This window comes from Nyctibius grandis, chromosome 4 (assembly GCF_013368605.1).
Source record: "Nyctibius grandis isolate bNycGra1 chromosome 4, bNycGra1.pri, whole genome shotgun sequence".
Classification (NCBI taxonomy): domain Eukaryota; kingdom Metazoa; phylum Chordata; class Aves; order Nyctibiiformes; family Nyctibiidae; genus Nyctibius; species Nyctibius grandis.
Window position 1 is genome coordinate 55,178,744 of NC_090661.1, and position 288,358 is coordinate 55,467,101.

The 288,358-nt window shown below is 40.4% G+C and overlaps 6 protein-coding genes across 14 annotated transcripts; 1 reads left to right on the forward strand and 5 right to left on the reverse strand.

The window, feature by feature from the left end:
- Window positions 1-45,676: 45,676 nt before the first annotated feature.
- Window positions 45,677-79,807, reverse strand: TC2N (tandem C2 domains, nuclear). The gene is made up of 12 exons (XM_068398756.1): window positions 79,686-79,807; window positions 64,408-64,534; window positions 63,511-63,744; window positions 60,102-60,266; window positions 56,910-56,998; window positions 56,222-56,297; window positions 55,095-55,195; window positions 54,093-54,209; window positions 53,024-53,215; window positions 50,986-51,100; window positions 50,311-50,510; window positions 45,677-47,986 (listed from the first exon to the last, which is right to left on the reverse strand). Exons 2-12 carry the CDS (start codon window positions 64,472-64,474, stop codon window positions 47,876-47,878), a joined length of 1,467 nt encoding a protein of 488 aa, XP_068254857.1. The 5' UTR covers window positions 64,475-64,534; window positions 79,686-79,807; the 3' UTR covers window positions 45,677-47,875.
- Window positions 79,808-91,848: 12,041 nt separating this feature from the next.
- Window positions 91,849-147,608, reverse strand: FBLN5 (fibulin 5). Of its 4 annotated transcripts, XM_068398834.1 has the most exons (12): window positions 147,558-147,568; window positions 147,194-147,386; window positions 144,991-145,045; window positions 142,491-142,542; window positions 141,067-141,309; window positions 111,409-111,531; window positions 107,926-108,042; window positions 106,848-106,967; window positions 103,904-104,026; window positions 103,217-103,343; window positions 100,154-100,349; window positions 91,849-98,135 (listed from the first exon to the last, which is right to left on the reverse strand). In XM_068398834.1, the coding sequence occupies exons 2-12, from the start codon at window positions 147,208-147,210 to the stop codon at window positions 97,974-97,976; spliced, it is 1,335 nt and encodes a 444-aa protein (XP_068254935.1). In that variant the 5' UTR covers window positions 147,211-147,386; window positions 147,558-147,568; the 3' UTR covers window positions 91,849-97,973. The 4 variants fall into 4 exon arrangements, with proteins under 4 accessions (XP_068254935.1, XP_068254934.1, XP_068254937.1 ...); XM_068398833.1 differs by having other exon boundaries at window positions 147,194-147,608; XM_068398836.1 differs by lacking the exons at window positions 147,194-147,386; window positions 147,558-147,568 and having other exon boundaries at window positions 141,067-141,156; window positions 141,263-141,309; window positions 144,991-145,029.
- A 15,101-nt stretch (window positions 147,609-162,709) lies between these two features.
- TRIP11 (thyroid hormone receptor interactor 11) lies at window positions 162,710-199,326 on the reverse strand. The gene is made up of 20 exons (XM_068398502.1): window positions 199,083-199,326; window positions 195,762-195,838; window positions 194,518-194,628; window positions 193,248-193,523; window positions 192,325-192,393; window positions 191,440-191,605; window positions 189,408-189,773; window positions 188,705-188,745; window positions 187,660-187,866; window positions 183,559-186,588; window positions 179,799-179,939; window positions 179,389-179,582; window positions 177,735-177,898; window positions 177,299-177,402; window positions 176,859-176,958; window positions 170,792-170,873; window positions 169,870-169,984; window positions 169,190-169,312; window positions 167,755-167,902; window positions 162,710-165,345 (listed from the first exon to the last, which is right to left on the reverse strand). The coding sequence occupies exons 1-20, from the start codon at window positions 199,231-199,233 to the stop codon at window positions 165,137-165,139; spliced, it is 5,874 nt and encodes a 1,957-aa protein (XP_068254603.1). The 5' UTR covers window positions 199,234-199,326; the 3' UTR covers window positions 162,710-165,136.
- A 2,494-nt stretch (window positions 199,327-201,820) lies between these two features.
- ATXN3 (ataxin 3) lies at window positions 201,821-219,436 on the reverse strand. Of its 2 annotated transcripts, XM_068398968.1 has the most exons (11): window positions 219,387-219,436; window positions 215,544-215,708; window positions 214,965-215,009; window positions 213,520-213,605; window positions 213,039-213,105; window positions 210,571-210,658; window positions 210,186-210,318; window positions 208,899-209,074; window positions 208,353-208,479; window positions 207,509-207,597; window positions 201,821-206,786 (listed from the first exon to the last, which is right to left on the reverse strand). In XM_068398968.1, exons 1-11 carry the CDS (start codon window positions 219,408-219,410, stop codon window positions 206,695-206,697), a joined length of 1,092 nt encoding a protein of 363 aa, XP_068255069.1. In that variant the 5' UTR covers window positions 219,411-219,436; the 3' UTR covers window positions 201,821-206,694. The 2 variants fall into 2 exon arrangements, with proteins under 2 accessions (XP_068255069.1, XP_068255070.1); XM_068398969.1 differs by lacking the exons at window positions 214,965-215,009; window positions 215,544-215,708; window positions 219,387-219,436 and adding an exon at window positions 214,650-214,729.
- Window positions 219,437-220,002: 566 nt separating this feature from the next.
- NDUFB1 (NADH:ubiquinone oxidoreductase subunit B1) lies at window positions 220,003-223,645 on the reverse strand. 4 transcript variants are annotated; one of them, XM_068398363.1, is made up of 3 exons: window positions 223,561-223,645; window positions 222,446-222,590; window positions 220,003-220,353 (listed from the first exon to the last, which is right to left on the reverse strand). In XM_068398363.1, the coding sequence occupies exons 2-3, from the start codon at window positions 222,583-222,585 to the stop codon at window positions 220,317-220,319; spliced, it is 177 nt and encodes a 58-aa protein (XP_068254464.1). In that variant the 5' UTR covers window positions 222,586-222,590; window positions 223,561-223,645; the 3' UTR covers window positions 220,003-220,316. The 4 variants fall into 4 exon arrangements, with proteins under 4 accessions (XP_068254464.1, XP_068254466.1, XP_068254467.1 ...); XM_068398365.1 differs by having other exon boundaries at window positions 222,446-222,587; window positions 223,561-223,644; XM_068398366.1 differs by lacking the exon at window positions 223,561-223,645 and adding an exon at window positions 223,091-223,412 and having other exon boundaries at window positions 222,446-222,587.
- Window positions 223,646-223,726: 81 nt separating this feature from the next.
- On the forward strand, window positions 223,727-240,088 carry CPSF2 (cleavage and polyadenylation specific factor 2). Of its 2 annotated transcripts, none has more exons than XM_068398360.1 (15): window positions 223,727-223,837; window positions 224,506-224,691; window positions 226,175-226,334; window positions 226,423-226,528; window positions 228,054-228,183; window positions 228,511-228,626; window positions 229,180-229,367; window positions 229,788-230,078; window positions 231,201-231,301; window positions 231,638-231,838; window positions 232,524-232,676; window positions 236,240-236,465; window positions 238,352-238,651; window positions 239,615-239,749; window positions 239,853-240,088. In XM_068398360.1, the coding sequence occupies exons 2-15, from the start codon at window positions 224,543-224,545 to the stop codon at window positions 239,943-239,945; spliced, it is 2,349 nt and encodes a 782-aa protein (XP_068254461.1). In that variant the 5' UTR covers window positions 223,727-223,837; window positions 224,506-224,542; the 3' UTR covers window positions 239,946-240,088. The 2 variants fall into 2 exon arrangements, with proteins under 2 accessions (XP_068254461.1, XP_068254462.1); XM_068398361.1 differs by having other exon boundaries at window positions 223,727-223,833.
- The last annotated feature ends 48,270 nt before the right edge of the window (window positions 240,089-288,358 follow it).

The window sequence follows — 288,358 nt, forward strand, 5'->3', positions numbered from 1 at the left end:
TTAGGTTCAATGGGAAACTTCTCCAGAACATTTACAATCACAGAGGATAAATAATATGAAGAATGTCCCAGTGGGAAGTCACTACCAGAGCTGCTCCAACTGGCCTATAATGACAAGAAGTATAATCTTATTGCGTTGGATAATTCCCTGTGTAAAAAGCACGTGTCTTCATGCTATTTTTACAAATGCTGAAGAAAAACTCTCCAAAGTAAAAGCCAACTGGCAAATACCAGATGTGGATGCCAGGTGACCTGCACAGATGAAACGATATTTGAAAGCAGGTCCTCATAATGCCACCAACTGGTGGGATAGGCTTAGGTGATTTGACTGTATAGCCCTTTGCTTGCCTGCTGAAAAAGACAAAGAGCAATTTCTTACCTTCCTTCTAGTAAGAGTTCATGTAGCCTTGTCCACATGTATTCCGCAGCTATTGGCACAGTTATTGGCAGAAGGTGCTGAGCTGTTCAGTGAGTGAAACACAGCTTTATGGAATTCAAACTGAAAAACCACACTAAAACTACTTAGTCTTATAGTCTGTCTATATGCATATACATAGATATGATACATACATGCACATACACACAGAGTACAGTTTCCATAGTCTCTTTCTCTTATGGGAGTACTCATAAGAAGCAGCAGAAGTTACTTTTTCTTTGCTAAAATGCACAGTAATCTGCCTTGTGGTTTCTGAAAGAGCTGTCTTGGAGCATGCATTCATATCAGGTGGCACATACTTGAGCTGAAATTGCCTGGTCCTTAAAGAGGTCGATAAAGGCAGTGAAGAATCTAAGAAATTTCTATATGATAACATCTGAAATGTGCAGAACAACCATTTCTTCAGAAATTTGTGGTTTGGGTAAGACAACAGATGTGGGAATTTGTTACTTTAAAATGACAGAATTTCTTAAAAAACCCTAAACCTGTAGAATGTTAAAAAGAAGGTTAGGTTGTGGTGCACACATAAACTTTATGGAAGACAGAATATGGTGGAGAAGCAGTGTTGAGAGACCACAAAGTTTTAACTCTGTGTATTTACACATGAATCAATGATTACACTAAATGCAGTATGGGAATGAATGCCCTATCTCCCCTCCACGCTTCTTCCCACCCCCACCTACCTATAAAAATTTGGAATACATCTAACAACTGATACAGCTAGAGAGAAAGATAAAATAAATCAAGGACACACTTGAAGAATCACTTCACACAAGCACATGTTTGTGAATCCAATGAACTCTTGTGGAAGAGAAATACATATTTAGTAAACAAGGATGAGAAAAGGAGATATACAAGATAGGTGGAAACTGTAAGTGTCCCTGTATTAGAAATTGTACTATTACACAGCTTCTGAGAATAGTTCAAATGATTTCCTAGAAGGGGTAGCTAAGGATACGAATCTCTTGGGATTGACTGACATCTCTTACAATACCTGTCAAACTGATTTTGTCAGTGGGTATGACAGATTATTAGAAGTGGTGGTAACCGAAGAGATTTTTTAGTAGCAACAGGTACTGTTGCTATACATATTTTTTCTGTGTTTGGAAGATGAAGAGTTTTTAAGATGAGGGAAAGGTGCTGTAGCTAAACCAAAGGAGTTGTAGCTGAATCTGTGGGAAGACTTGAGAAGCAGATTGTGTTTCAAGCTGAATCTAAAAATTCACTCAATCAATCAAAATAATTGTGCTGATGAAAAGATACTGTCACCTAAGTTTTTGGGTCCTGTGTATGAGAAGGAGGAAATAGCACAGAAATAAAAGAGAAAAATACATCATTCTTATTTTACAATTTTTAATGAGTCACTGGCAGAGATCTCAAATTGAGAGATTCTTAGGAGAAATTCTCTATCAGGCAGAAGTACCACATAAACCAGAAAAGCATTTGCATCTTGTCAACCTCTCCTTAATCTTTTTAGACTGAATTTCACAGAGTGAACGGATTCTTCTAAGTTCTTGTAAATTGCCCCAATTTAGAAATAGGAAAACTGGTACACAAAGAAACAAATCTGAGAACAGCACTGAGATCTCCTGGGTTGAAATGTCTTGCCTGAACTGCTCACTAACATCATGCAACCTTCTTTGTTCAAATATGTTAAAATAAGAAGTAAGAACAATCAATTTAATCTAATTTATAAACATAATATAGACAATGCAAAGCCAGAGAAAATGTCCCTGGCTCTATAACATACCTGAACCATAAAAATACCTGTTCCTGTATTGTGCTCATAATCAATCAGAAATGCTACTACTCTTTTGGAAGATGTCTTTGTGTCATTGAGTCCTCCAGGAAGGCAACTTGCCCAACTAGAGAAGGGATCAGAATTACAAAAACGGGTTGACACCTGAGAGGAAGAAAGTATATTGTTAGTAAACTGCATGTTGACGTTACGAATGGGCTCATTTGAGTTTGTTCTGTTTCTGTATGCTAAAGTTAAAATCAGATCCTCAGCATAAACTAGCTCAGTGCCACATACTTAAATAAAAGGCATAGAAGTATCAAGGTAGAATGTCTTCTTACAAAACTCTTCAGCAATACTTAGATTTATTGAAGTCCTGAACTTTACTTGCATAGAAGTTAGCATCCATTTGAAACTAAGGCAAACTTTTATCAGTCATCTGGTATCAGCAGATGGAAAAATTGGAAGGTGAAAGTTAAGCAGCCTTTCCTATAGGCATAACAAATTCATTCTGGTAAAGAATTTCTAATTAAGGTCCCTGGATCTCCATCTAAGTCCATGGAAGAAACTACCTGCAACTGTCTGGTGCCTCACTGATCCTAAAAGGGCCAGGGGTTACCAGTACCAATCAGTAAGATTATTAGGATATAGCATGAACTAGAATTTATTGGTTAAATAATCTGGAAAACACTTTTTAAGCAGCAGTTTTAAAATTTCTAATCCTGAGATACAATATGTCAGTATTTATGGACAAGTAATATTAAAGCTTAATATACTCAGGCAGAGAAATGGTAACAAAATAGGAATCTTAAAATTATTAAGCTAGAAGGCCAACTTGTACTATGCAGCATATTGTTGAAATCAATGTAAACCCTCCATTTTCTTACCTGGCTCCATGTCATATCTTTGTTGAATGTGACACTAACAACATCCTCTAGAATAAATGAAACTTTCATTGATCTACCATCTCTTTAAAAAAATGCAGATTATGTGCATAAACTAACTTTTTCCAAGACCTGAGTGACTTCGTTTCCCATGAATGTTTTACATGAACTAGCCGAGAAAGGATCCTCATCTCAGTAACGGGAAGTTTCTCAACTTGTCCCTGAGCAGGGTGAAGAGTTAAGTGCTTTTTGCTCTCTGTGCACAAGGTGGTGCTCTTACCAACAGTCGGCCTCATAGGTGAGCGCAGGAGCGCAAGATACCGTATCGCTTCAGGGAGCGCAGTTAGAAAGCACAGGATCCTTTCCACCCAGCCTTTCCATTATCTGTACTGACATGCCAAAATCATAGGTTTCTGTTCCTTTCGCCAGATACAAGGAGATGTGGAAGAATATTAGAAGCAGGATAAGGATAAAATTTAAGAGATTAAACATCTCTAAAATTAAAGAGATACTTGGCAGTTAAGAACCAAGATGTTCACGTGAACTAGGGAGTCTGGTCCCCAAATTCTAGGCAAGTTTAGTGGGATATGAATTCCTTCACAATTTTGAGATTGAGAAGCTGAAAAAACCCTTCTGAATGGAGTCTATTGTAATTTTTTTTTTCTCTTCCTCTTAAATTTTAAATCTGATATTTTACCTTCATAGATTTCTGGTTTAGCTTAACCATATACTTGCACTGAAATAGGCATATGACGAGAAATAAAAAGAAAGAAATTAGTAAAGTCATTGTATCTCTTTTGACATAAAAATAAACCTATAAATAACACAAGTTTACTTTCAATAACAGGCAAAATGAACGACTCATTGTCTTTGGATATAGCTAGATCACTTAAAACTTGACTGATCTCAACCTAAGAAAAATGGAATCTGGTCAGTACTCTGAAAGACCTCCAAGGAAATCGCACATGGATTATTCTTTTAGTCAGGAAAGTGAAATGTCTGAACATAAACAAACAGTAGCAGCAGCAGCAGCAGCAATACCACCCACTGGAGATCTAATTGTTCTGATGATACATAAAATCAAAGCTTTGATCATTCTAACTGTTTAAAAACATCCCTTTGCATTCTTACAAGAATGTCCGCTGGTAACATCCCAGCCAAATTCAAGTAGCTGCAACTAAATTCCAGAGTTACAATCCAAAGTTGCATTTTTCTAATATCTTGGCTTACCCTAAAATGTCTCTACGTTAAGATGTTAAGCAGTTGAGCTGTCTTGTCCCAAGGAGTTCAAATATTTCAAACAAATATTCAGTCATGTAAAGAGATTTGCAAATATGAAGATTGAAAACAGATTATATTTCCAGGTTTCTTATAATTTCAAAGCCATGGAGCCTCACTTTAGAGAGCTAGGGAAAGAAAGGAATTAAGAGGATAAAAATAGCACACAATAAAGATGGCACTAATTATAATGACAGTAAAAGAGATTTGCTGGTGTCTCTAGAGTTTTTCTTGTTCTTTTTTCTATTATTTTTTTGTTTCTTGTACCGTCAGGTCACAAAGTAATATTGGCATAGGCATTGGCTACATTAATGGAGTGTTATCCTTTAATGAGGCATAATATCTTGGATCTGGTCTTTCTCCTCCAGTGCATGAATATATAGCTATTGAGAATATTTAATTGATTTTAATTTTGTTAGTAAACATCTGATAGCTGTCCATCATACAATCATGATTTGTGTTGCTAAAGTTGCACATATCCAGTTTAGAGAACTGCAGTCAGTCAGATACTTCATGTGGAGTCTTTTAATTCCAGAAGGATGCCACCACCATGGAAGTTGCATTAAAAACAGGCTTAGTAGCATTGTTCATTATGAAGATAGTTTAATACAGATTCTTCTAATAAGGATCATAGAATAGCTCATAAATTTGCCTAACCAGCTATTTGGAGTGAAATTTTCCTTGCAAGCTTTCGATCTCAGGCTCACATTTCCAAAATTTGGAAAATAATGCCTAAAAGTTCATCTGTCTCTAAGGAGAGGGTCAGGAAAAAATATATTATTTTGTTCTAGTTCTGTAAAATAAATAAATAAATGAATTCAGTGACTTATGGAAAAGCTCTTGCAGCCCCATGTGTTCCATAAAGACATGAAATTTGGCAGGAAGACTATCTTTGCATGAAGGATGGGCTTTTTTTAGTCCTATAAGAATCCAACAAACTTCAGCCTTTCTGAAACTACAACCTTTCTTATACTCAGAAGAGACTTCAATTTCAACAGTTAAAAATCACCAAAGAATCTGTAATCACTGACAATGTTGGCTCAAAAATACAATGCACTTTGCTGCATGGATAATGTTTTTCTAGACTGTCCTGTGTTCTGCACTGCCTTCACCAGCCCAGGCAGCATGCAAGGCGGCACTACAGTTCATTGTGAAAAAGGCACTAAAGCACAGTGAAGAGCAGTACCAGAACTCTGTGTTAATTTTGTTGTTGCAGCTCTGTTACTGTGCCTGTAATAGTTTAGGAACATAAGCAGGCTATTTTTATGGAAGGTGTGTACTTTATTAGCCCAAATAATTTAGCTGAAGAAAACAGGCTTTGGGAACCACAAGCCCTTCTTGAGGTGACTTTATTACCTCTGGTTCCAAATTCTGCCTCAATTAACATCACTAGTACTTATTAATATCCGCTATGAGGATTTGCAACATATTATTTCCCAAGTTACAAATGTAATTGCCTGTTCTGTATATAGAATGATCACTTCTATACATAGAATGATCTGTCAAGGAAACGACTAGGTGAGATGGCTAATTTGAAAGAAAATGCCTGCAATTTCAAAGGAAACTTATGTCTACAATTAACAGGAAAGAAATGCAAGGAAGAATATTACTTAAATGTCAGATACAGGAATTCTGTTAGCTTGATATAATCTCCCTACCAGATTTGCCTGGCTAAATCATTGTAAAATCAAAATTTACCTCCATGTAGCTGGGTACCCAGGTGTTTTGTCATATTGAACCACTTTGTTTCCTCATATGCAAATCCGGTGTAGCTAACACCCACACAGACACCTAAAAAAAAAAATTGACATTGACATGAAAGAGATTTATTTTAACAATCTCTCTTCCAATGTTAGACCTGTTTAGGAAATATATTTTCTTGCACAGAACAGATATACCACTTCCCTATTCAGGTAAAAACACTATTAGCATGAAAAGAATAAATCAGAATGATGTCTGGAATTCCTGAGAGTTCTAATGCTTCAATACAGTAACTTTCATAGAACTGTTGCATGTCTGAGACCCAAGTAAAGGCTGGTTGAGACCACTGGAATAAAAATGAAGCTAATTTCAAACTTCTGTGCTTTAGTTGTTGCTATTATTGTGCTTAACCTCTACAAACAAATTTGCAGGTTTATTTATTTTACCTAGATTTGTCAACATCAGTCATTTTGACATAAAACTGTCGTCAATTGGCTTCAGATTTATTTTGCAACTGGAATAACAACTGATGTCAAGCCTGAGTCCTTTGCTAGGAACATGGTAGATTTCTCAATATTATCTAGTGCAAACTGTCTGTGCTTAACACTGTGTAAGAAAAAAGAAAAGACGGTCCGCGTTTCAAATACGATTCACAGTAGCATCCTGAGCAATATTCAGCTTAAGGAGCTGTGAGCATCTTGCTCTGGGGTTTGTTTTGAAAGATTTTTACTCAGCACACATACTTTTTCAGAAATGGTGGGAATGGAACTTTAAAGCAAAAAAGTTTAAAAAGAACTTAACCATAGGAACAGGAGAAGGACATGTACAGACACACAAACATATATATATATATATAAAACAAAATTTGAAGGTGTAAGCGGAAAGACTTTTAGTGGGCTGTTTCTCGAGTTTAATGATCAAATGCTTGCCCCTCACATGCTAATTCTGCCTTTCATTTCTTGAGATTTTTTTTTCTGTGTGAATTTGTTGGGTTTTGTAATGAAAAGCTGAAATGTTCTCAGTTCTTGTTGAAAAATTCAACAAGAAATCCCATCAACTGCTTTTGCCTCAATTTCTACCCTGATGTTTTATAGTGCAATGTTTCAGTGCAATTAATAAGTAAGCAACTGCAAAACCATTCTGAAAAACTGAGGTAAATTTCAACAGAACATACTTATGGTAGTTCGGATAAATCACCTGGGTCTATTAAATACAATGTTAAATAGCTTGTTAAAAATATCCTTAAATTACTTGGTAATTTTACCTACATGTTATCCTTCCACTTGTCACTCTATTTAGGTCCTATTTTGAACTTTCTGGATCTGGGAAAATATCTTTTTACATGTCTACAGTTATGGTGTAGAATAGGATTACATTTACTTTTATTTTTCCTGTTGTTTTTACATTGCCCATTAGATGGGAGCAGTCACTTTTATTGGCATTGCAGACACTAGAGTCTGTATATAATCTCAGCAGATCATAGAATGGTATATAAAACTGGGTTGCTAAATATTGAAGTTGTTTATGCTAATAAGACACATAAAAGACAGATATGCCTCTAAATAACACAGTGTTACAAGACACAATTAGTTTAATGAGATGGAAGACTTATGTTGTGGATCTTCTGCATGACGTCTAGTAAAGGATATGTGCAGGTTGTTATTTCCCCCTCACTGGCACATGAATAGTCTCTCTTTTTTAACCAGTCATTTATTTTCTAAAACTTGTAAGAAAAATGATGTCTCTTAGGCTTCCTGGTCTATAAGGCATAGCTGAACTCACCAATGCCTGTAAAAGCTCGTGGGTGAAGAGAGACAGAGCCAACGTGACTAATGCTTTCTCTAGAAGCAAACCTGAAAGACTCTATAGGCTTTGTTACAGTAAAGGTAGGACTGAAAGATCACTCTGGGTTCTTCCAGAATTATGACTTATGATTCATTCAACCATTCTACTTTTCAAGTTACTATCTAGCAAATCCTTCATCTCCAGTAACAGCTCATCACATTCACTTTCCTAGGATGTTTTAAAGCCTTCATAGTACAATCAATTGCATAATCCTTTTGTATAGTGTGACTTTTTTCCTGGACCTGGATAATGGTCAACACAAGTTCTGAGGCAGCGGATCACATGCTAGAGGTTGGAACAAAATCCCTCAACAAACTGAATAACTGGAGCCAGGTATATCACTTCTCATTGTCTCAGGTGCCTATCTAGAAAACAGTAAAAATAGCATATACGTGTTTCTGCAAAGTGCTATGAAAAATGTTAAGTATTACTTTAATAATTTCAGTATTATTGTAATGGATATTTTGTATTACCACAGTGTCTAGGAATCCTAATAAAGTACTGAGATGTCCCCCTTTGCTTTGTGCTGTACAAACACAGAATAAATACATAAAATGATCCCTGCTTTAAAATCTAAGCAAGAGACACAATGGATACCTGAAGACAGGAAACAATGAGATACTGTTCAGCATGAGAGGCAATGGTTTCTGCATAGCAGCACTCTAAATACACTCTTAATGGTACAGCTGTTGGTGCAGAGGATTGCTTTGAGGAGGGATCTGAGAAATGATAATAACACAGCTCTGTAACTGTCTGCATATTCTTCCAAGAGTGAGGAGTAACGTTAGAGAAAGAAAAAAAGTTTAGTGGTAAATTCAGCAAATATATGGACACGGGCATCATAGGTATATTGTAAATACTGAATGAGACAAGGTGGAGTAAGGACAGGCTATAGTTTTAACACTAAAGGAAAAAAAAGCTTGTGTCTGGAGTAACAATGAAGGGGAGGAGCAGAGAGATTCAAGGAAATGCTTTTTTTTTTTTTTGTCAGCACTGAGTGTATGCAAAAGTGTAAGATTTCTCTTAACTTTGCCTGATACAGAAGATAATTTAATAATCAGGAGGGAGGGTAAGTCATGAGACTTTCAACTTTGGGGAGGAATAGGAAAAGCTGAATCTTGGAATAATAGTGGAAAGAATTTAGACAAAGCCTGCAGGACAAAGTAAAACATGACCAGGACAGACTGGCGAGCATTGTCTACATGAGCAAGGAAGTTGCAAGGACATCTGGGGAGAAGTAGGTTAGGAGTGTAGGAGATTTGTTTTAAATAATTTTAGACTTGAGACAAATATCACAGACACAATTTAACACTTTATCCAGACAGACTGTCTGGATAAGGATGTCTGTCCAAAGACAGACATCTAAAGTTAGATGAGAAGAACTTTGTACTCAAAAAATGCTTATTTCTCTCCCTTGACTATAAAGAGTTTAAGCAATGAGCCAGGAGTAATACCCACATTGTACATAAACAAATCCAGAGATGAATCCCACCTAAGAGAACAAGAACAACAACTGAGATCAGGTCCGTTGTCTGTGTAAGAAGCCATAGCCCTTTGGAAAAATCAAACAACTCTTTGTCCCAACACATAATGAGATACTGATGTCAAGAAAGTATTTATAACTTACTTTAAAACAAAGAGGAAGGTCTTCACTGAAAGCCTTTGTTCTGGAAGCATACGTTCAAAAGGCCTTTCCTGTGCAGTTTGTTATGTCACAGGACTATCCACTTTTTCCTCCTCATTTGTTGCCTACATTAAATACCCCTAGATTGCTGAATGTCCTTTCCTATCCCAGATAATTTCATCTGTGGTTTTTTTTTTATATTTCTTTTTTTTTTCCCCTTAGGTTCTGCATTTTTTTGAACGAAGGAATAACACTCAATAGGAAGAGTGAGAATATATCAATGAGCTATAAAACATACAAAAATACAGAGAACATAATTCTACTTAATTATCTGTCTATGTCTGAATTTTAATTAAAGTATTATACCAGACTGTTTCATTGGCTAAACTGATTTTGCAAAAAGGACACAGCAAACTGCAGAAGGTAACTTGATATACTATAGCTTATTCAGAACCTATCAGGTTTTTCCCATATTCATTGCTTTTCCGTTGTTAGATTCATTATGCATTTGTGAAAGCCCAGAGATCTACACTTACAATGAACTGTAGCACTACAGATGAGAGCAATGACTACCACATCATTAGCACAAGGAGATTTTGACAATGTGGTATTTATTACATAAGGTATTACAGCATCAAGATCTTTAGGGGATATTTTTTCACCAACTTCCCGCTGAAGAATAGGTTCTGTGGAAGAGAAATGTCCAGCTGCTTAACAAATAAAGGACGAATAAGCTGTATGCATATGAACCAGTCTTAAGATATTATGGATTTGGGGACTAAGACGACAAATACAATAGATAGGAAGTAAAGTATAGCGAGCATGTGAGAAAATAAATTGATTAAATAACTTTATCTCTAGTATGAAAGGAAGAATACATTTATTAACAAACACATATCAAGAAAAGAAACATCACTGAAATATAAGACCATGCTTTTAGCACGGAAAACTCAAATTCATTAAATACATTTGTGTTGCAGTATTAGTACACATACTGTCGCAAAAAGCATCTGTGTAAAATTTAAGGGCTTTTTTGTTTCTTAAATTACATATTACATGCATCTGCATTAAAAAGAACACTATGAAGATTGCAAATTTAACCTTAAGACCTGCCAGATCTGAAACCTACCGTCTGCTGTGGCTGGGATTGGTTTTCAATGGAAAGAGGTTTGGGATAGTACACTGAATTTAGTCTCTCGTTTCAACGTATAAGAGGACTAGACCTTATCTTATTCTCACCTCTGAGAGTATGCAGTAATGTTCCTTCCTACTTTGCCCTGGTGAGGCCGCATCTGGAATATTGTGTCCAGTTCTGGGCCCCTCAGTTCAAGAAGGACAGGGAGAGAGAGTCCTAGTCTCTGCGCTAGAGAGAGTCCAGCGCAGAGCCACAAAGATGATTAAGGGGGTGGAACATCTCCCTTATGAGGAGAGGCTGAGGGAGCTGGGTCTCTTTAGCTTGGAGAAGAGGAGACTGAGGGGTGACCTCATTAATGTTTATAAATATGTAAAGGGCAAGTGTCATGAGGATGGAGCCAGGCTCTTCTCGGTGACATCCCTTGACAGGACAAGGGGCAATGGGTGCAAGCTGGAACACAGGAGGTTCCACATAAATGTGAGAAAAAACTTCTTTACAGTGAGGGTAACTGAACACTGGAACAGGCTGCCCAGAGAGGTTGTGGAGTCTCCTTCTCTGGAGACATTCAAAACCCGCCTGGACGCGTTCCTGTGTGATATGATCTAGGTGATCCTGCTCCGGCAGGGGGATTGGACTAGATGATCTTTCGAGGTCCCTTCCAATCCCTAACATTCTGTGATTCAGTGGTAAATGTATTTAATCCATGAGGCATTTTGAGTTTTTCAAGTCATTCCTCTATTGGAGCAATGTCTGCTTGAACATGAAGCGAATATTAATGAAATGTTTCAATCTTGTAAAATACCATAAAAGAATAATACTCACAGAAGGGACATTTTCCCGTGTGCCATCAGATCTCCTTTTTAGCAGCAACTAAGTGCTGAGCAAGGACATCAGTATGTAGCTAGAAAAACATGCATAGCTAAAAAATTCATATAAAAAGTTAGCTGAATATGAGGAATACAAGAAGTTGGTATACCTGGGTATTTCACAAGTAAAAGATACTGTTTTCTTATCCTAAACATTCACTGGAAATATCTTGGCTGCATCAAGTGAAAGCTAGGTAAAGAGTACAAAGTAAATAAACTGACAAACTGCAATGTTGGGAAAGCCAATTGTTTTGATATACAAATACTGACTTTTATCCAAAATTACTCCTGTCACAACACTGAGCACTAGACCAGGCAGAAGACTACTATCAAGAACTTCAAATCAATTGTACACTTGCACAACTGCATAACAGCAAAGATTTTAGAAATTCCTCCTAACCCCAACGGCAGCATACCACCATTAGCACTGCATTGCAGAAACTGAGAAAACCACTTCTCTGGAGTAAGTTGTCAACAGCATAAACTGTGAAGGCATTTAATGCAACATCACAGTGATCAGTACCAGGCAGATTTCTTTAAAAATCTGCAATATTGGCAGGAAATGGTAGTGTTAAAATGTCCAGACACTAAATTAGGAGAGTTTGCAGGAATAAGTGAGCACTGAGAAATCACCTAAAGGACTTATATTTCTATTAAAAAAAAAAAAAATATATATATATCTCAAGTATTCAATCTAGGAAAGTTAAAGCCAATCTGCAAGAAGAAATATAATATGAAACCCAGATATTTTATGAGACACGAATATGAGCAGCAGGGATGCTGAAAGAAACGAGTGTCACTGGACAAAACACAGGAGTTTAAAATCAAATATGCCAGCATGATTCTGGACATGAACTCTCAAGTAAGGAGAACTGTTATTAAAAAATAGTTTATAAAGACTAAACTCCAGTCATTTCTGCTATATTAAGCAATGAATGTGTTTGTTCATCATTCAGTAACTGCATTCCTTCCAGCAAAGTCTTTGGAAAATACAGACAACTCAAGGAAAAACACTGAAAAATTTATTTTTAAGAACAGTTAGCAAAACCAACCATTTTTAGAATGTGTATGATACCATTGTAAGTGGATAAAAAAATCTGCAAATATTTGCATGACAATAAAATCAAAAGAGTATTGAACACAGACAGGAAAGTGAATTAATTATGGGAGGGCATTATAGCTACAGAAAAAAAAGTCAATTGTATCCAAAGAAAAAACATATTGATACGAAGTATGATTTTAAAATTCTTACTAGCATTATATGCAATGTTTACTCTGGGGATAACGATGTCCCAAGTAATTGCATTGTCTCCAGTTAGCTTTAGAAACAAAAGTCAGTATTTAAAAGAGCCTTTAAAGCTTTCTTGCAAAGGCTATATTTAAAAACACCCTTTTCCCTGAGTACATGTCTAATTGCCCATGACTCACTGCACCATTATAGGACATAAGTCTGAGGGTAAAAGCTGCTGGATACAAAAGTCTTCAGAGCACATTCATTGAGTTTATCTCTGGGTGAAGTCAGTGGGGATACACCAGAACTCCGCTGGTTCACAGAACCCTTGGAGTCATTTATGCTTTTGTATCTGTGCCATTAACCCCTGACTGCATATCAAACCTTTCTTCGTCTTCCTTTGGATATGTGCTCTTGAGCACCTGGATTCAGTTTTTGGTTTCCCCTCTTTTCATTGAGCAACTTGTGCTGATGATAGAACTGACACTATGGTACCTTCACCAGTCCTTAAACATACACAGAAATTTTGGTCTAAACACCAAAGACTAATTAGATCTGTGGTTTTTTACATATATATACACACACACATATATATACACACACATGGTGGGGTGTGTATATATATAAGTAAGTAAGTTGCTAGTATAACTGTATCTGTTGGGAAACATAATTAGACCAGTTGATGTGGATGCAATTGTGCCAGTCAAGATGATTCATATCAGTAGAACTCCTCTCTGTATGAGAACAGCTATACTTATTGGTATCACATGCCTTTGGAGAATAAACTTCATCACCTGAGAGTGCTTGCATTGCTGTGATGATATCAGCGTAAGTAAGCAGTAAAGTGTCCAGGCCGCAGTTATAGCATCAGAAATCTCTTCAAGAGGTATCTGAACTAGGACTAAATTTCACTGATTTTCATGTATTTTTGTGACAAAGTGGAAGGAATTCCATGCTATTTAGACATTATAGTCTGGATAGAATTTCCCAGTTTTGAGAGCTGCTCAAAGTTTACAGAAATTATAGGGAGCTACTTGGACAACCCAAACTTGAATTGTTTGTTTGTTCTGTATTTAATTCCCCCAAGCAGCTACAATGGTATATGCAGAAGATCATGAAAACTTTAATGCAACAAGTTTCTTACTCGAGCACTGAACTTCAAAATACTGTATCAGGAACGAAGGAATGAGAGTGGATGAAGCCTTATTTAAACATGTTTCTCTTGTACTGGTCTCTAATTTTGAGAGAATTGCAAAGCTAACCCAGCTGCCTAGTAGACAATAAAAAGAATAAATGACAGGTAGGGTACCTACATAGTCCCAGTCATGACTATGGGTTTCACAAGTACTGTGACAACAGAGAATTAGTAAAACAATTGTGTTAGTATTGTCATTGAAACTAATTTATAACTCATGGTAATCAAACATGTACTGGGAAAAACTAAGTGTCACCTGTTTCATTTTGAAGTGGAAGATGCGAGACTGGGTGTTGTTCATGACCTCAATGGTGGGAGCAAGCCCTGCAGAGATATACATCAGTAGAAGTTTCTTTTTCATTTCCAAATTCTTCTCCTCATTTATGCTATGTAAATAACAGCTGATTTTCTTTGAAAAAAAAGGAAAAATACATGTTTTAACTTGAGAAATCTTTTGCTATCCCTCCATTGCAATTAAACTGATCAAACACTTAACAGACTTCATAGATGAATAATTGATTGAATTGGTTGAATTTCTTTGCACACACTATTTATCCTTGAAAGCAGATATGCTGCAACAAGTCTGGGATCATAGAGGCCATAGTATTCATGTAAACAACTTCATATACATCATAACTTGCCTACGTTAACTTTAGACTGAAAGTAATGTCTTTTATGCATTAAGACAAATTTATGAGTGGAGAATGTTTAAGATCAAATTTGAAGTCATAGGCTGCAATTAGTTGAAGGTGACAAATATGCATTTGCAAGGTGGAGATTTAAGTTTCAAAACCAAAATCTGGATGCAAGACTGACAGCTGCTGAGCTTGCTACTGGTACAGAAGAGAAACTGGAATGCAGTCTGTGTCATGACAGGTTGAGTGCATGTTCAAAATATGCCAAAGACTTCTGACTATAGAATCATAAAATGGTTGGAGTTGGAAGGGACCTCTGCAGGTCATCTGGTCCAACACCCCTGTTCAAACACCTAGAGTTTGTTGCCCAGGACCATGTCCGGATACCAAGTGCAAGGCCAAGTGCATGTTTCCAGGTATATTTTTCAAAGGAAACCTGTGTATGAAGTACATTACTGAACACAAATTTTGAGGTCACTTACTAACAGTTACATTTAATTGATTCTGTTCAGTTCAATGAATTGCATATTTCAATTCAAAGATTGTGTAAATCATAAAACACGAGCTGTTTTTTTGAGGTAACTTCTCTCAACAGACTAAGCAAATCTTTAATAATACTATTACCCAAATAAAGAATGGGCATATAAAAGAAAATACAAATTATCATCATTTGCATGCAAGGTTAATCCATTATTCCATATCTAAGAAAACCTACTTTTTAAATGACACGTGGTCATCACCAAAATCAAAACAGTAGTCTGCCTCTCAAATGTGCATTAAAGTACATTAAGGTTATTAGGACAGCAAAAAAATATAATAAAATTTAAAGTTGCTACTAGTAATCCCCCCCAATTTAATACAATTTTCATTTTAATGGGTACTTCATTACAGTCTTTCTAATACAAATACAAGGTAGTAAACCACAATCTGTATTTTTATCTACATTAAGTGAACAAATCACAAATATTACATACAAACCCGTAACTTGGAACTTACTAGATTATGTGAATCTCGGAACAATTTGATTGCTTTAGACCTTGCTTTCTCATCATGCATTTTGTTACTAAAGCATAAGAATCTTGTATTATCCCCTTCTGAGAGAAGCAACAAATACATTTTAGTTACTTAATACCTTTGCAAAAATAGCTGTAAGCCAAATACCAATTTCACAAAAGAACTTGTATAACATTAACCTAGGTGAAACTGCACCTCATAAAGAAAAGTCACACCTGCGAATCATGAAATTTTCCTGTGATTATCAAAGAAGCTCCTAAAGATGTAATTTCTTTAATACAAATGGAGACTTCCTGCTGAATCTCTACTTCATGCTGAAATGCATTTTATGGTTCCTCTTATAATTCATCATCCATCCAAACTACTGAGTGATAACCTGTTAAATTAGATGTAGTTATCTTTCTAGCAGACACTCAGATTAGGTTCTACTCTTTATCTCCCTATAAAGTCTACCTGCTTTGAGTGAATGGGCATGCATATATGCCCTAATGGTGCAAATTCTGAACAAGTCCCAAACAATAGTGAACGAGCCAAAGTTCTAACCTCAGAACTTCAAAAGCATTAAAAACAAACACCCCAAATAAAAAAAAACAACCCACAACCAACCGAACAAACAAAAAAGCCAAAACACACCAAAAAGGCTCAGCATGTAATTTTGGAAATACTTTTCAACTAGAGTTGTACAACCCACACTAGTAAGCCGTATTGTAATCTGTCTAGTTTCTGTTAATCTTTCTTCTCACAAGAACACAGATGTTTCCAGATGTTCTAATGAAATTGGGTTAACACGGTTGGTAGAACAGGACAAGTTCTCTGGAGACATCAAAACCCACCTGGACGCGTTCCCTGTGTGATATGATCTAGGGAATCCTGCTCCGGCAGGGGGATTGGACTAGATGATCTTTCGAGGTCCCTTCCAATCCCTAACATTCTGTGATTCTGTGATTCTGTGAAAGCCTGGAGAGCCTCACCAAGAGCACAGAACATACAGAAAACTGTTATCCAACCTGCATGATTTCTTTTTTTGAAAGGACCAGGCAGGAACATCCATGCTATTTCAGACTACAGTGAGAAAGGGGTTAAAAAGTTAGCCTGAATGTCACAAATCCACGTTCTGCTGTGACCAGCTCCTTGCCAGGACAAAGCGTATTTTAGGCAAGCTGGAAGCATCACAAAAGCACATTACCAGAATTCACCTGGGAGTTCAGGATTAGTAAGGAATTCGAGAAAAACTCACAAGAAAACCCGGATGTGGAAGGGGACATCCAAAACCATACCTATTACAGTATCACAGAATGGTTAAGGTTGGAAGGGACCTCTGGAGGTCATCTTGTCCAACGCCCCTGGCCAAGCACAGTCATGGAGAGCAGGGTACCCACGATCAATCACATCCAGACATCTTTTGAATATCTCCAAGGAGGGAGACTCCATAAGCTCCCTGGGCAACCTGTGCACGTGCTTGGTTACTCTCACAGTAAAAGGGTTCCTGATGTTCAGAGGGAACTTCCTGTATTTCAGTTTGTGTCCATCGCCTCTGGTCCTGTCACTGGGCACCACTGAAAAGAGCCTGGCTTCCATCCTCTTTGCACCCTCTCTTCAGGTATTTGTACATGTTGATGAGATCCCCTCAAACCTTCTCTTCTCCAGGTTGCATGGTCACAGGTCTCTCTGCCTTTCCTCCCTGGGGAGATGCTCCAGTCCCCTTTAATCATCTTAGTGGCCCTTCCTTGGACTCTCTCCAGTACATCCATGTCGCTTGTACTGGGGAGCCCAGATCTGGACACAATACTCCAGGTGTGGCCTCACCAGCACTTAACAGAGGGGAAAGGTCACCTTCCTCCACCTGCTGACAGTGCTATTGCCTAATGCAGCCCAGGATACCACTAGCCTTCTTTCCAGCAAGGGCACATTGCTGGCTCCTGTTCAACTTGGTGTTCACCAGGACCCCCCAGGTCCTTTTCTGCAAAGCTGCTTGCCAGACGATGAGCCCCCAGCAGGTACTGACTGGTGCCTGGGGTTGTTTCTCCCCAGGTGCAGGACTTTGCAGTTCTCCTTGTTGAACTGCATGAGGTTCCTGTCAGCCCATTTCTCAAGCCTGTTGTGGTCCATGGATGGCAGCACAGCCCTGTTGTACACTGGGCGTGACTCAGCCCATTGCTAAAGAGCCTATCACCATCACATCATTACAGGACTGGAAATTACTTTTATATCAGAATGGCAGGCACTTGTATTTGAGTTAGATGATTAAGCACCTCTAGTGCCCACCATGTGATAAGGAAGGGGCGTGAGTCTCAGGAAACAAGAAGGAATTAGGGACCCAGCATGAGAAAGACAAATTAAACCAGAGTGAGCAAAAAGAATGAATTGTCCTTGTTTATATAAAAATCATAAGTTTACCTACCATTCTATTATGAAGTAAGTTGTAGGTCACCTTGAACATAGGGTGTTCCAAAATGTTTTGTAAGACAACTTTCCTCTTCCAGCATTTAACTATTATGTCCTCACAAATGATTTTGTAACTATCATTGTGCTGCTTAATCAACAAATTAACAGAACTGACAACTCAATAACAAGGTCAACTTGCCTCCTATAATATGTGGGGCTCCAGAAGACAGTGGAAACGTCCTAAAATTGTTGCAGCTGTGATACAGAAATCAGCAATTCCATCTGTTAAAACAAAGAAATTTTTCCAGAGTTAAAAGTTTAACGATCTGTGAGAAGAGACTTGTTTCTTTCTATCAATCAGCCCTACAAGAAATTAGGATATTTCACAACATCTTTCTATTGGAATTGAAGACTTCTGGATTCCGCTTGGGATTTTTGCTTTCGACACCTTGTTGACTGTGGGCAAGTCAGTTAGCTCTCAGACCACCCATGTCGCCTATTCAACACTGCCTTGCGTTGCATTACTCACAGTGAGACAGGGAGAGAGTAGGAAGCGGTAACTCACAGCAGGTGGGAATTAGGGATTTGGTCCATATTTTCCTGACTTTGCGTGGCTTTGGACAAGTTATTCAGTCTCCATGCATTTACATACATACTCCACATCCATCTCAGGAAGCATCAGGAGAGCTTTGTGTTTTATAAAGCACTTGAGGTCTAGGTAAGAAGGTATAGTACAAATGTAAAGTCTGATGCCCCATCCTTTAGCGAGTCCTCCTTTATGCATCTGTGCTTCCTCTCTGTTTACATTTCTCACCTCTCACTTCAGCTTTATCCCTGTTTATTCCCTGCATTTAAAGTACTACCCCTTCTTTCTCGCACAGCTGCAATGCAGCCAGCAGGATAGACCACTTCTTTCTCCCTGCTGTACCTTGTTGGACCTCTCTACTGCCTCATCCGCACTCTGCTGGGCTGGCAACGAGCCCACCACAGCTCCTTGTCTGGGGCACAACCAGCCTGCCTGAGGTGACCATTGGCATCTCCAACAGTCCCCTGTGGCCAGCCCTGCCCCTTCGGGGAAAGCAGAGCCACAGACCACTCTGAGAGCGAACCGAGGGGCCATCAGTTCTGTCTCCTTTTACCCCTTGGACAGCAGTCCTTGCCTCAATGGCTTCAGTCACTACAGAGCTGAAGCTCACCTGCATTTTACTTCTGACCCTGTGAAGACCAGCAGTTTGTGTTATCCCTTTAGCGGTTTAAAAAGGTTGACAACTAGAGCTGCCCGCCGTCCATCTCTTCTCCAGGAGGATTAACATCTCTCACTTCACCCTGCAAACAATTAGATGTGTGCTCACAGCCAGCTGAATGGAGGGGTTAGCAACGTCTGAAGCAGCCCTCACACATCTGCTTGCAATCATCTGATCATACTGTTAATTGGTATGAGCTACATTATTTCCTCTGACTGGCGTATGACAGATTTCTTATACTCCAGACCAGACGTGGCGAAGAGCAAAATCTAAAGAGAATAGCTAATGCCCCTGTTTTTTTAAAGATTCCATTTCTTTTATAAGTATCCATATTTATCCTTCTATAGACAGTGAGTAAGATCGCAGCACTCAATCAGCTCTGAATGCTTAGTGTTCTCTCCCCTCTCTTACAGAAGACAGAGAGAACCAAGCGTGGATGCAAGTTCCTGTGCCATAAACAGCAGTGCAGTAATATGCTGCTGACACGACAGTAGGCAGTTCTACTAGCTGGCCAAACACAAAACCATAGAAAAGCCTTATTCACAGGTCATAGTATCAGCATATCTAAATTTCTCCTCCCAAGCTGCAAAGGAGACAGCTTCAAATACAGGGTAAGTAAAACCAGGAAACGATTGGTCATCCACGGCAAACGTCCATGGAGCAAACTGCAAGATGAGGAAGCTCAACAGGTGAAAGCAGAAACTGACTGTAGGAATAAAAACAGTAGCAATACTACTGTCCTACATAGCCCATATATGCCCTGTGCATATTAATGTGTACGTATACATACATACAAATATAGATATTTATAAAACATCAGAACAGCCCCTTAAATCAACAGGATTGTGAAAACGACAACAGCAGTAAGTCTTTTACAATCTAACATGTTACAATACACACATCTAGAACAACTTAACATCTATATACTACAAAGCTCAGCTCACAGAATTAATAGTAATTGCAAATAACACTTGCAAAGACATTAGAGTATTTTACAAATGCCAGCAAGCTGAGTTCCAATGTGCCTGAGATGCAGACAGGCACATTCACACAGCAGATGGTGAAAATAAGATATGGTGGTGAAAACTATTGTCCCTAACTCACCTAAAAATGTCTCTGACATAGCCAGGAAAAGACTTTTGATCTCAGAATTGCAATTTCTGACATCCAACACTGATCCAAAGCACACTGTAATCTGTACAAAGATTTTTATGTATTACAGAAGCTGTTGGGTCAGTCTCTTAAAAATAAGACCATGTTGTCATTATGATACCACTATGTTATCAGTGTAGGAGAGCAATGTTTGCCAAACATTGTGTTGCAAAAGCAATGATAAGCCAGTGAAACACGACAATTAAAATAAGCAGTGGAAAGTTGTAGTTACTAAGGAAAATTACCATTTAAAACAACAGAAAAGAACATTTGAAGGGAAAGGATATTTGAAGAGAAAAAAAATCAGAAATAAAGGAGCTTTTATATTAAAGAGAATTTTAATTCAAAAGAAAGAAATCACTAGGTATAATAATATTCTGCAAAGTTCAGTTCTCACCAGAAAGTCAATCACGAAAAAAAACCAGCAATCACTGGGAAGGATAAAGAAGGTCATAGCACAGTCCATACTGTCAAACTCATTTGTCTTAGTCTCAAGGAAGCTGTGAGAGCTTTCCAAATACTTCCTGTAAATAGCACACTCCCTTCCCATCACAGAATATCTAAAGGTCAGTGGCGTCCTCGAGTCTAATCTCCATAAGTTTCCATAAACTAGTTTTGGCTGACTTTTTTATTTTCTAAATTTCTTGCTGCTTCTGGGTGCTCTCTTTACATTCCTGAGGCCTGAAGAGGTGCAGCCCAATAACAATATATGCTTCTCCCCCAATCTTAATCTAAAGGATCTGCTGCTGAAAGAAAAAAGGCTTTATACTGGTTGGTATCTGTGATATAGCAATGAGTTTTTATGTTGCTGTCGGTTTTAAGAAGTGCAGATTAGTTCACTATGAAATGGATAATGGCCAGTAAGCATATTTCATATAATCAGACACAAACACGTAATTGGTAGTTCTCACCGTTCTGCGCTTGTGTAGGACTGGTGGTCTAACAGTGAAAGGTTGATCTCTCGTCATCAATCCCATCAGCCCCCTATCCTATTTGCTAAACGTGGATGACATCTGTAATGTTTAAGACATCTGTGTTTTAAGAAGGCTTTGGCTTTCTCTCAACATACTTTTTCATCATACTTGACCCTGCAGTAAATCTGTAGCAGCAAATCTCATTGTGCAAACATAGAAGCAGGATCACTGTAGACTCGGCCAAATGAGAAAACAAAGGTTAAGGAGATAGATACATTTCTATTCAAATACACTTAGCTCCAGAATTAGCAGAGGAAAGTGCTTGGCCGAGTGCATCCATTTAAAAAGAAATTTTTTCCAAAGTTCATTCTAGTGCTAATACGTGTGTCTCAACTAACGCTGGAATGTCAGTCGTTAGATGGAGGAGAGAAAACTTTCAGGGTGTTCCAGGCGAACTACATTGGCAGAGTTATGTTAAAACTGAAGATTTTTTTTGCAGTGAAGTCTCTGAAATTTATGAACCCTCAAACTGTTCGTTAGGAACAGCAGGAAATGGCAGACTACTATTATCCTTTTCTTAGACTGTAAGTTCTCTGGGAGAGGTATTGTCTTTTTTGGTGTGTCTTTGGCTGAAACTTGGCAGAACAGAGGGCTGCTCCCTGCGTGGCCCTCATCTGTGACCACTGGGTCAGTCAAGGGAGAATTTGCCATTGGCTTCAATGGACAATGAATCAGACCCCTCAGTAATATAGAGGAAGATTAATAATGCCCAGGGAGTAATACCTGAAGAGAGGGTCTCATAGGTTCTACATGTTTATTGCAAGGATAAAAATGATTGAAAGTGTTTCTCTTGTCAATCTGGATCCTAGAAGGACGGAGAGGTCAATCAGCCAATCCAGAAGCCAGCTGTTTTGCACATGTGTATGTGAATTGTTGGAAGCGCAGGGCTGTCATTTTTCCTTTTCAAGTAACACGGAAACTCAATTTTTTCGGCAAATGAAATGGCATAACCGAGACATACTTTTAAACTGAACTTTTCTTGGACAGTATAAATGAACAGTAATACCATCCTGACTGTACATTTTGTAACCTTAAATGGAGAGAGCTCCTTTTCGAGGAAGGTCAGGAAGTTCATTCTGCCAAGTATTATCAGCAATGGGGTGGAAGGCAAGACAGTCTTTTCACAGCCTTCTTGGACAATGGGGTAAACCTGATCTAGCCTAATGTAGTCTCTCTGTGTATCTCTTTTAGGAAAATAAACTGGGCTGGTAAAGAGAAACACTTGCCAATCTCTGTCTGTTCTGAGGTGAGTCAGAGTTGTGAAATCTGTGTGTTACCAGCTCAACAGACAAATGGATCAGATGGCTCTTTACTTCAATACGCTCCTTACCAAAGACTCTGTGGACACCACAAACCCAATTCTGTGAATTATGAATCAAAAGAGGCTCCCTGCTAGCAGCTTATTCATACCCTCTGCAATGAAGAAAGCAGCAGGTTCCCTCACCTGACTGAAGGTAGCAACATGTGCTGAAATTGCCCAACTAATTCGAGAAGACCTATTTCCCTTCAAATCAACTACAAGAGGATATAGGGCTACTTCCTTACCTACTGGAACTTCTTTCATTGGTCTACAACTCCCCAATAGTGGTTGTCTCTGGTTTCAACTTTGGCAGCACCTAAAGCGGTGCCTGTACGCTTCAGCATAGTTCCCCATTTAAGATGCTGGAGCTAACGAGGAATTTGGTATGTCTGTGCAGCCCAGCACAGTTTAGCACCAATGTGGGACATCAGATCAGATCCCAGGAGACACATAAGCCCTGTGAGTGTGGAGGCGGATTAAACAGTCCTGCTGTACTGTGTGTTTTGGTGGTGGTACCTTGTCCTGTTACCTCAGAACAGCATGAGCACGGGGATGTTGGCACGGCAGTACCAGCTGCACAGAGCCCTGCAGATTCCAGTATGGCTCTTACCCCATTTTCAAATGATCAGTTTACGAGATGATAACGGTGTTAGAATAAATCGAACTCATTACTGTTTATTTCCCCCTCCTAAAAAGAAAGGAACAGCTGAGGAGCTTGGGAATGCTGATGTGCGACCATGGACCCAGGCACAGGGGTGGAGCCGGGGCTGAGGAAAGGGGCGGTTAGTTGCACTTCGAACTGGCCAAAACGGGAGGGAAAAATGTAAATCTCCCCTCAAATCTCCCGATGTATCAGAGGTCCGCCATGCGTTTTCCGGGCTATTCTGCACAGTAGCCACTGTGTGGCAGAAGAGATCAAGACTATGATTTTCTGAGGCGGGCGGGAGGTGAAGAGCGCAGCCCGCGGCCCCCGCCGTGGGAGAGGCGCCATGTTGTCCGCCTGCAGTGCGCGGGCGGCGTGCGGGGACCCGCGGGTCGGGGGAGAGGCACCGCTGGTGAAATAAGAACCGCTGCCGGGCAAGTGTGCCGTTAGCTGACAGTTAATGACTGTTAAAGGTGCGAAAGAATCGGGGTGAAGGCAGTTCGTTCAGAGCCAACAGTTGGCACGAATTCTGCCGCCGAGAACAGCGCGGCCCGGCCCCGCCTGCCCCTCACAGCCCGGGTCGGAGGAGGGGCTGTGGCGGGGAAGCCGCCGAGGTGCGGCGTTGGAAGCGCGGCCGCGGGCCTTGGGGAAGCTGGTTCGGAGCAGAAGGAGCCGCCTGGGCGTGGATGTGCAGGGGAGCCAGGCGAAAGACTGAAAACTGAGTTTAAAAATAATCCCCTCAACAGAAGACAATAAATAGAACTCCAGGGAGTTCCTGTTGGCGCGACGAGAAAAATTAAATGGCTTTTCCTCTCTTACAATCCAGCATTCCTTAAAAGAAACAGAAAACTTGTTGATCCATATTCACAGCAGAGTAAGGACCCCTATTTTTAGCAAATACTAGATTTTCTGGAAAAGGTGCTTTCAGAACATCATAATTGTTAACTAAGTCAGTCAGATGCCACTTAATAAAAAAGTTTTCTCAAGACCTGAAAATAATACAGAAAGGTCAATGAGTGTTGTTGATGCAAACTTGGGACAAAATTATAGTTTTAAAATAACATTTTCATTTTAAATTTGGTTTTCCAGGCGATGTATAACAAGAAATCAAAATAAACCCTTTTGTTTTGGGTTGACTAAAATGTTTTCAGTTCTACCCAAACCAAAATTATTTTCCATTTGTTTAGTTTGGCCACCGAACTGAAAAGCCAGTGTGTCATTGTCCATACATAACATCAAAAAAGGCATCTTAAGGACAAGCAGGGTTTTAATTAGCTTCGCTTCAGCTAATCGATTTAAGATCGATGCTGAATGGAATTACTGACAGAATATATATGTCCTGATCAGGAGTTTAAAGAAAAAATGTGCCCTTTTTCTCATGTTAATTTTGAATTAGATGCTAAAAGCTTTAGAGGTGAGTCAGGGCCGCTTGGAAATAATCATCACGTACATAGAGAGAAAAGGTGGCGCCAGCTCAGTGTGCTTGTAGACAACAGAAATAAACAGTTGGGTCATACAAAATAAAAGACAAATACGATTGTTTATGTTGTACTGTGGGTAGTAAGCTACAGTCTCAGCACATTTGCTTAAGTATTGACAAACTAAAAGAGAAAAACAAACCAAAACAATCCAAACCTACATCTCTTAACTAAAGCCATTGTGTCAAAACACACTTCAGGCGATACTAGACTCTGTTTAGAGAACGGTGTTGAACGTAACTGTGGGATCAACTGATGTTGAAATCCAAGACTACAAAAAAAGCAAAAGCATAAAAACACCCATATGGATTTGCAAAAGTTTCAGGAAACATGATCCAAATTTTAAGCAAACGTTTTTGATTGATAGAAACTCATGAAAATTAAAAAGTTAAGGAACGCAAATATAAATATTCTCTTCTTATTTGCTCATTGTGGGAATGCTTAGAAATTCTGTAATGGATCTGTGCCTTATACCTTGTTTGGAGAAGTCTTCTATCTTACAAACCTCTGCTACATTGCAGTGGGCAAAATGTTTGTCTTCTATTTCTCATGGTACAGTCTTACAGAACTATGACATTAGTCCTGAAAGGGAAAATGCATATAGCTTGGCTTTTATAAAGCATATAGAATGTATTTCCAGCACACAGATGTGGGCATTACTCTCAGTGGGGCTGCTTAACTTGCTAAAAAATTTGATTAAGCTGGCCTGATAGGATGACTACCTGCATAAGACTGTAAGTCCCTCACTTCTGCAAGCAACAACTTTGCACTGGTTACAAGTTAAACAGGTTTGCAACTAAACAGGAAAGAACTGTGAGAAAGCTTAAATGTTGGTCAACTGAAGATACTATTGCTGCAAGAAATGACTATGACAAGACTGATCCTAGTTCCTTGGACATCTGATCCTCCGGCTAAGTTCAAGAGAGAAGTTTGGTGTGTACATGGAATGAGGAACCAGAATCCAGCTGTCAGTGGCCAAAGGAGTCATAAATGGCCAAACGGAACAAACAAAAGATCCTAGAGTAAGAAAAAGACCCCTCAAAGTTATTCAGATTTACTCAGTTCACAAAGACCTATTCATTCACGTGATCTTTTTACATGGTCCTATTAAATTGCTGCACTGCAAAGTGCACTGCAAAGTAAAAACCAGAGAGGTATTTATTAAAGTAATTTTTCTGTACCAAACTTTTGCTCATTTATTCAGCTATATTCCAGTTTTGATGCTGTAGAATTTGACACAGAATATATGAACTACTGTAAAATCTACTAGGAAAAAAATGAAAAATAAATACCATTCTTATGATTGCGAACACAATCATGGAAATATGAACCAAGTGTGTCAGCTTCCTAAGTCCATAGCCAGCCAAAACCAGTAACACTAGGAGGGTGAACTTGACCTCTGCATCTCAGTGGGTTGTTTACATTTTCCCTGTAGGTTTCAAAGTCAGTATTCATTGCTGATCTCCACTGTTGGTCGTTCTAAGAGATTGTGTCTTTCAGGAGTTTGTATCCCAGGACAACCTGCTTCCTTTCATGAGCTGTTTCCTTTGATTAGCTACTCAAGTTGCTCTTCAAAAGGCAGAATTGACAAAGCTTGATTTTATTTATGTTGTTGATGATTAGGGTGTTTCCTGGATCATATCTTTCAGTAGCACCAGTTGAAATGCTGTCTTAAGTTAGCACTTTGAGCAGGGGCTCCAGGATCAGATCTACACACTGAGCAGTTTTTTCCTGTGGACTCATATAAACATATTACCCAGTGTGTCAGTCCATTGGCATGTTAGGCCTTCCCACTGTTTTCTCATAGAAATATCTTCCAACTTAAATATAAGTTGTATATGATGCTGCCTTGTCAGGAGCAACATCTGTCCATTTCCCATGGCAGATCTGAGACACTGAACTCATGGCTGTTTAGAGCTATATTTAACTGGGTTGGTTGCAAAATCTATGCTTTGTTGTGAATTATAGAGCAGTCATCAGCAGCTGTGGGTGAAATTCTCAATCTTGGCCATGGATGACACACTAACCAAGCAGGAAGCAACATAAGGGCTCATACAGTTAAGAAATGAGCTATTTTCTCCTGAGAAATAGCTGCAGCTCTATCTAGGCTGCATGGAAGTAAAGTCAAAGTGTGTTATTAAAGCACCTTTTGTATCGGTCAGTCAAAAAAGGAACATGCCAATATCACTTGGGAAAGTGAGGCTGTTCCAGGTACCTTGCCTTCCCTGGCCATTCTAGCACTTCATCAGCCTAAAGCATGACACCACATTGGGATATAGTATTCACTTGTCGGGAGTTGAGGGAGAAACTGTTCATTCCATCACATCTGGATATCCAAATGTCTCCTCTATTAGTTCTTAAAGCTTGGATTTGGGGACATAAAAGAAAAAACCTTTCGGGGCCCTTATGGAACCATGACCTAAACCAGCAACAACGGCAATTACACAGGGAATTGTTTGTTTCCCAAGAGGCTGGAACAGCCCCAAATGCAGCATTTCTTTGGCATATACCTTCAGGATCAGTATTTGCATTGTGACTTCATCTGCCTGAAGGTGTTGCAAATGTATGTATTTTACTAACGCGATAAGGTTGATGAAAAGTTTGGTCAGGGTTCAGCTCTTTCCTTTGCCAGATGATCCAGGACTTGCTATGCTGAGGCACAGGTCATTGCATCCAACACCAAGGGTAAGCTGATGATTTCTGCTAGACTTAGCATTCTGTACCACTCAGGAAAGGGGTGCCTAGATTTTCTAGTTCCATTTTCTCCTGCCTTACATCTGTTCCCTGTACAGAATCTGTCTTTGTCAGCTGCCCTGTCCGTGAGAGCAGAACCTGGAAATTTCGGGCTCCAGGCACTACTAGTGGCCCCTTTGCATGCTTTTCTGACAGTTGCAAGTTTGCGTTTCGAACAGGATGATTAACTTAGTCATAAACCTCCTGCGTCATCATGTTGATATGACCTTAATCCTTTCCCATGTTTACAGGTCATGGAAGTACTTTTTACCAGGCAGACTCCAAGCCCTACAATGTGATTAGTCTTCGTACCACTCTATATATCTCAGTGGTATCTTCATACCACTCTGTACTCTTCTGGGAGCATTTCTTTGCAGACTGGACTCTGCAAGAACAAAGCACTGGGCATTGACCTGCACTTGCTGTGGTATTTTAAGGGTGTGTGTAGTTTGCCTCTATTTGGGGTTCTGTAGATGCATCCACAATTGCTACATACAGAGAAACAGTCTCACTGCAGTGATCTGTTTAACTGCCTGGGGCAAAAGATACTGATGGTTCAAGTGGGAACTGTCTTACTCACCTGTTAATCATGTGTGTGTTCCGGTGATGTCCAGCTTTGCTAATTCACAAAGGAAGAAAAAAAATTCACAAGGAACCTCAAAACCTCAAGGACCTCTGTCACTTCTGCACCTCAGCTGGCCTCCAAGCAAAATGTTTCATATGGGCAGGCCCAAGTCTTCACCTGGGCCAGCAGGTTTTCAGAAACCTTCCAGCACCCAGCATGGGACCTGGTGATCCCACCACACTTGCATTGTGAAATGTAAATTACACTATTCAGAACTCCTAATGTACCACATTACTACAGCAGCAAACCCACGGGTGTTGAGGTAGAATTAAGATCCCATTTACCTCTTAAGTACAAAGGATCTTGAGGTTAGCATCTCTGTTAAGTATCCAAACACCATGATGTACTTGTAAATAAATGAAAGCTGAAATTCTTGGAGGGATGGCAAGAACAATCATTTGCCTGACAAACAATCATTTGCCTGACAAATTTGGTGGCCTTCTACGACAGCGTTACAGCGCTGATGGATAGGGGAAGAGCAACTGATGTCATCTACCTGGACTTATGCAAAGATTTTGATACTGTCCCGCACGACATGCTTGTCTCTAAATTGGAGAGACATGGACTTGATGGATGGACCACTCAGTGGATAAAGAATTGTCTGGATGGTCGCACTCAAAGAGTTATGGTCAACGGCTCAATGTCCAAGTGGACACCAGTGACGAGTGGCGTTCCTGAGGGTCGGTATTGGGACCAGTCCTGTTTAACATCTTTGTTGCCATATGGGACAGTGGGATGAGTGCGCCCTCAGCAAGTTTGCCGACAACACCAAGCTGTGCGGTGTGGTCGACACGCTGGAGGGAAGGGATGCCATCCAGAGGGACCTTGACAGGCTTGAGAGCTGAGCCTGTGCGAACCGCATGAAGTTCAACAAGGCCAAGTGCAAGGTTTTGCATGTGGGTTAGGGCAATCCAAGCACAAATACAGGCTGGGTGGAGAATGGATTGAGAGCAGCCCTGAGGAGAAGGGACTTGGGGTGATGGTTGACGAGAAGCTCATATGAGCCGGAAGTGTGCGCTTGCAGCCCAGGCGGCCAACCGTATCCTGGGCTGCATCAAAAGTAGCGTGGCCAGCAGGTCGAGGGAGTGATTCTGCCCCTTTTACTTCCGCTCTCGTGAGACCCCACCTGCAGTACTGCATCCAGCTCTGGGGTCCCCAACATAAAAAGGACGTGGAGCTGTTGGAGCGAGTCCAGAGGAGGGCCACGAAGATGATGAGAGGGCTGGAGCACCTCTCCTATGAAGGCTGTTCAGCCTGGAGAAGAGAAGGCTCTGGGGATACCTCATAGCAGCCTTCCAGTACCTGAAGGGGGCCTACAGGAAAGCGGGAGAGGGACTTTTTACAAGGACAAGTAGTGACAGGATGAAGGGGAATGGTTTTAAACTGAAAGAGGGTAGATTTAGATTAGATATTAGGAAGAAATTCTTTACTGTGAGGGTGGTGAGACACTGGAACAGGTTGCCCAGAGAAGCTGTGGATGCCCCCTCGCTGGAAGTGTTTGAGGCCAGGTTGGATGAGGCTTTGAGCAACCTGGTCTAGTGGAAGGTGTCCCTGCCTGTGGCAGGGGGGGGTTGGAACTAGATGATCTTTAAGGTCCCTTCCAACCCAAACCATTCTATGATTTTATGATTTCTTTTCCTATATATATAGTACTTGGTGTCAAAATATGTAAAGAAAGTTAGTATTTGAGAAAGCCATTAAGCATTCACTAGGCATGGGAAATCTTCCTCAGACAGATGTACTGTTACGAATTACAGCATTTATCAGCCTAGTGATGACTGAGTTTACAGTGAGTCTGCTCTTTCAAAGTGAAACCACATGTTGAATAGGAAAGAGTGGAAGCCCAATGTAAATGGAGATAAGGCAGTTTATTAAGCTATGCTTGATGGGTATTTTGTGGGTGAACTTTCTTTTACAATATTGTTAAGAGTTATATAAACTCTAATTGGTATACGCAAACAAATTTACAGGCACTGGGTATAACATGATTTAAGTTAACTGTCAGATGACAGTTCTGGAAGATAGTGGGATCAGTACTCCCAGGTGCCAAACCCCCACCACATCAAAACTTTGTATAATTCCCACGTTCAGATATATGAATAATGGTGGTTTCTAAGGAGCAAGGCGGAAGACAAGCTGATAGTAATTTTTTTCCACTGCTCTTGGAAATTTTATGTTGCAGAAAGGGTATTGAATCTTGGAACATGAGAGGAAGTCACATTTCCAGCTAATCCCTAAGAGTTCCAAAACCTTGAGTCTAGAAAATGTCATCCTGCTGGGTCCTGGGAGCTGTAACTGAGGGTGCAGGTTTCGCTTGTGATGATGTCTGTCCGTCTCCTGTCTTGTTGATTGCCTACACTGCTTCCTTGGAGTTGCAGTCTCCTTAGAGAGAGCAAGTCCTAATAGAAGACAATGAGGCATCTGAACTACAACTCCCATGGGAAGACATGGGAGTATTTCCAAAGTAAGGCTTTTCAGCTTGTGGCTGAAAGACTAGTTCTGAGTGTTTAAGTAGTTAATTTAAAAGAAAACAAGGTTTTCCCCAGAAAGCAGGTTTTTTGTTTAAAAATGTGCATTTAATAAAGATCTAATTTTCTGCCAAAACTGTTTCAACCAATGCTGGGAATTATATTCCCTGACAAAACTACTTGAAAATGGATTTCATAATATAGAGAGTAAAATCCAGACAATTTTTTCCAGATGACTTTAGAGCGATGCTGTTATTATTCCTAAACTAAACATGATAAAGCTAGGAAACTCAAAATTAAGGTTAATGAAAATCTAGCACATTAAAGATATGGAAAATACATTGTTTGAGCATGAAAATTACTTTTACTCCAGAGCATCTTAAAGCAGCCAGAGCGCACTGAATAATCAAATAGTTTTCAGAAATACTTGGTATTGCCAGAGTAGCACAAATATGTAGCCAAGCTCAGCTCTACTGCTCATGTGTCAGCTGCCTACTACCTTTTGGGCTTCTCTGTTCTTCCCTGGGCCTTACTCTGTACACAACTATCTTGTGGTCCTTCTACCAGTTTCTTCTACAGTTCCTTCTACAGGTACCTCTGTATAGATACAGATAGACATAAACCAAATGGTAAACTCACACAGACAGAGAAGCACACATCAGCTTTCTACTACCCCATACTCACTTGGGCATGGCTTATTTTTAAGTCTTCTGCTTCTTTCTTATTCTCTCCTTGTGGAATGTACCTGGTGCAATGAATAGTTTATCAAGAAAATACGTAAAATTAATGATGGTTCCGTAATTTCATAATATAAAATATATTTTCCTTAGGAACAGCATAGCATTAGAAGTTACTTTTCACAAGTAACTCCATTGGTTTCAAAGGGCCATTATCCCCATAGAAAAGGTGCTCTCTTAAAATGGCTCCTACTCAGCATTTCAAGGGAGTATAAGGACCACCTTCCTCAGTCTCACTGACAGAGCAGGACAAACACCTCCTTACAGCAGTTACTCAGCTGAAGTTCATTTCGACCACAACTCTGTTGCTGCATCTGACCACAACACCACCTCCAGAGTAAGGAGGTGGAAGCTGTTTTTGAAGAGGCCAGTTCTACTACAGGAGTTTTGATTTATTGTGAAATGCAAAAAACAAACGTTCAGTTACAGTGTGGTTTTGGTTTGTCTTTTGACCTCTCCAGCCCTGCCTCCAGTGATTGAATTTGGTGAGATGTAGTTAGTCCTTTCTACCCACTCCGCCATAGTATATTTTCAGTTCCATCAGTTCCATCATTAAAATTCTTTCTTTTTGTTTTGTTTGAATAGGATATAATATTTTAAAACCAAAGACTTGGAGGTTTGGGTGCAATTCTCTTTCTTCCCCTCAGCTATACACAAAGAAGCACATAGAGAAAATCTGTGCAATAATGTCTGGACGGAAAGGCAGAGCTTTTCATGTTGAGACCTTACCTTAAGACCTAAGCCTTTTACAAAAAATTAGCAGTGGAGCTGAATAACAATATTTTGTTTTGTCTATTCCACAACAAAATAGCTTCTGAAGAGAACATGACAATAAGTACTCAACTAAGTCACTTAATTCTGTTCCATTTTTCATGCAGTGCTTCACATGGAAACCTTGCAACTGCTCATGGCCATTGACCTTTTTGTTTAAATAAATAGTCATTCCAAAGCAGAAGGGCTAAGTAATTACAAAATAAGATTTTCTTATTTTGCATATTCTTTATGCATTTTCTTCTTCTGCTTATTCATTTTTATCTGTAAAAAATCTCCAATTGTTATTTCTGTTGTAATGTTTTTATTGTCTAACACAACCTATGCATTTTAAAAGCTTTCTGTGCCCAGAGGAAACTCACAAAATCAGCTGAGCAGAGGTGAATGGCAGGTGTTGTAAGAGCACTTAGCAACGCTGCACAACAAGTGGAGATGGGAAATTGATAACCACATTAAACAGCTTACGAAATTAATCAGAAGTTTACTAAGGCAAAGCGTGGTTATCATAGTTGGCCTTTGTCCAGAGCATACAGTTTATACTAATTAGGTATTCGGTGTCAGCTAAAAATCCTTTGTTCGTCAAACAAGAACAAAACTTTTATTTAAGTTGGAAACTAGAGCCAGAAAGGCCACATGGGATTTTATGGCAGAATTCTTGCTGAAATTAATTTTTAAAAGTTTCATTTCTATTCTGCTCTGCATCTGTGGGAGTATTTGGGGTTATGCATGAGGCAGGTGCTCAAATGATGTCACAGTTAATGTTTAGCATCATTTTCTCATAGGTCAAACCCTTTCACACCCTTTTTAAACAAAAAGTTGGCATGAGACCACACGATATTGCAAAAGGAGCCAAGATTATATGCCATTCACACAATGTCACGTTGCCAACAGGAAGCTCTGTAAAAGAAAAAAAAATGGTTTCAGTGTGTAAATTAAGTGTAATAAAATACCATAATCAGAAAATCAACATAAGACATGGTAGGCCCGGTCCTGTTATACCTGGACTCATTCGGGAATCAGCAAAGAGCTGCTTGTGCGTCAAACTCTTAACAAATGTAAGTGAACACAGAAGGACTTTGAAATTCAAAATGTGCTTAATCAATTTCATCTGGAAATACAGACCAAACTCTAAATGTGAATACGTTGGGACTGAAATATAAACAAATTAATATTAAAAGTCTCCAGTGGTGCTGCTTGAGTTTCCAACTATCCGTTACAGTAACGTTTGAGAAGATCAAGCAAAAGCTACCTTCTTAAACTTTACCTCCTGCATGTGTCCCATTAATATAGAATGTTGGTTTTTAAATGATTACCTTTTACACGTTAATAAGTCAAAACACATTCAAGTTCAAAGCAGCCACTAGTTCACCAAATTAAGGCAAATTCAGCTTTAAACCTAGAACAGAATATATTTTCTTGCTGCCAGTGTTTTGTTTCATGTTATTAACATAGCTCTTCACTCTGACTAAATCCTTGCCGTCCCTGTAGACAGAAATATCAGATTCCAGCTGTTAAGTCAAAAAGAAACTGATGGCACCATGGGATGAGACTTAAAAAGAAAAGAAGCAAAAGCATTTTCACTGATTTCAGTATGGTCCTGCTTGTTTCCAGGAGAGAGAACTGGAACAAATTCCACCCCAGTTGTATACCACCGTGATTTTACTGCAGGCACCTTTATTATTTCATTAAATGTCACTGTTAACAACTAAACTGATGGAGGTGGGCTTGGACAGTGAAAATCACTACGGGAGCTTCCCAAATGAGATCAAAAACCAGCACTTGCTAAACCTTTTCAATAATACTTTATAAACCCATATTTCTGGCTGGTGGCCTGACCAGGAACCCTGTGCGTACTTGACACACCCCTTGCAATGAAGGGTGCCCAGGAACGCATGATGAGGCTCCTGACTGAGGAAGTCAATGAACCTTTGTTTTAGCCTTTTGCTCCTACCTGATGTAATGGAAAGCTTTTACAGAACAATGTTTATGGGACAGAACAGACAATAAGGCATTAATGGATTAAACAAAAGATAGAGGTGCTGTGATTGCTGAAAGTTGTGCTTTATGGTAATACTAACGTTATATTTACCACGTGGACCATTACTGTATCAGAAATATCTACCCAATGGGTGAATTATATAAGGTTATTTCCTTCACATCAGTGAGCTAAGTGCTTCACATTCCCTTTGCAAAATTAACTTTTTGTCAGTTTTAATTCTGAGAACTGCCAAACTTTCCTGAAAGGATTAAAAAGCCAAATGAAAAGAGATATTATTTTAATTTCACTAAAAACTTTTAATATGTCATTTTTGGACTGCTGGCAAGAACTGGTTTTTAAAGACTTCTGCAGGCCAGCAAACTAAAGAAGTAAAGAAAACCACCTTTTCATTAATCTTCAGCAATAATCAAACTTTTAAGATATGCAGGTTACATCTGAGCACATTCTTCTTGCCTCAGTATTTTATAGAGGCATTAACATGTTGCTGGGCGTTTTGAAGCAGGTATTTTCTAGCTAAAACTTCCTTGTCATCTGTGATGACGTGAGTATTCAATTCATCCCTAGCAGACACAGAGAACAGTCATTCTCTGTCCTCCTTTTCAACAAACTTTTGCATATTAGTGTATTAGGATTTTATCTCCATGCTTTCTCTTTTCCAGCCTAAACAACCCAGTACTTTTACTCCTGACTCACAGGTCAGATTTTCTTGTTCTTAATCTCGTCATTTCCTCTAAATTCTCTCCGTTTTGTCTGTATCTGTCTTTAAAGATGATGACTACAGCTCGACACCATTCTCCACTCACTGGGGCTTTCCCAGCACCAAGTGAAGCAATGCATAGCTCTGTGTCATCAGTGCAAAACCCTTAACTATGCTCTCAGGATGGTATTTCCCATTTTTGCAACAGTACTGTATTGACAGTTCAAATATCTTTATTCTCAAGCACAAAATACGAGTTTCACCTCTGAAAACGTGCACTGTGCCCATTTGTGCTTTCAGTATGAACCTCCAGAAATTACTGCACTATAGTTTTGCCTTTACTACTTCCTTTCTGTAAATTCCAACAGCAGGCTGATTTACTACAGATGTCAGGAAATATTTCAATGGTTTTAAAGTAAATGTAATTTGGGATGCCTGCAATCAGATTGGATAAACAACAATTAAGCAATTAACCTCAGCACCCTGGAATATTGCCCCTGACATGATTGCACACTCAGAATTGAATGGGATACAGAGAATCAATGCCATTGTATCACATCGCAGGGGCTGGGATGGTGGTACCAAGATGTGCCTTTCTTTCTGGTGGTTGGCTGAGTCTATAGTGTCCCCATACCTGACATTACAAACGTGATACTGAGCTATGCCCCCTTTGCAGTTCACATTATTTTGCACCTTCTTTCTGCATTTACAACCACTATAACAAAAAGATCTGCTGCTGAAAAACTGGACAGCCTTTTCTATGGAACTACTCAGGATAGGCTTGTGGGGACTATGAGTCTGGAACTGAATGACTGCCAGCTTGATATTTGTAGAGAGAGATGCCAGCTTCACTGAGGGAGATGATATGAATTCTGAGTCCTTGGGCAAAATGTGCTGTTCAGCTGTGTGGGATTTGAAGAAAGTGTCACCTTCTTTTTTGTCTGGCTTATTTCTACTCACAGTAACAAGCTCACTCAACAACATGACCACCTCTTATGATGCTGCTGCCAAGACCATTTGTCTCCCAGTCTGTGTGTGTGTCTATATATATATATGTGTGTATGTAAATGCATGTATGATGCCAAGTAAGTGACAGGTCCCAGAACTCCAGAATATCAGGGTTTTTCCTCTTTGCCATCTCTGGCTCTAACCGACGTCCAGTCAGTTGGATGTCACTTTCCAACATAAACACAGTCCCGTTAGTTTCTCAGCTTTCACTCTTATGACTCTGTTTAAGAGCAGTCAGTAGCCAGTGTGTTTTTGTGAGGACCACATGCTTTACCTGTCACAACATGGCCCCCCTAATACTTTCCCCATGAAGAATTTCTTTTTGGTAGCAATGCCGCTGTCTTCATCTGCACACAGGATACTGGCATGAGGAAACTCCTGTGTGGCTGTACAATCTACTGCAGTTTTTGCTTCTTCATCAAAATGCTGAGCATTGTCTTAGCTTGTGCTATTTGCTGCAGCATGTGGAATCACCACAGTTTTTTTCCTTATGACCTCTTTGTTAGTGTTGCATACCTTTATTCTTTAACCTTCCTCTGTTTTGGATTACCCATTACATATATTCTGTCGTAGTCTTAGTAATTCTGCAGGACCTTCTGTGAGCTGGATGACTGCCACTTCTTTTCAAATTCCAATGGTTTTATCACAAATTAATTGTAGAGTTTGTAGTGTCACAGCTTCTTATCTTAGTTTCCAGTTATGATCTGGTCTGTTCTTGGGGCCTCAATGAACTCCTCCAAATTGAAAGATTGTAATATACTTCACCGTTTCTTTCAAAAAATGTGAATTTAGTAATTTTCACTTTCACATGTAGTGCAGTCCTTATATTTCTGTAAGACAGTTTCGTAGACAGCCTAAGTTATCCTCCATTAAATAGAAAATAGATCTCCGTTAAGAAGTAGTAAAAGCCTCAAGCACCACACTGTCAGGTGTGCTCTCAGGAGGCTGTGGCACCCAAATGCCAGCCTTCCCGGATTTCCAGACTCCTGCTTCCCTGGGCATGCTTTGAAATCATAGAAACATAGAATCGTTCTGGTTGGAAAGGACCTTTAAGAGCATCATGTTGTCTTGCACAGACTGCTGAACAACCCCAAACACTTAACTACTTCCAGGGATAATCAGCTAGGTTTGTATTTGAACTTCTTAGAACTACAATTCAGTAATCAGTTCTGCATCTTTCAAGACCTACCCTTCCTGTAAATGCTTTGCCACCTTTGCTTCTGACAACCTATATAATTTTTATTTGTTGTACTGCAGATAAACAGGCAAAAAAATATTAAAATGAAACCAAAATTCAGATTTTACATCAAATTCAGTCAACAAAAAGAAGTTATTAAACATCCCCTACAGAAAGCCAGTTATTGAATGAATACTGCATGAAGGAAATTCAGTCTCACTCAAAGTAAATATGGCCAATTTATTTGCATTGCCCAAAGTCAGAAATGCAGGAGCTTAAATGAAGAAAAAGCAAACATCTGAAAAAAAATCATTCCTGTTTTAACTCTTTGAGGTATTTAATAACATAGGTAAGGACATATAATACTATATTTTAATTAATAAGCAATACATATTTTATAATACAATGTTTTAATTAACAGGCAGTACATTTTATGTATTTATTGATTTAGGTCTCCTCTGTAAGGTAAGAAAGAATTATCTCTGTTGCATCACGTGAAGAAACAGACTTGGTGTCAGTGTCAAAGATGAATTAGTCAATTTTTTTCTGAGTTCAGTATCATCTTAACCTTTTCGATTAGGGTAAAAGTGGCTTCCCACTTGCAGCTCACAGACAACTAGTTCAGGGAAATATTAAAGTAGTTTATTGGAGTGTTGACAAGGATCACAGTAAATATTCTTTCCCTCTACCTCCCTCTTCCCTGCCACATCAAGCAATCCTATTTAGTAAGACAGATATAAATGGATAAGGTTATTAGTTGATCATGAAGCCGTATTTAATCAGGAAATACTAAAACTGAGAAAGCATATCGTGGATCTCCAGGGGTATGAAGGGCCACGCAGAGGAACTCTGCATCAGACCAGACTATAGGTGAGGGTTACCAGTGACAAGTGGCGTTCCTCAGGGGTTGGTATTGGGACCTGTCCTGTTTAACATCTTTGTCGGCAACATGGACAGTGGGATTGAGTGCGCCCTCAGCGAGTTTGCCGACAACACCAAGCTGTGTGGTGTAGTCGACACGCTGGAGGGAAGGGATGCCATCCAGAGGGACCTTGACAGGTCTGAGAGCTGGGCCTGTGCAAACTGCATGAAGTTCAACAAGGCCAAGTGCAAGGTCCTGCATGTGGGTCGGGGCAATCCCAAGCACAAAAACAGGCTGGGTGGAGAATGGATTGAGAGCAGCCCTGAGAAGGACTTGGGGGTGATGGTTGATGAGAAGCTCAATATGAGCTGGCAATCTGCGCTTGCAGCCCCGGCAGCCAACCGCATCCTGGGCTGCATCAAAAGTAGCGTGGCCAGCAGGTCGAGGGAGGTGATTCTGCCCCTTTACTCTGCTCTCGTGAGACCCCACCTGGAGTACTGCGTCCAGTTCTGGGGCCCCCAACATAAGAAGGACATGGAGCTGTTGGAGCGAGTCCAGAGGAGGGCCACGAAGATGATGAGAGGGCTGGAGCACCTCTCTGTGAAGACGGGCTGAGAGAGTTGGGGCTGTTTAGCCTGGAGAAGAGAAGGCTCCAGGGAAACCTCATAGCAGCCTTCCAGTACCTGAAGGGGGCCTACATGAAAGCGGGAGAGGGGCTTTTTACAAGGACAAGCAGTGTCAGGACGAGGGGGAATGGTTTTAAACTGAAAGAGGGTAGATTTGGATTAGATATTAGGAAGAAATTCTTTACTGTGAGGGTGGTGAGACACTGGAACAGGTTGCCCAGAGAAGTTGTGGCTGCCCCCTCCCCGGCAGTGTTTGAGACCAGGCTGGATGAGGCTTTGAGCAACCTGGTCTAGAGGAAAGGTGTCCCTGTCTGTGGCAGGGGGGTTGGAACTAGATGATCTTTAAGGTCCCTTCCAATCCAAACCATTCTATGATTCTATGATTCTTCTTTCCCATTTTCACATGAGCTGCTGAAAGTGTATTTCCAGCCCTGAACACTTTTCTGAGACCCTGATGCAGCCTACTGAACCTTTCCAAAGGATGAACAGCAGCAGTCACAATCTTCTTACTTTTTAGCAGAAGATCATAGTTTCTGTGGCTTTCATGTCCAAACCCCCAGCTAAGATGAGCTGGCTCAGATCTACCAATGCACAGTCCAGTTTACGTTGCACCAGCTGAGGATCTGCACCTGAATATTGGATTCATGGCTTGTTCTGCCAAAATTCCTGCTGAAAGGTTGATGCAGTTGGCATTGCTGATACACTCCTTGCTTTTGTTGACCAGGCTAGTGCTTTCATCTGTTCATAGAGGGACATTTGCAAAGAGATTTGACATACAGAGGGACATTTGCAAACAAATTTGACATACGTTTCTAAAGCACAGGAGAAAGTTGTCATTCCGATGACCTTCCAGGGGCTGATTAAAGGAAGTAAACAGCTGGATGTGTTTGACTATGCTTTGTCTCTTAGGCAACTAAGAGGTGCAGGCAGGGTAAGGGAATGAAGTGCTGATGAAATAAAGTAGCTGAGAACAAGTGGATGCCATAAATACTACTCAGTTTGACTAGAATATCAGCACCTGCTGTATTTTTCAAAAAGGATATTTGTAGGATTTTTACTCCCACAGCAAGGAACAGTGTTGCTAGACAGAGAATACTGAATCCACACTGATGTTACATTTCCTCTCTATGAATTTTGGCATTACATGCAGAGTTAATACCAGAAATCCCATTGTGGTATACTTTTGAATCCATCACACTTACGGCGTTAATTTATACACAAAATGCAATTTGTCCACACTAAGGAATGGTAATCAGCAGGGCTGCCTTTCGTCTACAAAATGCATAATGTAGAGAGACAGCAACGTCTAACAAATCACAGCAAAGCACTAGAGCCTCAGAGATCCTCTTCTACTCCCCAGATCTACTTCACCTTAGCACAAGAGCTTGGTTAAAGTGCCCCAACATCACCAAAACTATGCTTCCTTGCCTTTGAAATTAGGGGAGTGTACTAATTGTGATTTTTGCAGCCCTTTCTCTCTGTATTTATCAAATTTTCCCTACTTTTCTTTCATGGGCATTCTGACCCACTTTTTTCCCCCACACAGGCTTGTCAGCTGGAGCCAGTCATGTTAATCACCAATGCAGATTTGATTGTCACAGTTTCATCCAGAATTCCTTGGTTTTATCTGCCCTGGTCTTAAAAAAAAAACCAAACCAAAACCAAACTTCTGATTTGAGTAATCATCCAATCAGCCAGTTCTTTGGGGATGTTTCTGCAGTAAATCTAGATCCACAGACTCACAATTCTCAATAAGGTATGTGCTCCAAGAGCAAGTCAGACTACCTGAAACTCAGCTAATTCCACGGGTGAATTTTTTTGATGCTCTGCACAAGTCACAGGGTAGATCTGAAAACAATGGTTAGAACTCTCAGATCTTGCTCCCAAGGTTCAGGACAATTCGTAGCTGCCAGAGTCAGTGCTCTGTCAGTGGAACATGGAGCTTTCCAACCTCAGCGCTGAATTAAATATAGCAAGGCTACTGGTTTAAAAAAGGCATTATTATTGCCTGTGAGCTTTAATGGATTCCTAATTAGATGTACATGCTGGAGATCAGAAGGGACTTGATGTCTGCTGCTACTGGTTATTATATAAAATTAAGCTTTAAAGCATTTCTTCATACTAACCTTAATTAAACCTCTGCTTCTGCTTTTATCGTCAATGGTAATTTCAAGATACATCAAAACTCTCTCACACAGCTCTGTAAAACTGCATTACTGTGAAATCCCAGCAAGTGGCCAGGTCCATAGCATACTGCTCCAAAATACCCATCCGTGCTTTAACAAATCTGTCTTCAGAGAAACTGGTTGAGCTGCCTTGAGAACTAGCATTGCTGGAATCCAGATCGGCAATGATCTGAAAAGTTTCTCTGGCCTGTGGCGGAACAGAGGAAAACGCAGAGGAGCCCCAGGGTCCTGAAGCAGCATCACTTGTTTTCTCTCATTCTCTCCAAGGCCCACAATAATGTTTGAGCCTGTTAGTCACTGCAGCCACTTTTGACTGATGGTAGAGAAGTCACAGATAATTCTGTTTCCAAAGGTTTCAAAAAAAGCTAACAACATTCATGTGGACAAGGGAGAGCCAGCTCCCAGTTTCCCAGCTGAAGGAATAGCTATTGTGAGCTCACCTCTTGTTAGAAAACAGAGAATCCATCTGGGAAAGAAACTCAGTAACTACCTGATGTGCAGCAAAAAGATTCAAGAAGGTCTACCCTGATTTGCACACCAAAGTCAACCAGCCACAAGGGACAAACTCATAGGAAATCAGGCATAATAAGGTCTAGAGCTCAAAGGTCAGTGAACACAGCAGAATGAAGCATTATTTAAATACAAAGAGGATGAATTCAGTCTCATGCCAGGGAAGTATTGAAAGAACTTAAGCAAATATCTAAATGCGTAACCATCTATCTTAAGTCACATAAAATAAAAGCTTTGTCAATAGTTACAGGCTCATTACATTGTTTCACTAAAGCAGTGTTTTTCAAAACAAAAGCACTGCTTTTATTTAACCTCCTTCACTACCTCCCCTTAACAATCCCCCACCCAACCTGTCCTTACTGCGCGAAAAGGGGCAGATAAGCACATACAGTTCCACCTCAGTGTTTGAAGGACTAACGAGTACCAATGCAGAGGAGACCCAGCCCTGTTTTGGGTGTACATGCCATTTTCTTCTGCTGCTATGTATCACAAACTAAGAATTCGCTCCTCTCCTATGACAAGTGACAAAGCTTGGCTATATTTAAAACTAACAAGTACATTCCTACGACTGTTATTTTTTCAAAGACTCACAAGATCTTTCAGTCAGTGCTCTGCTTCACAGAAATCCGTGAACCATACCATTCCTCCTATGGAAAATTTCCCTATTTAGCTGCTCCGCAGCTCCAGAGAGTTTTGCAAGATAAAGATAAAAAGTACAGTTTGATGACCCCTCCCTTCGGGCATCTGGTATGGGATTCCAGTCCCCAGGCTAATAAGCGTTTCCCAGATCATATAGACAGGAGGTACAAGCCTCCCTCCACCTGGAGGTGGAGCTTTTCATGACTCTTCCTCGAGCCCTCCTCTTTGTCTCACAGCACAGATAATGGCAGTCAAACCACCACACTGTCCTCGAAGGGCAGAAGCACAAACAGCTTGCTCCTTCTCATCGCCCAAAATGATTTCCTAAGGTAATTTTTGGAGGAGGAGAAAGGCAAATGAAGATACCTGGGTACACATAAGAAGTTACAACCGATTTGTCCCCTTGTTGCATTCAATGGTGGTAGACAACACAGAAATTCATGGAGCTCCGAATGAACCATACCATCAAAGCTGTGAGCAAAGGTAGCTCAGAAATACAGAGCATCAGACATGATCCAAGCCCTAGGATGGAAAGCCGCCTGCTTGTAACTAGTGCTTTAAACAGCAAAAGTAGGACATGTATAATGCTGGTCCCAGTACTAGATAAAGAAGGGAAACATTCTTAGAAAAGCAGAAAGTTAATTGCAAAAAGCAGACATCATTTAGAGACCTGTTTATGCTGAGGGAGCAAGGAGAGCAGTCTACTGGCAAATAAAAGGAAGGAAAAAGTTACACAGTCAGAAATATGGGGAAAAAAATCAGCATAGAGGATTGTTTTCAAGCTGCTGAAATCTATGGGGAGAACTGCATTATGTTTAAGAGATACAGATCCATTTCCAATGATACTCAGTTTCTACAGGAACATCACTGTGAACAGATTTTTATCTATTTTTAAAACATAAGAAAATAGGCTGTGTGTAGCCTTTTGTTAGAAAAATCATACCATCACAATGCTGAAATAACTAAAACAGCTTTGAAGACTGGTTGCTTCTGCTGAATGCAATGGGAGTTCTGCCACAGATTGTGAGAGACGACGGACTGTCCCTCAGTGCAAGCTAGAGAAAGGAATGTAAATGTGCTGGAGCAGTGTTTGTGGAACATGGTGCTGATTTTAGTGATGGCTTTTTCCATGCACCAAGCATGAGATCATGTACGGGACTGTATTTACATGGTGATGTAATTTTACAGCAGAAGCTGGAAAAACAAGGAGGGTATATCATGTCCAGCATGATTTATGCCAAGCTTTCCACAACTCTGCAGCCTCCCTCCCATGTCATACATATGTTGGCAGGATGAAAGTAAGAAGTGGGACAACCCTGCCCCCAGTTTCTAGACAACCTTATGCTTTGGCTGCAAAATCAACCCATAACTCAAAAAGCAACCTCCATCGGGCAGACAGTTTTCAAGTCAAACAGCATATGTGCTTAATCAAATGCTTACAAAATTACCTTTTGTTTTATACAAATGCCCTGCCAACAAGAAAACAAAACAGGGACGTCTAACGAATTTAGCAACATGGCATTATTTATGTTGTGATCTAAAAAGTTTGGATACTTAAATACAATTATTTTCCAAGTAATGTTTTATGATAATGTAGTTTACAGACTGTTACACCCACCCATCTTTTGACGTAGAATCTTACATTTTTTTTCCTTAAAAGGAATGCCATGCTATTGAGATGTAAAGACTCAAAAAATAAATTTGTTGGCCTCGTTTACATACAGAATGCTATTATTCATAAATAAATAAACTTAAACCAGAATTGTTTGGTTAACCAGTGAAATGACACACACACATTCTGGAAAATCTGCTTGCGTTTAGTCTATGGTTGGTTTCTAACTAAGCAGGCAGAGATTTCTGTATGAATAACATTTAATGTAAGATTGTAACTGTTGTGCCAGTTCACCTACATCCATTTGGGAGTTGACTGAAATAAAACTGGTGCAGCTTCTGAAACTTTGCTGCTTTCATCAAAACAGTTATAAGTTCAGAAGCTGAGCGAGTCACTAACTACAAGCAAAAGCAAATCCAACTATAAACCATGTGTGCATTGTATCTACAAATTAAGGGAAATGACAAAACAGCTTTCATAACAGTATTTTCAATGATAGTAAACTTGGATATAGCAATCAGAATAGTGGTTGAGCATGCATTAAAGGGACAACATACAGCTGTCACCATTAGAACAGGGCTTTGAGACACCTTTTCTCCTTCTTGCACGTATCCGTGAGTATCTACAGCTCCTTGCTAAGTCACATCGTGGATTGGTCTTCAAATGATGCATCACTTTCCTTTTCTGGAAAACTGCCTTAGTCTCAAATAAGCCAGCAGCTGATTTTGGAGGAGCCAAAGTCTCATGCATTTATAGTGAGGCAGTCACTAAGCAGTAAAGGAAAATATTCTGCACTTAAAAGGCAAGACATCCCAGGTGATTTCTAGCTGGCCTTTTAAGACAGTCAAATTGAAATAACATGTGCTGGAAACACCCCATTTTAAAGCCAGTTGTACCCTGAGACTGGTGCTAGGAACATGCATGTATCCCTGTGTCTCATATTTTGTTCTTCAGAACTGTTGTCTAACATTACAAACATATTGATAAGCACTAGACCCAAAGAATCATCAATGAAAAATGCTTTATGCGACAGCTAGTAAGTTTGTCTAACTGGTTGATTCTACACCACAAATTGTCTTCCATCTTTCACAATTTTGTTCAAGAGTCAGTCAGTGCGTATGCACCCCACTGTCTTCTCAACATGCACGTGGAAGAAATAATCTACAAAGACTTTTCCTTCCAGCCATTCTCCATCCCCATACATCCTCCAGAACACCTCCTATACAGATAGCCTCACATAATTAACTCACTGGCAGCCCCCATCCTCCAAAACAGTTTCCTTTTCCAACCCACTGTAAGCAATCCTCTGGACAACCCCTTCACCTGGCAGACATCCTCAGAAGCACCAAACCAGGCATTATTAGGAGGACTGGATTGTGATTTCAGGTGATGATGGGTTGTTTGAAGCACAGCTTTGGTCTACCTGCAAGATAAATGCTCATGCATTGAATGGGCACTTTTTGGTTCTTGAGCTGGGCAGGTCCCGCTCCATCCCTTGATGATCTTCCTCAGTAGTGAACGCAAAGAGAATTCCTGGTTCCCTCCCAGGATCTTGGGAGCCAGTAATTAGGACACAGCAGTTGAAAAAAAAAAAAAAGCCAAAACAGTGCAACATAAGTTTCTTTTCCTCATAATTTCATTGCAGTCAAGTATTGCCTGTTTCCCTCTCTACCCCACTACATACAACAAGGCTGGAGTCCACCCAGAGACAGACATCCCAATGCTCCACTGCCATGCTCTCAGTAATGGAGTGTGCATTGAGTCAGCTGAGACTAGTAACAAGCAGAGCCAAATTTTCATGGTGGGACAAATAAATGACTTTTTGCTCTCTAAACCTGAAATACAATCAGTTTCCTCAAGCACACTGTAGTGCTCTGGACAAACAGAAACAAATCTGGGCAACAAGGAACTTAAGCGCTTCAATTTTATAGAAAAAAGGCACAGTGTCTTTAGTCAACAATTAAGAATTCATTAAATGCACACATGAATGCAGAAAACCCCAAAGGCTGGGAATGAACATGGGATGAAGCAGTACCTCAGAGTATGTTCTTCAGTGCGCTCTAGTACCTGTGCGCATCTTGTGAAGAGAGGCTTTATATATCTCATTAATGCGTTAGCAGCCAACTTCCCTACATGCAACACTACATGAAATATAGTTCCTTAGTTGGCATTTTCTCAAGGTAGGACTTGAACGTCAGTTTGAGATGCTGGTAAACATTGGTATTAACAATTGGAAAAAAAAAAGATGGAATATTTTCAGGTCATAACTTTTATTATAAACGCATAGATTAAATATTCACATAGGAAAAAGGAGACATTACCAGTTAGGCCTTTAAAAGGCTAGGTATCCTAAACCAGCACAAAAAGTCCATTTTACACAGTATCCACTGAGTTGGCAATCTCTGTAGAACCAATTCCATGGTAATCAAAGCCTCCAAAACCCTGGGATATTCCCTGTTCTCTCTTTCAAATAGAGCAGCATTCTGCATAAGGAAACAGTTAGTTTCCACTTTTGTTTACTGCAGTTCAGCCACAATAAATAAAAAAGATCCACATATTCAAGTAAAGATACTCCAAGAATATCAGCTTGGTCCAGTTCCTTTTTTCGTTTTACCCAACAGGTCCAGCTCATCCCAAGTGTCGTAGCTGGCTGGAAGTTAACGCTGTAAGTCAAGATCCACTGGGCCTACTGGAAGCTTTGCAAGGAGTGTCAGTAGGAGCAAGAACTGATGTTCGTTCTCTGAGTAACATGCAAAAATTTTTTCAGTTCATTTATAAAAATTTCTCAAAAAGTGGAGCATGTAAGAGCCTGGGAAAATCCTTTTGTTTGCCCATTCTCAAAATACTAAATTTCAACACCAGAAATCTGGATGGTTGAAGTTTTAAAAGCTTCAATTAACAGCTGATAAAACAAAATATCCAAGAGATTCCATTTTTTCTTGACCCTTACTCTAAGTCAAAAAAGTTAAAATAAAGATGCTCCGAGCTCTACGCTTAAATACGGCACGCTTTCCTGTTACAGTGTTTTCTCTTCTCCCCACCGTTCCTTTGCCTTCCAGCAGCGAGTGCTCTCACTGCCACTCTAGTTCAGGTCAGATGTTTGAATGGGATCCAAGTTATAAAAAAGATAGAATTATTCAGCATCTGTACAAACATAAGTATTTGTACAGTCCAGACAGCCCACAGTAAATCTGTAAGCAGTGGATTTAACAGAATATATACATATTTTTAAATCCAGTAGTTGAAGTAGTGCAAAGAGGTCTGTGCTTTTAGATGTATCAATTATATACATTGCATTTTCCTGCCTTAAAAATAACTACGAATAAACCCCTGAAAATATGGGGACTAATAGAAAAGATAAGCTTAGGATTTTGTAGGAAAAATATAATTTGCAGTAAAAATATGGTAATTTCTTCTTACTAGAAACAAGTAACAAAAATATACTCCCACACATAATTTTTCATCATCCTAGACATGTAACAAATACTTCTGCAGTAGTAGCCCATCTTTTAAACAAAGTCTGAGTCCCTTACTGTGCTGCATTTTATTTAATATCAAAAAGTACTTATGTCAGTAAATATTTGCTTCCTCCTTCATACATGTTAGTCTGGCTTTTAACAATGTAAGCAAATGCTAGAACATTGTTGATTAGATAGGAAGTGGTTTATGTAGAAGAATTCTATAAAAGAAAGTAATTTATCTAAAAATATTGGCCCTGATCCTAGGCCGGGCTGTTGGCTCTTTGTATTTTTCCATTGATTCCAACCAGAATTCACCCAAATGGAGCGAGTCTGGAGGGCCCCACTTGCAAAGATCACAGTTAGTCAGAGAAACTCTTATTTTTCAATCTCTGTTTAGAGAGAAGGATGGGGGAAAATGCAAGCTACAGGCACGTCAGGTACTGAACAACCCTTCATCAAAGATGGAGATTAGAAAAGTCTTTCGGGACTGCCTTATTGTGTAGTTCCCTTTATGCCTCCTCCTACAGCCACAACTTTGCCACTTGCTGAGGCACACGTTACTTTGATCAAATGGTGTCAACACAGGTGCAACCCCAGAGGCTCAGAGGTACCTAGGATCAAGCCACTGACAGGACTGATTCCTAAGGACTTTGGGGTCTGCCAAAGACAAGATTGCAGATAAGGATGATGTCAGTGACTAGTGAAGATGGTGATTCGAGCTGCTTCTCTCCAAGATGGGATTTCTGTGCTTTTATGAAAGGGGCAAAAATGTATTTTTCAAGGTGGATTTTTTAAAATCAAATTAGCACTTTCCCCAGTTCCTAAGTCTTCCTCTTAATGCTATTTAGCCAGTATTTCTCTTGTGAACCTCTTAATTTTCACAGTTACCATGGAGGTGTGATGCAGTAGAGACCTTCTGAAGAACTTGCGTAGACAATTTTTCTTCTTATTTATACCAGTAGAAATATCTTTGTAAAAAAATCAGTCCTGAGTTTCATCTCCAGTCTTCAAGATGGACCAATGCTGTACCATTTAACAACAACTTTTTCAGGGTTGGCAATAGTATCTTTCCACTGCTCTACTGCTTCACTGTTACTGCTATCAGAACTTATCCAGATCTGCAGTAAGAAACAGAAAGAAAAAGAAAATTGAGTTTACCTGATATAACACAGAGGCCCAGCCTTTATTAGTTCCAGATAAATACCATGGAATTGTAGAACAAGATACAACGTGTAGACTGTGACCAAAGCATCAGAGCAACAAATACAATTCTGTTGGGACTAACACATTTTGGCTTTCAGCTGGGAACACAGGGAGTCTGGGTTTAAATTTGCCCTCTAAATAGTTTAAAAAACTCACTACATACTAATGCTTCTCTACTTAATAAGATGTTTTAAGTCAAGCATTCCTTGCTCCATTCAAATGCACGTGCTGGGGTCAAGGGCTCATCAGGGCCAGTGATGGCTCTGTGCATTCAAACTTCAGTTGGCTGCAAGCCATCTGGCATCCCGAGCTAGCTGTCCAGCATTTTCACGAGCATTTAAAATTGCACGCCAAACCTGCATTCCACAGAGGTTACTAACAGGCCCATACCACACATAGTCACGCAGTAACAGTCCATTTCTTCTCAGTATTCAATTAATGGATAGTGGCCATTAAACAAGGAAATGAGGTACAAGTAGGAAGTTTTCCTCCTGAACATTATCACCAGCCTCCATTGCCAAAAGAATTCTGCTTATATAAGTAGGTATCATTATTTACGGGATTCCATTTCCTCAGGTCTTCCAAGAATGAGTCCTTTTAAGACTTCTCAGAAACCTTCAGCATGAAGTACATTTAGCCTACACTGCTGAGGCATGAGTCCTCAAGAAGTGAGAATAATGTCTTCCAGAATACCACAGACAGCTGATGTTTCACCCACAGAGATTCAATATACATCTTGCTCATGATTAAAGACATGCCTGTAAAAGCAGCCTAATATAAGTATTGTCTGTTTAGAACAGCATCCAATTAAACATCATTCTATGAAGAACAAAGTTAATAGATCCAGCTATATTCATCTTTTTCCAGCTACCCAGCCAACTGCTCAAAGTACATTTTCCCCTGAGCCATATTTTATGTCTTCATGTGTTATGTGGCAATGTCTGCCTGCATGAGCTGAAACAACCTTTTCCAAATAACCTCTGAGGAGCAGAAGTAACTCATTTCCTCCCCCTAAAAATAAGATCCATGATTAAATGAAACTCGTCAGATTGAGATGACCTCACATATTGCTAAGTGAGTACAAAATCATACCCAGTTATTTTTGCCCCAAGGTAACACAACTGAACAGAACAATTTTTTTTCTTTTCCTATTCCAAATCCAATTCCATGAACAGGAATCACAGAAAGATGGAATTCGTGTGACATGAGGCTCCATAAAATGGAGGAAAGTCACGTCACTCTTGCTGGTACATCATTTCTGTAGCACATTGGCATCTTCTATAACTGCACGTCTTCAGCAGGCACAAGAAACGCCACCAGAATGGGACAGTACCATTTTCCATACCTAAGGATAGGGCAGTCCTTCTTCTGACAAAGGGCATCACCGTTGGGGTCTCAAAATCAATTCCACGTTACTTGTTTATGCATATATTAAAATTCTGCTACTAACTGTAGCTGGGTCAGGGAAAGCACTGAGCATTAAGAACAGCTACGGCTCACTATACCATGAAGAAAAGGAGAGAAAGAAGGGACAGGATGATGGTAAATTAGAACAATCAGGGGAAGAAGACAGATAATAAAAAGAGACCAGGCTACCAAGTTTTGTGGTGGTAAATCACACAAATGCTTTCAAAGAGATACTACAGAAGTTCCAGCTCTAAAAAAATTTTAAAAAGAGAGAAAAAGAGCCCTCAACTAAAAAATAATTTTGTTTGTTCACCTATGTTATCACTTGATCAAACATATTTAGAATACTGTGCTGATTTCAGCATTGCTTTACCCAGGAAGGCGGTCTGATATTGTAGCTGTTGATATTTCCTTTTACACACACCTGTAAGTGTATTGGTATGGTAAGCCAACACACCCCCTTTCCGTACAGTACATTATAGGTTGCGGAGCTCCTGTGAGTGCTATGTTTGCTTTCATCAGAAAGCCTAGAGGCAAGGAGGAGATCACATGTCTGTCTGTAGGAAGGAATCTTTCACAGAGTAATACTCCACATAAAAATGACTTAAGGACTTCTTTTTAAAATCTAAATCAAATGTCAACTCCCATTTTGATGTTAGTGCATGTTTAAGAGCCCAGTACTGTTTTTTCTTGGGTTACACCCAGAAGAGTTTGTTAGAATTTACTGTTTTGCTATATGTCACCTTATTTAAAGTATTTTAAAACTCATACCAAGAAACCTGTGGAACTGGATATTAAGTAAAGGATATCACGCCAGTTAGCAGAAACCAACCTGTCCCAGGAAGTGTTTTCTTCTCACTGAGCTTCTGCTGTAGAGTTTGATGAGAAAGCTAATTCCTTGTTCAGTTTGACTAAGTGGAAAAATCATCATTTCTCCCCACTTCACTTGGCCATTAGTGGACTTAAGAAGACGAGTCTTCTTCTTATAGATCAGCCCTTCTGTACTAAACATTCCAACTTTCACAAAGAAATCTAGCACAAGAGGGAGGGAAAAAGGCATAGCACACAAAGGGTTACTCACAAACACACCCAATAAGGAACTGACAAGATCCACATGCATGGTTCAAATTGCAACAATTTCCCAAAAGTCTGGCCAAAAGAAGTGCACAATAGCTTTCCTGAGGAGTCACACAGACGGAGTATGTTCAATAAGATTGAACTGATTAACACAGTATCCAAACAGCAAGTGCAAGTTAATGGTCTTGTATGTCAGGGTTAATATTGGGATAAAAGTCTTCCAAAATACATAAATGCATAGCCTTAAACCAAACAAAAAGTAATCAAGGAAGACACCTGTGGAAACAAGCCTTGGCAATGGAAATCTACTGCACAATATGTTAGTTTGAGGTTTGTAAGGAATTTTATGAATTGCCAACCCATTTGAGCAGCAATTTACCTGTTACAAATGCTTTTAGACAGGAGGTGCAAGACAGCTGATGTAACTTACTTGAAGATAGAGGTGTAGATGAAACTGGAAGGTTTTGTGCTTTAAGAATCTGTAACTGAATCCTCCTGTTTATTGCTTGAAAACAAGTTCCTATTTGAAGTTCTGCACGGCACACCTACAAGCAGAAGAACGTTGCCATAACATCTGGATTAAGTTGCTTACAAACTCAGGAAAAACAGGAATTCTGTCATATGTTGGGCTCCCACATTTCTATCTGGGATTTCCTGGACAGAAATATAAGCATGTGTTGTATACACAACCTGCAGATGCACAGTAAGCGCATCTTGCACTTGTTATAGCTGCAGTACATGTGCTCCACTGATGGACTGCTTATGTGCAGTGCACATATGGCCCTCATGGGCTGCAGCCAGAGATACTGGACAAATAAACGAGTCCTCAGTTTTCACCTGGGAAAGATTCCTCGATGGTAAGAGCAGACACATACAGGGAAAACTGGACATGCACTTGTAGCTCTACTAAACCTGGGTGTGGAAATGAGAGACCAGGTATGCTCCACTAACACAAAAACCTTCAGAGTTCTCCTCCCACACTTTTGAATTTTGCAATATAGAGATACAAGCAATGCCTTCCATAGATACAAGGCCCTGTCACTTAATGTCATGAATGTTTAGGCTGACCTCATGCTATGGAGTTTCCTATATTATGGAAGTACTTGTGTTTTACATGCCTACACGCATACACCCCCCCACACACACTCTGAATGTACTGAGATCTCCAGTCTGATTTTTTTTTTAGAATTTTTGCTAGTGGCAAAGTTGCGTTGACACATCCTCATTACTCTCCTCTCAGACGCTAACATACTCACAACACTGTAAGAACAGCAAGAGAAGGCCAGTGGAGACACAGCTTTCCTGACAGCCTCCATTTAAAAGGACTCTGCTAATCCCGGTTACCTTCAAGTTTTAATGCACTTAAGTGAAGCAAAATGCACCAAGCGAGAAAGCAACAGGTAAGATAAAGAGAAGTCAGGCTCCACTTCATCAGAGAGTCCCTAATTCTCTTTGCAGCTCAGCCACAAAATTTCTGTGTAATCCTGAGAGGAAGCCACTAACTCAGCTCTAATCTTTGGCCCTCCATTGGCAAGTAGGGTAGTTTGCTGCCTCACAGGTAGTACAGGGAAGAATTCCAGCAGTGTTTGGAGGGCTCTTGGATATAATGGTGAGGAGAGTCAACACAGAGAGAAACTATGAGATGATTCAGGAATTTACACTGGGATGAAGCAGTTTCTAAAACAGCTTCCTCTTTCACTTAATCTTATAGCTTTTGAAGCAATATGGTTATGCTTGTTAGAACTAAAAAATGTCAAGTGTAACATGTTAGAAATCAAGAGCATCACTCATATTACTCAGACACACTTAGATAAAATTTGCTTTTGAATTGCTATTTCAAGTTTAATTTGTTGAAAATACAAACGTCTAGACACAACCTGTAAAAGAAACAAACATAGTGAGGGTAGGGGGAAAGGAAATCCCACTGTGAAAACCACTTGCTTCTTATTATGCTAATGGAAATGAACTGTCTGAATTATTACTTCACAGCATGCAATCTGAACATTAAATATATAGCTATTTCTGCAGTTTCAAGCCACTGAAGATCTTAGCGCTTTTCTTCCATAACAAAAGCAGATTCCATTTGCTCTGAGCTCTTGCTGTGAGTTCTAAGGATCTTCTGATGTTTTTTTGGTCAGAAAAGGCAATTACCCGATGTCCTTTGCTGAACGTTTCCCCAGAATGTCCCTCCCTCAAGCTGTGGGCCATGGTGGGGAAGAGCTTGCTCTAGCTCTTTTCCCAGAAACAGCTGCAGTTTATGACCAGAACAGCTACGTGCAGAGTTCAAAAGTCTGCATTTTTTCCCCATCAAAATGCCTCTTCCCAAGAAAGTGGAAAAAAAAAGAAAAAAGAAAAAGAAAACCCCTGTTTGTTGTTAACATTGAACTAGTACTGCATTATTTTACTTTCATTTCCAGCAACTCTTTCTAGGTGATATAACCACATACTTTTGCAGTATTGGCACTTACAGGTGCTTTGGAAGGAGGAGATATATCCAGGCAACAACTTGACTCCTCTGAGCTGAGCTCCCGCAGTGCCAAGGAACACTCTCCAATTGTTTTTTTCCTGGGAGTCTGTGTCTGGATTTTAAATACCAATCTGACAGCCTGCAGGCTTTGCAGTTTAATAGCAAATACAAAAGTTTCCATAAACGCAATGTCCTAGAAAGAAAAACAGAGGGGTAATATCACCATTGTAAGAGAGTTGCACCAAGCCTGAAATGTAGAAACCAAGGCTTCCTGGTCCCATATCCACTGCTCCCGGCTACCATTTTAGGTTGTCATGGAAAAGCGTGCTTTTACAGTGGTAAGCCCCCACACACTCCCCACCTCATTGTCACACCCTGGCAGGGACAAAGCTCTGGATTATTTTTTGCTACCTTAACGAGTTGAGGCCATCTCTTCTGGAGCTTTACAACAGCACACACACATTGCCATAGCAAATTCTCCTGTGGCCTTTTGTTTCAGTCTCTCCTGCTAATTTTATTTTATTTCACCTTTGACTCACATTATGGGAGGTTTATGTTGCTTTACCTTCTACCTCCTTAATACTTCTCTACTGCCACTATCAGGAGTCTTGTCCCATGCAACCAATTCTTACTACTTTCCGTAAAGAGAAAGCATGAACTTTGTCTCCTGCCCTAGTAAGAGGCAGTAACATCATCTACCTTCTCTGGGGTGAATGGGCACCTAGAGGTATGCCCAGGCTTCCTCCAGTCTCCCACCATTGAGCTGCCAAGGTCAGCAGCTCATGGTTGAGTCCCCTATGAACGTATCTGTCCTGCAGACTTGGGAGAAAAGGAAGGCAACAGTACAACGTGAGAGAATATGGGGGAGGAAGTGGAACAAGGCTTTTAACATGATTTTGAGAAGTTGGAAAAAAAAAAAAATTAAAAAACCAGTAACCTGAACCTATGCAACTACCACTGCAAATATAGCATAGGAGTGGATGTTTCGTCCCTTTTAAAAATGCATTTACATTTCACTTTTATTTTTTGGGGGAAAAAGATTTCTTGGTGTTTTTCCTGCCTCTACTTACATTGCACCCTTCCTTGGCAGAAGATTTGAACTGCACTGGTTTGGGCAGTGTGAGAATTCCCTTGACGTAGATACGAGGATTTTCCCCACAGCTAGAAGGCCAGCTCAGGTCTTTGCACTGCAACATTGAAAACACAGTCCATTTAGACAATGTAAGACTCTGGCCTTCAGACAACTTAGAAACAGAGTCTTCTACACTGTTCTAGAATTATGAATAATTCCTGTAATATTGAATATAAATCAGAGCCAGTGTAATGATTGTGTCACTTCAGATCATTTAATAATTCATTTTCACAACCAGAGGGTAGAAAGTTATTCAGTAGATTTTAATGATTTCACTATGTGGCAATTTGACAACAGATAAATCATGAAATCTCTTATGCAGTATTTATCACTTGACGTAGTTATGAGGTTTCTGACTACTCAAGTGTCCACTGTGTAAAAATTATTCACAGTTCCTGGAAGTGTATAAAACAGCCAGTATAACAGTATCACATTAGCTAACAAAAAAGCCACAAGAAGCTATACGTCCTCAAAGTGCTCTTATGGTTCTGCCCTGAAAGAACTGTTAGATTTATAAGTCAGTTAAATGCTGCCTCCAAAGTTGCTCCAATTTGCTGCCTCCAGATTTCCACAGGAAAACTTCCACAGCAGGACCAGCCTATGACCAGCTCAGCTTTCTTATCTGTGCTGAACAGTTCCTCACTCCACAATCAGAACATACGTATAGTAACATAAAGAATTATATACTACTTTTTACTATTGACTGCAGCAGAACAGAGTTTGCAACAGAAAAAAATCAAAGGAGAGGAAGATACTGTGAAGGAAGTCCAGTATTACATTTGACTGAACTTTGTTTATATTAATACTGAGAAGTAATTTTCTTTTTCTCCTAAAAGTATTCCTTAAAGTAACAGAGAGCCAAATTTAATGAGAATTAACACTAAGTATAGTAAAATAGCCATTTGAGTAAATAATAATCAAGTTATTTATATTTGCTTACATGTAAAACTGTGATCCAAATCTGTTCTACAGAAGAAACATAACACAACTTCACATTTAGTCTTCCAAAGTCTCGTTCATCACCTGATAATGTAATAGTATCTATGGAGGAAAGACAATTAGTGTTTTTAGAAGTAATGCAGTATCTTAAAAGTTAATTCCAAGAAGAAGGGAACTCATTAGTAGGTGGACTGCCTATCTTTGAAAACTTCTCTCAAAATAAGTTGAAATATCTTAATATCTACATTTTAAGGACAAAATGTCCATGAAATCTTGTAGTCTGACCTTCTGCATAGCTAAAAGCCTTCATGTTTACCTCAGTTATCTCTATTGTTGTGTTGTACTCGAACAACTTTTAGAAAGAAAAAAAGCATGTGCCTAAGACACCCGGAACACATTATAATCTATCAGTTGCCTTAGATTAATCACTTTCACTGTTAAGTTTATAAATTGGTCTGCTTTTTCTCTTTCTCTGTTTTCAATTCCAGCATAGTAAACATTTTACTATTATGCTTTTCTCCAAGTCAGAAGAGCCATTTAATATCCAGTGCTTCTCTGTCATGACTGAAACTAGGTCATTGCCCCCCAGTGTTCTTTTTGAGGAGACTGGGTGACTCCCAACAGGGTGACTTTTGTGGGAACTTGATTAATTTTTGAGGGTTTACTTTGCAGTATCTCCACTTAATCAGCATTCTTTCATAAATAAGGATACCAGGTTTGCATACAATATTCTTGCCTAATTCTCGGTGTACTATGGGTATTGGATTCCAGGCGCTTCCCACAGAAAAATACTGATACATGAAAAAGGACTAGAGCTGTGACCAAGGTGCTACATTCTATCCTAACAGAACACTGTAATTTCTTAGTTCACTGGAATAGTAAATCCAGGGCTGAATTTTTCAAAAGCATGAGAACTCCTCAAAGGCTCATTTGCTCAATTTCCTGACAACAGGAAGGTGCAAATCCAAAACTCTTAATTTCAAATTGCAAAGTAATCTCCAAACTAACTTGTTAATCAGATTAATCTCAAAAAAAAACAAACCCAAAACACATCAACAGTAGAGACAGCTTAATGTTTCAAGTGCAAGGGGAAATATTTCATTCCAAGGTGAACAAACAAAACATTACCCAGACTCCTGTTACTGCCTTGCGAATCCTTCCTGGAAGAGGTACTGCTAGGTACACTGGAGAATGAATCATATCTCTGGGGGCAAAAAAAAAAATGGTCACTTCATTCAGAGCAACAGATGCAAAAAGCCAGAGAGATTCTACCATTAGACAAGACATAACGAAAAAAGAAACCGACGTGATTTCAAATAATTGTCTCATTCCCTACTAATCTCTTGATTCAGCAGCATGGAATTACTACTTTGATGCAAAGAGCTAATGCAGGACACATACGGCCAGCAAAGATTTTTTTGCTCACTGATATACATGCAACTTCATCTCTATGTAAAATATAATTATTTGAAAAAAATGCAGTGTTTTTTGCATCAATGGAAACTTTTAGTGCTCCACTTTTCAACTAATGGGAGAAATCACAAGATGACAAACCACAGCCTCTTGTCTGTCTGGTCCTGCCTAACAAACTACTCAGGTTTCTCAACAGCCCTGTTGGGCCAGAACAGCAGCAGTCAGAGAAGACATCAGGAAAGAGCCTCTTGAAGTTTGTCAAGATGCTGAACTTTTCCCTCTAGTCCTTCCAGTGCATACTACAATGCCCTTCAGTGTTTACTTTGAAAACACAGTGCAACAGGAAGAGATACACCAAGTAAGCTGAGTTTTCAGTATAACCTAAGTTACAAGGGGAACTCACCTTCATGAATCGATGAGGCGGGCTTCTGAGATCAAACATTGAACGACTTACATCAAATCCAGGCAAAGCACTAGGTCTTAAATCACTAACTAAAAAGACAAAGAGAATAATACAAATAATGTAAGCATCATTGCTAGGAAAAAAAATTAAGCTTTTTTTAAATTCAAGTAGACCTATGGTAAAATTGAAACCTAACTAAATAACATCTAAGGAAGGACATCAGCACCCTTCCCCACCTCCCTTTCCTGAAACACTCTCCTGAAACGACAAAATGGAGAGAAGAAGCCATTAAAATATCTAAATCAATTCCATCTTTGAAATAGCTACTTGGTCACATTGATAGCACTGGTAGAATGGAGAGCTTGCCTCAAAGTTATTTCCTCAAAATATTTTTTTTTTTAGTAGATGCTTTAGCAAAACAGAAAAGCCTTGTCTTTAAATCTAGTCAGCCAGGACTGGGGCTTAGGCTGGTCTCTTTTTTAAAATTTTTCCACAGTAAAGATCCCAGTGGCAAAAAACATTCTGCCTGCTAAACTTGGCCTCATCTCCCTGGCTTTACTGATCACAGTGTCGAAGCACCATACTCTGCACCCTTCCTAGATCTCAGACAAAGCAAGTCTTAACTCTTAAGATGACACATACTTGTTATAGCAAAAAAGCAAGATCCTTATTTTATAGAAAGGTAGTTTCCTCAGAAATTGGAGGTGGTTAAGTAGATCCTATCGGTTTTCGTTCGCCCTTGAAGCAGTACAGAGCTAAAGCACATTGTCTATGCATATTATGCAGCAACAGTAGAAAATGAGAGCTGAACTACTGCCACTGTTTCAGGAATCTTTGCCGACTCCAGTGATGTTCAAGAGGTTTTTAAAGCCTCCCAACTTCAAAACTGACCCATGTTGAAATGAATGAAAGCAGTATAGTTTAACTTCTAGGACTACCTGATGCAATGAATTGCTTTTTGTTGCAACGCTGCGTTACGGTATTTCAGAAGACTTCCATTACAATTCACTGATCATAGCTTAACAGAGTTACATCACTTGCTACTGAAAATTTATTTCCCTTTTATTGCTATCAAAAGAAATAACCAGTTATGCTTATTGTGAGATGTGACAATAAAGAATAATTCTTTTCCCAAGGAAGAAAAAGAGAACAAACGGTGAAGAAACTTTTGACAACCCATGGGAGGGAAAGGAAAGTAACAACATAATTGAGATAAAATTTAATGAAGGTCTGTATGTCTGGCATGAGTTCCAAATTCTCTCTTGTGCATGAACACAAAAGGGTTGAGTTGTTCACTGAGTCTGGTGTAGAAATAGCTTTATAATATCATACAAGGCCTAGAAACCTTGTTTGACATAAAGGGAGCAAATAGGAGAGACCAGCCTATTACTTGATTTGAAATTGATTGTGGTTATGGAATTTAATTCCATATTCAGTATTCATGACTTTCACAAACTACCAGGAAACATCCACTAGAGCCTACAGGTTACAAATCACCGAAATGCTTTAAAGACAGTATGATCTGCTATTTCTAGTAAAGCTGGTTAAAGTTTTAAAAGAACATCGGGGCGCTGCGGGGGGAAGAGATGGTGCCTTTTTCAAAAACTTAAATTTTTAATGGAAAAAAATGTCAATTTTTACACTGAGAAAGCTGTCTATAAAATATAAAAAAGCAGAAAAATTTTAACCACAAGCATATGTTGTAAACATATGTTGTTTGCCAGTAATAACTAGAATTTTGGAAAAATACTAATAAATTTATTTTTCAGTTTGTTTGTTGGTGGTTTTTTTTTTCAAGACGAAGAGGAGGGACTTCACATGAAAATTCAAGAATTTCACTTCACACTTTCCCAATAAACACATTCTGTAGTTCTAAGCCCACACATGTGAAAAGTATCATAGCACTTGCTGCAACAAAATGGGCCTAGAGTTTTGCTTAAATAGTCTATAGATGCACATGAAGAGAATAATCTAACTTTTGAAACAGCTGTCAAAAAAATCCAGAGGAAGAAGGCATTTTAGAACTGTACTCCAGACACACTTAAGTGACCTTTCTTGTGTTTAAGCTTACTAAGACAAAGCTAGTGAAGTGTTTACTCAGCTTGAAGAAAAATGGAAAAAGAGATGATGAACTGAAGGGAAGATGTGCAAGACAGTTTTATAAAATCCATTTGGCTCCCACCACAGGTGCTTACAAAGTCTAGTAAAACCATATGCATTAAAGGCTGCTAAAATTCTACGTGTGTTTTGTTGTCTTAAAAAAAAATATATAGTCTTTTCATGTAGTTTCTATGGTGATTCAGAATTATTTTTAAAACAGGACACAGACTGAGACATTTCCCCAGCTGTAAAATAAGCATGCTATAGCATTCTAAATAAAACATCTTTAAAAATGCGTGCTGTTGCCAGCTTCTGATTCGATAGAGAGGTGTGTACATTTCTTTGGGTATGTAAGTTTTCGGAATGCATTTGCCTTAGCAATCACTTACAGCAAGGAACACTTAGTCATCTACTTTACTCTAAACAGCATTCATTATAGGATACATACACCAATGAAAAGCACAGAGGAAAATTTTTACCTAGGTAGCCAAACACTTTCTATCTAAACTTTCACTATCTCACAGCCCTCCCTCGTTCTTAAACACACTTACGCAATGAGAAGCGAGGACATGTCTACACCTTCAAAAGCAAACTACAAAAAAGCTGGCATATAGCATCACTTCCCGTTTTGCACCTGTTCCTATCACCTGCTCCTCAATGTTTTTTTGGTGCTTGTTCCTCTCTCCATATTTATATACTCCTCAGGCATTCCTCCACTCAACATACTGCCCAACTTCTTTTTTCCATCTCCCTCAAACACTCCTATTACTGGTAGCTGGAATCTCCAGTACTGCATCCTGGTTTGGATCAGAGGCAGCCACACTAGCTTGCTTCTCCAATTTGTCTACCTTCGTGTGATGCACACAAGCCTTGTTAAGCCCCCAAAAGAGAGAAAGTAACAGCACAGCTGGAAATCAAGCAGAGCTGGCTGCACAGATCGATTCACCAACCAAGAAGTGTCTGTAGCATACAGACCAGTTTGAGAACTGCTATAATCAAACACGTCTTCTGTAGACTAATGGCTTTTTTCTCTTACCTATAAACCTTGGGAAAGGGAGGAAGAGAGAAAAGTAAGGGTGCAGTCCTCCTCACCTGATCCATATAATTTCCTGTTATCTGACTTTCCTTGGAAGCGCCTAATCAGATCTGGCGAAACCCGATGCTCCAAATAGAATGGGTTGTACACGTCATAGCGGGGCCATTGGTACACGCCGTGCAGTTCTGCTTTCCAGTCACCAAATGAGGCTCTGGCAGATTCTGCGGAGCACAAGTAAACATCAAATGCAAGAGTTCCAGACATAACACAGGCTGCCTGGCTTCATAAGGCAGGCAGAGTGCCTTCAGGGCAAAGGACAAAATATTTCAATATTATGTGCTTCAGGAAAAGGAAAAAAAAAAAAAGAAAACAAAACACACATACACATAATGTCAGGTTTCCACAGTGTGATAGCAAACATTGGAATTAAATTGGCCATAAAAAGTTATGCATACCCTGTCTTGGAGTTCCACAAAAAATGCCTAACTAGCTAAAATACAGAAGGCTCCAAAGACAGACAGCAAGACAGAAATTAACACAAAAAGTAGGACCATGTGTACAGAAAACCTCTGACTTATTTGGCTCCCTACCCCCAGGACATTCCCACTCAGCCAATGGACCCCCAGACCTTCAGGAGGGTCTTGTATGGAAAGATAATGTGACTTGTGACTGCAGTCTCCTTGTCATCCAATTTTCATAGGAAGCGTGTCAGTGGCAAAATCACTGGTCCAAAATTACTTGAATTGTTGGCTGAGGCACAAGTAGACAGATCTGAGAATGCTCAAACCCCAGCCCTTTACTTAGCCCATTACAGCGCAGCTGCCCTATTTTTCTTTCCTTTATTCATAATCATTTCAGAAAAAAACATGCATGTCTTGGTTAGCAGAACAGTAAAGAACACTGCTGTACTGCTTCATTTTTTCTGTCTGGAGAAAAAATAAGCCATGTGTAATAGTACAGCAGAGAATGGGGATGGGGCGATCTGGACGCTGCCAAGCTCTGACATTTGCTTCCTTCACTTCACCTCCCTGGACTTCAACCTATCTGTTAAAAAGTTCTTTACCCCATTATAAAGTGCCTTCAATTCTGCAAGTGTGTTGCACCATAAGAAGCAAACTATTATTGCTGTTAAATCCTTCCCTCCGGGTGTTAGTAGAGTAAGTAAAAAAGAATAACTAAAACAGTGAGATGGAACATGAGAGATGATAAAGCAAGAATTCAAGTATAATGAGCTTGAGCATGACGTAAATTAGGATGAATGCTAGAAGTGAGGCCATAAAGAATTGATACACAGCAGATGATGGAAAAGCCAGTGTTCCAGACCAGGAGCACACTTCTTCCTGCTTGCTTACTTCTGTGAGAGCATGAGACATGCTGCAGTGAGTATTGAAGAGAAAGGCTGCCAGGACTTAACTGCTTTCAGAAGGGATGCCAAGAGCTAACACTGAGCATGTCTTGTTTCACTAAAGGAAAATGGTCAGACACACACAGAAAATGGAGTGGAACTTGGACATCTACAGGTATTTAACAACGGTCTAAGAAGCAAATATTCAAAATACATTTTTTGAATATGCTGGTGCTTTGGCTAATGTGAAGAAGGAATGACAGCATACTTCACTCTATTTAGTAAATCTCCCTAAAAAGTAAACATTGCATTTTTAAACACAACTTCAATGAGGCTTAAAAAGCTGTACTTTAAAAAACTAAGTATTTATATTTGGAAAGAGAAATGGAAGTTGCCTACTTAACATAAGAGGCACTTTTCAAATATTTGTTCAAGAATTTAAAATATTTGCTCAAGAGAGACAATTACGTAGAGTCAGGTCATCCTGCCAGAAGATCTACTGGCTTTATAGCCTAAGGGCCACTCTGTTCACCATGATCTTCAGAAATGATGATGAAGCAGAATTCCCAATGAACATAAGTCACTTGTTTATAAGTCACTGACTGATAAGATTGTGTAGAACAGCATGAACGAAGAAAACATTTATCTAAAGGTTGTTAGACACATCTTCCCTCTTCCTGGAGAACATTCGTACCTCAGAGCCCTTGATGGACTTCTCTGTACAGTATCTTGAGGATGAGGTAGGACAAAGCAAGGCAGGGCCTGAACCCAGACCCACTGAGAAAGAGGATTACCAGGAGCATGTCCTGCATTTCCGTACCTTGTTCAATTATAGACCTACAAGAACCAGCTACTGAAGTAGCAGGGAAGCAGGGATGCTGAAGGAGATCAGGCTCAGAGATGAGGAGGGCCTCACATGTTCTACCTCCAACTATTAGGTTACCTGTCCATGTCTGGTGAGGCGGACATCACAAATAAAGCCCACTAAAAAGACTGGGCACAGAATGGCCAATCCATACTGAACAGCTCTGCTAGGCTGATTAGCTTGGCTCTAGTGCCAGTGTTATCAGCAGGAGTGGGTGAGGGTGAGAAGGAAGTTTGGTAATAGGCATGTAGGAGCAGAAAAGAAGCAACAGCAAGGACTTGGGGAGAAGAGAGAAGGGTGGGAGTAAAACCACACAAACACAAAAAGGTTAGGTAGTACTACATTAGTTATTACGCAACATGTGGTTGACTTTTTTCAGTTATTGAGGTTTCCACCCTAAGAAAAGAAATACAGTCACATGGGACTAAAAGCATGTTATCAGCTTATCACGTCCTCGAGGCAAAGCAACTCTAGAGAAAACAACCGTTCAGGTATGCACCTGTGCCAAAATGTTCCCTGACCTAATTCTAGGCATCTCCTGGCAGGACCAAGAGCCTAGCGATAGCATATGCCCTGTAACTCATGTTACTGGGCCAGGCTCCTATTCTTCTAAAACGCCACTGTGCCTAAATTGCATGTGTATCATTTTGGCAGTCTGAGCATGGGACTAACTGCCAGAGGTTGAAGCACAAGATTGTTGTGAAGCAAAGAATCATAACATCCTGGTGAGCCTTATACCACTGAGATCTGTGACCCCTAGTCTCCCAAAGAGCAGCAAAAAAGAGCGGGAAATAGCAGGGGAAAAAATTCCACCATGTAGTAGCACATGCTATTGGCGAAATTTGAAAAGGAAGATGTGCTAGCATGTTAAAACATATCAGAACATTAAACATGAAAGCCAGACCACCCTCCTTCTTTACTTGAGTGATGTGGACGCTGGGGATGTGTTAGGTCTTTCCTTGCCTCCAATAAATTCTTTACTAAAGCTTCTCTTTCCTTTAAGTGTTTTCCATTATTCTGAGTACGAGCACTGGTGTGCAATCCTCCCTTTCAGTTTTATTCATGCAACATCACAGAGATTCCTAGTGGGATGACATCCTTCCCAAAACCTCTCTGGATATCCAGAGAGAAAAGAGACAAGACCAGGCTTCTAGAAAAGTTCTGCAAACATATGTTTTCAGTAGGAATATTTGACAACTTTCAAGGAGTAGCAGAAGCGAAACAACTGTTTCAGCAATGCTGTTTTATGTTTTACCTTGAATCCCTCCAGCGTGTGAGATACTAGGAAGGTTCTTCGGCTGTACATAAGCCAATTTGAATGGAGGGACCACAAATGGTACTTCCTGACCATCCAGGGGCAGTTTAGAAAGCAGATAATCCTCTGAACAGCCAACTTGACGCTTCACTGACACAGAAGACAATGGAGGCTTCTCTACAATAGTTGGCTTGCTTGCGGCTACTGCTTCAGATTCCTGCACCATGGAAACTGCTAAAAATAAAGAGCAAAAAACCCAGACAGTCCACATGTGCATTAAGTTTTGAACAATACTATGAACAGATCTCTTTTATTTAACAGGATCTGTGCTTGATATATACTTAACAGCTGCTAGTATTCAGTTTTACCAGTATTCACGGCTAGCACCTGGAAAAGATATTCATCCTCATGACAACTGTACTGATCCAAACTCTTTGTTGCCCAAGCCTCTATATTTATAACTACCTTGCTCTTAAGTGAATTTTTAAAAGGGGTACACTTGTATCATGGAAGAGTCTTCAAACAACTAACACACCAAAGAAAATCCTAACAGCAAATCTACAGAGAGTTAAGAAAAAAAAAATGTTCACTCTTAAGAGTTTGAAAGATACAAGACCTTTACACAACCTTGGGTAAAAAAATTGGCTTTTTTGGACAGCATTCCAGACTGCAAGGAGCAGACTTCAGACAAGTGTTATTTTTCAGTTCCAGTTTCAATTCATAACACTAACAAGCATGCGTTCAATCTCCAAGAGGACGTATGGAAAGAATTTTGGATGTTGTAAAAGAATTCAAGTTTATCAGGGGTGACACAGTCATTTTATTAATTGAAAATCTCATCATTAATGAAGCCAGAACAGCAAAACCCTTAGTCGACATCATTATGTCAGAACTCACGATCATTTTTTTCTTTTTCCATGCAGAAACACCATTTACAGCAGTTTTTTATACATTCTGTTGCCATTGTTTTCAATATTGCAATTTAGAGGAGACCACAATCAAATATCCAGTGTAGCTACCAAACCTGAAAAACACAATAAAATAAACCATATTAGATGGGAATAATTGAAATCAAAATGCAATATAATCAGTTATTTAATAATCAAAATGCAATATTATCAGTTATTTAATACATGATTGCTTATTGGACACAGTCTAGGGTCAATGAGAAAGCTACTTCTGTCATAAAAGGATCAGAGCCATCAGATTTTCTCTCACTAAGACAAATTGGTTTTTATGTAAAAGCACAGGGAAAGAAAAAATAATTTTAATGTACAGCATCCAAGTACTTTCAGTGACCCACTCAGGTCCCTGTCTTTCAGGAACACTAAAATTCTCCTTGTATTTGTGTTGCCACTGGGCTTTGGGATTTACTCAGCTTTACAGCTGTTTTGATGTGGTCTTGTCAAGTCATTTGCAAGATGTGTTTTTTATTCTGTTACCCTTGTTCATGTTTCTCCTATCCTCTTTCACTCATGTACTATTTTCACATACATCCATACATGTTTACATTTTTCACTCAACATACTCCATACTTACTATTTGAAAACACTCTTTACGACTGATGCCAAAATTGCCTTCTTTGACGAACTACTGCTTTCCAATAATTGTATACACATGAAACTGAAGACCTGTTTTATTATATAATTGTCTGCTATGCATACAGAAAGTGCTGACCTCCAGCAAAATAAGAGGCATGTAATCTACTAAAGAATGAGAACAAGTCTGTAACAGCTGGTTAACATTAAAAGAACTTTATGACAATACTAACTGGCCTCATTTAAATGTCTTTATTCATATCCTTATGTTCTCTTTTCAGAGGGACACAGACAGCTGCATTGCCTCCTGTCCAAAACGTTAGCTGTCTAAGTCTAGTCCTTTTACATGTACCTAAAGTACACAAGGTTCTTTGCAGAACATACCCAAGACATGAGTCCAGCTCCACAGAGGTCAGAAGACGACACCAAACAGAACATGAACATAAGCTAAAGGGATGGGAAAGACAACAAGAGAAAAGGGGAAAGCATATAGAGAAGATGACAATTACACAAAAATGGACATGTTTGCTCAGTTATCTCAATTGCAAAAAATTGCTGAAAGCTTCCATGCTCCAGCACGGAAGCCATTCCCACCTGCAGCTTAAACAAGTGCCGTCATTTTCTTTGTATGTGTATTCAAAGATAGGGAACCACACAAACACGGTACCAGAAATAACATTAATATCCAAAATCATTTCTTTTAAAAGCCTCCAAACTCTGATGGATGCCAAGTGGAGATATTAAGCTAGCGACACTTCATCTAACTTAGAAAACGTGCTTTCTTGTCATAACATTACTTACTTCCATGGGTAGGGTACAACTGAAAGTTATCAATATGCATATCAATTTGCAAATACTGACCCAACACAGCATACACTTACTGACCTGCTCTTTTGCACTCTACAGTACCTCAGCATTGCTACTTATGTTTTAACTTGTGGGTTTTGCAAAGTCACTGAGAGCGGATGGTTTCATGAGGAAGCCTTGAATTAACTTATCTTTAAAATACAAGTGTGAAATATAATGAAGGTTTATTATTACAACTATGTAACTGTTGCAGATTTATTCTTAATCATGAACTATCACAGAGTACTGATTAGAAGGAAATTCTTAAAATATATTTTTTATGTAAACCATTATTCTACTGCAACAAGGACCTAAGGGAGCACATTCGGTTTACTACAATTTCTCTGAATAATTTTTGCTGATTTTACCACTAAGTGGCATTAATAATTTCCTCTAATTTTATAGTTCTCTTTGTGCTCAATAAACCAAAATGAACAAAATGCAAATGACCCCTCAGAAGCAGCCTGACTACTGGCACACGATATTCTGGAAAACAGAATGCTACCGAAGAGATTACAGTGTAGTCTCTAACCAGACAGGGCAGGGGTGCAATATCTTACTTTAAAAGGGACACCATTACTCTGCACAGAATCCATCACTCAGTACTTGCCCTGATCTCAAAATTGCCCATGAGTGTAAGTACAGTCTGAGATCTGCATCAAAAATCTTCAGAGGCGACACCACCAACCCCAGAACCTGCTCTGCATCTTTACAGAAGCACAAAAAGAGGCACAGGAATTTCTCATTAAATCCTCCATGTTTCTAAGGATCATATTTTCACTGCTGCTCCTCCCTTCGAGGCATACTCATGATAGCTAAGCCTGCTAGAATTCAAAGTTTACTTTAAGGCTCCCTTGCAGGGATTTTCTTTCGCAGCTGTTATCAGTACACAGCTGGAGTTAATACGCTTTACTCTTGTTCACCCTGTTTAAGCTGGGCTGAAACAGCTGCTTTGTTTGCTCTAAGCTTTGCAACAATGGTATCTAAGCCTCAGTGGCAGTTTGCGCAGGCAAAACAGTCTTTTATCTCAAAATGTCCAGATTGAATTTATTCGCTACTGCTGGTGAAGAAACCAAAATGTTAGTAACCGCCTCGCTTTCCAGCTACATAGAGTGGAAAAATTAGTCTTTCTGCATCACAGAAAGTTCAGTTCATGGTAGTAATTTCTTTCCCCAGAATTTTTCAGCTGGAACCATTAATGTGAGCAAATAAACAAATGTAAATCATCTGTCACAAGCAGTTGCCTTTCCATCACGGGGCTGAGTGCCTCACCTAGAAAGAAAGGGCTACACATGGGTATTGAGGATATAACAGTAATAATGCAATTCAACATCTTTTGTACTTCCATCATTAAAAAAAGACCATGTTTTTCACAGTAAGACCAAGTAACCTGTGATAGTCATTGACCATTATCTTTTTTCCCCCATTTATCAATATGCAAACATTCATACATAAATATAAAGCAATTCATCACTGCCTATTGTAGAGAAGAGAGTATACTATTTACAGATTACTGTTTTGCAGACAAGGTAATATCAATAGCCAATGCCAAAGTATATAGATACATAGCTTAGAGTTTCCAATTCAATTTGAACTTAAACACAGTATTTTGAAAAGAAAGTTCTAAGAGTAAGAGACTAGAACACTGTTTACACTTTTTTTTAAGCTTAAAAATGTAATGGTTGCAGTGACAAAATTAGTGCTTGTGTTCCTAGACTTACACCACAGCCACATTACAAAAAAATGACAGCATTTGCTGAGGGACAGATCATCTAGATAGAGCGCTCCCTCATTCTGCTTAAAGCACTTTGCTTTATTCATGAAATCACAACATGGATGGTCTCAATTACTTTTTAAAGTTTTAATTCACTTAATTAAGCTACAGAGATAAATATATTTGGTTTTTTGTTTTAGTTCAGAAGAGCAATCCTGGCAGTAAATTAGATGGCTGGGCTCCCAGTTCATTTATTTTCTCATATTTATGCTTCCCAAGTTGCCTATGGTTAGTTATACAACTTTCACTGCATGCAAAAGTTTTGTCTTAACCATGTGAGACAGAGGTAAATTCAGCAGGTTCTGTTGTATATTTTATTAACTGAAAATGAACAAAAATCTTGTAGACAATTAAACAAGTATTTCATGATCTTGACAGAGGCTGCCATTTCTATCAAAGGTTAAACTTCTCCCACATGCCAGAACCTTTTGCTGGTGTCAGCTACACAAAAAACCTGAGTCTATCATTTAACAGTTGTTAAAAGATTGTACTAACATGCATTTATCTGGGAATTAATTTACCAAATAAACCTGAACTGTAAAGACATTTGTTAGGTGCACCACTAAATTCTAAAGAGGTACTGACTTCCCAGCAATGCTACCCATCTTAACAAAAAGTTAGGATTCCTTGACCGTATCTCTAAGTTTTGGGGTCAGTTTTTGTTAGGCAATGTGCACACGACAAAGACATCCTGCATTTTGGAGATATTAGACTGAGAAAAGGACAAGAGGAAAAGAATTATCCCTGATTTTCAAATCAAAAAAGTGAGATAAAGAAATCAAATCACTTGCAGCAGAAGAGGGAACTGAACCTAGATCTTGTCACTGTCTCAAATTCTCTCTCTCTCAGTGTTTTCCCCCAATTTCAGTAAGCTTTTTCATTTCTCTCTTCCCAGTATCAAGCCAAAATATAATACTCAAATGTAACTTAGCAATAGTCCTTCTACACTAAGGCAGAAGGAGAGCCAAGGTTATTAGAACATCCTGGAAAAAACAAAAGTTTAAAAACCAACCACACACATACACAGAGCCTAGAGAATTACAGTCACTTCTATTTAATGGGTTTAGATGGAGAACATAAATTATCTTAATGATTTCCAGATTTCTCTGATAGAAATTTTGAATGAGCTAAAATCAGATAAACAGAGTATCAAAGACTTCAGTTCCAGATGCCTCCAGAATGATTACAAGACAGAAATGTTTGGACAAGAAAGTAAATATTTTCAACAACTCATTAAATATAAAGAACATGATAGAAAACGGATGATCGCAACATTAAATATTAAAAGCTGACAGCAGTCTGCAAAGAAATGTCAGGTCTCTGCTGCCTTATGATGAAAGGGTGTCTTTTGCAACAAGTTTGTAGGCTGCTGATGTATTTTACTGCATTTAGTCATAGCACTGCTCCATAGGAGTTGATCAGATAACGCATTTAAAACTACACCACACACACAAAGGTGAAATAGCTGATCTCAAACTGGGAAAGCTGGCTAAACCAGAAGTTTCAAACGTTATGAGATTTATGGCCAGCCATAAATGTATAAAACGCATTCTCAGATCTGCGTTCCAGAAACACCATGACGTAATTTCTAGTAGCAGTTAAGTCCTTGCAAAGTGGGAGGTGTAAAAGAATATATCTGGAAACAGGGATGATGGGTTGTTATTAAGCATTTGGGACAGACCTCGAATGACATAAGTGTCTACAGCTCCAGTGCCCCAGTGGACCCGTGACACTTTGCAACATCTGAGGATCTGCCCTGTGGAGAAAGCGAGCTCAAGCTTACCGGTTCACACCTCAGCCCAACACCACGTTTATGCTACCTCTGTGCCTTTCTGCCTTTCAGATCGAGGAGATGCAGTCAATCCCAGTCATAAAAATCTTTCAAAGAGCATACCAATACCACCGCAGGTCTCCAGATGATTAACAAAAACACAGCACAGCAAAAGCTGCTTCTGCTGCAGGTCAGATGGATGCTCTTTTGAGGGTGCAGATGCTGCAAAAGGTTTAACTTCCACGGCCAGCTGTTCTGTAGTTTTGTTTCTGGGGGAGAGCGTCTGGGAGCTGTGCACCGGTCTGAGCACAGCCCTTCGTCTGAAGAGGGGTGGCCTGTGACCACTGCATCTTGAAACCAGTGAACACTAGTAAAACACCTTAAATGGTTTTGAGAAATTTGCCTCCAGGTACTTTGCTACTGTAGCAGCAAGAACAGCACATGCACCCACCTACACACAAAGTGCCGTGTAAGGGCATACACCTGCCAAAGACATAAAGTCCACAGTTTTTAAAAAAAAAAACCCACAGTTTTTTGGGGACTGTAGGCAGGTCTGATTTGTACCACCCACACAGGAGACAGAGGCACTTCAAGTGGGTCTGAGCCTGTGAAAGGACAGGGCATACGCTTTTGTTCCTATTCATTATACCTAGGCAGTAGTAGGTTGTCTGGAGGAAGAGAAAAAAAATAAGGAAACAAAAAATATGCCAACACACACCTACCAGGTGCATGGTAAAAGGCTCCTATGCCTGTTTCAGGAGAATCCCACAACGGTGGTATCTGCAGCAACTAGTGGGTCTGTGTGTGTACACACACCTTCCTTCTCTGCTTGTAACCGTAACTCAGCAAAAAGCATGAAAGCTCTGGGAATTTGCACACAGAGATTATTCCAGCTCTTCTCCCTTCCAAGGAAATGAAGAAAATGTGAGGCTTTCCTTTCTTTTGTGCCTGGAAAGAGAAAGGGATTTCACCCTGAAAGTAGTGGATCACAAAGGAGATGCTGAAATAACACAACAGAGAAAGAGAATTTATGAGAAGGCTTTTGAAGGACACAACCAGAAAGGCATTCTTGTGAGAGACACCTTACAAACAGTTCGACAGAAACATACTGAAGAGATGCAAAGGTCTCCCAGTGCAGAAAATAAATGAAGAGAAAGTCTAATTACATATTTAGAACTGAAAATAAAAAGACTATTCATCATTAACCTATTTTAGATGATGGGGATTTTATGATGGGCCGTTGCACAGCTTTCCTGGGGCAAAGAGCCTAGTGGCATTGTTTAAGTAGTTACACAATTAAATCTGTTAACAGAAACAGACGGTAAAAAGTTGCTGGAAAAAGTGTCACGCTCCATGATGCAAACAAACCACTAACTGCCTAGGCACAGGAAGCACCTGCCCATGCTGGTAAATGAGGGCACAACAGTCCATCGGGGAAGCTTTACAGGTTCCTCTCACTGATCCCAGAAACAGGAAACTGAACTGAACGGACCACTGGTCCGAACCAGCACGGTCCTGTCCTGCAAACTCCTCTCATTCACTTACAGTTTGCTAAAGCAGAATCTTACTTTTGAGGACCAGAAGGCTCATTATGCACCCTTATCCCACCCTCCTCAGTTACTGACACCACTGGATTTCAGCCAGTGACTCCTGCACTACACTGAGCAACTTAAGCAGGAAGATACTTGGGTTTTATTTCAGAAAATATTCCAATAGCCAATCGCTTTCACTGTTAATATTTTAACTCTATTTCCAGTTTAATTTTTTTCCCAGTTTTTATGTCTTCGCTATATTAAGAGTGTTAATTATCAGTAGTATCTCGTTTCTTCATTCAGATCTTAAAAGATCTAACCTTCTCTTATATTTCTCTTCAGTAAGCTAAGTAGATCAAAGCAACCCATGTAGGCAAGTTTAACCCTGTAGGTTTTACACCATTCAAGTTTATTTTGTATAGTTCTCAAAACATGATCCCGCTTCTCTGACCAGTTTTATTGAGGCTGGCACCACAACTGAACTATGCACCTCAGACTCAACAACGTCACAGGATAATCTAAGGTGAGAATGTATTTCATTAATTAATACTTGCAAGGGCAAGACTGCTCTCATTCCCACAGCATTGTATTGAGATCCCAAACTGTTCTTGGTCCACTGTTGCCTCTGCATCCTCCTGACTATATTCTGAGCAAGTGGAGAAGAGGAGGAGGATGGGAGCCTGCAGAGAGCATCTCCACAGTCCATCTGGTGACTGTGTAGTGTTCAGGCAAGATATTGTTTGCCGGGCTCTCACAGAGATAACAGTTGCACATGAAGTTTAAAACCCTCGTGATCAGCAGGAGTGCTCCATACTTCACTGATGTCAGTTGGGATGTGACAGTTGTACAAAGATATTACTTATTCAGCTTTAGCAGGCTTCTCCTGAGGCAAAGAAAACCACCTCAGAAGTCAATCCTTAACTGAGCTGTTGTCATAGCAGTGAAAGCACAGCTCACTGTGATCCCACAAGCGGCTTTATATGTTGTCCTGCAGAAGAGGTCTAGCTCTAACTGAAGCAGGGCAGAAGCTTTGCCTGGAACAGCACGTCTTCCTACATGCAGTTGTGAGAGACCATGCCGTGTCCCACTGCAACTTTCCCTTCTCCCTCCAGCTTCTCTTCCCAGACAAAGATGATTTAATATATGTCTCCATTCGTGCAGGCCCTGAGCTGAACCCTATAGAAGGAGCACTTGTGCAATCTAGCTGTAGTCTCCTTCAGCTCAGCAGCTGCTTCTTCCCAGGCCTCCAGACTGGAGGAAGCCAAATGGCCTTCAGCACATCTGTACACGCAGCCCAGGCACAGACCACCGAACAGAGTACATCAGAAAGAAGAACTAATTGCTCTTGCCTACTTCCCTGAAGAAAAATAAAGCTGAGCAGGTGTGTGTGCTTGAGCTATTGTTCTGCAGGAACAACTGCCTCTGCTTTCCAGGCACCCCTTGGAGAAGGAGAACAGGCCGTGGCATGAGTACATGATCCAAAGTCGTCCTTCTGACACGGCCCCCAGGGACACCCTGACTCTGGCTTAGGCTTGCACCTGCATCCCTTAAATGCAGACTTAATCCAAGCCTGCCCCAGTATGCAGAAGATTAATAACATCATTTACAAGGGCCAAAAGAACAATTTTCATAAATCTGAGCCAATTTTTCTCATGTGAGATTTATATTTGAATTAAGACGGGAATGTTATAAATCTATCCCATGATAAAGCTTATAACTTGGGATTTTAATATGCTGAATCCCTTATGCTCTAGGCTGTAAAAGTTGATGGAGAGAGTGTTTCTTCCTAATGCTGCATTAGGCAAGTAACCAATTCATCCAATTACTGAATTGCCAACACTATTCCTGTGAACTGCAGATAAATTCACTGACTTGGACAAGGATGTACAATATGGTATGTATTGGGGCAGTGAACACAAAAGAATAAATCCATTATGTTGGCCTGCAGATCATTTTGGACTCAGATGGAAAACAGAAAAGCAAGAGTTGAAGTCAGGACACCAGAAAAGAAAACTTAAGAGACTAAAATCTCTGTAAAAAGAACTTGGCTTTTGATGAGAACATGGAAAGAATTCAACATAAGAGAAGTCCTTCGCTCTAAGCAGATTCAGAAAAAATCATGACAATCACCGATGGTTACTTTATAATCTAACTTTAAGACTTTCTTTATGTGTTCTGTGTCGGGTTTTAATCCATTTTTTTCTCCTTCTGCAGTAATGCCAGGCAGCCACAAAAATAGAACTGTCAGCAGTCCCTGATACCAAAGAGAACTGGAAACATCTGGATGCATTTTTCAACAGGCCAGCCAAGAAGAAGGTATTTTAGGCAAGAGCATCTGCCTGTGCAGTGGACTTCCCTAACACGGCGAAACCTGTCTAGCTTTGAAAAGATAGGCCTTGGGAACGAACTCAATGCAACACTGAAAGAGAGCACTGAATGGCATCCAGGACTCCTCAGCCTCTGCCATGACCACAGAGCCACGCAGAAAACACAGGGATACACATATAATATCCAGACAGCTAATGAAAAACAGCTCCTCATGTACATATGAAAAAAGAAGAAAACCCAAACAGTATGGACAAATAAAGTTTCATTACCACTAAAACTATTTTAAGGGAACCCTGTTGACCTACAAGAGTCAAGATGGAGTATTTCTTTATTTATACAAGCACACAAAGCATCTACTGCTTTGTTTTACGTGAAACAGGTTTTTATTACTTATTTTGCATTAATTATTTAATTGTTATTTTACATATAGTTATTATCCTATTTCATGATGAAAAAAAAAACTTTGTATTACGGAGTTTCCACAGGATGAGGACTCCCTGTTCAGCAGTTCTGCTCCTCATTGTCACACTTTATAACCAGTTACAACATTGTGGTGGGAGGAAGGAAAGATGTAAGTTGTATAAATGAAGGCTAGAATACTATGGCTGAGATTAAGAAAGGAAACAGTTGACTCCAGTACATCTCATATATGAAAACAGATTAAATGAATGACTTGAGAATGGGAAATGGGAACTGATCTTAATTCATTTTTTGCTTTAAATTGATCCACCCCTTTTAACAGCCCCAGCAGTGCCTCTCAAAGAGCTGTACTGGCTGGAGCAGCTGGCAGCTCCCCAATTAGATGAGTGGTAACCAGGCACTGCATAAAAGAGGTATTTGTAAATAATTTTGTGTAGACATTGGGAGAAAACAGCAGAAATCAGAACTGTTTCAATTTTATGGGAGCATCTAACATCCCAATTATTATTGGCCAAATAGTGCTACAACTACGGGGCACAGCGGGGGGGCTCCGCTCCCTTCTGAGAAGACAGAGGTCCTGAGAGCAGAAGTTGGCAGCATGAGCTTATAATTACCTTTTTCCCATCTCAGTACAGATTTGCTTAAAACAAAGTGAACAATGGCTATACCATGAATGTATGGGGGTTTTTTGTCCTGTTGAGTTTAAATCAACACTCTTCATAGGAGATTTTTGACCCATGATTTCACACATTGGTGAGACTAAATCTGGAAGTACACGTACCACTGAACTGAATGAAAGCCAGGATAATTCAGGGAGATGTTCTGGGTGTGATCAAGCTTTCATGAAGGAAATTTTAGCTACTCCAGTCACCACTCAGCAGACTGACAACCTAAATGGGAGACTGACAGAGATTCTCCATCTAGAGGCCAACAATCCCATTATGCAAAAGTAAATTGCAAAAAAAAAAAACCAAACCCAACCCAGAACTAAGAGGTTTTGAATTTTCCTCTATTGTGAAATGAAACTGGTCTTGAGAATGTTTTGTTGTCACCTAGAAACTCAGTGATAAGCAACATTTTATGAATCTCTCGAACAGGAAGCACAACTTGTTTTTGTACCAGTTCACTTCTAACCACAGAAGCCCTGCTAGCTCAAGCTACTTTTAAACCTTCTGACTAACCCTCCTCTCTGCAGTAAGGCAGACACTTTCCTCATTGGAAGAGGTACACACACAGTGGGCTGGATGCCTGAATTTTGCAAAGAGAACCCTTCCTTAGCCCCTCTTTATCTGCTCCCTCCAGCCCCTGCCAAGCCCTGGTCAAGGGCTGGGCCATCTTCTGGCCGCAGGAACCACCTGAGGCTGTGCACGGTGGCCCAGCTCCAGTGAGCACGGTAGAAGGGCCCACATCCAGTCCCCTTGGCCTGGAAGCACACGGGCTCTGGGGGAGCAAGGGCTCCCACTGCTCTGGTGATGAGGCTGTCCCATAAAAGCCAAGCAGCCTTCTAGCTCTCCGTGCTTCAGACGAAGCAGAGGCGCTGCACGTGTGCATTAATGTATCCCAAGCACGCTCTGCTAATGGGGTCACAGAGGCTCCGGGGTCCGGCATGCTGCCCTCTGCCTTGCCCGGCACCCAGGGGAGCTGGGCAGGGAGCCAGGCAGCCGCCTGCCCAGGCTGGACCACACTGTACAAGTCCACAGCCAGGTTCCAGGCTCCAAAACATAGGTGGTAAATTAATTTAAGCGCCTAATAGGTTTTGAGGCCACTGGGTCATGGTCCTTCTAGATTGCTTTCTTGGACTTCAAAGCTGGTTTAATTGCCAAAGCAGCATCTCCAGAACTTGGGTCTTCAGGCCAGACCCAAAGCTCATTGCAATGACCACAAGAACCCCCCTCAAACACCAAGGGCCTTTGTTTGGGGACTGATTATCTGTTCTCTCCAGTTTAAGTGTGTCTATTAGATCACTGAAAAACAAAGCTTCAAAACAAAATCACCAGGGTACAATTTACAAGAAAGATAAGCATCAGATTTGTGACATAATTTTTTTTTTTGGCACTGAATTAATGTAAACTTCAGCTGCGATGACAGGCAAACAAACACTCGGACTAAGCTTAAGAGAAGTGTCCGCACTAATTCTGCATGGTTTGATGTATTAACGCGAGTATGAGATATGATGTAACACAGATGAGTTCAAACCAAGCCCAGGATTTGAACCTCTTCCCACATGAGGCTCCTCAGTTTAGGTCAGAAGATTCACCTGGCTGCAGAAGGCTATCAACATATTTTTTCTCTGCATAAGCAATTTTTCTGAGGGAGCCTTCATAGTAGCATTGACAACACGGCTTAACCCAAAGTCATCCTGTCCTACTTAAAGTCAAAGCCCGCTTTGCCTTTCACTTTAAAGAGACAAGATCTTAGGTTCTCTGCTGACAGAGATTGGGTGTTGGCCTATTTAGATTAGAGAGAGAATATTTACCAGATTTAAAGTATCTTGGGAGGTAGCAATTCAGAGTAAACAAAGTCTCTTTTCTATAAAATTAAACAAGAGTCCAAAGAGGGGAGCAACAGGTCAGGATATGCATCATGAAAAATTCACTAAATGAAGTAAATCACATTTTTATGAAGCAAACAAATTCAATAAATGTGTCCACCAAAGTCCAAGGGTACTTCTGGTAAAAGCCAAACCAGGCAAGATTCACAGGAAGACAGTAGGCCTAAGCCAGCCCAAGCCTAGTAGAGCCTGCCTTCTAAGACAGGTCCTCTGGCTCTGCCCACCACACGTGGGGGCTGCCTCCGCCTGTCCTGCACTTGCCTAAAGGGCTGGCTGCTACCAGAAGGGCAGCTCCGCTCTCCCTTGCCAACAACCATTCCTGTTGGATCTAGTAAACATGCAGCTGCACGATGAGTTGGCGCAGCTCACTGATCAGTTGCAAAACTAAACCACTAAAATAAACAAACATGGGGTTTTTTTTAAAAAAAGTCGTTTTCCAGCTCCCCCTGTGCGTGACTGCACAAGGTGGGGTCAGAATGCGCAGTGGGGAAAACGGGCGACCAGAGCAGGACCGCCCTTTTCGCAGCCAACCTGCAACTCTGGGGAGTGCATTTAGAGTTAATGTACATCTGAAACTAAAACACCTATGAGTATGATGAACAGAGGCTGAGCAAAAAGCAAATGAGCTGATAGGAAACACAAGTGACAGAAGAAATGAGTAAAATGACGGAGCCTAACGATTAGGACAAAGAAAAAGAGACCAGAGTCTGAGCTTTTTCTCCAACATTGTAAGTTAATAGCCTACACACACACGACTGACTGAACAATCCTGCCCACATTCACTCTTTCCATAGCATAAAAAGAAAGAGGATTTAATCACCTGGAGCCATCACCTAAATTAAGTGCAGCGAAAGGGCAGTGGAACAGATGGGACTTCTGTGGAGTCCAGCATACCCTTTGGGTGCAGCGTTTTTAGTAGGTGTGATTTTTATAAGTATTTGCAAGAATCAAGGGACACTTAAATATTTTTCTTGAAATTCAATATTGCTTAACCACATATATTCTGCAAATATATTTTTAATATTTAACATGGAGCTGGCAAAAGGACTAGAAATCAAAGTTCCCCACTCCTGGATTCATGCCCTGGCGACTGAGTTGTAGGCTCACAGCTCACCTAACGAATATTTCCGTATTGAAAGCAAGGCAAAACAGTTTCACAAGTAAGGAGTCAGAGACCACCAGCCCAGCACAACACACAGGTTTATGGCTCTAGCACTCTCTTGAGAAATGAAAGATGCAAATTCAGAACCTGGTTCTTCACATCTGGGTAACAGCTCTAGACAAAGCCTAGAAAGAATAGTAGGAAAAAAAAAATATACAATAAAAAGCATGGCAATATACTCCCCTGCATGTTTTTTAAGTGGTTCTGATCGTCTAGGTGTAATCTGAAGACACTCGGGCTCTCTAAGAGCAACTTGTCAAAGAACACCTCGCTTCTGGATCCCTGGACAGCTTGGGCACCTAACGAATCAACACTGTCAAAACTAAAGGCACATCAAGCAGCAGACCTCAATGCATTCAGTGAGTATTACTGTGAAAAAACCTGAGCCTGCACAGATCAGAGACTGAGGGTTAGGACTGGAAGGATCCAGCTCTGAGGAGCGGGCGCCCAGAAGATCCTTTAGATGCCCAAGCACTTCACAGCTGTGGCCCAGCGAATGTCCCTTGAGATCTAGTTCTCTTCCTGCACAATTACAACAGCACTGACTGGAAGTGTACGTTGTAGGAATGGCCACACTATTGACCTTTTTATTCTTATCTAGAGAAATGCATCACATGAGACATCGGGCACATTTCCACATCGAAGGAAAGTTACAAGACCAGCTTAATTTAAGATGATATTTATTTCAGACTGCTGTTTAATAACAAGAGTGATCTGAACCACCCAGGAATCCAGCTGTATGGTAAGCATTAAAAAAATACACTGTGGCTTTTGAATGAGACAGTTTGAAACCGCTTATGATCACAACTGCTGATTTAACAGTGCTCTTGGATACAGCAGGTTACAACTTAAGTAAATATAATGTATTTTCTGATGCTAATTTCATCCAGTACAGACGGGAAAATCTGTCTAGCTATATTCATAACTTCCTTCTGAGTTTTGGCTAAGCTGTATCTTTAATTACCTGAAGTGTTCCTAGAGGAGGTGATCTAATGAGTTATTTCTTGCCTATGATAATGCTTAGGTGTTAATTCACACAGAATATTTTGATTTTACAAGGACATTTTCTTATAGCAATACCAGTTTGAGACTGGTTTAAGTACAATTTAACCTCAGACCTAAATTATATGACTATTTAATTCTGTAGTAGTTCAATATAGTTACTATTTTTCTACCTGCCTCCACTTCTCAAGGTCTGTCACTTGGTAGAAAATATAGTCCCAAGCCAAATCTTGGAAGCGCACTGTCAAATTAACACTCATACAGCCATAAACAAACCAACCCCAGGCAGTGAAAGATCTTCACTCCAAAACCTCCGCTGACAGTGTAGCATGGTGGCAAGGCACTACAGATGGTGCAGCATCACCTATAACACAAACTGCCCAATAACGCTGCCTTTTGCAATTCATGTTCTGCAAGTTGAATTCACCTGTCAAGTTTTAGCCTACTTAGAAAAACAACGTAGATCAATATGCTAACATCCTTAAAGAGTTCTAACTTTAAAAACATGCTGTCCCATTCAATATACCTATCAGTATGCATCAGGTGAAATACATCAGGGTTTGTAAAAAAAAATCATTAGTTTTTCTTTCTCAGAAGCCTTATATGCACAGTGAGAAAACAATAATTTACAAATTGCAAAACTATCACGGTGTAGTCACGTTTAAATACTCAAGTATTAATGCACAAGGCAGTTCTGTTATATTCAATCACATCGGTGATACATATACAGAAGAGTCACTTTAGCAAGACAGCCCAGCCAAAGCCAGCCTTCCCTGCTCGTTCTGTTCCCATTTCCCCTCATGCACGGCCCGTGTTGCGGTACTGAGGTGTGCCACGAGCTACAGAGGCAATCAGATGGTTCTGCTGGGAATATAAAGCCCAAGTCCACATTTCCGATGAGCGCCTCGGCAAGGGAAGCAAACCGCCCCCTCCACCATCCACCGCGGGGGCCCGAGCAGGGGCCGCCCGCAGGGGACACCTACGCCCCTCGCTGCGGGACGCCCGGCTCCGGGCTCTGCCGGCGGCTGCCACCGCGGGGCCTCGGGCTGCCCGCGGCTGCCGGGGCAGCTCCCGCGCCCCGCCTCGGCCCGGCCCGGCTCTCGGCCTCCGCGGTGGCCCCTGCTCGCACCTGCCGCCCCCTCTCGCTGCCTGCGCCGCGCTCCGCCGCCCCCTCCTCCCCAGAGAGCCGGCGGACTCCCGGGCGGAGGCTCCGGCCCTCGCTCCCCGCTCCCGCCCGCCCCAGCCTGGTACCTGCGGGGAGGGCGCCCAGCCGCCCCTTCGCCCGTTCGCGGCTGTCGCGGGCCGCCGCCTGCCCGCAGATCCTGCGGGACTGCCCTGCCCGGGGCCGCGCCCTGCCCCGCGGCTCCTGCCCGGCCGCTCGCCGCCTCTCCCGCCCAGGCCTCTCCTCCCGCCCGGCGGCTGCCGGCCCCCGCCTGCCCTTCCCAGCCAGGCTCTGCCGGGCTCGCCGCCCGCCGGGCCCGTCAGGTGCGCTGCCGCAGCGCTTACTCACCGATCCCTATCGCGGAGGGGCAGTTTCCCGCGCTGACTTGTGACTCGCTCCACCTCGCCAAAGCTACTCACGGGGGCAGATTTATCTCCAAATAGCTGCCAGTAACTTTTCCTTGTCGCTCACTGGACCGTTACACTGGCAAAGTCAGTACCAAAGCTGCCTCTCGCTTCGCTAGAAGCAAAACCAGGCCTATATTTTAGAGAGGAAAAGTGACTAATTTTTTATACTGTTCTTAGTAAATGGCATGTCCAGCTGGAACATGGATCCCTGTCAAGTTAGGCTTTACATAGACACGTGAGAGAAAGCCCCTGCCACAGAATGCATAGTCTGTAGGGTAATTTACGGATCACACAGGGTGGATTGGTTCAGAAATTTCGTCAGGAAATTCTGGTTCAGAAATTTCCTTGCAGGAAGCAAAAGTTTTGCAAGACTCAAGGTGGTCTCCTCTCCTCAATTCCTGTTTCTGATAAATAACTAGAAATACCCCAGGAGGCAAATATGAGCGAGAAGTGGGGCTGCATTAGTAGGAAAAAGGGAATCTTTCCTCAAAGAAATGCTGTTTACACTCTAAGAGCTTTAAAATTTCCAGTCAGTGAATTTTCGCACAGTCGCCCTAATAGGTCTTGAATTGCAGCCTTTGGCGGATTCCTTGTCCACCAAGACTGTAGTTTTTCTATGACAATATTTTATATTTTACCTTTAATAGCACCACAGACCTGCTAACTAAGAATTTCATGCCTGTCATCATGCAGTGTAACACAGCTACTTTGAGCTCCAGAGCCACTCTAAGGGGAGATCTTTTGCCAAAAGCACAGACTTGTAATATTTGAGCTAACAAAGCATCTCTGTTCATCTCTGCAAAGAGCTGGTCACGCAGTACTGGGGTATCACATAGCGGAGTGGCTCTGATTCCTGTTAATGGCGCTCATGAGATTATGTGTGGTCACTATTTTAAAGAAATACCAGTAACCTGGTATGCTTCCAAAATTATCTGTGTCCTCCTGAGGTATGCATTAAGCACACATTTCAAGGCATCGCACTGAATTAATTTACGTGATCGAACAGCTTTATTTTCACTGTTCATAGAAGTGCGTTGTTTAATTACTGATAAGGTCCCTGTATGCAGCTTGCTGCTATCAGGTTACGTCAGCACTTTCATGCTTGTCACGGACAATGCTCAAGGGTTTTTCAGCCTCTTTAATGACTTCTAGTCCTGCCTGAGTGGCCCTCCAGCTGCTGGAGTCGGCAGTGGAGCAGCCAGCCTTTGGGACTGCAGGTTGCCTCTCTGATGAAGGAAAGGACATTAAAAATGGTATTTTTGACAAGGCAGATAAAGGAAAAAAACAGTTTGCAAGACTACCTTCCTTCTTTCTCCAGGCAAGGCGGTCCTCTGTAATTTGAGGGGGCCTCTTCTTGTATCCCTGGGGCTCTTTTGATGGTTTGGGACACACCTTCCATTCTGCTTTCAGCTGCTTGAAAATTGGGAAGCTTGTTTCAATAAGCACAAAATTCAGCTGTGCATGGTAAGGGACATGGCTGACCCAATTTTGTATGGAGGGGGAGAACATTACTGTGCTGTGACTTTTTTAGCTGGAATGGGAAACAGCCCCCGCCCAACCCCCCCGAAGATTTTTGTCCCAAACAATTTTAGTCTGAAGATCAGTAGTGAAACCAGTTTACCTCTCCTCTTTGCTCTGTAGACCTCTCTGTCAGCTGCAAACACGATCTTCCTTCCTTGCCAGCACTCCTGGCAGCATAGAGAGTGCCCATGCTTCTGCCTTAGCACTTGCTAATCTTTCTGTCACTAAACTTCGCTTGAGAACCCTGGTGATGTTTCCATGCCTCACTGACGCCTGCTCTCAGCCCCTCTCTCTTCCGTATCCATCCCAGACTGTCACTGCAACCATGCATCCTTACTAGTTCCTGGTGCTCTGCAGCTGCTCTTGAGTCCTTATGCTGCCTCCACCCGGGGCATCCCTGGTGCTAAGACCAAGCTAATAAACTGGGCTGGTTTTGGCTGGCTGTGCCAAACCACGGTGCTCTCAGCTCCAGCAGTGTGGGGCTGAGACACTTGAGCATCTCCGTGCAGAGCCAACAGAGGAGAATTTATTAGTCTGGGCTATGCTTCACCTCTCCTATCCCCCAGTGGGGCCTGTCTCATCTGTTTTGAACCTCTGCACAGCAGTTTTTCACTTGTTGCTGAGGCTGTTTGTGCTATTGGATTACAACTTCCTAGTGTTTTTCTCAGTGAAAGAGAAGTAGCCAGAAGAGAAGACTGTAGAAAGGAGCTACAAGCAGGAGTGCGTATTGTCATCTTTGGGCCTCAAACCTTTAGGAAATAGGCCTGAAACAATAAAACCCCTGTGTATAAATACTGACACAAGTGTTCTTGAATAATTGTTTATATCTCCAAAAGCTTTCAAACAGACTAACACCCTTTTTCTTCACTTTGTGCAAATACTCCAGTGAACAAGGTTTCAGGCAGGAATGCTGATGGAGGCTGCAGCTTTGCATAAATCAAGCCTGAATTCTCCCTCATGATCCTTTGCATCAGAAACCTGATCCCACCACTTGTGCACACTTACTGAATCACGCCAACTCCCGTGTTAAAAGTCAAGCAGTTCAGAGGTTGAATCATGTTTGCACAAAGCACACTGAAATCTTTCAAGCAAAAAAGTGGAAAGCATCATTGCTCAGTAGTTCTTGCCTAGTTTGCAAAAGATTAAATGCAATTAAGCAGCTGATGATTGCAAATAGCTTCCTCAGTCCTGCTGGGAATCCTTCAGAGCAATCAAGCATCTAACACTAATGCTCATGAAATATTTTAGTTTCAGAAACTAACACGAAGTGATGTGCTTATGATCAGAATTAAAATCCAGTGTATACTGCAATAGCCAAGTGATGAGCTCCGCTGTCAGGACCTAAAAGCAGGGCGTTATCAGGACAAGTCCAGCACACAGCATACAACATCTCACAGTCAAACTCCATCTGTAGCCACTAAATCAAGTTTTCTGACACAGAGGCTTTTTGAGAGAGGAAAAAGGATTTTGCAACCTAGATTTCAGTGAAATATCAGAGTTCTTTTCAGCTGAAGTCTCTAAGCAGTTAATACACCTTTGTTATAAACAACTTCTGCAGCCAGAGGCTTTTACTACCATTAAAGTTTTTGCAGCAGTAATCTTTATCCCCTGAGGTTTTGCTGGGAGAAACATGAAACTGTTTCCTCATCCTCCCTGTCGTGCTCTCAGCTGGAGCCTGGCTTTTTCCATTCCTATCATAACCTTTGGGTTTAACAGACACCTTCCCTCCTCCACCACAGAGGCTGGGTGGGGTCCACACACTTCATTATAGAAAGCTGCTGTAATTCAGTCTGTGAATGTTATTTTTTTTGTTTTCTCCTTTTTTCAAATGCATGTTTAACGTCATGCTTTCCTGACATAACCCATTGTAATTCTGTCCACCATCTGAGACTGCGGCCAGTTGCCTCCTCCCACAGTGCTGCAGAAGAACAGCTTTATTGCAAAATGTCCAGCATCTTTTGAAGATATTACTAGGATGCCTAGAGAAGCAATTGCATGGAGATACTTTGTTGTCTAAATTAGACCCTCTCTTTGTCTCATTTAGATTTGATGTACTGTGAATTTGAAAAGAGATTTGCTGGCTTGTTATGTCTTGCCTTATGCTATAAGGCAGATTTTCTTTGTACACACACACATCATTAATATGTTCTGATAATAAAACCAAGGAGGGCTCATCCTTTGTGCACCAGAACACTTTGGTCCTGTCTCTCCACAGCCAGTCCCACATCCGTGCAGGCTCCAGCAATTGCTTCTGAGCTACATAGCAGTCTTCAACATTGTAAATGTCTGCCAGCCCCAAACTAGCCCAAGGCAAGGTGAGGTTCCAGGGTGGATAACCACTGAGGCACAGGGGTGCTGTGCTGGGCCTGGGCTGGAGTCTTTTTCAGGCCATCGGTTTCAGCCTGGAGTGACAAACAGGGGTGATTATGGGTACACATTTATGCAGGAGGAAAAGGTTCAGTCTCCTCCTCAGTTGCTGTTGCTACTGTCTAGGAATCCAAGATGATGGATCCAGTAAACTCAGGAGGCATTATAAACCTTCATGTACAGTTGACAAAAGGATGAAACAGAGCCAAGGCATACTCCTCCCAGTGTTGTCCAATTGCATCCTTTTCTTGCCTGGCTTCATTAAGAGCAAGCTCCTCTTAATCCCGGCACAGGTTTGGGAGGACATTGTCACATCTGCTGAAAAAAGATAATAGGATTAAATGTTATCAACATATTCACATCTTCAGATATTTTCTAGAGCTCTTATACCTGCAAGATTGTGGGTAGCTGGTGCTACCCCAGCTTTAAAATGAGCATGCTACATGCAAAAATCACTTGGCATATCAAATCTGTCATTTGGATCCAAACAATTCCTGTAGTTTCTTGTTTGACTCGGTGCTTTAAGCCAGTATACTTAGTGTTTTTCTGGATCCATACAGTCTGCTGTTTGAAAACTGCATTTTCAAGGTAAAGGATAAAAGAGAAAGGAAGAGCCTTATCTGCTGATGATTTCAGGAAAGATTTGAAATCTGAGATATCTTTGAGTTCTACCTTTCAGTGCAGTAGTTGGACTCAGTTCAATGACAGGGTTTCAAATTGTTCCCAAACCTTCATTGTTAGGGAAAAAAAAACAAACAGGAAAGACCTGTTTCAGGAAAGCTGTTGTATCACTGAAAAAGGCCCCATGGAGCACCTGACTCTGAAATACACTTATTTATTATAAATAATTTCCATGGTGTCACATTAACAAACATAAAAGGTCATGAACTCCTGTATTTGAAGCAAATGTGTTTGACATCTGGGATCTGGCAGAAGTTCCTCCTGTGGGATAGATTGTTTGCACAGAGCTTTACCTGAAGAATATATTAAGAATGAATGACGAAATAGTAGTGTAACCTAGTAAGAAATTATTGTATTTTACAAGCCAGAGACATAATAGATCTCACAGAACTATTTTAGTTCATCTGATTCAAAAGCACGGCAAGGAATGATAGCTGTGACCAGCTAACAGTGAAAATCTGTGGGGTTTAAACACTGCAGGTAGAAATGCATTGGAAAGAGAGGTCCAAATGCAGGCAATCACTTAAGTGCATGTCTGTATTTTCATTACACCTCCGCTCTGTGAAGGGAGCGAGGAGGGAATTGGCAGGGAGCCTCGGTAGCTGGGGAAGCGGGGCCTGAGAGGGCCAGGCCACCCCTGCGCACACGCAGCCAGGGAGCAGGGCAGCTGGGCAGCTCCAGCCCCAGGCACCAGGCACCTCTGTGGGGCCAGGGCCGGGACGGAGATGGGCAGGACACCAGGACTGTGGGGAGCTGGACACCATCACGGTTTCTGTCTCTCCTCTCTTGCCCAGGCCGGTGAAAACCTCATAGGAGCAGCTGTTTCCCAATACCTGGCGGATGCTCCACGGGCCATTTGTGAAGCCCAGCTACCCCAGAAGGTCCTCTTCCACCAGGCTGGTACGGTGCCACATCCTGGGGTGCCTCTGGGGTGTCTCCCCAAACACTGTTCCGGTCCCACTTGCCTGTGACACTGCCCAGAAATGCCTCTTTCAGCGTGGAAGAGGTGATGAGAGGCAGCTCTCCAGGTCTTCCCAGTCTACTCAGCACTTGGGTACCTGCCTGCCCAAGCAAAGCGCAGAGCAGACAGCTGACGTAGGGACAGATGTCCAAACTCCTGCCCGGCCCCTTTCCTCCCCTCCCTTTTTTGGGACCTCAGGGCCAGGTGCTGCTGCCCTGTCATGTGTTTTCACACCATCGTCACTCTGGGGTCTGCTCAGGGTCTCAGAGCTGGCCTCTCTCCTGAAAAAAAGACACAGGCCTGCCCAAGGATGAGCAGATGTTCCTCTCCCTGGGACACTGGGGCCAGCCAGGCATCATCCGTGCACAGAGCAAGGGCAACACACAGAAGGTCCTTCCTGAAAGGGACAGAGTCAAGAAACAGGCCCAACTTGTGAAGCATAAAAATAATTTATTGTTCACAGTTGTAAAACTCTTCAAAATTTTTTTTCCCCTTCTATTTTCAGGTGAAACCAAACTTCATTGAATTTGCTTAAAGAGGGTAAGGACAAAAAGCTGTCCCAGAAATCACAATGCAAGTCTGCTGGCCCTGTGGAAATGAGCGAGCCAGGAAGAACATCCACGGAGGCCAGTGACCAGTAGCCCACAGAAGCTGGAATGCTGTTCTTACATCTAAAATTGCTTGTTTCCAAACGAGAGCACATGCTGACCTTCTAGCTAAAGCTTTGGGCTTGTCCCTCAGGGAAAGGCAAGGAGACAGAAACAGGCCAGTCTGGCTTGATATTTAAAACCACTTAAGAAATAGCACAACTAGAAACGGAGGTTACCAGCCCACTCTACCCTGATTTTAATGATTTAATCCAGCTGCAGGTTGTTTGGCCGCGTTCCCGGACAAATAGACCAATATACAGCCAACCTGCTGCCCACCCTCCTGGCCTTCACTTTGCAGGCCTGCAGGCAGCATTGCCTGCTCCTCACCAGTGCACCCAGAGTCACTGGGAAGCAAACATGCTGCAGCCACAACCCTTACTGGTATCACTAGAGATTTTAGGGCAGGAAAAAGGATGCACTCTCACTCCAAGGCAGGGGATTATGCATATTTAACTCATGTTTGATTATATGCATAAATATCCAGAGAGGGGAGAACACACAGCTCTTCAGAGGCCGCTCCACTGAACGAACTGGAGTGGGTTACCTTCTTGTTACAACTTGATTCACACACCCAAGCTGAATGGTGCAAGTGTCCACGAACCTGTGTTTTAACAGAAAGTTTAACAGCTGCGAACTGCAGCATGTTTATCCTCACCAGTATTTTCTTGACAGATTATTTTCAAGAATCCTGAGTCAGCAGTAATAATATAGGTACAAATATTTGTTTGCAGAACACAGTAGCTTTGCCATGTTATTTACCTGTGCTCCCCAAGCCAGAAAGTTTATATGTGTAAGACTAAGGCTGGCCTTCCATGGTGAGCAAACATCCACTCGCCTCAAGTATTACATTCAGCTGTCACTATTGCTTTAACTCTTGGCTCCATAAGAACTAGATCATATGGTAGCAAAGAATTCAAGGGTGACGGGGTTAATCATTTCACTGCAGCTCAGGGATTAACTTCACATTAAAACACGTGCATTATATCCAAGTGACGTAATGAAAAATGTGAGGGGAGATGGAAGGTGCGCTCATTCAAGCAAGCAAGGATTTATTCAACTAGTTCTTCAAGATCCTAGGAAACCTAACTGAACATTTCTCAGCCAATGCACTCACTGCTCCCTCGGTTAAACTCATGTGGTGATCCCATGACTGACAAGGATTTTCAATAGCAGGCAAATGGAAGCTGTGTTTCGGTACCGGATTTTAAGGGGTCTTGGCAATCATTCTGTAACGGTATGGTGACTGAACTGTGCAAGAGCCCAGGAAATAACACAGGCTAGGAAGAGAAAAAGTGGAAATGCAGAAGTGCCATTAAAGATCAGCAATCAGCTGCCACTTCGGACAGTCCTTATGAACAGTGGCACAGACTATGAACCCTTGCATCAGTGTGAACAAGCTGAGTTCACACGTGCTGCCCTAATGAGTTACTGTGTGAGAAGATGTTTACCTGTATGAGACGGTGAGCTGCCATCTGGCTTTCCTGAAAAACCACATAGGGCTCATTTTTCCATCACCGATGTGGCTACGTGCAGGCTGACACAGGGGACAGTTTAACAGCATTTAGCAGCACCTGCGGGCCCAAGGAGTAACCAGTGCCACCAAAACCAGAGAGGGCAGGAGAAGGCAGGAGTTCTGGTATGCAGAAAGGAGCCCATGGGACTTCTCAAGGAAATACAATTCATAGCTCACCCTTAAGGAAGTGCAGCAGAAGGTTAAATCCCTGCAGGATATCAGTTTTACAGCCCAACCAAACCCCGTCTCTCCAGCAGCACAGTGTCCTTTACCAGCTGGCTGGACAGCACTGACAGAAGAGAAAATACAACCTCCTTCTCCTGTCTACACTTGTGAGTCAGCTCTGGAGATACCACTGCCTTATCCACAGAGCTCTTGCTGAATGAAGAGACCCTTGGCTGGGAGGGTACTGTCAGAGTAGATTGGTCTTGCATTGTGAAAAGAGCAATAAAAGGGGAAGTGGTCACACTGTCCAGTCCCATGTGAAACCCCACCTAAGACAAACATGACAGCATGTATAATAAGAACAACCTGAAGAGCAGACTCTAAGCAGCTAGAGAAAGAAGGATGCAGTGGCTCATATCTGGAAACCTCAGATTTGGCTATGAGCTGTCAGCCAACAGCTAAATCTGAGCAACTTTATTTTCTAAAATGTCCACTCTCCACCAAATTGAGTGGAAAGCCCAGCCGTACAGTGGCTTCACTGGTCAGGCCACTTCTACCAAGGCACCCCAGTGGGGACTGAAGAACCAGAAGTCTTTGATCACGGGTCACAGACCTCCTTCCTCATTTTCTTTGAGCAGTTCTAGAGATTTTTTGCTTCTCCTGAAATTTTGCAGCCCAGCATTCCTGCACTTGGCCTCTCCTCTTTCACTTTGCATATGTGCCTGATTCAGTGTAATTTTTCTTGAGCATGTGATTCAGAATTAATGCGTTTGCAGTGTAGTGGAGGGAACTGACGTGTCCTCATGATACTGTAAATGAGCAGCGGCAGTTCCTTTGAGGTCAAAACAGCTATAAAGATCTTTATCGACTTTCTGAGTGGCTTGTAAATCATCACAAGCCCAGTGAATGGCGTATTACCTACCTCACTTCTGCAGTGAGTTATATGAGTGATGAGAATGCAAGAGAGCAACTCTGTGACATAAGTTCATTCACTTCTCACAAAGCAAACCAGAGCCAGGCTTGGCTGCCCTTGCGATTTGCTGAAATAAGAACATTCCACCTGCAAAACACAAACCCAACCAACAAAGAGCCAAAGCCCATTAGGCATGGGTCATTGAGTATGGTGTGGGTGGAAAAGCCTTTTTTGTACTAAAGTCACAAGCTATGTAGTGCAGGTGGGAGTGAGAACTAGCTACTAGTTAATGATTTATGTATGAAGAAACCAGTTCAGTCTAAAATATCTTATATTAACACTACTTGTTAAAGAGACAAGTTTATTCTGTAGAGCTAAGCCAAATTCTGCCCGTAGCCTCATGTTCACTGCACAAACCCCTGCCTTCACTGGTCCACGTTGTACCTCCAAGACCCAGGGCAAGTAGGAGAGGAGAGTGGCACCGCCTCAGGCTGGGAGGAGAGCTCATCTCCTGGGATCCTCTGGGAATGCCTCCAAGGCTGCAGTATGCAGCCTTACATCCTCCCATCCTCCCATACACCCTCCAAACACTTGCTGGGTAGAGCATGGCTGGTGCTTGGGGGTAACTGCGCAAGGGAGCCATCCCCACCATCAGAAGCAATGACCTGCTCCAACCTTCAGTGGAGATACAGGGGAAAGAAATGCCTCAGATATGTCAAGCTCCTGGTACAGATAAAGTAGTATTACGCCAAATGTTAATTTGAGCCTTATCATGCATGAAGCCAGCAGGAAATGAAGGTAAAATACACACAGGTACCTCCAAGTATGGGCAAGTTCACAACATAAAAACTGTGAAAGAAAATGAGCCTCTTGAGAATTAATTGTATTTTACTTTGAAGTTTTCTCTGCTACTGTATATACATTACTAGCATTTATGACCAATAGATGTACCAGTATCACTGACCCTCATTGAACTTGCTTTCCAGAGCAGTTACATGATTCTGGCATGAATGCTTGCACTGGTCTTATATGATCACCACTAAACCAGGCAATGATCAAAATAAACTATAATTCACTTACAATTTTTGTTAGTGTTATATTTTTTTATTTTAAAAAAGCTTTAAAATAGTCCCTACTGGCATATTCAGTGTAAATTGCTCACAAGTTGTGAAACAATACAAGAATTAAAAGCTCATTTTCTGCTACAAATGAAGTAATAGTTATAGGTTAAAGGGGTAGGACAAGGGACATTGAAACCATCCGTTTTAAATTACAGTATTCCTCTTCTGAAAAGAATGAAGACTACGAAATATAATGTGTTTATTAATCTGGACAGCCTGCTATTAAGAGTTAGGGAAATGACTGTTTAAGCAGAAGCAGAAGTTCTGTGGAGCATCCATTGTGCTGGGCAGAGAGTCCTTCTTCCTGCACTTGTAGTGGTTGCAGGAGAAACTGTTGGTATAAGGTGGTGCTATATGTACGATGCCTTAAATTGTACTTACAGGCTTCCAGTGTCCAGTGCATCTCATTAGGTGACAGGCTGGCCAGGGCAGAGTGATTTTTTTGAAAACTGATGCTGCATTCAAACACATGAATGCTGCCCTCCTGTTTTCATTGAAGTGACTGTTAGCACTTTTGTGTCTTTCAAAGGGCCAAGCAAAGCTAAAACGTTTTGTACAGCAAGGGAGAGACTTGTCTCAGAGACCCTGCACACTGAGAATGTTCCCTAGTACATTTACATTATCTTCCCCTTCCCTTGCCTCTGGCCATGCCTGCCTCTTCCTTGGCCTATCCCTCAGCCAGCCATTGTGTCTGTATCCTGGTGAGGATCCACCGTGCTTAATCCTGCCGGTGGGACACAGGGATGCTGGAGGTCGAGTGAATTCTTCCTTTTCCAGATGTTGGGTGGGATGTCTTCATTCCAGAGCTATTTATAGGCTACATGGGCTTTTATCTTTTTAAGGAGATAATCATCTCCTGTTTAATGTTTTGGGTTTCTGGTTGATTATTTTTGTCCATAGCAATGACATCATAACCAAAGCACTGAAGGTTAACTAACGAGCAAGCTCTTTTTTATTAACTTTCTGGTTCAATTATAATTTTATCCCTCAATAATTCTCTTTTTTCACCTCTGGGAATGATTTTACACTGATGTGAACTGAACGCTGTCACTTATACCATCGTAACTCATACCAACTCAGACTGGGTAATTCTAAGGGAGCACAGCCCTGGGGAATGGCAGAGGGGTAGGCTAGAGCTTGCTGCAGGTAGTAGGCAACATGCATGTGGTAGGCAACAGCTTGGTCTTGTCATTTTGAGTTTTCCATAGATGTATAAACACAATGAGAAATTTTATACACATTATGAAGTAAGTCTCCACTTGACATCATTAAGAAGTCAATAAAGATATCTCTCCTCCATCTGAGGACATGTCTCTGTGAGTTTTGTGCCTTCCTCACTGACCTGGGGTGCAGATTTGGGCTGACAGGCATTTCTGATCACTGTAGGGGACCTGGGATCTCTGTAGAGCAGCTGCTGTTGTTTTGGAAGCAGCCAGCTTTTCTGTCCCTCTCCTCTGCCTGAATGGCATCAGATGTCAGAGTCCAAAGGATTATTTTTAAATTATGAACTAGATTCAGCTTTTCTTGGGGATACTGATTTGAATAACAAATCTGTGTAGTCTTGGCAGGTCTTCTACCTATTTGCATTTCACATAATCTACAAAATGAGTTTACTGACTAAAATAGTTCTCAAAAACAGCGATTTCTTATGAATACTGGAAAACTCTGGTGCTGGACTTCTGAATTGTGTTTGCATTATTTGTAGGCAGCCAGTAAACACCATATGTTTTGAGGATTTTGTCAAAACTAACCTTCGTAGCTATGATTTCACATGTTGAATATAGAACATTTGCAGCAAGTTGCAGATGAGCAATCAATCACCAGACTAAGGTCCCAGTCTTGAAAAACCTGCACATGCATTGCTTTGAACATTGCAAAATCTCAAGGAAGTCAATGTAATCCCTTACAGGTTGCAGAGAGGAACAATGTCTATGAATGATGCATGAGTTGTGACTCCGCAAAGGCTTGGGTGTAGCTTGATGTTTTAACAATACGTGGAGTCAAGTGCCTGTGTTGGCCTTTGAAGAACAGGGGTGAGGAATCATTCATGGAAACACATCAATGAATGGCTTGAAATACCAGAAAAAATTTTGAAGTGTCAAAGGATATCTCAGGAAATCTTAAAGTACCCAAAGATAGTGCCCACAGAGAAAGAGATACTGCAATCATACTACTGTTTATTTACCGGAAAAAATCTTTCAGCTCTACTGTAAAAATAGTACATATCTATTTACATTTATACCACTGACACTGAGATTCAAGACTTAAAATAAAACTGGGCTAAATCCAGACCTGATGTAAGGTGGTTAGCGATCACTGACTTCAGCATAGTGGTAATCACATTGAACTTTCTCTGACTGGACAAATACTCTGTTTGCAAACTGGGAAAAGTGATTCATCAGGACCTAAAGGAGCATCTATCGCCTTCAAAATTGGAGGGTTGTGGGTTTTTTTTTTTAATCCTCATCATGAAGCCAGGCTCTGCAAGCAGGCTGGGCAATCCCTTCAGCCATTCAGGCCTAATACTTTGGTGTAGGGGTGCCTACCGACATTGCAGAGGGAGGGGGGTACAAAAGCAGCAGATGGGCCAACAGCAGTGCCTGCATTTCCAGTGAAACACATGAAGAGCTTGTTCTACAGATGGTGGGTGCAGAGTAACCTGGCAGAGAAATAACAGATCTGCCTTGGCTATGAGAAAAGCGACTGTCAGAGCCTAGAAGAGACACATAGCCTACAACTGATGTCCAAAAAGCAAAGTGAAAAATGTTACCTGGTGCCAGAGGAGAAGTGGAGCTCACTCAGCATGTGCTTGCAGTGCATGACCATAATGAGATCACTTGTCCAGGACAAACTCAAAAGGGAGAATGAGTGACTTCTGGGATACAGGAGGGAGTTGAAAGAGATTGAATATTTCAGGAATTTTTGTTTTCTGAAGTGTTTTCTAAAGATCCATTTGCTACCCAGCTACATTCCTCAATTTTTACATCAAGGTTACTGCATCATTATTCACTTGCTGATATAAAAGTGTATCTGCCTTGTACCCTAACTCTCCCTTGTGTGACTACCAATATTAGTTGAGTTACACAGGAGGATCAGTTTGGCCAATGAAAACCACTAGAGATATCTCAGAAGTTTGAACTAAGAACTGGAATAGGTGAGATTTCCACCTCTGATGTGCACCCTCATAAACATTAGATGCACTCTGCACTGAAATAGGTGAGGAAAGGGGCAGCTGCAGGATCAGAGACATCCTCGCACAAATACCTCTGCACCATTACACTCCCTACGGCACTGACCCTTCAGCACAGGTCACCCTTCTGGGCAGGCTTTCTGCCGAATCCCCAAAAGTCTGGTTATGACCATCAGCCTCAGTCTTCATGCATGGCAGTTGCTTTGGGGTTGAGCTATTCAGAATTGGTTCAAAGACTTAAAACAACAAAATGTGACAGTTGTAAATCACTTGTCTGCGCTCACATCAGATGAGGAAACACAATTTGCTTGTGCCATGTTATCTTACAACTCTTTGACTTCCAAATGCAGAGCCACACTACCACAACTAGTTTTAGCTTCTGTCAATTCTCCTTGTATACAGATACATGCACAGTGCTTTACACACACACAGGGAAGATCCTAAGGATACTTTTTATCTTTCCACTAAAGAGCAGCAGAGTCATGCAAATTAACACCAGCTGAGGGTTTTGTCGGTTCAGGACAGAGATTTATTTTAACAATAGTGCCTGTCAGGCTCGAATAATGTTAGGGCATACTTTTATTCCATTTTTTTTTAACATCTTTATGCTATGAAATTTTCATTGGGTTTTAACACAGCTACATGCTACAAAAGATATTCAGTAGCATATTCTGTGAATAAGCCAGACTAGAGAACTTGAATGACCACAAACTGTACTGATTCTATGGCTCTGCTTGTTCTAGACAGAGAAAAATGAATATGTAAGTTCTGCTGATGCTGATACCATGTTTGTAAGACAATGGAAGTTGACTCTTCTAAAAGTTGAGCCAAAAAAAAGGTAAATATGAGTACAGGCCCCCAACTTGAAAAGGAGAAAGCTCTGTGTGAATGGCCCTGGACACTACAGTCAGTGATGGTGGGTGACCAGGTACTCAAAGAAGCTTAGTTATTCTCAACAAAGTTATTGTTGTCAGAGAAGCACAAGTTGAAAAGCAATTCTGTGGGATCCAGCAAACTCTTAGGTGAAATAACGTTTTGTTGTCTGTGTCAAAAAAAGTCAGTCCCGTAAAAATATGTCAAAGTCAAATAAGCCAGATGATAGGACCCATTCAGCTCTACAGCACTGGATCATTCATCTCTTACCATTCTTCTCCCTCTGGCACCTAACCTGACTAGCATGAATCACTTGGTTCATTTACCAGAATAGATTCTCCTTCCCAATCATGGTGATGTGTATCAGAGATTACTGCCGTTTCTGCTTTTGTTTACTTTTATTCCAATTATTGCACTGGCAATAGGTGCTGTACAAACACACAGTGAGAGGCAATCTTTCTCCCGAGGACCTTCGTTTAAACAGACATGACAGCTGACAGGCACGAGAGGCAAAGAGCTGTCCCTCCCCAGCTCGGCTAGGGAATGGCTCCACCGCCCTGAGCAAGGAGCATGTCAGAGCAGAGCCGAAGGGAAGGCACACGTACCCAGACCAGGGTCAGTGCCCTCATCTGGTGCTGGCCAGAATATTGTCTATTAACCATATGGCAGAACTCTTTTGTTTTAGAAAATTCTCTGCAATAAGTTAGAATAAAGAATCATTTTCTGAGCAGACCTGGAGTTCTGTCTGCTTTTAGGGAGGCCCGGCCTCAAAGAAGAACATGAATGTATACAGCAGTTGCAAGTTTGCATTTTTCACTTTCATGCTGTAAAAACCTGACATGCATAGTCCTTTTTTTTTTTTTATTTAGTGAGAATTGCTGTAATATACAAGCCTGTGATGGTCTATTGGAAACAGAACCCTGACTAGGAAATGGAGAGTTTAGATGTTATAAACTGCTAGTAATTTATTATTTTGAGATTGGCATATATTTTGGCAAAGTTAAAGTTGGCTGGAGTGATAGTGAGTGATGAAAGATGTTATGGCAGTTGGGAAGTGGCTGAATGCCTTTGTTTCCAGACTTTTCACTTTTTTTTTTAAGGCACATAAAGTTTATATAGAAAGTGTAATATTGTTTTATGAGTATTTGCTGGACTCTGCTAAAACCAAGCGTTCAAGCTTTACCCTTTTAACAAAGTGTTTTGTTATGGAATTCCTCTGGGTTTTGATGTTTCTAAATTAGGGTTAAATCAGGTTTGTATGTGGGGGCCATGGGAGAACAGCCCAGAAGTGAGAAGCTGTCTGATGTCTGACAGGGTGCACTTCCTCTCCAGAAGGTGATGTGATGGCAGGAAGAGAGAGGACTCCTCAACTGGACATGAACAATCCATAACACAGGGGCACAAAAGGGGGAAAAAGGGGCTTTTAAGCACTGGGAAAACTTTCAGCACGTTAAGAGTTTAATATGTCTTTACTGCAAGAGCCTGCCTGCCCCGTGTCTGCTCTCTGGGCCACCAGAGCCTGCCTGTTTCCCACATCTCACCTCCATCATCTGGGACACGTGAGCACTTTTAGCGCCATGGTTATAAACTAGCATTCCTCCTTCCTGGTCATCTCTATTTTCCACTCCAAGACTGTGGAATACAATGAGCCATGATACACTCAGGAAACACATTCTTGTTTCTGATATTTTTCTGCACGTTTCCTCTACATTTATCTCCTCCAAATCGGCTACTCACAAAACTCATTGGCTTCCTGCCCTCAGCTTGGCCCACTAAACACTGGAGTCAGGCTCCAGCCTTTTTGTTTTTACAATAAAGGAGAGCCTGTGTACCGAGCTCTGAGGCACAGGATCCCGGGACATTGTAGCAGCACAGAGAAAACTTTAAACCATTAAGAAACAGAAGCTGCTGAAGCACACTCGACTCAGCATTTCGTTGCTGTGAGCCATTGCATCAGGGCTCCCTTCAAGATGAGGACAAGTAAAAAGGGCAGAGTCTCTACTAAAGCTAGGGAAGAACAACTCCAGACTAACTCACAAAGCTTATTAGGAACAAGAGAGTAGATTTTCTGATAGTGTCATGTAGTCTGTGTTGTGACAACTTTCTGAGTCTGTATTCTTCCATTTAATACTCCACTGTAATGAAGACCTCACGTAATGCTTCTACTCTGCTCCAGCCTGCTCACGTTATAATTTTCATAAACTCCTTTTCCCAAGTAGCATTAAGCACTTCCAGTCCTCAAAAAGACGAAGCAAAGGTTATCTTTCCTGCCCTAGCGATGCTGGGGAGCAAATGAGCCCATAAGGAAAAAGCAGGGGGAAGAAGCAAAAGAGCTTACTTCAGAGAAATTTAATAACAAGCCATATGAACCGTCATCCCTACTAAAATAAAAGACCAAACTGCCAGTGGCTGCAACAAGGTATAAGCATTATATCTGCAAACTGTACAATTATTTTTATTTTTTTTCAAGCTCCTAAACATATCTATAGATTTAGCTTAGCACTGTAAGGCCTCAGCTGGAATGCTTTTCACAGTTTTGGGCACTGCACTTCAAGAAAGATGTGAACCAACTGGAGAGAATCCAGATGAGAGCAAAAAGAATGATCAAAGGTCCAGAAAATGTGATATATGAGGAAAGGCCAAAAGAATTGAATTTGTTTAGACTAGAGAGAAACAGTCTGAAGGGAGACATGACAACAGTCCTCAGACACGTTAAAGACTGCTGCAAAGGGGAAGATAAACTGTTCTCTGCTTCTACTGGAAGTAGGCTAAAAAGCAATGGATTTAAATTACAACAGTGGAGATTCAGATTAGACTTCAGGAGAAACTTTCTATTGGTTACAGCAGCTATACCTGAGAAGACATTACCTATGGAAACTGTGGGATCCCATCGTCTGAGGTCTGGGTGCTGGCATAGTGGGGTCTGCTTTGTGGCAGAGGCATGAAAAATCAGACTGGTCCAAGACCTTTTCAGCTTATTTTCCCCAATGTTAGGAATGTAGGAGAGAGACTGCACATGAACAGAACAATTCATTTTTTTCTGAAGGGATTTGGATGAGTCTAAGCTGAGTGGTCCTTGAACAGGAGATTAGTTGCAGCCTTAACTACAGTTAGTATCACTACCTTATAACCATTACAAACTGTTTGCAACTACCACACTCAGGAAAACAGGGAAGAATAAAGTTCTGATTCTCATCTGCTCTGAAGTCCCTGGACACTATTCTGGCAGTGGAGGCCTGTGTCAAGTCTAGGCGTAAATAAGAATAACACCCTAAACACTGTAAAACATACCAACCAGTGATAGATTTCTATGAACTCTGTTATATGGAAAGATTTAATACAGGAAGGAACCCAAACATGTGATGCTTTGTTAGAAAGTAGAAGATTACATAGTACAACATGTATTTTGGAATGAATTTACAATGAATTTTAACTATAAAATAGAATCAAAGAAAAAACAGGTGAAACTAAGACAAATGCAGGGTGAATTGAGACAAAGTGCCTGACTGATAATTCCAGAGATAACTGGGAATGTAAGTTAGCACTTCTGAGATCCCTCGTTTCAATAGGTGGCTTTTTGTTTCTGTTTCTGCTTGTTTGTCTGCTTTCCATTTATAATTAAAAAAAAAAAAAGGCAAGATCGCAAAAGCCAGCTTTTTCCTCTGTTTCTTTGGTGCTTTTTGCTAAGCAGCCTTGGAGCTACAAAGGTTCACAGTCTTTCAAACATAGAATCATACTCTAGGAGTGTTTACAATGGAAAGAAGAGTCCTTAAAATATATGACCACATCACAGAGACTCATATGGGATCTGCTGATGATACATCTTCATATGTCTGCATCCTGGTAGGGACTGTGCATGAAGAGGCCTCCCTCCTCAGACAGGCGTAGGTCACCAGGTCTGTGGAAATACTGGTTTGGTTTAGAGCTGCTATACATACTGGCTTCTGAGGAGAGACTTCTGCAGAGGAGGAACCGTCTCTTTTGTTTTAATGTTTCCAGGGCACAAACTCAAGGTTTAGAAGGAGTACTGTGATACGTATATCGTCAGCCGGATGACAGAGCTTCCTCTGAAGTTGATGACGGTGTTAACAGTGATCATTTCCAAGTCCAACTGAATAGTACGAGGCCCCTTCACGGGGCGGGTCATCACCAGAGTAGCACTGATCGGTCCTGTTTGCTGTGCACAAAACAAGAGGAAACAGGTGAGATTTTTAAAAAAGACTCTTGGAAACTATCATCTCAAGTACCACATTATGGCTGTGGTACTTGAGCAGCCAAAATAACACTGTTTTCTGTTGCATTGTTGGAAGCTACTGCAATTCATGGGGGAGAGAGCTTCATTTCAGCATTTGGCTCCATTTCAGTGTTTTGTATGAACTATCACCTTCTACAGTTTGTAAAGCTTTTGGGAGCCCTGCACATAAAAGGAGCTATTGAACATAGAAATTTTCTATTGTCCAAATGGAAAAAGACGAAAACATGGATTCAGGGTATACACAAGCAGTGACATGGGGGTTTTGTGCATGAGATATTGCTTTGTTTGATGTAAAGAGCACTGTTACTTTGAAGCAGTGAACGTCAAGAAGGGGTTGTGTTAACAGAGCTTGGAGAACAAGTGTTCCTATGTGAGCATGATCAGGGTTTGTCGTATAATTGCATATGTTAACCTTGCAAAACCTTATCCTCTGCGTGAAGGCACTTCAGAAAAATCTGTCTTTTAGCAAGTGAAAGCAGACCTTTGAGATATCTGGCCAGAACAGTAGATTATGAGCATTTCAGAATCAGAGCTCCTGACATTAAAACCAAGTGCAATTTTTTTCCAGCAGAAACACAAAGCGGGACCTGTTTTACCATGAAACGGAGTGTTTGCATTATCTCTGATCAGAGAAGGCTGACAAAGCCATGAGGAGGAGCCGGATGGGCTGCCCGGGCCGGGCGGTGGGCCCTGCTGCCTCAGTCCCTGGAGAACAGCGTCTGGGGCCCAGCTCCTCCCCAGCGCCCCGTCCCTTCCTGCCCGCCGCTCTGGCTCTTCTCAAAGCAACAAACAGGCACCACCTGCTTGCCACCAACCTGGCACGGGAACAGTGCTGCTGCCAGCAGAGGGAAAGGGACAGCTTGTGCAAGTGGAGTGTTTTAGGTGACACAATGAATGGCTATGTGATAAATAAATAAAAGAAAACTAACAGACTCAAGCAATGATGCTGGTTGCTGGAGCTTTAGTGTCTGGCAGATCAACCCAGATGAGGGGAAAGGTCAGTGGGATCAGGAGTGACTTTGCAACAGGAAAGTTCTTGTGAGATGTAAATGATCATTCTTGGACCACTTGTCATTTTGGAATTTTGAAACATTTTCTTTTTTTTAACAGAGAGAATCTGAGGCTCTCGGGAGAAATATGTATTGGAATCTACTGAAATCTGTCATGCTACCGGTTTCTGTGAGGCATGGGAACCATCAATAGCCACTGAACATCACTTAACGTGAATGTCAAAACCAGGTTTTGCCTAGGGTTACAAATCAACCTTCTGAATGCTACCATCCCTGGTGGCTGTGCCTCCTTCTGTGCAGACATTTCCCATCACCCCTGCATGTCAGAGGTGCAGCGAGGATGACTGGGAAACAGAGATGTCTTCTGAGGAAAATTCAGATTAAAAAAACAAAAGTAGTTGCGTTCTCTCTAACAGTGTCTACATAAAGTGTGTGTTCTCAGTGAAAAAAATACGCAACAAATAAAAGCAAAGAATCCAGAAAGTCAATTCTTGGCATAAAGGGGTTTTTTTTGCTTACTTTTTTGGTTTCCAGGTTTTTCATTTCTCAATGAAGGTTTAAAAAAAACAAACAAGAAACACTGACTCTTTCAGTGACAAGTACTGATTGTCTATCAATTAAAAAAAAGATTTGGCACAACAGTTTCTCCTGAGCATGGGAGACATGAGCTATTCTTAGACATGGGTACAGCCCTAGACTTGCCTGAACCTAATGTCTCATAAAACAAGCGTGTTTGCTTTGGGTAGGTTACCTTCCTGAAAGAGCCAGCAGCCCCTGCAGATCAGCACACCACTCTGCGTGTCTGCCTGTAAAAATGCCTCATGATGAAGGTTTAAATGATACTCATTAAAAACTGAGTTCTGCTATCGGAAGGCTATTCAGCTAACAAGAAGATACTCTGGGTTTTCTCTCAACAAGCTCCAGACTTACCCGCATGTAGAATTCCCTGCCCTCATTCCCTGATTTGATTTGGAAGATGTAATAGGCTCCAGGGTAGCGAGTTGTTGCTTGCATCTGAAAGATGTCAGAAGGTACAGACCGCCCAGACACCATATCCATCACTCTGTACAAGACGGTGAATGGCTGATCTCTGCAACCGGCGTTTTCAGCTGGACACATGCAGCGGCTAATGGTCAGAGATAGGATTATCATCAGGGGTTAGAAATTGCTGTAATATTTGACTCTTTATATGCAAATACAGCTGCATAAATAAATAAACAAATAATGATGTTGACCAGCTGAAAGATTCAATGAAACTTGTAATGAATTCGCTCACTTTTAGTATTCTCTGTGCTGCTATTCTGGCCTACCTATATCCCTGCCTTCTTTTTCTTGTCTTCTAGGCCAAAATGTCTTGGCATCTTTTGTCTCCTTAGATCACTTGAAAATCTGTACTTTCTTTAAAGCAGCTCTGCAGGTGTAGAATACCCTGTACATATTTGTTCTGGTAGTAATTTAAACTGAACTGTCCCCAAAATAATGTTAATTGTTGGATCGTTTCACTGATGGTGCTACATAAATGTTGTATTCTTTGTTTAACGATCTTTTATATACTACATGAAAACATACAGCGAGACGTCCTGGATCAAAGCAAAGCTCTAGCCTCAAATGCAGAGCTCCATGGAAGAGCAGGAGAGCAAGCCAAGCATATGACACTTCCACCAACAGCCTCCAATTGTTTGTGACTCAGGAAATTCTTGAAACAAAGATGTCTTCTGTGTAATGCATTTCTTATCCATCAGCTTGTCCAGCTTCCACATACACCCACAGGAATGTTTGGCAACCAGCGGCCAGGAGCTCCACAGCCCCCTTCACCTCCCTCTGCACTGCCCCTTGCTGACTTCATCTGAAGCTCCCAGCTCTGATATTGAAAGGAGAGTGGCCAGTCAATCCCTGCTCATCCTCCTCATGCAACTCGGGGTTTCATATTTGACCCTGGTCATGGCTGAAGAGTCCTAACTTAGTTGTTTCTCACAAGGAAGCTATTCCATACTTTTGATCATCCTCATTGCTCTTTTGAGCCTTTGTCCAGTTATATTTCTTTTGAGAAGAGGGGGAGGAACTGTACAGTCTTGAAGATACAGGTACACAATGGCACATGCTCTAAGGATATTCTCTACCTTTTAACACCTCAAATTCAGGTTGCTTTTCTAACCTCTAATGAGTACTGCAGATTATGGAACTATCTATAACAACCCTTAAATCTCAGTTTGGACAGATTATGATCGGATCAGTGCTGTTTATTTGATGTGTGAATTTGGAATTGTCTTTTTACTTTACATTCATCTACACTGAATTTCAACTGCCATTTTTATTGCACAGTCATTGAGGCTCCTTGTGCAATTATTTTCTGCCCATCCTTTTCTCTACTGTTCTCTGATACTGTTGTAGACTTTGCCCATCTCATGGTTTACCCTTTTTCCCAGGCTGGTTACAAATATGTTGTACAAAGCAGGTCCAGCTCAGACCTCTGCAGAACTTCACTGTGAAAGCTGACAATTTAATACCATACTCTATTTACTTTTTTTCTTTCAACCTCTTAGTCTTCTGTGCCAGGGAATTCTCTCTTACTTATTGCTGCTTAATTTCCGTAATAACCTTATGTGAGGTTCTTTTCAGAAGCCTTTGGAAACCCAAACAGACTGCATCAGCCCATGTGCCCCAGCCACATGCTGCTGATTTCTTCAGAGAGCTCTCATAAAGTTGTGAGGCAGGATGTTCCTTTATAAAAGCCATGTTGGGGAATTTCCTGGAAAAGATTTGTGTCTTTTTGCCTGTTTTTTCTATAACCTCCACTACTGACACCAATTTTAGGCAGTTCTTCTGGCATGTCCCCCATAAAAAGGCTCCTGGCTTTACAAACACCCAATTCCTTCCACAGAAAACACAAGATGCAGGGAATTCACTTGGCTTTTATACTGACCACTTCTAGACATATGCCACAAATTAAATGCAGTCAAATCTAGGCATGATCCAAAGCCACCAAACACAAAGCTGAGACATCAAGAGTTCTGGTGCAAGCTGATCTGCAAGGGCTCTATAGTTGGGTTCTGGGGAATTTAGATACAGAGGCTTCAGATATTTAAACTTCCAGTTTAAGACTCTACCACCTCTGAAGGCAGGTAAACCCAGAACTGGAAGAACAGAACGTGTCCACTTGTCAGGTGCCCTAGTTCAGAAAGCAATGTAAAGACATGAATAACTTGTAATGGAAAGAAGCAGATTCTTCGTCTCTTGCCTTTCTATAAAGTACATTAGGCTACCATGCAATCCCAAGTAATTGGGTTTAGTGCAAATGCTATGGATGAAATACTGTGGGCTGCAATATATAGAGATCTGTCTGGAGCTGAAATATCTTGAGCCCCAGGCAAGTACCTACAGAAGTGTAAAAGAAACAGGGAATTTTTAGAAAAATTGGATTTATTTTTTTGCTTGCTCAAATAATTCCAACTGTAGATAGTAACAGTGCTAACAGCCTCATCCAGACATACCTAATTTCTGGACAAGGCAAATCAGTCTGTGGACTTTTCAGCACTTTTAACCTTTAAGCAGTAGGAAACTACTTGCATCCTGCTATAACTATCATCTAATGTTTTGTACTTCCCAGACATAAGCTAGTTAATATTTACAGGAAATACTCATACTAATAAACAGGCTGCATTTGAGCATATATGAAGTCAGTTAGTAATGGAAGTAAATGCCACTTATTACATTACAAACCTTGCTGTTTTCTCTACTCACTGGTAAGTGTTTTTCCAGTCTAACTTCCCACACATCTGAGTACCATATCATATCCCACCTGGTGACCTGGTAAGGAATTGCAATTTATTATTTTTATAAAGCTTACCAATGGCAAATGCAGCAACAGCATGTATGTGTAGCTCTCTAGACACACTTCATGGCTGTGTTGTAAAAATGCAGCTTATTTGGTTCACTCTAGATATGCTTCACACAGATAGAATTTGCTTTTGTGGCTGTGGGTGTGTTACTCACTTCTCATTAATCTGGATATAAGGATCCTCGCATCTTACTGGGTCTAAACATTTATATTCTCCTGGGATATTGAAACACGTTTGCTGTGGAGTGCAGGTGAAGTTTCTGTTTTCACATTCATTGATATCTAAAACACAAGAAACAAGAGAAATTCTAAAGCAGGGAAATACGTGCAAGACACCACTCTTACAAACCAGTTTCCATCTTAAGGAACTGCTCCATAATTCATTACACTCTTGCACCATGTGAAGTGGCCTTTTGATGACTGGCCCCTCTTTTAAGATCATTTTTTACTCCATTCATTTCTGCTTATTGGAGTGCTCCCATATGCTAAGTGCTGCAAAAATAGAAAAGAAATTGGCTACTCAAGCTTTCTGACCTTAGAGAATCATAGAATCATAGAAATGGGAAAACTAAAGAGATGTGCAGCAGAGAGGAGAGCATCTGAGGGCTTTCCTGTGTAGTTGTTTCCTAGTCAGTAAAGTCTTACATACACCAACACACCAACTGACCTCAGTGGGACTATTCACATAATGACTTTCTTACCAGAATTACATAATTGGGCCCTACGAGTATTTCACAGTGCAATGCCAAGACCAAGCATCTCAAGTCTTGAAAACCTCTTTCCAGACATAGGACCTATTTTCTGGTCCCCTCAGGTTTTAATCAGCACAGGAATGTTCTTACCTTGGCAGCTTCTGCTATCGTCAAGCAAGTTATAGCCCGAGGGACAGATACAGTAGTAAGAACCAGGCGCATTCACACATTCGTGCTGGCAGAGGAACTCTGAGAAGCTGCATTCGTCCATGTCTGCAGTGGTAAAACAAAGTTTAGTGTCTTTGGCTTTACAGTCAAAAGAGCAGTCCCACAGGCAGGTGGCCATCCAGAATACGTGCCCATCACCCCAGCTGGAGGTTGGCACCCTCCAGCTCCCTAAAACTCTGTGGCAACCTGGCAAAATGCTATACAACAAGTTCTTGGTTAAACATTTTTCTCCTAGGGAAAACAAAGCTGCTACTGAACACAATGCGTGGCTTTTATTTATTTATTTTTCTTTTCGAATACCTGTCACCAGTTGGCCATGTTTTCAGTGCTGTTTCTCGTTGGAGACAGAGCTACTCCAACAACAAAGCTGCAACTGTAATTTGAAAGGAGAGACTTGGCAGTGATTTTCTTTTCTTTTTCTTTTTTTCTGGAGAGCAAACTTCCCTTTCCCAGGGCCACATGGGTCCCAGCAGAACTCCTGCAGCCAGCCCCAGCTGTTTTATGTTTCTTAGCCTCTAGCCAGTTAATTCCAAGGCATTCCATCAAGACTACAGAGCTCATCCCAGCTTGGGGCAGACCTACTGGAAGGCCCAGCCATCTCCCAAATACCCAGGAAGCTAAGCAGTCTGTCAAATCTCTGACTGAAAACAGAAATTGTGCTCTTTTCCCCTTGCACTCATGAATTGACCAGTCATTGTATTCTGCAGAACTGTGCTCAAGTGAGAAAGATAAACTTCAGAGCTGCACATGGAGGCATGGCTGACTGGGGGGAAAACACATGCAAAGGCGCTAGACTGAGGGAGGCTGCAGTTAATCATTTCCTTATTTCCCTGTTCAGAGGAAGAAAGAAACAAAGGCCAGAGCCCCAGCCAGGAACTCCCAAGTTCTTATTCCCAGCTCTGACATGTTGACTCTCCCAGGCAAATCACTTTTACACTTCAGACTGAATTTCCCTTTCTTCTCGTTTTTGCTCAAGTCCATTTATCCACTTTTGGTGTTTTGTGCAGATGGATTGGAAAGTACTTGATGTCCAAATATGTTAAAGTGGCTTTGTGGCTGCAACCACATTGTCAAAAGGGAGATGAAAGGAACTCTACACCTACATAGTCCGGTTATTGTGTGACTTGCCCCAGTGAGTTTGCTGAAAAAAACACCTTCCTAACAAAACATGGACCAAGGGCTGACTCCATAAAGGGACTGAGATATCACCCATCCCCTCGAGGTGTCCTAGCCCAGACCTCCAGCACAGGGGATTCATATAACCTGTGTTCAGCTGCTGTCAAATGCTGGAGGGACTTGAAGCCCTGAGGGTCCTACATTTCTGCTGCTGAGCCCACACAGGACAGACACACCTTTGCTGTTCCTAAACACTTCTGGCATTCTGATGACTACCTGCAGAGGCCAAGATGGTAGGCATTTCAGAGCACATCTAATGCACATGAAAGACCTCTGTGATTAGAAAATAATGCCGATGTTGCCAGGCTGAAATCTCTGCCTTTCTCCTTGAAATGGGGCAGGGATGCCTCCCGTCTTCAAGGTAAGCTGGTGGCTAGGCCATGGACTAATCCAGCGGCTGTTGTACTGGATCCTGGAAGTCTCGTAGGAGTGTCCTCCTAACCAGGCATTCCCTTTGTGAGCCTCAGTGATGTCTAGTGATTGCTTGTGAAGTGAAAGAAGCTCATCCAGAGAAATCTGACCTGCTTTGACAAGCATTTTCTAGCACAGAATTGTCAAGAAAAGGTTTTCTGCTCTAAATGTGGGTGATGGAAAGTCCTTTTTTTTGCTGGCTTAACTCTCAGACATGAATGAGGCTCAAACACCACCTCTTCTGTTACCATTTTGTGCTGGCAATGTTTATGTGGTATTGCATTGCATTGAATTTAAATGGTTCAGGCCCCCACCTAGCTCAGGAGCACATAAAAAGGTGCAGGAGTCTAATTTAGAAGCAGAAACTCCATTAGAAAGCAGAAAACTTAAGTTAGGTGTTGCAGCTCTAAATATTAAATGCATAAGACCCTTTAGAGATTTAAGTCTCTGCTCTTTCCCGTATAATAAGGAGGTTTGCAGGGAAGAACAGCTTTGGAAACACTAATTTATACAGATACTGCATATCACGTCTTCTGTCTCAGAAACAGCATGTTACATCTGTTTACTGTAAATTAAAAAACCAAGTATTTTCCAGTGCATTTTTCCTTCCAAGAAATATTGGCTGGATTCTCTAATTTTGTCAGGCTGTGGGAACATTAAGCACAGAAATAAGTTTTGCCTTCAATTAAAATAAAGAAATAAAATAAAAAGAAGAGATGAAAAAGTACAGTGACATAAGCACAGTTTCTTCTGCTATGTGCTGGACAGATTAGCAATAGCTGTACTAAGAAACCATATATTGTTTCTGAAGTGTAGCCAGAGCCACACGGGGGAAACTGGGGGAGGTTTCAGGCAGAAGTGTGCAATCGTAAGAGCAAGAGGAATATATGCGTTCAACAGACAAATGGTAAAGTGCTTTATATGAAGTATTTCTTTAATCATGGAAGAATGTTCTAGGACTATCCCTACTTTACTTGCTCTAATAAAGCTTCCTGTTCAGTATTACAAAGCATTTTCTTATGTTTTGCTGTTATCTTATGGAGCTTTCTAATATTTAGCTATTTCTTTAAAACCACTTGCAGCCCTCCTCTATTGTGATTTTCTGGGTATTTGCTGTGTGCTTTAACTGGAAAGATCATATGAGTTGCAGCTATCCTGCTGCTAACCATGGACCAAGGCAAAAAACTTTTTTAAAAGCATGTAAAAAAACAATACATTGGAAAAAGAAAACTTAATATAATTAAAGAAACCAAAACAATAAATAACTAAAGACAGTTACCACTGCAGTTAACTCCATCAGCTTCCAGTTCGTAGCCAGGTTCACAGCGGCAGAGAAAAGAGCCATAGGTATTGACGCAGGTCTGAGTGCAAGGGTTTTGGCTTGTACATTCGTTCATATCTATGGGAAACCAATGCCCAATGCATCAGTGACTTCTCCCCAAACTCTATTTTCAATTCATTACTTTAAAGCATTTCAAAGAGATTAGCTGTACAATCAGAACGATTTGTTCTGAAAAAATATAACCAAGTCATTATTGTTTCTGGGGATTCAGGCTGATGCCTGGAAATAGCACGTTGGAAACAAAACATGCGTGAAAATGAAGCATTTTGGGAATGTCTTCAATCAAAAAAATAACATGGAAGATGGGGATGAAATATTTATTACAAATGCTTCTGTCTTTATCCTGCAATTTTAAAACCATTGAACTGATTTTGTCATAACAGACCTGAGACAAAATGTAGCAGGATATTCCTGAGGAAGATAATGCAATGAGGAACGGTTCTCATGGAAACCTAGGGCTAAGACAAAACCAATTTTTTTCCTTTTTAGGACACTAGCAGCTTCTGGACATCATTAGGACAGCCCATTTCCTGCAGCATGTGGGAAGATGCTCCCTGCTTAGCTAGGAAGAGGCTTTATGAAGAGGTTGTGTTGACTTTGATTGAGGTAGTACATCACAGCAAAAGGGGGTCTAATGCTCAGGACCCTAGTCTGGAACTTGGGAGACTCAGATCTAATTTACTGAGCTGGCAGAGTTTTCCTGTCTCAGGTGGTCACACAGCCTCAGGTTTTAAAAGTAAATTCAGTGCCTAAACTGGTAATTTTAGTGCATTAAGTAATTATATTTTAGGGGGCTTGGGCCTCTGTGCATATTTCTCCTGATACACTGGTCATATTGCACCTGTACCCCTCTGAGGTACTGTGAAACTACAGAAATATCTTGGGTTGACAAACCTATGAACATTTTCAGAAGCAGTGTTGGGAAGGTTACTTGTATTCTAAAAACTAAGAAAATTTTAACGGTATTGCTGGTCTGGGACCAAATATTTCAGTCATGGTTTACTGTACACAGTACCTTGGCATGATCTTCCGTCATCATTAAGGGTAAAGCCTGGGTTGCACGTACAGGAGTAGGAACCGGGCACGTTTGCACACAGCTGCTGGCAGTAGCCGTAGCGACATTCATCTATATCTATAGATGTGAAAGATGAAAAGTAGAGTGGTCTGCATTTTCACATGCAGGTACAAAGCAGCAAACTCACTGAGTCAATGATAGTAATAACACAGAAATAACCCAGCATACTGGTTACGGATATAACAGCCAACCTTTCAGGTGTTCAGACCCAGAGCTATAGTTAAAATACATCTGTCCCCAGAAGAATGTAGTAATGTGTTTTTATCCACAGCTGACATCCATCAGTGTGTCCTAGGAACTGATTGTCATGGCTGTAATCTTCAGCTTAATGTGCTGTCATCAGGAAGCCCAGAGTCAGTCCCTTTAAGCAGCTACCTTGAAGCATACCTGATAGCTGGCACAGTCCGTCAGCACAAGCACAGCCAATGGTGTAACAAAGTTTTGTCAGAATCAAGATAGAAACCATTTTTACCTCCACGTATACCAAAGCTACTCACTAGAAAAGCAATAAGTATTTGTTACTAAATACTTCTTTTTTAGAGAGGATCTTCTTTAAAGACCTTTTTTCCCGAATAGTCACATTTGGGTGCCATGGTCTAGTCGACAGGGTGGTGTCAGGGCAACGGTTGGACTCGATGATCCCTGAGGTCTCTTCCAACCTGATCGATTCTGTGATTCACATTTTACATGGATTTTAACTGACAAGTTATAGACTCTAAAATGTAAACAGTAAATTTAATGCCAAAATAGCAGTTTGGACTGAATTGCAGCATTAGCGATACATGCAACTGACTGCTATAAGCACAAGAAAATGCCATAAGATATGTATGATGGTAAAGTGCTAGAAGAATTTTGCCCCTGGACTAAGAACTGGAATGAAACACCTGGAGTAGTTGTCCTTTCCAAGGCTTTACATTTCCTGTGGTATCAACTGGCTTTGATTTATGGAGATTTTTTTAATGGCTACTCTCAAAGCTTTGAAGTTAAGTTTGGGCAGTAGAAAACCAAGTGTATTATCTCCAGTCAGTTCGCCAGGAGCAAAGCAGGAAGGCAGAGATTTTGGTGGAATGATCCCCACCATAGGTTCCAACACACATGAAAATCAAAATAACATTATTCTCCCGGTGGTTCACATGTATACATATATATCTGCATGAATTCCAGCAGTTCATTATTTGTTAGTTAAATTGGCTGCTTCCTGTTTTAATGTTAAATATTAAGAATGTGTTGGGAAACTGGGTTCTTGAACGACTTGAACATTTACACGATGTGGTAATACCATAAAAAGAACAATGTTGTGAATCTGTTGTATAAGTAGCTACATCCTGCAATTCAAGTTCATGTTGTTGGCCTCGTTGGGGCAGTTTTGCCATAGAAAGTCTCAAGAAACCATTCTGATAATGTCAAAAGTCTTGGAAATACTCTTGCTGTGTGCAATAACAAGGACACTGACACTCAGTTTTGCCCTTACTAGCTGTTATTTCCCACTGCATTCTAAATAGCAAGATAACTTAAGGGCCAGGATTGGCTATGGCATGTACACCAGCAGTAGGCTTGGCCCAAATCCTGCAAAAAGCAACATGGGTTTTAAGTAAACGTATATTTCATTTCACTGACACAATGCATAACTTTAAATACATGCTTTGGCTTTTGCAGGACCGTTATCTCAAGAGTGCTGCATTTTGAGGATAAGGATTTTTATAGGGCTGCTTCTTGTGAGTGGGTCATGTGGATACTGCTGTACTGGCTCCTCCTGTACAAACTTTACTGGGATAATTACAACAGGTAGAAGTGTAGCTTTTTGTAACTGTGGTTTACTAACAGTGCACCAAAAAAAACGTGTCTCTAAAACCCAACTGAACCCTCTGATGACAGTAAATGGTCTTTTACTGCTTTATGCCAGCAAAAATCACTTCTCCAAGGCCAGTGGAAAGTATGAAAAACTGAGACTTTTTGACACGTAGAGAAAAATATTGCAACTCTAAACACAATTTGCTTTCGGCTCTTTGCATTGTCTTGTAGTAATCCACCCCACGATTACTTAAAGTGGGCAACACTGGGATGTTATTGCCTATTTTAAATAGCATAAGCAGATACTCAAATCAATTCAGCAATGCAGCCATGTTAGTTCTCTGGTATATCCATCAAGCAATAAAGTACTTTAGATCCATGTCCAAATCCTGAATGCTGCACACAACCCTTTTGCTTGGGCTGTAACTGGGAGAAGTAAATGGGTAACAAAACAGGTGATGTGGAGCAGAATCCCCCTCCCTGCACTCCCTCATCCCCACCCCATCACGTACGCCTGTACAACCCCTGGCACAAGCTTTTTTTTTTTCCCAAGAGAAGAGGAATTATCAGAGATTAAGGAGCAGGGGGCTTGGAGACTTCATATCCCAGGGGAGGTACAAGACAGTGACTCCCCAAAGAGGCTACGGCTGCCCAGACCCGAGCTTGGATGAGGCTCAGCTCTGTCCCTGCCAGGTGATTTACACAGCAGCTGTTTGCAGCAGTTAGGGAAGCAGCCGTGAGTCAGTCCTTCACTGGAATTGGTACTTGGGAGGATAAAGTTGGAAAATAACTGGAGAGGTTCCAGGGATGAGTGGGCAGGGAAAGCCTGTTCTCCTTCCAGCGGAGGTGTTGTGACAGGACGGTCCAGCTCCGCAGAGCTGGCAGGCACACAGCCTGCACCGAGAGGACAGAAATAATAACAAGCAAACTTTAAAAACAAAAAGTTATATCCTATCTCCTAGGTCCTGTCTGTGTACCTAAAATTAACATCTACTTCATCATCCCATGGGTCTCTCAAGTGAGGGGAATGAGCTGGAGGAGAGAGGAGCTGGGAGGTTTTCCTGTGCTGTTTGTTGAGGGATGTTTTTTTCAACAGGGCTGAGCTAAGAGGATGAACAGGTCATAGCTGCAAGGAAAATAATAAAATCAAAATAAAACTGCTTGCAAGCTACTGAAACAGCATCCAGTTCAGAGATAATTTTTTTCTCACCTCCAAGCAAAAGGGTTGGTTGAATGTAGGGATTTCCTGACCTGTTTCTTGATATCAAATACTGATCCCTTCGGGTCCACACTGTCACCGTGTGGAAAGGACAGGTCTGTTTGGGAATAAATCTTTTTGTATACATGCTTGTGATTGATCTGATGTGAAAAGGAATCCTTCAGAGTGGGAATATGAAAATCCTATGTGTTACATGGATGCTAGTCATATGGCATTTACATCTACAGTTTTGTTCTGCAAGAGAGTCTCCCTGCCAAGCGTACTGTTGGCACTTACAAAGATGAAAGATGTTAGTTTCCACGTAGCCGAAGGTTTAACCGTGTACTGGACAAAGATGCTCAGGGACATTATTTCAGCTATTCACAGATACCCATACACAGATGCTCAAATACCATATCGCATGAGGTTTTTACCTAAACACTGGCCTTCTAACAGCCAGTAGCCTTCAGTGCAGGAACACGTATAGCCCCCCTCAGTATTTATGCAGATCTGGGTGGGGTTACACTGGTGAGAATCTGAAGCGCATTCATCCACATCTGCAACACAGAAATACAACAAGAAAATGATAGAAATGGCAACAACAAAAGATTGTTCACACTGTACAGGGACTTGCACTCACAATGTGTACCCTGGGTCTGTGCGAGGAACCAAAGTGTGGTGGTGGTGTAGAGAGAATGACCATAACCTGAAGTAAAAATCATAAGAATAAATGTCTGAGGGCAGTGAGAACTGAGGGTGCTCATCAAATCTCTCCCTTTTGCAGATGACCCAGTGTTTCTCAGAGCTCCTCAAGAAAGGGATTGCATTACCTTGAGTTTTTTATTACTTCCACATTTGCTTTGTCACTGAACTGCCATTTCCATGCTACAGGGCAGTGTTCAGCCCTAGGGAAAGGCTGCTGAAAGGGCTATATAACCCCACTGTGGAGTAAAAGAGATGAACGGGAGTTCCAGAGATGTACAAACACAACTCAGACATATAAAAAAGATTACTTCCTACCCCCACCACTGCAGATTATCTCACTGTAATTTTTCTGACAGAAGGTTCAACGAAAATCAACCTTTACCTGACAAAAAAAAATGTATACTTCCCTAGAATCAATTTCCTGACAATAAAACTCTTTTCTTTTTAATTTTTTTAAACCATCCTTATTGTTTTTAATATATTTGGCTTTTTATTACAACCCCTTAGGGTGTTTTTGTTGGGGGCTCTTTTTTTTTTTTTTTTTTTTTTAGCAGCAAAGGAGGTGAATAGCATTCCTACATTTATATAAGCCAAGACCCTGGAACCTAATTGATTAAAAATGCCTTTCAGAGTCATAAGTTCAGTTTGAACCCCTCCTTGCTCAATCTCTTCCCTGATGTTTCTGGCATCAGGTGTGCCTCTAGATGTCAGAAATGGAAATATCAAAAGATAAATTTGTTGTTTTTTCAGCCAGCTCACATTTCTATGTTTTATTTATTGATACCTAAACTATTTTTTATTCTAACATACTGTGCACTGGCCTTTGCTGAAGTACTATGTCACCCGAGCAATGCTACTCCCTTGATCCCTCCCTGATTCTTATTAACCCAGACTTCGTCAGGTCATGTCTGAAAGTATCTCACAAACGCACTGGGCTGGAGCAGGCAGCAGAGGGAAGGAATTCTGTCTCGGTCTCTGCCTCCGAGGCACCGAGCACAGCCAGTCGGCTGCAAAATCCCAGCAGTCATGAAATAACTGATCCAATCTACCACAGCAACGTATCTAACATGTTCGGATATGTAAATAAACACATACATATTATATATATGGAGAGAGTCTAGAGTTCTTATCTTGCCAAAATCTGTACCAGAGCAATTTATTGTGAGTCAAAGCTGGTAAGATAACAAGAGCGGCATGTTTAGAGGTAATTAACTCTGGCGGAAATCATTTCCCACGTTTTTATTGGCCAGAGGAAAGGTTGGCAAAATAGTGAAGGAAGTGGGAAAGGAGTAAGATAAAAAGTCTAGACTATACAGGGAGCACCTCTCCTATGAAGAAAGGCTGAGAGAGTTGGGGTTGTTCAGCCTAGAGAAGAGAAGGCTCCAGGGAGACCTCATAGCAGCCTTTCAGTACTTAAAGGGGGCCTATAAGAAAGATGGGGACAAACTTTTTAGTAGGGCCTGTTGCAATAGGACAAGAGGTATTGATTTTAAACTAAAAGAGGGTAGATTTAGACTAGCTATAAGGAAGAAATTTTTTACGATGAGGGTGGTGAAACACTGGCACAGGTTGCCCAGAGAGGTGGTAGATGCCCCATCCCTGGAAACATTCAAGGTCAGGTTGGATGGGGCTCTGAGCAACCTGATCCTGTTGAAGATGTCCCTGCTCATTGCAGGGAGCTTAGACTAGATGACCTTTAAAGATCCCTTCCAACTGAAACTATTCTATGATTCTATGATATAGGTACATAAGATATGTTGTTCAGTTCACGCTTTTGTGATTGGGCTAAAAATTCTGGATCCTCCCTTCATAGAGCATATTGCACATAATTGGTAGTATTTAAACACAGGTTTTATCTAACCATAAATTTAATAAGAATGACATTAATGTTTTCTAAATGAAAAAGCTTTCTATTTGTCATGTTTTCTTATTGTTTTAGGAGTGGGATCTTGGGATCTGGCCAATTCTGCTGTTTCTAGGCTACTCCAAGCTTAAAAAGGAGATTTTCATTCTCCATGCTCCCTGTTTCCAGTAATATTAATAGCACAGTGGAGACAAAATGAGGGTCAGGGTCTTACCACCACATATGGTAGCAATGCTGTTTGAAGACTACAGATCCTCCACTCTTCTGTGGTGCATCTTTCTTGCAGGGGTACAACTGCATCCTTCACCAAAAGCAATGGGTGGCTACGGGATTGGTTTTGTTCCCAAGTCATCTTTGCAGTAGTTGTATGAGCAGCAGTACAATTACTCAAAAGAAAATAAGACATGGATCCTCTTTATTTGCTATCTACCAAGCAGAATTCTTTGCTTACTCCCAGTCTTCACATTTTCTGGTGCTATTGGACACATATTTCCATTTGAATACAAAATTCTTTACAACAGAAGCTACCTGTGATGTTTCTGCTGTCCCTAGAAAACCTGATCAACCTGAAGTTGTCTATGCAGAACACCTTGACCCCCCATGTTTTACACTGAATGATACCTCATTGACTTCATTAATGAAGTTTTATGCAACCAACAGGTATAAACAACTTTCCTGGTGGCATCAAATCTTTTTGCTTGGGCCTGAGTGCACACACCCAGTTCTATATTACGTGTCTCTGGCTTTCTTTAAGATTGCCCCTCACCATAATGCACCATTAAACTCTGACAGGCCCAGTCAATGCAGTCCAATCAATTACTTTTGGCAAGCAGCCTTCTCAGTTCAGATAGTATAATCCCAGCCTGTTTGCCAGGGGTTATTTACATTACATGGGCTCACTAACTGAAAGCTGATATTTTCACACTGAGAATGTCAGTGCAACAGTTGGCTACCCATAGGTATCTTCTTGAAGAATATCAGAACTGAGAGACAAAGGATGCCTTGGTCAGCCCATTTACACAGCGCGGCATACAGAAAGAAATGGCGTGGTTGATAAAGTCAAAACTAGACATGTGACAGGGAAAAAAAACAAACAACTTACTTCCACTGAGGAGAAAACTAGCCACAAACTTCAAGAGATTGCCTATAATGGATTCACTAGACTTAAGTGCCAGCATAGAAACTATATCAAAACGCTCCCAGGGCACTTTTGGTTGAGTAGAAAATTGCAAGTGGAAACAACCTGACAGCTATTCAATAATGTGTAAATCATTTCTTATTCTGGTTGCACAGCTTATTGTTTCTGTCCCATTCAAACATAAATCTTAGGTGTGTTCATGCCCTAGGAATATAACTTCAAAGCTCATTCGTACCATCTCTGCCCTTGTAAGAGTTCCTGAGCCACCCTAGAGTAGAACTGTGATGCTAAATGTACATGATACTAAATTGTCAATCATTTTGTAGGTTCAAAGAAGAGAAGACAAATTCGATTGTAAGGACTGTAAGGATTGTAAGGGTAGCGCATGTGGCTAAGAAGTCCCTGAGATGCAGTTCTCTGGAGCCTGGAAGAGTGCCTCTGACTCAGGATAACTGGTGTTGCAGTCTTCACCATGGAAAGAAATACCGCAATGACTTGTCTGAGCCCTGAAGTAAAGTCTAATCAGTTGGAGAGCAGAAGAGTTACTAAGTGAAGCAAGCTAGCAGGAAACCCTAGAAACCACACTGCCCCCTATTCAAAGCATTATTAGATTGTGATATTTGATGATTTTTGGCCTCCATACCATGAAAACATCAGATGGTGTCAACCATCACTGATATCCAAGGATGGCTTTCATTATACTGAACCTGCTTTTAATACCTTTTGTTGCTAAGATCCTTAGAAAACATTACCTGCATCCCAAGACCAAGTCTAGGTTTTAGTAATAGCTAGCTTTATTGGATACCTAATCTGCAATTTTGGCTAAATTACTCAGAATGTGGCTACAAGAGGAATCGCCATGAGGTGAACTAAGAAGCAAATATAAATTAGATCCGTCCTCAGTGAAAACAGACTAAAGTAGTTACCATACAGGACAAGGAACCGGTACAGCAGCAGTGACCACACTGTAGCTCATGTGCCTGTGGGAATTAGTCCTTGCTCTTCATCTTCCAATGCCCTGCATCTTATTTGAACAAAATATCTGTCGTAGTCCAGTCTCCCTCACTGTTTGGTATCTAAGACTATTCAGGGCAGGGCTTGTCCTCTTATATACGGAGACAGTTCACAATTAGCCCATTTTTATTTGAAGCGTTCAAATCCTAATATAAATCAAACTGTACTATGAAACACTGCAATGTCCCACTTGGTGATAGGTATCAGTGCCCCTGGTTTTTAACTGTGAAATTCAGGACCAAGAATTTAAAGGACTAGCCTGCAACCACTCAACAAGACAGAAGCAAGAACAGGTAACAGATATTTCTGACCTGTAGTCCTTCATATAGCCCAATACAACCTGCCCCTGTTATATGAACACTTAAAGATATGACTTTTTCAGAAATTTTGTGCAACCTCTACGTTGGCTAAGGAGATCTAAATTAAAAAATTAACCATAATTCGGAAAGCATTATGTTCTACTAGGAGACCTCAGAGGCATCAAAGGCTCTTTCAGCTAAACTCGTTTCGTCTATGCTATTCACAGTGTTACTGTCCTATCCTAATGATGCATTGAATCTCAAAGCTTCCAGTAGTTACTGAAACAGGGAGAGAACCATTGACCCATCAGTGGCAAACTGAAAGAGTTATCTAGCTACCACACCTTTTCTTACCCTTACAGACAGGACTGGCACTGTTGCTGTGAAATTACGTATGAAAACAAGAGGATGCTAAAGATCATTGTAAGACCTGATCATTTTGAGTAAGCCCAAATTTTCCCAGGTGACTAGTCACTCTGGGTGACTCCTTAGAGGCTCCTGATTTTGAGAGAGCCACTGTTCAGCACTTAAAACCACACTAGGGAACCTAGGCAGGGCAGCGTGCTATCAAATTAGCAGTCATCTATATTCCCCATCCATCCTTCCAGTTGTTGTGTTCACATTACTGCTCCCACTGCTAGTTCCAAGAGCAGAAGTTCAGGCAGAAGTCCAGAACGAAATTAAAATTTGACCTGAAGTGGGAACGATTCACTTTTTGTTACTTCCCAACTGAACACTGAGAGCAACCACATGGCCCATCCAGACCGCTGCTCTCTGCCTCCTAAGAAATACCACCTAGAATGAACCCAGAGCGTCATGGCTCGAAGCCATGAGTTTTAAAGATCTTTGGTTTACTGACTGAGTGGGAGAATGGGTAGGAGGCATCTCCATATGCATTTGTCAGGAGGCCCTTACTGCAAAAGCATGAGCCTGAATACTCCAAAATTAACCACATCTCTCAGCTCAGTGTGTCTGCCTTAAAAAATTATGGCTGTGGTGGTTTGGTCCAGCAACCCTGGGGTGTGATGTTCTGTTTACTTGACATTTTGACAGAGGTGAGGTGGCTGGGGCAATGAGGTTTCATTTGGGAATTGGAAGGGTGGAGAAAGTGGTGTTTTATATTTCTGGCTGACTGACTGCCTTTTGTGGGATGTGATGTGCTGATGCTTTGTTTTTATTGGTACGGATTGTATTATTTTTAATGGATGGCAGGATGCCTGGTGACTGGATAGATATCACTTACAATGTCAAAATAAATAAATTAACTAATCGTGTTTAGCATGCAAATTACTGGCTTTGTGTTTTATTATCTGTAAAAGCTAGCAGTAATCTTCATGGATTCTTTAAAATTTAGCCACATCATAGAACAATGAATTAAATTTTTAATTCATTGCCATAAATTTAAAAAAAATGAAATAATTTAAAAGCCATGTATACAAAAAATGGGGCAGCATATTAATATAGTCAGAAAGAAAACCTAGATGTCAAACTGCAGCACAACACCACATCTCACCAGGGAAGCTAATTCTTATCAGAAGATGTAGTGATCTTTTATACTGACTCATGTCCACAAAGAATGCAGGACTGAGGCCGCTCTCATTTGGATCAATAATATCACAAGAAATCACAGCATAAAAAGAAAAACAATACTCTAATCCATTGAATTAAGACCAGACATATTCAATACTTCTCAAATGAAAGAGGCTGAAAGTAGGAGACTAGAAATCTCAAGAGAGAATCATAAATGTGGAATCATGCTGTGAGTGTCTACAGGATTCTGAGGATCTGGTTTTGGTCCACTGTTTTCCCCATTTGGGATAAAATGCAGAGGATCTCAAGCTGGTGGAGTTAGGAACTAAAAAGTGAAGAGCACTTTTATATAAAAGTAATTTACTAGGTATGGTGGGCACATTTGAAAGTGCATTTCAAGGCAGACAAATGCAAGGTCGTGTATCAAGAGTAAAAAATGTTGGTCATGAAAATAGCTCTGGGGTCATTAAAGATAATCACTTGAACACGAACTTTTCATGACACAGTGTTGCTGAAAGGACAAGCATAAATGTGGGAACACTGAGTAGACACAGGAAATTGTTCTTACCACTGTATATGCATTAGTAAAATAATTACTGAAATACTTTTCTGGTGTCAAAACTTCAAAAAGCAATATTGCAAAGAGACCAGGAAATCTCCAAAGAGTAATTCAAGTCATGAAAATTTGTCTCAGAGCAAGACAATGCTTCATTTAATAAACTATTTAAGAAAAGGTTCAAGGTATATTTGCCTGTAATCTATAAACATCATGGAAACAAAGTTTTTAGATGGAGATGGTCACTAAAGTAGCAAAAGACAATGTGATGAAATTCAGCATTTACAAGACAAACTCAAAATAAAAATAAGGAACAAACTTCAGTAGTACTACTGATTAACCATCTGAAAAACATAATAAATCACATGGTAGGTGTTCCATTACTTTAGGGCCTTATACTTAAACAGTATTTCTTCTTTGAAATATTCTGTAGCAAAAAACTATGTGCTTGAAACACCGATTGCTGGGTAAGGTTCTATGGCCTGTGTCACAAAAAAGGCAGATTATATGGTCAAAGTGGTGTCTTACAGTCTTCATTGAATGATTTAACATCATTCAACGTTTAGTGATTTTTATCTATATCCATAACCATCACACATGAGATTTTCTGCTTATCTTACACCTTTTTTCATTTCCTAGGCCACTAGATCTACCTTGGCCAGTGAAACTACTGAAAATGAGGATAGGAATTTGTAAGTTCTTCCAAGTGATTTCTCTGTTGTAAAGATTTAAATGTACACATGTGCAATTTTTCATTTTTTGTTTGTACTTTTATCAATAAATTTGATTTTTAGTGAGAGATATTATACCTGTAATGTTTGTAGTAACTGCAGAAAACATACAGAAAACTTAGAAAATGTTGAGAACATTCTTTTGCTAGAAGGTGTTGAGTCATCAGCCTAAAAATGTTGGGCATGCCAACGACCTTCTTTTCAGGACACGTAGAATGATTGCATCTCTATGAAGCATGAAGCAAGATAAAGAGGAAGAATCCAAGTTATTATCACAGACAATCTGTTGAATCAAGTTGCCCAGAGAGGACTAAACTGCAGGTTTGGGGAAGTGGACATACAGGAAGTAGGAGATTGTTTGGCAACCTAAGTGACTTTAAGAGGTGGAAAGACAGGGGAGAAAGCCGGCAGACAAGAGGAGAAGGAGCAGAGGTGCTTAGGAGCTGGAAGCTCGTGCCCACTGGAAGGTGAGCTTCAAAAACTGTAAGCAAAGACACCACTTGCCTTTCTTCTGCTCAGAAAAAGAGGACTTTGTGCATAAACAGGACTTTATGCATTAAAGAATACAGAAGGAAACAAAGTCCTTAAGATCAGCTCATGAGTTCAGAGACAATATCAGAGTCCTTCAGGAAAAGACTTTCTTGACAAAAAGCTACTTTTAAAAGAAAAAAAAAGTTAAATAAAGACATTGATGAGTTTCATTTTGGTTTTTATGAGCATGTGGTTACATACCACACAACAGAGTAAGAAAGCTTACCAAAGAAGCTTCATTCCAAGGAGATGATTTGCATCTGCCACTACAGGAACAAGGGAGACTACTGCCTTGTTAAGTCCATCCACTGGTGTTGAAAGTGGTGGGATCCATGACTACACTTATCCCTCCACAGTCATGGTCCATGCTCAGAGTGCTGTGACTGTTCCACTCCCTCCATGATAGCTCCTTTCCCTGCAGTCTGGCAAGGTGATAACGTGCCTTGCAGAGAGCTATCATGGAAGTACATGGACTGAGAATCTCTGAGCTAGAACCACATTCTTGGAGACTTTGGCGATTAGAAGAGAAACTCTGCTTGGACTCTGTGTTCAAGGGGGAAGCCAATGTGGACAGCAGATTTACAAGACGATATGCTTTTGGCAGTGATGTGCGCTGTTTCACAGATGGACTGTTACATTTTGTTCTATTTGGAACATATTTAGCAGGCATGACTTCCTTTCTTAAGTAATGAATTCTGATAATCATGCCACAAATTTCTGTGGGTCACAGCAGTAGCTATGGCTGTGTTTCCTTTTTTTGACCAACCATTGACAGAAGTGGGTATGTTTTTGCCGTTGTGATTATTTGAGAGCCATTAGCACCACAGGGTTAAATGCAGTAAGGTTGAAGATTAATTTGACAGTTGTGAGAGCATAGGTCTTGCAGAGTGAAAAAGTTTGCCATGGAAAGTCTTCTTCCCAGTTCTACTAGGAGGTGTGAGTGATTTGGGGGCCCTACTTCTTTATTTTATTCTGTTTGTATTTTAGTCCCGTTGTTGTACCATCACAGCCCTAGGAGCTTACCCCACTCTCGAGACTCAAAGTTCTTACAGAGAGGCTCAAGGCTGCGAGCTTGTTCCAGAATCTCTGACTGCTCAAACTGAAGCTCGTTCAGTCATTTATAACCCTCAGGACTCCATTTTAAAATAATACAAAGATTGAACGTCTATTTTTTATAGGAATAATTGCAGGCCAGGACTAAACAACCAAGCTCAGTAACATGGATATCAGTTCCAAGATTACTTGGAACAGAGCACTTTCTCCAAACTTCTCCCCCACTCCTTATTTGGAGACTGAGAAATAATTTCCTCAGTAGTAGATTTTTACTCAGTGAAATCACATGTTTTCTCAAAACTTTTTTTTCTCAAGATAATTACTTTTGATAAGAAAAGGGGAGAAATAACAATGCCACATTCCTAAAGTGCAGACTGAAGCCAAATTCAAACTGCTGCTGTGTGGGGTCAGTATTTTTTTCTGAGGACGACTGATCCAGCTGAGCTTGGACACAATCCAAGATCAACTCCCTAAACACCTGTTTAATTGCATATTTCAGTGTCTGAGGACTGGCCGTTGATTGCCGAATTCACTTTCTATCTGCATCCCATATGCATTATGTTATTGGTTGATTGCTAAACAGGATTAAAGTGTTTTTTTCACATAATTGGTCAGCCTGTAAGCGGATACTAAGCAGTGTGAGGCATGAAGCTGTAACGCTGCTCCTTCTGCCTGGTATGAAAATTGCTCAACATGTGTCACAGGTTCTAGATCTCCTGCCAGCTCTCCGAGCCTTTCCTTAGCTAGCACACTTTTAACATTACTCAAAGATGATAAACAACAGCTAAACTGTGAAAGGACTTTGCTTTCTGAGCACAGTCCTAGTCCTGCTTTTGTGATTGAGATTTACAGGACAGCCATGCAGGTAAGTCTATAGCAAGGGGACAAAAGGGACACCAACCTCTTCCCTTTCCACTCAGAACAGATCTGTGCATGGTTCATACACTTGGCATCACCTGCATGCCCACAGCTTCTTACTCCCACCAATTCCCAGGGCTCCCTGTTGGTACAAGATCACACACAGTTGTGTGGAGTCTTCCCAGCGTCCCATGAGAGCGTGTGCGCAAATGCACAATCTGCATGTTAATTGTGGGATCAGAAATGAGACAAACTACTGATTTCAATTAAGGGCTTTACTTAAACATGGAAACTCCATGGACTGGAGCATGACTGTACTCTCTGGATTTATGATTTCCTGATGCTGGTTCTGCACAACTTACAAATCCGTGGTCAGTGCATGTGATTTGGGAATCTCAGTTATTTCCCCACTGCATTTACGGTGTTCCAAGTAGCTGTGGTACAGCAGAACAAGGGTGACCAACGTACCCTGCTGGAGTGGGGTAGAGATTTGTTAGCATCCCACTGATTACATTGAACCTGCTGAATTAGGAGGTACCAAGCAGTTGCTGCTCAACATGGTTTCATCTTCATCATCAGGAAACATTTTGCAGCTGAATAAATGGAGCGTTACTGTTGTACAACCCATTTCTCAAAATGACCTATTTCGTACGATCATATGCTACACTGCGATCTGCTGTTAGGGTGGTGAGAGGAGCCAGTGAGCACTTACTGAGAATACTCCCAGCTGCTGGGAGGTTATGGAAGTGACACTTTCTATTGCAAGGGAAATGAAAAAGATGTGCAATCAGAACCAGGAAATGCACACTAAGAAATTAAAACATACTTCTCGCAAAAGGTCCTTACAGTCCTCCCTTTGCTGCATGATATGAAATAGTCTCATGCAAGAACGTCTAGAGAAGGCTTACAAACTTTTACAGAAGAGAAGTAGAACCATTAACACTGAAAAAGTGAATTTTGTGTTGCTGAATTATATATTTTCTCTGCAATTCTATGGAATAGTTTAAAAAGACCCTGTAAGAAGGAATATATTAAAAATATAGGACTTTAAAGCACTATTTATAAAGCTTTTAAACATGTCTATGAAATCCTATTGGCTTCTCCTCCAATGGATTCTTTCAAAGGCTTTTCTGTTAGGGTACAGAGCATGAGAGAGCTAAAAGAAAAGAACTGCTATTCCCACTTTCGCTCCCCAGGGAGCTTTGAGAAATCACTAGCACAAATAGTCCAGCCAGCTGGTTTAGCCAATTGGTGGTCAGTTTACATTTCCTCTAATAAGTGAACTTTTTGACCGTACATTTTAACTGAGTCATTAAGAGCTCCTTTTCCAAGTGTTTTGGCAGGCTAAAGAGGTCTGAGACTGTGAATAGACCACAATAGCTAGTAAAGAGGAGAACAGCCCTACTTTCAATACGGCAGAAGAAATTGATCCGAATGGATCCAGAAATTAAAGCTGCAATGAAAACAAAGGGATGCAAATATCCACCTGCAGGATATAACAGAAAAATTTGTTGGAAGGATTGTTTCTTTCATTAAAATACAGCCACTTCTGATGTGCAACATGACAAAAGCTTTAACCATTGCTCAAGCATGTTGTGCAAACAACTGTGGGAGTGAAGTATTAGAGACCTGAAAAGAGACATTCTAGGTATGCAATACGTACATACCCCTAGAGAGAATTCAGTACGGATGTATGGATGCGCTAGTCACTCTCACAGGATACCTTGAAATCTTTAATGTATATGAAAAAAGAGGACCCCATGCATATATATAAACAAGGGATCTCCATTATGGGGAACTGGAATAGTAATATGAGATTCATCACTAACTAATCTCTCATAAAGCTTCAGCAATCATCACCAGCATCTCATTCAGGAATAGACTGAATGAGTCAAAGCTGCTTGGCTTGAGCATGCAAGGAGGCTCCAACCGGAGATGGCATGGCTGTAGATTGCCTTATGTCACTTGAACTGCATGGGTCAAACACACATGCAATGGAGACTACAGTGCTTTGTCTTCCTCCAGGAATCTAAGACCTTATTCCCTGAACCTAGCTGATAAAACCAGGGAAAAGAGTCTGGCTACACCAATGGCGCTTGCAGAACTTGTGTCTGGACAATGGGGCAGTTTTATGTTTGCTTTAGAGGCTCTGTAGAGCTGACCAGTTAATTATACATGACCTAACACTCACATCGCTAGTTTGCCCAGGCGCAGCCACAACCTCTGCAGGTGGTGGGAGTTAGAAGTCCTTCTTAGGAAAGGAGACCTTTAGATCTGTGCCCATGGCAGCAACCCTTGCCAGATGCTCTAGGAGCTGTTGTGATTGACTACAAAGAGAGTGTTATGCTTGGCACTGAGGGCACTGGGGAGCTTATCAGGGGAGAAAATTGTTTTTCATATTTCATCTGAGTTTCAAATCTGTCCATGTGTCAGCATGCTTTATAACAATCTCAAAAGCTCCACAAAGCTGAGGTAATTCTTGTATAAATGTTAGGGCCTTTTGGGCTCTTTTGCAAGCAAAGAAAGGGTAGCGGACAAAAGCCAGTGGAGAAGAAAAATCCTTGAGAATTATCCTCTGTGAATACTGGCTTCCAGGCTCAGACAGCTGTGTCCTCATTACTGTTAATAGCAAAGAGCTATGCATGTTGGGCAACATTCCCCTTTGAGCGTATACAGAGCAAGCCATCTATTTATTTATTTCTGTGGTGGTGATCATTGGAAAATGCCTATAATCCCTGCTCAAATAACTGGCTTTAACTCAGGTTTGGCATTCAATGTTTTATAATGATTGAGCCGCATTTGCTTACAATGTTCCAAAAATTGCCACCAGCCAACTGGGTTGCAAACCTTCCCAGATAAATGAAAACTGTGTGGATATGGGAGGTTTTCTTTGGTCCAATTAGTGTGTGATGTGGATGTCTACTGGCAATTCTCCTGCTCTCCTTACTCTCAGTTCATGGCTCCCTGGAAAAAGAGGTGGTTCATCTCAAAGGGCTTTTTCCCTTTCTTTCTCTTTCTCTCTTTCTTTTAAAACCCATTCAGTTACCTTTAATGCATAAATTAAGACAGAAACTTTCAAGATTTGTGAAATCTTGAGATAGCAAGCCCTTCAAGCAGATGTGCTGAGCCTTTAGAGGAAGACAGTTGTGTTTTATTTAGCCCCGAGAACTGCCAGTTTTGAGCAAGTCCACGACAGGTTCTGGATGGTTGTGAAACTCCCAGGCAGGACAAGATGTGAGGCTGAAACTGCAGCAAAGAAAATTTCTAAAAAAGTTACCTAACACTTGCAGGAGTCCTGGCCCGCACCTGTCAATCAATAAATCAATCAAGATAAGGGCAGATCTTCTTCCCCTGGCATGGGGGCATTATGATCCTGGCATAAAACAGATGTGTTGATCTGGGTGGTCTTGATTGAATTTGCACTCAGTGAAACTCAAGATTCACTTCACTGAAAAGATGAGAATAAAATCCTTCCTTCCGATTATTGCTTCTACTTCACTGTATCACCTTCCATCCAAAGATCTTACAGCACTTTAAAAACAATTCTAAAACTCAAAGTCTATGTAACAAAGAGAATATCACTTTCATTTTATGGGTGTCTTAGATAAATTAAAGGCTAGAACCAGTATCAGACACAGGCTCCTGCACTTCAGGCACTGCAGTCTCAGAACCATTGCACAAGGCATGTTGGAGTTGACCTCTGGAAGGCGTCTGGTCCAAGCCTCCACTCAAAGCATGGGTAATTCAGTCAGGTTGCTCAGGGCCTTCTGCAGCTGAGGTTTTAATTTCTCCAAGGATATATCCTTTAGCCACAAACTTTATGTGTCTCTGTTCCAGTGTTTGACCACCTTCACAGCGATAATGCTTCTCCTTATATCTAGTAAGAATCTCCCACATTGCAACTTTTGCCCATTCCTGTCCATGTGCTGGCTTTATCTTCTCTACACACTCACATTAGGTAGTTGAAGACAGCAAGCAACACGATCCCCCCACCAGCCTCATCTTCTCAAGGCAGAGCAAACCCACTACTCAACCTCTTCTTGTATGTTGTGCGCTCTCACCCCGTAACCACCATGGTGGTCCTTTGCTGGATACCCTTCAGTATGCCTATGCCTGTCTTATACCAGAGACCCAGTACGTTTGGGACAATTGTGTGCCTGTGAAGGCAACGGGAATCTGCGGCACACTGAACTCTCGCCTGGAGGTAGCTAAGGTAAAAGAGTTAGGATGCCTGTATATTCAGAGTAGTTGTAAACCTTGTTATCAGTGCGGTTCATCACAGTGGCAATATTTTGTGAATCTCTGCTTAGTTTACTAGAAACTGTTGAAGTGGGAGAACTATTTCATTGGATGCTGTACAAACACAGCTAGAACCAGGACTGCCCTACTCACACATACAGATCTACACATTGTTGTCCCCAAAGCTTCAAGGTAAGTCTACCTTCTTTGCACCAGAATTCAGAAATTGCCAACTAGCGCTAAAGGCTGAACATGTGGCCAGTCATATTACCAATGTCACAGACAGTCCCACCAGCTCTTACAGTACCCATGGAAGTTCAGAAAGACACATGTTCACATTGAGCATTCCCAAGCCAGATGGTTCAATTCCAAGTAGCCTGGCCTGAAAAAACTTGTTCTGTTTAGGTAATTTAAAAAAAAAGTAGTAGTAAATAAATAAACAAAAAAAGGCAATGTTCCAACCAGCAGGAACATTTAGTGTTTGTGATTATTCCTGGAGAAAACTCCTGCTCTTACTCTTCAGAAGGCACATCCCATTGAATTTTCCATCATGTGCTCCTGCTCTAAAACTACATTTTTTCCTTTATCATCGTACTTTCCTTTATTAGCCCTGTATTACCACAAGGCCTCTGGTCATACTTAGTCATGCAAGAGAGCAGTAACGTTTTAGAAGGCACAATCTCCAGCACAGAATCATGTCTAGCAAATCCTTAGCATGATTAGCATTTTACCGTTTGTAGTCTTTCTGATCATCTCCAATCAAATACTGCAGACAGTGCTTAATTCAGCATTTCACGTCCCTCCCCAGGTCAGAGGGAATGAACCACGGATGGATCATGTATTTCTGAAGTGGTTTCATGTCCCAAGCTTCTAGATGTCAGATTGAGATTTTGGTGGAGCAGAGTGTGATGGTATTCTGTATCTGTGACGATATACATCCCTTATCAGCTTCAGAATGCACATGACCTGCTGGGCCATTAATGGATATACTGCAAATTGTCAGCTGCTAATTACATTCAGAGGTATTCTCCAGTCCATGTAGGACACATCTATGCCATAACTCTCTGGGCTCAAATCTACACTCAGGTTTTCGAAATTGCCTGGGGAATATGCAGATAAAGTTTTCACTTTTTCAATTAAAATCATAGGCAGTGTTGGAAGTCTTACGTGCAAACCTGTAAAAAAAATCTTATTTTCTTATGCTACTTTTCATCTATGACTAATTAAACCTCTTGAAAATGTCAATGAGCCGAATTGTCATGTTGCAAGCCAAAAAAAAAATCACTGATTTGTCCCAAAATGCAATGTACTACCTGAATAACATAATACAGGTTTTACAAAACCATATCTTCAAATAACATTGATTTAATGGGGAAGAACACCTCCTCCCTAAAGCTGGCATGCTACAGTCTTTTAGGAAGACTGCATGAAACCAACTGATAGCTGTCAATACACAGTTCTGGGCTATTCCATCACAAAGTCAGCCCTGCTTTTAATGAAAATAATTTCAATCTGCTTCTGAATTAAAGCTCCAGATGCAGTGCTTAGTGATTTGCTGGCAGCAAGTGTTGTATATATTGCTGCAGTCTGCCTTTGAAATACATGAGCATGATCCAAGGCTGCTCCAGCCTATGTCTGGTTTGGGATTCTCCACGGGGGTTGCGACAGCAGGAAATGAGCAGCGTGCTATAGCTTTCGGACCCCATCTCCTCTCCCTGGCCTGGCTCCTGCTCCAGGAGCAAGGAGCGGCAGTCTGGCAAACTGACTCTGCACTGCTCCAAGATTTCTTTTTCAGAAAGGGGATGTCAGGCTACCCATTTAAGCTATCTCAGCTTTGCATTGCTCCACCATAGGGACAATAACTTATTTAATAGGTGGAGGCTCTTACCCATGCTATGAGCTTTTCTCTGCAGCATTAGATAAAGCAAACAGTTTTCTTTTGTGCCTCTGTGCACACTGGAAGCTGGAAATAACATCAAAGGACTCAAAAATACAGCAACTTAAAGATACGTGATAACATCTGTCACACCCTCAACTTGTGCAAGGCTCTTTCTTGCTAACAGTTGTTCCAGACAGTTTTTAAATGCTTCTGCTGATACATTTTTTACTATTCCTCCACTACAACACACCTAGTGTATTCTTGTATAACCTGATACACTGCACTGTCATAAAGGGCTTTACTATGTTCAGTCTAAAAGCAATTTTCCTTCATTTCAGCAAATTATACTTCTGTACTACCCACCATACACAACTTCTGCTTCTCTGACATTTACAGTTCCAACTGCTGTCATCTTACCCTAAGTTTTGCAATATACTTAACTCTTTTAATCAGTCAGCCTCAATAATGCCCCCAATTTACTGTTGCTTTATATTGAGATTTCCATAAAGTTATCTATGTTTATCTGCTAGTAAAGTACATACATACACTTAACATCAGTAGGTTGTATCCATTCTCAGCAGAACATATCAAAGGACTATTCCCTCTCTGTTCTGGGATGAGAAGTGTCAGTACCACTGCCAGAAGCTGCCCCATGCTACACTGCTCTTGACATCAGTGCCTTCTACTGTTCATCTTCCATCAGACGGCCATGTGTTAGGTTGTCTTTTCATCTACTGCTGGGTTTCCAGTCCCTTAATTTCCTGACCACAACTGTAGCTTTTCTAGATTTCTATGTATTACAGTTTGTACAATCATCTTCTCTTTCAATGTCACCTATAGATATGTTGGGGTTATACCACAAAACCAGTTAATGCCTTTGATCCAACTGGCAATTTACCAACTCACCAGCTAATGCTTCATTTACTCAGGGGGCTGGCTGGAAAACAAGAATTCTACTTTACAAAAAAAAAAAATTAGAAAATGGAAACAACACATAAGTCTCTCTCCCTTTTCCCTTTCCCTTCCCCTTATGGGGAGGGGAGGAGGGTTAATCATAGAATCATAGAATGGTTTCGGTTGGAAGGGACCTTAAAGATAGAGAGCGTCTGCCACTGGTTTAATAGTCAGCCCAGCCTTAAACCATGACACAACTCAAAATATTAGAAGAAAGCAGACATTAAAATTACTTCTTTTTGTGGAGAAACAAAACAAAACAAAAAACCAAACCAAACAACACAGTTAGTGTCAGACCAAACAGTAGATCATGGGTTCATTCAGGCCCTGCAAGTTTATTCATTCAGATTCCTCTCCCCTTCCTCCTAGGCTCTCCCTGTTTAGCTGAAACACTTCTTGTATTTTCAGTATCTGAATGCCTCATGAGCACAAATAGATTTATTCTCACTGCAGTCGCATGTTATTGATATAGAGCTGAGCCATAGAAAAGCTAAGGAAATTTTCCAGAAGGACTTATGAGTTTGTGTATACACACTTGCAGGTGCCCAGATGAAGACACTGTACATACCTTGACTTTCAGAAAGTGCTGAATGCCTCTGCCTGAAAACCTACACCCCTCAAGGTTTTCCAGCTCGTTGCTCAGATATTGCAATTCCTCAGGTAAGTAGTCAATTCTGAAAACAATATTGAACAAAGAGGTCTGAGGTTGCGCTGGCAGCCTGTAGCAAAGGCTGCAGGCCAGATCAACGGGCATTACATGCTAAGCTTCCACTGAGGATGAAGGTCAGTGAGAGCAAGGGACCTAACCAAGCTTTGGGGACATGAGCCTTCATTTCATCTGTCCTGTCACCTATACTAATGCCCTATCATGTGGGCCGTCCCTCTCCTCACACTGCAGCATAGCCTTATACCACAGGGCACCTGCAACCATGAGTTATGATTGAAAAGAACTAAAAGCAGAGAGGGTTTTGCTGGTGTTAAAACTGAAGACGGACTTCAGTGTATCTTGTCCCCAATGGGCAGCACATCCCAGCCAGGGGGCAGAACAGTGAAACTACTGCCCTGAACTGGGCTGGTGATGTATAACTCCCATTCATCTTCTGGTAGCTTTATTTGCTTTGAAAAATTCTCTCATCTCATTGAAGTACTAAAATGGGAAGCCAGTCAATTGGCAGACAAAGGGGTCAGAGCGTGTTAAACTCCACACAATATCAGGCAGCTCTCATATTTCTGCGTGGCAGCTCTGTCATGGGTCCGATGTCCTATGGACAGACAAAGTATCAATGCCAGCACATTACTTCTGCCTATAGAGTCTGGCAAAACATATGGGCCATCTGGCTGATTTATATAGGTAAAGGAGCCAATTCATATTTTCTATATATTTTGGCTTAACATCTTGATTGCGACATATAACCATGGCCAATTTCAGGCTGGAACCAAGCAAAAAGAAACAAAGCTGACCCAAAAAATATAAGGGAGAGGCCAAGGAAAACGGTGACTTTTAAGTCATTGAGAACACTGCCACCTCTAGGCACTGCGGGCGCTGCAAACACAAAGATTAACATAGGCCTGAGCAGGGTGCTGGTGCTATTAAGGGCACTGAAAATAAATAAGCCTTCCAGGTAAAATGAGACACTCTATCATATACTGAACTCTGCACATTTTGCTGCAGGGAGGTGAAGAAGGCGTCATTCATACAATCAAAGTCCCTGAGGGTCCCAGCAGAAAGCTAGGCATGGACTGTAATCCACAGCCAAAGCAGATGCCCATAGGAAAATGGAGAAAGACAAGCCACAGAGCCAATGGATTGGGGAAGGGTACTCGTAAAGTCTGTCAGTCTTCCAGCACCATTAAGTGACTTAATTTTCTTTTAAGCCCTGTAATTTTCTCGTTGGCGGGACTGCCTTTCATGACAGCTATTCCACAAAGGAAAGCTCATGAAATCTGCTCCAGAGCAGACAGAGCTAATCGGTACATAGGGGTTTTAACTGATCTGGCACTGCTGAAATCCCTGGAAGTAAGACATCATAAAGGCAAGGCGGCCACAAAGCCCTGCATATCAAACTGCTATTAGCACTGGGTCTAAGGAATCATTCAGAGATTAACAGCAGGGGTGAGAACCCTGTCCTGGCCAGCACATGCCTGAGGATATGGCAGGCTGGGCACCATCACTGCTTCTCTGAAGTGAGTCAGCTATAACCTCTTGCCAACTAGCTCTTGATGACAACTGAATTCTATGTATTGTCTGGCTCAGAGCCCAGTGACCAATAATGCCAAATTCAGAGACCAAGCTTAACTGAGGCCATTAAACCAGCCAAAACCCAATTTATCAGTTAAACCTCTTTCTCTTGCATACCCTTTTCCTCTGCAGTCTCCAAAGCGCAAGGGAGATGGGATTCCTGGGTTCTTGCCACCTTGTATACCAAAGTATAATAGAACTCCAATGAAGAGGGAAAACTGAAACACATCATGAACCAGAGAGTTCATAGTCTACAGAGATTTCAACCTTCCTGTGCCTGGACTGGTGCCTGCACATCTAGAAAGACATTGTCCCTTCTGTGCTTATGTCCCTTCTCTGCATACAAACCAGCTATATTTTGTAACGTGACACATTCTCATTCAGCTGTCCCCCTTTGTATGCCACTGTGCTTCCCTCCTAGCTCCCAGGCTCAGTACAGAAGAAACCAGAAAACTTTTAATCACTCCTAATAAGCAAATGATGACACTTCCACAGACAGAATCAGTTTAGTTCAAGCTAAAGTTGAAAGCAAATTCAACCACTCCTGGCTGCCACAATTTTTAATCATAAGGTGACAAGCTGTCTATTCTTCCCCCACAATGCCTAAGAAATCCTTATCATGGCATCAGGAGTCTGGTGGGAGGAAAATATTGTACCAAACTCCCTGACCATAAGTCAATGGCTTAGGCTCAAGACAGATTAACCTAAACCTAATAAATTCACTGCAAGAACTTCTGCTCCAAGATCCTAAAATATTCACCAAAGTCAATGGAGACCATAATCACAGGTCTAAGAAGAGTTTTTGGTCTCCAGTTGACTTACCCAGCTATCTACCCAGTATGACTGTAGTTCAGTCCAGTTCAGTTGTGGCTATACTGTAGTCGTGTTTATTTTATTTTCCCTTCTTATGTCATCATGCATTAATACAGCCAGTCAGTGATGCTTGAAAGGCAGTGACACTCAGCATGACGGACTTGCACTTACTGTTACACTTTGCCATACCCAGGCGCCTGTGATTTTTCATTCCAGTACACAGTAATGCCAGTTTTCTTAATAACAGGCCAGCCTTCTTGGCTTGCACATTGTATTTCTTGGTTCAATTTTACTCAGTTCTTTGTGAGTAGTAGAAGCTTCACAAATAAACGAAGCGTTCGCCTGTGCTTTAAACACCAGACCATACTCCTCCCACACTGCACTTAGTGAGGAATGAAAGAAGGAATAATCCAAGCCACAGAAGGCTCAGTTTACCCTGCTACAGACAGATACATACAGGAACCTTTTCTATCAAGCTAACCACTCCACCACAAATGGATTCACTTCAGTGAAAAGCAGCATTTCCTCCCTCATTCTCCTTGGTAAATTCTGCTGGGGGACGATACATTTATTGGTGGTCAAATTTCTGTACAAACGACCTTACTGATGGACCCTACTGCAGGGACTAGCTGAATCTTGCCTTTCCTCAGCCCAGCCCATCCTACGTGCTGGTGCAATGGTTTCCTTAGGGAGGAAGGAGCTCTGAGTGTTTTCAGATGTACCTTTTCACAGAATCACAGAATCACAGAATGTTAGGGATTGGAAGGGACCTCGAAAGATCATCTAGTCCAATCCCCCTGCCGGAGCAGGATCACCTAGATCATATCACACAGGAACGCGTCCAGGCGGGTTTTGAATGTCTCCAGAGAAGGAGACTCCACAACCTCTCTGGGCAGCCTGTTCCAGTGTTCGGTCACCCTCACCGTAAAGAAGTTTTTCCTCATATTTATGTGGAACCTCCTGTGTTCCAGCTTGCACCCATTGCCCCTTGTCCTGTCAAGGGATGTCACTGAGAAGAGCCTGGCTCCATCCTCATGACACTTGCCCTTTACATATTTATAAACATTAATGAGGTCACCCCTCAGTCTCCTCTTCTCTAAGCTAAAGAGACCCAGCTCCCTCAGCCTCTCCTCATAAGGGAGATGTTCCACTCCCTTAATCATCTTCGTGGCTCTGCGCTGGACTCTCTCTAGCAGTTCCCTGTCCTTCTTGAACTGAGGGGCCCAGAACTGGACACAATATTCCAGATGCGGCCTCACCAGGGCAGAGCAGAGGGGGAGGAGAACCTCTCTTGACCTGCTAACTACACCCCTTCTAATACACCCCAGGATGCCATTGGCCTTCTTGGCCACAAGGGCACACTGCTGGCTCATGGTCATCCTGTTGTCCACTAGGACCCCCAGGTCCCTTTCCCCTACGCTGCTCTCCAACAGCTCTGTCCCCAACTTGTACTGGTACATGGGGTTGTTCTTGCCCAGATGCAGGACTCTACACTTGCCCTTGTTATATTTCATTAAATTTCTCCCCGCCCAACTCTCCAGCCTGTCCAGGTCTCTCTGAATGGCTGCGCAGCCTTCCGGTGTGTCAGCCACTCCTCCCAGTTTTGTGTCATCAGCGAACTTGCTGACAGTGCACTCTATTCCCTCATCCAAGTCATTAATGAATATATTGAATAGAACTGGTCCCAGTACCGACCCTTGAGGGACTCCGCTTGACACAGGCCTCCAACTGGAATCTGTCCCATTGACCACCACTCTCTGGCTTCTTTCCTTCAGCCAGTTCACAATCCACCTCACTACCCGATCATCCAGACCACACTTCCTCAGTTTAGCTGCAAGGATGCTGTGGGAGACCGTGTCAAACGCTTTACTGAAATCGAGATAGACCACATCCACAGCTTTACCATCATCTGTCCACCGGGTTATGTCCTCATAAAAGGCTATCAAGTTGGTTAAGCATGACTTCCCCTTGGTGAAGCCATGCTGAGTGCCCCTAATGATCCCCCTATCCTTGATGTGCCTAGAGACAGCACCAAGAACAAGTTGTTCCATCACCTTTCCGGGGATGGAGGTGAGGCTGACCGGTCTATAGTTACCCGGGTCCTTCTTCTTGCCCTTTTTGAAGACTGGAGTGACATTCACTTTCCTCCAGTCCTCAGGCACCTCTCCCGTTGCCCACGACTTAGCAAAGATGATGGGGAGTGGCCTAGCAATGACTTCCGCCAGCTCCCTCAGCACCCGCGAGTGCATCCCATCAGGGCCCATGGATTTATGGACGTCCAGGTTGCTTAATTGGTCGCTGACCCAGCCCTCATCTACCAAGACAGATTTCTCCTCTATCCTGACTTCTTCTGGGGCCTCAGGGGTCCGGGGCTCCTCAGGACAGCCTCCAGCAGTATAGACAGAGGCAAAGAAGGCATTCAGTAACTCCGCCTTCTTTTTATCCTCTGTCTCCAGGGCCCCCACCTCATTCATCAGTGGGCCTACATTGCCTCTAGTGTTGGCTTTACCTGCAATGTATTTGAAGAAGCCCTCACCCATGAATATTTTATGGTCAACTCATGATTACCTTTAAGAAGATTGTTGGGGTTGTGAATAGATCAGGCCATCAGGTCAGAAGCACTGAGGCTGGACCCAGAAGAATTATAGTTTTATTTGCCTAGAGCTGTACAATGTGGGTTTATTCAATGGGACAGGTCTATGTTAAGCATGTCTGTACTCTACATTGTTAATGATCCTTCTTCCATTAGTCCCCTGGCATATGGTCTTCTGTCTTAATGTACATAGATTATATTTTCCACGTCTTTATTTTACCTGGCTTGTCTAGTCTCATCACGTTAGATAATTAAGGGTCAACCATCTTGAATTGTGCAAAAACATGAAATGAGCACAGCATAAGTGGACGGTGACTGAAAAACAACAGGATCAAATAACCACTGAAAGCTTTTGTAGCACAGATATTCCTGAAGTAAATGGGAGATACTGACAAACGTCTGGGATTTCCCCTCTCCTCTGATCTATGCAGAAATATAGACAGAAGTGCCCAGTGATTTCCAACCGGTTTAGTGGGAAATAAGTAAGTTCCACATGTCTCACTTCGAGCTTCACTCTTGTAGGATTATTAAACTCAGCCTTTTTTCTCCTGTTTACATATTTTTACATGATACTTGTCAGGGAGTTATGTCAGCACCTATCATCTACTTGTGAAATTATCCTTGGCACAATCCTGAAAATGAATTATTATTTCAGTTTACAGAGAATGACCTGAAGCCCCAGAATACCCAGCATGTTTGTCTATGGCAAAGTCAGGAACTGAATGCAAAATCTGCCAACCCAAGCCTTAGCCACCAACTATAGCTTCTTCCTGAGGTGCTTCAGAGGCAACTTTTCTGTTGCTATGGCAGCATAAGGTCCGAATTTGTATTTCCCCATACAAAATCCACCAGGAAAACCATCTTATGAATAAAGGCTACACATCATGGCCCTTAATTTAATCAGAAGTTGTCATCAATTACATATCTTTTCAGGAGGCTGCTCTCAACCTCTTGCAGAACCTATGTTCATGCAGTCTTTCTTTTTGTTTTTAGTTAATTTGGACATGATGGCAGTGCTGCCCTAACAGGCACCATGCATAGCCTTCAGGAACTGTCCCTCTAGAACAGCAAAAGAGATTGTCTCACAGACCAAGAGGAAAAGGGAAAGACACAGAGCTGAACCAAGTAGGGTTAAAAAAAGCAAAGGCAGGAGTGGATTCCAATTTTTTTTCCTTTACACAATCCCTTCCAGGGCATAATCTCTTTGCTGCATTCTCCTCCTTTTCTTCCTGCTATTTCTATATGCTCAAAGATTTCACTGTAGAAAAGTCACTATTAGGGCATAGCCTGGCGTAGTGGCTAAGCCATTGGGTAAGGAATTCTGGGCTCTATCCCCAGCAAAGCCATGGGCCTGCTGCAAGACCTGGGTGCCTCCTCTCAGTTCCCTCTATCTTCATTTCCCTCTCCTCTCCCCAGACACGCACATCTGGTTCCTTTATTTTGCTTGAAAACTCATCTAGGCATGGGCTGCTCTTAATGAGGTTGCACACAGGACAGGTCAGTACGATTGCAGGCTTGGATGTGGGTTTTAGGTATGCTTGCAATATAAAGGATAATGATCTAAAACCCATCTGTGCAAAGGTAATGTTTTGAAGGAAGGAGTTTCACTCCACGAATGTAGGACTGGGGACCTGTAGGTGGGCAGTGTAGGAGGTCCTGGCAGTCTTTGAGAAATGAGGAAAGGTGAAGCAATGACTACTCCACAGATGAGGCCTTGAAGAACAATTCTTTCTTACACTTGGAAAGAACATCCTTCCATTACCCTCTGTTTTTGTGCTTCTTCCTTTTAGCTTTTGTTCTAAAAATAAAGATGATGCCAGAGAGAGGAGTGAGAATATGTGAGAGAAACAACTCTGCAGACACCAAGGCCAGTGAAGAAGAAGGGGAGGAGGTGCTCCAGGTGCTGGAGCAGAGATTCCCCTGCAGCCCATGATGAAGACCATGGTGAGGCAGGCTGTGGCCCTGCAGCCCATGGAGGCTAACGGTGGGGCAGATATCCACCTGCAGCCCACGGAGGACCCCACACCAGAGCAGGTGGATGCCTGAAGGAGGCTGTGACCCTGTGGGAAGCCCATGCTGGAGCAGGCTCCTGGCAGGACCTGCAGCCCTGTGGAGAGAGGAGCCCACGCTGGAGCAGGTTTGGTGGCAGGACTTGTGACCCCTTGGGGGACCCACGCTGGAGCAGTCTGTTCCTGAAGGACTGCACCCCGTGGAAGGGACCCACACTGGAGCAGTTCATGAAGAACTGCAGCCTGTGGGAAGGACTCACGTTGGAGAAGTTCATGGAGGACTGTCTCCCTTGGGAGGGACCCTGTGCTGGAGCAGGGAAAGGGTGTGAGGAGTCCTCCCCCTGAGGAGGAAGGAGCAGCAGAGACAACGTGTGATGAACTGATTGCAACCCCCATTCCCTGTCCCCCTGTGCTGCTGTTGGGGAGGAGGTAGAGAAATCAGGAGTGAAGTTGAGCCCAGGAAGAAGGGAGGGGTGGGGAGAAGGTGTTCAAGATTTGGTTTTATTTCTTATTACCCTACTCTGATTTGATTGGTAATAAACTAATTTCCACGAGCAGAGCCTGTTTTGCCTGTGACGGTAATTGGTGAGTGATCTCTCCCTGTCCTTATCTCGACCCACAATCCTTTCGTTATATTTTCTCTCCCCTGCCCCGCTGAAGCGGGGAGTGATAGAGCAGCTTTGGTGGGCATCTGGCATCCAGCCAGGGTCAACCCACCATATCTGTTAACTCCTTTGGCCTCCTCCTTTCTGTCTCTAGGTCATACTCATCTTGCCTTATACTTACACCTTTCCTAACATCTACTTCTCTGTCTTTGCAGTCTGCTTTCTCTGATCCCTCCACTCAGTCCTCTTAGATGCCTTCCCACCCCCATCATCTCCTCCCATTGTGCACGTTCATTAACAGGAGAGAAAGCAAAAATAAGAATCCACCCATTACAGTTCTTTCCACAATACCCAGAAGGATCTGTGTTTGAGGCACGTTTTAAAGATCATTGTAAATCAGGAAACAGCAAGGTGGAGTGAAGGGAAATTGGAAAAAGCTCTCAGTTTATGAATGTATAATGCAAGAACATGGGCCCTTGCTCCAGTTTAATCTTGCCAACAGTTACTAGACCAAGTTCCTTGAACAAAAAGTCATTATTATGACTAACCATTCTGTATTTATAGAGAAGTAGCGTTAGAAGACAAACAGTTCAAGCAGCGCTCTTGTGCTAGATGTTCTTTGCTTTTTCCTGTATGTGGTCTTTTATTCCAACATTAATTGTGGTCATAAATCATTCCCAACCTGCTTTGGAATGAGTTTACACAGACTTCGTGCTGTTGAAAACACAGTATGTTTATATGTACAAGATATAAAGCATTCAGCCACTCCAGGGGTAAAAATACCATGTATCAGGAATCAAACACACAGAAGATTTAAAAAGTAGTTATCATTAAAATATTTCTTTGCCTGTTACCACAAATGGCTACAGCTACTTCTGCACCACACAGAGAACACTGGAGTGGGCAAAGTGGTTATCAACAGGTGTCCTTGAGAGGCACTTGTGCCAGGAAAGGGTTTGTTTTCACAAAGGACAAGATCTGGAGATAAGAGAGTCTTGTTAAGATCGAGTGGTGAACAGGATGGGGAAGGGGCGTGGACACCTAACCCCTGTCTATGACCATCCATGTCAGAAAGGATGAGGCCAAAAAAGCTTGAAAGGGGGAAGAATGGCTTATATTTCTTTTTTTGCTGTGTTGGAATATATCAGCCCCCATGAGGGGGAATGTTATGTGAACCACCCAGGTGCACATTCCTCTGAGAGCCAGGGAACATGGAGCCCTGGCAGGCAGGCCAGATGCCAGGCCAGGACAGAGCGACCCTCTCGCAGCCTTCCTATGTTTCTGTCAGCTCTAGCAAAGCGGAGGGATAAAAAAAAAAAAAAGAGCTTGTTAAGTCACATACAATTTTCAGATCAGATTTTTATCCTGTTTCACTTTGGAAGTCCCTTGAAGAAGCTCAGTGCTTCAAAGCTGAGGCTGCAAATCTCCCAGGGAAGGTTCCTGTGTTTAATAAGCTGTTTTGATTGGAATTCAAAGAGAAAGTAAAGATTTCTGTTGGCTTAGCTATAGAAAATATGGCCCAGACCTGTAACCCCATATCTGACCAGACAAAAATGTGTACTCTATTAAAAACTGGAGATTTCTCAGAAACATTGGCGTTAGAATAGCTCTGGTTCCCCTGAAGTCAATAGCAAGAAGTCTCAGCATCTCTAATGAAAATACCTGTGACTAATTTTATTTGGAAAGAAGGTGCTGAAAGGCAGTGCCAGAACACCAACATAACAAACCTGTAAGTTATATAGTGGCTCAGCTACTGGGCAAAATAGCTTCCAGTTCACTCTTTTCAACCATTCCACCACAAAATTAACCCTTGAAGGGCTTCATATCCTAAGAGCATGCTGAATGCTGACAAGCAGGGAAGCACAGAGCAACTGAAATACTATTAACATGATGCAATGCTTATAGTTAACTTACAATAAGATGAAGCCATGACTCATGCGATTCAGACTTTCTTGAATGACCTGAGTGAAATTTTGCTGGTTTCGGAGGACCCTGTCAAGGTTCCCTGGTGTTTCATCTCCAAGGCCTTCAAGCACAAGACTTCACATAACCCCTGTTAACTTCACCAGAAGTCCTGGAGACAGGGGATCAGTCCTTCCTACCACCACTGCAGTGAGACATGTACTCATACCACTTCCCTTGGTGCTCAACTTTCCATCCTAGGGCACACAGATGCAAAAATAAATACTGCATCAAGACAGTGAATGTCTCCAGAGGATTTCACTAAATGAAAAATGAAATCTAACCCCAGCAGAGACCCCTTTGCTCTGACAGGTCTTGTTTTCTGTAAGTTTTGTTTTTCTTCCTCTAACACAAACATAATCCATCATCTGCTCAAATTCAATCCTGAAGTAGACTTTCAAAAACTTCTTCCAGCTAACTGAGGTACTCAAATGTCAGTCAGTCCTTTCCCATCTATTCTTGTTAATGTCACTATTCACCAAACTTTCCCTCACAATTAAATTCCCATATTTGAAAGTTGAAGTGACAGAAGTGAACAGCCCTGACTGAAGAAAGTGTTAGTCCTCATATTTCTGCCAGCGTGGATAGGAACATATATGCCATTTGCAGGCTGGAAGGTCCACTGTCAAAGATTCCAAAATCCACCTGTTTTGTTTAGTATGGTTTGCATGCAGCAGGCCAGAAAGAGTAAAATATAGGGCTTTCATTTCCCCTTTGATTTCAGCACTTCTTTTCCACTAACTGCCCCATTTCCCGATTCTTCTACATCAAAGTTAGTAAAATGAAAACACTCCTGGAAGCATACAAATCAATAGATAAAATAACTGAGGTTGATCTGTTTGCTAAGATCAGAAGGACTAGTTGCAGTTTTGAAAGGACTGAATAGTATACATCCTTATTTTTACAGCAAACTCATCAGTTATCCCAGGATTTCAAAACTCCTCATTAAAAAAACAGGTTTTAAAATTTTCCAGTAGGTATTACTACTAGTGCTTGTTAGAAAATATGTTTTTCCCACCTTGGAACGTAATGACAGCAGTGATTCAAATACAGAAAAATGCACCCTGAAGTAGCTGAATTTAAATCTAAACTCTCACAGCTCCCGTGAAGCATCATGGTCTCCTCACTAGGAAGCAAAGTACATCATCTGAAACCAAGTCCTGCCAGAAATTTCAGACAGTAGGGCAGAGTCAGCCCAAAAGACAAGTCAGTTTTAGCTCTTGTGTTATTCTGCAGCAGCATTCAAAAAAGAAATGTTCTGAGTTGAATGCAGTTCCTTAGTCTACAGACAGGCAAAATTCTCTATTGAAAGCTCCTATCTTCTGTAGTTTGGGCTTTTTTTCTTGTCAAAGACCAGTTCTATTTCAAAAAAGAATTCGATAAAAATCTTCAGACAATTAGCTACATATAATAACAGATAAAAAACTCACTTTACAATTAGGACAACTGAGACATAGAAATAAGTAGTGGTTATAGATTAACTTTGTGGTAGACCTGTGGGCTACACCTGCAGCATTTACCCTGAGCAGCTGCCAGTGATCAGTTTGATCCTGATCTCTTGATTCCAAGTTTGGCATCAAAATTTTGGCCAGTGGAATTTAATTTAGGTCAGAAATTTTCTCTCTCCATTCCTTCATAACATGACGTTATCAAAAGCAAGCAAAGCAAAGGGATGTAAGCTAAATCTCCCTTAAATTTGAGTAACACAGAAGCAGCTTATATCCAAGTAAAACACAGTATAAAATGAAGTAAGTGGAATTAGAATCTAGCAAAAGATGCAAAAGTAGAAAAACTACCAACATAAGAAATTTTTCATGGGGTTATTTGGTTTTTGTATTGCAGATTGGGGAATATCAAGGTGACAATGTCAACACCCTGCTGGGGCAGCAGTTCTTTCCCCGTGTGTTTGCACAGTGCCTCGAACAAGGGAGTTCCAGACTCAGCTGAAGGCTATAGTCATTAAGGCAATGGTAGGGCTAACAGTTGTGTACCACCCTCTAGATAAGCAAGGTATGTGCTCCAAAGGGCTCACAGTCTAAGTGAAGAACGCAAAGCATGGGAGGAAACAACTCTTATTTATACAATTTAAAGGAGGAAGACCAAGGACCAGAAAACAAGGTCATATACTGCCAAGAACTGAATGAAGGTTTCCTCGGTCCCCATCTAATGCTTCAAATGGAGGGCCATCTATCTTCTCCCTCAAGGACAGAATCATAAGCATAAAAGGCATGCCTTTGATACACTGACAAATCACCTGCCACCAGATGGTTGTTTATCTCATAAAAAAAATACTTCTCTCATAAAAGTGGGTTTCATGATCAAACAATAGGGCTAAATCATATCTTAGCTTGCATTGAATAATGACTATACAAAATGTAGAGCTCACATCCTTTAAAAAAAGTAGCTGAACTTCAAAACAGTGGGCTTGAGTGATACAATAACTAAAGGACAATTGTTTCTCCAATGTCATACAAGCTTTAATATAAGTAAAAATATAGAATAAAGATTTCTACTACTTACCAGCACACTGATTGTTTTCATCCAACTGGTAACCAAATCGACACATCAGAGGTCTTGTAACAGTAGGGTAGTTAGGAACGGGGCCTGGTGCTGGGGGCGGTGGATAAATATTTGAATAGGGATTCAGATATGGTGACCGATACACTGGGTTTGTTCGGGGTACACATAAATAGCCACCGTTCTGGTTGACACACACCATATCTCCTCTGCAAGCCTCGGGAATAGTCCGACATTCATCAATATCTGGAAGGAAATTGCAACAGTTAAACGAGTGATTGCTTCTTAATGGGACCTAGCCAAAAAATAGTTCACATGTTTTTCTCAAGACTTTGCTAAAAAATTTGATACTCTCTTTAAACGGAAAAGCTGATCCTTCCTTGTGGAGCCTCACTTTGAAGTTAGATCATACTAAAACAGGAAACATCCCATATATTCAACATGTCCTGTGTTCTACTTGTTTTACTCCACTATTAGAGTGCAGAGGGAGAGGGGAAAGCCTGCTTTGTTATTCTATAAATGTTCAGTTTAAACACTGATTTACACATGGCTACAGCATGATACCGCCTGTTCCTGCTAGAGGGTCTGTCCAAACCACAACATGCAGATCAGGATTTCAAATACTGGTGGTTTGGTTTGCCCAGCTGTGAAACTTGGATCACGATTTGGAACTCCCAAGCTCCCTCCTACAGAAAATGTTAGAGATGTTCAGATCTGGGGACCTGGTTCAGGCCTCTTTCTTGCTTTGATTGAGATCGTTGCTGAATTAAATTTAGAAAGATACAAATGCTTTAGACAAACTGAGCATTTGCTTGGTTCTCGGAGCACAGAAGCAGTAGGTTGCTATGACAGGGCAAGCAATCTGTTCCTAGATTTTCCCTCACTGTTTGAGTGACTTTAACGCACGCAGAAGATGCTGCCCTGGAGACTGAATGCCATTGATAAAAAGATGCTATGGGGCAAAGTGAGTTTTTCCCTATATTGCCTCAACAATTTGCTTGGAGTTTCAACCCTGAGCGGTGGTAGACTTTATCTGAGCCTCCAGGTGGAGGCTGCCAACAGAGATAGATAGTAAATAGTCTGGAGGAGAAAGAGGAGGGTAAACAACCCTTGTCATTTGGCAACTAGACTGAGCTCCCAAACTCATCTCAATGCATCACAGCTATTCAAGAAGCATTGACTGCCAATTAGTATCTCAACAATGTCAAAGATCGGTGTATACTTGTGCTGTGTAAGTACACACACGTATTTATATATATACATGCATATTTTTCTACATACGTATACACATACACACACACACATATTTATTACACAGCAAGAACTTTTCAACTAAAACATACTAACAGCAGCACAACATTAACTCAATAAAGTCAGGATTTCTGAACCCCAATTTAAATTAATTGATTTAATTAAAGAAGTCCTACCTAAACATTGCCCAGAAGCACGGTCCAGGTCAAACCCATTAGTGCATTGTTGCTAAAATGAGAAAACAAAGGACACTCAGTGACTGTGAAATGAGAGGGTTGCAGAGTCAAATGCTCGTCTGGATTATTATGCTTAGAACAATTGTTCAGCGCTATACAGCACACCAAAGTAAAGTCCCTTCCCCAAAGGACAGTCAACAAGGCATGAACCTGAAACCTCAGCACATATGCCAGCCCCTTAACTCAGAAGGTAGTTCCCTCAGGTGGTACCCCAGGGGTAACCAACACATAATGTGCGATGGGCTCCATACCAGTCATTAACACAGAAGCACATTCTTCTATTTTGGGGTCTTGTTTTTGCCAGAACGGGGCGAGGGGGAGGGGTCAGTTAAAATGTACTAGCTAATTTCTCTAACAGGCTCTAAAATGCCACATATAGACAAGTCAGTACATATGTCTTAACATGTTAGCCATCTGACTGAATTGAATAACAAGCTTAATAAAAGTAAGGCTTTTACTTTACACCAAACCTTTTGATTTTTAGAGGATAAATCTTTACATGACACATGTTCTAGGCTTGCAAGGTTACTTGTTCCTTACTACCCTATGGTGCTGGTCTTTATCAGGGCTGCAACCTGTAGTCTTCAGCACCTCATCAGTGACGCTCAGCAGTTCTAAAACAGTGACAGTCCTGATTATGATTGTGTCAAAGCCCATTAAAAGGATTCCCTGCTCTCCCTAGTTTTTGACTGGGCCTCCAGCTATTTAGTAACAGGCCAAGCAGTTTTCACAAGCACAGGATCCTGCCACTTCATAGGTTATACTAAGGAATGTAAGTAGGAGATATCCAGAAAACAGCAACCACTGAAATAACCAGAGGGCAGAGGGATGGAGTGTGTTCAAGATTCTTACTTTTGTTGTTGTTGTTAAATGGCAAAAAGACATTTATTTTTGGACTTTGTGGAAGAAATCAGTGGAAGAGTAAAGTACTTGTTTCATGTTTGGAAAAGTAGTAAGTTGTAGATGGGAGACAAGGGCTGAGATGGATAAGTCGGTGGAAGAGGGCCATTGCAGGAACTGGGGAGGGACATGAAGTGAAACACATGGTACTATTTGGACTGCACCTGCCACTTGAACACATGAATACACAAAACCACTACTACAAGTGTCAAACAACTATGAAGGAATTCTGCCTTCATTTATTTTGGCATTCTGAGATGTTTTGGTATCATGCTGTGGAAAGCCAAGACATTCTGATGGGAGAATCAGCCTGTAGTCAGCCTCACGTTTTAAAGAATGTTCATACTCTACTTTTTGCTCTCTTTTCTGTGCTGTGGCATATATGCTACACCTAGGTTAGCAGGAGAAGTTAAGATAGTTTTTAACAAAGTTATTTTCTTTTGGACAGTAAACAATGATTCAGAAACACTGAAACTACTGTAGAACTGGTTTCAAAAACTTTCTAGAACTTTATTCTAGGAAAGATTTCAATATTGTTGAAATGACCAGTTTCAATATCTTCAGAAAGGATTTGTTGCTATCTGTCTTCTTGGTTTCAAGTTGCTTTTTGCTTAGACTTCAAAATCAATTTACGGTACAAGATGTTTTTATAAAAATAGCAATGGAAACAATATTTTTTAAAAAATAAAAACAAACCCTTAAAGACATCTCAAAAATTCTCCAGGAGCCTGAAAAGCAATTCCCATACAGATCCAATGTTCACAAAAATATCAATAAGCATGCCATGTGAGGAAATTTTCAATGTAATAGAAAAAAAAAAAACAACTACATTTCAGAGCCTTTTGGCAAAGTTATTTAGAAATGCAGCTCTGGACACTGAGTATATCTGGATTATCAACTAGGAATTCAAAGTTAACATGCCTTTGGGAACTGTTTTTCCTAATTTAAAGTCCACTTGGAGCCCAAGAACACAGAGAACTAATGCTTCTGCTGTTTCAAGAACTGGACTGCTTTACTTCCATCCACCCTCAAAAGCCCTGCCTCTTAAATAAAAATGGTTTCAGGCATAAATTAAAATGAAAACTAGGATGCAGTCATTCAGGATCACTGTCCAAAATTAAACAGTCTTAAGACAGGATCCTGCTATACAGAAAGTACCTGTTTATATGAATAAGTTTTCCAAACGTGGATGTTCCCCACCACAGAACTGAGCTGTCCCTGCTCTTGTGGGATGGCTTTTCTTATTTCCTTTCCCAGAAGTGTTCAGTTCAGAGGCAGAATCAGGTTTTCAGTGCAGTCCAGGTTTGTACAGGGATATTTTGCTGAGCTGGCAAGGATGAGTCAATAAGCTCAGGTCCATGTTCAACTCCAGAATCTGCTGGCTCCAAGTTCTCCCCTCTAAACCCTTAGACCACACAGCTTCCTTTTCATGTAAACCCCAGACCACAGAGCTTCCTATTCACCTGCTAGCCAGTTAACTCTCATGCCATATAGTGCTTCGGTACAAACCAGTACATAGATCTCTGTGTGCACCTCTCACCTGTGCTTTTCCGGGGCTTGAAAGGCAGACGGCCAGTGTGAAAGCAGTCAGTATCCTGTAATGTGCATAGAAAATAGGCTGAAAACCTTCTGATATCCAGGCTCATTATATAGAATTAAATACACATGGACAAATTAATTTCTAGTGACACTTCTGTGTATTCCACAGATATTTGCTAACATGAATTTGGCCGAGGGAGTAACAAAACTGTGGGCTAGGTTCAGATCTCAGAGTCACTAATTTTACTATGTTTTTATGCAACTAGGATCAGAATCAGACTGAATGTGTCTATTAACTAATCTGGGTTTTATGATACCCCATGAAGCTTAATGAACAAGTGGGCAATATTCAATAAAGTACTTTTGCCCCTCTCTGACACCTTTCTTATGAGAATATAAAAGTTTTTTATGCACATTATGCACATTTTACAGATAGGTAAACCAGAGCACAGGCCCTGCCTAAGCTCACAGTGCAATGCATTGGCAGGGCTGCAGACATGTCATGCAGGAGGTCCTGAATCCAAGCCAGTTGCTCTAACCGCTAAACCGCATCTCATCCCCAGGAGACTATATTTGAGATTAATCCATCTTCTTAGGGCCAGATTCTGTCCCTTTAGTCAGTCTTGAGTAATATGTTGCTCTGCAAGTAGACACACTGTGTCAGGTCATCAGCTACTAGAAGGTGCGATCTTCAGTGGAGCCTTCTCCAATTATATCACCTTAGCATCTAGTGGGACCTACTGGGTCTCTTCATCGCAACTGAAAGAAGAGGATACTTCGCTAAGAGAGCTCTATGACTGTATTTGGAACTCCCTACCTGGAGCATGAAAGTTCTGGTCAACTAAGCTCCCACCTCCAAGTATTTACCAACAGACAGGAAACCAGGAAAGGACAGTAAGAAATCATTTTTTTTTCTATGATATACTATGGATTCCAGTGCTTTGCCCCTGCCTTATATAAAATTTCTTCTCAATACAATTAGACCCACCTCTTGCTTATCTTGGATTCTAGTTCTGAATGGCAATTGTATACAATACGTTCCCACAAAACCAGTACAGGAAGCAAGGGATATTTTAGGCAGCCTTAGTTCTGCTACCCAAGCGAGCTGCCAACTTTCTCTCTTAGAGCTGTCTGATTTCCAGTGCAAACTGAGCTGCTGTACAAGACCTATAAATGCATCAGACAAAACCACATACAAACAGTGACCAACACATTTGAACAAATTTGTTTTAAATGAGGAGACGGGCACAAGCTCTGAAAAGTAAACATAAACCCTAAAATGGTTGTTCATAGTGCTGCGGAGACAGATTGTGCTTGTTGGCAGCTTTTGAGTGACAAGGAAAGGCAAATTCTGCACAGACTTTTCCTTAGAGTCGGATGCAAAGCATTCAAAATACAACGTTAGCCATTTAGGCTTGCACTTCCTTTATTGATTCCTCAAATCTTTTTGAAGATATTTTAAAGCATGCACTGGTATAAAGACTGCATACTCACTTTGCGTATAGCAAGAACAGCACTAGAAGGAAATACAACAGGTTGTAGCTGCATGTTAACATACCTAGCAACTGGGCTACACTCTATGTTATTGCAGAGCAGTGCACGCTAACAAAATCCCCTATAAAACTGGTCAGACAAAACTCATATATTTCGCAATGGTCTTTAGTTTCTGTTATTATAAGATGATATATTCTTTCCTCTTGGTGTGGGGGGGTGACCTTACTGCCTCGTACGTGTTCTGCCTGCAACCACCATCTCAATTTGCTCATTACTTTAGATCTCAAATCCCCTCAAGAATTATTCACAGACATGCAGCACAACCTACCAACACTGTATTCAGCTCGTCACAGTAGCTTGCCCAGCAGGCAAAATATTTTAAACTAGTAATTAACTTCTGCAATAGTAACTAATTAGCTCCAAATCAATCACTGTAGCCAGTGGGATCATTTGCTGTCGCAATTCAGCCCTCCTGCGGATGCCGGGGTTCCTAAAGTGCAGAGTATAAGCACAGATCAAGAAGGAACTCATCAGAGACAGCACAGCTTTAATAACAGACAGCTCATCTTTCCCCACCTCTGACCATTGAGATCCCGTCTCTTTGCAAATGGCTTTAGCAAGTGGATTGGCATACCAAATCCCTGCCACAGATATTTTCCACAAGTAGGTTTCCCTTCAGTAAGTAAAGGAGTTTCATGCATACCACTTACCTTTTTAATCCTTGCATGTCCAAAACCGTTGGGGAAAGGTGGAAAAAAAACAGAGTCTGTGCTGATGAATAACTAGAAAGTTTTTCCGAACATTACCCTCTGCTAGCACTTCAGTTCCTCCGTCATTTATAGTCCAAAGAATGAAATAGCAAGTAATGGAGAAGATCGGGAGCCGTCTGTACCTCCTCAGACACTGGAGAGAATACAGAGAAAGCACCTGGTTTTGCTTAGTTCCCTTCTGTAATTCAGCATTAAACCAATTGGAGGAGGAATGTTAAAAATGAACACTTCATTTTCTAAGTATGTTAAACAATGCAAATGGGGGCCTCAGCCTGGGACAGCTGGTTTAGATTACAAAGCTCACCAACTGGCTAGACTCCTCACAACAACCTCGCAGAGCCTGCCAGGATAAAACACTAACAGCTTGAAGGAAAGCCTCTCCCGCTGCAAACTTCACAGTTAAATGTGCCTCGGAGCAGAGAGCACCGTTATTGGACAGAAACACTTATCAAGGGACTAGAGAAGGGAAGGGATTGTTTTCCTTGCTCTGAGAACAAAAAAAAAAAAAAAAATCAGGCTTTTTGGAGGCCTTCTAGCCGGTGTCACGGACCATGAATATGCAACACTCGCTGCTTCGTGCCAATGGCGTACTGATGAAAGGTCTGACCCTCTGGGAGGTGAATAACTTGAATTCATGGCGATCGCAGCTACAGGAATTATATTGCTTGGGGATGATTTGAAAACAGGAATAAACAAATTAAACAGCTCAAAGGGAAACAAATGGCTTGTCTACAAACACTGGCCCTTTTTAAACAGACCCCACGCTTAAGGGAGGGGTTTGTGAAATGAAGCATTTTTCAGGAAACACATATCTTGCAGATCTCCAGTTATGACTGAAGAGGAAGGAAATAAAGTACTTTTTCAGGTGTTCTGCAACTTTGCCACAGGCGGAGCTTTAGTAGGTCAAGCAGAACATTTATGAGACGTGAGAGGTAAGCAATCAGATGCTGCAAAGACTGTGCTAGATCCAAAGATGAACACTGAAATTAAATACAGACATGGACATTAAATGAATACTTTGAATTTCTGTTGAGTCTTTGATTTGAGGAAATCCTTTATTCCTAAAGCACGTGAAATGTCGGACAAGATAAAAAAATCTATTATACATCTCTCTGTAACAGATTGAGAAACAGAGTTGTTATAACAGAGATATTCATAAAACTGGCCTCTAAGCATGGATACCCAGCTTGAGATACAAAGACTGAGCTGCTTCAGAGTTGCTGAGCACCCACAAGTCATATCGGTGCCAATGGGAAGTGCAAGAGCTCTGTACCTCACTGACTGGTTGTAATTGTCCAAGTTATTTTTCAAAAATGACAGCATCAGACGCTCTGTGCCATTTCTGGCAGTTTGTCTCTCAGTGACTTGCTCACATCACTTGCATTACATGGAAAATTACTCTCCTAGAATTATTCAAACAGTGTCAATACACTTGCAGATAAACAAGAACCAATTAACTTATTTTACATAGACTTCCCAAAAGCTTAACAAAAACTCACACAAGGGACTTCTGAAGAAGCTCGCTGGGCATGTTGTGAGAGGAAAGTTTTGTCATGGGTCAGAAAACAGGCAAGAGATAGAAAGCAAAGACTGGGAAAATTTTCATTCTGGCAAAAGGTTAACAGCGAGTATTCTTGTTACTCCATGAGTCCAGTGTTTCTCAATACACTCAATGATCTGGAGAGCTAACAAGTCTCAAAGTAGCAGTGCTTACTGTATGTTAGGTGTGTGAAGATCTACTGAAACGATGAGAAACAGCTCTACAGCAAAGCAGATGCTCTGACCATCCATTTGTGTGGATGAAGAGCTTGCTTCATATACTTGTTGATACTTCACTTGCTGGTCCGCTGAATTTTTCTCACCATCACATGGTAAAATCATTGTACATGTGCCAGAATCACCGTACAAGTGCAGCACCAGTCTGCTCCCAAGGAATTGCCTCAGACTAAAGAGTTCTGATTCTTCAGCCAACTGGCAGAGGTGCTCCAGTGCTGGAGATGGGAGGTGAATCCAGATCTGACCACCTAAGGGGCTCCCTTAAGGAGGAATACTGTACAAATGTTTTGATTTTTCCTGTCTCCATCTGACAGCTGGAGTGGATAAAAAACAGAGTATAAAAAGTGTACTAAACCACAACTTGGGCTAGTTTACAGTGTGGCGGCTTTTTTTTTCCTAAATAAAAAGGATTTGATGGTATGGCTAAGTGGAATTTCTGCAGCACCTTTCTGTAACTACCATCAGCCACAAAATAATGAGACGCAGCCACACCCTTCTCACAACTCTCTTTGATATGAAGACATGCACAAAGGAAGATGTTTGTGGTATGTAAAAACTCTTTTGTTCACCCTATAAAAACATGGACAATTCAACATATCTTTCAACACCATCTGCTGACACCTTCACTGTTTATACTGAGGATGGCGGCTAAACTTCAGGTCTAGCAGCACTCTCACTTCAATGGTCTCAACTATCCCCCCATGCTATAAAATCCACTAATTAGATTACCTTGACGTTTTCTTTGTCTTCATGAGGAGGTGCAGAACAGTCCACAGTACAAAATGGGGCTCTGCAAAGTAACTGAGTATGCTCTTACAAGTTTGCTTTGTGCATAGCTGGGGTTGAAACTATAGCTCTCATTATGTTTGAGCCTTGGGTTTTGAAAATTGTGTAATATATAATCATAAGGGGCACAAGCTATGTCATGTAACCTTAACTCTACCCTCCTTGGATGAGACGACTGAATATATGAATTATGCCATGTTACTGCAGACAATGCACAACGCTCGGTTTGCAGGGACCTTCAGCACTGGAGAACATAATCTAATGACTTCTGAGTGCTAAGACAAAAGCTGTATTTGGAACTCAACAGGAGTTAACTACACTCAGCACTCCTGAACAGAAAGTCTGCTTCACAAAATCAAGTCCTCATCTACTAACTTTTACAACACTTTTTGTCTCCTTTTTTAGTTCTATCTATCTGAAATTTTACTTACACTTCTCCAGAACTCTATCTGCCAAACACCCTTCTTAGATGTTCTTGTCATCTTTTAAAGTTCACCCTCTCTGAACATTCTCAAGGACATTGTCAAACTACAGGAGCAGAGTCAAATCACACAGATCTGTATAGGGATAGGTGTGCGAGCCCAAAGCCATTGCAAGTGACAAGTCTTAGACATCTTTTACACAGCCATAGAGACCTGAATTCACTAAAGGACTTTGCCAATAACTGACACTTTAAGGCCTACGTCTAAGCTTTAGATGATGCTTAAGACATCCATTTTGCTCCTACCAAACCTTATGGAACCAAATTTTCTACCAGCAAAACTGGTAAAACACTGAGAGCACAACTGCCAGGCATTTGCAGGAACAATTGCAGTTTGATAGCACCTGAGCTGAGATCCATGATTTGGGCTTTTGCCTGAGTATGGAGATTGATCTAAGTGTTCTTGGAGACTGCCAGATAAGCAAGCTTTTGATACTGTCACACGTTGATTTAACACGACAGGCAGCGATTTGAACTACACACATCTCACCCTGCTGCCACATGAATAGCACTAAGCACATGGGAAACTTGGTCTCAAACCCTAATTCTGGCCAAAAAAAAGACTAGGGCTTGTTTCTTCCACCTCCCAGGACAGAATCCCAATTGCAAATTCTTGGTGTTTGGGGAGGGTTTCCTCTCCTTTTTCAAAGATGGACTACCTTATGCTATCAGCTGAGGTCTGCTTCATTCAGTGTCTGAATTGTAATTGTCATCTCATAACATGAACGATGCAATAACCTGTTCCAGATGCCTTTGGCCAGAAGCTCAGAAGCACAGTCCCACACATATTTTCCTTTCCTAGCCAAACATAACACAAGCAAGAATTAACAGTGAAAATTAATGTAATATGTAATTGCAAAAACATCACTAGTGCTAACTAAAATGTACTGCGAATGTAGAGTCTCTGACATGTCTTGTCATGTTGTGTCAATTTGCAGGTCACACTGCTGTCATTAGGAAGGAGAAAGTGTAACAGTTCCTGTTGTGCTGCTGTCTCTCGGGGCTCAGTTGTCTCAATACGGTAGAGTTACCACCTGTGTGAGGTATCCACGGAAAAAAGATCCAGTGCAGCATCCCTTCTTTCCCTCCTGTATGGGGATGTCGCCCATCTCTTGAAGCATGCATTCCTTTGGGATGACAATACCGCTGCAGATATCGTTGCTTCCCAAGAGGAATAAGCATAGCACCCCTTCGATGGTGTAGCAGATGTTCTCACAGTACCCTACCAGACGGACCATGTAATTTAAAGTTTTTGTTTTACCTTATCTAACTCTACATCTTATATAGATGTAACTGTCTTTACAGGACTGTGGTCACTCTGATACTGATTTCTAACAGCACATTTTCTTTTAGGAAAAAAGTAATCAGTGGAAAATCCAGGCACCACCAGCTCCATTCTAAAGCGTAACAACACTAAACATGGACTGGCATCTCACTCCGCTTTATTGCTTTGGAAACATATTCATCATCCCATTAAATGAGGAATAGTAGGATATAGCAGGTACGTGCTGAAACCCAAACAGCTTAAACCTATGGTCAGTTAATTGCATCTCTTGTAAGACAAAACTGTTCCAGGTATAGTTCCTTTAGTGAGCTCAAGTTTGATGTTCATGGTCACCTGTTTAGCTGTGGTGTTTTCTAGGAAGGTCTAGGAGGGCTCCCTGAGGCAAAAAAGAGTAATATTCTTGGAAGAATGCTTCAGTACGGTTCAGGGGTTTTTCCCCCAACAAAAGCAAGGTAAGAAAACAAACTAAAAGCTTTTTATAACTATCCCAGGAAAAATACAGAGTCTTTCACAGCATTTTTGGTGCATTTAACAACCCTCAGCAGGTCCCTTCATATTCCTATTCATTTGCAACAGTATACAACATTCTTCTTGATTTTTCAATCCTTAAATGACCAGGATTTATGCTTTTAAAACTATTTTCCTGTAAAAAGGGTATAGAACATCATCCTGTAACCAAAGACAAAAGATATCCTTGAGAACTCACAGCTCCCTCTTGAGTTGTATCAGAGAACATGATGCCCCAGCCACTGTTAATACCTTTACTTTTTTTTTTTTCTCTGTTGAATCTCATCCTTGAGTGTAGCTCTGGTAACTGCAATTCACATTTTGCCTGAAACTAGACAGACATTTTAGTTTGTTTTTGTTTATTTTATAAGATTGACGTGTACATAAGCTAGGCTGTGGTCTTTTCTCCTCTGCATTTTTGTCTAATGGTCTAGACAGTGTGGTTGAAAACAATGCTCTTTAATCTTGTGACAAGATGTTTACCAGCCCTCTTTAATAACAACCATAAATCCTTTATGGCCAGTTTCAGCTAAGAATGACCTTCCTTAAATAAAGACCTAAAACTCTTAATACTTCTGGACCAAGACTGAAGTCTGTTTCACTATTTGAGCAAGCCAACTTTCAGTCTTTGCAAGTGCCTGGGATACATAAACCATTGGTCTACAATTATGACCAGACAGTTAGAAGTATGTACTAAAACCTCCCTTAGAAATATTGAGGACCGATTTATTTTACGCTTAAATGTCTCAAGACTGCAGTGTCTTCTGCCGTTTATCAAGTTCTTTACTAACTTGTGCTCCCCAGCGTATACGCTGGGCACATCTGGCACACCAGCATCAGGCTGCACATTAGAGCAGCTGACTGGAGACAGTAGCTCACCCTTCCAAGTTAACCTGGCAGCGTTCCCTGTCTGCTGGGGCATGTGTGCTAGTAAAACATCAGCTCCACCTGTGCTTCCCCCTCTCCCAGGTACTTTATTTCCATCACATGGAAATTACATTTTGGGTGGGTTTTCTTTTTTTCCCCCCCAGATTTAGTCGAGCATCCTTTCTCTTTTTTTTTTTTTTTGATATTTCTTTTAGTCTCCTTAGGCAATTCACTTTGTTTTTATCTGGAGCAAAAGATTACTCTCCGTAGCATGGAGCATATTCTGCATTTTCCATTAAAACACTTCAGGTTCTGAGCGAACCCAAACAAGTCTGTGGAAATGCCATCTCTCAATGGGGATGTTTGAATGTTCACAAGTATGTGCACTATTTTTGTAAGGGCACCTGCCAGAACCCTGCTGATGAATCCAGAGTAGAAAAATATTTGACATCAGACCTCTCTTCCAGAGCTTCTCTCTTTCCAAGTGGTGGAAAACATTCCCTTTTAAAACATGTTTCATTCTTATCGGTGCACATATAAGCAAAGACTTTTTTTTTCTTTCTCCAATAAAACAATTGGCAAAGATGCCCACGTTTTTAGATCTTTTCTTTATCTTATGATTTCCAGGGTCATATGTTAGACAAATATAGGAGTGGTAGAACATTTCCATATGAGGAGAGGGACAATTTTGACTGTTTTGCACTTACTCAACTGCTTTCCTAACCCCAGAAGACATTTATAAACTTTTCTTCAATTTAAAAACTACTACACTTAATTTACTTATTCCCAAACCAGGGGTTACACCATTTAATGATTTACCTGTTTACTTTTGGGGTTTTGTAAGTTAACCATGCTGTTTGGAAATAAATTGGCTATGAAACTGGGTGATAAAAATGATGTGTGTTTTCTATTGGTTTTCAGACTCATTATTCACTACTCTGCAGCAATGAGGGCTGCTCTAAGGAAGCGATTCAGCATCCTATACGTAGCAATTCCCCTGAGCAGGGGATGTACTCCTGTTTGCTAGTTCTGCTGTGCATGTGCTGCCGTGCTTACAAGTCTTGCAAAAAGATGCAGTTTATAGTGCAGATATTGTTTCTTTTTTTTTGATCTGTCAGCCTTTGCTTTGCCTCAGTACCAGGAGTTGCCCCTGCAGAAGCAGCCTGTCTGTTCCCAGGGGCTCCAGTCCCTTCGGGTGCTGTGAGGGACCAGAACCGCAAGCAGCCATGTGAGAGGCACATCAATGGAACTGGACCCTTCTCCCAACAGAGGCACTTGTACTGCTAACAGAGCCCATAGCTGAAGCCTGATAAAGCAATCAGTCCCCAGTTTGTCCACTGTTTCAGAGCAAAATTCAAGAAGCTGAAGTTGTGCCAGATGGAGAGAACAGAAAGGAACAAAAACTCTGACAGGTTAAATGTAAAAAACAGAAAAGCAGGCCAAGAAAGTTTGAGAAACAAATCGTAAGAGGCATGAAAGCTAATAATAAATTCTTTTTCAGACACACCAAGAGCAGGAAAACTGCCAAACAGTCTGCAAAGCCAACAGATGAACAAAGTATAAAAATAGTGCTTAGAAGAGATAAAATCACAGTAGAAAATTAAGTGAATCTTCTTCATCTGCATTTGCTAGAGAAACTTCAAGAGGTTCCCATAGTGGAATTAAAAAAAAAAAAAAAGTAGTAATAAAGGAAAAAGATCATACTTAGGAGGACCCGCCTAAAATTGAAGTGCCAGCAGAAGAGGTTGTAGAACAAATCGGGAAAATGAAGAGTAACAATCAGAACTCACCTGAAATTTAGAAATTAAGTGTTGTAACTGAATTAAATGTGAAGATATGTAACATCTGAATTATTTATCATAAGCGGAACCTGTCACAAAATTACCTTAGTACTAGAAGACCAGAAGGTACCAAATGAGAGACTGTATTTAATAGGTTTCCATATAACGCTTCATAAAATACAGAACAGTAAAACCACTATATCGGGCAAATCGGTAGCACAGCACAGAAGACTTAGTGTTGAACTTTTAGGCATAGATTTTCTTGGAGATTATCCTTAACAACTACATGTCTCAGAAAACTAGCTCTGATCCGTGGTATATATGGATTTATTTTTACATTTACTCTGTTACTCCATGCAACTGAAACTGGGTCCCGTCAACTCTTAACTGGCACCTGTAAATAGCAAACAGGTAATTTTCCCAGAAAAACACTTGGGAATTTGAGTATAATAGTTGCTGTTTCTTTCTAAGTCCAGAATTTCATCTACAGTCTTTGTAGCCACCCTTGGCAGTGCAAGAAAGGGACCATGGAATGGGCACTGAGGCTGAGTTGGGTGTGGCTAAGACTTCCGGTGATCTTGCCACTAGAACATGTCATTAGGGTCTACTGAGATACCTTTAGAAGTCTGGGATGGGGCAAAAGAGGGAAGGACCCAAGAAGGTAAGTCCAACTGCTTTTCGAAGTGGAACTTTTCAACACCAAGCCCACCTCCTCTCCTCTGCACTCTATTTCTACTAGCAGTCACAGATGCATCAGCACCATGGTCAACTGTGGGGCTCAGTGCCAAGCACAAAGTCAAGACCACGTCACTGTGACAGAGTACATGGAACCTTCTTCCTGTGAGTTACAGGCTCAATTCAGTCTCAGTTTGGCCTCTCACCAGAATTTTGGTTATACCTCCAGAACTGGAAGCTTGGCCCTTTGCATTCTGATCAATTCCCATTTTAGTTTCTAATGGAAATCTTTTATTTTGTGTAACTAGATTTACTAGTCACGTTTGGCCAGGGCAGTGCAGTCTTCAGGTTGCCTGCAAAGCACCTGACTATTGAAAGTACCAGTACAAGGAAGCTGGAGCCACTGATTGAGTTCAGAAGAACATCGCAGCCAGAGTGCTGAGGGCTCCCTGAATCCCCAGTCCAAGCAGGCAGGTTCTGGGCCTGGAACTGGCCATAGTTGTCATTCTGTCAATAGTCCAGTAAAGACCAAGGTACCATCTACAAGACCTTCTCCTGCAGGTGGCACTCAGTAGGTCCTCGATCCTGAGTTCTCTGCAGACAACGTGCTATGGAGAGTCTGGGTTTGGGTCCAGACAGATCTGGCAAGTCTCATTATCACTCATTCATTTTCTTTAGAATCCTGTGCTCCTCAAATTTTTGTAGTTTCATAATAAGCCTCCTCTGAGTTAGCTGAAAACCGTTAAACACATCTGTTCCTGCTCCCATTGTCAAAAATACGGCACTCTTCTGTCTGCCTTCATTTTTATTGGCACCCGCTACTTGAGCATACAAAGTGCAGTCTAAATATTTTCCAGTTCTTTTTCCAGAAAAAGTTTCAGTTTTGATGACTATTTTTCAGTGCTCCAGTCTCCCATTCACGCCACTTTCTTTACTATATTTTTACTCCTGGTACAATTTAGTGTTGGATCCATGGTATGGCATGTAAACTGAAACATATGGATGAACTGGCATCAACTCACCCATTTCATTATGATTTCCTTGTAATTCTGAAAAAACCCTTTTATTACAAACAAAAGCTTCACTCAAGTACTTTAATACCTTATAACAACAGAGAAAACTGCAGGAGACAGGGAAACATTTTTACATAAAGGTTAATTTTACAACCGACATTTCATGTGGCTGGCTCCCCCCATGACTCGCTGAATTCTTTATTTCCCTTCCTATATGCAATTTCTCAGACTCTTGCACCCGAAAATGTTCAGGATCACTCTTACGGTCGCTAGTAATTCTTCTGAGAAATTATGTTTGCAGCGCTCATCTTTTATACATGTTCCCATTTAGGAACTAATGTTTTTATCCAGCTCGCCTTATTTGTCCATAACTGCTACTACCTCTTGCTGTTGTGCTATTCACATCCAGTTGCCACTTTGTTGCTTAAGCTAAATATATTTTTATTGATAATACTATACCTACTGTTCAGGAACCACGTGGATTCAGGGTACCTAAGTTGTATAAATCAGGGTGCCTTTCTTGAGTTGTATAAATGCAGTTGCCTCTGCCAAGCTTAACATGGTCTTCTGTAGCATTGCTCTCCCAGTCTGTCTCTCTGAGCAGCATCCAAAGGTCAAATTCTCAACACCTTAGCATGCACTTAGCTCCTTACTCATAATTTACAAAAGTTTATATTTAAAGCATTATAAGTCTTGGCTTCCTGTTCTCAGAGGGTTCTGTTTAGCAGTGCTTCCCATTCTAGGGAGTCAGGAGCTACGACCAGTCTGCTTTTACTAGGTCAAGGTCAATCAACTTTGCTCACCCAATAAAATAGCCTTCAGAGAAAGGTGCCAAATGATAAAATACACACCATTTTGAGTGTGTTATGTGCTGCTTTTCCCTGACCACTTGGACTATTGATTATTCCATCAACAAACATTAGATATAGAATGGCTGTGCTACAGTGATGACTAATAGTTACTATTTCATAATGATATAAAAGAAATACTTCCTAGCTGCCTGAAATCTGTAAAACCTCCTTGGTCTGTGCCCCAAACCTGGCCACGCTGCAATTCAATCCATCTTGCATGAAATTCACTGGGGGTAACACAGGCAGCATCTGATGTTGCAAATGAAAACCTTGGGGTTAACCACACAGAAGTGCTGCCAGATTCCCCTTACCTTGATGATACTGGTTGACATTCAGACTGTATCCAGACAGCATTACGTTTCCTTTACGCTAAGGGAGACAGAACAACATCCCAGGTTGTTGGTACAGCAAGGGTCAGACTTGCGCACTTTGTTAACAAACACAAAAAATAGGCATAACTAGTTTGCTTCCCAGATAGCATTGATTAGCTCAGCAGTGTGTAGTCTGTCAGTGCTTGGTGAAATACCACAGGACAGGGCTTCTAAATTCTGTTCTGTCAGTCATTGGCAAAAACCCCTAATAAGAGTTGACCATAACTCAAATATTATAATCTTTTTTTCCACTCATCAGATTAATACTTTTTAAATGGTTCTCTCGTTAAAACAAATGGTTAATTGGAAACATTGAAAACAAGATTGAGCCGTGGGGAAATATGATTTCTGGTCTATTCCCTGTCAAACACCGCATACCATTTCTTTCATTGCCATTCCCACCTGGTACACATGCAAAACTCTCTGCTGCTGACAAGTTCAGCAGCCACCGTCAAGTACTGAGACTCAGCTACAACAAGAGTTGTTACCAAGAGGTCTCTTGGTAACAAGAATGGTCTTCTCAAATGTTGTCAGGGCTGTTAAAAAGCAAGCATTAAGTCTCTAGCTGTATTTCTCCAGTGACAAGCAGAAGACTACAGCCTGCCTCACACACTTCAGCAGGAACAAATGTACTGACAAAAGTGAAGCTGAGAAGGTTTTGATACCAAACACACAAGAAATCATCTTTTTTGGATATTCATTTTTCTTACTGCTGTGGGAAGTTAAAGGAAGACAACTCTCACATTGCACACCCTGGATGATACTAGTTATTTTTGGTTTTGTCAGGACACTCACAAATGGCAAGGTACATCCAGAAAGACATTTTCCAGTCTTGGTGGTGAAGAACACCCTTTTCTTTGGAAAAACTTCAAGTTTTCTGCTCTCAGATGCACATTTTAGACTTCAGTAAAGGAGTGTGGGTGCTAACAAACGTATTTCATCTTCTCATCCACTTGCAGGAAGTGCACATAATCTCCCTTTTTTCGGCAGACTAGGTTAAAGTTTAACCCACACAATAAGCATAGAGGCCCTAAAAGACATACGCGATTGATCTACACAAATACATGCCCCAAATGAACGTTATAGCCAGGTTTCACTATTGTGCATTACTGTGTCTGTTGTCCCACTTGTTGCCAGTTTGATTTGTTTTCACACCTTCATGAAACGTGTTAACTCCTCTGTTGTCACTGACTGCATGTACTTGCCCATTAACCATAAGAGAATGTGGGAATATATTCCCCATATGTTCCTTCAGAGCAGGGGGCCTAAGGCCTAAGATATGCTGGATCTTGCCAAAGTAAAACTGAACTTCATTAAGGTACACTCTGCTAGAGGTAGATGATTGAGGACTCCTGTGTGCGCCTCTTTCAGCTGACTGTGCATTAGAACCACTGAGATTGTACAGGGTTTAGGAACGTAGCAGAAAAAATATTGATACTTACACTCATTTCTACATAATTCAAAGGGTAAAATGTTTATACTCCTAATATTTGACAGCAGACTGGTGCTTTGAAGAAGCCAAGCTATGTGCAGTATGATCCGAAGTTTGCTGGTCACTTAAGAAACTGGCAAGTTGTCTCTGCCACTATAAATCAAAACTAAGATCCAAGGGATCCTTTCTCCATGGTCTCAGATAAAGAAACAAAGCTTATCTTCTGTCGTTGAATAAGAAGCTGCAGCCATCTCTTCTTTATCAATTTAGGGTAATATTTACCCTGCTAAACCAAAAGGGCACACCACTACAGAGCTGCTACCATTGGTGACCAGCAACTGTCCACTGAAAATGTGATTATCTGGGCTGATCTCAGTTTCTGGGGCTCAGCTCAGTTGGCCTGTGGCTGAACGGTCTTGAAGGCATAACCTTAGCTGTGAAGTTTCCTGATTTGCATATTCAGCCAAGTTCCTTCAAGCTTAAGGTGTCAAATTTGAGCTTTTTTTAAATGTGGCAAAGCTCCAATCCCAACCAACAGACATTGTCTCTTTAAATCAGGAATTGCTCTTTCATCTTATTATGAGGATAATGAAGTTTTGAATTTGTCAGGGTAATCAATGCTATATTTGATCATCATGTAAATGTATTAAATTTATCAGAATAATTTATTTTCACTTCATTCAAAAACAAGTCTTCTGGGACCATGCTGCTACATTCATATGTTTTTCTTGACTGCTGTATTTTTCTAGTCCACCTAATAAATGACAACAGAAATACGTCAAGGGAGAGTCATCTGTGATGTCCCACCCCCCCCTTTTTTTTTTTTGTTTGTTTGTTTTTTACCTTGAACTTTTGACTTGGTGTGAATCTGCACCCCTCTAGCTTCTAGCAGTTTGAGACCTCGCTCCATTTTCAGCTGTGAACTCCACAACTACATACAAACATTTGAAAGACATTCTTATCTCCCTTTACTTAGGTGATCTGAAAGTCAGCTTCTGCAGCCAGACGAGCCATCCCAGCTGGGGTACTATGACATTTGCAAGAATTACAGCAATAGGAAGAACTCTAAATAGTGTAAATTCACACTGGAAGAAAATATTGCTGTGGCAGTAGGAATGAAAGAGAATTAGCAGACTCAAAAAAAGGGGCACTTTCTGTTTGGGTGTAACATTCCATATAGCTGGAGCCATGAGCAGCAAGGCAGCTGCATCATGTTTCCTCAAAGGTGGAAACATTTGTGTGTGGTTCCCAACAAGAACAATCAACTCCCCCCCCGCCCCCCCCAAAACCCAAGGCATAAAAGAACTCGAATCAAAATGGCTACAAATAGAGAAAAAGGGGTGTTTTCAGTCTGCTTGTTTAAGGGGCCTGGGAAATGGTTTTTATGTTCCTGCGACTATTCACAGTAGTTATTTGTTAGCTGACCACCAATGTTTCAGAGGCAGTTTGTCACAGACTGACAGAAACTTGTGTACAAACAATACCAATTTTAAAATCTGTGAGCAGCTGCTTAATGGGAATCTTAACAAAACGGTAGATAAAAGATCCATTCACTATCAGTGCTCAAGGATGATGTACAACATCAGTGAGCATTTAAAAAGAAATTAGATTTAACCAGCAATGCCACAAGCTCAATAAGAAGGCACAGAATGACCCCAAATTACTTAATATGGGCACTTAGTGAATGACAAATGCCCCTTTTTATGTACAAAAAAAATTAACAGTTCTCTTCCAATTATAATTTCCTACAGGAAAATAAGCCTTTAATCACTTGATACAACTTTCTCCTGCTCGGCAAAATGTTTGAGAGTTTTAGCAGCATGGCTGAACTCCCAACTTGAACTAGATTTGTCCAAATTAGCCTTTCAACAGATCTAACACAATCAGCAAACAACAGGCACGTTTCTTGCACACTTATGCTGACAACAGGCTTTAATGAGTACTTGCTACAGCAGCGTATTTCAGAGTTAGATAGGTGATGCTTTCGGATACTGAAATTTAGAATGTCATACTCTTCTATAAGCTTGAGATGAATACAATAGTCCAAGACTCAGTGTTGCAAGTTCTGTAAATAACATGCCCTATACAAATTATTTTTTTCCTTTCAATAAGAGGCCAGCAGCTCTCTATTCCTTTATTTTTATTGCAGACTGGTTTCCATATTTAAGCTTTGCGAGGCTGCAGATAAATTCAGCAGTACATAATGGCACAACACAAGAGAACAAAAATAGTAGGCTGGTAATTCTTATATATTATTTTCTTAGAATCCTAATTAGAAGCTTTCCACCTGAAAGACAATTACTCAAGGCAACAAACTATAAAAATTACTGGAAGGGGGGGGAAAAAAAGAGCCAAAATAAAACAAATACATACAATGTTTTTAATTCCTCAAGCCATACTGCTACCACTACTATATGTGTACATATACATGTATGTATTTTATGTATTTTTTTTAAACATGACAGAAGTGTATTGACACAAGGACTACTTTGGTTTGAATGTCTAGATAAATCAAACACTTCTGTTTGAAAGAATGAATGAAGCTGTTATCCCTGCTATTTCCACGGTATACTAATGTCTCTCCATATTAAACAAACGTTTGTATTTTTTCTTCAGGTGACAAAAAAAGAATTTAATTTTATTCTAGTTAAATCTACTCCCAAACTGGGCATGTTTGGGAGGATGCGACATCAAGTATGTCCGATCAAATGAGTTGAGAAAATTATTCTTGAACTTTTACATGAAAACATGGCAATAAAGTCATAAAAACTGGCAGTAAGAAGACATCGAGGCTTAAAATTGCCAGGCTTCCATGAGGTATGTGATAATGAGAAATACTTGCAAGGCAAGCATCTTCCATTCTGTCTCTTCCACTTCATCACTCAATCACAGCTATATATATTCCAGGTAGCCTGCCTTATTAGTAACTATTCATGGAAAACGGGTTAAGAACATGAATAAGAAGCAATAACAAAACACAGGTTGGGAACTGACATTTGGTTAAAAAAATTCTTTCTACACAGGTCACTATAATGTGAAAAATTATATGGCTGTATGGCAGTGACTAACTGGGTTAAGGCAGAAGAGTAATTGAAAAAAGTGCATTCTCTTACAGTAACAATTAGAAAGAACAACCAGTTACTCCCTTCTCTTTGCATAGAATGCAGGATGAGCAAACAGCAAAAAATGAGTCTAAAGAGGAGAACAGAAAATCCTAACCCTTACATTTCCCTCTCATTATCAAGTTTGCAAAATTAATCCCTTACTAGAATTGTTACCTTACCACTAAAGATAACCAACAGCTTGTTAGACCAAAGCTAGGAGGTCTATATTCTTTTTTCCATGCAAAAGCAACGTGAAAGACAACAACTAAGTTAAATGAAGAATAAAAATCTTCAACTACTGCACCTACTCATAAATTCCACGGAGAACTTTCCCCCCCGCCCCACTGCTGTGTGAAAGACCCACACAATTAACAGGACAGACTACATGAGTTACATACTTACATGTGGGAAACTGCTAAGGTAAATATATATGAAACAGTTATCAAGCACAAAGTAAGCACAGAAGAAAAATTAGAGGAAAAAATACATCCACTAATCTTTCAATAAAAACAAATCTTCAAGGTTTATAATAGTCTGTGAAACAGTCCAAGACAGACGAGAGAAACACGGCAATGAAATTGCTCTACACTTTTCAGTGGGAAAGTACAACCTGGAATACAGTGCACACTTGATTTCTAACAAAGCAACAAAACCCACCAACGTAGTTGCGGAATAAGCCCCAGAAGAGAAACCTCTAAGCCATGGGGATTTTCTCCATAGTTCAACAGACCTCCTAGGACTTACGGACTAAAGCCTCTTATACTTCTCCTATAGAGGATTTTCTTCTCTCGGAAGTAGTAGGAACTCTGAAGTTCTTCAATACCTTTGCTCGGTTTTAGATTTTCCTCCTCAAACTCATAGCTTACTGTATAAATGGAGCTGATTTACAGCATGCAGGAACAAATGGTCTTACCATGGTTTATTTATTGGCATTTACAAAGCTTCTTGGAAGAGAAACATGCATATTAAGTTCTCTGCAATTAAAGAAAAAATGCGCACAAAAGTCAAGATCAGCTCAGTTAGTGTATTCAGGGGATAATGAGCAGCATGAGTCCATTTGTAATTTATAAAATGTAAGCCACATGATTTTAAAAAACTAAACATTTCCTTGTGCTTTGGCTCACCGAACGGCCATTTTATTCTGAAGCAGCTATATATCCTTACATAGACATGACTACGAGAACAAGAGAGACTGCACAGAAGCCATCTGATTTCAGTTTTCTTTGTATTTGTTATAGAAAAAAGGTACCCATTCCGGTCCAGCTTAAATGAGGATGTACATTTGAAGTAGCAAACTGAAATGTTCTCAGCCGAGGAAATTTCAAATTCTCATTGCATTTATTTCGTAATGCAGAATTTACTTTGGTATACTATGTGTAGATGCTATCCTTTCAGAAATCAAACTGCCAAGTTAATTACCTTGTCTATAATGGAGTAAATAATTCCAAATAAAAATTCAAAAGGGTCAATCCACTTCCAAGTTTACATAAATCTTCCATGAAATATTAACATACTAAGAAAAGGGACTCAATGAGTTCTTAAAAAAAACATTGCTAGATTTCAAGGCAATAAAAAAAAATAAATAAAATCAATATTTGACCTCTACATAAAGAAATGCAAAGACTTCTTACATTATTTTGGTTGATTCTGTACAAGTTTCAGTAATTTTATTTAAATATAACTCTTACAACAATTTAATCCAGTATTTTAATGAAAATGAGAAGTAAAGGTTGACAGTTCTAATATAGAACTTGTACAACAGTTATCTTAACACTGACTAAACAAGGAATGGCATATAAAAAGATTTAGAAATTACACATTTTATAATGAAGATGTTTTATCTCAGATTCATTATGAAGATGTCTTTTGCCAGATGACTCTTCTCCTTTAGTGTGCAACTTTATTCTTTATCTGCCAAAGTGTACAAGTTAGCACAGCAAAATTTACAGAATAATTGACTTTGGCCTTGGTCTTCAAAGACCTATTTACACATTTGAGATAAGTAAGCATCTTCTTCCCTTTAAATTCTGTACATGTGTTCAAGCTTTAAGCCTGTATTTAGATCTACAAAATTCTGCAAGAGAAAAAGTCTCTCAAATATACATCTTAGACCATTAGAGTACAATGTCTTTATATATATGAACCTATCTTTTGCTAAATTACCCACTCTTCATCACATGGACACCTCTAGAGAATGAAGCACTCCCTTCCACAGTTAACTCCTTGGTGCTGATGGGTTTGACTGCTGAAAGCAGCTATTAGGCTGGGGGGAAAAAAAAAAAATAAAATCACTGTGCAAAAAGAGATTCACATGCCTCAAATTGCCCCCAGATGTGACCAATCCTGTAAATAAGAGATACACGTCCTAATGTACATTAACTAAATGTCATAAATTGTGTGCGGGAAGACTGCAGCTGCTCAATAAGCACACTCTCATATGCTCACACAGTCTTATTCTTTGGATTTTGTGTCATTCATTGAACATCTCAAAGAAGATGAATTTTGGCTGGAGATTTAAAAAAATTATTTATTTATTTTAAAAATATTTCTTGAAGGCCCAGTGCCAATGGCAGATCGCTTTAATGGAAAAAATGGATCTCAACACCAAAGAGTTAACGCTGTCTATGCATAACTGAAACAACTCTGAGTATAACTAAGGTTTAAAAATCCTTCAATTTGTCTTGTTACAATCTAGCAACAAGATAGATTTTTTTTTTCTCAGTTTAAGATTTAACCCGCACCCAAAATGAATGCCTGTTATAAAGGAGGCGGTTATTCATGACACTATTCGAATTTCCAAAGCACTGGTTAGTTCGTAATCAAAAGAAAAGCAAGGTACAATGGCAACCAAGTACATGACTTTTTACAGAAGGCCTCATTGTGGTAAATTATATACAGCATAGTGTTCTCATTTTCCTTAAAGTGCTATTATAATCATATTGATTCAAGATCATCTATTGTTTTAGGAGGTCTTTTAGTACAGCACCAGCACTAGCATCAGGGGACACTGGCAGTGGTGTAAAAGTAGGCAACGCATCAGAAATAGGTTTCATAAGCAGATGTCCAGAACTACTAGCAGGTGTTATGAGAGGCACTGCTGCAGATCGAGGTGCTAAAAATGGATTTGCATCTGGTCTTCTGCTTGTTCCTGAGACTGCAGAATCTGAAATGTAAAAACAAAACAAAACAAAACTCAACAACAAAACCACTTTGTTAGAAAGCATTCATAAGTCTACCCAATTTTAGCGCATTTTTTCACAAGTTCGACAATTGCCTCTTATTTTTGCAACACGAAAATCCTATCTTCTTGCTGTGGACTGTAGATGCTCTCATAGACTTTCATTCTATCTTCTCATCTTGGATCTCATCTGCCACTGCTTCTTTTGCTGAACAATTCCTACACCTACACTTCAGGTCACCAGTTACAAGACTGACTTAAAGCTCAGGGGCGCTCCCAGGACCTGCCAACCATATTGTGCTTGTCAGCAGCTGAAAGTCAGTAACAGCTCAGGCTACCCAAAAAAAGCTATACATCTCTGACAGGCAACACAAACACCCTTTGCCAAGGTTCATTTCACGTATGCAATGTCAGACATGAAATATCTGTCACGTTGACTCCAGCACTACGCAAAGGCATAAGGGCCCTTGTGCATGCACTACAATACAGCACACAGGTAGGTTTCCCACCCCATGATATATTGGCACAGCTTCCCCAGGGTCAGCCCCAAGAAAATCCCTGTAAATCAACATCACAGACAGTGAGTCACAATTTAGTCTTGAGACAAAACTTAATGTTCACTCATTAGTCAAATTCTAATAAAATTTTAGTTTTAATAGAGTATTAATTAATTTTTTAATTAAAAAATTAAACTATTTTTTAATCTAAGTCGACTTGCCCCTCCTCACCTCCCGCCATCAATCCTCACTCAGCTCCAGATGTGACCTGTTCTCAAGGTTCCTACACCAGATGCAGAGCAGAAACTAAACTGACATTCCCATATCATACTAATTGTTTGGATAGGTGATTTCATTCAGATCTTTTTGTTTTAAAAAGGTCTTTCATCATGTAAACATCCTAATTCTCATAAATGTGTTTCTGTGTGGATATTATACTGACATATGTGTCCAGCACTTAAAAACTGCTACCATATGGTTTATTTCTAGGAACAAAAAAACTTAAAGCACCTGAACAATTAAAGGGATATATATAATGGGTGTCTAGCTTTACAAGTCAGCAATTTAGCTCCTGAATGGATAAAAGGACACAAGAATTTAATTCTTCCAGACAAGAAAATTGGTTTTTTTTGCCAAGTGAAGTAGATACTTTACCTATCATATTACTGTTGTACTACAAGGAAGAAGAGTAAAAACAAAATTAAATTTAATTTAGGTTTATTTAAAAAATAAATAAATACTGCTTTCAGATATAAACTGGTATTTCACAGTAGACATTTATACTTTGTACCATCCACCTGCTTTAGGCAAATTGAAAGAGGGTTTTTTAGCATATATATATATCTCTGTAGATCTATATAATACGTAGGGTTTTGGGGGGTTTTTCTTTGGAGTTTAAAGTTTCAAACAAAACAAGCTTCTGCAAATCAGCAAGACTGTATTAAGGTGAAGTCTTAAATGCACATAAAAAAATAAGTACAAACTGGATCAGTTAAACTGAAGATTTGGCTCTTACATTACTTAGACAAAAGTGCTACGTTCTTACATAATTGGGAGTAAAAAAAATAATTTCAATATGCATAATATAAGCATAATTGTTCTCTGCCATAGAAAAATCAAAGTTAAGACTCATACACAGCTTACAGAGATCATATCAGGTCATATACTTAACTGATTTTATTTTAGTCATAGAATCATAGAACCGTTTTGGTTGGAAAGGACCTTTAAAATCATCAAGTCCAACCATTAACCCAGCACTGCCAAGTCCACCACTAAACCATGTCCCTAAATACCACATCTACATGTCTTTTAAATACCTCCAGGGATGGTGACTCCATAACTTCCCTTGGGCAGCCTCTTCCCATGTTTGACAACCCTTTCAGTGAAGAGATTTTTCATAATATCCAGTCTAAACCTCCCTTGGAGCAACTTGAGGCCATTTCCTCTCGTCCTATCTGAGCAACCAGGTTCTACATACCAGAGAGGCACTACAAAGTTGGTATTACTTGCATTCTTCACTCGGTGAGACCCAAGCTGCTCAACAGGGATGCTGAAAATCAGGACTGGGTTCAGTGATATACCATCTGGAGTTGTCTGCACAGCATCTGATTGGCTCCAAGAGGTGCTGTTAAAGCCTTTCCATATCAAAAAGAATTTGGACCCTCTAATCTTCTGTATTGACATTTTAGGAAGTGGGGTATGGAAGCAGTGGGAAGGGAGGAGTGAGGGGAAGAAGAAAAAAAAAGAGAATAGAAAGTAGGAAATTGGGGGGAAAGAAATCAAATTCATAGTTCAGAAGTGAGAAAGCACGGAATCATTGAAATCCCCTTGAAAATAAAATACTACCTTTAGTTATTTATGTTTTGTGTAAAGATTCAAATTTTCCTTCAAATGTTACCTTGCATTTGACTGTTCGCTGGAGTGCTGCTAGTTTTACCAGTTCCTGCTGCTCCTAAAGGTTTCATAACAGGAACAGAGAGCTTGGGTGGAGGAAGGCTTGGACAAGATTCTGTTTCGAGGAATTTCACAAACAATTCTGAAAAAGACTACAAGAGGCTACTAGTTATATTTTACTGATGCTCTGTTGAAAAGTATGTACGTTAAAAATACATACAAACATAAAACAAAAACCTGTCAACAGCCTCCAAAGATTATGTACTGGTACTTAGTACTTGGTACTAAGTAGCCCTTAGTGAGTGACAATGAAATTTGTTTTCAAAATACACAGTTTTTTGTTGTCTCAGTAAGTGGTATTTATGTGAAATTGATAAGCTCTAAAGATAACACACATACTTCCACCATGGTTCCATTATTGATTTAAGGCAATTGTTTCAAGAATCCCATGCTGCTACTGACATCACAGTACTTCCTTGCTCAAGCAAGTCACTCCTCCAGAAACACATAAAACAAACATTTCTCTTAAAACCCATTGCTTTCTTTATTTGACAAAAAGTCTTGAATAATGGAAGCATGGAATGATTAAGGTGTCAATAGCATCACAAGATAAAATTTTGCTTAGTAAAGCCTGTACTACACATACAAAAGCATTAATTTTCCTCTTTTACGTTCACAGTTAACCAGACCACAATCGTCTGGTGGCCTAAGTGCCTGCATTATTTTAGCGGGCAAAACCCAATCCCTACACTTCAAGATAATTTACAAGAATCAATTGTCAATGCGCTTTTCTAGCTCAATGAGCGAAAAACCAAAATTAATCCAAAAAGCCTAATCCCTCAGTCCTCTACCCTTGAGTGCATTATTTCCTGGTCTGCAAAATGGAAAGTTCCATAGATTAACCGCTCCCATGGACCATGCTATAACTGTTGCTTTACAGTATCTGAAAGCTTAAAATATCAACTTTATATGCTGTACATAAGAGGCACTAGCTGCAGCAGCTGAGGAAGCTTTTCAAATGAAATTTAAAGGCCATATGGGAACACAGTCATCAAAATACAATGTCACAGTTTTCTATACTGTTGCATAGTGCAGAATTCCAGACTCCCACATGTATTTAACCTCCAACACTGCCAGTTTACAAGATAAAGTCCATACTCTAAGAAGTTAGTGATCCCAGGAACCAGTGGAACAGTAATTGGATTTCTGTATTAGTCCAAAACTTAGTATTGTATAATTTTCATCAATGCTTACATATTTATTTAGTGCAGAAAAAAAACCCCTTATGCCAAAGCAGTTGCACAAAACAAATAAATAATGTAAGATACAGTAGCATCAGTAAATGAAGCTCAATATACTGATGAACCAAACATCAGCATTAACATGCAACTGCCCCATTTTTTCCACTCAATCATAGAGAATGAACAATTAATTCTTACACTGTTAAAAATGTTCTGATGAGTTGGCCTCAAAGGTGTACTAGGGACACTCTTTGACCCAGCTCCTCCACTAAGCCAGCCAGTCACCCATCTCGTAACTCCTCTTTGGTCTTCAGATAATAACTGGAAAGTATTTAAAAAAAAAAGTTAGAAAACCAAAAATAAAGCAGCAGATAAAAGAAACTGCAACATTGTGCTCATTGTATTTATTCACAATAACTATGTGGGAATCCTACAGATAAATAAAAACTTTAATTACTGTCAAAACATTATGCTCTGCCTCCCAAAGGCTGGCAGTCTAAAAACCTGGCTGTTGATTTAAAAATATGAGCCCCACATTCTTCACAATACATAGTGGTTCATATAAAACTAGCTTAGTTTTCTGTAACTGACATATTACAGCTATTATACACAACAGCACAAAGTTAAACCCCTTCCTTTGTGCATTAACAGTCCTCAGCAAAATTAGATCCATTCTATTAAAATAATGTTATCAGAAGATAATCCAGTAAGATCAGCATGTCCTGCATAAAAAATGAATTCAGATGAGAGAACAAAAAACATGCTTTCCCCACAAGAAGTGAAGGAACAGTCACATTTAGTTTAGCAGCAGGTTATTTTATTTTCAGGTAAGCACATCGCAAATAAAAAAGGAAGTCTAGTTTTCTGCAAAGTATTACCTCATCGAGTTGTTCTTTTTTTATTCCCAAGATACTTCCCATTAACCTTAACACTTCAGGACGTTTATTTTTTGGAGTATGAAAATGTCCAACAAAGAGATTTCTCATCAGGAGCCTGCAGAAGAAAAGGAGGTTCTTATACAATCTGCTCTTACAGAACAGTTGTTACCGTAATATTGATGCATTTATTCCTCATAGGTTTGCCCAATTTACAATAACCCAAATAAAGCAATCTAATACAAGGAACTAAAAGGGCACCTCACCAATTTCCTTCCCCTACAAGTTAGAACATTTCTTACACTGTAAGTGTCAATTTGGACAGTATTAGAAATATTGTATGCAGTAAGGTCAAACATGAGCACGTTTTGATGTAAGTACTCCAATCAGGGAAAATGTTTATTCTAAGATCTTGACTCAGCAGAGCATTTAAACAGATACTTAAGCACAGTCCCAAATCAAGATGTAAGGAAGGGGACAGAGGAAACCATTTGTCTATCCCTATTTCAGTTCTAACAGGTAAAGAGAAGGAAAAAAAAAAAAAAAAGACCAAGGATGAGAGATTTATACAACATCCAGGTGATGCTAGGTACATGAAAGGGCTTGCTATTTACACCTTGACATTGTAACAGATGTTCATTAAGAACTTTTATCTCCATTTCCAGAGCTCATGCTATTGAAGTGCAATTCTACTTAAGAAACGTATCAGGAATCCAAATTTATATACATATTGGTTTTACTAATCAAAATTACTATTTACAACCACCAAGCAATTGAAAAATGTCAAAATAATCAAAGTATAACTACAAGATCACATACAGAAGCCCAGTTCTGCAATACTCTTGGAACTATGTTAGTAACATATCTGTACATTGTGAGGAATAAACCCCCAAAATGTATATCAAGTCTTTCATTAAAGACTTACTTGTCCACTTTTCCTTCTGTGCTGTTCATAAGATTCATTAGTTTATTCTGTACATCTTCTAACATTTCTCTTCTGATCTCACCTATAAAATGTTATGTCACAGCAAATAAACAAAAACAGAAACTTTGAAACTTTGTTGCAAAACTTATTAATAATACACACATTTAAAAATAAAAATATGCTAATACTGTTATGGTGCTTTTTTTAAAAACAAAATCAGCTTGATTTTTTTATAAAAAAGTGTCAACTTAAGAAGTGATTATTATTTGAAACCATATGCTAAAATTTCTACAATGATACCCAATGCTGAAGTACAGGAACAGAGAAAAGAAATCAGCTGCAGAAGGTGTGATGAACTGCTCTGTTCCACTTAGATAATAACAGAACTGGAAAGAAACTCTTGTTCGAGGTCCTGCAGTGGCACTATTTCATAGTCTGGCCAAACTGCAAGTTGGCATCAGGTCTTTTATCTCAGTCCTTAACCTCAAATATTTCCTAAATCCAGCTATTCTGCATACCATCAAGTTGCTATACCCTTGAAGTACTAAGTTCTCCAGTCTCCCAGGAGAATTACCAGCTAGCAGAGCAACATCAGTAACTTGTTGTGGGTCTGTCTCTTCTGTTAGGACCTTTCCCACTCCTGTTAACCGACACAAGCTCTTGAAACAGAATGCTGGGACACACTAATGCATCCTAGAACCAGTGCTGTACTTTATGATGGAGTATACTGGCAAGAAAGGTTCTCCAGAGGTTTATGCAAGAGTCCCCATACTTTTGGGAATATAAACATTCAGTTAAAAATGGCAGAAATGAAATGCCACAGCTACCATGAACCAGAGACAAAACTGAGAGGACGATGGCAAACACTTTCACCCAGGCATCATGGCCTGCCAATTAAGTGAATAGGCCAGTATTGTAAGTTAATTAATATGAGGTTGTCTAGGAGTGTGCTAGGAGTCACTACAAAGATTTTCTGCCTTTTTTTGCATACTGACTCCAAGTTCTGATACTGTTCTGTAGTGGCTGCAATGAAATCAGTTCATCTAGGATATCACAACATCAATAATTACATTCTTGGCCTGCACAAAGGACCCTATTTTTGCTCTCCACAAACCCAAAACAGGAATTATTAGAAGAGTAAGAGAGGAGTTTAGATTCTGCATTCACTAGTGCTATAACTTTTCAGCTTTCTGAAATTCCTGACCTTAATGACTTCTCTACTATCTACACACTTGACCCTTACAACATCAGAGTATTTAATGAGGGAGATACAAATGCAGTAGCCCATTTCATTAAAAGGAGCTATGCCATGGTATTGTTATATTCACCCTTGCCCAATAAATTCACAGCACCAACTTCTCTACAATTCTAAAATTCCACTAACACAAATTACTTGTTAGCTCAAATACAGAATACACCCAATTACTCCAATCATTCCGTGTCAGCAACTCAGGCCTCCTCTGACCTCCCACAAAACTCAAAAATAAAGCTCATAATAAAGAAAAAAATTCTCCTAAACCTTTGCTTGCCATAAATATTTTGCAACATTCTGATTGTAAGGAAACGAGGCACAAAGTTTCCTCTTTATAAAAACTCAGATACACTAGAAACTGGATAAAAGTATCTGATGTTCACGTCTACGCAAGTTTGCACAAAAAACAGAGTAAGAAGTACTAGAAAAAAATTTATCTCACTTAAATCCCCAAACACAGGATTTAAGAACACTGGCAGTAAAATGTTCTCAGACAAGAAAACAAATAATTACAAGGTACAAAGAATTCTTAGAAGATAAACTACAAATGGCTTCACCTTAAGACAGCAAAAATATAATTTTTCACCAGACTGGGGTTCTGCAAGATACTACCTTTGAAGCTACTTTTTTCCTAATAAAATCACAAGTAAGTCTTAATCACACAGAAAAGCCTGACAAATACATTATAACATGGACTGTCCATGCAAAGATCAACTCTACCCTACAGTTATATAAGCAGAAATGATGAGCTTTTTCTCCTCTCCCTCTGAATGCCTATCTTCAAATCCTATGGAAAAACTGCCAATCAACTTAATTTCCCTACCATTTTAACACTTCTTGGGCTCATGCTAATTAAAAGTGCTTTATTTAAAAAGCAAAACAAAACACACCTAAGATACACTTTACTTGTATCTATCTTGTAGTTCATTTCTAAAAAGCCTCAGCATCTTTGTAAGAAAAGTGACTTTTATAAATTTTTATACCCTTCAAATCATCTGGAATGCATCAAAAGCATTCCACTCTAGTTTCCACATGACTTTCAATCTTTAATAAATGAATGCCACAACTATGCTGACACAACATGGTTCTCAATTAACACCAATGACTCCATGAGAACCCGCACAGAGTTTTGGTATATATACATCAAAGAGCTAGGCTGTGAAATGAATACAACCTAATGTCCTGTTCAAATACTTTACATCTTTATATAAACATTATACTTCACAAATATGAATTTTAGTTTGTTCTACTCTATACTCTCTAACTAATGTCATGCTGGGAAAGTTCTTATTCGAGGAACACACATATTAAGCTTCTTATTCAAAACAAGTTAAAAACCAAACAAAATTATATATATTATACAACAATATATCTTGTAACAACTACATCCATATGCACTGAAATCCATTCCAATAATGTGACTGCTCTTCAGCACTCCTCTCTCTCAAAACACTAGGGTGAGGCACAGGAGAATTAATCCACGGTTTCAAGGTTTAAACTTACTTAAAGTTATGCTACTTTGTAAATGTGGTTAAATACGACCCAAATACTTGAAGGAAAACATTTGCAATATAATTATGGAATGATAACAGTTGTAGGAGCATACATGGAAGTTGAGTTGTTATTTGGGTCTCTGCAGAATAAAAGGGAATTTAAAAAGTTAAACTACTAACAAACACCCCAAAAATACAAACAAACAGCATCTAAAACAAGTTTCAAGTAAATCTCATGCTCTTGCTATTGCTCTACAAAGCCAGATAATCGCGAGTTTCCTTTTCAATTTTTATTCACGATGAATTTTAGAACACGTATTAATAATTCCAATGAAATGTTACTTGTTTTCTATTTTTCCTGACAAAGAGATTTAATAACAAAGAGTACCAACTTTTAAGGACAGCTACACAGCTATATTCCATCCACAGTGACTATGCAACTCCATCATTAAACATATTTTTTTAAATGGAATATTTCCTTCTAAAATAGAATCTTAGAGTTGAAAAGGACTTAAACACGTACTTCGGGTGTATGAAAATACTGAAAAACAAAGAAGACCCGAGCCAAAATTCAGCATGGACTGCTGTGAACCAGACATTTACAACAGTCTCCAATAATTTGTTAACCATTTATGGCAATCCAGAAAACTGCATCTGGTACATCTTATACTTTTCCATTAAAATCACTTCTCCTGCCAAAAAAATCCATAAAGAAACCCTTCAAAAGATTTGGCCAACAAAACTGTGTCTGGGAATGTATTTGGCCAATTTTCAATAAGACATTATATGTTTTCTTGTGTAAATAGAGAAAATGGAGTGGTCTCTTTTTTTCAATAAAAATTATGATTTATTCTACAACAACATTAAAGTGCTGTTTCCTTTATGCAACAATCCCTTTTCAATTTTTTTAACAAGTAAAATGCTTGCAATACAACATAGCTTGATAAATTACTGAGATTCATTTTTCTCTCAAAGTTCAAACCCCTCCTTTCATATGCAAAGGTTTGCAATCAAAATTAACCAATAATTAAGAGCTCCCCATTTGAGAGTGCCATGTTTGCCTATGCCAAAGTTAGTTTCAATCCAGGGTGTTCGAAAACTTTTGCTGTGAATGTCTGTAGTGAGACAGAGATATACAGTACAGTCAATTCAAAAACAAATTAGTGTTTAGTTGTACATGCGTGTAGCAGCTTGAAATTTAATTTAGCTTGTAAAATTCTTATGTGAACTCAGGGAGCATTCCTATGATGCCCACTTGGATGCCAAATTGCACTTAGACAACTAAATTTAAGTAAGTACTCATTCTATTATGTAGTAGAAAAGCCGTAACTTTTTGTAGAGTTCTTGCTGAAATTGTGAAGACTTTCAAATTACTTTTCACATGAACTATCTGATCATAATCAAGTATGCTTTAAGAAAATATTACTTATTTCAAGAGTAAGAAAAATTATAATTTTAAAATTAATAGCAATAATTAGTTTTACATGTTCAGAGCAAGAGTTACCACTGCATCCAGCAGAAATGACATTCCAGGTCTTCCACAAGCAAGCCTTAATTGAAGGCATTCACCCAAAAATTTCCCACAGACATGGGGGAAGAAAAAAAAAAACAAAAGTAAGAGCTGTTAAGTAACCACAGAGAGTAAGCAAACCTCTGCTCTTCAAGCTCCCTTTTTAGAGCCGCTTCAGGGACCAGTCACAAGCTTCCCTCTGATTTTAGATTTATCCCATGTGCTCAGTGAAAGCCTGACTATAACACAGGATGCTGCAGCAACAACAAAATATGGTGACCCACAGAAATAAAGAGTGGAAAGTAGGACTCAGTTGGGAAAATGGAGGAGGAAAAGACAAATGAAGACAATAAAAAAAAAAAAGCCTATTCCCTCAGCAGTCAGTACTGTTAATAAGTTCACCCATATCAGAACTGTCATGCAACTAGACACAGAGATGTAACTTTCCCTCTTGGTTCAATGAAACATTGCACACAAAATTACAAGTCAGGCCTGAGATGTAAGTACAGAAATCCAGCAAAATTATTATTTGTCCTAAGTCCTGCTTTAGCTAATGCTATTGACTCCTTTCTCAAGAAAACTAATACTAATGCAGTAATGGAAAAAAAAAAAAAAAAAAGAGATCTTATGTTACTCGCATAGCTATTTTGTCACCTCCAAGTGACCTCTCACCTCTGAGCTTATAAATCTTACTGATGTTTGATACTCAAATACATTATATAGACATTACCTTTCATTTCTCCCATTTGATTAGACTAAAGAGCATAAGGCCATAAAACAGAAATACATTGAAATTATATCAGTTTTTAGTAAAGGTTATTCTGCCTCTTTAGGCTTTCCTACAGTTTTAATGCTAAATTTGTTTATGAAAGGCTACGCATCTCTTACAGAATTCATGTTTTAGTGATGTCAGAAAGAGGAAAAAAACCCAAAACAACCCACATACCAAAACATTCACAGAATCACAAAAATCAAAGAAACATTTATGTTGGAGAGGATCTCTAGATCATCTAGTCCAACCCCTCTGCTCAAACAGGGTCATCTACAGCAGGCTGCCGTGGACCATGGCCCACTGGGTTTTGAGTATTTCCATGGATGGACACTCCACAGCTCTGGGCAACCTATTCCAACATTTGACCACCCTCACCATAAATATTCTTCCTTTTCTAAACAGTTTCTTCTAGCAAATTCCTCTACCATCTGGCCAAGTTTTGTCTTCAAATCCAAGGCAATGACATTCATCAAATATTAGAGCGCTTAATCTGAGAACAATATAAAAGGCATCTTCCTAAATATGAGCAATCAGGAAGCTTATTTGAAATTAGATCTAAAAATACAACCTAAAGATGTGTCCAAGACCTTCCACATAATCTCTTCAGACAGTCTCACATATGTGCAAGAGCTGCTCCCTCTACATCTCTTACCAACAGCACACCCTTTCTCTCTACCTCACTGTATTCCTGTGTGTATGTCAAATATAGCAGGTAGTTACTTTGGAAAATGGGACAACATTTGGTATTTTACAAACTTTCGAAAAAGAAACTTACAGAGCTAAATCAAGGGCTTTGGTATTTATGGGGGAAAAAAATGGGAAAAAACCCAGCTACTACACGCATTTCTATTGAGAAAGATCCCTAACAGAAGGTAAACAATACTTTTTCAAATTTGCTTTATAAACAAGGAAGTCCTCAAAAGGTGGCACAGAATTATTTTTTCCTCATAGGAGACAAATTTTGGTAAGTTTTTAGGAATACTACATTGTCTGCTCAGCTGCTTGGAACGTTTTAAGCAGAGATAAAAAAATGTAGTTACCTTCTTTCTTAAGCTCTTCAATCTGCTCCTCTTTGATATCAAGCTGCTCAGTAAGCCTTGATGCTGCATCCAGTGCAGCATTCGCCTCTTCTAAACTTTCCTGAATAGAGGACAGGAAAGGGACAAAATGAGAAGCAAGGGAATTCACTATCACAATTATGCTAATACAGCACAGATCAAACGTTACAGATGCAGAGACCTCCATCACTTCTTCTTTAGAATAACTGGATTGTAAACATCCTCGGAAAATGGATGGTCAGCACAGGAATGTTACTTTGCTGACCTTCTTTTAGTGCCCCTCTCTCTTCCAGGAAAGAGAGTATAATTACATAACTTAATGTATTCTTAGACAGTGACACTTAACACGGCAGTTAAAAACAAAAAATTCAACAAGAATTAGCATTGAGTATCACAGGGTTCAATTTCATTATTCAGCCCACCTGCAGTGACACAACTTTTTCTTCTAAGGTTTCTGCTTTTTTCCTCCATTCTGCAGCCTGTTTTTGGTGTTTCTCCAGCTCTGCTGAATACATAGCTTTTTCTTCTAAAGGGTTAAAAATACAAAACAAAACAAAAAAAATCTTGATTCACAACATGTAACTCTTTTTGGGACACACAACTGCAAAACCTCAGCATTATCATATCTGACCTTCATGAGGTAGAGGTGGAATTCAAGTTTCATAAATGGGATATTGACCATCAATTTTCACAAGGCCAGAATTGTTTTTATAAGTTTTTTAAAAGACAACAGATTCTGAAATTCAAGCTATCAAAAAGGAAACCAGATAGCTAATATTTAAAAAGCACCAAAATATGGTAATTATTCCAGTTGAAAAATGCCTGTTGCAATCTTTGCTATTTCTTGACAAAACTTACCCTGTTGGAATTGCTCTAGTACCATCTGCAGGTTGGCCAGTGACAATGCATACTGCTTCACTTGGTCCTGTGAGATGGTGAGCTGTAGCAGAGTTTCATCTCTCTGCTTTGAAACCAGGTTTAATTGCTCTTGCAAAGATTCAACTTGCAGACTAGCTTGATGACTTAAAGAAAATAAAACACATTATTTATGAAGACAATAACAGAAGTCACCACATTAAATCCCAGCAAAAATAGCCTACCTTTAATTTTTCAGCTCAATTTCTAAAAGTGAAAGCAATTTTTTTTCCTGATTCCTCTTAAAGAAAAATGACAAAAACCTAACAACAGATTTTAAATAAGTATGGTAATAAAATTTTGGCAATCAAAACCAAAAACCTACTTTTGTTTGATGTGCATTAGAAAAAGAAAAAACTAATCTTTGTTGTTGACTATCGTAACAGTATCTTTACCAAAATAAGAATCCATATCTTGCTAATCTTCTGCTTCAATTACCACATGAATCAATAGGTCTTTCTACCAATTTTTACTTTTAAAGCCAGTCTCCAAGAACTCAGTATGTACTATCTTGCTCCATACTGACCACTGAATAACTCATTTAATATTTTTGCATAATGGGAAGTTATGAACCTGATTTACTCCTATGCCAGTCTTTTTAAAGAGTGCATATCAGGTGGGAAATAAGCTGTATTTCTTGAAAGGTATTTGACAAGTTTGATGAAGAATTAAGAAACATTCTGATGAACAGTTTTAACACAACCTTCTCCCAACTCTTCCATTTTCTCCACAACTGTTCACAACAAATTCTGCTGAACTCAGAAATCTCTTTGCTGAGAACATCAGGAGCAGAATCCCTCTTTGGCACTTCAAGAAAAAAGAAAGACTGCAGCTACATACATATTTTTTGATTAAAATGCTTGTTCATTTGGACGACTGTAGTAAGATGAAAAAAGAATTCTTTTGCCCAAAGTAACCAACATTCCTTTAAATAAAACAATATTAAAGCAGTCAAGATATGCACTGAGTAATTTTAATACTTGGGTTTTAATTGTTCTGGCTGAAAAATATTATTATGGCAAATAAATAAAAAACCACAATTGGCTCTAGCCTCCCAGATTCTGCTACCCATGAGAACTTCAACACATCTTGCTTTATATATATATGCAGAAAAAAGCTTACAGCAGTGTATACTTTCTATGGTATCAGGTATAAAGTAAGGATGTGTACTTGTCTCAAAAGCAATTCACAAAGCTTGACAGTCACATCTGTGCATTGAAGTGTATAAAATAAAGACCTTCTCAAACTGAATGAAGCCTTGACTTAAAAGTAAGTTAAGTCCATCTTTTTTGATTTGACAGACAACTAAATTGATGGGTTGAGGGATTTTTGTTGTTTCTTGTTCTAAGCACTGTCAAAGATGTGAGATTTCAACAGTTGCTACTAAAAGGACAAACACCTTCTTAAATTCTCAACAGTAGCCAAGTATTTTTCAAATCATCTTCCTGATTTAGAGTAACAAAAGTTCATATCCTCTTGTTTTCTCAAGTGCTTAGCATGATATAGAATGGTAATCCAGTAAAATAAAGTCATCAGTACCAGTCTAGCTAACTGATATTTACAGCCAATGCCACTGCTGTATAAATTAAAAGACTACCTGGCATTCTCCACTGCAGTAGATGAGGACATGAGTTTTTCTTCCAAAACCAAAACTTTTTTTCTCAGCTTGACCTCTCTGTCTTCTGCAGCTACAGCTTCTCGAGTGTAGGAGTCCTCCATTTCTAAAAGGTGATTACGCAACCTCTCCAGCTCCTGATTTAGGCGCTGCTCTTTCTCATGCAAATGCTGTATCTGTGTAGAACATACCTTAAGTTGCTGGTACTACCACCTTTCATAAAATACTTTAAGCAAACATAAAACATGTCCATTGAAGCACGTTGCATGTGTATCGATTTTAAATGCTTTTTACAAGATTGCTACCAAAAATAACCCAGAAAATATTACAGATGCAATTTCATATTTTTTTTCCCTTTATTTCTCACAACTGTAAATTATTTGGTGGTGTACCTCACTCTGCAGGGCACTGCTCTCCATTTGCTTCTGTTTGAGTGCTACCATGACTTGGTCTCTCTCTTGCTGAAAAGTAACAGCCTTTTCCTGCATTGATTTAACTTCACTTAACAGTTGATTCAATTCTCCTGTCTTGCCCTGTTGAAGGCAGAAACAAGCATTTCAAACATGGCAAATAGTTTTACCAAAAGAGATGTAGTCTTTTCACAGAAGAGCGTAAAGACAATACCGATGTAACAAGGGAAAAGACAGAACACACATGGCCCTACAGCATAGAAGAACATTCAAGGAAAATATTATTTTGAAGTTTTTTCATTCACATGTTACAAGACAAAGTAAAAGTTATTTATTGCTGAAAGACACTATACAGATGCATTGTCTTAACGGACTGCTGTGAACAGATACCTACCTACGTTTAGATGAGAGAGATGTATTATGTACATAGTCTCTCAGACACTTGTATACTTGAAAATCTCACTTTTCCCCCAGTGTTTGCCATCTGTTCTCTGCGATACCTGTTTATCAGGCCATGCACATGTAGAGCATCAGCCTAGGTAGGTCAGCTTGTCCGAACTTAAGACTAAACACATGAAGAAATCTTTAAAAACAAACCATAAGGTGACCTCACTCCCAAAGATTAGCCTTCAATGAATCACAGCAATGTCCATCACATTTTCAGATGCCAAATTTCAATGAATAATGTTCCACTTACATGCAATTTACTACAACTTTACATTAGCACATAAAGGAGAAGTGTATGTCAGTTACACAGAATTCACATGTACACGTGAATGCATTTTCATTAATTTGAAACTTTTCAGCATGCTCTTTACATTTTGTCTCATATGTTGTTTTGAAAGCAGTTACTTTTATTGAATATGTTGGATAAAAGTAAACCAATCTTTGCTTTTAATCACTAATACTTATGAGCTTCAATTACTTGTTTTTATTAATCAAACTGAATATAGTAAAATTCTTTTTGCAGTAGAACCATAAACCTGCAGGCAAACATTCTCTTTTCACATCATTATCTTCTAACATGCACACAAAATACAAAACTGTTTGAATACTATTTTTCCTAGTTCTCCGTGGTGAACACAAAGCGTGTAACAGGAACTTCTCCTATTTGTGCAAGAAAACTGTCCAGACAAATATTCCATGCTTGTGAAACTGAAAGCCTAAGCCATCAGCAAGTGAAAGTCTGCAGGCCAAAGACATGCGAGACAGAGAACCTAGCCAGACAATGCAGATTTCCAAGAGTTAGAATACAAAACAAAACAAAAGAGTAAGAGTGTGAATTTATAAAGTATTAGTATATTTTATATGGGCAAGACTAATGAATATAAAAAGTCCCAGTGGTAATTCAAAGCTATTTTTCATAATGTAACTGTACTTCGAGACAATAAAACTTCTCATTGTAATTCCATAGTATTTATTTAGAACAGGACAGGGAAACCTCTACAATGAGCAAACAGAGCTTAACATCTGTCCTAAGTCAAACTTCTCCAAAAAAAAAAAATTCCTAGTTTTTCACATATATTATGTCAAAGTTCAGACTTCAAAATGATAAATTTAAAAAGACACATTTTTTTAAATGTAATTAATATTTTGCTTTTCCAAATACATTACATTGCAGATTTAGTTGATAGTTTGAAAAGGCTTCAAAGAGATGTGAGGGTGGTGAGGCATAGGAACAGGTTGCCCAGAGAAGTTGTGGATGCCCCTCCCTGGAAGTGTTCAAGGCCAGGTTGGATGAGGCTTTGAGCAACCTGGTCTAGTGGAAGATGTGCCTGCCCAAAGCAGGGGGTTAGAACTAGATCATTTTTAAGGTCCCTTCCAACCCAAACCATTCTATGATTCTATGAAACTTTCTATTATACTTACAGCAGGGGAAAAAAATTAATGCCAAGTTACTTAGCAATGGTTTGCATACATACCACTCTCTAAAACAGGCAATGCTCATAACTTTGGAAAACGAAAAGGGATGCTAAAGGCAACAGGAAGAATAAGAACAGTATGCATGAGGGGCACAACTGTACGAGAAGATTGAAGAATGGTGATCAGGACCACCAAGACGAAGAGAATGGGGACCTAGACAGTACAGAGGAAAGAAAGAAAATTATCTGTTTGGAATTAATTACCAGAAAAGACTGCCCACCAGGACATACTCACTTTCAGAGCCTACAAAGCAAACAATCACAGAATGTTAGGGATTGGAAGGGACCTCGAAAGATCATCTAGTCCAATCCCCCTGCCGGAGCAGGATTACCTAGATCATATCACACAGGAACGCGTCCAGGCGGGTTTTGAATGTCTCCAGAGAAGGAGACTCCACAACCTCTCTGGGCAGCCTGTTCCAGTGTTCAGTCACCCTTACAGTAAAGAAGTTTTTCCTCAAATTTAAGTGGAACCTCCTGTGTTCCAGCTTGTACCCATTGCCCCTTGTCCTGTCAAGGGATGTCGCTGAGAAGAGCCTGGCTCCATCCTCATGACATTTGCCCTTTACATATTTATAAACATTAATGAGGTCACCCCTCAGTCTCCTCTTCTCCAAGCTAAAGAAACCCAGCTCCCTCAGCCTCTCCTCATAAGGGAGATGTTCCACCCCCTTAATCGTCTTCGTGGCTCTGCGCTGGACTCTCTCTAGCAGTTCCCTGTCCTTCTTGAACTGAGGGGCCCAGAACTGGACACAATATTCCAGATGCGGTCTCACCAGGGCAGAGTAGAGGGGAAAGAGAACCTCTCTTGACCTGCTAACCACACCCCTTCTAATACACCCCAGGATGCCATTGGCCTTCTTGGCCACAAGGGCACACTGCTGGCTCATGGTCATCCTGCTGTCCACTAGGACCCCCAGGTCCCTTTCCCCTACGCTGCTCTCCAACAGGTCTGTCCCCAACTTGTACTCATACATGGGGTTGTTCTTGCCCAAACCAAACTGTCTACGTCCTGGCGTCCTGCTGTGAAGTCTTTGTCAAAACTACAGGAAGACTTTTGCACTGTACCTAACGCCTATTTCTCAAAGAGAAAGAGGCAATTCACACGTTACTTCATTAACTTCAGTAGCAGCAGCTCATACAACATGCTGTTGTCCTGTGTATCAACGGTGTCACATAATTCTCGGCTCTTTTAAAAAAGTTTCTTCCTCAAATTGCATACGTGACAATTAATAAGCCACTGCAACTTTTCTCTGAACACACGCTTTGAAAACAGTATCAATTTTTCTGTATATCAAATTGTAGAGAAGAAATCATTAGTTTGGCTTGTCCAATCTTTTATCTTTCTTTGCAGTGGAGTTTCTCCAGCCGTAAAAGCAAGATACATAAACCCATTCATCTCACAGGGATGTTGTGAAGCAATCACACTGGAATGACAAATGCCAGAGGAGAGCACATTGGAAAATTAGTCCTGCTGGCCAACTCCGCCGAAGTTTGAGCACCATACAGTAAAAATAATATAGGGCACTTAATGAACAACTGAGCCAAAGCAAAATATTAAGGAGCAGTTCAATCAATAAGCAATTTCGGAATAAGTGAAACATGTTCTTTATAGGTGTGCAACTAACAGATAACACTGTAAACCACTCACTGCTGACTTTTAATTTCTTAACTTTGCACAGGGATGATTTTTGTTGTAGTGTAATGCAGTAAGGAGTCACAAACGGATTTCAGGCAAACACTTGATAGCTACATATACACAAAAATGCATTACCATGTAAGTAATTTCAAAAGATATTCAGAAATATGAATGTACATACCTGTTCTTTTTCTTTCAACAGCTTCTCAAAAGCAAGAGCTTTTTCCTTCATTGAGTGTGACTCAAACTCTTTCTCTTTCAGCATCATTGAAAATTGCATATTAGTCTCCTGAAGTGCTCGGAATTCTGTTTCTTTTTCCCTACACCTTGCAACTATTTTTTCATTTTCTTCTTTCAGTTTTCGAATATCCATTTCTAAAATTAAATTTCTTTCTTTAAGATTAGTCACAGCTTGCTTCAAAAGCTCATTTTCATTTTCTTTGTTACTAAGATTTTCACTCACTGAAAGTAACTGATCACTTTTAGATTTAATTAATATGTCTTTTTCCCTAAGTGATTTCTGTAAGACATCATGTTTTTCTTTGATCTGCCTCATCTCTGCCTCAGTCCCTTCTTGATTCTTTCTTTCAATCTCTGATGCTGTAGCCACAGAATCAGATAATCGTTGATTGTTTTCCTGAAGAGTCTTAATAGTTGAATCTTTTTCTTGCAAGTTTTTTTTCAGTTGTTCCAACTCCTTTTGAAGGAGTTTAGACTCATCACTGAGTACTTCAGGAGCAGTGTATTGAACGCCTGAAAGCCGTGTAACGGTGGAAGCCATTGCCACAGATGGTGTTACCAAATCAAGTTTACTCAGGAGAAGTTCCTTGGTGTTATGAAGCTGTCCTATGCTGTGTTGAACTTGTGCTAATTCCTGACTAAAACTTTTCAGCTTTTTCTCATTCTGTTCGTAACTCTGAATCAAGCCATTATAATCTACTTGCAACTTTGAATTACTGTCGCTTTCAACTGAAATTTGTGCTTGAAGCTTGTGTACCTCTTCCTGGAGGTGAGCTGACTCATGCTGCATGTTCTGAACCGTGGTTATTACCTGTTGCTTCCACTCTTCCATCTTCTTTACTTGCTGTTTTAGTTTATCACGTTCTTGTAGAAGTTCCTCAAACTGGTTACTGTTAACACCTCCTGACCCATTACCAGTACCTGTACTGGATGTCTGCAAGACAGTCAATAAGGTTTGGCATTTTTGACTTAGAGCATCTATTTCAATATCTTTTTCTCGAATAATACGGGATAAATTCTGAATAGTTTCTCTAGACATGTCCTGACTGCTGTTTTCAGATCTATTAGATAACTTTTGATTCTCCTCTTGCAACCTTACCAAAGCTGCTTCTTTAGCAGCGACCATGTCCATAATATTACGATACTCTGTTTTTAACTGACTGTTTTCTCTTGTCTTTTCACTCAGAACTGCTAGTACTTGTTCTCTTTCCATTACATAAGCTTGCAGCTGCTGCTGAAGACAAAGAACATCCTGCCTATAGGAAGCTGAGGAAACTCTAGCATTGAGAGCTTGTATTTCTAAATCCTTCTCTTGAATGATCCGAGTAAGTTTGCCAACTTCATCCTTAGACAACTGATCAATTTGCTGACTTAGAGAAACGTTCTTTTCATTTAGAAGCTTAATCTCCATCTCCCTTTCTTTGATACCTTGTACTAGCCTTTCAATTTCAGCTTTAGATAAGTCATGTTTTTCATTTCCATTTTCTCCATTAAGAGTCTGAACTTTGGTTTCCTGAAAAAGATCAGAGGAATCAGTCTGAATAATCTGTCTCTCTTTGTGCAACTGAGTTTTAATTTGTTCAATTGTTCTCTGCAAATTTTTGATTTCCTCATCTTTCTCTAACGAAAGTCTTTCATGTGTGACATTCATTTGCTCACACTGAAATTTAGACTCATCTATTTCCTTTCTTTGCTCCTGCAAAGACTGCTGAAGTTGCACTGTTGTTCGATTCTGATCTTCTATTGTTTTTTTATGAACTTCTATTTCTTCTTCAAGATTATTCTTTATCACTTTTAACTGCGTTACCTCACTTTCAAGTTCAATAATAATATCTAGAGTTTTAGGCTCAACCACAGGCACAGATCTACTTTGCTGATCCTTAAGGCGTTCAATTTCTTCTTTCAAATGATTATTTTCTTCCTTCATGACTGCAAGACTTCTGTCTTTTTCCTCTAAGTTCTGTTTTAAGACATCCTGCTTTTTTGAAACTTTCATATATTCCTCAAGTTCCTGCTTCACTTGTAAGGCTTGATTTTTAAACTTTTCAATAAATACCTCTTTTTCTTTTATGAGTTCTGTCAACTGCTTTTGTCCTCCTAAACTAGTAGTCAACATCTCTTTTGTTTCTTGATGGTCAATTTCCATCTGCTCAATGCTCCTTTCAAGTTCAGCAATCTTAAAGTCTTTCTCTTGATTTAGTTTAACTAGGCGCTCATGTTCAAGCTGCAATGCTGTGGTATCCATACTACCTGCATTTGATAATTCCTCAATAGTTTGCTTATACTTATGTGCTTGTTCCAAAAGCCTCTTTTCTGTCTGATTTAAATCGCTCTCTAACTGTCTTTTTTCCGTTTTCAAAGCCTCCACAACAGTGTCTTTTTCCAAGAAAACTTTATTTTTCTCAGAAATGGCATCACTTAACTCCTGTTTTAGTTCTTCAATAGCCGCTATCAGCTTTCCATTTTCTGTTCTGATATCAGACAGAGATTTCTCCAAGTCTTCATTTAGTTGTTTCTTTTCTGAAATGTCATTCTGTAGTTTCACGATTTCTACTTCTCTTTCCTTCAGAATCAGATCTTGACAAGCATGGTTAGATTCCTGATTACTTTTTTCTATTAACTTGCTCAAGCATACAGAAAGTTCCTCCTCTCTTTCTTTTAGTCTCTTCTGCAATTCTCCAATTTCTTTTTTATTATGTAAATTACAGTCCTGGGCTTTCCTTAATTGTTCCTGAAGATCTTTAATATTATTCTGAAGCTGCTGCTTACTTATATGCAAATCATTGAGTGCATATGAACATTGGCTTAGTTTTTCTTTCTGACTATTTAACTCCTTAATAATTTCCATCTTCTCAATTTCTAATTCTGATACTTTCTTTCTTTCAAAATCTAAGTCAAATTTCAGCTGTTTGATGATACTATCAGTTTCTGTGTGTTGTTTTGACAGCTGCTCTTTCAGTGTAATCATATGCTGAAATGAACACAGACAGGAATTCATTAGGGGAGGAGAACCAGCCGAACTATGCATTCATTTTTATCCTCTGAACAATAAAAAAAAAAAAGAGAGGAAACAAAAATGTTTCCTAGTTGCCAGTGTAAGTTGGCAACTAGTATCAACTAGTCAATGCTAAATTAACTAAAACCAAGTATCAAATAGGGATAGATTACATTTCACTAAAAACAAGAACACCATCTCCCCCAAAAGAATCTGAACTACTTAAATCAAGGAACAAATAGAGAACTACCCAAGAAAAAGAACTGTCAGAATTTGTCAGGGCAGTTGGAATGGGTATGCAGCAAACACCCATTACTTAAAAACAGGGAGGCACTAGCTTTAAAACAACAGATCACTGAAGTGAATTCGTATCTGTGTATTCTATTTTCAACTTCTTGTTTGAGCTTATTTTTAAACACACTTGCTGGGATTCATTTCATAGGAAAACACTTTAAATGTTCAATTCCATAAAGTAGACGAATACTGAAAACACATGGCTTGCAAATATATGTTTACAGGTCAAATATATCAGAACAGTGACAGAAAGGTATCACTCCATTTTGATTACATAAAATCGGTGACCTTTTTTGCTCCACAAATGCTTGTACTATGAAGAACTTGTAATAAAGTAACTTAATTATTTAACATAATTAAAAATAATGAAAGGAAAAAAGTTTTTAAAATCATTCATGTTATGCATACTGTCATAAGACAGAGGTCAAAATATTAGCAGGATAAAAACCATCAAAAGTCTTGCAAGGAAAAATCAAGTAATATTTAACTGGACTTCAGAAAATAACATCCCTTATGGACAGCTGATGTGTCATATTATTTCTTTGTCCATAACAAGTGGGTTTCTTGCACTTCAGAATTTCACATTGAGACAGCAGATACGGAGAAACACTGGTCCCAATATTCTTTTTAAGCCTCAGAGGATAACTTATATTTCCCTGCTATCTATGTTCAAAGATCAACTTAAAAGATAAACACACATGCACACAAATCTAAACTTTTAGCAGTTCAATAATTAGTTGCAATATTTATTACCTCAGTAGCTTCTTGATTCTGCTTGTCTAGTTCTTCCAACCCCACTATTAAAGTTTCTCTTTCAGCAATACTTTCATTTAATTCATGTTCTTTCCTTTCTAAATCTTGTCTTAACGGACTTAATTCTGAATTCTGTTCCTCAGTATACGCAGAAAGAATATTCTCGTTTTTATGTTGTGCACTTGTCAGTTCCTTCTCAAGTCCCTCCTTAAGTTTAAAAAAAAAATCTAAATGTTAGACTTTATCTTGCTGAAATTTATAAACTGTTTAGATTTTAAATTATTTCTTTCCGCCCCCCCAACAATTAAAAGCAAAGCATGCATTTTTATGTTAGAATCTCTAAGCCTACATGAATATTATCCTAGTTAAAAATTCTTCTCTATATATATCTATCTCCAAGAGATACCCTAAACATGTAGTATGCTGCATGGTGAGTCAGGAAGTCAAGGACACCTGAATAACATCCTTACGAAAAGTGCCATGGGAACTCTTGAATGCATGCAACACACAGAAGACCCCAGTTGAAAAATACATCCAAGCCAAATCTCTCATGCCTGAGTTTATAAAGGACTAGGTCAACCTTGCCAAAAACTAAAGGTGTGTTCCAGAGAAACTGTATGTTCCACTGCTCAACTTCAGCAGTAAGATGAAATGTAGTATTATTAGAGTACTACATGGAAGGAGAGAGATATTTTATACCTGATAACAGTGTCAAAACTGAAATGTGACAAAGTAAAAGAGGTAAAAAATGACAAATGTACTATTAATACTTTCAAAGTATACGTTGCAGCAGCCTAGGTAGCAATGGAATAGATGGAACTCCACTAGTTTTCTTTAACAGTATGCTGTGGATTTTCACAAGTCAAAATGTATAGTTTCCATCAAATCCACATGCCAGTGTAGAATTAATCTACAATTATTTCCTTCATTACAAGGTTATTTATGTATAAGTGTGAATGCTCAAAAAAACGTAGTGCCAGGACGTGTGTTTTCAGTTACTATTGTTATGAACCTTTTTGCTAGCTTAATTTAGAAATTGCTTTACCTGATTTAAACTCGAAAGTCTTGCTATTTCATTTTCTGCTTCTATAAAGGAAAACAAAAAATTACATAATTTTACTACTTTCCAAACAACAATAAAACCAAATCATTCTCCCAGCTTGCCCCAACAGAACTCTGCTTCACAGTATTTTGTGATGATTAGCACCAGTGCTGTGAAATATTCAAATGCACCATCAATCACCACCACAAAGTAGAGCATTACTTTTACAACTGAGTCCACATTAGAAGGACTTTGGTACTACAGTGTATCAGTTATGCAATATTAAAAGACTTTCTACATACAGATATACTTATTAAACAGATCTGTTTCAGTGTTTCTTTAAGGAGAAGATATTAGCAACAGACTGCCTTTACATATAAAAAGTGTACTTTTAGAATTTAAACAAACAACTTCTATTGAGGCTTGCTTACTTTTAAAGAAACAAAAACCTATCAAACAGTTGGCAGAGATGATTACTTACCTAATCAGAAACCCCTACGATAATCACGCTAGTCCTAATTATGTTTCCTTTTCTGCTTAGCCTTACCTCAACAGACAACCTTTTTCTAAAGCAGCAGCTTTTAGAAGTTGCATATTCTCATATTCAGTTCTAAATTCTTAAAATAAATTCAGAGCATTAAAAGTGAAAACCTGTGAAAATATACTACAAATAAAAAAAAATTTTAAAAAATCATCATCTTTGTACCTAACAGTGCTTGCTGTAGTCTGACAACATCTTCCGGTAGTGATGTCTTTGATTGGAGTTTCTTCTCCTGTTCTTTCAGGAGAGCATCTTGCTGTGCAACAGAACTTTGAAGCATACTAAAGTCAGATTTAAGATTTTCATATTCTTGAGTTATTTGAATTTTTTCTACCTTTGCCAGTTCTTGCTCTTTCAGAAGAATTTTGTTTTCTTCTTTGCAAGAAGACAATTTATGATTTAATTTTCTTATTTCATCCTTTAGGTCCTTTACAACCTGCAACTCATGTACTTTTCCTCCTTCAAGACTCTGAGCATTTTTTTTCTGTTTACTGATTTTAGAGTCATCCATGGCATCACCGCTCACACCATCTAAAAAGCAAAAAATATTGTTTGCAATATTAACCAAAGCCAGCACTGTAGATCTTTTGCTTACAACTCTCTTCTTCCACCCCTTCTCCTGACAAGGCGAGATAGTCTAAACCAAAGACACAATCATCATCAACAGAAAGCTTACTTAAATAGAATTAGCATTTGAAGCAGTGCTATACATATTTCTGGTTTGATAAGCAGCTTTTCAGATACTTACACATCCCTGGCTGGAAATACTTTTAAAAGCTAAGTGTTGCAAGACACACATTGTTCACAATTTAATTAAAATATACTTGACCCCCATCTCTCTTGGTCGGGAGATGAAAGAATCTAATTTATCAGGCTTTGGAATCCCTCAATTTTCTAACAATGATTTATCAAACCCCATCTAATTCAGTCTGATGCAAAATCCTTGTTTATAATTTAATTAATTAAATTTCAAAGGTTTGCTGAATGGTTGTTATACAGAACAATTTGCTACAAATTAGTACTATCATTAGTATTATCATTTGCTAAATGATGCACAACGTTTTCCACCTGAAGATCTCATTTTGCAGAACTGATGTTTTTACAGATCCACCATACTACCAGGACATTCATAGCTCTGTGCAATCCTCACAATGTGATTTCCAGGTAACTTAAAGAGTATAAAAAGTGTAATCAAAAATGTACAGAAAAAAAGTTAAATGAAAGCACACTGCTGGTGAATTAATTTCAGCGTAAACTCAAACACTTACTCCCGCCCCAGTCTGTATTATGTTGTCAAACAGAACCAAAACCATAAAAATATAAAATACTCTAATTCTTCAAAAGCTGTGAGCAGATATGGGATTCCTGCCTTTGACTTCATTAAATTAGTCCTGCTGGTGTACGTATGGGCAGTATACATAGTACGCGCAGTAAAAGACATCACATCTTAACAGGCGTCTGTTTTTAAGAAATAAATTCCCTATCAGTACTACCTTAGAAATTAAGAGGCTGTGAAAATATTTCCCTTCTTTCCAAGAAGAAAATGGATCTCTCTTTCCAAAAGGACAGTATACACTCTTCAGAAGTCCAAGTTTTAACAGATAATAAAATAGAGGTTCACAGGCAAATCTTATATATTTGTGCAAAAAAGGCCCCTAAAGGAAACCTGACATGACTATTTTTATGGAATATGAAATACCTACAAGACAACAAAAAGCTCCTTGTGAGAACTACTGAGCTTCCCCTACAATCTAGTCATGCCACAGACTAAAGCATGGTCCTTATGGCAATCTTTGTGCCCAATTACCACTCAGTACTTCTCACCAAAATTATTTTTGTGCTGAGATTTTCTTATCTTCAACTTTGTATGTCTCATCTGCACCTATATTCAGTGTAAGGTAAAAAAACAGGAATTGTAGAATTTAGAGCACAACATTTGATATGTATAGAAAATGACTCTCCAGACTGATACAAGTCAGAAGATGAAATGCTATCATTCCAGTGTTCAAGCCAGCCACAGTGAATATGAGATTCTAAGACACGCACGTATCTTAAACATGAAGCTGAACTCAAGTTGAAATTCAAATCCCTAAACATCATGCATTTGGTATCTATTATCCTGTTATATACATATTTGATGCTTTAACCAAAATTCACTGTACATTAAATAAAAAAGAAAGCATGTGGTAATAAGGACCTTGCTGTAACTGATTCTCAAGTTCTTCAATTCGCTCTTCATATTCACTCAGCTCTTCTCGGTGTCGACGACTTATCTCTACTAGCTTTTGTCTGTGTGCATCCTGCAATACTGAAAGTTCATGTTGGTGTTCATCTATTTCTTGACTTAAATTCTGTTTGAGCTCCTAAAAATACCATCAGAGAAACAGAATGGTAAAATACAGTACAGAAGCTTAAGAAAGAAAAAGTACAAACGAAAGAAAAAAGTTTTCCCTGGTAAAATTAAGGGATTTATTAAAGGATTTCTCACAGGAGAGGTCAAGTTTCTTGGCTTTTGTTGGTTTGGGTTTTTTAAACATGTTAAAATACATTCCTTTTAAAAATATGTTTACACAAACAGTATGCTCTACACAACAGCAAATATTAAACCAATGCAGAGAGATTACAAGTCTTTCACAGGAAGTGGATACACTAGGACATATTTCTAGCAACTGTCAAGGATGACATGCAAATTGTATTTTGCATCTTCAATGAAAAAAGGCAAGATGTTTCTGACAAGGGAGAATAAATTATTTTGTGTATCCAGCATTCAGTATCATAAGTAATCAACAGCTTCTGAAAGTGATTTGCCCTCATAAATACTAATTCCATTCTTTTAAGCTTACATACTATATTCATCAAACCTTATAAACACCCTTTCTCGGAACAACTGACTGTTTTTAAATATAACACAGCAACATTTCAGTCAGCACTACAATTACCTGCCCACATGCATTTTTAATAGAGAAAATGTAAGTGCTACTGTTGTAAATATTTAACTACATTCACAAGTCATGTGACCATATGCAAAACCATCAAGAATAAAGCCTAAGAGAAGACTAGTTCGTCACACTTGTCATCTTACCTTAACAATATTTTGCAGTTTGCATATTTCACTTTGTTCAGCATCATTTGTCCTTTGCAATTTGGAAGACTGAGAAAAGAAAAATCACATACCCATTTGAAAATTGTGATAAATACATGTATTTTTCATGTAAGTGCTTCCTCTGTTGGTACTCAAAAGTAGAAAACAACAAAGCTAATGTGAAGCAAAATTCAAATCTAGAGTAATTTTGATCAAAAAAAAAAAAGACATTTTAATGGAAACATTTTAATTTTCCATGGATTTTTTTTTATTATTACATGCAAATGTGTAAAAGTTTGTGGTAGGGGATGTTATTTCACCTAATAAGACAACAGGGTTGCTTAATTTTACTTGAATATTTCCACACAGGAAAAGTATACCTCTGAAATCAGGCTATAGCTTGAAAAGTGATGACTCACATCAACAACAGCTTGAAAGATTATATTCTTTCTTGTCTCAGCAGACCATGAATTATAACTGACATATGAAGGACTGAGAGAAGTGTAAGTAAAAACAGTACGCAAGTATCCAACCATCACTTCAAACAGTATTGTGCTGTCAATAAATAATCAATATCACAGCCAGGAAGAAGAAAAGCATTTTTTGAAAGGCTGCACAAAAATGAAACCCTGAAGTAGTATTCTAGGTGAATGTTTATGAAATACTTTTCCTAACTTGACAAATCATGCATAAAAGCATCACAAAAAAACATTTGGAAGTTAGTCACTGAATGTGTCCCTAGGCATGTGACAGCAAGAAAATGACTAAAAGATCATTAGGTTTCAGCCTTTCCATAAAATCATGATGCTTCTAGAAGTTGTACAGCACGAACTTCCAAAAGACCCACTCCAAAAACACCAAATGAAATGACAACACTAATTTGGAGTCCAGAGGGGAGGGTAAGATAGAGGGGAACTACTCACCAGTGCAATCTGCTTCCAGTGGTCAACCTCAGATTCAAGCCTAGAAACTTCATTGGACAATCTGTTTATTTCTTGTTGTGACCAGATGATATCTCCAAAATCCATGTCATCTCCTTCAAAACCCGAGGAATGTCTGATCACTGGAACAAAGGAAGCTGACGTCGCAGCTGGTGGCAAAACACCACCTCCTAACTGCACTGACTGAGCAGCTGTCTGTACTTTCTGCAGCTGTTCCTGTAGCGCATTCTGTCTAGCTTTTAGATGGCTGATTTCCACCTGAATATACAGAATACAATACACTGTTTCAATAAGAATAATATCAAAATACACTCTACTTTACCCCTTGTGGCCTTATGAAATGTAAGCCAACCAAACAACTCCCACCCAGCACATATTACTGATGGCTTTCACTAAAAAGAAAAGACCCCAAACACTCCTAATGGAGAAAAGCAGTCTTCGGTGTTTACAAAGTATCTCACATAAGGACACATATTAAAAGTTTTAATAGTTTTCAGTTAAGTAAAACTTCAGTAAAAGTGTTGGCTGATTTTTTCAGCAGCCAAGGTACCTAAGTACTATATCAAGATTCAGGCTAACAGGCTGTACAAAAAATTAAAATATTTAAAGTGCATATTCAGATATGAAAATTAAGCAATATATGATGCTCCCCCAGTTATTTCTATTACATTTGATTTCTTTTATGCTTAACAACTCAATGTATTGAAAATGTACTTATTTACAATAAACTGAAATTAGCTGCATGCAATTTTCTCATAACAACTCTGTTATTGTATTTAATAAGCAGAATTCTATGCATCGCAAAATTCTGCTTCCTCTAGTTCCCATATGCATTTACAAATAAAGCAGAAATAAAACTCCTTTTGTGTAATTCTAGGCATACTGGCAACTTTCTCCATTTAAAATGCTATGAAATCTCATGTTACACAATAGGTTATAAAGCTGTTCTTTTTAATTGTATATGCTAAGATAAATAATTATGATATCCACAGACAGTATAACTGCTTCAAATGAGAGTTTGCTCCTGTTGTCTTCCTTAAAGATAATTGAATCAGAAATCCAAAGCAGTTTAAGTGTCCTTTCTGATAGTGATTCCAAAAAACAACAGAACTTCTGATATATGCATGACATTCCCAGAGTTTTCTCTTGTCTCAACTATCTCCTGGCAGCTCTGTTTATATTACATAATTCAATGAAATACATGTCTTAGTCTCAGTGTCTATATGAACAAACCAAGAAAGCACAATCCTACCTCTTTCTGTTGAAGCTGATTTCGGTACTCTATAGATAACTGCTTTATTTGAAGCTCTGCTGCTTCATGCTTTTCTTCTAAATCACTGCAAACTTTTTTCAGTCTCTCATTCTAGCAAAAATAAGAAATGAATGTTGGTAAATTCGGAACAGTTCTTACAGAATTAGAAAAGCCTAAGTCTGCTGAACAGTAAAGGAATCAATTAAATTGGACAGATTTCTCATGTTATTTCACTCAAAACACACAGTAACTTCCAAGTGTGGGCCCAAAATCACATTCACGTCCAAGCTTTCAATTTTTATATGGCATGGATTCTAGCTCACTTTCAGAAAAAAGGTTTGTGGTGACCAGAAGTAAATGCCAAGGAGAAAAAATCAAGGCTGAATTACATCTTGGCATGACCCACAGGTGGAATTTAAGAACAGCTACAGAGCACAAATCGGAGCTAATATCCATACAGTCCAGTATTCTCTCTCTGACATTGGCCAATAGCAGATGGCAAGAGTCTAGAAAAAGGACAAGCAGGAACAGTTACTTCCCCAAAAATCCTATCTTAACTTCTGAATGCTCTTGAGGGCTGAAGACATACATGAAAGTTGTTGGTTTACAGCCATAAATAAAGTTACAGGACCAACAAGTCCTTTATAGAAGTACACAAAGTCACTTTCCACAATGGCCCACGGGATTTGTAAGCAGTTTTGGAAGAGCATGAGCATCTGTAGCTATGTCAAAATGACCATACAGTAGAGCAACACTGAGAACTGCATCAGGGAACACATACACTTGATACTTTGAAGCTTGCTGCAAAAAAAAAGCTGTCCAGCATAACCAGGCCTTCTAGACCTGCTTTTATTTGTGGTCATATACGAAATGCTATAAACCAATTTTAACTCTTTACCAGCTAACATTTATGAAAACTTAAAAGATTTTTGCATTTGCAAGCTTTTCAGAGCCAAGACACGATTGCTGCAGTCCAAGTCCACACGACAGGTAGGACCAGTTGCAGGATGCAGCAGCTAGCAAAAGATGAAAACTTGCACCACATGCATACTCTAATAAACAAATGTGCCCCCCTAACTGTGATGGCGGTTTGTCACCAAAAAAAGAGCCACATTCTAACACCACTATCACCCTTCTTTCTAGATTTACCCAGGGACAAGCAACTTCAGTACAATATTTCACCTTTACAAGAAAAAAATGTTATTTATTGCTTTTAATTACAGTAGTGTTCCAAAATTTCTTACTTCAAACTTTTGTGCTGCATTAATACTTTCTATTTCTCTGAGTCTAGAATTGGACACATGGAGTTCTGTTGCTGCATCTGAAAGAAAGTGAAAATTTTCATTTTTATTAAACTACTTTTAATCTGTTAAGTAGACACCAGTTAAGACCAGTTATTAATAAGTATCTCACTTTAGACTGCTTCAGTGTTCATTCCCAGGTAAATATTAAAAGCTGCTTTTATCAGAACACTGTCAGAATTATTTTTCTGACCAGAGCGTCTTTCTGAACCTAAATTAGTTCTCTCGTATCTAGGCTTTAAGTCAGATTACAAAACTAACAGAAAAGTACGGATTTAAGCTTTAAAATAAGAAAAATGAAAGGTTTTTACTTTACTATTTTGTGTCACTGACTCTGTTTTTCATTTAGGACTTTGCCCCCAACATGACAGTTGTGTGTTTCTCAGTAGTCTCATGTGAAGTTTCAAAACAAGAATTTGTTCCATAAAATACACACAACAGTGACCAAATCTTCAGGGGGAAAAAAAAAAAAACAAACCCAACAAAACCCATAAAATAACCCACACAACAAAACACCAACCCTGCCCCCCACATAAAGGCATGAAAACCCCCTAAGACTCGCTTTCATTCACAAAGGTGACACAATCTACGATACCAGTTTATCTAATACAAAAAGCACAATTCTGTCCCTGGATACTCTTCCTTTAACAATGAACCTTCCTCAAATAGGCTATGTTTACTTCTCCCATGTCCCACTTTTAATGGATAGAAACACCACGTTTCCCTTTACTAATGAGAAATCATCCTGATTTGTCAAGCAAACTTGACAATTTTTCAAAATTTGAAATAAATATCATTTTCAAGTAAACACTGTATTTCATCATTTCCGATGTGCTGTTTAAAACTGATGTAGCTCAAGTGATGCAGAGCCAACAATCTACCCATGAAAACCGCTAAACTGAAGATGTTAAAGTCTATAATCCACAAACACTATCTTCAATTTAGATGGCAGTCAAAGCAGTGAATGTAAGGGATAATACTAAAAATTAGGAAACATTAGAAAATTAGGAAACTAAAAAAAGAACTGTAAGAAACTGTTTGAAAAGCATTCTTGTCACAGTTTAAAGCTGGGCTGGCTATTAACCAGGTGGCAGATGCTCTCTGTTAACCCTCTCCCCCTGCAAGGGAAAGGGAAAAGGGAGAGAGACTTATGGGTTGGAAAGTTAAAACAGTTTTAATAAACCTATAATAATGAAAAAGAGTATAATAACAATAATAATAGAAATAATCAAATATAATCAAATATAATCAAATATATACAAATATATACAAATATATACAAATATATACAAATATATACAAATATATACAAAGCCAAGATTGAGAGCTTGGAAATCCTCCTCAGGCAGAGTTGCTCCCCCCAGCACAGGCAGAGGGGAAAATGCAGTAGCTCCCCCTGCCATCACACCTGCAGGCTTTTAACTGGAGATTTGGCAAAGCTGGTACCAATCAGTGGGAGACAGGAGGGCCCCTCCCTCCTGGGCCCCACCTCCAGGAGGCAGTGGGTTAGTGATAAATAGGAAAGTGAGAATGACGTGTATGGGATGGAATACCTCGTTGGTCAATCTTGGGTCACCTGCCCTGTCTGCTCCTCCCTGCAGGTGCAACCCCCCTTCGGCTCTTCACTCATAAGCAGTGAGGAATTTAGCAGTGACCTTGGTTTCTCCAAGACTAATTGGCCTGGTTTGGGCCAAACCAGGACAATTCTTTAGGCCACACAGTATTTAAAGGTCTTTATAGAAGAGTACTTGGATGCCACTAATCTTTACACCCTTAAGGCTAGTAACCCATAAAAATGTACTACTCTGAAACTTTTAGGAAACAGAATTTGTTCATAGCAGTATCCAGCAGTCAAGTACACCTGGAAGTAACTACTGAACATCAGTACGTCTCTCTTGCACAAACTAAAGCACTAATGTGTGAATCAGAATCTCAATTTATCTTTTAAAAAGTCAAAACAAACCCACTAAATGACTACACAGTTTAGTGGTGTAAAATAAGTTTCCACACTAAACTAATATGGATTTTGGAATTTAAAAAAATTCTAAGCAAGTCTTTAAAAAAAGTGAAAAAAGGTAACTTTGCAGTTATCAGAATAAATTTCTCTCTTCCAAGCATTTTACCTGTATACCGAACAAACCTATCCATATGAGACCAGTAGTACCAGTTTGCCAACAAGATTTATACAATACTTTCACAATACTTCATAGTTGTGAAGTTGCAAACAAAGTAGAATTGTTTAATTTCACATTTAAGATGAGTATTCAGAAGTCTTAGCTGGTTTTTGTGGTTTTTATTCTTTACGCTGTTTTGAAAATGTTCAATTTTTTTTCAAGACATTATTGTTTCAAGATGGTACACAATACTAGTGGTATTAACCTACTGATATTTATTACTAAGTTATACAATTGTTTTACTAGAAAAATTAAAAGTTTTATTCAAAAACTCATAAGAAAAAGGTATTATTAAAAATATAAACAAAATACTATAGTCTAGAATAATTTACTATTATGTTATTGAATATCTTAACTCTGTCTCAGCTTTTTTGTTTCAACTTTCTGCTTTAAATATAAATCATCCTAGCTTCTAATCCCTATAAAACAAGGGCCATGTTCTCCTACTTGGCTGTAGAATGGTAGAACTCGACAGGTTTCTCTGGGCCCAACTGAAATATAAATAACAAAAACATCAGAAACACTGGACCTTTGCCTGTGTGACACGTCAGACAGATCACAGCAGTGGCAAAAAAACCTCTGTACTACTACTACTGTGCAGGTTTATGAAACCACTCTAAAAGCAGCTAATCAAAAGGGGTTTCAGAGAAACTAAGCGAACAGAATGGAAGAGGAGCGTTGTGTGCTTTTGTTACTGATCAACGCAACGCTCCACACAATTCAGAAACTTCCGAATAATAAACTTAGAACAGCTTTATCTCTGCTACTACAGCCTGGCAATATGTTTGTTTATTCTCCAGATGCTGAGGTCACAGTTGAAGAAATAAAAACGAAACCAGCGCCAGCAAAGCCAGCAGCTCTCCCGCAAGGCACCAAGCCGCGGTTTAGCCGGACTGTTCCGCTCCCTCCCGGCCGGCCGGCGGGCACAGGCCCCCCAGGCCCCCGCCGCTGCCGACGCCTGAGGGGAAACCGGCGTCCAGAGAAGCGGCTCCCTCACGAAACCAGGCCTGTCCCAGCAGGTACGCACTGACTAGGGGCAGCCCCGGCAAGCATCCCCCCCGCCCGGCCCGGCGCCTCAACCCCCCCTTACCGCCCACTTCCTCCGCGCCCTCCAGCAGCATGTCCTTGGTGAAGCTGGAGATCTGGCCGGTGAGCGAAGACAGGCTGCCTCCCACCTGCCCCAGGGACTGGCCCAGGGACTGGCCCAGCCCCGAGCCCAGTCCGCCCAACCACGACGCCATCGCTGCCGCTCGGAGGGCTCCGGGCCTCGCTCAGCCCCGCGCCGGGCGGCCCCTGCAGCTGGCACCCGGCTGCCGCGGGCGAAGGGGGGGCCGCCTCCTCCCTTCTCGCTAAGGAGGGTCAAGGCTCCTGCTGCGGGCTCAGCAGACCGGTCCCGGCGACCCCTCCGGCAGCGCCGCTCGCATCCCCTCGGCACGATCCGGCTCAGCGGCTCCTCCCGGTGGCTCTAGCCTGTGCCACCTCAACGGTCGCCATGACACTCCCTCCCAAAATACCACTGACAGCGGCCGCGACCGGCTAGCGCGCCCGCGCGGCCGCTCTGACGTCTGCGGAGCAGCGGAGGATGCCGGGATAGTGGTGGAGCAGCGCGGGGGTGCCGGGCGCTTGGTGGCGGCTGATGGTGGCGCAGGGAGGCCGAGGCAGCGTCCCTGGGAGCTGCCAGGCTTCACCCTCGGGCAGGCGGCGGGCCCGGTGGTTTTGAAATGTGCTTTCCCTCAGACGAAAGTATGCGTTTGAGTTTGAGGTTCTGCTGCTGGGCCCACCTTGTCAGCAGGCACGGCCGGTGTGCTTTGTCCTCTGTGTAATAAATACATAAATAAATAAATCTTAGTCCGTGTAAAAGTGAAGTTGAGGGAACGCAGAAGCTGCGCCGGTTACAGGCAGAGGATGAGGCCGGGCGGGCAGCCTGCCCTGCAGCGCTGGGCAAAGCGGCGGGTGATGGGGCACGCCCTGCACACCACAGGCATGTCAGCCGGGCATCAGGCTGGGCCGGTTACACCCTGTGATTAACATGAACCCAAGCCTTGTTACATACACATTCTTGGGTCATGTCATTAACAAAACAACCTCCAACTGCTGCAAGAAGGGAGATATTTTGTATTCAAATACATGTTTTTACAAAATACGCAAGTTCCTGAAACACCAGGCCCCCTTCTGCTTTGGATGTAGATGCGATAAATGCTTGGTTGGATTTCCAACCACAACCCTGATGCTGGTCTGATTCAAAGTTCTTTTTGTCTTTGATCAAATGAGTATTTAAAATTATTAGGGACTACAAGGAGTACTGCACTGTTAGAGAGCGAATGCAGGATTGAAACAGTAGGAACGATACTGATATAAAAAATTGCCAATAATGGAAATAAAATACAGGGCAGCTAGCTCATTGATAGTTTCAGATTAGTACCTACATAAAAAGATAAATAATTAAAGCACCACATGAATGGTAAAATGAAGCTGAGAAGAAAGAGCATTTCACAGGTGAAATCTTAGCATTTTCAGAGAGGAGCTGAGAATGCAGCAGGCACAAAACATGCTCTAGAGTGATAAGCTGACAAACGTTACCAGGCAGCTATGGAAAAACCTGCTTGTTGCTTCCCAACGCATACCTGGCAGAGCCTTGGTGAGGGGCTCATAGCTGGCCTGCAATACTGGATTGCCTTTTTGTGTTACTGCCAACTGTCACTCAGACGCAACTTTGAGGCTGGGCATAGTATGTGGTCTAGGAGTTTAGAATTTAGAAGGAACTGAAATAGCTGCCAGGTGCAAGAGTTTTCTAATGAAAATTGCTTTCCCTCTTCTTCAGTGAAGAATCTTTCCATCAGGTTTATACATTACCAAATGTTAAATAGTGTACTTACCACCCTTACAATTATCCATAATAAAAACAATCATACACTACTTCAAATCCATTTGTAGCTCAAAAAAAAACCCCCAAAACAGGCACCAGAATTGTAGGAAGTTACTAGTGTTGTGATGTAGCATGAAACATAAACATGTATCTTAATCTGTTTTGTTAGTTTTAATTTAAAACACTGGGTTTAATGGAAATGAAATGTTTACAATGCTTAAAACACCCTACACCATAGTTCTAACAAAAACCATATGGGTCCACAAGAGATAAAAGATGTGTCATCTTTTCCAATAGTGTTTGGTTAATTCAATTTAATGGGAAACCGTCTTAATATTTTCAAATAAGAACAGAGATGTCCTCCAGACTTTTAAAAATAGATTATAAAAATGTCTCCTATTGTGGTTCATTTTATAATGCCAGATTAAGGCAAGAAGTCGATAAAGTGGCACAGAGGGCTTTTTTCCCACTTTTTAAAATTACTAATCTTGAAAAGCTAGAAACTGACTATTTAGCATTGCAACTCACTCTTTAGCTGACTGGTTTCAACTACTGCTGATAAAGGTACACAGAAATCATCCAGTGTACTCTGTGGATTGACTGAGCTACAACAACAGTGCATTGTGTCACAAAGCATGTGTATTCTGGTAGCAAAACAGCAAACATTAAAATTAGAAAGCATACAATTTTTAAAGATATAGCATAACTATAATCGGCATCAACTTTCTTCCTAACAGGAGTGTCTTTACATAAATTTTGAAATATCAAGAGATGAAAAGGCATCAGAGATGACAAAACGTCAGTTATGAGCAACAGAAAATTAGCCCACTGCTAATGTATATACACAAAATCTGGTGCAAAGTCCATCGGTATCAGAGATGAGATTTTAGTGTTTGATGATTCTGTGCCCAATCCACATATAAGGGAAAGCACATATGCAAAGACTCGGGTCGAGAGAAACATTAGAAGCTATAATCATATTTATTTAAAAAAAGTGATATCAAATACAACCATATATATTCGTGCCTATTTGGAGAGCATTTTCAAAATATCAAAGAGCACTGCCATTTTCCAGTGAAAACAATGACAAAGCATTTCAGCTTTCCTTTTTTTAATCTTTTCGGTATTATATGCTTTATATACACAAAATAGAGACAAAAATTGTATAGGAACCCAGAGTCAAAGACATTATACTGAAAGCAGAGTCTCAAGATGAAAAATCTATTACTGAAAATGATTTCTAAAATACACAACTATTAGGCAAGAGATGAAAAAAATTATTCCCTTCCAAAACCCTAACTCTACACTGTTTTGTACACATTGGGTTTCATGTAGCAAAAAATAAAATTTTAATCAATGCTTGCATGCTTTAAAGACAATATCAAGGTTTTTCTCCTTTTTTTGCACAGTGGCATTTAAATATTACATCCCTTTCTATTCAAACCCTTTTGTAAGCTTCCCCTCCTGAATTCATACAGTGGCTATACTGGGCGGGGGGGGCATGTGTAAAAAAAAAAAAATCTCCCTGTAGTAACAATTATTTGCTGTTCTTAACAAAGAAAATAAAGTAAAAACGTTTTGATCTGGTAAAAGCAGTTGAAAAGTCACATGTATTTCAACATTCAGAAGAACTGTAACTGGGGAAGGAGGTGACTATGGTAGGTTATACACTAAAGCATTCCCTCCATGTCTGAAATGCAAATAAGGCAAAATGTGTGTATACAGGTAAAAAAAAGGTTTATTATAAAACAGCTCATGCTTTTAAGATGCAAGCCTGGATACAACACAAACAAGCTACTAATTTGAAACTAAAGAATTGAATATTTAGACCAGGCCAGTTCAAATGTATTAATATAGAGTATTGGTCTTACTTGAACAACTGATTATGTGTATGTGGGGAATGGGTATATAGGTGTTACCTGTTAGACCTTTTTTCCTTTTTTTTTTTTTTTTATAATTTGTGAGTAACTATGAAGATTTCCCAGGAGGTGTTTGTTTTATGCAAGACAGTAATGGCTTACCAAGTGAGCAACATAATTTTATATCTAAGCCCTTAAAAAAGGTTTCCACTTCTACTTTTCTTTTCCTTGGATTCTTTTTTTTGATTCCTTTAAAAGTATGTGCTGGTAACATGAATTGTACAGTAATATTTCTTTATCAGTCTGAGTTCTAGAGTTCTCCAATCCCACTCTCCGTAATATTTCTCAGTAAAAAGGCCACCCTTTGTAAGTTTTTATCATTATGTTTGAAATAGTAACTAAATTCTAGAAAATTTCAGACATTTTAGAAGTGTAACACATTCGTTTTTAAAAGCCTGTGAGTTTTATAATAAAACAAAGCAGCTTACAAATGACAATATTTATCTAAGATACAGAAATAGGATTGTTTACTAGACATGTGCAGAAGCTATTTTAAACTCCCCACCATTTTATAGATTTGTAATAGAAGCAATAGTCCAACATTAAAACACATTGGAGATTTAACTTTGTATTGGTTATTTTTAAGTAGTCTGCAAACTAAGTAAGTATGAAAAATAAGAGTACATTAGCTGAAAATTACATTTGAACTTGAAGTTGTTTGAAGGACACAAGGAGCTCAAATGTTGGAGAGTAAGCTAGTATTGTATAGACTAGTCTCAAGCCCAGAAAAATATGAGCATTTAAATAGCTCATATTTATACCTGCTGTGCCTAACAAGAATTACATTCAAGCATGACTGCATTGCAACACTTTTTTCTCCTGCCCTCATTACAAGACCATGAAAGCAGTTTACAGAATTATATTTACAGAACTAATTTTGGAAGATATTTAATGTAAGTATCACTCATTCCCCCTACCCCTTTGATTTCTATAGGCAGAAAACCACAAATTATGTCACATGAACATGTGAGGAAGACAGTAAAAATGGGTTGGATGAATGAAGCCTGAAATTCCTTCAAATATCACACTGTAATAAAAAAAAAAATCCATTTCTGCTCCTTTACAACGGACTTTGGTCTAAAGCTACAACGTGGGGAAAAAAACCTTCAGCTTGACAGAACAGATAACACTAGGAATAGAGTCTAAATTAGTAAATGCCTTATGATCATAGTTCCGCCACGTTGAGAACTGTCTACCACTGAAACAATGCACGCCAAAAAATGAGATCAGCTTTTTATTGATAGCTTCTTGGCAGGTCCATGCTTTTTGAACTTTAGGTCTGGGTTATAAAATATGTACTGCCAGCAATTAGTATTAGTCTTTTCCTTTGGCGCAATAAACATACAGAGTTTAAATTGCTACCTCTTAACTGCTTGACTAGGCAAATACGCCTACTTTAACCTTGACATTCCTCTGAAAATCAAATTGGTATTTGTAGAGTGACGACGTTTCTACACAGAAAGGAATGCAGTTAGCCCTGTAATGGCTGACACAGTTGTGCTTTTCAGGCACTGTTATGTTATATTCCTTACATATTAAAACACTTGGGGGATGAAGTAACTTACAAAGTGACAGGAAAGTTCAAATGCAAACCTCCATGCTTTAGTGATTATACAAACATGTAAATGTCACAGGTTACAGTTAATGCAATTCAAGGGGCTTAGATTTTTTTTTTAATATAGGGATGCTACACTATATAGCTATAGAAATAATACTTTTTTATTATATTCTTATAACAGAGGATAAAAGGTCCAAGTTCCAAGTATTGGTATCAAATTGCCAGCCTATACCTATTTATAAAAAGGACAGTCTTATTCTAGAATCAGTTTATGGCACAACAAAAGAAGGAAAATTAAAGCTGTGGATAATTTACAGGTGAGCGAAGAAATAATTCAGTGCTTTCCTGTTTCACTTTCATATAAATTTTAAACTGAAAGCAGACATTTACATCCTGAAAAGTAACAGCATTTCAAAATGGCATATGCACACATGGACTTTTAAAGCCATTGTTTAGCTGTATTAATTTGAGACATTACAGATATTAATTATAATATACATGACAGGATTATTTAAAAAAAACAAAATTTAAAATCAGCTTTTAAAAAGTAGTGCTGTGTCATGCCAAAATCCATAGTCTTACACACACCAGTGGTTCTGGTGACATTGGTGGAAATTCAGCACACACGTAATGAAAACAGAATTTAGCCTAATTATGTAGAATATAATAATATTCTAAGCTATCAAGAAACCATTGCTGTAAACAAATCTTTACTGAGAGGTAAGAGCCCTTTCATATACAGTACTACTTGATGTTGAATGTATATTTCCATCTAGTTACCATTCATTTCATACTGATTTTAATTAAATGTTACTATTGTGCAATGATATAACTTTAGAATATTTTGATAAAGAAATTTGGAGTTATCTTCAAAAGATTTTAGAATGCCTGTGCTAACTGTTAATGCATTAAGTGGACTACAGCTTACATACTCTTATCTACAACATACTTCCATATAATTGTTATGTAAACAGAATTTGTATTTCAAGCACCATTTAGGAAAATGAAACTTATCTCAACTGTTGCACTGAAGTTGAAAGTCAGGTTTGGTCACCCTGTTACACATTCATCCCGGATATCAAAGCACACATCTTCCAACCAATAGAATAAGCTATCTCACACACGTTGCTCCCCAGTTTTTCTCAGGATCAGAAATAGCATGATAAAAAGTTGTAAGGTGCATGAATAAAGGCCATTCCTGAAAAAGCTGCAACATTCTGACAGACACTCATAAAAAGCATTTCAGAAAGAACAACCACACAAACATAAATATTCATTCATAAAAGAGCTACTTGCACAGGGGTCATTTCAGACTGCAGGAACGCACCTTACGTGTGTGGCACTGACTTTATGGCACCTAAATCCCCTCAGTCCTTTCTCCTAGACTCAGTTACAGATCTTTCATATTGAAAGGTCAGAATGAAGGGTTGAGCTTGAAGAGGCAAAAAGACTCCAGAAGAGGTAGAAAACCTGTTTAACCCAATTGATTATATGCTACTTCTACAGTAAAAACAGTGGTATTAACTAGAAAGAGCATGAGAAAACAAAAACAAATTAAAAAAAACAAAGCAAAGGCAGCAAGTTATCTGCCAAAAGTCAATAGGGCAATGCAAAAATCATACTTTAAACATGGATATGAAAATTTTACAGTTGGAACTGAAAGTAAAACCAGAAAACGTTACAAGGTTGGAAATCACTGAAAGATTCAGGAGTAACATCGTAATCAACAATACACTGAAGATTTCCTCTTTAACTGCAAAGTATGAAATTTATGGATTCATGTTTCTCCTGCAGAATGGGTCATTTCAAAAGTGGACAGCAGGACTGAAAAGTTGACATTAAGTCATTCAGAATAAACAATCACAAAATAAATTATCTAAGATAAACAGAATTTAATTATTTTTCCCATTTTAAGTGGTTTCTTATAAAGAACTTAGTCATTTATGAGCACAACTTATTACTTGTATGTATTTTTCCATTAGTACTGAAGGAAATAAATTTGATGCTGGTTTTCGGCACCTTTTGTATTTTCTATGGAATTCTTCAAAACAATTTAAACTTGCTTTTGAAATGCAAGTTACAGCTGCTACATGTTTAACTTTGCCCATGTGAACAGTTTAAATAATTTTAATACAGCTACTCTTGTGAACAGATGTTCTGTAGTAGGAGTGCTACAGTTTTCTAAATTAGTGCAATCTTTTTATTTGCGAATTCCCTCTAAACTCTGACCTCCAGCCCCCCTTTCATTCCTGCTTTGAGAACTCTGAAATGAACCCTGCTTGTGCAACATCCACACAGTAAAATTATAATGTAGACTTAGTGTTTTGACAATAAGAGGGGAAAAAAAAAAAAAGTTATGTCATTTCTCTTCTGTATTCAAGTGGTTTCTAACAGATTCCAGAGACATATTCATGGCTGCTTGAAGCATGTCTTCTTCACTCATATCACCTCCTAAAGAAAATAAATGCATATACGTTGTAATAAATGCACAGAGCTAGTTCTCAACTGTAGTTAAATGCTTTCTTTGTCCCTTTTGTCCACACCCACCTGTTTCCACCCCACCTCCAAAACTGGTTTTGTTTTTTAAAATCATTGAACATTTTGCACTTAGCTTTCCATCCACAATCACACAGAATCAATCAGTCAGGCTGGAAGAGACCTCTGGGATCATCGAGTCCAAACATTGATCAGTTCGTAACAAGTAATACACATTAATTTGGTATCACCAATACTTAATATTGGTAAGGCCTACATACTTATGTTCTACTGAAAGCTGGTTCCAGTAATTTTGTCAGATATTACTTCAAGTTTATTACATTGTCATACAACTTTAAACATCATTTTGCAAACAAATTGTTGGCACAAATCCCAAAGATTACAATTTGTAATGCTCACGACAAACAAAACAACAAAAAGCAAAGCTAGAACTCAAATGGTCTAACAGTAATGCTCTTCACTTTGAAACAGGATATTGACATTCAAAGCAGAACAGGCTTTTCAAGAAAGTAATCCTTTGCTTCACTGCCAAAAAGAGTAATGGCTGTGACACATAGCCTGAATGGCTGCTGGAGCAATGAAGCAGGCAGACAAGGAAAGTTAGGAAACACAGCACAGCACAAAGGTCGAAAACACATAAGCATTTCAGTGTTGGAAATAAGTTTAAAAAGCAACACCTGGGTCAGCTTCCAGAGTGCTTGAGCTCAGAGTTGGCTTATCATGTAGGTTCAGGGTCTGATCTTGCTGCTGTAGCTGTTGTTGCTGCCTGAAAGTGTTATAAATTTATAAGAGAAGATGATTAACATCAGTATGAGACCTGTATCGAGTCTATTCCATTTTAAGGAAGGCCAAGAGTGAGAATTAGAAGCTGTTTGGTACAATAAGACCCCTGCACCTAAAATCTCTTCAATTGCTTCACCCTGGGAACCTTCAGACACCTAGCTTCCCAACATTATATTCCAAGCCACCTTACTATTTTCCCAGAATTCTAATGTTCTGCATTTTCATCCTCTCATGCAAAGTCTACCTCCTCCAATCCATAGCATTTCTCCCTGGTCTTTATTTCTTCCATCACTAGGAGACAGAGAAGGTGAAGCCACAATACCCCAATTATGTATTAAGAAGGTACTCCAGAACCACAACATAAAATATCATCTAGAACGCTTTCATGTGATGCACATTAGAGGCATCATTACCAGAAGCAAAGTCTTAGAGAAAGAATACTTTTCTTCGGAAATATAATTACAGAAGTTGAGAGGATTTCGTTTAAAAGACTTCTAACACATGTCTGTTTTCTTTCTTCACAAGACTGATGTTGCATTACTAACAGATCCCCTCTTATTTACAGATTTGTTTTCTTCATAGGAACCATCTGGGAATAGCAAAATTCAGGTACTGTTATGAAAACACGTTAAGAGATAGAAGTTAAGCTGGACCTCAGTCAGAAACCCACTCACGCCCCAAAAGCACTGAAAAATACGACAAGTACTTCCACATGCGGTTTTCTATCAACTACTTTACTTTTCAAAATATGCTTGTCTTCTCCTTCGCAGTTCTTCTGAAGAAAGGGAGTCTGTCTGACTGGTGTGAGGCAACTGAGGAACATTCTGTGGTAATTCTGAGTCCGAGAACTCACTTCGACGACTACCTAAAACCAGAACATAAAATATCCTAATAATTACAGTAAAATGAAGTTAGTAAATGAAATATAGCTTAAGAAAATGTCTTCAAATTTGAGAGGAAGAAAGATACTTGTTGGAAAATAAGCACGTTGGAGAAATAAGCACCTAAGCTAATTTCACTCGATACTCTCTCTCCTCCTCACCTTAGGACTGTTTCCCTCCCCTTCTGCCACGCTTTGCAAATTTGTTCTTGCTTCCTGATGATCAATGCTAACATGAAAGTTGCTACAAGAAATTCTCAATTGTCCTTCCATGCCTCAAAGCCAGTCTTTTCAGAGAGCCTGATGCTCTCTGAAAAAAAGTGGCTGACTGAAACTGATTTCAGTAGCTGCCTAAAGCAGAAGCAACGTGAACACTGTAAGAGAAATTTAGGTGAGCACTGCACCTTGCATGCTGAGTTGAATGGCTCTGCGAAGATCAGCTTCTTCATCTTCCATATCAATTTCCTGCCTACTCAGAGCCAGGGCTCTCTGAAAGTTCTCTTCATCTTCATCTAACATGCCTGTTCCATCAAAAGGTTGGTTAACTTCTATTGCTTGGCCCACATCACTTCTGGGTAGCCTGTGAAATTGATACATTTATGGCCAAATTCAGAGAGAGATGATATTAACTTTTACTGTGAGATTTAAAGTAAATATTTTCTGCTGATTTAATTCTATTTTTTAGCTTTGGAAAATAACATTTCTATTGTGAAAATCTGTTATATAAACAAATATTTTAATTTCTACATGAAAAAGCATGAGAGCTGCAAGCAGAGCTTGCACTGTAAAAATGAAACTATGCAACTCTAAACCCATGCACATATTGACAAGAATCTGTTCAATAGGAAAAACTTCAAAAACAATAAGGCTACAAAAAGCGGTAATACATGTTATTTAAACCTATTGCTATTTAAACACTTACACCAGCAGAAAACAGTGCACGTGGTCTCCTTCTTAGGAAGCTTTGATGACCACACTACAGCATCTCTGTAAACTATACATACTTTCCATGTTACTGCCAAGTAGTTTGTTTTTATTCCATCAATTTACAATACCAGTTTACCTTTACAAAGAGGAAGAAATAATAATGAATTAATTCCTCTGAAAAGCTGTACGCCTTTTTATCAGTATGCAATTTATTCACTATGAAAATGTGGTAAAATTGTTGCAGAAGTAGTACTTTATATGCTTTCAAGGGTGTTTTATATTAGCAGTACACACCACAACAGAGCAGCACCGCAACATTTACAGTGAAATCATTCCAAAAGGGAATACTGTTATGATTTACGTGATATGGAATTCAGATATGGGTTTCTTGTTCGTTTCTACTTGTGAAAGAATGCACAAGCCAGTCTTAAGTATAGATTGATTTCTATTAACCACAGTTTGGTAAGATTTGCTAACCCATTTTACTATAATTGGAAAAATATAGTAATCATGAAGTTAAAAATCTGCACTATACAACACTTACGCACATGGGAAGATTGAATTCTTGTTAAGGTAGTTTTTGCCCACTTAAAAATGCACCATTTGTATTCTACCAACTTGCTTTTACTGTGTGCAACAGTAGTAAGCGTATTGCACTAAAGGTACTTCTAATTACATCTTAAGGGGGTTGTCTCCATGTAGGCATTAATCCTGGAAACCAATCATCCTGAACATTATTAAAATGAAATCACTATTTACCTTACCTCTGATCTCTTAACTGTGCTGTCTCTTCTCCAATTAGTTTTGGTCGCTGCATCTGCTGTACCCTAATCATCTGCAATAGCTGATCAGCCTCACAGTCTGGCAGGTCACCTTTTACTACAAATATGGAATAACCTGAGAAAAATAAATCATAAGTCTACAGCATTAAGGTGCATGCATAAACACTCTAAAATGCACACTATATGGAACACAATGATGTGTAATTTATTACAATGTAAGGCTCTACCTTTCATTATAAGGACTTGGGTTATTTCACTATTTCAATCATAAAACTAAGGGTAGTTAACTGAATGCGTAAGTTCTAATAAATAATGATTATTACCTACTTTTAATTAATGAGATTTAACATCTGCAAGTTACTATTACCTTCCTGTTGTAATTGAGCCAAGAAAAGTGCAAGATATGTATCTGATATTAGTTCTGGACCCATCAAGAGAGAGTTCAAGTTAAACCACTGTAATTAAGAAAAAAAAGGTTTGAGAGAACAAATTAGCATAAAGATTACTTGGTAATCCATTTCTGTACATTGTGGTCATTTTCTATGATGGAATATCCGAATAAATCTAGTAAAATAAATTATCAAATTAAAAGTCTTTTGAAGCACAATACCTATACTGCTAAAGGTTACCCTTCAAATACTCTTCAGCTAACAGGAGATCTGAAGCGGGGCAATTACTGCATGCTCTCTCCCATTATTGAACGCTGGTACCAGGCAAACAAATTAAAACAGATAAATCAAAATATAATGGTAGAAGAATTATTTCAGACATCATTCTAAACTTCAGCTTAATCCTAGTTTTAAATCTGTTCCGAGACTACTGAAGGAGGAAACGCTTCATAAGGTTAATGCTGTATCTTAAGAAATCAAGAGATACAGGAAACAGAAGTTGAATTCTTTCCATGAAATACTTTCATTAAACATACCACCTTTAATAGCTGGTGATGCTGAAAACTATTGGTTACTTCTCTCTGAGATAATTTTTAAATTTAAAAATTAAGAAAAATGAATGCAAATTTAATATGGTGATAGTACAGCATAATGTTACAATAGGGGACACTTGAGATATATATATTCCGTGTCCCCCTGAAATATATTTAGGGGACACAAATCACTTATAGTTCCCTGAAGACAACTAGTCATTTATAATACCTCTTCTAGAGAGGAAATATATTCAACATGGGCAACGAAATATTCTACCTTTAAAACCCCATATATATTACAATCAATCTGAAGAACCTTTTTTATACCACATTTGTTCAATATTATCTAATTTTAACCAGGAAGCATCATTTCAGATAGTAGAAGGACAATTCTATCTCCATTCTCACAAAAATGCATTTATCTACCCAAATTTCCATATATGCAGTCATACACTTGCAGTCAGGCCCATACTATAATTCAGCTGGAAGACAGGTAGGTGACTATCTACCATTCTATCATTCAGTCACTTAATTTGTCAAAAACACCCTCTGCCACTAGGAAAGGGTAAGAAGACCACCAGTGTAGGAGTGGGGAACAAAAAGTTATGTAAACAAATATGATGGACAGATTACAGACAAACTTTTAAAAGGGAATATGGAGGAGGAAGGTAAACTAATTTCGTGTTAACTGTAACAGAGAGAAGCAGGTCAAATCAAAGTCTACATATTTTGTCTATCTTTTCTCATTACTCTCTGGATAACAGACACCTGGTATTGCCTTCATGTGGCTACAAGCCACATGTACAAGCAAAAGACATCCCCCCTCCAACTTAAAACATTTTGGGCTAGAATGCAATTTCACAAAATCCCACTCAATGTGGTTGTATATATAATAAGGAACATTCCTGTACTTTTAAGAGACCATTCAGCCTTTTCAATATCAAATATACAAAAAATGCCTGTAAACATTAACCATAAACTAAAACAGAACACCAGTTTAGTTTGTTTACTCAGAGGTGAATTTTTTTTTGAAATGTGGTAGTCACCACTTGCAAAATGAGCCAAATGGGTAAAGAGACTCCTGTCCGCTACTATAGAATTTAAAAGCCTATTTCATAAACATTTTCTATGACAAAAAAAAAAACCTGAAAAAAACCAAAACACCAAACCAGCTTATGTTGTATAAAAGCTGATGCCGTATGATTCAGAACAATGATCGGCTACTGAAATAAAACACTGCACTGGTGTTACAAGGGACATGGATGTGACTGGAGTTATATATGTACCATATACTTGTACGGCCATCCCTTATCTTTATTGTCTATTTCCTGCTTATGATACAACTGTTTCAGAAAGTTTTCTAAAACAGTGCTAAGTTGTGATTCTACTTTCCCCAACCTTATCCTGATGGATGCTCTTAAGTATGAGCAATCACATATTAATACATTTGAAATGTGAACTTTTTCTTATACCTACTGTCCATTTAAGTGAGCAAAATTATTTTTATAATGTCAATAATTTAGTGCATTGAAGTAATTTTGCATTCTATAGGGATCCTAATCCTTGTCTAGGACTCCTCCCTCTCCCCCCCCATAAAATTTTTCTGCTATTTTTCATGCAGAAAAGAAAGAAAAGAGCTTAAGATGTCACACAGACTCTACCAGAGCTGCAGCTCCCTAGAGGACAGGTTCACTGGTGAATGGATCCTAGGGTCTTTCCCCAGGCTAACATTCATAAAAAGCTGCCTGGTATTTTTGTGATATAACATTTACTCTTTTTTTTTGTTTGTTAATATGGGATACTACTAAAGCAAATTGCAGCAAAGGCTCACAAAAGGCCAACACATGGTCTACTCACAACCACTATTCCACCCCCATTCTGAAGTCAGTTTTAAATAAAAAAGACAATGTCACCTGTTTTCCTAACTTTCGAACTGTAAACCAGTGTTCCTTATAATTACAAATAAATGATTTTTCATTTCTGTGAAAAGAAAAACAAAAGGTATAGATAAAATTAAATACTCTAATATTAAAGTGTATATTAATGTTTAAGTTGTTTTTTACCACTAATTTAAACTTATATAATGAAATTTCAGTAATACAACTGTTGATGTTAGAGTACTCATACTGCTTTTATAACATTTAGGAAGTTGTCAACATTACTGAAATCTCCATATACCTGTGATGCCACAGATACTGAGATATCATCAAGGCACAGAGGACAGATGCTCATATATACCCCCAAAAGGAAAAAATTAAAGACAGAGGGGATAACAAAAACATCAGAATGCAACAGAGCTTGAAAGAGTAATTTTAAAGAAAGATTGAAATCATAGATTAAGAGTATTATTTTTCCATAAAATGAAAGCAGGGTGCTAAGAAAAAAACGTCTTACATAGGGTCGATCCCAAGCCTCTGATACTCTGGGCTGTTGAAGAGGATTAGTTCTAAACCCCAAACTTTCAAGGCATTGCTTATAACCTGTGAAAAAATAGCACTTTTCATTAGTCAAACCAATCCAATCTAAATTTAAGCAATGCAACCACCTCAGCTGCTATAAACAACTATGCTGTTTTCATAGAACTTGTATTTCAAAACATTGCTAGGAAACCTAGGAATCACATTATTCAAAACGCAACTGTCATGAATCTACATGCAAACATAACATGCATACTATATCTAAGGGTGAGTAACAAAACTAGGATTTAACTGAGATGTGTTGATAAGCTTACTCCCCCAGACAAAGCTGTAAATTCACCTCCCACAGACACTTCATAAGTTGTCATCTCTCTGCTCTCAGTGTAGTGCTCTGCCCTCCCTCCCCCTGCAAATACAATGTCATCCTTCCCCACAGTTAACTATTGAAAATTTTGTACCACTGAATTGTCACAGGATCAGTCAGGTACATTAGCACAAACTCTTTTACAATAACTCTTTAAAGCTATCTGAAATAACGCTGTAAGAAATTTTAAATTAACAATTCATCTTCCTTTCAGCAAGCCAACTATGTAGCAATGACTGGACAAAAAAGTAGAACATGAGGAAGCAGTCTTCTCAGCTTCAATATTGAAGCAGACAATCAAGAATACAAGAAATGCCAAACTGTTAATGGTTTTTCACTGAATAGAAAAACAGTCCATTCCTGCCACAAGGAAGAGAGGCTCTTGAGGGATTCTGGAACGTTGACAAGCACCTCTGAAAGCTCAGGAGGCAGCCAAAGGTGCAAAGCGTTGCCTACAGCTCTGGTCTACACAAAAGCCCCAGTTCGGTGTTCAATGCCTTTTTTTGTTCTTGTTCTGGTTTAAGTATTTCTTATTAATTACTTTTCCATTATAGTCCTTAAAAAAAAAATAAAATAAAAAAAGAAAAACCCAGCTCTTGAAGCATCTGGAGTGTGTTATAAAACCTAGAATGCAGATATTGCAGCTTTTTCCACTCTGCAGATCGCTGTGATAACCATGTAACCATTGCCAAGGGCTTTACAATCTATAATTTGAGAAAACAATCTCAAGTCTGCTTTCTCACCTGTAGTCTATGGGAGCCAACGTCTACACCTGAAGTGCCCATAAGAAGCAACTTAGAAATCAAGCTTATTGCCAGCAGGTGTCATTTCACAGTTGAGGAGTCCAGGCTTCTACTATGTGTTTAAGGGCCCATAACTGAAGAACTGCAAGACACTGCTCTTAATGGAAAACACTCTGAAGCTTTAGAAGTCCAGCACTTAATCCCATTAAGCCTATAAACTGGAAACTAGATGAAAAAGCTCGATGCTATTTAAATTATATGAGAGAACATATACTGCATAAATCAAAAATTCTGTCAGTATAGAGCCGTGCTTACTTGTATTGAGAAGAATCCACTATCATCCATATTTACAGAAGGCTGCTGCTCAGTGTGAGGTTGGGAGGGAGAAAAGGGAAAAATGGTGTAAGCATAAAAGGTCAGAAATAATTCAGTTTTGAAAATAAATGTAACTGCACATACTTAAAGCAACAACTAAACATGCCCTAGTCTGTAAGGCTGATTAATAAATAAGCTTATTTAGGTATTTTAAAAACTCAAACCTTTAAATTAGAAATGCTCAGTGCTTATAGGACAGGCAGGCATGGGAACTTCTGTTCCTGTCTCTGCCACTGGCTTACAAAAACAAAAGGCAACTTGCTGATACACCTCCTTGCCATGCCTGATCTTCCTACCTGTATGATGAAGATAATGTAGCTTTTTGTAGAGTTACTGTAAAGTTGTACTAGTAACATTTGAAAATGCCAAAGTTAAAATGCATGAATGAAAAGGCCTATAAATTTAAGAAATTTTATCACCAGGAAATTAGCCTTTTCTAGCTACGCAAGAATAGCAGGTCTGTGCTACACAATATTAGATTTCAGGCAAATATCAAGCAACCTCAAATGAAGATTTTACCTGTAAAAATGTTCTATATTCTTCACTAGACACTCCTCCCTCTGCCATTCTCATTCTTTCTTCCTCATCCAACTGCTGTGCAATAGAGGATAACTCAACCGGACTAAAATATTCCCCTTGTAGCAAATTATTCAGACAGTGCTGAGCACACAGTGAGCCTTCTTGCTAACATTGGAAGAGAAAAAAAATACCAAAGACAACAAAAGAATCACGTTAATGTTTTATTCTGTAAAATGACTCAACCATTTCATTCTGGCAAACTTCCTGCCCTCCCTGCTCACCCAGAATGCCGTATATTCTTCAGATGTATTACACTGCAAGCTATAGAATACAACTCTCCCATCCATCTGATGGGGAAAAAAGAAAAAAGTCAACACACATACTACTTTACTTCCTCAAAGGAAATAAATTTCATGTAAAAATGTTATTCTTGAAAACACTGTAAAAATTGCCAATGGCGTGACCAAATCACACAAGAACTCTGCAACCATCAGGGCAATGGATTCCGTCCTCTTCCGAATCATCACCACATGAAAATGAAACAGTTTAGATCTCTACTTCCCAGTAACAAGTGTTTTCTGCAACAGATGCTCTTGTTCTTTTTTAACTTTTCTTCCCTGCCAGGTGTGGCTATCAGCAATCTGCTCTCCATATGTGGCTAAAGAAAAGCAGACTGTTAGGGCTCTGGAGAGATTTAAAACTATACATCTACAGAATTTATTTCCTTCATTTCAGGTTATTCACCCAGTTCAGTTTATAACCAACTTCTTTATTGCCGAGAAAGTGATTAGGAACTGGAGGAGCAGTAAAGCTCATTTTCCACATGAAATTTATGTATAGGAACTAGGTAAAAGAAGCTAATACTACTGGTTCTAAAATGATGAGGTGACAGGAAAAAAAAATTAAATTCCGCACATTAAACAATTAAAATATTTTTTGTTGATGAATCATTTAAATGGAAAACACTTCAGATACTTTGTTACATATCCAGCACACAGGAAATAATAGAAATGTAACATAACATTTTTAGACTATCAACCCAAATTAAAAATTAATAAATTAGAAATGTCAGTCATGTTTTTGTAGCACAAATTAAAAAAATATCTGATCTGAATGAATGCATGTCAGGCTCCACCATTTTCATAAGTGCAGATAAAATACTGCCTTAGTTAAAAGAAAAAACCCAGAACAACCAAATTACAGTTTCCCATGAAATGCAACCTTTCTTTACAAATAACTGAACTACAAGTGCAAGACAAGATTAACATCAGTTTTAAAATCCTGCTTTTCTCTTTTGTTTTAATCAGTCCTCATTTTTATTTACACAAAGAATGCAAAGTGCACTCTAATGTGCATGAACCCTATCAAAAATAAAACTAAAACCCCTCAAAAATAAAGAGCATCCCTCCCTCCCACCAAACCCACAGAAACTAAGAATCCAAGACCATGCCTTGGAGGAATATTCTTTAAACTTCAATGAAAGCCCCATACAAGTCATATGCACAAATCTCCCATGATCTCCCTTACAGCAGGAACCTCAAAAGTTCCCTTTAGCCCAGATTACAGAATCTTCCTAAAGCTTCCTCACTCAACTGAGCAACGAGTTATTAAAGCGAAACTGGCCGTACAGCCAGGGTCCAGGGGAATCCAGGCACCTCCTCCAGCACATGTTCTTCCCACAAGAAGAAACCTCAAGACTAAACACTAGCTGCCGTCCCTTCAGGACCGCATCCCTGCTGCCAGTGATATGATAAAACTGTAACAGAAGAACCTGCTCAAGAATCACAGGTTTCTCCACAAGAATTATACGAAGCCGATTTAGAAACAGAGAGATATTAAAATACCTTTGAAAATTAAGTTGTATTACAGGCTTAAATCTTAATTTCACTAAAAAGACCTTTTTTTTACAGGAACTCCTGTTTTATCTTACAGGAATAAACATTAATTTTCATATGTAAAATTGTACATATTAAGTGCAAAATGCAAAGAGAAAGCTGATCTTACAGTTTTTAACAGACATTAACTTCCATCTTTTTTGTGCAGAAAATACTGCATCTTTCCATAATCTGAAATCCCCTCGTTGAAACCTATCCTCATAGAAACTGCTGTCCTGCTTTCAGTGTTTTCAACCACTTGTATCTTTTCAAAGAAAGGGCCGACTTCTAAGGTAGGGGCTCCTTAAGCCCTACTTTCTGCAATTGTCATTCCCCTGTTAAAAATGCCACATTGCTTAGGTTTTTGTTTTGTTAAATTTCCTTTATAAATACCATGTTTTTCACACCTTTTTATTGGAACATCTGAAGTGTGCAGATTCAAGTGGAGGGTGTGCATGTACATGCAGCACTTTAAATATTTTGACAGGAACTGAGATAGTGCACTTGATGGGAGGAAAAAAATACCCCTTAAGAAGAAAGATGGAGGTTCAGTTAATTTTTCCTTAGAATAATAAGATAAAAATATTTGGTACTCCAATTTAAAACAGGCATTCAGGTGTAAGTTTGGAACTGTATAACTAACTTACCAGGAAGCAGTTATGTTTCTCATGTGAGACACCCAAGACTGTCCCCTCCCACCCCCAAAACCTGCAGCAACTCAAATTACAATTGGTTTACAACTTTGAACATATTATGCTCTGTCACTTCAACAGTTTTGTTATTACACTACAAAGCAACTCAGTCATTAAAAAGTTATCATTTCATTATGTGATAGGCTAGGCCATATAAGAGAAAGGTACACCTGTTATGAACTCATTTTCAAATCTAGACTGGAACTCAAGGTCACTGTAGCAGAGGCCATAATGGCTGAAATCCAACACTCATCCTCTGAACAGCAGCCGTTTAACACCACAATGCTTGCCAAGTTTTGCTACCCAAACCTAGTTTGAAAGAACACTCCTCAGGTTCTATGGATTTCAGAATAGTAATTTTATTTTTTTAAGAAAGTTATACAGCTATCTTGCTCTATTTGTTAGGTAAACCAACCATTATGCATGAGAACAGTGTATAAAAACTACTGTTAATCTTAACACAATAAAGCTGCAGAAACATTGGCAAGGTATATGAAAAAAAGACAATTATATTTGAATAGCATTAAAGCATAAATAGCTCATACTTGGGACCCTGGATAAATCACAGCAGTTCATAGAAGCATTTGTCCTCCAAATGAGGAAACACTGTTCGGCATACACATAAGCACAGTATATGAATTATGATTTCCTTAACAGCTCTCCCTTTCCCCGCTCATTACACAACCCCCACCAAGCCAGCCAAGGTGAAGAGACGTGTCTGAGCACACAGACACAGCCCTGCCTCACGCTGCTCATCTTCATATTCAGTTCTCAGCCATGCCAGTTCTCTCTCAAGAAACAGAAGCAGCTGTAGCCTGCACCTTCCTATACTTGAGGTCTATTTCTAAAGGCCCAAGAAGAGCAGTCACCGTGCGAGAGGAAGCGCTGAGGCCCAGCCCTGACCCTCTGATCTCCAGTAACATTTCCTTTCCCCGCAGAGCCGAGCTGGGCCGGGCCACCAGCACTGGCACCGCCGCGCCAGAAGGCCCCAGCTCTCCCCTGGGACAGAGGAGACCGAGCCGCTGCCTCATCCGGCCCCGGAAGGGTGCCAGGGAGGGACAGCACGGCCCGGCCGGGCAGGACACCGGCCAAGCGTACCCCGCGGGGTCCGGCGGCTGCCCTGGGGCCGGCGCAGGAACGGGAGACCCGGCCGCCGCCCCCAACAGCTCCTCAGAGAAAGCGCTCCCGCCCGCCCGGCCGGCCAACCGACGGCGCAGCTCCCCCTGCGCCGGCCGGCCTCTGCGAGGGGCGGGACCCTCCCGCAGCCCCTCACTTACCCGCTCGTGGAAGATTGACTCCATGTTTATTGTCAACGGCCAGCGGCCTCCGCCTCACGTGACCTCCCCAGCCAATCAAACCTTCCCTTGCTCAACGACCCGCTGCAGCCAATCCGCGCAGGCCCCCTGCTGGGCTAGGCCGCCCGGATGAGGCCAGCGCGAGGCCTGGCGGGCGCGGCGGCGCCCCCTGGCGGGAAGGAGGCCGCCGGGCTGATGCGCCGCCAGCGGCCCTACTCGGCGCCGGGCAGCGCTGGGGGAAGCGGAGAGGCGCGACCCGTTCTCGTTACTGGCGGGCGTTCCGGGACACCCTCACTCCCTGCTCCCTCGGGAAGGTCTGATCTCCCTCTGTCACCCAGCACTGCCCGTCCTCTCAGCGCTCCCACCCGCTGCCCGTCCCTGCCACCTTCCCCTGCTCACACTCGGTCACAGAGCTGCAGGGCCCCGCTTGCTGCCGCTCCGAACGGGTCTACGGAGGATATCTGAAAAGAAACTTGTTCAGAATCCATTAAAAAACCCAAAGAACTGTCGACCACATTCTGGGTCTATGTTAAGTATTCCTGTGAAGGCTAGTTCATAAATTAGCTATAAATACACGCATTCCACATCATACAGATCATAGTTTCTGCATAGTTTTTCTTTATTATATAATTCTTCCTCCCTACCTCCAGCGTGTGACTTCTGAGGACAAAAGTTTCTCAACACTTAGGGACTAATAGAATTCCTGGACACATATTAGTCATGTAAATAAATCATCTTCCAAAAAGTACAATTGGAAATTAAACTAGCACTGATGAATTGCAGGTGTTCCTTACATTACATATGTATCTTTACATATTCTCTCAAGATAAAAAACCATAATCTTATTCTTTCAACGTGTGAGATTAAGATGACTGACTCAAATGAGAATATTTTCCATTTCATCAGCAGCTTTTATTTCCATGTAACTTCTTCACCAGGCTTCAACTCTCTGTGGAAAGGAAAAAAAAAAGAGGAAAGAGACTAAAATTAGGATAATTTTTGTAGAAATAATTACTAATAAATGTAATTATTCTAGAATACCTTAACTGTGAGAGTTAAGCATAAATTGACCTTTCCTTGCAATCCTTGTCAGTTAAACATCTGTCAATACTGATAAGCTTCCTCTTTTCTTTCCAAAGCTTCAATGGATTGAGTCCTCTTAACTCCCATTCAGTTAAATGGAAGCACAAAACTGCTGACCACTGAGGAGCTGACAGACTTTTTACATAATGGGATCCAAAAGGAAAAATTCTATTTCTTTTAAAAACAAAAATTCATTACTTTACTGGGAAGAGAACTAGGTGTGCAAGCAGAGGGGATTTTTGCAATATGCTGAAATACCTGCCCAACTTCACCAGCAACTCCAGTAAGAAAAGTGCGAACGTAACAGCAGGGTGGATTATGTCATAAGGTTACTTTCTAACTCAGAACTAATTTAGCTGAGGCAAGATTAAAAAAGAAATCCACCTGCAACTGATAACAACATTGCTACTATTAGTCCATGCTATGCAGCGTGGGTTTTTTTTCTGTTGTTCCATTAACCGTATGGTCTAACACAGCATTAGGAGAAATTATAGAGATGAGGCAATGCATTAATTTATCTAAATTCTCCCTGAGAAGTCAGCCAGTAAGCCCAAACCGATTAGTGTATATAATTGTATCCTTCAGTGAAGATACAGCAGTTGCCAACATAAACATTTAAAGATACGTTAAGTTTTCAAAACTCAGTTATTATTTTAAAATGACACAAATTTAAAGAAGAATTTAGTTAAAAAGTGCTGCAGTAATTTTAAGACAGAAGTTTGCTATAATCCACTGAAAAGCTGAAAATTAAAATTCAAGCACTGTGCTTCCCACTCAAGTTTTAGAGAGAGACAAAATAATGGTTTCCACATTTCATGACTAAGAACTTGACAGCAGTTGACGATTAATAAGCTTTGGAGAGCCAAGGCCTTTTATACTAATGCGAAAATACCTTCTTTTTTCAAATTACTGGATTTCAAATCAATAATTAGTTAATAAAAAACTAATTAGGAGCCAAAAAATATAATTTTCCGTTTTCAGTTTACAAACAACAAGATGCAAGACACTGCATTCTCCCACCTGTAGAATCTTCAAGGACATAGAGAATAAGAAAATTCATACCTACTGAAAATACTTCCCTAACTTGTTATTTATTTTTTACATTAAAGTACATTTTATAACTCTGCTCCCCCAGTTAACATACATTTAACATTATTTTGTTAGGTACACACCTTCACAAATTATCCCCTGGCCTAATTTACAACCTCCCCCATAAAACATATTAGAGGTTTTCCTTGAAAGTACATTTTCTAGTGAAGTTTGAAATAATATTTTTTACTTCAAGATTCCATTTTATTGGTAGCATTGCAAATTTATTTTTTGTTTTAAAAACAACAGTGCTAGGCACTAAGAATTCCTATATAGTAAAGACTAAATGTAACAGTGGTGTGAATTATGTCATAAGCTTACTTTCTTACTCAGTTAACTATGCTGTAAAGGACAAAGTATAATGAAAGCAAATGGCTAAGTTTTAGTTAAGGACCTTTTTCTAGCAACATAAGTTTCTTATTCATTTGCTTATTAAATATGTTTACTTTATATTTTTGACTTGTGTAGTGCACCCTTCCAGCAAGTTTCTTTAGATACAAATCAGTGTCTTAATGTTCACTAATATCTGCATGTTTTTCTTGCTTCTACAGATAAAATTTATTAACATCAACACTTCACTAGTGCAATTAATTATTTTAAATCAAATATTTTGACGAAAGTGTCAAACTGATAGAACTATACATCCTTTCTTTCATTACTAAGATGGCTCCTAAAGACCCCATTTTCAGAGGGCATTAGTGACCTAAAACCCTTCATCAATGCTTGCTGAAATTTTTAGGGCTTTCTTCCCTTTAATATTTTGACAGCACCACTGATTTTTCTTTCATACTTAAGACTCTCAAAAAGAACAGAGAAGCACTTTGCAAAATAACTGAATATATATATTTAAGAGGCATCATAAAGCAGACCTCCTATATAGTAAGCTCTTGTTTCTGAAGGTTGACAGTTTTTCATCATTCCATCTGTCCAAATAGCATCCAATCACAAATCCTAAGGGAACAAGGATGTGAACCCAGTGATCACGCACAGCTTGGGCAAAATTCACCATGACTGCTAGAAAGAAAAGCATAACAGGTAAGAGTTATTGATAAAGCTGTACATGGAAACTGTTGCATACCTGGCACCTTTAATCTCACTTAACTAGGATCCTAATACAGCATAAAAAACATGAAGGCCATCAAACACTTCCTACGAGACACATGCTGTTCTCAAATCCACACACAGGTCTCTTAGAAATAATAATCCTTACTAACTCTTGGCCCTGGGAAATAGGATTTTATCCTAAAACAAAAGAGAATTGGAACACCTCTTTTAAGATATCCGTGGTGAAACAGTTCCATTTAAATGTTCTAATTCACCCATTAAAGTAACTCTAATGAAGTTTGCTGTTCTGTAAAACATTACAAATGCATTTATAACCTAAACTCCTGTAGATGGACCCTTTATTATCTGTAACGAGGCTGAAAGATAAACCATACATTCAGTGGGGAACTGACACATAAAGAAGAAAGGACATTTCTAAAATCCAGCGAGCTTTTTCCAATCTCACTAACCAAAGCCTTCCAGGCTAGCGTCTTGCTGGAAGTTGTAAGAGACACCAAGGAAGTCATACAGCTGTGAGCTCTAAACGACACACTAATTACAGCGGACCGACACGAGCGGCGGGGCAGCGGCCCGCCAAGCCCCTCAGGCGGTGGGGGGGCACGGCGGGAGGCGCTGCCCTCTCCAGGCCGCGATGGCGGCTCGGGCCGGCGTTCACGGCACTGACCCACGAGAGGGCCCTGCCAGCACTCCCGGCTCCGCCGGGCGCGATGAAACGCTACCCCAACCCTGCCTGGGACACCCGACCGTCCCCCCCACGCCCGTGCCCGCAGGGACAACGGCGCCGTACAGCCCCGGGGCTGAGGGGCGCTCCCGCCCGGCCCCGTGTCCCGGCCGAAGGGATGGGGGACAGGGCCAGGCGCTCCCAGGGAAGGCTCACGCCGGTAGACCCTCTCGCCCCGCTGCCGGTCCCCGCCGTTACCACTCCTCGCTGCCGCCGGGCCCAGCGTAGCGGCCAGACCAAGGGCAACGGGCTGCGCAAGCAGGCCGGGAGAGCCCACCGGCTGCGCAGGGAGCGGGGGAGGAGGGCCCTCACCCCCGGCGGCTTCGCGGTGGTGCCGTCCGTTACCCTTCCACCTCCCCTCCTCCGGCTCCCCGCCTTCCGCAAGATGGCGGCGGGCGCCGCACGGGGAGGCGGCGGCGGGCGCGCGCCCCGGTGGGCCTGAGGGGGGCCAGCGCGCGGGCAGCCCGCGAGGCAGGTAGCGGCGGCGGCGGCGACTCGGGGGGCAGCGCTGCGTGCCGGCCCCGGCGCTCGCGGCGGAACACCCCTCTCCTCCCCGCGGGGAGCCGCGCTTGGCCCGGTGCTGAGGCGTGAAGCGCTCGGTTTGTCCTCGCCGAGCTCGCCCTTCTCTTCCTCCTTCTCCTTTTCCTCCTTCTCTTCATCCTCTGGGGACTGGAGTGGGCGCAGGGCTCGCCCCTTTAATGCCGGGTCCGGCCGGCGAGGCGCACCCCCTCAGGGCCGGGCCGCTGTCTCGGCGGCGGGGCCCGGCGGGGCGCAGGAGCCCGCGGGGTGCTGGAGCCCCCGGCCCGCCCCATGCTGGGTCCCCCCTCGGGCAGTCGCCAAGCTTGAGGGGCCGTAGCCCTGGATGCGCCATGTCCGGGTGTCCCCATCCGGCCCCCGGGTGGGAGCTGCTGTAAACTGTACTGCTCCTAGCGATCCCTCTTTTAGATTGTAAAAAACCTCTTTCGAATAAGAAAAGACCTACAACGATCAAAAATTAGTATCTGAAACTTGATATCTAGTAGCTGTATTGATCAATTTTCACAACTACTTATCCTGTGTAGTCTCAGAAACATGAATTTGGGTCTAAATAAATAAGACTTTTCCTTTGGATTAGTTAATGAAACATTTTCTTTTCCCATTCAGTTTAGTTCTTTTGGAGATTAAACACTTGGAGAGGAAAATGACATCGATTATCAAGTTGACTACACTGTCAGGGGTGCAGGAGGAATCTGCCCTTTGCTACCTGTTGCAAGTAGATGAATTTCGTTTTCTTTTGGACTGTGGCTGGGATGAGAACTTTTCTATGGATATTATTGATTCTCTGAGGAAGTAAGTAGTTCAGTTCATATACCTTTTTTTTTTATAGATTTTGTCCTTTGAAGGTTTTCAAAACACCATGCAGTGGTTTGTATATGGTGATGTTAAATCCAAAATTGTTCTTCATTTTTGTTTGAAGTATGTTTTATATGAAGGGAATTATACTGCTGAAACATTTCCAGCAAAAACCTGGGGCTTTTTTCTTGTGAGTCTAGTGAGTTACATCTCTTAACTGTGATTCTCAAACTGCTTTGTGTTTGTTTTGGCTTGGATGTTTTGGGTTTTTTTAATAAACATGACACAAAGCAGAGTTTATGGGAGACTGACCTGGCTCTAAACTAATTTAGAATGGTTAACTAAGTTTTAAATGAAAGAATCCTTAGTGTATGTAGGCTGAATACAAACTGGTTCAACTCTCGCCTCTTGTTTCAAGTTGAATAGACTGTCCGTCAGAAAAACATCTTCTGTTGGTTATCCCAGCCCTGCAAAGAAATAAACCTGTCTAGACTTTAATGCTGGACTTCTGTAGGTTTACAGCAAGGAGCTTTGCTCATGCAAACATTGATTACAAGGTTGGAACTGAAACATGGAAATTCCTGAAAGAAACTAAGCTTTGTGATGCTGTTTTTATAGATTAACTTTTCTAGCATTGACACACTTGTAGTGTTTCTTTTAACTGAGGATTCTTATGTACTAAGGATAACTTACACATTTTTTCGAGTGTCTTATCTGAGAAGCAATTAGATAAAATCCCCTTTTTAATAATAGCCATTGAGAAGAATGTGTCTGCCCAGTTACTATGTGAGGGAACAAAAAGCTTTCAGCCCATCTTGTATTTTCACTTGTTGCATATGTTTTACTCCCTCAAGTTTTCCAATCATGATAGGTAGTAAGTTTTTAGTCTGAGTTCTTATTTTATGCAACACTTTGCAAGAAAAAAGTCTTCTGTTTTTTTGAATGAGTAAAACCCCCAAAAACTTATGTGCTGCTTTTCTTAAATGATATATTTGACCTTTTCTGTTTTTAAAGAAACATAGTTTGATTTGATCCTTAGTAATTTAAGGATTGTTGTGGTTTTGGTCCTGTTACTTGGTCTTTCTCATCAGAAGAAAACTTGTAGTCTGTTTTAGGTTTTTAGATGTATAAACAATTTGTAGCATGTTTGCAGTGATAATATTTTTGTCCTCTCAATGTACTTTGTAGTGTCCAAGTATATGTTAAGGTCTTTCTAATGAAGAATCTAATATGAAACTTACATGTTCCAGACCTTGAAATTATGTTTTCAGAAGTCACTTGCATTTTAAGTACTTGAACATTCAGAAATATCTGTAGCTTTTAATTATGATTTTAAAAACTTTGTTCTAAACATGGAAGGATTTAAGTTTTCTTGTTTGGCATTCAGACTGTCTATGTATTCTCAAAATAGCCATAATAGGAAGTGTATAACACCATACAGAACTCTTTTCACCAACTTCTGTTGTCCTCATTTTTGTAGACATGTACACCAGGTTGATGCTGTTCTTCTTTCTCATCCTGACCCTCTACACCTTGGTGCTCTTCCATATGCAGTTGGAAAAATGGGGTTGAATTGTGCCATTTATGCAACTATTCCTGTATATAAAATGGGACAGATGTTTATGTATGATCTCTACCAGGTATGTTTAAGTTGTTACTTTCACACACGTCTTTGATATGGTAGAGTGCTCAGGTTCTTGAATGCTCTATACTTCTTATTTGTTTTAGTCCCGCCATAATACTGAAGATTTCACACTCTTTACATTGGATGATGTAGATGCAGCCTTTGATAAGATACAACAGCTGAAGTTTTCTCAGATTGTGAACTTGAAAGGTAAAGTTGTCACCGAAGTTTCAATTAATGACTTTTAATGAAAGGCAACTAGAGTCATTAAGAGTTAAAGTAACTTTTTTTTAAAGGGAGTAAGTTTTGGAATGTTGCGCATTTTGCAGGGCTGAATTCAGTAGCCATCTGTCGGTCTATATCAGCTGAACATTTACCTCAGTAATTGTGTGTGGAAATGGGTAGAATTTCTGCTTAATGAGGAGGAGGAGGTCATGCAAAAGCATATTGAGACATTTGTTTCTCTTTTGTGTTTCCGTAACTTTTCTTGGAATTTGCTCATGTCTCTCAAAAGCACTTACTCATGCTTAGTGGTAGATACCTCAGAACTCTTCTGTAACCAGTAACACAAAGGAAAGCTTTCTAGAGAATGGATAGGTTGAAGAGATTAAGGTACAGCATTTGGATAATTTAATGAGGAGGTCTTCACTGACCCTGAATGATACTCAGTGTAGCTTATTGCTAGGAACTGTGGCATCCGGAGAATCATCAGCTTTTCACTATTGTTGGATTTAAAGATCAGAATGAAATGGAAACCATGTTTTTGAACAAAGACACATACAAGCTGACCACCAGCAGCTTGTCTCTGAGATGCAGTATCTCCCAGTTCCTGAATGCTGCCTGCCAAAATACTTGCCCTGTAATTTGGAAAATAGAAATGGGATGCCATCCTTGAAAGGCTGCTGACCCTTTTCCAAGGTATTTGTAGCAAGGCTACGTCTGTGCTGCCAACTTTTGCATCTTATAAGTAATTTTAGTGAACAACTTTTTAAAAGCACTTTACTTTTTTCATATTTAATGAAAGTGACTCGAAAAGATTTGATGGATGCATCTAAGAAGATAATCTGTGTTTTAATTATTAAAGCTGTACACTGCTGTTCAAGTTGGTGGAATGCAGCAAAGTCAGTGAGTAATGGTCACTGGTGGTCTAATTTTACTCTGACAAAGATCTAGGCTAGTACCAATGACGAGGAGCAACAGAGCATTAAAAAAAAAAAAAGCAATCGTGCTGAAAAGATCTGTCATTCCTGACTGCAGCACATGGACACCTTTCCTGGTATTGTTTGACTTGTGTGTTTGTCATTCTGGAAAAATTCCAGTTTGTGTAATTTATATGTGTTTTTCTTAGTACCTAGACAGTGAATGATATAGTAAACATTTTGTGTTGTCCCAGAGAGGGTCTGCCTTTCACCAGTGTACTTGCCTTCATGTCATATGTTTGTTTAGGTCTATAGTTACAGCAGCTCTGCAGTGCATCTGAGTACTGGCAGGAGGTGGAGGAAAGAAGTGATCTTCACTTTAGTTTCTTTTTCTGGAGGCAAAATAGAAGTGAATTGCAAAAAATTATGAAGTTACTGGTTACATGGGAAGGACAGATGTGTCAGTGATTTTTCATACTTCATTTGACTTTTTTCCCCAGTAATAATTTTGGTGTTCAGTTGTTTAAAATTACTCTTATTCAGAGTAATGGATTTTAATACATGTAATGTACCTAAAATATTGAAAACTTTTGTAGGCAAAGGACATGGTTTGTCAATCACACCGTTGCCAGCTGGCCACATGATAGGAGGCACAATTTGGAAGATTGTCAAGGATGGAGAGGAAGAAATTGTTTATGCAGTTGATTTCAACCACAAGAGGGAGATGTAAGTTCAACGTAGCAATACATATTTCTTAGACGCTGTGATATGTGTGCATCACTTAATGTGTGATAAACGGTTGTGGAAGTAGCAGTGTCTTTCCAGCTCTAAGATCACTAATTTTACTTGTATTCAGATTACTCAATTTGAAACAAGCATTAGCTCTGGGTTTCTTCATTCCACTCAGTTTTATTTGTTTGTGAGTTTGAAGCAGGAAACATTCAGCTACCGAGGAATTTCATTTCTGTACATGCAAACATCTGGAAGCTAGCTGTCTTATTTTTTCTCATAAAATAGAAATGCAAAAAGTGAGATTTTGCCTTTTTTTCACAGCCATCTGAATGGATGTTCCTTGGAAATGTTGAGCAGGCCTTCACTGCTTATTACAGATTCATTTAATGCTACTTATGTACAGCCCAGGAGGAAGCAAAGGGATGAACAGCTACTGAGTATGTATTCTGTTTGGGCTTGAAAATAACAGTAATGTGATTTATTAGCCACTGTAGATTGTTTTTCTATGATAAATTAGTCAGCATCCAAACTAAGAACCTTTATTGAAATACAACAAATTTTGAATTACTCTTTTCTGATGGTACTGATCTGTGGGTTAAACATTTTCCTGAAAACAATGAACTGTATTTGAAAACAATGTATTTTACTCAGTATTAATTAATATTTTTTGAAGGGATTTTTAAATGACCTTCCTCAACACATTCTTTTTTAAACTCCTTTTTACTGTTGTTTTTTTTTTTTTTTAATAAAAGAAAGAAAAAGTAGTATCAAGGCAGTGAGATCTTCAGAGCTACCAAGAAAACTCCAGCCCCCTTTAATTTTGGTGGAAATGTGGTTTTGGATCTCTCTTGAAGTCTAGTTTATTTCTGTGTTCAGTTTGCTTTTGATTATGATGGCTAGTGTGATATAACAAAAAAAAACAAGCCACAAACATTCTAATTTTTGTTCAAAGTATAAGTAGGTTTTTGTTTTGTTTTTAATTCTTCTTAGCTAATGTTTTGGAGACATTACGAGGTGATGGAAACGTATTAATAGCCGTGGATACAGCAGGCAGAGTTCTGGAACTTGCTCAACTTCTTGATCAGATCTGGAGAACGAAAGATGCAGGATTAGGAGTCTACTCTCTAGCACTTTTGAATAATGTCAGCTACAATGTAGTGGAGTTCTCTAAATCACAGGTTTGTTTTGGTTTTAAAATGCAATTATGAAGAGGGTAATGGAACATACATGCAAAAGCATTTTGGTTTTCTTTTTTAACAGTAAAAAAAGGCTAAATGCTGGGTATTGTCCCTATTCTATAGTGTGTGTTTGTGTCTCAGATCTTTTGATCAAGTAACAGAGTCCAGTCGTGGCTATGGGCATGTTTCGTGATACTTATTTCTGTTTTTATCACAAGACTTGTTAGTGTAGTTTACAGCTGTTAAAAAAGAGGACTTAAAGTACTTGTTTCTGTGTTGTTTACGCTCAGCGTTATTTCTACACTTGATGAGAAACATTGATGTAATCACTTGCATATTGCATACTGTACTTCATACCAGGTTTGTACATTATTGTAGAAGTTGTATTCTTATATATAACTTTTTCTTAATATATTTTAGGTTGAATGGATGAGTGACAAGTTGATGAGGTGCTTTGAAGACAAGAGAAACAATCCTTTTCAGTTCCGCCATCTCTCCTTATGTCATAGTCTGTCTGATCTGGCTCGAGTGCCTAGTCCGAAAGTTGTTCTTGCCAGTCAACCTGACTTAGAGTGTGGGTTTTCCAGAGATCTTTTCATTCAATGGTGCCAGGATTCCAAAAACTCTATAATTCTAACTTACCGCACTACACCTGGAACATTAGCACGATTCCTGATTGATAATCCTTCTGAAAGAGTTATAGATATTGAGGTAAGAGTTGCCCATATATCTCAGAGCTTTTTATTGTGGGCCATCTGGGGGAACATGAGCAAAACTGAACTTAGTTTCCTTTTTGATCTACTGAAAATGCTTCTAGTGGCAGAGGGAAATCTGAAGTCAGTATGTTGCATGCTTAACCAGTTGTGGATAAACTTACATAAAATAGGTGTCATATTAGAAATTGCAAAATGCTTTTTGGTGGTGCGGCAAAATTAATACTTCATAGAGATGAGCATGAAGTTGCTTTTAAGTATTTATCTTTAGACAACACTTTCCTTTGTGTTTTTGTTACAATAGAAAAAATTCTGCTTGCAGTTGACATACTGATCGCAATATACGATGGATTATTTTTCCTGGAAAATGCTCTGGTTTTGCATGAGGGCAGAATCAAGTCAAATTAGTATAATATGTCCCACCAAAATTAGAAAGATAAGTGAAAGCTAGGAATTAGAACACGATTAATTGTTATTCATGCTTTCAAATTATTTTCAATAATTTATATACCTGTGTTTACTTCTCTCTGGTAAATATTGTTAATTTGTGAGAGTCCCCTGTGATTGCAGTGGTAATTTCAGTCCTGATGCTGCAGCTTTATTTTAGTTTTAGATTGAATTGGAAGCATTGAATTACAGTTTTAGACTACTGCTAGAATTCAGTATTATTCAAAGTGACCTATACTCTTCATTTGATTTTCAGAAAACAAGAAAGAACACTTACTGTCGTCTTGCCAGCTATTCTGACTTTGCCAGGTTCTTCTGGTTTGACGTTAGTGACACAAAAATTAAAAAAACACTGCTCATCTCAGAGTATTTGCATTCACTGTCAGAGAGAGATTTCCTGAAGATGTTTTAGGAATTTTTTTTGTAAAGCTAATTGATTTTAATACTTTTAGAGATGCATTTCTTTTAAAGTAGATTCTACTGATTGATAACTTTGTCATAATGTTGCCACACCAAGGTGCCACACGTTTGCATAATCTTGTCTTGTATGTGACATACAAGTTGTACTTGCCCTTTGTACTTAAATACAAATATTCTTGTCAGCAGGGTGTAGGAAAAGTATTAAAATCATGTCAGCTACTTGCAATAATATTAATTTTAATTCTATCTGCAGTTAAGAAAACGTGTCAAGTTGGAAGGAAAAGAACTTGAAGAATACCTAGAAAAGGAGAAACTAAAGAAAGAAGCAGCTAAGAAGTTAGAACAGTCTAAAGAGTAAGTATATTGTCTGTTCTTGCATGCTGCTGTTATGGTCAGAGATGAGATTTCTGTGTGATAATTCTGCTGCTTCAACCATTTACAGGGTTGAAAGTCATATTTTTGATAGACTTGTCTGACAGCACTGAGGAATCGAGAATGGTTGTCTTTTAATCTGTTACCGTAGACCTGTTCCCTCTGCTGTCTGACTGTGAGCTCTTTCTCAGATACATACACTGCCCTTGTCCTTCGTCAGTGTTATGTCAACTGTTATTGTCCAGTCAGTGTGTTTGTGTAATATTAAACTTGGAGAAAAAAAGAAAGTGCTAGATTTTTTTTGGAATGTCATTTCAGAGCAGATATCGATTCCAGTGATGAGAGTGATGCTGAAGAGGATATTGATCAGCCAACGGTACATAAGACCAAACATGATTTGATGATGAAAGGTGAAGGGAGCCGGAAAGGAAGCTTCTTCAAACAGGCAAAGAAATCTTATCCAATGTTCCCAGCTCCTGAAGAAAGAATTAAATGGGATGAATATGGCGAGATTATCAAGTATGTGGTGGTAATACACACTAACATGTAGTAGCTATGAAATAATTCAAAAATAAAAGGAATAAAAATAATAATTTTGTTTCTTTTGCAGCACTGTTATATACTTTTCCAACTGCAGTAACTTTTAAACATTTAGGACAGTTTGTGTCTCACAGGAGAAGGTTATGATATGATTGAAGCTGCAGAGCACTGATCCTTGGCCTGTGTTCACACCTCTTAGGGTGTGTTTCCACTCTAGGCTTTTTTCGTTTTTTTTTTTGGTTTGTGTTTTTTTTTTGTTTTTTTGCTTTTATCTTATAAGATAGAAGATTTATTTTTTTAACCTTTTTTTCTGCTTTAAATTACAGATAATTTTGATAAATTTATGATGAGGGGAAAGAACATTGTTCATCCTAGAAAAATCTAGCGATACTTGTCCTGTTTGCATAAGGAATACTTGGTAGAAAACCCTTATTTGCTAGTATTTCCCAAGGTATCAAAGTTCTTTTTTAAGATAGGAAGGTGGTATTTTCCAAATGACCTCTGTTCAAATATGGAAATATTGAAGGCAAGTGTAATAAAATTGTTGGCAATAACAATTATAAAACATCTCAGTAGTAATAGTCAGCATTGTTTGGTTTTATATTATGTAGTGCTTTGGTTTTACTGTAAGACTATTAAAAGCAAAATGCCTTTCATTCTTTAGACCTGAGGATTTTCTAGTTCCAGAACTTCAAGCAACAGAAGAAGAAAAAAGCAAATTAGAATCTGGTTTGACAAATGGAGAGGAGCCTATGGACCAAGATTTATCAGATGTTCCTACCAAATGTATTTCTGCAACAGAATCCATGGAAATTAAGTGAGTGGCTTTGTTGTACTTGTCAGTTCTGCTAGAATGGTGGCATGGGTACAGTGCAAATTGGGTAAAAGGTTAGCTTGGAATTAAGAAAGTGGGGGAGGGCTTGCTTTTTTGTTCTTTTCCCTAAGATATCTAAGTTAGTTTTTTTACTGGTCTTTCTGGGAGCATGGTACAGAGTCTTATGGTTCCCCCCTCTTAAGAAATTCGCAGGTTATTCCCTGTCTGATGGAGACAAGTGAAAGAGGAAGAACGAATGATACAATAGTACGTTAGCATAGATACTCAAATATATGTATATTTTGTTAAAAGAAGAACTTACTCAAGTTTTGGGTAACTATGTAAGTGAATTTTGGGAATTTATACTGTTAAATATACATACATGCTGGTATTTCACAGTTCTGTATTTTACTGATCCATAGATTCGAAGGGTGATGGGGTGGTAGCTGGGCTTGCACCACTGGGGCAATGCTCTAGTGTTGAGGTAGACCAGGAGGCCCCCCATCCCCCTGGGGTGAAATCAGGGGGTGAATCTGGGATGAAATCGGTGTGCCCAGCTCGCTCCCTGAAATGCCTGTACACCAATGCACGCAGCATGGGGAATAAGCAGGAGGAGTTAGAAATCCGTGTTCGGTCGGGGGGGCTATGATCTAGTGGCAATTACAGAGACTTGGTGGGACGCCTCGCATGACTGGAATGTGGTCATGGATGGCTATGTCCTGTTCAGGAAGACAGGCCGCTAAGGAGAGGTGGTGGAGTTGCTCTTTATGTGAGTGAGCAGCTAGAATGTATTGAGTTCTGTCCAGAGGCGGATCAGGAGCGAGTTGAGAGTTTGTGGGGTGCGAATTAAGGGGCAGGCTGGCAGGGGTGATACTGTTGTGGGTGTCTATTACAGGCCACCAGATCAGGATGAGGAGGGTGATGAGGCCTTCTACAGGCAGCTGAGAGCAGTCTCGCAATTACAGGGCCTGGTTGTTGTGGGGGATTTCAACTACCCTGATATTTGCTGGGAGGCCTACTCAGCCAGCCATCCCCAGTCCAGGAGGTTCTCCAGTGCATTGATGATAACTTTCTGATGCAAATGGTGGATGAGCCAACTAGGAGAGGAGCGCTGCTGGATCTGATCCTCACTAACAAGGAGGGTCTGGTTGAAGAGGTGAAGGTTGAGGGCAGCCTTGGTTGTAGCGACCATGAGATGGTAGAGTTCAGGATCTCATGTGGCAGGAACAGAATAGCTAGCAGAATCACAACCCTGAACTTCAGGAGGGCCAACTTTGGCCTTTTCAAGCAATTGCTAGGGGAAATCCCATGGGACAGGGTACTAGAAGGTAAGGGGGCCCAAGACAGTTGGTTAGCGTTCAAGGACTGCTTCTTCCGAGCTCAAGATCAGAGCATCCCAACAGGTAGGAAGTCAGGAAGGGTACCAGGAGACCTGCATGGTTGAACAGGGAACTGCTGGGCAAACTCAAGTGGAAGAAGAAGGTGTACAGATCGTGGAAGGAGGGGCTGGCCACTTGGGAGGAATATAAGTCTGTTGTCAGAGGATGTAGGGAGGCAACTAGGAAAGCTAAGGCCTCCTTGGAATTAAACCTTGCAAGAGAAGTCAAGGACAACAGAAAGGGCTTCTTCAAATACATTGCAGGTAAAGCCAACACTAGAGGCAATGTAGGCCCACTGATGATGAGGTGGGGGTCCTGGAGACAGAGGATAAAAAGAAGGCGGAGTTACTGAATGCCTTCTTTGCCTCTGTCTATACTGTTGGAGGCTGTCCTGAGGAGCCCTGGACCCCTGCGGCCTCAGAAGAAGTCAAGATAGAGGAGGAATCTGTCTTGGTTGATGAGGGCTGGGTCAGGGACCAATTAAGCAACCTGGACGTCCATAAATCCATGGGCCCTGATGGGATGCACCCGCGGGTGCTGAGGGAGCTGGCGGAAGTCATTGCTAGGCCACTCTCCATCATCTTTGCTAAGTCGTGGGCAACGGGAGAGGTGCCTGAGGACTGGAGGAAAGCGAATGTCACTCCAGTCTTCAAAAAGGGCAGGAAGGAGGACCTGGGTAACTATAGACCGGTCAGCCTCACCTCCATCCCCGGAAAGGTGATGGAACAACTTGTTCTTGGTGCTGTCTCTAGGCACATCAAGGACAGGGGGATCATTAGGGGCACTCAGCATGGCTTCACCAACGGGAAGTCTTGCTCAACCAACTTGATAGCCTTTTATGAGGATGTTACCCGGTGGATAGATGATGGTAAAGCTGTGGATGTGGTCTATCTTGATTTCAGTAAAGCGTTTGACACTGTCTCCCACAGCATCCTCGCAGCTAAACTGGGGAAGTGTGGTCTGGATGATCGGGTAGTGAGGTGGATTGTGAACTGGCTGAAGGGAAGAAGCCAGAGAGTAGTGGTCAGTGGGACAGAGTCCAGTTGGAGGTCTGTGTCTAGCGGAGTTCCGCAAGGGTCGGTTCTGGGACCAGTTCTATTCAATATATTCATTAATGACTTGGATGAGGGATTAGAGTGCGCTGTCAGCAAGTTCGCTGATGACACAAAACTGGGAGGAGTGGCTGATGTGCCGGAAGGCTGCGCAGCCATTCAGAGAGACCTGGACAGGCTGGAGAGTTGGGCGGGGAGAAATTTAATGAAATATAACAAGGGCAAGTGTAGAGTCCTGCATCTGGGCAAGAACAACCCCATGTATGAGTACAAGTTGGGGACAGACCTGTTGGAGAGCAGCGTAGGGGAAAGGGACATGGGGGTCCTAGTTGACAGCAGGATGACCATGAGCCAGCAATGTGCCCTTGTGGCCAAGAAGGCCAATGGCATCCTGGGGTGTATTAGAAGGGGTGTGGTTAGCAGGTCGAGAGAGGTTCTCCTCCCCCTCTACTCTGCCCTGGTGAGGCTGCATCTGGAGTATTGTGTCCAGTTCTGGGCCCCTCAGTTCAAGAAGGACAGGGAACTGCTAGAGAGAGTCCAGCACAGAGCCACAAAGATGATTAAGGGAGTGGAACATCTCCCTTATGAGGAGAGGCTGAGGGAGCTGGGTCTCTTTAGCTTGGAGAAGAGGAGACTGAGGGAGGACCTCATTAATGTTTATAAATATGTAAAGGGCAAGTGTCAAGAGGATGGAGCCAGGCTCTTCTCAGTGACATCCCTTGACAGGACAAGGGGCAATGGGTGCAAGCTGGAGCACAGGAGGTTCCACTTAAATTTGAGGAAAACTCCTTTACTGTAAGGGTGACTGAACACTGGAACAGGCTGCCCAGAGAGGTTGTGGAGTCTCCTTCTCTGGAGACATTCAAAACCCGCCTGGACGCGTTCCTGTGTGATATGGTCTAGGCAATCCTGCCCCGGCAGGGGGATTGGACTAGATGATCTTTCGAGGTCCCTTCCAGTCCCTAACATTCTGTGATTCTGTGATAATATACCTTGTGCTGGCAGCTTTTGCTGATGTAGAATAATTTAAAAATATCTTCCATTTTTAAATGAAATATTTTGGAGCACTCAAAGGTTTAATCTTTCAAACTAAAAAATGTGTGGGTTTTTTTTTTTTTTTTTTAATTCCAACTAGAGCCAGAGTTACATACATCGATTACGAAGGACGCTCAGATGGGGACTCAATTAAAAAAATTATTAACCAAATGAAACCAAGACAACTGATCATTGTCCATGGACCACCTGAGGCCAGTCAGGACCTTGCAGAATGTTGCAGAGCTTTTGGTGGAAAAGATATTAAAGTTTACATGCCGAAACTGCATGAAACTGTAGATGCCACCAGCGAAACTCACATTTACCAGGTAAGTTACTGGAATTTGTTGTGTACCTGCTGTGAACTGCAGTAGAGCTGTATTGGCAGACTCTTAATTTGGCCCTTCGTTCTTTGGGAGAGGAGAGACAATACTACCTATGTGTACACTTGGGTTTGTGTGATCAAGACATTAGTGGTGTTTTTCTGTCTGCTAGGTAAGCATTCTCCTTATGCTTATTATTCATAAGAAGTGTTCAAAAGCTTAAACGTGAGATCAATGTGTTTTTACCTGTACTGCAAAAGGCAAGGTTTGTGTCCATGGGAATATCAGTTTGGTTTACTCAAGTCTTAGTAGATTTATAATGCCTGTATTTACAGTACCACTGTACACTACTTGCAATTCAGGATTTTTTTTTGGAGTCTGAAGGGGAGCCTTAGAGAGCAAAGAGAAAAAAAGTCCTTTGTACCTAAATAGTGCCTAAGAATGAACATGTAAAGTTAGGAGCAAGTTAATGTTAAAAATAAATAAATAAATAAGACACCCCCGCCCACCCCAAAAAAAGTTAATGTGATGGTTCTTGGAAAGTGAGGTTATTATAATGTGTTGCACTGTGTTAATGTATTGCATTTAATTTTCACAGTTAAGCTCTAAATAAGAAAACTTGGAAAATTTGTGTGAAATATTTGAAAATTGCCTATGGTCCTAATTCAGCTTTTGAAGTTGTTGAGAGGACAGTCTCACAAGTGCACTTTAGACATTAGCCCTTTATTCCTTCTGTCCTTTTCAAGTTAATAGAAAAACATCAGTAGAATTGTTGAAAGAGGTACTTCTGCTTCTTTCCAGAGAAAAATCTGTTACCCTGTAGGAACTGGAAAATTCCAGTTACTCGAAATTATCCAGTTTTGACAGTCTTAAAACAGCAGTGTTTTCTGTGTTAGGTTTGTGGGTTGTTGGGTTGGGATGAGGTTTTTTTGGGGTTGGTTTTTTTTTTTAAAGCTATGAGGATTGCTAGTGTGTAAGAAATGACACGATTGTGATTTTTTCACAAAATATTTATCTGAATAAAATTGCAATTGCTTCATATTTCATTTCATTTTTTTTTATGTAAAGGGGAAATTTGATCTTCTGCATAGCTTTAGTTTGGTTTTCTGTTTGAAGCTTTCTGAACAGATGAAGTACACTGGAGACATTGAATTAGAAAATAATAGGTGTGAGTGGGGCATCGGAATCCCAATGTCTTTTGAGTGGACTGTGCTGCAGATGAATAGTTAGTTGCAGTATCCTTCATGCAGTTGCAGCCTTGATCCCGCTATGGGGATCATGCATAATCTCATGTGAATAACAGTCTTTCAGAGTAGGGCTTTACTTAATGGGTTAAAGTCCTGGAATGCACCAGAGTAATCAGGGTAAGGTAATGTTTTGGTCACTTTAAAATCTGATATTTACAACATCCCTTCTTCAAATAAATAATTAATTATAATTTTTTTTGGAGGGTTGAAATTTGAAACTGCTGTTCAGTAACCTAAAGGTGTCTATAGAAACTTTCCTTAAATTTACTAAGGCCAACTGAGGAACTGCTTGGCTGCAAAAAAGGTTTCTGATGTTTTAAAAGAAATTGATTGCTCTTGCTCTAAGTTCAACTCAAGTTTGCATTTGTATAGGTTCCTTTTTTATTTTAACCAATACAAAAAGGTATTGATCTCTGCTGCTTTTTAAGTTGAATAGTGACATGAGGGTTATACAAATTATATTTTGAAAGTATAGAACATCTTGCCTTGGTGATACCAATTCCCTCCTTTCCCTCCCCAAAAGAGTATGAATCAAACCTATGTGGAGAGACAGTGAAAGGAAAACTGCTAATTTTTAAAGCTTGAAGTAAGAACTGTCTCTGTTTTCCATCAAACTAATAGTATTTTTATTTTTGTGCAACCCAGGTCAGGTTAAAAGATTCTCTTGTCAGCTCCCTTCAGTTCTGTAAAGCCAAGGATGCTGAGTTGGCTTGGATAGATGGTGTTCTGGACATGCGGGTTTCGAAAGTGGATACTGGAGTTATTTTGGAAGAGGGAGAGCTGAGGGAAGATGAAGACTTGGAGATGCAAGTGGATATGCCTTCTTCGGACTCTAGCGTCATTGCGCAACAGAAGGCCATGAAAAGCCTCTTTGGTGACGATGACAAGGAGATGTGTGAAGAGAGTGAAATCATTCCTACTTTGGAACCTCTGCCACCTCATGAGGTACAGAAATTATGCTAATCTGGACTTAGAGCTCTGTATTAATTTGTCTTTTTCTAGTACTTAGAGGTTGATACTGTGATCTTATTCAAATGAAAGCCTAACTGAAACTGCATTTTCATGTTTGGTTTTCCCTTTGTTAAACCTGGTACTGTTCTGTGTTCAGATTTTACGCTTTTCAGCAAGGGTGATCTCTTGCATCCACTAACTGCCTAGCATACAGTACCGTCTATTTGTGAAGATAAGATTTTAATTAGAATGTTTCATATTTGTAGTTAGTACTTGCAGTTTTGGAAATTAGTTGGCGTTTAGTCACTCTTGGATTTTGTTTTATTGATGCTGTGGAAAATACTTCATAAACTTGAGATATAGATCTTTGAAATTCGTACATCTAAGCTTCTATAGTAGTGATTTGAGGGTTCATTAAATTGATCTTTTCTATAAATTTATCTTTACTCTTAAAATACTTGACACATGAGTAGATACTATTTTATCTTTTCATCAAATGATTACAATGCCTTCTAATCCTAGAATTGCTTTTTAAGATACCATTGCACAATCCTAAATGTAGTCTGTTTTAGCAGCTAGATAAATGTGGAGACAATTCTAAAGTCTGTTCAGATTCATGGCAACTGTCCTAGAAGTATGTACTGATCAGTAGTACAACTTACTGCAGCTCTGTCCCTGGCATAACATGGCTTGGAAGAGTGATCTTCAATGACAGCTTTCTGTTTTTCTTCAGTATGTGAGCAAAGAAGGAAACCTTTCCTTTACTTGATGGATAACTTCTAAGGCCTTCCTGTCCTGGAAATGTCTTGCTCCAGGTGGACAGAAATAGAACCAATCTTCTCATTTATAGTCCTGTAGTCTAGGCCACACTGGTGCCAACACAATGATGATGAGATCTTTGGAAAAATGGAAGATATTAAGTAGCAGAAATATTAAAGTTGTGTGTGTTGTTTAAAGGTTCTTGGACATCAGTCTGTGTTTATGAACGAGCCAAGACTGTCTGACTTCAAGCAAGTTCTCTTGCGAGAAGGTATACAAGCTGAATTTGTAGGAGGAGTGCTTGTGTGCAACAATCTGGTGGCTGTTCGCAGGGTAGGTGTTCTGTTTCTTAAACTCCTTGGTAAGTAATATTCTAAATGAAAATTAAGTTTCAATTTATTATCTTTACACTAATGAGAAACGTCTTTTGTTTCAGACTGAAACAGGGCGCATTGGATTGGAAGGCTGTCTCTGTCAGGACTTCTATAGGATAAGAGACCTTTTATATGAGCAATACGCTATTGTCTAAGGAAAGTGCTGCAAAGATGTTTTTACTTGAACTTCTAAAGAGAATGGGGATTTCTCCCAATTTTCTTTTTTTGTAGTTTTCTAATTTATACAGGGGAAACCTAATTCATAGAGAACAATTAAATACCCTGAACATGTAAATAACTGCTACTGTCATTCTTCATAAATCTGTTGGTACATTTCATATTGTTGACTTCCAAACTGTTATGACTTGCCATCTCCCACATGTCATAAACTCATTTATAACATGTTTATGAACCCTTCTCAGGAAAGGTTCAATTTGTCAGGACTTGTTTTGGTTTCATAGATTCCCTGCCAAAGAGTACAAAATATATAAAAGTCATTCTTCTGTTCTAAAATAAGATTAGATAGGGAACTGTGGGTTTCTTTGGTTTTGTTCTTTTTGGTTTTTGTGTGGTTGGTGTTGTGTTTTTTTTTTTTAAATAACTTCAATTTAGGCAACAGTCTTGAGTTTGTTTTTGGGTTTGTTTTTTTTTTAAATGGACATTAGTTAAAGTACATGTTTAATAGCCCACTTAAAGCTAGACTACCTAAACTTTCTCCCAGTGTTAATCTGGCTGCATCTTAATGTTGCATCTGCTTCATCTTACTGATTTGTTCCAGAACAGCATTTCATATTCTATATAAAGTATTAATCCACAGGATCAAAACATTACTTTGTAAAGGTACTCTAAGAAGAGTGGATAATATCGTCAGGCAGTTTAAAATCCAGTAGTTGTGTGCTTCAGAGTAACTTCTGTACAAAGTTACAGAATTTGTAACTTCTAGCTTTTGCAAAATTATGGCAACTATGAAATCTTTTCTGAATTCTGATTTTAATACTTTCAAAGTCTAAAGCCTTTATCCATGCACTGCTCTTTGTTCAGATTGCCATGAGCCAAATTCAGGAAGATCCTTTATTTTGAAATCTGAGTTCATGTGATGTATTTAATGCTTTTGTGCCATGTTTCATTCTAGTTGCATGTTTTGTGCCATTTTTCGTTCTAGTTGACAGACTTACTGTAGCTGCTGACGCTAGGAACTGACCTTACCTTTTAGGTGAAGATGAGAACAGTTTTGGGCGCCTTAATTTCTCAGAAATTAACAAACGGCCTCTCGAGAGTTTATTTAATCCTTTTTTTCCCCTGACCACATGTGAACCGCCAGCTTTGGCAGTGGAGGGTTGCTTGCTTGTTTTTACATGCAACAGCAATGTAATATGTGTGCTCTGTGTGTGTGTTTAAATAAAACCTTTTGAAAAAGTGGCAAAAAATAGCCATGTGGGCTATCAATGGGAAGATAACTTACTTTGCAGTTCATTCTTGACAAATAGTTTTCTGTCTGATCTGCAGACTATTCTGTTCAAAATAGTAACTTAAAACTGAAGACTGTATTAAAAAAAAACAAATGGACAAAAAAACCCCCAAAAACCCCAACACCCTGCTAGATCTAAATACTGAAAATGTAAAAACCTTGAAAATTTAATGCTGAGTGAGGATGTATTTTGTTACACAAAGAAAATCTTGGCTGGGAATGACTGAATGGATCAAAGCTTTTTTTTTTTTTTAAAGCAGTGTAGAAAAATGTTTATTTTCCATTATATTGACACCAGAATTTCATAGAAATGCTCTGATTTTGTAGCTGTTTTGTAGCAATGCTATGTAAATCTATATGATACTGGATGCTTGTTGGTGAATACTATTGTATTACTATTGTTGCTGATACTAATGAACTTTTATAAAGTGAGTTACTTTGTATATAATTATGTTGGCCCTAGGATTTTGCACTTCAGGGCTTAGGTGGGCAGAGATCACACATGCCTGCATGGAATATGCTAATAAAGAAAAAACCCCTTAGGAAATCAAACTGAAAATAGTGCTGTTTTTAAGAAAGGGATAAAGACAAGACAGTATGATCATAAACATTTCTGTCAGTTTTGTTTGTTTTTTTTAACCTATTGATTAAAATTCAGCTATGTTTATCAAAAGTTTAGTGTTACCAGTCACTAAATTCCTGTGTGTTCTGGTAAAGAGGAGAACCCCAAATTATGCTATCACTAAGGAAAAGGCTCAAGTATGAGCAAAACGGCTAACTGTTCTTTTTTAGTCTGTTCAGCACAAATGGTTTGAAATCGGACCTAGAAAGCTGATATGCACGGTGATAGTAGTCATCTGAGTGCTGGGACTGGGGAAAGCTGGGTTCGTGGACAGTTCTGATGGTGAGAGGGATGAAGTGGAATACAGGACATCTGCAGTGAATGTATCAAAGTCTGCAGCTGCACTGTGGGGCAGGTGTGCTCCTTGGCTGTGCATTTATTACTTGTAAGCAGTGTAAAACTGTAGCAAATTCCCATGACTTCTGCCTAGTCTGCTATCAGTTCTCTGATCGATTATTGTTGTCCTTTTCTGTTTGTTGTTTTTTTTATTCTTAACTGTGATTCGCTTTAAACAATAATTGAACTTCTCTGTGTAATTTTCAGAGTTACTAATCTGGTTCTTGTTTGTATCTGAAATGAAAGATTCATTTCCCCGTACCTCCACACATTGTCAGTGCTGCTGTAGACTGTAAGCTGTATTTTCTGACTTCTGCATTTTCTTCCTTAGCAGTAAAATTTTGATAAGGAGTACAGAATCACAGAATCAGTCAGGTTGGAAGAGACCTCTGGGATCATCGAGTCCAACCATTGCCCTGACACCACCATGTCAACTAGACCATGGCATGTCCAGTCTTTTCTTAAACACATCCAGAGATGGTGACTCCACCACCTCCCTGGGCAGCCCGTTCCAATGTCTAATGACCCTTTCTGAGAAAAAATACTTCCTAATGTCCAACCTGAACCTCCCCTGGCGAAGCTTGAGGCTGTGTCCTCTTGTCCTATTGCTAGTTGCCTGGGAGAAGAGGCTGACTCCCACTCCACTACAACCTCCCTTCGGGTAGTTGTAGACTGCAATAAGGTCACCTCTGAGCCTCCTCTTCTCTAGGCTAAACAACCCCAGCTCCCTCAGCTGTTCCTCATAGGTCAGACCCTCCAGACCCTTCACCAGCTTGGTCATCCTCCTCTGGACTCGCTCCAACACCTCAACATCTTTCTTGAAGTGCAGGGGCCAGAACTGGACACAGTATTCAAGGTGCGGCCTCAGCAGTGCCGAGTACAGAGGGACGATCACTCCCCTAGACCGGCTGGCTACACTATTCCTAATAGAGGCCAGGATGCCATTGGCCTTCTTGGCCACCTGGGCACACTGCTGGCTCATGTTTAGTACAATTTCTTACTCTTTGCTCATTGCTCTTGAGGGCAAGAATATTAACTTCAAGTCAAACCTAGTTTTGGTACTTACAGACCATTTAAAAATATTTCTTTCCAAGGGTCTTGGATAATTCAGATTCCTCAGCTAAGAAAACCAAGGGGGCGTGGAGACATGGGAAAGGCAGAAACTTGCCTTCCCCCGCCCCAAAGTCTGTAGTAGTTGTGGGTAAATCCTACCTTATCTATCCTCTTTTTCCTGTGCCTATGTAGTAGAATATGAAGATACATTTCAAAAGATGAAGGGAATGTAGAAGAAGAACTCTCTAATAATAAAAAAATAATTCTAGAATTAATTGTTAAACTGTTCCCATTGTCTAAACATAGCTATTCCCTGAAGTTAAATAACTTTATGTAGGTGACAGGCTCATTTTTAATCATTTTACCTTGACAGTATGTACTGGAGGTGAAGTGAAGCTGAAACACTATTCATTTGGAATAAGTAAGCAAAGAGGCACCCTACCAACACCACCCCCCCAATCTAAATAATTGTTATGTATGGTTGTACCCTAAAACACTTAACACTGTGCAGAATAAAGATTTCTTTTATAAGGCATGGCATGTATTAATATTTCAGTTAGGAAAGGGGAGTGTTATTGCCTGGGGAAAACACTTAAACCACTAAAATTTTTGGAGACTTTGGGAAAATAAATCTTACTGTAAGGATGTGAACTTTGCACAATATTCTGTGTCATTGCTTTTACAGATGTTTTCATAGCTTTAAAAAGGTGGTGCGGGGGAAGATGATCTCACAGTCAAATCTGGTAAAGAAATGTATCCAGTAAACTGAATTTTAGATCTTGATCTGAAAACTGTATAAGGAACTGATGGTAGTTCAAAATGGGCTAATGAAACTAGATCAAAAGGATCTTTAAAATTGCCTGTTGACATTTATTCAAAAAAAAATACTTTAAACAGTCTTAAGTCTTATCTTCTCAGAGACTTTCTGATTGGAAAAGAGATATGGACACAAAGATCATTTGTATCACTGGAATTTATTTTGTAAATGGGAGTCTGAAAGTACAGAACAGGGCAGTTAGCCAAAGTCAATGTAAGCAGTGTTCATCTTTAAAAAGAGTACTTTTATTCCTTCCAGTGAAGTTGAAAGCTTCTACTATAATAACACAAGCTTTTGCAGAAAATCCTCTTCCATGAAGTTTGCCAGCAGGGCAAATTTTTCATTGAATGTTTTGGATGGTCTAAAATTGCATCCTTCCTGCACTGTAGGCAGTGTATGTTGAGAAATGGTAGCGTACATCACGCTGCTTGACCAGTATTAACCAAGCTATGTAAGAGCACGTTGTTTTGGATCAATCTAAATTACTTTAATTACATTAGTAAAATTCGTAATTCCTTGTCCTAGAAGGTGTCTTAATGTTTCTGGCAGAGAAATTCTGAAGAGTGGTTGCAGTTCAGTGGTAAGTGAACTCATCACTCCTTTCACGTCAGTAACGCCCGCTTGCAGTGGTAGAAGAGGAATATAGAAGTAGTTTTTAAAATATCTATTAACTGACAAGTATGTTTTCTTACACATAGTGAGAGTGTGGAAGTTTGATAGACATGGGAGAACTAGATTGTTTCATGCAGTGCACTTTAAATTTAACTCTCCTTGATAGGTTATATATTACCACTGCGATAGGAAGTAGAAAAAAAGTGACTGCATTTTTGAGTAGAGCTTCCAATAAGCCATGTAGCTGTTCTCCTGGAAAAGAAGGATCCACAGAAACTCAAAACGTTACGAAGAAGCAAGTTCAGTATATGAGCTTTAAGCAGTAATAACCTGCCTGTTGTTGCATAATCCTCTTAGGTGATGCAAGCTGGATCTGTGGTTCAACAGCTGAACGATAATGAGCTAAGCATCTGCCAGAAAGTATAGTTCATAACTGCAATCTGGTATTCACTAATTTTGATAACGAGCAAATACACGATTTCAGTTGTGTAGGCTTTTCTTAAATATTTCTCATTTTCAGTGCAGGTTTTCTGAAGTGCTAAAAACTTCTCTAAAAGGTATTTTTGACAAATGGTTCTATAGAAATTTGCAATGATAGTAATTTCAGTTAAAAAAGAAAAAAACCCAAACCACAAACTTTCTGTCCAACTCAGCCCAAGGCTGATATCAGTTTTCATAAAAGTGACTTTGGAAAATTACATAGGGAAATCAATGGAAAGAGTTCATCATGTGGTAGTGGCTGTGGTGCCCTTGCTGGTATTCAAGATGTAGAAAATAAAGCATAATATTAATGTCATGTAACAATGGTCAGAACTTTGCAGCTAAGTAACTATTCCATCTCCAATGTATTAAAGTGGTTTTTTTTTTTTAGCTACAACCAAAATTATTTTTCCTTTGTGCCTAATCAGTTTACAGGAATATTTATGTGTCGGTTATGAAGAATGAACTCTTAGCAACACAATTGTGAAGCAACAATACTTGGAGTGATCAGTTTATCAAGCTGGTGGTTTCATCAATACCTTCTTAGAGTTGTCACTTAACTCAGTTGCCTTGTCTGCAGGGAGTCTGGTTTAGTTGTCTCACCAGTTCTAAACCATAATGTTGTGACACAGTGCACACAGTCATCTTCTAGACTGCTTTATAGCTACGTAAATCAGAACAAGAGCTCTAACCTAGGGTGAGCCAACTTAGATCACTGAGAATGAGTTCCTGCGAAGAAAAAATGATTAATAGCTTAGAAGTTGAAAGTAGAAGTAGCCTTTTATTGGGGTTTGTTTGAAGTTGTAATTTTATGTGAAACCATTGCAGTTCATCTAATCTGGAGAAACTACTGCTTCCTCTCCAGATCTTTATACTTCTTGTAGAAAGACAATTGGCTTCGGAAGTGGCTGGCCAGGTATCAGTGATAATACTTGCCTTAAGATATATTTTACAGTAATTGCTTCAAAGTTAGTCTTTTTTTTTTCTTTCAAATCCATCTGGATAATCTTTATAATATGCTCATCTCAGCTGTTACTACCAGTGTTCCTCAGAAATAATTCTGAAGTGGGTAGTTATATGTCTTCATCAGTCGTAACACTCAAATTGTACAGAAAAATTGTACAAGAGGATTTTGAAAGATCCTTGAAAGAAAAAAATGGAACATAGATAGAAACTTGGTCATCACTAAATCTCAGTAGGACTAACTGTCAACTGTTTAATTTCTGTGTCTCCCAATATGCAGTGACAGAAACAGGCTTTAGCCACTGGTCTGTTGCAGATGCTTCAAGATATGAACCTGAAAATGTTTTCATGGTGTAATTTACATATCAAAAAGTGGGAGGTGGGACATACAATAACATTGCCACCTATTTTGCAATTTTACTACATGCCTGGGGCAACAGTTGTAACTTATCCAAGTAATTATTTGTATTAGGACAATATTGTTGTGTCTTCTGTTGTTTTCAGGGAACTTGCTCAGGGTATTTTCTCCATAGCAACTAAAGATGAAGTGATGAATACTTCATAAATTATTGGCAGGTGCTTTGCAAGCCATAATCATGAACTGTCCTTAAAAATCATTAGGGAATTTTTTTTTTTTTTTGCCATTTTGGCAAAGCTGGCAGAGCATATTTCCCATCCCCTTGCCAGCCTTGGCATTTGAAAGCCTGCCAGATTGATTTGTGCTGTTGTGCTAGCCATGGATCAGCAGTGTGCAACAGTATGAAGATAGTAAGCGTTTTATTTTTTGCCCTTTGTCAGATCACACGAGTTAATACTGCATTTAAAGAGTCCAACTTGTTTTCTTAACCTACCAGGTACTTGTGTTGCATTGCCTGGGTAGGTTAGCCCCCATGCTGCAGGAATCTATAGAGAAATTATGTTCTTGATGTATTCTGGTAAAATTTCTATTAGTATTGAAGTGTGGAGTCACTCTGCATAGCCTGCTGTTCATGTTTTATATAATTTTATTATGCTTCAGTATTTCTTTCATAATCTCCCTGATTTTACTAATGCACAATATTGCAAATGCAGTATAAAACTAGTCAACAGACTTTAAATCATTTGTGTATCTCTAAACCTCTTATGTTGATTAAAAGTGTTAAGGCTATTAGTATTTTTTATGTAACTGGGTCTAAATTTAGTTTCTGTTGCAGTCAAAAAACACTCTGGTATTGCAAACCATGATCCTAATCTGCTTTCTCTTGGAGTCAATGGCAGCAGTTCTTCAGTGCAGATTTTGTGTCTCTGTGTATTGATGACTTGAATAGTTAACGTCATGTTCATCATAGAAATTCAGTAGCGACTTTTCATAGTTTGATTTCTCTTCCAGAAGTGTCAAAATACTACTTCTGTTCTTGTGTGAAATTGGTTTTTAATTACTTTTGGGCATTGTTTTCATCAATTCTTGACTTTTTAAAATGTGATTTGAGTACCCCATAGGCTACTCCTCCATTGGTTGGGAGGAGGGGACTGTTGATATTTTAGCTTGTGTTAAATTCTTCTAGTTCTTGTATGGAGGAGGCAAAAAGAAATGTTAAACTGGAAAAAGCAGAAATCATATATGTGGTCCATACCTTCTGAACTGAATAGCTGTAAAATACCTGCATGACTGCCTCATCCTGTGAAACTACTCCTGTTTGTTCATTCTCTGTAGCCTATTCTTACTGTTTTAACAACTTAATTATTATGAAAAAGCCATAAAGTCATTCCATCATATATTAATGACCTTATTTCCTTCAGTGTTGTGCATTGCTTTTGGTCAGTCAAGATGTGTGGTCTTAATTTCACATGTGCACAAGTTTTATGTCATAGATAGCAGCTTGCTGTAAAAAGCCAGCTTTATAAAAAAAAATAGAAAAAAGACTCTGCATTGGCAATTGAGGTATTAGAATATATAGTGAAGGAGGTCATCAGCTTTGTGTTCAAGGAACCCATTGGAAAGATTGAACATTTGACTAGTAGCCTTGCTGCTATTTATAGATAAAAATGAGTGCCTTTAAGCTGACGTACAGAAATGGGTAATTTACATATTTTTTTTATAAAATATTGAAGCTTATTTTTTTAATGTGTGTGTGCATGATCTCAAAACCAGCTAGAGATGGCATTGTGTGAGCTGTGTATACAAGAGTCAATAGTTATACAAGAGTACAGAACTTGAGTGCTTCACACTTCTAGTAATTTTACTCCTACATTTGCAGGACTATTCAGCTGATTATTTTGTGAGAAAGAAATAGCTTCCAAACTATACTGTTATTTCTTTTGATCTATGAATGGAATTTTCCTTTGCTTTTCAGAACATGTGCTCTAACAATTTTGAAATTGTTCTAAAATAACACTTCTAGCTACAGGGGGAATACTTTTTCTTTGAAGTTGAGCTACCTGAAGAAACTAACCATCTCCTTCAGACTGGGGAAGGATATCTGCCTTGGTATTCTTGGTTTGGAAATAAGGTACGGATGGAGTGAAAAAAGAGGTTTAGACAACATGGAAGGTAAGGAGAAATAACCAAAACTGTCCTGACTTTTCTAGGGAGATGTTGTTCTGCTTTCCTCAAGAGAATTATGGATGTCTTGTCAACTGTTCCCTGCAGAATTAGGCATGAGTTTAAGATTTGCGAGGGGAACTAGAGGCAGATCTTTTGGTGTCTGTAAGCCTGTCGTGTCAGAAGAAAAGAATGGTATATGTTGTTCTCCGGGATAAGATTAGGTTAGGATTATGAACAGCATCAGGAAAAGTTAAGACTTATTCATGGATCACACAGCAGGCTCTGCAGGTCTAGGTTTGATGGCTGCCAAGTGTTTTATGAAATGTTCTGTGCTGGGTGGTTTGGTTTATTTGATTTATAGTTTAGGTTATGGCTAAGGACAGGGTTAGGGGCACCAGGATTACCAATCTAAGTTTTGTACAGAGTCTCATAGTGAGAGAAGCTAGAACGAGGCTTGGTATTGATAATACAAATGGAGTAGAGCACTGAAGGCAAATTATGGGTATTCTCGGCAACTTATGCCTTATCAACCGATACTGGGCTGACACCACCAACAAGAAGTTACAAGTTTCTTATTTCTTGTCTATTCATAAACGTTTAATATATGCGGCACTCCATTCACTGTCACTGGTCGAAGCATTGATCTGTAAGGTTTTGGATACACAGCTTTGTGTAACTTGTTGAATTAATGATACTTACTTCTGCTTTTTGTTTCATTGTATTGAACATACCATTCTGATGCTTAATAATTCATAAGATAGTTCAATCATATGCAATGTAATTCTATGAAATCTGGAATTAAAGGGATTTTTTATAGTTGGGGACCTAAATATTGAAAAATTTTCCTAGTATTCAATGACTTTTTGTCATGAAATTGACCTTTTTTTAAAAAAAAAATCCTTGAGCTTTCTAAAGGTCAGTTTAAAACAATACTAATTTCCCAAATGTACTCTGCAAGACTTGATTTCATACTGCAAGTGCTTTGTGTCTTGGGGCTCTAAAAGGGCAGATGCATGGAAGTATCTGAACAGGGTATTGCACAGGTCTGCTGCTTAACTGATGTATGTACAAGTGTAAAATCTCTCTCCTGTCAGCATTGCAGCACACTTATTGCACAGAGCTTTGACTTCCTTTGTGTGACTGATGAGAACTGCTGAAGTACAGCATTATTTACATTATTTTGAAAACTGTCAAATCAACTGATTGGCTTTCACTCCAAGGTCTCTTTTTTCATTGTCTAGCAAATTTGTGGCCCTGGAGTTGGTAACTAGCTTATGACTCTATGCAAGCAGCTGAGATTTAGCTAGGAAGGCACCTTTAATGTCTAGTCTGACTGGACATCTATCTATGCTAACAAAATGGTATGCTTCAGGGAAGACAAGGGGGAAAAGATGGAGATTCCTACTTGGTTGTCTAATTGTACTTCTGTGGAATATGCCTAAGAATTACTTTCTGGATCATCAGCTTCACCCTATTTGTGATTTATGTTTGTAATACTCTGCTTTAGCATAACTATCTCCTCAAGCACAGGGCCTTCTTCTCTTTTCTACGTTGGATCTGTACAAGTCTTCCACTCTTTGATCTGCTACAGTGTGTGTGCAGAAAAGCAGTTACTCTTTTACTAACACCAGGTATGTCATTTAGGTGAGTAGGAGCCTAGTGTTCCCATGCTGCCTATGGAAACTGGAGGATGTGATTCAGAACATGAGAACCTGAGATCTTCCCTTGGTATCAACTGGATTTCTACACCAGGTCTCCTGAGTTCTTTGTGCATTTCTTCCCCTTAGGGAGTCTCTGTTCACTTGTGAATACAGTGGATGGATGGTTGTCTTAAATGTCTTTTTTTTTTTTTAGCAGAAGGACTAAGCTCGAGAGAAGAGTACATTAAAGCAGCATAGTTGAATTTCTTACTCCAGTTTACAGTTCCATACATTCTGGCTTTTTCGGATACCTCCTTGGTTCCTTTGGGACGCTCAGCAGCTCTGCTTTTTGTCTTTTCTGTGAACTCTTTTACTCAGCTAACAATGCTTTGTTGTTTTCACTTTTCTAGGCTTTTCAGCTTGCGGAAGTGGCAGTTCAGAAATCAAGCCTAAGTTAGGATGTAGAGTCTCAGTAGCTCAGAAAGCTTGGGGGTTATCTCATAACACTTGTGGCGTATTGACTGTTTATTGAGAGAGGAGTTGCTGTTCTTTGGAGATGTATGAATGCCTGTATGGGGTAAGGCTGTGCTCCATTTGAGTTCTTCAGTCAAGAAATGGGATATTAGGCCGATGGCAGTTGTCTGTCTCTGCATCGCTGCTTGTTCTTTAACCTTGCTGTCTGATTAAACAAGTGCAATTCGTGGAATAAACATCCCAATAATCTAGTCACAAAATCTGTAGAAGTTATAAAGACTCTGTCATGCAGTGTTTGAACCATGAAGTCTTTTACTCCTAGAAAAACATAACTGAGGGGAAAAACAGTCTTGCTTTTCATGACTTCTGGTGAAATTTGATGTGCAGAAGTGTTGAAACCAACACTGTCTTTTCAGAACATTGCGTTCCTAATGATAATGTGGAATCTTCTTTTGCCGTCTCGAATGGTAAAATATTAAGGAGGTTCCAGATTTTTTTGAGTGTTCTTCATATCCAGTAGCTGTAGAAATAACTCATTTCAGAATCCTCTTTGCTAGTTACTACTGGCCACATCATTAAAGAACATGGTAGAAGGCACTGTAGTTCAGAGATGAAAAGTACATTTTCTTGCTACAGTCAGATGAAAATAACCAAAGAATTTCAGTGCAAACATCTCCTCTGTGCTTTTCCTGTGTTTGAAAAGAAATCCCAATATAAATGGCTGCAAGTGCAAGTTATTTTGATTAAAAAAAAAAAAAGGGGGGGGCAGGCAGTTGTGATACCAACTCTACAGTTGGCCAGAAGTAAAAACTGATGTGGCTAATGTTAGTGAAGACCAATCCTTTGTCATACAAACCCAACTCATTTGTCTGTATGCTATGTCTGGGTGTGATGTCTTGCCTGCCACGTTCATCTCCTCAGTTCCAGGTTCTGCGCTGCGGTACGTACAGCACCATAACGCAGAGCCTGTGCTTGCAGGCTTGGGGCACATGCTGTGTCTCAGCGGTGGTTTGAGGCTGGAGCTTTGAAGGTCAAAGTGGGACATCGATGGTGCAGCTTGGTGTGGTCATAAAGAAGCTTCTTTGGAAAAGCAGGATGTATGTGTGTCTCTGTGCCCAAAATAAAGTCTTTTTTTGTGAAAGTACATAATTTGAACCAATAAGACTTTTGTGTTTAAAATTACATTCTGTGTCCAAACAAACTCCTCCATTATAATCTTCAAGTAACTTAAAAAGCCTCACTTCTGATACCTCACTTAAAAGGGTAATTCATTTTTTTCTTTTTTAACTCCCCTTTGTACAGATATTTGAAACCTCCTGCAGAAAATGCTAATTTGTTTTCCGTATGTATTTTTAAAGCATGAGTTCCTTAGCAAGTTATGCAAGTGTTTGAAACAAAAGCAGCTATAAAAAGAAATCTGAATGAAAGAATTTGCATAGCAATAGCAACCCAGTTTTGGTATGTATGCTAAAACAAATGAAAATCTGCAGGGGGGGGGGAAATATCCCAAATCTAGAACAGATAAACAAATCTGAAGTAAATCAGGAGAGGGTTTTCTACAATTTCATGTCAAAGACTGCTGAAGTATTAGAGCTATTCTACTTTAATATTATTTCAATATTTTAATTTATCCAGTGGTGTAAGAGCAAGGGTAGACTGAGATTAATTTTTTTTTTAAATAGTTTGGCTCTAACACGTAAGCTGTGCGATGCAGAGCAGCTTATCGCAGCATGGCAATGTACTGCGTTTGGGCAGCGGGGGCTGCGGGCTGCCCTGGCTGGGAGGCAGCCGTCGCCTGCCCCGTGCCGCTGCGGGCAGCCCATGGCCACCAGCACTGACATGTTTGAGCAAGAGCGGCAGCCGTGAGGGGCCGGAGACACCATGCTGAGGAGGGGATGGCTGCTCTTGGAAGAAGACAACCCACACCAGAGGAGGTATCCCTCGAGGGATGTCAGCCATGGGTGCCCCATGCCATGGTGGGGATCCCCTGAGGGATGGCAGCTGTGTGTGCCCCACTGGGGTGGGGACAGAAGGATGTGTAGTGGCAATGGAGTAAGAAAAGAAGAGCAGTGGGCGAGAGCATTACCATGCCAGCCCGACTGCCTGCATTGTCCATTGTCACTAGGTGGGTTGGGATGGGCCAAGCATAACCAGCTGCAGATGCAGAAGAAATTGAAACTAAAAAGGGGGAGGAGAGCTGTTTGTGAGTGTGTTTATGCACTCCTTCCCCCTAGTACTCAGTTTGGTGTTTAGAAGCTGGTGTTAACTGGCAATAAATTACATTAAGAAAACATCTCTGAGTCCCCAGGCTGTTCTGCCTGTGACAGGCCCATGGCTGCCCACTCCAAGAGGGTCCCTTCAGGCCCACTGACCCGGCGAGCGGGGTGGTGGATTACAGGCTTGTCTAAATGTTCAAAGTGGTGTCAGCCATTAGTGAGTGATTAGCAACATTACAGACCTCATTGAACATACCATTTGCTATGGACATCTTTTAAAAGGCTTATGCAGTGATGATTTTTCTCTAAGTAAGTAAATTACATGGAATGTGGAATTTCTTGGAATCAAACTGCTGTTGGGTTAGTGGTGTTGCTTGCTTTATGGTTAGGCAGGCAAGAGCCAGCTAGCATCAAAGCAACAGATAGATAAACTTGTAATTTAGGAACAGACACTAACGAAGTGTGAGCTGCAGCCATATGTGGAACAAACATCTTTATGGTGTCAGTCATGACTTTCTCTTTCCTCTTGTCGAGCTGAGCACTGTGGTGCACCATGTGCTCTGGAGGAGGCATATGGAGAGATCCTGGCTGGGGAAAGCGGTTAGAACAAAGCACTGGAAGTTGAGAGTTAGTGCTGAAGTTTTGGAAGACATGGGATTTCTGATAGTGTTGCAAGAGAAAGATGTGTTTTTTTCAGCTGGTACTTACAGCCTCAGACATAAGGGGTCCACTTGGATTTCTGTGTCCCTACATTTGTATTACAGTGTGTCTTATTGACTTTTTAGAATTGCATTGCCTACCGTATTGTTAAACATTGGAATGCATTTAGCTACATATCTCTTGCATGTTTCATGATACTGATGCTTCTCTTTGGTATTGTTGTACCCTCTGCAGTTGTGCTGCTATTAAACCTGTTGGGCAAAGGCCAAATTCTTTCCTGGGGTGGTGGATAGGAGAGAGAGTATCTTTATGTGGGGTGGGAGGTGTTAATTTGACTGCTGGAAAGCCAGAACCTGTCCCAGGGAGACTTCATCCTACACAGAGACAGCTGGGTGAGATGGTGCTGGCTGCGACAGAGTCCTCCAACCCCCATCTGAACAAAACTCCTACTTTACCTTTTCTCATAGCAGAGCTGTCACGTCAGTTCTAGCAGTTTGCTGAAGAAAAGGAAGAGTCCCATCTGGTCAGGGAGAGAAAACAAGGGCAAGGCCCATTGCCAGCCTACTAGCTTCTGCTGATATTAGCGTCCTAGCTAGGGGGGATGGTGTCAGACTTTTGGGGCAAGGTAATACAGACATTTAGATACTGTGATAGGGTCACAAGCTCATCATTTTGGTATCATGTATGCTTATGCTTGAGGCATTTTAAGTCTAGTAGAGTATTGCTTGTTGGTTGTGAGCTACATGCTCTGATGAAGTACCTGATGAGAATCTACAGATGTTTTCTCTGTTGCTGTAGTTGATATTTTGAACTAGCCAGGCTGGGAGGCCAAGGCTGGATCCTCTGGCCAAGTATTTACCCAGTTTTTGGATGCATTTTCCAACCTCTGCTGAGTTTTGTTCTCTGCATGGAAATTCTAACTTTGGTACAAGATAACTACTTTTAAGACTAGTTGACTGCAGTCATAAAGGTAACAACTAGTGATGGTCCATGCTGCTGTGAATACTAATGTGGTCAGCTGTCAGTCACTGAATATGTCCCACCATGATGCTAAAGCGGGATATGATCAAGGTGTATGAGTGAATTTCAGCTTTAACCTAAGAAAACTGGACAGGAACTGCAGACTTGTGGTGGGCTAGTGATAAAATAAATGGGTTGTATTGACAGAAAGGGCCTGCTTGCTGCTGTATTTTATGTTGGCAGGACAGGGATGAAGTATGTCTCAAATGGTTTAATCTAGCTTTCACAATCCGTAGCTGTTCAACTTCATTTTTATCTTGGGATATAATCTGGGCTCATATGGCCTTGGGTTGGTGGAATTGTAAAGGTGGCTTTAAGTGCCAGATGGGCCAAGAAACAGGGCCTGGACTGAGGAAAAAGCAGCATTTTCTGTTTGTTTTGGCGTTTTTTATCTACTTTGGTTTTCTTTCATTTTACTAAACGTACATGGACATGCTTGCAGCTCTGAAGTTCGTTCTGGGATATGTACTGAATTTGTTTGGGTAGAAGTGGGGGAAATCAGAGTTAGTAGAAGAGTTGCATATACACTTTACTTCCTTGACTGACTGTCACGTAAATGAAGTGTGAATAACAGATGCTGTTACACAAGATGTCATTTCTAGCTACTCTTTAAACCTTCCCAGCATGTCAGGAGTTCCAGGAATCTTCTGACATACACTGTCCTAATATTCACCTGACCTGGATTCAAGTGGCGAGATACAGGCACTCATGCATTAGTGTAGGACATATGGAGAAACTCTGGCTTTTTAGAGTGTTATTAAATTGTGTAGTCATGGTCTTTGTAAATGGCCTGTACAAATCAGCAATTTGATAGTGCAGCATGAATGTAACTCCTTATAATGATCACAGAAAAAATATTAGATGATCAACATTAGCCTGATCAAAGTGATGGTAGTGATGGGATACAAGCGTATTTTTTATCCAATATTGTGGTTAGCATGTAAATGGACTGTTTTCTCTCTTAATTTCTTTGCTTACTTTTCTTTCCACGAGACTTGAAGATCAGATATTCATTCTGATGGAGCAAGTTATCAAACCTCGTTACAGTGACTATGTAGCGAATCATTCACTGGGGACCCAAAGGGATGCGTTACAGTAAGGTTAGAGTATAACTGTTGTCCCTGATTCCTCCTGTCATAGCAGGGGATTAAAATTAGGTTTAATGAGTAAATTCAAAGGGATAACCTCTGACAAAGCAAGACATCTCACTGCAAATCATGGCTAGAGCCAAACATGTAGATGAGATGAAGAACTGCACTGGGAACATAAGCCCTTTACCCAATAAATTGTTATGTGATGGCTCACGTGGTATTAGCGATATCACTTCAATTACGTGTTGATGTGTCAAACGATTTTCTGCAGATGAGCCTGAATTTTCTCTTAAAGTGGTAGGAGATATTTGTAGACAGCAAAAAAAAAAAAAAGTCAGCTGGCCAAACTTTCTTCAGCTTTGCAATCAGAGGCTTTAAAACTAGGATGGCTATACAGGGGCATTGGTGTCAGAGCATGTCCTCAGCAGAAGGCAAATGCTTGTCCATTCACCCCTAGAGGGGTAAGGTAAATTGTTCAGAAAAAAGAAATGAAAAACTGAAAAACAAGGCCATGCAGTGTGCAGGGAGTGGACTTAATTGGTTGCATTGGGAAATCATCAAGAAAAGTCCCTTCTTTTGATTTGACTCATTCCAGACTGTCTTTCTCAAGTTGTCACTTGCCTCTGTGTGTGGTAGATTAAATGGCATCTGTTTCATTTTGCTGTAGAAGTATGTCTGAACATATGAAGTGAAGCGTTTGGTTGATCACATTTTTTTTTTTCCTAGTGCAAGGTCTCCAGGGGATCATCCAATAAAAACTGGAAAGTGCTACTGTTAGAAATAAAAGCAGAGCCCTGGAAATCAAATGAAGCTTACATGTAATTATAAAACCCACACAGAGATGGAAAACCAAAGCCAATTAGTAAACGGTATCATTTGCCTCTCTCTGGGATTTTAGCTTACAGTCTCCACTCTTTGTTAATACCAAACACGAGTGTAGATTGGATTGTCAGTAATGCTATACCATTTTGCCTTAAGAAATAAGACACTGCTTGCTTCTGTCCTATTTTGGAGATGCAAGTTTTCCATATCCTGGTGTGGTGGGTTGACCCCGTCCAGCCGTTAAGCACCCACACAGCTGCTTGCTCACCACCTCCCCCAGTGGAGTGGGGGGAGAATAGGAAGAAGAAAAGCAAGAAAATGCCTGGGTCAAGTAAAGACAGTTTAAAATTGAAGGAAAGAGGGGAGGGGGAAAGTGCGGCAAAGGTGCACTCACCATCTCTTGTGATCAGACTGATGCCCAGCCAGTCTCAGAGCAATGGCTACGCTGGAAGGTGTTCCACCCCCCTACCCCAAGTTTTTTATCACTGAGCATGATGTCATACGGTATGGTATATCCCTTTGGCTGGTTTGTGTCAGCTGTCCCAGCTGTGTCCCCTCCCAAATCCTTGCCCACCCCCAGCCTACTTGTTGGTCACTCTGCCTCCCCCAGCAAGGAAGCTTTGATGCCGTGCAAGCACTGTTCAGCAATAGCCAAAACCGCTGATGCATTAGCAGCGCTGTTTTAGTCACAAACTCAAAATACAGCAGGGCATGGTCCACTGGGAAGGAACGGAACTCCGTTCCAGCCAGACCTGGTACACCTCATTTGGATACCATCTTTCAAAACAAAGCAGTACTTCCTTGTTAGATTAATTAGGTGCTGCAGGTCTGATGACTGATGAGGATATTAACATTTCTGGCTATCTGAAGCAAGGTAAAATAAGGATAGTCTGGAAATGGGTGAAGTATCAAAAAAAGACTCAGAAAGTTAGGTAAACCTTTACCTAAACTTTGGTTAAAAGTTTCACCGTTTTTTTGTTTTTGTTTTTGTTTTTTTTCTCTCAAATGCTTAACAGTTTTGTGGAAATAACTTACAAATGAGCCTTAATCAAATGTCACAATGATTAATAATTAAATTAAATCATTAAGGACTTTCTGATACATTTCCAAGAATAAACTCCAAAGAAAAAGTCCCTGAGATGTCTGATGCTTCCACCCAGATGGAACCAGTAAGGAAGGAGACTTCAGTACTGGGGGTAGGTTGTAACAAGTGCTCCAACCCTTTCTTCTGCAGAAAAGGTAAGTACCTGCATAAGGTGTGCACGGGTTGATGATCTGCTACATGAAGTGGCCGAGTTGCAGGCAACAGTTAAAAGGCTGTACAGTATTAGAGTGACCAAGATGGAGAGAGAGAGGTGGTTTCAGTACCATGCTCCTGTAGCAGACACCACGAAAAAGGCACCTTGGGCCTCGGTGACCCACAAAAGCAGGGCTCCACTTTAGTCTCCACCCTCCAGTGTCACAACTAAAAACAGATATGAAGCTCGAACAGCTATAGACACCCACGAGCAACGTCTATAAGGAGAAACTGTACCAGCAGCACACAGGGGATACTGTAAAAAGAAACGATGAGTGTTCGTAGTGGGTGACTCTCTGTTGAGGGGCACTGAGGCTCCCATCTGCCAACCTGACAGGGAGTATGCTGTCTTCCAGGTGCTAAGGTCCAAGATATTGTGAGAGGGTGCCACAACTTGTCAAGAGAACAAGCTACTCTTTCTGTGGGCACAAATGACACCGCAAGCCGGAACATGGGCAGAAGCAAGGAAGACTATAAAGCCCTGGGGGTGCAAGTGAAAAATATTGGTACCCAAGTTATCTTTTCCTCCGTTTTACCAATTAGAGGGAAGGAGGCAGCCAGAAATAGACATATAATGGCAATCAACCTACGGCTTTGTGGCTGGTGCCATCGTGAGGGTTTTGGCTTTTGTAACAATGGGACATTCTGTGACAAGTATAACCTGTTAGGGAGGGATGGAATCCACCTGTCTAGAAGAGGCAAGGGAATCTTTGGCAGCAGAATGGCCACCTTGGTGAGGCGGGCTTTGAACTGAAGGATTTGAGGGCTGGGGTCCAAAGTGGCAATGCTCATGCCATCGCATCCAGCTGGGAAATAAGCCAGGCCAACCAGAGCAGTGTCCTTAGCAGACAAATGTTCTTTAGCTGCCTCCTAACATGAGAACCAGAAAGCCAACCACCTCAAGGGTATGTATGGCTATGGTGGGATCCTCCTGCACCCCTCCTGGGAAATCCATGCTTGATTACCTCTCTGAAATGCTTGTACAACAATGCATGCAGCATGGGGAATAAACAGGAAGAATTAGAGATCTATGTGTGGTTGCAGGGACATGATCTCATTGCAATTACACAGACATGGTGGGATAGCTCAGGTGACTGGGGTGCTGTCATGGATGGCTACGTACTTTTTAAGAAGGACAGGCCAGCAAGATGAGGAGGTGGAGTTGCTTTTTATGTGAGAGAGCAAGAGAGATGAATGTATGGAGCTCTGCCTAGAGGTGGATGAAGAAAGAGTCAAGAGGTTATGGGTAAGAACTAAGGGGTAGGCTAATATGAGTGACACTATTCTAGGGGTTTACTACAGGCCACCTCATCAGGAAGAGGAAGCTGGTGAAGCCTTCTACAGACAGCTGGAAGCAGCCTCACGATCACAGGCCCTGGTTCTCATGGGGGACTTCAACCACCCTGATATCTGCTGGAAAGACAACACAGCTAGGTACCCACAGTCCAGGAGGTTCCTGCAGAGCATTGATGATAACTTTTTGACACAGGTGGTGGAGGAGCCAACGTGGAGAGGTGTGCTGCTAGACTTTGTACTAACAAACAAAGAAGGACTGGTTGGGGGTGTGAACGTTGAGAACAGCCTTGGCTGCAGTGACTGTGAGAAGGTGGAGTTCAGGATTCTGCATGGAGGAAGTAAGGCAATAAGTAGGATTACAGCCCTGGACTTCAGGAGAGCTGACTTTGGCCTCTTCAAGGACCTACTTGGGGGTATCCCATGGGTTAGGGCTCTAGAAGGTAGGGGGTTCCAAGAGAGCTGGTTAATATTCAAGCATCACTTCCTTCAAGCTCAAGATCGGTGCATCCCTATGAGTAAGAAATCAAGCAAACTGGGCAGGAGACCTGCATGGATGAGCAAGGAGCTTCTGACAAAACTCAAATGGAACAAGAAAGTTTATGGAATGTGGAAAAAGGGACAGGCCACTGGGCGGAATATAGGAACGTTGTCAGAGTATGCAGGGATGTGACGAGGAAGGCTAAGGCCCACTTGGAATTAAATCTGGCAAGGGACATCAAGGAAACATGAAGGGCTTCTTCAAGTACATCAGCAACAAAAGGAAGACTAGGGAAAATGTGGGCCTGCTGCTGAATGAGGAGGGTGCCCTGGTGACAGAGGATACAAAGAAGGCAGAGTTACTGAATGCCTTCTTTGCTTCAGTCTTTACTGCTAAGGCCAGCCATCAGGAATCCCAGGCCCTGGAGGTAAGAGAGAAAGTCTGGAGAAAGGAAGACTTTGCCTTGGTCAAGGAGGATTGGGTTAGAGATCATTTAGGCAAACTGGATACCCACAAATCCATTGGCCCCAATGGGATGCACCCACGAGTGCTGAGGGAGCTGATGGATGTTATTGCGAAGACACTCTCCATCTGTGAAAGGTCATGGAGAACAAGAGAGGTGCCTGAGGACTAGAGGAAGGCCAGTGTCACTCCAGTCTTCAAAAAGGGCAAGAAGGAGGACCCAGGAAACTACAGGCCTGTCAGCCTCACCTTCATCCCTGGAAAGGTGATGGAACAGCTCATTCTGGATGTCATCTCTAAGCATGTGGAGGAAAAGAAGGTTATCAGGAGTAGTCAACAAGGATTCACTAAGGGGAACTCATGCTTGACCAATCTGATGGTCTTCTATGATGGCATGACTGTCTGGGTAGATGAGGGGAGAGCAGTGGATGTTTTCTACCTTGACTTCAGCAAGGCTTTTGACACTGTCTCCCATAACATCCCCGTAGGGAAGCTCAGGAAGTGTGGGTTAGATGAGTGGGCAGTGAGGTGGATTGAGAACGGGCTGAATGGCAGAGCTCAGAGGGTTGTTATCAGTGGTGCTGAGTCTAGTTGGAGGCCTGTAGCTAGTGGTGTTCCCCAGGGGTCAGTACTGGGTCCAGTCCTCTTTAACTTATTCATCAGTGATCTGGATGAAAGGACAGAGTGTACCCTCAGCAAGTTTGATGTGACACAAACTGGGAGGAGTGGCTGATACACCAGAAGGCTGTGCTGCCATTCAGCGAGACCTGGACAGGCTGGACAGTTGGGCGAAGAGGAACCTCATGAAGTTCAACAAAGGCAAGTGTAGAGTCCTGCACCTAGGGAGGAATAACCCCGTGCACCAGTACAGGTTGGGGGTTGACGTGCTGGAAAGCAGCTCTACAGAAAAGGGCCTGGGAGTCCTGGTGGACAACAAGTTCACCAGGAATCAGCAGTGTGCCCTTGTGGCAAAAAGGCAAATGGCATCCTGGGGTGCATTAGAAAGACTATGGCCAGCAGTTCAGGGAGGTTATCCTTGCCCTCTACTCTGCCCTAGTGAGGCCACACTTGGAGTGCTGTGTCCAGTACTGGGCTCCCCAGTTCGAGAAAGACAAGGAACCACTGGAGAGAGTCCAGTGGAGGGCTACAAAGATGATCAGAGGACTGGAGCATGGACTCACGAGGAAATGCTGAGGGATCTGGGTCTGTTTAGCCTGGAGAAGAGAAGCCTGAGAGGGGATCTTATCAATACTTACAAACACCTTAGGGGCAGGCGTCAAGGGGATGGGGCCAGACTCTTCTCAGTGGTGCCCAGTGACAGGACAAGGGGCAACGGGCACAAACTTAAACATGGGAAGTTCCATCTGAATATGAGGCAAAACTTCCTTACTTTGAGGGTGGTAGACCACTGGAACAGGCTGCCCAGGGAGGTTGTGGACTCTCCTTGTCTGGAGATACTCAAAACCCGCCTGGACACGACCCTGTACAAACTGCTGTAGGTGAACCTACTTTAGCAGGGGGTGGGACTAGATGATCTCTAGAGGTCCCTTCCAACCCTAACCATTCTGTGATTCTGTGAGGTAACATATGAGCACTGAGAAGAGGGAAGGACTCTTTCTCTCTTTATTGCTTAAAAATTAAAGTTGAATGGGACGCAAAAAGAAAAAGGAAGGTGAGAGAGAGAAGGAAAAAAGGCTTTTCTGATTAAATCTTACTGAACTTTCTGAAAGTGTGACAAAATATCTAATTGGAAAGGCTTCAGAAAACTGTTTGTAAGGAACACAAGATCAGTTTGACTGAGAGATCTAATACTAATTTTCATCCAAAGGTGGCACTAGTCTTTTGCAGCTGGAGTTTTTCCTGAGAGTTTCGTTGAGGAAAGGCAGATACGGAGAAGCCCTCAACTAATCCAACGCTTACCATTAATCCCAAACAAACCATCATTAGTATCTGGTTTTATCCTGCTTAGTCCTTGCTGGATAGTGAATTATGTAACCTTTGTTTTATTAACATTTAATGGAAGCTTATTATCAGGTAGGTTACCTCTGAAAATAGAGGGGGGAAAATGTAAATTTGCTGCTTTCTGTTCTTTATAGTTTGTTTGAGGGATTTTCAAGGACTTCTTAAAGAAATGACTGAGTGGATACTTTATGATAGTTCCATAAATAAACTAACTTAAAACTCACTGAGCACATTACTTGGCAAAAAGCAGCTGTTTGAAAAATTACATAGACATTTTCTACTTAACTAGCAGATAACTTAGAAAAGGACTACAAAACCTTATCTTTATGGTACAAAAGAATTTGATCTGATATTCAGGTGCAAAAATACATACTTTAAAGTCTTCTCAATGAATGCCTGTTCTTGTGTCCTCATATCTTGTTGCAGACTGATTTTAGTAGGTATGTTATGAATAAGATGACAAAATTTCCACAGGTGCCAAGTATGGCTCAAGATCTTGGCCTTTTTTAGGGAGAGGAGTTGGTGCTGGAGTTGCAAAAGGAAGTCACTAGGTGAGCGTTGCAGGAAGGGGGAAGGATTTTGAGGTAAAAAATGTGAAGGAAAAATATGTGCAGTGCCACAGGATGTTAGGATTTTGACATACATATGATGCAGTATTGCAGTGGCAGGTAAGCAAATCATTTCAGAGCAGTTATCTGAGTTGTGTCAGAATAAATGCTGATATAAAAGGAGAAAAAAAAAGGTTTGTAACCCATGATGGAAACGTGTATGCTGAGCAGCAGACCTGCAGCAGATACTCTGTGATCTGAGCACATGTAATGTGTGATAAGAGAATATATTTAATTCCATTTGCTAGATGTTTACTTTCAATGCCTCTACTATTTTCCCCAAATGATAATGGTTCATTACCAAATCGTCAATATTTTTTCAGTATTGATAAAACTCCAGAGATGGGAGAAGTCCCGTAGTCAGTGTACATAATTATTTCATGCCCACACTGAAAGAGATGCAAGAACAGAGACTCCACTATTTCATATGGCAAGTGTTGGTACAGTGATCTCACTGAAACCATAAGCTGGACAGTTCTGACTTGATGTGAAACCTGTGGAAGCTTGTTGAAGATCTCACTCAAGTGCACTCTCAGCTGTTGAGTCTTTTATGTCCTCTGAGTTTACTCACACAGCATTTCAGCTCCTGCAAAAGGCTGAAGATTTTAATTATTGGAAAAAAATCCAAAAAGCCCTTTCGTTGTGTATGTGAGGTGTTGCATCAAAGTTGTGTTGATTGACACATCTGAGAGTATCACCTGACACACCTTGATAAAGCCTAAATGCCTTTCCAAAAGTGACAGACTAATCAAAAGGAAATTTATTTTTAAGGCTGCTCTTGGGAGATTTCATGCTTGTTTGGTTTGGTTTTTTTTTAAATAAAAAATCCCTAGTCATTCCACTGATGTAAATAGGTGACATCTTGAGTGTTGACGAAAGAGTGCTACAACTGTAGATAATCATTCCTAATATTGAGTCAAACTTACAGCCTCTATCTTCTAGCAAACATAATACATTGAGAATAGTGTACCATTAGAGGAACTTCCACATAATTTTGAAGGCAAAGTTTCATGTAAACAGCAGTAGAAATGTTCTGAGGGGTATGTTTGCAACTACCTTTCTGTTTTACTACTGCAAAGAAGTTTTGTGATATTTGAGTGATCTAAAACTAACTCAAGACATTTTGAAAAATTGGTAGAAAGAAAGCAGCTCTTCTATTAGATTAAGTGATATCTTTTGAAAATACAAATTTTTTTTCATAAATACATCATTTTTTCTAATAAAAGATTCTGCTTTTACCAAGAAATTTTACCTCTGATGTTGTTAGACCATCATAGCTACTGCAGTGGTATATAGCCATGAGAAAAACTTTGAATCATACAGAATGCTAATGAAGGTGTTTTGATGGTATCTTCAGAAAGTACGAGTTTAATATGTCTATTGCAAAAAAAGTATACTAGGAAAATCAAATCACCAAATTATTGGGAAAAAATGCCAGCAATTTCGTGAACTAAGTAACACAGCATTGCATGAACTTTCCTGTGCCTGCTTTTGTCTGTGAGCATTGAGTGTTCATTTAGTTTATTTTGAAAAGCAGAACAAAAATTAAAATTAGATCTTTTAGAGATACTTCCAATGATTAACAGTGTGTGATTTCAGCAAATATGTTGTAGGACACCTAGAAAATCATGGATTCAGCACTCTGGATGATTCAAAAAATTGTGATGTTACTGATGATTCTCAGATTAGATGCATCAAAGAATTGTTTCTGCAAATAGCTAATTTTGTTTTGACTATAATATGCAGTAAAACTCCTAATGATCATTTCTTATCATTTGAATCACAAGATACCTTTCTATTAGTACCTCTGAGTGAACAGTTTCCTAGCTATTTAAAATATTGTTTTTATAATGCATGTATTCTTCTACCATCTTGCACTCTGTGGGCTTGGACTTTCCAAAACATACCAGCTTGTTGTGTTGCCGTTAAATAGTATTGGGATTGAAGCAGAAATTTCAGTTTATACTTAGAAGAAAGTAGTGTCAGGGACAGAGGTTTGAGTATCCAGATCCTGCAAGACATACTTGACTCTGCTATTGCCTTGTTTAGATTTCAGCCATATCCCTTCTTCCTCTTTATCATTTGGAAAATAGGAATGCAAGAGTGATAAAAATACAGCTAGCTTAAAGGGAAGGTTAAGTGATAATTTATTCAGCTGATAAACATCTACATTGTGACACTTCTACTAATAGAGTGTGCTTTGCTTGGCAGCTGAAGGTATGATAATAGCCCATCATCTCTTGGAAATGAAATTACACTGGAGGTAAGATGCAAAACATTAACAGTGAAGGTAATTAACAATTGAGTGCAATAGCAGTTGACAGGGTAGTTTCCCCACTGGGTAGAATTTCAAATTGAAGCTGAATATCTTGTGAAGGTTTGCTTCAACTCAAAGTTTTGAGCCTTATAAATAGTGGATTCAGAACTGGAACAACCATGTGAAATCCTCTGTGCTGAGTACTTCTACATGAGATTATGGTGATGTGGGTATCTGATCACCCCTTAGTAGGGAATTGTGAACAAGAATTATTATGCCTAATGCTTGTAACGTGTTCCAGGAGCCTTGGCTGAGAGATACAAATAATAATCTGTTGCGATTATTTCATCTACTTTATATTGAACTAGATAAAGTAAATCAGTTTGAATTTATTCTGTCTTTAAAATTATCTAAAAATTGAGAGCATAGGATAAACTTTCTATTTTTGAAATTTTTTTTTCTGATATACATGGATAAAGAGGTGAATTATAAAGAACATGGACAGAGTTAAACTGTTGCATCAGAACAAGGATTGATTTCTGATCAATTAAGTCAGAAAGATGTGAAACCTTAAAGTACCAGGAACTCGTGGATTCTGGGGGGTAATATTGAGAAATCATCAAGGATGTTAGCAGAGTCAAGTTCTCTTACAGCAGTTGCATTCAGAAACCTTGAATTCCTCTGGGGTGTTAGGCTGTTTTCAGCATGTGGGGCTGGTGCCAGCAGCACGTTGAAACGGCAGGGCGCTCGGAGTGGCTGGCAGGATGCAGCACTCTCTGAGTATGGGTGAAAACAGAGTTGTCTTATGCCCAATCTTACAAAGGGCTGTGTGTGCAAATGTTCTGATGTCCCAAAAACTGTGGGGATTCCTTTGGTTTTAAACAATTCAACAAGTTGCTAGCAGAAGTGCTAAAATATGGGGCTTATTCCTGCTCCCCCCACCTCCCTTCTTTACTATAGGAATTACAGTAATGGAGAGAGATGTCTTACAGAATTCAAAATCCCCCTCCAGAGGTTTTTGACTCTCTAGTGAAATATAGGAGACACTTTGTCACTGGTATGGACTTCCAGACAGAGGTTTAGCGAAAGAAACCCACTCTCTTATAAATTGTGTAGATACTCAGGTAACTTTCTACAGATGTTGTCTAAGTTTCCATAAGTGCCATCTCTATGTTTTTAGGGAGTTGTGCCATACTTTATTACTTTCTTTCCTAAACATCGGGTAGTCTCTGTCCAAGCCTTGACAACACCTTGGAATAATGCTGCAAGTGGAGAGGATCCCAAGGTAAAATACTCAGGTGGAGCAGAGAGCAGTGGCTTCTTCACTAGCACATAGACTGTGCGAGGTAGTGGGGAAAAGTAAGTGTGCAGCCCTCTGCAGCATCGACAGGATGGGCGACTCTATGACTCTATTAAGAGCTCTGTACTGAGCAACAAATGCACGTGAAGTAGCAGGTGGGTGTTGGAGCCAAGTTAAGAAAGATGTGCCTAGACACATTAAATCCAGCTCGAATAATCTTCATCAGTGAAGACAGCAGATTTATGTTCCTATGAACAGGCTGTGTCTGAAATAGCGGACACAGCTCCCAGAAGGGATTTTCACAGGCTTTGGCAGGCAGCCTCCGGAGGGATTTTCTCTGGGTGGGTGTTTCCAGAACAGATCGTGCGCATTATTTTAAGGGAAAGTAAAGAAATGAAAGCATTTCCTCTCTACTCAAACACTTGGCTAAGTTTGAAACCCTTCCTTGATGGGTTCCTGCTCTGCTGACGTGGCTGCAAGATGCCTGACAAGTGTAGATGAGGCTGTAAAAAGTTCTCGTGGTTTAATGCTGGCTGTCCTCATGTTAGGTGTCCAGGGACTGTGCTGCTTCTATATGCCTGTGTATAGGTCCAGTAAAGCTGAACTGGATGATGCTGGAGGAATGGGACGGTGCTGTGCTCCCTCCACTACAAATCAGGTGTGCTGCCACCATAAGTGTGCACAGTCAGCTATCGCGAGAGTGTCTGTCAGAGCACTTGAACAGTGACTCCTTTCTAAACCCACCAGCACAACCAGCCCAGTGGCTGAGCAGAGGGGGAAGCAATCCTACAGAAGCAGCAGAAAGGGAGGGCATTTTTCTAAAGGCCACAACCTCCCTCCTCTGCCCTAAACACATGGGAAACTTTCTTTGCCAGTAGCTGCTTCCCATGGCTCTGTCCCTAACCGCAAACCATTCACTATGCTGACTACTGAGCAAGCAGCTCCCAGCCAGTTTCACTGAGTGTCCTCCCGGCCAGACCCTGTGCTCCTGTTTTATCTGCATGCCTTGGGGACAGCCTGGGCTCTCTGTCTGTACCGTGCAAAATCAGATCTTGCTCTGGCAAGTTAATGTGATTAACCTGGCAGGTGATTTTCAGGATCAGATCTGATACTGCCAGGTAGGTGAGGCGATGCAGACTGGGAAGCCAGCAGTGTTTGGAATTTAAAGTGTTTTTTCCCCAGGACCTGGGGAAATTTGTGAAACACTTCAGCCTAAATGTGGCTGCTTCTTAATCCACTCTTTCTTGTCTATATAGTAAATGCAAACAACCCCTAAAACAAGCGGTCCCCATGTCTGCTGGTGTCCCGCAAGCACAGTGCTGCTGCGTGGCCCCCATGCCTGTAGCTCCCACCAGTGCCGTGATTCCCACCGCAGCGCTCCCCTGAGGCACAATGTCCGGGAGAGGTGTGCCAGCTCGCAGTGGTACACAGCTACATTTTGTTATCATTTCAGGAAACCTTATTAGGTTCAGGAAAAAAGTAAAAAAGTTTTTTTGTTTTGTTTCTCTAATGACTCTCGCTATGCCATCTGCTGCTTTTTATTCTTGAACCCAGTGGGTGCCATGTAGCGAATCACCAACTCGGGCGCTTGCCTTCCCAGCAGCAATGGGGACCTGCAGCCACACGCTGGTGGTCCTGAGGCCTCTGCCCTGGAGCAGCACTAGCAGGACTCCCTTGCTTCCTGGGAAGGGTGGCCAGATGTTTCCATGCTAAATGATACACACCTCTGCCATTTTGCTCACCTGTACTTTGAGGGTCTGGCACATACATTCATGTTTAAAAATATAGTGGGCTTCAGCACCCTGCTGATGCAAACAGGCTCGAATCCCTTGGCATTTGAGGAAGCTGGTTTACACAGACTGGCAAGAAGGTGCATAGCGTTTAAGACATCGATAGCCACAGGCACACACATTTTCCATTCTCAGTAATTGGTGGAAGTAAGATGAGAGGGCTTGTCCCACTCTTGCATTCATTTTACCTAAATTCAGTGCCACTGGTTGCAGTAGGACTACCCTGGATTTGTGAGTGTGTGTGAGCGGACATGGGAGCTTCCGTTCTGCCCCACGTCACTCAGCAACGTTTGTACCCTACTTTCACCCATTTAAATCCTGATCAGAAACCGGAAAAGCAATGGCAGACCATTGCAGCGTACTGCCCACTGGTGTAGTTTCTCATGGTAGTTTTATGCCCCGTTCATTTCAGGACACAGTTAACTGCTATTTGAGTGAGATTAGTTTTGAATGCACTGCTACTTGGAGAACACCTCTGGATAATCACGTAAAAAAAAATCTGTCAGATTTCTGAGAACTAACTGAAAGTCTGTCATAACAGTGGCTTTCCATTTTAGCTAACTGGAAATATTAGAAAGCCTCTGCACTCCTACAAAATGATACTCAAGTTTTGAATTAATTTAGTTTTTAACAGTTGCCTTCATGTGTAGCATTCTTTTTGGCTATTTTGATCTAATATTTGTTGACTTGAGTCTCCTAAGAACTCTGTGGCCTAAGGAAAGTCCATAGACAGTGATAATACAGAAAATTGGCCTTATGGTCTATTATCTATACTAGAAAAATCTTCTTGAAGGTATCCATGCCGGGTGTTTGTGTTAAAAACCATAAATCAGGCTTGGCAAATACATCGTTTGGGTTCTTTTATGTCTGCATTTCAGCTTCTGAACATGCTGCCCAGGGAGGTTGTGCAATCTCCAAATTTGGAGGCTTTCAAGCCCCATCTAGACAAAGCCATGGCTGACCTGTTCCAGTGTTGGAAATGATCCTCCTTCAAGTGAAAGATTAGACAAGAGCTGTCCAGGGGTCTCTTCCTACAGGCATTTCTGTTATTTTGAATCTGAGTTACATTTATCAGCTTTTTCCACAGTCATGAAAAATTAAAATTAACTTTTACAATTACATGAAGTTATGAATGCATAAAGGAAACCTTCTAATGTTGAGACTTGAAATAACAAGCATAGCAGTGCTAAAGGACACTGTGCCTGAGATTCACTTCATAACAAATTTGAACACGGTTTCAGCAAGTATCTGATTTGACTTTGAGAGCTAGCCCAAAAAAGACACTTTGGGACCTTATTTTAGGAACATTGGACTTGACAAAATGACCGTCTTTCTTCAACATATCTAGTACAATAATAAAGCTCTGTCCCAGCTGCATAACCTTAGGACTCTGTCCTGTGGGGATTCAGCAAGAATAATTCCCTGGGTATCATGGAGCTCCTGTGAATACAAACACCTTCCTCTTTATAGAAGTATGTAGGAAAGTAAGCCTCTCTGCTATATAATGTGCTGCGTAATCACCGGCATAACGATTCTCATCAAAGCTGACACCTCCCATCTGTTTCTATATGCAGTCTGTTCAGCATAAACCGTAAACAGATGGTGTCATCGTGCCAGTGTCTCACAAGTCATGCTGCAGTCACTGGGTGTTAGCTAAGGCTCAGTCAATGCCTAACTTTGCCACATTACCCTTAATTGTTGAGTGTGTTTCATCCATGGAAATAACCTTTTATCCATCCGAAGCCAACTGCTTGCTGGTTTGCATGGCGTGGGTGGCCAGAGAACAGGTTTTTCCACCAGCCAAGCTGTTCATCCACCATCCAAAGCTGCCTGGCTGCAGTACCACTGTCAACAAGTTTTGTAGAGGACCAGGGGCTGGTAATGCATACTGACTCCCTCTAACCCATTTCCCATCTTTTTGCCACCCACATAGTTAGCCTGATTCCCAAAGCAACACATGCTCTCACTCTCTCATCCTACTTATTTGTTAGCTGGGGTAGCTAGTCATCTTGCTTTACTCCACTTGATCTTGCAAGCTAGGCAGAGTGTTGGAAGAATAGCCTACCTTCACATAAAAAGCCTCCCATCAGTCAAGGATCTTTGAAGGATTGGATAATGGTGATGTAGGACTTAACCCTTATTATTTGTGACTACTGTTGAACATCTGGTACTTTAATAGGAGTTGTTTCTGGCTCAAAATGCAACCAGCTAAATTCTTTCTCTCTGATTTCTCCCTAACGTTGCAGCTGAGCATATTCAACTACATTTGAATGACAGAAATTAATTTTTCTCCTTTATGGTTTCCTCTTTGGCCGTATCAAAGATCAAGTTTGAAATTAATCTCTCTGTTGCTCTGTTTTACAGCCCAATCATCAAAGCTGGAGCAAACTCCAAAGTTTCTTAATTGTCCTTGATATTGTTGAGATCCAGAGCCTGGGCTATGTCCTGGTCAGAGAGAGGTTGCTGCTTCAAACCTTAGATGTAGGTCTGAACCCGATGAGCTTGAATGGCTGGGAATCATCTGCGCCTCAGTTTAACTGATGCCTCTGTCAGACTACTGGGCAACCACTTTCAGCAATGCAGTTGCAACTCTGTGATGTGACATTGCCTATTGACAGCTCTGTTCCAGAGCCCGTGGCCCATGTCCAACGCAGAATGAGTCTTAGTTTGAAGAGACAGTGCTCCGGAAAATTAATTCCTCACCTCAGTAGCAGCTTCAGCTCTTCTTGGATTTCTCCAAAGCCTACGAGAAAACCACCCTGGGAGTGTCAACAACACCTAAATGTCTTGCAAATCAGAACAGCCAAAGTTCAGGTGCTGTCCTCTTGCTTTGACATGCGTGTCAGTATGTTCAGAAGTGAGGCACCACATCAGGATTTATTTCAAATAAAGAAAAAGCAGACAAAACTCCAAAGCAATTTTCAGCCTGAGTAATCACTGCAAATTTGCTCCAAATGTTGAACAGATGGAATCTGTATATGACTTCTCTGAGTATAAACACAAGAACCCTGTCATATTTCAGTTGCTGATGTAACAACACAATGTGGCTCTTTCTAAAGGGAAAGTACATGAATTTAGGGGGCTGATTATTTGTTTTCTCAGTGCAGCAAAAGACCTGGTGTATTGACTTGCAAATAACACATGACAATTGCCAATTGGTTTCACTCCATTCAAATATTTGTTCAGCAAAGCGGTAGTATGAGTTCTCTGCAAAAGGTGTATCCTCAATATAAGAACTAATTTATGCTTAATTTGGCTCTGCTATTGCCACTTTTGGACACTTCTGATATGCAAACTGGCCTGAGAACAGAAATGGAGTAGAGGGGGTCTTTTCTTGAGTTGTGGCCTCCTCCCTGGAAGAGGAAGGAGGCCTGGCAGTCTCTAAACAGGGCTCTCCTACGGTCTCTTCACTTGCTCCTGGCTTTAGGAAAGTCACTTACCGATTCATGCCTGTATCTGTGAACTGGAAATAGGTTGCTGTTTTCCTTCCGTAAAATATTTTGAGATCTGTTGATGAAAAATACACAAGTTAACATTCTTACTGTTATGGCTTAAGGTTGGGATTTTAAATGGGGAGAGTGAGGCTCTGTTCTTCCTCTGCCACCGGTGTTTGTGACCCTGCATAAACACTGTTATAGCAAAGAAAGATAGAGGTAAGACCCCCTTACTTCTCAAAGGAATGACTGGAGACCCCGCAGGCTTCTGGTACGTTGTCCGAGGCAGGTTGTCCTGACCCTTTATGGGTGTTCCCCAGAACACCCATGCGCCCTCATCCCCAAGGCCTCCATAGGTGACTGGGATCACAGTTTCCCTGTGAATGTGTGGAAACTCCGTTGCTGTTCCCTCCCTTGATGCCTAGCTTTGACCTCTCTGTATTTCCTATGTATTTCTATGAAGCAGGCTGAGAGTTGGGCTTGTGCAGCCTGGAGAAGAGAAGGCTCCAGGGAGACCTCATAGCAGCCTTCCAGTACCTGAAGGGGGCCTACAGGAAAGCTGGAGAGGGACTTTTTACAAGGGCATGTAGTGATAGGATGAGGGGTAATGGTTTTAAACTGAAAGAGGGTAGATTTAGATTAGATATTAGGAAGAAATTCTTTATGGTGAGGTGGTGAGACACTGGAACAGGTTGCCCAGAGAAGTTGTGGATGCCGCCTCCCTGGCAGTGTTCAAGGCCAGGTTGGATGGGGCTTTGAGCAACCTGGTCTAGTGGAAGGTGTCCCTGCCCATGGCAGGGGTGTTGGAACTAGATGATCTTTAAGGTCCCTTCCAACCCAAACCATTCTATGATTCTATGATTCCCTTCTACTCCGAAGAATGAGCTGGGATATTCTTCCTACCTTCTTCCCCTCCACTAATGTGGGTCTCCTAGTGCTGTTTTCACCTCCTGAGCACCTGGGATCGCTACCCCTTTCCCTCTTCCCCCTCTGCCAGCTCCAGACCTGTAAGTGATGGGAGCCATCCCAATACCACCCACCCTCGCTGTATCACCAGTGCAGCAGGACTCTTTCCTCAGAAAATTCACACTGCTGCAGACAAGTCCCCTCAGCTTTTCCTGCCACCTTTTTCACAATCACATAAAGTCACTATGTCCGAAAAATAGCCTGAATGGACAAGGAGCCAAGCAGCCAGATGATTGCTGTAACTGATTGCAGTGTCTGCTAGAGCCTCATTAGTATTTTAGCTTTTGGACGTAGTTGCAGGCTAGATTTGCTAGCTTCATTTGCTTCCAGCAAAAGCTGCTTTAGGCTTACACATGTGAGGCCAAGTACCCTGAGGGAGGATTTAACATGGCAGGCCAATGTGTTAATGTTTTACATAATGTTTACTAAGAAAACCAGCTGTCATTGGCTCTTAGTCAGTTGACTGGATCTTCAGCAGTTTCCAATACTTACGGCAAACTTCTTTCTTGCTGGAGATGCTGAAGCTGTCAAAACCTCACACACAGTAAATGTTTGGGAATGTGCGATATTCTGAAATGTGTGCAGGAATTTCCAGCTTCCGCTCTTTCTTTTTAGATCTTGCTAATATCATCTATATAAATACACAGACATGCAAATTTTCACACCTCAAACTTCCTTTTAGTTCTCTGTCAGCCTCCTTCTCTCCTTTTTAATAGATGCCTTAAAACTCTTTGCTATTGGCAGATTCTCATCACCAGCCTCCACTCTGGATCCAGTTATATCTGCCTGACTTTTTTTTTTCTTTTCTCCTCCACTAGAAAAGGAGAGAAAGGGAAGATGGGCTTGAGTGGTGTTCCCAGGACAAATCTCCCAAGGGACCTCTCCTCTTGTGCCCATGGAAATCAGTTGCTGGAATCTCTCAGCTCTGCCATCGCTGTCACAAGGCACAGAAGTTGGTTCATGAGCTTCCTATAGTATCACTTGCTGACTCTGCCAACTGGTTTGTGAGCTCTGGCTGATCTGGTATTTATGAGAGGGGCTTACCATCTCCCCTTTGAAATCTATCATACTGAAGAGCTGTCAAAATATTTATCAATAATAATAGTAACTGAGAAGTGTGTAGTCTGGGGGCTACAACAGTAAATTGCGATTTTGTTTTTTCACCTCTGCTATTCCAAGTCTGTCCTGTGTGTGTGGCCCCTCTGACGTGAGCAATTGCTTTCAAACACACAGATTCAGTCAGAGTTTTGTTGCTCTGAATTTTTTTTCCTGTTTTTCAGTGATAGGTGGTGTGTCATGGCTCACAAGTCACAGGATGGTCTCCTGATTCTCACATGATCAAGTAAAGGAAATTTATTTTAGTGCCCCAAAGCCCCTGCTAGTCCCTGCTTGTTATGTACCTTTTTTCAGTTATGTTCTTGAGTAGCTGCATAAACCTTTTCAGGCCACATCATAGCTGAGCCTCAACATCCTTTAACTGGAACCTCGTCACCATAAATGTGCTTTGATCTTTGCTGGCTGTTTCCATTTGACATTCTGCTGCTGTGAATTGGGAACTGCTGAGTTTCATCCCACTATTCATCCCACTATTGGGTGGATTTAATAACCCTTTGCAACCTGATATAGCACCTTGCAATACTAAGCTAGATAATTCTAGCAGTGCTATGTATGAGAACTAAATGAAAGCACATTCAACGATACAGTTACCTTCTAAGTGACAGAATAGTGGTGTTTTTCCACTATTGTGGAAATTCCAAAGAATAGTCCACTCCTTGCTAGAGAAAGCCACAATTTAACAAAAATGCAGATATTGGAAAATCAGGGTGATAAAATCTTGTTGAAAAAATGATCATTAATATGTTCTGGGCTAAGCTTCGTCTTGGACCTTGTATAATTAATTCTGTGGGCAAGGTAGTACCAAATGTTACTGCTCTCATGCTATGCTTTAGAGCTTTATCCCTCCTCAATATCTCTGTCTGTGAGTAGTCTCCAATACCATGGATCTAACTCATACTGCTTGCAACAGGAACAGGCTTTAACCCTGCATGCCTTTTACCCTGCTCCTGAGGGAGAGAGCTTGGCTTGTAGGATTGATCTGGTTTAATTTTTCAACACCCAGGTTATGAGCAAATATTTTTCCCCTTCACTAGTGCCACTGAGAAAGCATTCGCTTTTTCTTTTACAGTTTGGTATCAGATGGAAGATGCTTTACTGAAGAAAGAGCAGGGAATGGCATGCCCCTGGGAACCTGACCTCAGTCGGGATGTGATATTGCAGATGTTGCTGAGAGAGATGCTGACCACTTGAAAGATCATGAGATTTGTCTGATGTTTCATAAGTTATCCGCTTGCTCATCCACGTGAAACTTATGTAAAAAGGTCATATTGTATTTCATTATATTGCTCTTCCAAAATCAGAGTGTAGTTTTCCAAACTATGTAAGTCGCTCTACATGTGTTTTGCCATCTGAAAAATATTTAGCCTCATTGGCACTTCTTAACTTTCTGCATATTTTGAACTGCTGCAGATTTTTAAATCCTTCCTATTTCATGTAGCTTTCACTGTTCGAATCCTTGAAAAAAACTTGATGTTCCCTGTACTTACACTTCTGAGAGACGAAGCTGTGCCAGAATGCCTTCACAGATCCTGAAAATGGTAATTACAGAAATGGAAGTTACATGTAGGCACCAGGAACCTGGGGGGCTGCAAATAGATACATGGCCTAGGAAAGTTTAGTATGGTGACTGATGATAACAGAGAGGCACATAAGAAATGTGGACCAAAGCAAGTACTTTTTTTTCTTTTCACATTATTATTACTAGTTTCAGTATTACTTTTGGTCACACATGGCTTCTCAAAGGAAAGCCCCCAATTAAGTCTCTTACTGGTCTCTGCACTCTACAAGTTTACGTGACAATCTTAGCTGTGGAAGGAGAAGAGAAAGAGGGGCTGTAGTGGGGAGAACAGGACCAGAACGCTTGTGGGTAAATGAATGCCAACTTAGAGATGGTGATAATTTCTTTTCCCTCCATGGAAATGCTAATTAAAAATAAAATTCATAAAAATCAATGGGTTTTTTTCATTCTCAGCAACTGAACTCCAAGAAACTGTCAGTTTTTCACCTTAGACAAGTTTATCTATATTTTGGCTTTCCAAAGAAAAATACATTTTTTTTTAAAAGAGCAGAGCTTTACTCAGAACAGTATTTGGCTGAAACATGCTCTAGTTTCTCTTCAGAACAGTATTTGGCTGAAACATGCTCTAGTTTCTCTTCAGATCATATAAATCTTTCATATAAATTGTATACTGTCTTCTGTTGAAAAAAAAGTTTTGAAATAAAATTCCTGGCCAGCCTCAGTCTTTGTACTCAGGACTGCAGCTGGTTTGAGGCTGCAAATCAGACTGAGCGTAGATTGCAGTCATGCTGCAAATGACCTTCCTCCAGCATTTCTGAAGGTTGCTGGTTTTTCACTGAGTATTTTTGTCTTGGTAGTTCCTGGCATGTGGCAGCTTTGCATGTTACCAAAGCATCTCTCCTGTGCTGTAGAGAGCTAGTGCTGCGAGCGCTGTGTCTCTAAAGGTAAGAAAGCAGGCTGCCTGGGAGGGTGAAAAACTAAGGACCGGGCATCAGGCTGAGTTGTACTTGACAGAGGAATCTAATGGGCATAAAGAGAGCCCAGCACAGCTTCTGTCATTCCCAGAGTGCTGATGTTCTCCTAGCAAGCGCTCAAGCAGCCTCGGTGCTGCTCTGACTTGGCCCGGCTCATGATCACTTACAGCAGCACGCTTATGCTGGTTGGATCTCCCCAGGGCCCTTCTGCAAGCACTGTCTCCCTACAGGGCGCGTACCCTGGGCACACAGAGTTTGTCTTGTCCTCTCAACATTACCTGAAGATTTCTCCATGCAGAGACAATGTGTACCTGCTTTTTGGAACAGGTTTACAGCTTCTTTGTGCTCCTGGAGCTGTGCACTGATACAGCTTTGATGGCCAGGATTCAGTCTAGAGGAACTCAGTAAGAGAGCCATGAGGTCAGCTTCTCTCTTTAGTGAGGAATTTATATTAATGTGACTTAGAGTGAAAGGACACATTTAGCTTATGGTGTCTAGAAACACAATCCTGTCTTTGTTGGGTTGTGGTGTCATTGGTGATGAAGGTCTTGCATTGCTGATCTCAAACAAACAAGGACGTTTTCTGCAGCTAATCTTTGAATAGGTGAGCAGATAGTCTAACAGACACCCTGAAGATATTTCTGTATATTCTGAAACAAATTCAGTAGTTTGAAATTTTTCCTAACAAACAATGAATTATTGTATTGGGTTTGCGTGACAAGGTTTTGGTAGCAGGGGGGCTACACGGGTGGCTTCTCTGAGAAGCTGCTGGAAGCTTCCCCCATGACCAACAGAGCCAATGACAACCGGCTCCAAGATGGACCCGCCACTGGCCAAGGCCGAGCCCATCAGTGACAGTGGTAGTAGCACCTCTGTGATAACGTATTTAAGAAGAGGGGGGAAAAAACCTGCCAGAACAGTAGCTGGAGAGAGGAGTGAGAATATGTGAGAGAAACAACCCTGCAGACACCAAGGCCAGTGAAGAAGGAGGGGAGGAGGTGCTCCAGGTGCTGGAGCAGAGATTCCCCTGCAGCCCATGGTGAAGACCATAGTGAGGCAGGCTGTCCCCCTGCAACCCATGGAGGCTAACGGTGGGGCAGATATCCACCTGCAGCCCAGGGAAGAACCCACGGAGCAGGTGGATGTCTGAAGGAGGCTGTGACCCTGTGGGAAGCCTGCGCTGGAGCAGGCTCCTGGCAGGACCTGCGGTCCTATGGAGAGAGGAGCCCACGCTGGAGCAGGTTTGGTGGCAGGACTTGTGACCCCATGGAGGACCCACACCAGAGCAATCTGTTCCTGAAGGACTGCACCCCGTGGAAGGGACCCACGCTGGAGCAGTTCATGAAGAACTGTAGCCCGTGGGAAGGACTCACGTTGGAGAAGTTCATGGAGGATTGTCTCCCCTGGGAGGGACCCTGTGCTGGAGCAGGGAAAGAGTGTGAGGAGTCCTCCCCATGAGGAGGAAGGAGCGGCAGAGACAACGTGTGATGAACCGACTGCAACCCCCATTCCCTGTCCCCCTGTGCCGCTGTTGGGAGGAGGTAGAGAAATTGGGAGTGAAGTTGAGCCCAGGAAGAAGGGAGGCGTGGGGGGAAGGTGTTTTTAAGATTTGGCTTTATTTCTCATTATCCTACTCTGACTTGATTGGTAATAAATTAAACTAATTTCCCAAGCCGAATCTGTTTTGCCTATGACAGTCATTGGTGAGTGATCTCCCTGTCCTTATCTCAACCCACAATCCTTTTGTTGTGTTTTCTTGCCCCTGTCCCACTGAGGAGGGGAGTGATAGAGTGGCTTTGGTGGGCACCTGGCATCCAGCCAGGGTCAACCCACCACAATTATTTATGATAATTAAAGTAATTGTTTTATTCTTCTTTGCCCATCATCTTGTTGTAAATAATTTCTTTAATTGATCACAAATCTGTTCAGAGCATTCGGAGAAAAACATGAAAAGCCATCGCACCCAAAACGCTGCGCTGCCTCACTGATTGTTCTCACAGCCATTAGCTACTCAGTGCCCCAATTCAGTGGAAGTGGCCTCTGAGAAGATTTCTGTTGTTTTCCAGAAACCTTTTTGTAAGAACAGTATCAAAAACATGACAGGGAACATCCACATATATTATTCACTGCTAATACCGATACCCTCTTTTGGTCTTTTTATAAGTGACACCAGGTGAAGAAATCTGTGACAACCTGCAACAGAGCAACCTACTTAGCTCTGCTTTGAGGTGGGCCTGTTCTTCAGTAAAGGACTGCTCAAAACTTTTTGCAAATGCTATTCAGTTACTTCTCTTTTTTTTGTCACAGAGACAGCACTGGGTTTTGTGAATGCCATCCTTGCCTGCAGTTGCTAATAGTTTTTCAGATTATGGAAAATGGGTTAGTGTAAGAAACACTCACTTTCTTTTCTCTGATTGCCTTTTACATTTTGCCTGGGAAAAATCTAATCAATTTCTTTAATTATTTAAAATAGTCTCTCTGCTGCTTGTTTCCTTTGTAGGGCCATATACACTGGCACATTCATGTACAGCATGCTGCTGGCTCTGCATCATTCAGTGATGACCCTTCTCAGAAAAGCAACCTGAAAAGATCATTTCAATTGCAAAATCAACCCTTCACTTCTAGATTAATCCTTCTCCACTGTAGATAACTAACCTATTGGGGTTTTAGGTGGATCTTACGAAGTTGTGCCTCATTTCTCTGCATTAGCAGTAGAAGTCAGGGATGACTGAGCTACTAACTTGTTTGATTCCAGTTACATGTCTGAAGTGTGGTGGGATGAATTCAGGTTACTGCCTCATGCCCTCTGTGCATCTGTACTGGAGTTAAAAACTGCATCACAGAGCACAGGACCCAGTCTCGTGTGTTGGAGGCTGCTCTTGCTATTCACAGTAGGGTTTGCAGCAGTATTTCCTGTGTGCTCTTTGAGTCCTCTCTGAAAGCAGAACTGGTGTGTTCTGGGCAGGCTTTTTCCTGGCACTTATTGCCCTCTCCATGCTCTGTGGACTGCAGTGAATTGGTTTCCCCATCCCTGGTTTGCTATTATCTACTTTTTGCTGATAAGAAATTGAGGGAGGGAGAAAGTAGGGGCAAAAATATCCATGAGATTTGGGCTCTTGGGGTAGCAAGGTTATCTGCACTTTTAGGGCCAGTCCCTCTCTTGCTGAGATACAGCCCTTTTCTGGGAAAGGGTTTGGGTGTAAGACTCTGTATCCATATAGCTAAATAAAACAGCATCCAGCACTGAGCTTAAGCACTGGACAGTAATTATCCTTATCACTTAGTCGGCAGGTTACTCCCTGCCACGGCTGGGCTATGCCAGTTGGCAGTCTGTGTGGCTAAGGGAACATGATGCTCCAGAGACCATCCCTAACAGGGATGGAAGACACTGCACAGCATCTGACTCCCTCCTCAGTCCCCTGACACGCTCCAGCAAGCCTTGCTTCCTCAAACCCTCCTGTATGCCTTATGCCATGCTGCATGGCATGTATATTTCACATGCACTTGCTGTAAAATTATCACTCTGCTGAAATCACATCATGTGTTTAAGTCCCATGATTTCAGGCATTTTGGATTAAACACCATTCCCTGTTCCAATAATGTCTTAAGGCCACAAAGCATTACATGGGCCCCAGAGGACACGCAGGGCCAAGTTTATGCACTTGTGGGTCACTTGGTCTCAGTCTTGGTCCTGTTATTTAGCAGTACAGCTATAGGCAGAGAGGCTGGAGGTCTGGAGCCAGGTACCTCTGTGGGGAAAGGGCAGGTGACGGGGGTGCAGCCTGTAAGACCTGGAGCTGAGGGAGCTCCTGGTGTTTAGGACAAATGGGGAAGAGCCACCTGCAGCACAGAGGCACTGGCAAGAGGCTCTGCTTTGGGCCAATAGTAATGGCATTTTGGGATTTATGCAAGCTGATGGTGCAGCCAAAAAGTGATGCCCTGAAGGGAAGGTTGAAACAGCCATTGCCTGTGGGGATTTATCTGTACTAGTTGTCCAGATCGCCAGCCCATAGTCTAGGGCAAAAGTCACATGCTTCATATGTCTTATTTTAGGTGTCTAAAAGATCTTTAGATCTTAGTGAAGTGAAGCACACCCTGAAATCAGGTAGACAACTACGCTTGGATGAATGGCTCTCCCCTTTGTGCTGAGACTTCTGAGGAAAGTTAACAGCCTGACCTTGTTTTGGCGCTTTTTTTTCCCCCAATGTTATTTGGTACCAGAGTTAAATGCAGCAGAAGCTGTGCCCAGTGGGAATATCTGCACATTTGACACTTCTCCAAGCTCTGGCACTGACAGCTAGAACAAAGATAGGATTAATGAACTTGATCACAGATGTGAATATCTGCTTCCATCAGAATACCAAAAAAAAAAGTCAGTTATTTCTGATAATTTTCCTTCGCACAAGTCTGAAAAGTTTTTTACCCACAGAAAGAGAAAATGGGAAGTACTTTTTGGTCAGACATGTCCTCTGTAAATTCTGTGGTTTGTACTCCCTACAACTGTAGTTCCTGACTAGCAACAAGTGGTTACTGTTTTCTATTGTTATTTTTAGAACCTAAATATAAGTGGTATAATAAAAGTAGCGGGGGAAAAAATATAGTCCTTCAGACTTGCAATGTTTTGAAACCAGCTACTGAAGTCAGCGGCTCATGAACTAAGCTCTGGTATACCTGGTGATACTGGCAGGAGTTGGGTATATATGTCTGCAATGTGGGAGTTAACAGCAAATCTCAGGTGACAGGTCTTGCAAATCAACCAGACATGACATCTGTAAATCACAACCTGTACCAAAACCTGGTGGCTGCATTTCGTATAGCTCACTAGGAGGCATAAGTCTGAAATTTTCAGTAGTAAGGCACTAGCCTTAGGCTCTAACAGCTGGAAATTATGTGGAGGCTGTTATCAACTAATGAATGCAGAGTTAGGCACTGTCAGCAGATCACTGAATACTAATACTTTACTCCTGGCTCTGCCCTTGCAGTGCTGGGCAGTGGTGAAGGACTTTCTGTAACTAATTTAACCTTTGTAACTCCATTTCCCTGTCTGCAAAATAGGACAGTGGGTGATCATGTTTGCAGAAAAGACACACTGATGAGAAGAAGTAGATTACAGCTTGGGGGTATGGTTGTTTGCCCACATGCTGAGCAAGCCTTTTCTTTGTTCGTGTTTTATAATGGCCTGCTTGTCCTTCCCTTCACCTCGCACGTGGCATTCCTCTAAAGGGAACCGAGTGGGAAGGGCCGTATGAGACAGCCTCGATCACACCTGTATTCCTGTGCTGAGTATTATCTGTTTGTTGACTAGAAGGGTTTCCACTCAGCCCAGTGACAGGCTTAGCAAATCACTCTTTGGATGTGCCTTGCTCTCTTCATTGTCTAGATACAGCAGCAGTTCATTCCTGCTGAATGCAGTCCATAATGTCAAAGCAAAAGCCAATGCCCTTATTTTGCTTGCTTTGTGAAAGCTGGGATCAATGTTTACGTGACTTTAATTCGGAATCTGAATTCCACTAGGTTCACTCAAATGTTTAATCACCATTGCTCAAATGTTTTAGCTACTTCCTACTGAACCTCAAGACTATAATAAAACCTGAAACAGAGCAATTTATTTGCAGGCCTTTAAGACAATTCAGAAAATTATCTTCTCTTCAGAAATGCATCCTCCAGGAGCACAGAAAGTAATAGCTTTCCATTTCACCCGCAAAGAAGAACTAAATTTCATTCTTAGTTAGACTTGCACATTCACATCCTTCCTCTCTAGAGAACTTGTTTTACTAATAGCTACAAAGCTTTTCAAGCTCACAGAAAGAAGCCAGAAATGACTGTAACAAGCAGACATTTCCATAGGACATCGGGGTTATGCATGTAACACTGACATGGCCCATCTGTAGCTCAAACATTGCACCAAAGCCTTCTGCTTCAGCAGTGCAGCCTGCCAGTGCGGAGACGGTGGGGAGGACCAGGGGATCTAGGTGGGTGCTCTGGTTCCCTTCCACCAGTGCAGCATGCACCAGATGAGGCTAAGCAAAACTCACCTATTTTCCTCGCTCAGTTCTGCCACTATTTTTGAGCCTTACCTGCAAGAACCTCTGCCCTAACCTTTGCTGGGCTGGCCAATGCGACTGTCCAATGTTTTATTGCATCCACTAATGACTAAGCACTCCGTCTACAGAGTGATGTAGGACCAAGACCCAGAAAGGACTGAGGCCAAATTTTGATGCCAAGTTCTGCAGGAGGGGGGTTCATCCCTGTTCCCTCTCCCTGACAATTTCTTCCTAACCTTGGAGGTTTGTAACCTCCATAGGTATCTGCATCTGTTACTAAGATGTTCTGCAGATGCCTTCAAAAGTTACTTTTGGTAAGGCCAAGCAGGAAAACTGCTTTGCTTATGTGACAGGCTGTACTGGGTCTGGCTGGGATGGAGTTAATTTTCTTCGTAGCAGCCCGTATGGTGCTCCTACTAAAACCAGATTGCTCAGAGGCTTGTTCTGGTGCTGTATTGGGTGTAGATGGAAAGGTTTTGATACTAGGGTGTGGGGCTGGGGATGCAGGAGTGGCCTCTGTGAGCAGAGGCCAGGGTTCCCCTCCACGCTGGACACAGCTGGTTCCAGCCAGCTCCACAGTGGACCCACAGCAGGACCCAGCTGAGCCCATCAGCCAAGCAAGCGGCACCTCTGTGAAAGCATATTTTGAAAGGGCAGAGAATGCCACAGATAGGAGGAGGGACCAAAAAGAGTGAGAAACAGCAGAGGGAACACCAAGGTCAGAGAAGAAGGGGGAGGAAGTGCTCCACTGTGCTGGAGAAGATATCCACCACCACAGCCTGGGGAGGACCCAAGCTGGAGTAGAGGAAAAGTGTGACAAGGAAGAAGCAGCAGAGAGAAACCCCTCCGTGCTACTCGGAGTGAGGGGAAGAGTCTGGAGTGAAGGAGTAAAGTTGAGCCTGGGAAAGGGGGCAAGAACGTTGTCTGTCTCCTTGTATCTCACTACCTAAATCAATAATTAAATATCTATTTTAACTGGCAACAAATTAAGTTAATTTAGAATCATAGAATCACAGAATGGTTAGGGTTGGAAGGGATGTTTAAAGATCATCTGGTCCAACTCCCATGCCATGGGCAGGAACACCTTTCACTAGATCAGGTTGCTCAAAGCCCTATCCAATCTCACCTTGACACCTCTAGGGATGGTGCATCCCCAACTTCTCTGGGCAACCTGTTCCAGTGTTTGACCACCCTCTCGGTAAAGAAATGCTTCCCAATGTCCAGTCTCAACCTCCCCTGGAGACAAGGTATGCTAATAAACTACTTTTGCCATGGCTATGCTAGGAAGTATCTTTACTTAATTAGCTCAATGGATTATAACATTTACTCACAATCATACATAGAGGTGCACTTGGGTTGGAAAAAGGTTGTATTGTATGTGGAAGTGTTAAACTGAATCAGTTCTTCCTGCAGAGTAGCCAGATGTGGTTGTTTTTGTCTCCAGACAGACAAGCCTGGCAGTAGCCCTATGAGGATATAAATCACTGTGAAGACTTCCTGTGAAACTCAGCAGTGTGGGCTGATATGATCCCAGTTTCATCTTTCTTTGATCAGCTGTGAAGCCAAGTCTGGCAAGGATATGGTTTTGTGCAACCTGCAGGCTTGTTTGGGTTTTTTTGAGTGATTTTTTAACTTCTTCACGACTTAGTTCCAAGTTCCTAAGTCAGTTTAGTTGTTGACTGTAGACGATTAGTTGAAGTAGTGTCTGTTTTCTGTGAGTTTCCTCTGAGTCTTGAAGAGTTGGACAGTAAACTAGCCAGCACTGGAAGAAGTAACCGGAGTCCCAGGTGCTACTTATAGCCTCTTCAGATTAATTCTTTAAGTTGTCTTTTTAGAAATTATCAATTATTCAGATGCTAACAAAAGCCATAAAATACATTTTAAAGTATTGCGTTTTCTGTTCTTTCAGCAGCAGTAGCTCTCTGTACATAAAAACCCAGAATGATTGGGTAAAAACCAGTGCAAACAACAACATTACTTTTCAGCCACTTGTGACTGATCAGATGAGCACAAGCAGCTGGTCCATCTCTGCTGTCACTCTTTCTCGGCAGTAACGTATCTGACTAAAAACTTTGTTCTCAGGTTTTGTATATGGCCTGGGTCCCTCTCTCTGGGAATGTGCAGGGCTGAGCAATGCAGCTATTTTTTTCTAATGAATCCGGTCATCTTTCCTACATCCTAAACTGTCCTGATGGCATATGTACCTGTTCTGGGGTCATCATGCCCTTTTGTTTGACTCTGATTAGGCACATGTGCTGCTGCAGAAGGATCAGCAAACACACCCCTTCTGGACCGTTAGCTCAAATGTGTGTTCTGTTCTCTTCTAATTTGGGAAATCAGGAGAAAAATGAAACCTCTGTGACATTAACTTGGTGAATACTTTTGTTTAAGTTGAATTATCTTGAAAGGCAAAAGTAGGCTGGAATGGAAACTTCACAGCTGAAATACTTGGATTGTATCTATTTTCTTGGGCTGTAGCTTGCTTGAAGGTAACTTAGACCCTCTGCATCTTTAGTTAATACTCAGAGAGTTAGAGTTACAGCTACCTTGTGGAAATGCAGATTTGATTCATATGCTAGTAATATTTCTCTTCCATCTTCTCCATTTCTTGCTTGGTTGAAAACTTCTGTTATTGATCTACATGTGTCAGCTGATTGATAGAAAATTTCTTTGGCGCATCCACATGAATCTTGTCGACAATGTTTAGCTCCTCAGGCTGTAACAGTAATTATGCATCAAATGGCAGTGAAGCCTCTAGAGATTAGAATTTCCTCTAAAATATGAAGCCTGTGATAATGCTGTCCACCTTCTAACTAATTACGTATGTATACATAAACTTCCCCCTACTTTTATTTGTATGTTAAAAAGATCAATTGTATTAAATCTTGATCTGATTTAAGCATTAGTACTTAAATGCTATTTTTGGATGTCAGTGATTTATTTTTCACCACACAAGGAAATGCTTTTACCCCAAAGTACAGGTGGGAAACCTGCGGCAGAGAACTCCTATGTGGCTGCCAGTGGGGAGGAGTTGGTGAATAAGAGGCAGAGGAAGGCCATATGGGTGTACGGCTGTGCTGGAGTCCCGTCTACCGAAGCAGAGCTAATGCGTTTTGAATTGAGGTGTGGGGGAATCATTGGTTCTCATAGCGCTTACAACAGAGGAAACTAGGGACCCTTGCTCTCTGCTTTTCAGCTCCACAGCCTGAGGATAGTGCAGAGCCAGGATGATTTAAATTCATTATTTAAATAGATACAGTGACTATCTTCTTGAATCTCAATGAACTGTTTATGTGTGAACTTCCGTTTGAAATATTACTCCTAAACAAACACCAGGAGAAAAGAAGCCTTCACGTTTTCATTGAGCTCTGATGTTTCATTTTATCTCATAGTAAGTTTCCCTAATTTATTTCCTTTGTATTGAGCCTAAGATCAAAGCAATAACTCTGTTAAAAAGCAATCAATTGTAATCAATTTAATAAGCAGCAGAGGTAGTGCTTTGACTAAATGAAAAGCTTTTAGCCAAGTCTCCGTGGCTATCAGACTGTGCTTGCTGGCACTGCTCCGTGATGCGTGTCCCAGCTTCCCTCGCCCCCTGCCCCATTCGGTCCCACGGCAGTACAGGGCCTGCCTCGCAGCGTGGCAGGTAGCTGCGTGCTTTTCCCACTCTTGGAGGGTGAGCAGCTTTAGTCTGTTCAGCTCACACGAGAGAGGCCTGAATAATTACACCTTGGAGACTTTCCTGGAGCTGAGGGTAAACAGCAGGCAAGTGGATTTTATCCACTTCTAATCTAAGCAGAATTTAACCAGCTCTTGGTATCCAGCGTGGAACATTTCAGTTTATTACTTTTTTCACTTACTGCTGCCCAGTCCAAAACCAAGCAGTCAGTTGGTGCATGTGCTCAGGTCATTTACTTCCTGGGGCTTTCAAATACCAGGGCCACATTTCTGGAATTCCTCCTATTCTTTAAAACATAAAGCTCCAGTTATCTCCAAGCTTCTGGTGTTAACTAGGTTCCAGGTACCAAACTTCACCTTTTTGCAGATCAGTTAGGACAAGATATTGCTCCTCCAGAGGAGGCTGCTGTAAGCATGGCAGACCACAGTTCAACAACTTAATTTACTGTTCAAACTGTGCAGCTGATCTGGAATGCCAGGCAAGAAGGAAATGACTGGCACTTGCATTATCATTACCTTTGAGATGGGAAGCAGCCTGTGCTGACAGGTTCTGCCTATTCTCTCCCAAAGGCTATTTCTGATATGCAAGAGCCTTCAAAGAGAAACAGGGTAGAAAGAGAGGGAAGAGCAAAATAAATATACACGACAAAGGCTGAAGCATCAGAAGACCATCATCTGCTATAGCCACACTTCAGATTAACTAGTCATGCTGGGCACTCTGGCAGCGCTGCAAAGAGATGCACTCTCTTATGTAGCCAATGCAAATACTGCAGCAGTATATATATCCTGGTTTCGTAGGTAAAAATTTATGTAAAAATGACGAGCACTTTTATTGCACGACCTCAGAATCCCCTACAGAAAAGCACCCTCAAAACTCCTTCAGGTCTCAAATCTGACTAGTTACTGACCTCAGCAGTGAGTTAAAAGACAAGAACAAAACTTTTATTTTAGCCTCTTTCAGATTAGAGCAGTATTTATCAGGCCTCAGATATATTTGGCACAAAGGCGCTATTTTAATCATTTTAAAATGACAAAATCTGACAAAAACCTGGTAGAAAATGTCCTTATTATATACTCTCACATGGTCTTCGGAGAACATTTGAGAATGGTTATAGTGATCTATGGAGCTTGTACTCAAACTTAAAGACAATAAATGATTTTGGTTCTTGAACAGTGAGCAGACAGCATTTCATCCTTGAAGGAGGCCAGAGAAGTGTTTTAAATGCTGTCAGTGGGAGTTTTTAATCCACTCAGGACTTTCTTAGTGTTTGCATATTTTGCAAGACATTCAGATACTACTAAAGTGATGAGCAGCAAGATACAACTGCAAAGCAGAGTGGTAGTAATACCTATCGCTGTAATAGCTGTAGTTAGGTCAAGGACAGACTAAGCCCATTTGTCAGAAGTAAATAGTTAAGAGTTTACACTCACCTGGACTTACTTGATCTAGTAGACTTCTGCGGTGACCTGCCAGTAAGGTTAGCTCTCAGAAAGTGAAAGTTAATGTGGAGTCTGTGGATTGCTTTGCCAGTGAGGTGGAAGTCCTATCTGCTTCCTGTTACCAGTTCAGCCTGGAGAAGAGAAGGCTTGGAGTGGATGGGGTCGAGGGGGGCAGGTCTTATCAATGTATGTGTATATCTAAAGAGAATGGAGCCAGGCTCTTTTCAGTGGTGCCCAGTGGCTGGATGGCCAAGCCCAGAGAGTGGTGGTGAATGGGGCAAAGTCCAACTGGCGGCCGGTCACTAGCGGTGTTCCCCAGGGCTCAGTTCTGGGGCTGGTGCTGTTCAATATCTTTATAGATGATCTAGACGTAGGGATTGAGTGCACCCTCAGTAAATTTGCAGATGACACCAAGCTGGGTGGGAGTGTCGATCTGCTGGAGGGTAGGAAGGCCCTATGGAGGGATCTGGACAGGTTAGATAGATGGGCCGAGACCAACGGCATGAGGTTCAACAAGAACAAGTGCCAGGTCTTACACTTGGGCCACAACAACCCCATGCAGCGCTACAGGCTGGGGGAAGAGTGGTTAGAAAGCGGCCCGGCGGAAAGAGACCTGGGGGTGCTGATCGACAGTCGGCTAAGCATGAGCCAGCAGTGTGCCCAGGTGGCCAAGAAGGCCAATGGCATCCTGGCCTCTATTAGGAATAGTGTAGCCAGCCGGTCTAGGGAAGTGATCGTCCCTCTGTACTCAGCACTGGTGAGGCCGCACCTTGAATACTGTGTCCAGTTCTGGGCCCCGCACTTCAAGAAAGATGTTGAGGTGTTGGCGCGAGTCCAGAGGAGGGCGACCAAGCTGGTGAAGGGTCTGGAGGGTCTGACCTACGAGGAATGGCTGAGGGAGCTGGGGTTGTTTAGCCTGGAGAAGAGGAGGCTCAGAGGTGACCTTTTTGCAGTCTACAACTACCTGAAGGGAGGTTGTAGTGGAGTGGGAGTTGGCCTCTTCTCCCAGGCAACTAGCGATAGGACAAGAGGACATAGCCTCAAGCTTCGCCAGGGGGGGTTCAGGTTCGACATTAGGAAGCATTTCTTCTCAGAAAGCGTCATTAGACATTGGAACGGGCTGCCCAGGGAGGTGGCGGAGTCACCATC

Bases quoted from the DNA above. Each gene is read 5' to 3' on its own strand.
- TC2N (XM_068398756.1), bottom strand. From the start codon at position 64,474: ATGGCAACAGAATGTATAAAAAACTGCTGTAAATGGTGTTTCTGCATG. The intron at 56,999-60,101 runs GTGAGGAGGACT...TTGTCTTTTTAG, and splicing joins CAGGAAATTATATGGATCAG to TTAGTGATTTAAGACCTAGT. The intron at 47,987-50,310 runs GTTGGTTTCTGC...TTCTTACTGCAG, and splicing joins GAAAACACTTCCTGGGACAG to ATCTGGATAAGTTCTGATAG.
- FBLN5 (XM_068398833.1), bottom strand. The intron at 106,968-107,925 runs GTACTGTGTACA...GGTTTCCCATAG, and splicing joins TGACGGAAGATCATGCCAAG to ATATGAACGAATGTACAAGC. The intron at 103,344-103,903 runs GTAAGAACATTC...CTTGTGTTTTAG, and splicing joins CGATAGCAGAAGCTGCCAAG to ATATCAATGAATGTGAAAAC.
- TRIP11 (XM_068398502.1), bottom strand. From the start codon at position 199,233: ATGGCGTCGTGGTTGGGCGGACTGGGCTCGGGGCTGGGCCAGTCCCTG. The intron at 169,985-170,791 runs GTAAGTCTTTAA...TTTCTTCTGCAG, and splicing joins ACAGAAGGAAAAGTGGACAA to GCTCCTGATGAGAAATCTCT. The intron at 165,346-167,754 runs GTAACATTTGAA...TTTACATTTCAG, and splicing joins AGCGAACAGTCAAATGCAAG to ATTCTGCAGTCTCAGGAACA.
- ATXN3 (XM_068398968.1), bottom strand. From the start codon at position 219,410: ATGGAGTCAATCTTCCACGAGCGG. The intron at 209,075-210,185 runs GTAAGGTAAATA...TCAATTTCACAG, and splicing joins GCACAGTTAAGAGATCAGAG to GCTACCCAGAAGTGATGTGG. The intron at 206,787-207,508 runs GTGTTGCTTTTT...TATTTTCTTTAG, and splicing joins CACTCTGGAAGCTGACCCAG to GAGGTGATATGAGTGAAGAA.
- NDUFB1 (XM_068398363.1), bottom strand. From the start codon at position 222,585: ATGGTGAATTTTGCCCAAGCTGTGCGTGATCACTGGGTTCACATCCTT. The intron at 220,354-222,445 runs GTCTGCTTTATG...TCCTTTCCACAG, and splicing joins AAGAGCTTACTATATAGGAG to AGAGTTGAAGCCTGGTGAAG.
- CPSF2 (XM_068398360.1), top strand. From the start codon at position 224,543: ATGACATCGATTATCAAGTTGACTACACTGTCAGGGGTGCAGGAGGAA. The intron at 224,692-226,174 runs GTAAGTAGTTCA...TCATTTTTGTAG, and splicing joins ATTATTGATTCTCTGAGGAA to ACATGTACACCAGGTTGATG. The intron at 226,529-228,053 runs GTAAAGTTGTCA...AAACTTTTGTAG, and splicing joins TCAGATTGTGAACTTGAAAG to GCAAAGGACATGGTTTGTCA.